The 288,358-nt window shown below is 44.5% G+C and overlaps 3 protein-coding genes across 10 annotated transcripts; 2 read left to right on the top strand and 1 right to left on the bottom strand.

Moving 5' to 3' along the window:
• Positions 1–1,161: 1,161 nt before the first annotated feature.
• On the top strand, positions 1,162–139,257 carry SPAG9 (sperm associated antigen 9). 7 transcript variants are annotated; one of them, XM_032615044.1, is made up of 30 exons: positions 1,162–1,678; positions 48,837–48,957; positions 64,903–64,973; positions 69,627–69,721; positions 75,504–75,654; positions 92,160–92,367; positions 92,912–93,011; positions 97,982–98,103; positions 104,475–104,532; positions 106,213–106,365; positions 106,870–106,921; positions 108,908–109,038; positions 111,462–111,518; positions 112,513–112,686; positions 113,213–113,342; positions 114,277–114,366; positions 114,617–114,784; positions 115,246–115,417; positions 117,445–117,663; positions 117,946–118,141; positions 119,776–119,901; positions 121,118–121,198; positions 121,904–121,971; positions 123,886–124,034; positions 125,030–125,201; positions 127,131–127,244; positions 128,607–128,645; positions 129,570–129,746; positions 133,164–133,313; positions 135,615–139,257. In XM_032615044.1, the coding sequence occupies exons 1-30, from the start codon at positions 1,376–1,378 to the stop codon at positions 135,728–135,730; spliced, it is 3,963 nt and encodes a 1,320-aa protein (XP_032470935.1). In that variant the 5' UTR covers positions 1,162–1,375; the 3' UTR covers positions 135,731–139,257. The 7 variants fall into 7 exon arrangements, with proteins under 7 accessions (XP_032470935.1, XP_032470937.1, XP_032470936.1 ...); XM_032615045.1 differs by lacking the exon at positions 128,607–128,645 and adding an exon at positions 107,979–108,017 and having other exon boundaries at positions 1,208–1,678; XM_032615049.1 differs by lacking the exon at positions 1,162–1,678 and adding an exon at positions 40,379–40,556 and having other exon boundaries at positions 135,615–136,380.
• Positions 139,258–220,665: 81,408 nt separating this feature from the next.
• Positions 220,666–224,771, top strand: TOB1 (transducer of ERBB2, 1). 2 transcript variants are annotated; one of them, XM_032617594.1, is made up of 2 exons: positions 220,666–220,978; positions 222,831–224,771. In XM_032617594.1, the coding sequence occupies exon 2, from the start codon at positions 222,974–222,976 to the stop codon at positions 224,009–224,011; it is 1,038 nt and encodes a 345-aa protein (XP_032473485.1). In that variant the 5' UTR covers positions 220,666–220,978; positions 222,831–222,973; the 3' UTR covers positions 224,012–224,771. The 2 variants fall into 2 exon arrangements, with proteins under 2 accessions (XP_032473485.1, XP_032473486.1); XM_032617595.1 differs by lacking the exon at positions 220,666–220,978 and adding an exon at positions 221,135–221,153.
• Positions 224,772–241,997: 17,226 nt separating this feature from the next.
• Positions 241,998–247,021, bottom strand: WFIKKN2 (WAP, follistatin/kazal, immunoglobulin, kunitz and netrin domain containing 2). The gene is made up of 2 exons (XM_032616877.1): positions 246,333–247,021; positions 241,998–243,753 (listed from the first exon to the last, which is right to left on the bottom strand). The coding sequence occupies exons 1-2, from the start codon at positions 246,534–246,536 to the stop codon at positions 242,233–242,235; spliced, it is 1,725 nt and encodes a 574-aa protein (XP_032472768.1). The 5' UTR covers positions 246,537–247,021; the 3' UTR covers positions 241,998–242,232.
• Positions 247,022–288,358: the final 41,337 nt, after the last annotated feature.

Raw genomic sequence — 288,358 nt, forward strand, 5'->3', positions numbered from 1 at the left:
TATCCCTTGATGGGTAACCAGGACCTTGCCCCAAGGCTCCACTACTGTTTCTCTTGACTGTTTCTCCCTTGTATTGATGAATCCCCTTCCTTTCCCTAACTAACAGCTGCTTGAAACTACCCATTGGAACTCAGGGAAGATCTTGGAGGCTAAATGAAGCCTGTTTCCTGTAATCAAAGAAATGGGGGACACAGAAAGGCTTTTGTGCCCAGGAGCCCCAGAGGGCCCCCCTCGGTATCAGCTAGAAGAGAACACCAGGAAGTGATCCTTGACTCAGCCCGCCTGAGGTTTGGGTGTTGTCATTCCCCACACGTGATTCTCTCCCAGGCGGCTGAGACCTCACGTACTATCGGACTTACTCACCCCAGTGACTCCACCTCTTTCCTCCTCTGCTCCCCAACCCCCCATCAGCCTGCCCTGCTTCAAGATTAGAGGAAAGGAGGGTTGCTGGAGCCAGGAAATGCCACTCTCCCAAGTTGGCCAGAGGAAGCAGAAAAACCCGTGTTTGCCAAAGCACAAGGTGTGGCGTTCGTTTTACCCTTCTACGGAATGCTTTGCACGGCCTCTGTTTAAGGCTATCCATACTGTTTTTAACCCCAAAATAATTCTATCCTATTCAAGACCACCTTATCACTGAGGCAAACCTTGTCCCAGTTAAGGTTGCTTTCCCTTCCCATCTGTTTTCCGCTTCTCTGAGTACGGAATTCTCAATCAGAATTGGTTTGAGTCCCTGATCAGCCTCCTTCCCGCTCTCGCTGCATGACCTTGAGTGAACCATAACTTCTCCAGGCCTAGTTTCCTTGTCTGTGAAACGAAGGCCAAACGTCTACCGCACCAAACATCCTTGTCGTGAGGAACAAATGTGAAAGCCCTTTGTGAGCTGTAAAAAGTAATAAAATTTTGGCTATTCTGGGATGCTAGTCACTCTTCCAGAACCCCTCCCTTTCCACTGGGATTCGCCCTACAAATCGCGCCCTGGGCGGGCACTTCTCACCACCCTCCTCTCGCAGTCTTTCCTATTGGCTTACGCAACGACCTCGCGGCGCCGAGTGTTGACGCCACGCCGCCTCCGCCGGCGAAGGGTGACGCATTGGTCCCGCCCCCGGCCGCGCCTGGCCTCCCGCGGGGCCCCGCCCTACGGGCCGACGCGGCTCGGATCCCGCCCCGCGGGTGACGTGTGGCGCGCGCGGCTTAGCCGTCCCGGCAGTTGGTGCAGCGGCGGTAGGGCTGAGTGCGCTCGCTTCACCCCTCCCCTCCTCCGTCCCGGGCCCCCACCCAGCAGGGCCCAGCCGCAGCCCTAGCCCCAGCGGCCCGTCCCGTGCGGGCCCTTGTCGTCCCCTCAGCCGGCGACGCCCCGGGCCGGCCGCCCGCCACCATGGAGCTGGAGGACGGTGTGGTGTACCAGGAGGAGCCCGGCGGCTCCGGGGCCGTGATGTCGGAGCGGGTGTCCGGCCTGGCCGGCTCCATCTACCGCGAGTTCGAGCGACTCATCGGGCGCTACGACGAGGAGGTGGTCAAGGAGCTGATGCCACTGGTGGTGGCCGTGCTGGAGAACCTGGACTCGGTGTTCGCGCAGGACCAGGAGCACCAGGTGGAGCTGGAGCTGCTGCGGGACGACAACGAGCAGCTCATCACCCAGTACGAGCGAGAGAAGGCGCTGCGCAAGCACGCCGAGGAGGTGAGGGCCGGCCGGCTGGGAGTGCGAGGGCCGGGCCCGAGGGCGGGCCGGGGGGCGGGGGTCGCGGTCCGTCTCAGGATGGGAGGCGCGCCGGCCTCCAGGAGGCAGGCCTGAGGCCGAGGCCAGCCGAACCGAGCCCGGCGGCCGCGAGGTCCCGGGACCCCCGGCCGGCGTTGGACGCCCAGGCAGGCTAGTGAGTGTCCAGGAGAAGAGAGTGTGATGGGGGAAGCAAGGCCCGGGGAGGAAGCCACAGCCTGGCCTGAGGGCACCTGGGATTGGCTGAGAGCGGAGATTTTAGGGTGTCTGCTTGCCTCTTGTAGTTTAGGGAAGTTTCCGACCACCGTGGGATAGTCAGATGGCGGTTCAAACTTTTACCACGGGCCGGGGGGGGCGGTGCGGGCGCATTTAAACACTACTGCCCTGGATATGTAACTTCCGCTGGTTCCAGCACCTTTCCTGGGGGTTGCTGATTTGGGAAGTTAGAGATCTCCCTCTTTCGGCCAGTTTCTTCTTGACGTTTTAACCCTATTGAGAAAGAGGTTTTATTTTATGTTTTAAGTCCCTTGGTTGACACTTTGTCAACAGTTAGGTGTTGTATAACAATACTCTGTAAATATGGAGAGTATGCAGTTTTATTTTATTGGTATCCCACATCAAAGCTTTCTTCCTTGTCAGGTGGTAACCTTGGACAGTTCCCTTTAAAAACCCTTTGTTTATTTATAAAGAGGACGGGAACGGGGTGAGGGGCAGGTTGAGGAGGTGTGGGTGACAGTTGGCAAGCCTTTTCAAAGACTACGGTTTACAGGTGCTCTTGGCCAGCTTTTAACTTTAGTGCCTCAGCAGTGTGACCTTGGTGCCCTAACCTTGAGTGAACCTTTTGCAGCTCTGGAGTGCAAGTGATAGGTCTTTGACTTCTTGAGACAGTAGAGGATTTTAGCTTTCAGGATGTGTAGGCATTATTTCTGTGGAACTTATCTAATACAGGTGAAGTGTCCTATTCATCTTTGTTTCTTGAGCATCTAGAAAACCTGGTTAAATATATGGTGATTGAAGGAAGCTAAATAACTAATTATTGAAGGAACGACATGTTGTATTTCAAAAATACTTGAAAAGTTTTTTCTTTTTAAAAATTAATAAATTTATTTATTTATTTTTGGCTGTGCTGGGTGTTCGTTGCTTCACAAGGGCTTTCCCTAGTTGTGGTGAGTGGGGGGTACTCTTTGTTGTGGTGCGCGGGGCTCTCATTGCGGTGGCTTCTTTTGTTGCGGGGCACCGGCTCTAGGTGCGCAGGCTTCAGTAGTTGTGGTACGCAGGCTCAGTAGTTGTGGCTCGCGGGTTCTAAAGTGCAGGCTCACTAGTTGTGGTGCGCAGGCTCACTAGTTGTGGCTCGCGGGTTCTAAAGTGCAGGCTCACTAGTTGTGGTGCGCAGGCTCACTAGTTGTGGCACACAGGCTTAGTTGCTCTGCGGCATGTGGGATCTTCCCCGACCAGGACTCGAACCCGTGTCCCCTGAATTGGCAGGCAGATTCTTAACCACCACGCCACCAGGGAAGCCCCAATACTTGAAAAGTTTTAAGGATGTGAAGCTCATTTCCTAAGACTAAGTAGTACCACCATTTAAACTTTTTGTCACTTATACCTTTGTACCAGGTCAAATAGTTCTTTTTTTTCTTTCTTTTTAAAAATAAATTTATTTATTTAGGGCTGCGTTTGGTCTTTGTTGCTGCGTGCGCGGCCTTTCTCTAGTTGCAGCAAGTGGGGGCTAGTCTTTGTTGCAGTGCGTGGGCTTATCATTGCGGTGGCTTCTCGCTGTAGAGCAGGGCCCTAGGTGTGCAGGCTTCAGTAGTTGTGGTGCACGGGCTCAGTAGTTGTGGCTTGCGGGCTCTAGAGCACAGGCTTAGTAGTTGTGGCACATGAGTTTATTTGTTCCATGGCATGTGGGATCTTCCTGGACCAGGGATCAGACCCGTGTCCCCTGCATTGGCAGGTGGATTCTTAACCACTGTGCCACCAGGGAAGTCCCTGGTTTTTTTTTTTTTTCTTAAGCTTGAGTGTATGATGATTTTTAGTTCTGATTTTGTGATCCATTTGTCTCAAAGGAATGCTATTGAATTTGCCAAACAAAACTGACTTTATTTCAAGAGTATTTCCAAGTATATAGGGAAGGAAGGGTTGAAAAAGAAAATCTAAGGATGGAATCAAAATTTCCACTGGTTTGTTAGCTGTTTACAGAACTGTTTATGGAACGGAGGTTATGTACTACTCCTGAGATGACTTGCCATATCTTCATGCTCAGACAGGTCCTTGCCATTGTGTGGATGTAAATGGAAAGACTGTGGAATTAACCGAATATACACACAGGTGAGGAACAGGCCCAGCATGACCTGTTACTGCAGATAAAAAAAACTACTCCTTTCAGCCTTAAACTCCTGTCAGTCCATGTAAACAGAGGCAAAATGCCAGGGTCGCACATGCCCAGAAAACCATCTGCCACAGGTTGCAGAATCAGAAAATAAAACTAAGCTGCTAGACTCTGGATTGTATATTAATTTCTTAAGTAAATGACTTTTAAGACATAGATTATCCAATGACTTTCTTTGTAATTTGTGCTTTTTCAAATATGTCTATAAATTTTCTATAATGAAACCTTTGGGCAAAGGGCCATGATCTGAGAATACAGAACATTGATGTAATGCTAAATGAGCCAACTTCCAGACCACAAATGTAAAACCATCTTGTTATCAGTTTTCATGTAAGATCATAAATCAGGTTTTTTTTTTTTTTTTTTTTTTTTTAAATTTATTTATTTATTTTATTTTTGGCTTTGTTGGGTCTTTGTTGCGCGCGGGCTCTTCTCTGGTTGTGGCGAGCAGGGGCTACTCTGTTGCGGTGCACGGGCTTCTCACTGCGGCGGCCTCTCCCGCTGTGGAGCACGGGCTCTAGGCACGCAGGCCTCAGCAGTCGCGGCACGCGGGCTCAGTAGATGTGGCTCGCGGGCTCCAGAGTGCAGGCTCAGTAGTCGTGGCGCACGGGCCCAGCTGCTCCGCAGCATGTGGGATCCTCCCGGACCAGGGCTCGAACCCGTGTCCCCCGCACCGGCAGGCAGACTTTCAACCACTGCGCCACCAGGGAAGCCCCCATAAATCAGGTTTTACCCAAGTACTCAGAAATTCAGTCTCTCTTAGGCCAATATGCAGAAATGATTCTTTGTTTAATTTTCTTTGAGTGTTTGTGGCCTTTAATACAAAGACTATTTCTATAAAGTCTGGTATTACAGCAAAAATGCCTCAGGGTATTTACAGCAAGAATATTTGAAAGTATGGAAATTGACCATCACCTGAGAGAGTTAAGTAAATTAAGTTAAGGAGGTGTGAAGTGCTTTAATCTCTTGCTTGCAGGAATTCTCAACAAGGAATCAGGAAGTTAATCTTTATTATAATGGTACTACTTAATTTGAATACCTTCTGTCTTTTTTTTCTCTTTTGGTCGTATGGGCCTCTCACTGTTGTGGCCTCTCCCATTGCAGAGCACAGGCTCCGGACGCCCAGGCCTCACGGGCCCAGCCGCTCCGCGGCATGTGGGATCTTCCCGGACCGGGGCACGAACCCATGTGTCCTGCATCGGCAGGCAGACTCTCAACCATTGCGCCACCAGGGAAGCACCCTTTTGTCTTTTTAATTGCTTATTTGAATTTGTTGTGTGGGGTTAGCCTGATGGTTTTGAGTCTATAAAAAACAATCTGAAGGAGGGCTGATTTTAGATAGATTTGTAACCAGCTTCAAATGCTAATCAAGAAATCTCTCATTTTATAGCTCTCACCATTCTCCCCTTTGGGCTCCCTGCTCCAGCCATGTATATTTTTTCCATTCTTTAACCAAGTCCTGTCTGATGCCTTTGCCCATGCTGTTTCCTTGGCCTAGAGTGCTTTTCCCTCAGAGCTTCACCCTGGCTAGCTCCTCACTTTTGGCTCAGCTTAAATTTCACTTCTTCTGCTAGACTTTTCCTGTCTACTCTAGCCAGAGTAAGCCTTGTGAATCTATGAACAATTTACCTGTAAATCAGTAATTTAAAAAAAATCTGGAGAAGGAATTCCTTGGCAGTCCAGTGGTTAGGACTCAGTGCTTTCACTGCTGGAGCCCGGATTCAACACCTGGTTGGGGAACTAATCCCACAAGCTGAGTGGTGCAGACAAAAAAAAAAATCTGGAGAAAGATGTTATTCTTGGGGAAGAATATATTAGTGTTTTTTATGTTCTTTATTTTTGTTTGTTTGTTTTTTGTGGTACGCGGGCCTCTCACTGTTGTGGCCTCTCCCGTCGTGGAGCACAGGCTCCGGACGCACAGGCTCAGCGGCCATGGCTCACGGGCCCAGCCACTCCGCGGCATGTGGGATCTTCCCGGACCCGGGCACGAGCCCATGTCCCCTGCATCGGCAGGCGGACTCCCAACCACTGCACCACCAGGGAAGCCCCTTTATGTTTTTGTTTGTGTAAGTTCTGATTCTTTTAAAATAGACATGATTTATTTTGAGTAATTAAAAAAAAAGAATTTACAAGGTCGTGTTAGTTTCAGATGTACAGCAAAGTGATTCAGTTATACATAGGGAATTTAGTTTCAAAGTGAGAGTTTATTTAGCATGATTGGGTAGAGGGAGATTGCACATAAAAATGAAGATGTACCCTCTTCATCTTCCGTGAGTGGTAGAAGCATATATGAAGAGAGAATATCTTTGCTGGGAAGAAGATATTGTGATTATGTGATTTTATGACTGCTTTTCTCTGGCTTTTTGTCTGAAAAAGACTGGGGTGATTAAGTGCAGAGATGAGAGATATTACTGAGAATATTCTAATTAACTTTTCCCCAATGAATCACCACTTAAAGATGTAACAAAATGGATGTTTTATATTAAGACTTTAATCAGGTTGTTTTCTTTGGAAGTCTATGAACATGGGAGTGAGTGATAAGATTTGTGGGCAGGAAAGCAGGCATTGGTATTGATTTCTTAAAATTGATGTTATAGTTCTCACTGATTCATAAAAATATTTTAATCAAAAGTTAAGGAAATTGATTTGTTTGCAAAATAATTTACAGTGAAAGTTCACTTCTTTAATAAACACTTAAAAAGGAATATTTGAAGTCTTCTCAATTTAGTTTTATGATTTATTTTTATCAAGACAGGAGTGAAGAGTACTTTTGAATACTTTAGCTTATATTTGTTGATGGTGGCTATTGAGGACTTAGGATGCTAAAAGTGGAAATTCCCTATTTGCTTCAACGTTAAGTTTATTTTGTGTCTTTAGCACAGTTATTTAAATTGGTAATTATGATGTTTATTCAGATTTGTAGCCTTAATTCTATTACTCTAGTGTCAAAAGAAATTTAATTCGCTATTAAGTAGATTATGGGGATTCCCTGGTGGTCCAGTGGTTACAAGTCTGAGCTTCCACTGCAGGGGTCATGGGTTCCATCCCTGTTCAGGAAACTAAGTGGAGCAGTAGGGGAAAAGTAGTTTGTTTATATGCACAGATGATCTGTTAGTAGGTCCATTAGTTGTTAACATTAGACATAAAGTTTTCAAACATTTTTAAAAAGTGAAGTCTCTCTGTGGCACCTGTTCAGTGTTTTTTTTTTTAAACATTTATTTAGGCCGTGCCAGGTCTTTGTTGCGGCACATGGATATTCATTGCGGCCTGTGGGATCTTTAGTTGCAGCATGCAGGATCTTTTTTAGTTGCGGCATGCAGGCTCATAGTTGCAGCATGCATGTGGGGTCTAGTTTCCTGACCAGGAATCGAACCGTGACCCCTTTCATTGGGAGCGTGGAGTCTTACCCACTGGACCCCAGGGAAGTCCCTGCATTTGTTTTAAATAGGCTAACTTGATTTTTTCTTCTGTGAAAATTTCACTTTATATATTTGCCACCATATTATTTTGCTTGAAACCAGTATCTTGTGGTATCTTCAGGGAATTAAAGATTTTTGGTCCAAAGGTTGACTGAGGTACTGACTTCATTTCTCTCTTGGTTCAGTTAGAGCAAGGGTCAGCAGCTTTTCAGAATGTTATGTTACCTCTTAATTTCTAAGTTGTAGAATGCTCAAAATACACCTTAGTGCTTCATTGATCGCTGTATGCCCAAATTATTTTGTATATAAAATGAGTACATTTTAAAACACACTTACAATACATATTTTCATATTTTAAAAAATACCATTGTTTTTTCTTGCAGAACTATTTGAAATAAGCTTGACACTGCCCCTAGTCAGAGTAGATATGTCCTTGTGTCTAGTCAATCCCTACTTCCAGGCACTTTCTGAAATGAAGAGTGTATTTGTTCTCTAGGGGAATGTGTGTACATTGGTGGGAGGCGGTGTGTGTTACCTTGTGAAATGGTAATCAGTTAACCATTGTTTAGCTATTAAGACAGATCTTACCCTTTACCTTTAGAGATTTCTGAATTTAAGTATCTAACTGAGATACATTATGTGTCCTTGGGATGGTGACATTCATATTTTACTTATTTAAAATCACAAAAGAGACTATCAAAATGGGTAAGGTACCAAGATGGATTAGTAGAGTAAGAACTACTCACTAGATTACTGTGGTATAAGACATAGGTCACTGATCCAATTCGGTGCCTATGTTTGGTGCGTAAGTTTCTTGGACTCCTTAGCTTACCTTTAACTACGCACTGCATACTTAAATCACTTGGAACCTTTTGGTTCCCAGGAGAGCTAGTATTAGACTGTAGCCAAATACCTGTTCTTTTGTTCCCTTGACCAATGGTTGAGTTATTTTAAAAACACCTTTTTTTTTTTTTTTTTTTTTTTGCCCTGCTCAGCACTCATAATGAATATAGATGTTACCTAAGTAAATTACTAGGTTGAGGTAAGAAATATCAGCATAGACCCAGTTTAAAAATGTATGCAATGTGTTTATTCAAAAAGCTGACATTTAGGGCTTCCCTGGTGGGGCAGTGGTTGAGAGTCTGCCTGCCGATGCAGGGGACACAGGTTTGTGCCCTGGTCCGGGAAGATACCACATGCTGCAGAGCGGCTGGGCCGATGAGCCATGGCCGCTGAGCCTGCGTGTCCGGAGCCTGTGCTCCGCAATGGCAGAGGCCACAACAGTGAGAGGCCTGCGTACTGCAAAAAAAAAAAAAAAAAAAAAGCTGACATTTAGAAATATATTTGTGTAGGGCTTCCCTGGTGGCGCAGTGGTTAAGAATCCGCCTGTCAGTGCAGGGGACACGGGTTCGATCTTTGGTCCGGGGAGATCTCACATGCCGTGGAACAACTAAGCCTGTGTACCACAACTGCTGAGCATGTGCTTTAGAGCCCACGAGCCACAACTACTGAAGCCTGCACGCCTAGAGCCGGCACTCTGCAACGAGAGAAGCCACCACAATGAGAAGCCCGTGCACTGCAACGAAGAATAGCCCCTGCTCGCTGCAACTAGAGAAAGCCTGCACACGGCAACGAAGACCCAATGCAGTAAAAAATAAATAAATAAATAAATAAATATATATATATAAAAGAAATATATGTGTGTAAATTCTATACACTTTGAAGTTTTGGCCAGTGATATTTTGTTATTAGCTTCAATACAAGTCTGTGGAATTCACTTAAGAATTCTGGTGTCTACATACAGACTGAAAGTGAGGAATGGAAAAAGATATTCCATGCAAATGGAAATCAAAAGAAAGCTGGAGTAGCAGTACTCATATGAGACAAAATAGACTTCAAAATAAAGAATGTTACAAGAGACATAGAAGGACACTTCATAATAATCAAAGGATCAATCCAAGAAGAAGATATAACAATTGTAAATATATATGCACCCAACATAGGAGCACCTCAGTACATAAGTCAAATGCTAACAGCAATAAAAGGAGAAATCGACAGAAACACAATAATAGGGGGGGGACTTTAATACCTCAGTCTCATCAATGGACAGATCATCCAGACAGAAAATCAATAAGGAAACACAGACCTTAAATGACACATTAGACCAGATGCACTTAGCAGCCGAATACACTTTCTCCTCAAGTGCATACAGAATGTTCTCCAGGATAGATCACATTTTGGGCCACAAATCAAGCCTCGGTAAATTTAAGAAAATTGCAATTATATCAAGCATCTTTTCTGACCACATGCTATGAGATTAGAAATCAGTTACAGGAGAGACTTCCCTGGTGGTCCAGTGGTTAAGAGTCTGCATTTCCAATGCAGGAGGGTGCGGGTTCCATCCCTGGTTGGGGAAACTACGATCCCACATGCCGCACGACATGGCCAAGAGAAAAGAAGAAAGAAAATCAATTACAGGAAAAAAACTGTTAAAAACACATAACACATGGAGGCTAAGCAATGTTACTAAGCAACCAGTGGATCACTGAAGAAATCAAAGAGGAAATAAGAAAAAAATACCTACAGACAAATGATAATGAAAACAGGATGGTCCAAAACCTCTGGGATGCAGCAAAAGCTGTTCTAAGAGGGAAGTTTATAGCAGTACAATCTTATCTGAGGAAACAAGAAAAATCTCAAATAAACAACCTAACCTTACACCTAAAGCAACTAGAGAAATAGGAACAAACAGAACCCAAAGTTAGTAGAAGGAAATAAATCATAAAGATTAGAACAGAAATAAATGAAACAGAGACAAAGAAAACGATAGCAAAGGTCAGTGAAACTAAAAGCTGGTTCTTTGAGAAGATAAACAAAATTGGTAAACCTTTAGCCAGACTCATCAAGAAAAAAAGGGGGCAGGGCTCAAATCAATAAAATTAGAAATGAAAAAGGAGCAGTTAAAACTGACACAAAGGAAATACAAGGCATCATAAGAGACTACAAAAAGCAACTACCATGCCAATAAAATGGACAACCTAGAAGAAATGGACAAATTCTTAGAAAAGCACAACCTTCCAAGACTGAACTTGGAAGAAATAGAAAATGTCAACAGACCATGCATAAGTACTGAAATTGAAAACAGTGGTTAAAAGACTTCCAACAAACAAAAGTCCAGGACCAGATGGCTTCACAGGGGAATTCCAGCAATCATTTAGGGAAGAGTTAACACCTACCCTTCTGAAACTCTTCCAGAAAATTGCAGAGGAAGTAATACTCCCAAGCTCATTCTATGAGGCCACCATCAGCCTGATACCAAAACCATAGAAGATATCACACACACACAAAAATTACAGGCCAATGTCACTGATGAACATAGATGCAGAAATCCTCAACAAAATACTAGCAAACCGAATTCAACAGTACATTAAAAGGATCATCCACCATGATCAAGTGAGATTGATGCCAGGGATGCAAGGATTGTTCAATATCCACAAATCAATCAGTGTGATATACCAGATTAACAAAGTGAAGAATAAAAAGCATATGATCATCTTAATTGATGCAGAAAAAGCTTTTGATAAAACCCAACAACCATGATAAAAGCTCTCCAGAAAGTGGAAATAGAGGGAACTTACTTCAACATAATAAAGGCTGTGTATGACAAACCCACAGCTAACATCATTCTGCACTGTGAAAAGCTGAAATCATTCCCTCTAAGATTGGGAAACAATCCTATTTACCATCACATCAAAAAGAATGACAGGTTTTGGTAACTACAGATGTGATGGGAATAGGGAAAAATAAAGTATGGATAAAAATGGGTCCAGGCATCGGGAAGCTATGGTTTCTCAAGTAGCTGCTTTAGTCATTAAAGCCTAAATGCTTAATCACATGTCTGAATTTCTAAAGTAGCAGTATTTTGATTCATCCCTCTTGTTAAGTGTGCTGATAGGATCATCCCTTCAAAACCACAGACCCAAGGACCAGGTTTTGGGCAGGGAGACTCTTGCCTACCAGACCTGTGGAGACATCCCACCGCCCCCTCCACTGCCTTGCAGGGTAGGGTGTAGTAACATCAGACTAGACATCAGGACAGTAAATCCCAGGGTTTCCTTAAGGAGTAGTATGGTGATAACTCAGTTGGTTTACACTTCTAATAGAAGCCCATGTAATCTAAAATAAAACTGCCTATATCAAGTAAAAAAAAAAAAGAATATAATACCTAGGAATAACCCTACCTAAGGAGACAAAAGACCTCTACTCTGAAAACTATAAGGCACTGATGAAAGAAATCAGAGATGACACAAACAGATAGAAGGATATACCGTGTTCTTGGGTTGGAAGAATCAGTATTGTCAAAAGGACTGTATTTCCCAAGGTAATCTGCAGATTCAGTGCAATCCCTATCAAATTACCAATGGCATTTTTCACAGAACTAGAACAAAAAATTCTAAAATTTATATGGAAACAAAAAAGACCCAGAATAGCCAAAGCAATTCTGAGAAAGAAAAGTGGAGCTGGAGGAATCAGGGTCCCTGACTTCGGACTGTACTACAAAGCTACAGTAATCAAAACAGTATGGTACTGGCACAAAAATGAAAAATAAATCAATGGAACAGGATAGAAAGCCTAGAAATAAACGCCATGCACCTATGGTCAATTAATCTATGACAAAAGAGGCAAGAACATACAATGGAGAAAAGGCAGTCTCTTCAATAAATGGTGCTGGGAAAACTAGAAAGCTACACGTAAAAATATGAAATTAGAACACTCTAACACCATACACAAAAATAAACTTGAAATGGATCAAAGACCTAAATGTAAGGCTGGACAGTATAAAACTCTTAGAAGAAAACATAGGCAGAACACTCTTGATCATAAATCACAGCAATATCTTTTTTGATCCACCTCCTTGAGTAATGAAAATAAAAACAAAAACAACTGGGACCTAATTAAACTTAAAAGCTTCTGCGCAGCAAAAGAAACCATAAACAAAACGAAAAGGCAACCCACAGAATGTGAGAAAATACTTGAAAACAAAGTGACCAACAAGGGTTGCTATGACACAGTTAAAAAATGCAGATCTAAATAGACAGTTCTCCAAAAAATACGTACAGATGGCCAAAAAACACGTGAAAAGATAGTCAACATCACTAATTATCAGAGAAGTGCAAATCAAAACTACAGTGAGGTAACACCTCACAGCAGTCAGAATGGCCTTCATCAAAAATCTACAAACAGTAAATGCTGGAGAGGGTGTGGAGAAAAGGGTACCTTCCTACACTGTTGGTGGGAATATAAATTGGTACAACCACAATGGAGAACAGTGTGGAGGTTCCTTAAAAAACTAAAAATAAAACTACCATATGATCTAGCAATCCCACTCCTGGGCATATATCTGGATAAAACCATAATCTGAAAGGATACATGCACCCCCACATTCATTGCAGCACTGTTTACCATAGCCAAGACAGGGAAGCAACCTAAATGTACATCAACAAAGGGATGGGCAGAGAATATATGGTACATATATTTAGTGGAATATTAGCCTAGAAAAAGAATGAAATAATGCCATTTGCAGCAACATGGATGGATCTAGAGATTATCATACTAAGTGAAGTAAGTCAGACAGAGAAAGACAAATATATGATATTGCTTAAATATGGAATCTAAAAAATGGTATAAATGAACTTATGTACAAAACAGAAATAGAGTCACAGATGTAGAAAACAAACTTATGGTTACCGGGGGGGAAATGGGGGGAGTGATAAATTGGGAGATTGGGATTGGCATATACACACTACTATATATAAAACAGATAACTAATAAGGACTTACTGTATAGCACAGGAAATACTCTCTAATGACCTATATGAGAAAAGAATCTAAAAAAGTGGATATATGTATATGTACAACTGATTCACTTTGCTGTACAGCAGAAACTAACACATTTTCAATCAACTGTACTCCAATAAAAAATAAAAGAAAAAATAATAAACAGTACATTTTAAGGGGAAAAAAAAGAATTTTCATGTCTAGTAGTTTGGCATAGTTCTGCTGAATACGTTTGAACTGAGCCATGGGAATTTACGTGCTTATATAGTAGAGAAGTTTCTAAGTTGAGGATTTAGAATTATTATTGGGAACTTTAAAAATACCATTTTTATTTTTTAAGAGGAAGGTGGTGAATTAACATTTTTGAGTACCTGCTCTGTATCATGTACTCTGCTACATACTTTATTTTATTATTATTATTTATTTTGTGGCTGCGTTGGTTCTTTGTTGCTGCATGCAGGCTTTCTCTAGTTGTGGCGAGCAGGGGCTACTCTTCGTTGCGGTGCATGGGCTTCTCATTGTGGTGGCTTCTCTTGTTGTGGAGCACGGGCTCTAAGCACGTGGGCTCAGTAGTTGTCGCTCACGGGCTCAGTAGTTGCGGCACACCGGCCCTAGAGTGGGCAGGCCTCAGTAGTTGCAGCGTGTGGGCTCAGTAGTTGTGGTGCATGTGCTACACTAGTTGTGGTGCATGGGCTCAGTAGTTGTGGCTCGTGGGCTCTAGAGCACAGGCTCAGTAGTTGTGGCGTACGGGCTTAGTTGCTCCGTGGCATGTGGGATCTTCCTGGATGGGGGATCAAACCCATGTCCCGGGGCTTCCCTGGTGGCGCAGTGGTTGGGAGTCCGCCTGCCGATGCAGGGGACACAGGTTCGTGCCCCAGTCCGGGAAGATCCCACATGCTGCAGAGTGGCTGCGCCCGTGAGCCATGGCCGCTGAGCCTGCACGTCCGGAGCCTGTGCTCCGCAACGGGAGAGACCACAACAGTGAGAGGCCCGCGTACCGCAAAAAAAAACAACAACAAAACAAACAAACCCATGTCCCTTGCATTGGCAGGTGGATTCTTAACCACTGCGCCACCAGGGAATTCCCCCCCTTTTATTTTTGAGGTCAGTAAACTTTTTCAGTAAACCACCCCCAGCTTTTTATTAGGAAAATTTTCAAAAATACAAAAAAATGAAAAGTTTGTTTATTATCTATATATTTGTTACCTGGGTTCAGTAGTTCTTTTATTTATCTACCTACACACCAGATACATACAACAAAATATATATATACATATGCATATTTTAAAATTGTTGAACCATTTCAAAGTAAATTGCAGATGTTATGACACATCACCCTTCAGTACTTAAAGTAATTATCCTAAAAATGAAAGCATTGTACCATATAACCACAATTTTATTTACATAGGAGAACATTTTTTAATATCTAATATTCCATTTGAATTAATGTTTAGGAACAGAGTACATGTCAGTTATAGAGGTAAGTTAATATTTTTATAGTGAACTAATGTCACTCATCTGGAAGGAAGAAACGATTGCGGTTTAGCTACTTTTCTGTAAGAAATTTAAATCTGAGATTTATAAAACAAAATTGGTTAAAAATTTTTATTTAAGATTATAGTATAAAAATACCATGGATTATTTTTCCCCTTTGAAATTTAGAGATGCAGAAATTGAGAAACTACCCTACATTTAATGTTTTCTCTAGTAACTTTTTTTACCTTGTTTCTGACTGCTTACCTGCTCCACTAGGATTTATAGAGCCTGAGAAGAAGTTTTTCCTTGTAATTTGAGGTCCTGTTGATTGGATTCTCCACAGGGGATGGGTCTGGGTCTAGGATTTTTGTGATTCTGAATTCTGTTATTGTCCTTTAAAATGTATTTTCACTTGCTTTTCCTGCAGGTATTTTTTTAATGGCTGGGCAGAAACTCCATGATCTTCTAGCTCTTTCCTATCCCGTTCCCATAGGTAGATAAACAGGAGACATGAATAATCAGAAAGAACAAATATATATTGAGCCAGGCACTGTTCTAGACTCTGAGAATGTGGCCACAAACAGATGAGACAAGTAAGGTAGCCCTTGCTTTCTTGGAGTTTATATTGTAATAAAGAATAAACAAACCAGTTAATTACAGATTGTAATAGGTGTTACACGGGAAATAAAAAAGGTGAGGTGATACAGAGTAAAGAGGCAGGCACTTTATTTATTTATTTTTTTGCAGTACGCGGGCCTCTCACTGTTGTGGCCTCTCCCGTTGTGGAGCACAGGCTCCAGACGCGCAGGCTCAGCGGCCATGGCTCATGGGCCCAGCCGCTCCGCGGCATGTGGGATCTTCCCGGACCGGGGCATGAACCCACGTCCCCTGCATCGGCAGGCGGACTCTCAACCACTGCGCCACCAGGGAAGCCCTAGGCAGGCACTTTAGTTGGAACAAGCAAGTTTATAAAAGGGAAGCTGTCCATGCAGGAAATAATTCATCTCATTATTTAGATATGAAGAGTAATTATTTAGATATGAAACTTTAGGTATAATAGAATTTCTCCTACTCATGTTCTTTTTTGTTCATTTTTATTTTTATTTTATTAGTTATTTATTTACTTTTGGCTGCATTGGGTCTTCGTTGCTGCATGCAGGCTTTCTCTAGTTGCGGCGAGCAGGAACTACTCTTTGTTGTGGTGCATGGGCTTCTCATTGCGGTGGCTTCTCTTGCTGCAGAGCACAGGCTCTAGGCACGCAGGCTTCAGTAGTTGTGGCTTGCAGGCTCTAGAGCGCAAGCTCAGTAGTTATGGCATGTGGGCTTAGTTGCTCTGCGGCGTGTGGGATCTTCCCAGACCAGGGATTGAACCTGTGCCTCCTGCATTGGTGGGCAGATTCTTTTTTTTTTAATCTCATTTTTTGTGGGTAATTCTTTTTTTAATTATTTTTGACTGCGTTGGGTCTTTGTTGCTGCATGTGGGCTTTCTCTAGTTGCGGCGAACGGGGGCTACTCTTCGTAGCAGTGCGTGGGCTTCTCATTGTGGTGGCTTCTCTTGTTGTGGAGCACAGGCTCTAGGCACACGGGCTTTAGTAGCTGCAGCATGCAGGCTTGGTAGTTGCAGTACACAGGCCATAGAGCATGCGGGCTTCAGTAGTTGCAGTGCGTGGGCTCAGTAGTTTCGGTGCGTGGGCTCAGTAGTTGTGGCTCGCGGGCTCTAGAGCGCAGGCTCAGTAGTTGTGGTGCACAGGGTTAGTTGCTCTGCGGCATGTGGGATCTTCCTGGACGAGGGATCAAACTGGTGTCCCCTGCATTGGCAGGCAGATTCTTAACCACTGTGCCACCAGGGAAGTCCCAGCCTACTCATATTCTTAAAAATTCACAAAAGTGATGGGAATTCCAAGGTGATCCAGTAGTTAGAACTATGTGCTTTCACTGCTGAGGCACAGTTTCAATACATGGTCGGGGAACTAAAATCCTGCAAGCCGCATGGCGCAGCCAAAAAATAAAAAAATAAAAACAAAACCAAGTAAGAAAATTCACAAAAGTGAATAACTCTTATAAATGCATTTCTTCTATTTTCTGTCTTACACGTTCTCATACTTGACTTCTCAGCAACATTTGACTCTCTGGCTCACTCTTTCTTTAAGAAACATTATATTTTGGTTCTCTGACTTTGAAATCTCTTGATTTTCCTCTTACTTATCTGACCACTCTGTGGATTCTTCTTAGTCACATTAGCTTTGGTGTTCCTTGGTGCTCTTTCTAAGATCCCCGTAAATTCCCACTCTGCACGCTGCGTAGCTCATGTTATCCATTCTGATCAGTTCAATTTACCATTTGTTGAGTATTTCAAAATGTGTATCTCATTCATTCATTTAACAGATATTTATTGAGTGCCATCTGTATGTCTGGTACTGTATCTGTTGGGGATACAGTGGTGAGTAAAACAGACAAGATTCTTCCTTCACGGAGCTGACAGGCTATTGAGAACAGCCTGTTAAGGCTAGATCTCTCCCTGGGGTTTCAGATCCATATTACTGTTGTTTATTGGACATGAATGTCTCCCGACATGTCCAAAACTGAATTTAACTTCCAGGCTTTCTCATCCGCTGTTCCCAGTCTTCGTGAGGGATACCACTATATACCTAGCCAGATACCAGGTCACCATTCTTAACTGTTCTCTCTCCTTCATCCCCGTTGCTGCCTTCTTTTGTTTTCAACTTTTAAATGTATCTGGAATCTCTTTACTTTTTTTCAAATCTATTTTTACTACTCTGAAGAGCTGGAACTTCTTTCATTTACACTGAATACCAGGTCTGGCACATAAGAAGTAACCATTGAAAATTTCTTTCTTTCTTTTTTTTAAAAAATTAATTTATTTATTTTTGGCTGCATTGGGTCTTCGTTCCTATGCGCAAGCTTCCTCTAGTTGCGGCGAGCAGGGGCTAGTCTTCATTGTGATGCGTGGGCTTCTCATTGCGCTGGCTTCTCGTTGCGGAGCATGGGCTCTAGGCACTCGGGCTTCAGTAGTTGTGGCACTCGGGCTCAGTAGTTGTGGCTTGCAGGCTCTAGTGTGCAGGCTCAGTAGTTGTGGCCCATGGGCTTAGTTGCTCCACGGCATGTGGGATCCTCCCAGACCAGGGCTTGGACCTGTGTCCCCTGCACTGGCAGGTGGATTCCTAACTACTGTGCCACCAGCGAAGTCCCATTGAAAATTTCTGAATAAATGATCGTACAACTGAAACTGTCCTATAACTGATCTGTCTGCTTCCCGTATTGCCAACCTATAAACTGTCCACCACACTGTACCTGGATCTCTCCAAAATGGCAGATCATTTCCACACTTAAAAGCCTTTAGTGGCTATGTCTAAAGTTCTTGAAATGACTAAAGTTTTTAATGTACAGGGCCTTGTAATCTGGCCGCTCCTTATTTTACCAGTCTAATCTTTTCCTTTTAGAGCCATACTGAATACCTTGAGTTGGTTATGCAAAAGGCATTCTCTCCAGGCGTTCTTAAAAGCTGCCTCTTTGCTTGGTACTCTCTTTCTCTTCTATTACCTGGCTACCGTTATTCATCTTTCAAGTTTCAATTCAGGAATGCCTTTTATGACACCCAAGTTTGGATTGTACCCATTTTATGTCTTCCCACAGCATACTGTCCTTCTCCTCTCATAGTACTTTCAGTGTTTTACCTAACTAACCTATTGCTTTAATTCCCCCACTAAACTACTGGGATGCAGTAGGTATTAGATATTTGTTGGTTGGTTGGATGGTGGATAGATTAGTATGCTAAAGGTCGAATTGCAAAGCCTAGCTGTTTAAAATTCTCTTTTGCGCATTCAAGTTATTGTCCTTACTGTTGGAGCCAAGTTATGCTAAATAAAACTTCCAAAAAGTTCCAGGAAGTTCTTCAATAAGTCCTTTGACTTAGGCGTATACAGAAAAAGTGACTTCTCCTGAGTATAGTTATTACAGACACTTTACCTACATTGTCCTACATAGTAGATAGTCTAGAAATATTTAGGCATTTTAAAAATTGAAATATTAAGATCATTGGAACTATTGTCAGAGTATTGTAGAGATTACTTCTGCATTAGCAAAGGTTGGCCTAGGTGATCTTAAAAGTCGTGTTAGCACCATGATTCTCTGGTTGTCTTTTTTTCCTTTTGGCTGTGCTGTGTGGCTTGTAGGATCTTACTTCCCCAACCAGGGATCGAACCCATGCCCCCTGCAGTAGAAGCACAGAGTCCTAACCACTGGACTGCCAGGAAATTCCCTCTCTGATTTTTTTTTTTTCCCTCACAGCAAGAAATGTGGAGATAGGGAGTGCTGGCATCAAAGTCCAGGCCAAGACTCTGAGACCTCTTGTAATATACTTCATGGTTAAAAAGTAGTTTTCAGAACTCTGGACATCAAGTCTGCTTTCAAGAGAAAAAGAGGGGAGAACAAGTGGTGTCAACCACATCTGTTTTCTCTTTGTCTGCTCAGGCTGCTATCACAAAAATACCATAGTTTAAGTGGCTTTAACAACAAATATTTATTTCCAACTGTTCTGGAAGCTGGGAAGTCCAAGGTCATTGTGCTGGCAGATTTGGTATCTGATGAGGACCCACTTCCTGGTGGTATTCTCACTGTGTCCTCACATGATAGAAGGCTCTGATTGTTTTTTAATTTATTTTAGCCACAAATATTTATTTCTAAGTTACTGGTTGAGAAATAATTTCTTCTATCTGAATAAACTTGCCACAGAAATGGCAGTTAAGTGCCAAAACTTAATTTTTACTTAGAACTTTTGATAGACATTTCTAATTAGGATACAGCAATAGTACCCTATAGTAACAAATAAAATGGTTAGTAAAACAACATTGATATTTTTCAAGACAAGTTTATTCTGAAGAATAGTAAACATTTATTTCTTAGGCATTGAGATCTATATTGATTAAAAGCATCTTCTAGGCTAATATGGTATAAATAAACTTTCTAATTTTTTTTTTTTTTTTTTTTTGCGGTTTGCGGGCCTCTTACTGTTGTGGCCTCTCCCGTTGTGGAGCACAGGCTCCGGATGCGCAGGCTCAGCGGCCATGGCTCACGGGCCCAGCCACTCCGCGGCATGTGGGATCTTCCCGGACCGGGGCACGAACCCGCGTCCCCTGCATCGGCAGGCGGACTCTCAACCACTGCGCCACCAGGGAGGCCCAAACTTTCTAATTTTAATTATCAGATACTCAATTTAAATTTTCTTTCAGTTACTTTGTTGCCCTTGCCTCATTTTTTGGTAACTGCTGCCTATTCAAAAACAAATAACTTTAAAAAAGTTAAACAGGTTGCACAGAATTGTGGAATCAAATAAATAGGCTTTTGTAAAACCAGAAAAGTAACTTTAAAAAGACTAGTGTTTGTCTTTGGTTCTACTGTGAAAATAGTCTACTTGTACTTGTTTGCTGTGATTTGATTTGGGAAACATTTGACAGAAATTACTCACTCATCTGTTGCTCTGCTTAGCAAGTACTGTATGTACAAGATGCTAAAAGCCTAAGTCAACTTGCGGGACACTTCACAGAGACAGGGTGGCATTTAACTGCGTTATGTGTCACTGAGTCAAAGTATGGGAGGTTTGAAAGTGTGTGATGTATTCAGAGAACTACAAAACATAATTTTTTTTGATATATTTAAGTAGTAAATACTAGTTATCCATATGTTCTTTAAAAAATACACACATTCTTCTGTGTATTTACATAGATGAGTGACAAGAACTGAGGTTGAATAGCTAATCAGGAATCAGAAAGTAAAGGACTGTGCTGTCAAGTTTGGCTTTTTTTTTTCCGGCCGTGCCGTACGGCCCATGGGATCTTAGTTCCCCGACCAGAGATCGAACCTGCGCCCCCTGCATTGGAAGCTCAGAGTCTTAACTACTGGACCGCCAGGGAAGTCCCTGCATTTGTTTTAAATAGGCTAACTTGATTTTTTCTTCTGTGAAAATTTCACTTTATATAGTTGCCACCAAGTTTTTTCTCCTTAAATTTTTTTTTATTGTGGTAAAATATATGTAAAAAATTTTGCCGTTTTAACAGTTTTTTTTTAAAGATTTTTAATGTGAACCATTTTTAAAGTCTTTATTGAGTTTGTTACGATATTGCTTCTGTTTTATGTTTTGCTTTTTGGCCCTGAGGCATGTGGGATCTTAGGTCACCAGCCAGGGATTGAACCCGCACCCCCTGCATTGGAAGGTGAAGTCTTAACCACTGGACTGCCAGGGAAATCCCCTGTATTAACAATTTTTAAGTGTACAATTAAGTGGTATTAAGTACATTCACATTGTTATGCAACCTCACCACCCTCCATCTCCAGAACTTTTTCATCATCCCAAATTGAAGCTCCATAGCCATGAAACAATAACTCGTTTCCTCCTTCTCCTACCCCCTGGAAACTACCATTCTATTTCTGTCTGAATGAATTTGACTATCCTAGGAACCTCATATAAATGGAATCATATAATATTTGCCCTTTTATGTTTGACCTGTTTCACCTAGCATGTTTTTAGAGTGCATCCATTTTGTAGCATGTATCATAATTTCATTCCTTCTTAAGGCTGAATAATTTTCCATTATGTGTATATAGAAGTCTCTTATTAGATATACGATTTACAAATATCTTCCCCCATTCTGTGGGTTGTCTTTTTACTTTCTTTTTGTTTGTTTGTTTGTTTAAATTTATTAATTTATTTATGTAGCTGTGCCAGGTCTTAGTTGTGGCATGTGGGATCTTCGTTGCGGCATGCAGGATCTTTAGTTGTGGCACAGGGGATCTTTAGTTGTGGCACGTGGGATCTTTAGTTGTGGCATGCGGTCTCTTAGTTGCAGCATGCGGGAACTAGTTCCCTGACCAGGGGTCAAACCCAGGCCCCCTGCATTGGGAGCAGGAGAAATTCTTGGAAAGGTACAACTCTCCAAGACTGAACCAGGAAAAATTAGAAAATATAAAAAGAGCAGTCACAGGTAATGAATTTGAAACTGTAATTAAAAATCTTCCAACAAGGGCTTCCCTGGTGGCGCAGTGGTTGAGAATCTGCCTGCCAATGCAGGGAACATGGGTTCGAGCCCTGGTCTGGGAAGATCCCACATGCCACAGAGCAACAAGGCCCGTGAGCCACAACTGCTGAGCCTGCGCGTCTGGAGCTTGTGCTCCGCAACAAGAGAAGGCCGCGACAGTGAGAGGCCCGCGCACCGCGATGAAGAGTGGCTCCTGCTCGCCGCAACTAGAGAAGGCCCTCGCACAGAAACGAAGATCCAACACAGCCAAAATTAATAAATAAATTTATTAAAAAAAAAAATCTTCCAACAAGAAAAAAAAATGTCATGAAGAACCTAGGGGTAAGACGGGAATAAAGACACAGACCTACTAGAGAATGGACTTGAGGATATGGGGAGGGGGAATGGTAAGCTGTGACAAAGTGAGAGAGTGGCATGGACATATATACACTACCAAACGTAAAACAGATAGCTAGTGGGAAGCAGCCGCATAGCACAGGGAGATCAGCTCGGTGCTTTGTGACCACCTAGAGGGGTGGGATAGGGAGGCGGGAGGGAGGGAGACGCAAGAGGGAAGAGATATGGGAATATATGTAGATGTATAACTGATTCACTGTTATAAAGCAGAAACTAACACACCATTGTAAAGCAATTATACTCCAATAAAGATGTTACAAAAAAAAATCTTCCAACAAACAAAAGCCCAGGACCAGATGGCTTCACAGGCGAATTTTATCAAATATTTAGAGAAGAGTTAACACCTATCCTTCTCAAACTCTTCCAAAAATTTGCAGAGTGAGGAACACTCCCAAACTCTTTCTATGAGGCCACCATCACCCTGATACCGAAACCAGACAAAGATATCACAAAAAAAGAAAATTACAGACCAATATCACTGATCAGCATAGATGTAAAAATCTTCAATAAAATACTAGCAAAAAGAATCCAAGAACACATTAAAAAGATCATATACCATGATCAAGTGGGATTTATCCCAGGGATGCAAGGATTCTTCAATATACACAAAACAATCAGTGTGATATGCCATATTAACAAATTAAAGAATAAAAACCACATGATCATTTCAATAGATGCAGAAAAAGCTTTTTACAAAATTCAACACCTGTTTATGATAAAAACTCTCCAGAAAGTGGGCATAGAGGGAACCTACCTCAACATAATAAAGGCCATATACGACAAACCCACAGCAAACATCATTCTCAATGGTGAAAAACTGAAAGCATTTCCTCTAAGATCAGGAACAAGACAAGGATGTCCACTCTTGCTACTATTATTCAACATAGTATTGGAAGTCCTATCCACGGCAATCAGAGAAGAAAAAGAAATAAAAGGAATACAAATTGGAAAAGAAGTAAAACTGTCACTGTTTGCAGATGACATGATACTATACACAGAAAATCCTAAAGATGCTACCAGAAAATTACTAGAACTAATCAATGAATTTGGTAAGGTTGCAGAATACAAAATTAATGCACAGAAATCTCTTGCATTCCTATGCACTAACAACAGAAGATTAGAAAGAGAAATTAAAGGAAGACTTCCATTTACCACTGCAACAAAAAGAATAAAATACCTAGGAATAAACCTACTTAAGGAGGTAAAAGACCTATACTCTGAAAACTGTAACACATGAATGAAAGAAATCAAAGATGACAGAAACAGATGGCGAGATATCGCATGCTCCTGGATTAGAAGAATCAATATTGTGAAAATGACTATACTACCGAAAGCAATCTACAGGTTCAGTGCAATCCCTATCAAATTACCAGTGGCATTTTTCACAGAATTAGAACAAAAACTTATATTTGTATGTATGTAAACACAAAAGACAGAGCTGGAGAAAGAAAAACAGAGCTGGAGGAATCAGGCTTCTTGACTTCAGACTATACTGCAAAGCTACAGTAATCACGACAGTATGGTACTGGCACAAAAACAGAAATATAGATCAATGGTACAGGATAGAAAGCCCAGAGATAAACCCACACACCTATGGTCACTTAATCTATGACAAAGGAGGCAAGAATATACAATGGAGACAAGACAGCCACTTCAATAAATGATGCTGGGAAAACTGGACAACTTCATGTAAAGGAATGAAATTAGAACATTACCTAACACCATGCACAAAAATAAACTCAAAATGGATTAAAGACTTAAATGTAAGACCGGACACTATAAAACTCTTACAGGAAAACATAGGAAAAACACTCTTTGACATAAATCACAGCAAGATCTTTTCTGACCCATCTCCTAGAGTAATGAAAATAAAAACAGAAATAAGTGAATGGGACCTAATTAAACTTAAAAGCTTTCGTACAGCAAAGGAAGCCATAAACAAGACAAAAAGACAACCCACAGAATGGGAGAAAATATTTGCAAATGAAGCAACAGACAAAGGATTAATCTCCAAAATATACAAACAGCTCATGCAGCTCAATATCAGAAAAACAAACAACCCAGTCAAAAAATGGGTGGAAGACCTGAATAGACATTTCAGCAAAGAAGACATACAGATGGCCAAGAGGCACATGAAAAGATGCTAAACAGCACTAACTATTAGAGAAATGGAAATCAAAACTACAATGAGGTATCACCTCACACCAGTTAGAATGGGCATCATCAGAAAATCTACAAACAACAAATGCTGGAGAGGGTGTGGAGAAAAGGGAAACCTCTTGCCCTGTTGGTGGGAATGTAAATTGGTACAGCCACTATGGAGAACAGTATGGAGGTTCCTTAAAAAACTAAAAACAGAACTACCATATGACCCAGCAATCCCACTACTGGGCATATACCCAGAGAAAACCATAATTCAAAAAGACACATGTACCCCAGTGTTCACTGCAGCGCTATTTACAATAGCCAGGAAATGGAAACAACCTAAATATCCATCGATAGATGAATGGTTTAAGAATATGTGGTATATATAATGGAATATTACTCAGCCATAAAAAGAAATGAAATTGGGTCGTTTGTAGAGATGTGGATGGACCTAGAGACTGTCATACAGAGTGAAGTAAGTCAGAAAGAGACAAACAAATATTGTATATTAACGCATAGATGTGGAACCTAGAAGAATGGTACAGATGCAACTATTTGCAGGGCAGGAATAGAAAGGTAGACGTAGAGAACGGACGTGTGGACACGGGGGAAGGGGGATGTGGGATGAATTGGGAGATTAGGTTTGACATAAATACACTACCATGTGTAAAATAGATAGCTAGTGAGAACCTGCTGCATAGCACAGGGAGCTCAGCTCAGTGCTCTGTGATGGCCTGGTTGGTTGGGATGAGGGGGGAGGGAGGTCCAAGAGTTAGGGGATGTGTGTATGCATATGCATGATTCACTTCGCTGTGTGGCAGAAACTAACACAACATTGTAAAGCAATTATACTCCAATAAAAAAAATAAAGTGTATCTTTAATACTGTACGTACTAATGTATTTATAGTGAAACCGTATGATGTTGTGGTTTGTTGGGGGAAAAGAAGATGAATACAGATACAACAAGATTTGCTGTGTGCTGATAATTGTTGAAACTCGGTGGTGGTATGAAGGGGTTTATACCATTTTTCTCTCCATTTTAATGCACTTTTGAAAATTCACATTAAACATTTAAGAAAATAGAAAAACAGCTGTCAAGAAATGATTATTCACTATTTTTTTCTTTGTAGACGTTTTCTAAATGTTCTTCAATAATACTAGTTTTTTTCAGGATGACATTTTCTGATTATTTTTAGTAATGGAAGAATATTTTCATAACAGAGTCAGGTTTGAAATAAACCACATTGTCAAGCTTTAAGATCTGCAAATTAGGGCTTCCCTGGTGGCGCAGTGGTTGAGAGTCCGCCTGCCGATGCAGGGAACGCGGGTTCGTGCCCCGGTCCGGGAAGATCCCACATGCCGCGGAGTGGCTGGGCCTGTGAGCCATGGCCGCTGAGCCTGCGCGTCCAGAGCCTGTGCTCCACAACGGGAGAGGGCACAGCAGTGAGAGGCCCGCGTACCGCAAAAAAAAAAAAAAAAAAAAAAAAAAAAAAAGATCTGCAAATTAATGTCAGAAATGTAAACTATTGATCACATGCCTATAGAAGCACAAAACTGTAAAACAAAGTCAGTAAAGAATTACTTGGCTAATGTAGCTGACTTCATTGTTCTGCAGTTTTTCAAGCTTTATCAGTGTGGTAATCAATTCCTGCTTGATAGCCTCTGTCTTAGGCCAGTGAGTTTCTCTTCTTGTGTTTTTGGGTAAGACAGTAGAAAATGAATTGTTCTCTGTTTGCTGTGGTGATTGGTCACAAGGACTATAAGGAATATAAAATACACAGATGAAAGAATAGTGAACTCATGTTGAATAAATGGTTGCGTTCTACTACATTTATACAATTATGCATGATATTTTGGACAGTGAGTAAAATTCCTTCACATGGGATACTTGTTTGGCTATTATTTCATCTAATGGTTTATTTGTTTTAATTTACTTATTTTTCTTGTTTACAGACAAAATATTACATGCTCTTATAGAAAAAAGAAACAAAACAGAAAAATTACTGAAATACTTCTAGAATCCTGCCTGTTAGAGAGCTTACTACTAATGGCCTGATACACAGTCTTTCAGATACTTTTTCATATATGAGTATATTTTAAATTAATGAAATCATTATGTAGTATGTTGTAACATGACTTTATTTTATTATTTTTTTAAAAAATATTCGCTTATTTATTTGCCTGCACTGGGTCTTAATTGCAGCATGTGGGATCTTTGTTGCCGCGTGCAGGATCTTCAGTTGCGGCATGCGGGATCTTTTAGTTGCGGCATGTGAACTCTTAGTCTTAGTTGCGGCATGTGGGATCTAGTTCCCTGACCAGCGATCGAACCCGGGTCCCCTGCTTTGGGAGCACGGAGTCTTAGCCATTGGACCACCAGGGAAGTCCCTACATGACTTTATTTTTAACTGGTAAGACATCTGGGACATCTTTCCTTGTCCACACTGAGCAGTTGGATCATAGCCACCTGTAGGCAAAAGGTAGTTAGGAATTGGTTTGAGGCCTCAAGGGGAGTTTGAAAGTCAAGGCCCATCCTGGGTTCAGCCACCCTTCCTGACTTCTCATTACAATAGGAAGTACCCCCAACCACCTGGGGGAAGGTTTCCAAATAATCAGTTCTTTAAACCTTCCCACCCCCACCCCCACAGGTGTATCAGACTGGTTGTAAGAAGTGCTGCTGTGCTGGCCTGTAATATTTGGAAAAAATCTCTCAGGGTATTTGTGATTATAACTGCCTCAATCCTAAGATGGAGAACGATTGCTTAAGAGAAGCTCAAACATATGCTTACTAGAAACGTAAGACCTTCTTCATTCTTTTTATTTATTTTTTTCCCTGCTGCCACCATGGACCTTTCTTCATTCTTTAAAAAAAAAGCAAACAATAGAAGACTAAATACATTAATGTAAAAAATAACCTTCTATATACTATGAAGGGTAAAATATTAGCTGTTTATTTCTACTTAAAATATTTATCTTAAGTAAAAGATACAGCACATTAAAGATAAAGGGAAAGTCACCTTCTGGGAGAGAAGTGGTACTGGAAGGAGAACAAAGGTGACAGCATGAATTTGGTTTATGTCCTTCTATTTCTTATTTTTAGACATTCACTACATATATGTATATCTATAAACTGTGTAGAGTATTGCTTTGGGATTATTTTGGGGATAAATATTTTTTCTAAATCCTGTTACATTTTCATATAATTTTGCAGTTTGCTTTTTTTTTTTTTTTTTTGTGGTACGCAGGCCTCTCACTGTTGTGGCCTCTCCCGTTGTGGAGCACAGGCTCTGGACGCGCAGGCTCAGTGGCCATGGCTCATGGGCCCAGCCGCTCCGTGGCATGTGGGATCTTCCCGGACTGGGGCACGAACTCGTGTCCCCTGCATCGGCAGGCAGACTCTCAACCACTGCGCCACCAGGAAAGCCCTGCAGTTTGCTTTTTTTATTCAGTGTTTCTTAGATCCATCCATGATGATACATACATATGTATCTAGTTGTTTTAACTGCTATATATTCCATCATGTGAATATCACTGTTCATTCTTCAGCTGATGAAAGTTTTGAGTTATTTCCTATATTTTACTACATAATGTACTACAGACATTGAATGTGGTAACATTCAGTGCATACCTAAGAGCTTCTCAAATATATATACTTTATTAATCTATTTATTTTTAATGTTTCAGATATATAGCATTAATAGTTCAACATCTGTATATATTACAGAGTGGTCACCACAGAGTGGCCACCACAAGTATAACCATCCATCACCATACAATTGACCTGCTTCACCCATTGCACCCACCCACAATCCCCTTGCCTTGTGGTAACCACTAATCTGTTCTCTGTATCTATGAGTTTGTTTTTATTTTATTTTGCTTGTTCATTTGTTTTGTTTTATTTTTTAGATTCTACACGAGTGAAATATGGTGTCTTTCTCCATCCAACCTATTTCGCTTCGCATAATACCCTCAAGATCCATCCATGTTGTTGCAAATGGCAGGATTTCATTCTTTTTGTGGCTGAGTAGTATTCCACTGTATGTATGTATATGTATGTATGTATGTGTGTGTATGTGTGTGTGTGTGTGTGTGTGTATATATATATATATATATATATATATACACCACATCTTTTTATCAATTCATCCATTGATGGATACTTAGGTTATTTCCATATCTTGGCTATTGCAAATAATGCCGTAATGAACACAGTGGTGCATTTATCCTTTTGAAATAATGTTTTCATGTTCTTCAGGTAAATACCCAGAAGTGGACTAGCTAGGTCATATGGTAGTTCTATTTTTTTTTTTTTTTTGAGGAATCTCCATACTGTTTTCTTTAGTGGCTGCATTGAAGATGTGTACTTCGATGAAGAAATAAAGATGCCAGTTTTTAAGATATGTATTTGTAAACTTAAAAAGATATGGCCACATTTCTTGTCAAAAGGAGTGTATATATTCCCACCAGTAGTGTATAAGAGTTATTTTCCTGTATTTTTGCCAACACTCAATACCGTCTGACTTTCTGGGTTTTGCTGCCACTCTGATGTGTGTGAAATAACCTCTTGTTTTAATTTGCTTTTCTCAGATCACTAATGTGATCCTTTTCTATGAATTGCCTGTTCAGTTTCATTTACTCATAACTGGCAACAACCTGTGTCTGGATAGATCTAAATTATACTTTACAATAGTTTTATAGTATTCCCTCTAAGATCATCAGTGGTTACTAAGACCATTGGGTGAAAAGGACTGGGGACTCTGTCGTTTAAGAGAGTCCTAAGAGATATATCATCCAAATGCAACTTAAGGACTTTGGATCCTGACTATGAACGTATTTGTGAGGCAACCAGGTGAATCTGCACAGTGACTGGATATTCCCTGTTATTTCATTAAGGATTGGGAAATGGTTCTATTCTAACTCAATTATTCATTCAGCATTTTTTAGCTTTATTTTATTTTCTTTTTTGTTTTAATATTTATTTATTTGTTTTGGCTGCGCCTGGTCTTAGTTGCAGCACGTGGGATCTTTGTTGCGGCACGCGGTATCTTTTTTTTCAGATGCAGCATGCAGACTTCTTAGTTGCAGCATGCGAACTCTTAGTTGAGGCCTGCATGCAGGATCTAGTTCCCCGACCAGGGAGAGAACCCGGGCCCCTGCTTTGGGAGCACAGAGTCTTACCCACTGGACGACCAGGGAGTCCCTAGCTGAATTTTCTTATAAAAGAAAACTTCCTCCTCATCAACGGTTTGGTTACCCTAAGGTATAGTGTGTACAGGAAAGATAGGATAAGTGCTAGGTCCTTCCTTCCTTCCTCCCTCCCTTCCTCCCTCCCTTCCTTCCTTCCTTCCTTCCTCCCTCCCTCCCTGCTGTGTGCGGGCTTTCTCTAGTTGCAGCGAGCGGGGGCTACTCTTCGTTGCAGTGCACGGGCTTCTCCTTGTGGAACATGGGCTCCAGGCACACGGACTTCAGTAGTTGCGGCACGTGGGCTCAGTAGTTGTGGCTCACAAGCTCTAGAGCACAGGCTCAGTAGTTGTGGCGCACGGGATTAGTTGCTCTGCGGCATGTGGGATCTTCCCGGACCAGGGATCAAACCCGTGTCCCCTGCATTGGCAGGCAGATTCTCAACCACTGCGCCACCAGGGAAGCCCCCAAGTGCTAGATTCTTTGATTCATGCTTTTGTAGTTTCTAAGAGCTCTCCCTTGTTTTTGTTTTCCCCTCTTCGCCAATTCTTTTGAAAATAGTATACTGTTCTGGTTTCATGGATGCAATGACTTTTCTTTGGTCTCTGAGGATATTAATTATAGCTTTTATTTGTTCCCTGCTTTGTCTGTTTCCTCAGCGTACCTCCACCCCCCCCCCCCCCCCCGCACTCTTTTTTCCTGATATTAGGTCTCTCTTTTTCAGGTTGGAGCTTCAAATGCCTGATAACCCTTAATTATCCCTTCACGTTTTAAGAGTAAGACACTAAAGAAGGATGGCCAGAAGTTTTGTGTGCCTAGGCACAATTTATTGTGTCTTGTGAACTCAGATTTCGGTATTATCCCATGGTCTTTTCTCAGAGACATTTGAGTTTTTCCAAGGAAAGATTAATCTCTCTGGGGGTGGGGAGTGGAGTGGTAGATAAACCTAGTTATTACGAGAACCTGAGTGAGAGCAGGAACTGAAAGGGGACTGTCAGTATTACTGTTTGGTATATAGATTTTCATTTAATTTCTCTCTTTTCATTTGGCACCTGGCTGTGCCTGGTATCTCTCCCCTAGTCTAGAATCTCTCTTACTGAGTTTATTAAGAAAACAAACTTCTTATTTTCTGTGTGGGTGGGCAAAGAGGACCACCTGGCTGCTCTGGGATGATGCTAGGGACCTGCTAGGGACATTACTTACTAGTGCTTTTATTCTCCCAGTCATTCCCCCTGTTTTCAGCCTTACTCTCACTCTGATTCTCTAATTACATGGTTTCCATAACATGGATCTATCATAATTTACTTGTTCACTATCTATTGATGGACATTTAAGTTGTCTTCTAGTTTTGAACTGTTACAAATAGCACTTCAGCAAATGTCCTTGTACATGCCTCTTTGTGCATATTTATTTGATTTTTAATGACAGGAAGCTCTTACTACAAAATTTCATCATTAACTTAAATGCTACAAGTAATTCTGTTCCAAGTTATTTCTTTAAACTTTTTATTATGGAAATATCCAAGTGTTAAAGTAGAAGGGAATAGTATAGTGAGCTCCCACATATCCATCACTCGACTTTAACAGTTATCAGTATCAAGCCAGTATTGTTCCATCTGTCCCTCCCCACTTCCCTTCAGCATCTCCACCATAATTTAAAATTTTTAAATGTATTTATTTATTATTTGCTTTTGGCTGCGTTGGGTCCTCATTGCTGCGTGCGGGTTTTCTCTAGTTGTGGCGAGCTGGGGCTACTCTTCGTTGCAGTGCAGGGCTTCTCATTGTGGTGGCTTCTCTTGCTGCGGAGCACGGTCTCTAGGCGTGCGGGCTTCAGTAGTTGTGGCTCGCGGGCTCTAGAGCACAGGCTCAGTAGTGTGGCGCACGGTCTCAGTTGTTCCGTGGCATGTGAGATCTCCCTGGACCAGGGCTCGAACCCATGTCCCCTGCATTGGCAGGCAGATTCTTTTTTTTTTTTTTTGGCAGGCAGATTCTTAACCACTGCACCACCAGGGAAGTTCCTCCACCATAATTTTAAAGCAGATCAAAGACTATACAGCAGCGATCTCTAAAAGTTTTAAAATAAAGCAAACATTATCATACTTAAGTTATAAATGATTCTTTTTTTTGATTAGTCTTAATAATAGCTAATATTTAATGAGTGTTCACATTTCCCCAATTGTCTTATAAATGTAATTTTATAGTTGATTGTTTCAATTAGGGTTGAAAGAAGATGGTCCACATATTTATACTTGGTTTAAGATGCCTCTTAGGCATCTCTTAATCTGTAACTGTTCTCCTTTTCTACCCCCTTGTTATTTAGTTTTGAAGAAATGGAGTCATTTGTATTACAAATTTTTTTCTAAAAATTTCTAGAATTTTTTCTAGGGATGGGGAGAGGGGAATCACATCCCTCAGGCATTGTTTAATAATATGGTTTATCCTCTTATTTCTTAAAAGATACTATATTGAAAAACAATTTCATTTAACTGAACTTAACTGATAGCAATGATTATTTAAAATAATGGAAATATTTTCCTTCCTCCACTCTGCAGAGTAAATGGGGGGTGGATAATATCTGAGTGGATTCTGAGCAGTAAGTCAGCCTTTTATTTAGCGGTATTTTTAGAGAACTACTGTATTCAAAGTTGCTATTTTAAAGGTTATGGGGTTTTGTTTGTTTTTGTTTTTTGTCTCTTGACATCTTTCTCCAATAAACAACAGTTTCTAGGGATTTTTTTTTCTTTGCCTTTTCAAAGTATTTGTTTTTCTCCAGAACAGTAGGGCAAAACAGCCCCTATAAGCCATCTGGACTTGAAACCATTTTGCTTGTTCTTTTTAGATCCTGACATGAGTGTGTATTGTCTACTGCCTTTTTTTGTTTTCTTTTCTTTTAAACAGTATCTAGTTGCTCCCAGGAGAGTTCTGTCTGGAGTTACATTTGTTTCTGGCTAATTAGTTATTGAGAGGAGAAAGGGTATCCAGTGAAGATGTATTTATAACACATGCTAAAAAAGCCCGTTCACAGGCTCTTATCCCATTCCCAACACTTTTTTTAAAAAGCGTGAGAGAGAAACTGAGAGAGGGAGAGAGACAGACAGACAGAGGGGTTGGGGGTGATGTGTACTCTACACCAGCATATCTGAGGGATCTAACAAACTCTCCTATGCTTGGAGGGAGTAACCAGAATTCTCCAGGGGTAGGACGGTTTTATAATTTGAAAAACTGCCCCTCACTTGCCTTGATTTTGATATTGCCCTGCCTCCACCATTTGCCAAATGTAGTGGAGGGTGACGATCTTTATAAAGTTATGCCTCTGGCAGAAGTTGTGACATTAAATCAATATGAATGTTTATAGGCTTCTTATGAGCATTCATTTACTTTTTCTTTTTCTTCTTTAAAATGTCTCTGGCTAGGGTAGAGCCTCCAAAATCCTAATTACTTTGCCTAAAAATACTGGGGGTTTTTTTGTTTTCTTTTTTGGCTGCGATGCGTGGCATGCAGGACCATAGCTCCCTGCCCAGGGGTTGAACCCGCACCCTCTGCAGTGAAAGCATAGAGTCTTAACCACTGGGCTGCCAGGGAAGACCCTACATTACTTAAGAATAAGGCTGTTAAAGAAAGATAAAGTCATCCTAAATCCCACCACTGCTAAACAGCCATTTTAATACATGCCTCCAAAGCTTTTATTTTGCCTGTCTACTCTTCCTCCAGTTTGTAAATGTGGGATCACACTATATATAACGTTATATATCAAAGCTCTTAAAGTATGATAAAAGTAACATTCTTTTCATACATTCTTTAAGGACTTTGATCCACGTTGCTAACTTCCACGTGGGTTGTACCAGTTACACTCCTAATAATGAGATACCTTTACAAATAAATATTCCATATGGTGCGCTTGAATACCTCACAGGTAGCTCACCTTGATATTAAAAATCAGTTCTATTATATTACCCATACCTCTCCCGCATCTGTTTATCCTAGATAAGCGATACCACCATCCTCACCATTGGCCAAATCAGAAAGCTAGACTTTTTCTTGAGCTTTCCTTCTCTCTTCTCCTTTACATTCATTCAGTCACCAATCCTGTTTATTTACCTCCAGAATGTCTTGAATTCTTCCTCATCTCTCCATTCTCACTGCTACTGCACGTAATCATCTCTCATTACTGTGGTAACCTTTGGTCTCCCTGCAGATACTCTTGTTCCCTTCTCAGCACAGCCCCTTCTCCGTATCCTCACAGACTGAGCTTTCCAAGGTATGAGTGGATTTAAACATCCTTAATGTGATCCAGTATCCCGTAAGGCCCTATATGATTTGTTCTTTATCTACGTTCCATCCTCATCTCAGGCCATTCTTTCTCCCAGATGTCTAAGCTTGGCCATTCTGGACTTCCTTGGTTTCTTTCAGCTTGATGAACTTTTTGCTCTTTACTTTATAAACTTTTTCTTTTAGGCTTCAGGTCTCAGTTTCAATGTCTCAGGAATATCTTCCTTGAGTCATATCAAGTTAGTTTCCCATTATATGTATAACTTTTCTGATATCTTGTACTATTTCTTGTGTCATGTGATTACAGTGTGGTTGCATTGTGTATGAACTTGAACTATGATTTTTTAAAGTCTCATTTTGTATTCAGAGTTTGAAATGTTAACTCCTCATTTCAGAAAGTCTTGGCAAGTATCACATCATGTATAAGCCTGAGCCTGAGACTGACTTGTAAACCAAGGTTGTGTTGTTATCCCATGTTGATGTCATTTAGAAAGTAACAGACTCTACTCAATACTCTGTAATGGCCTATATGGAAAAAGAATCTAAAAAAAGAGTGGAATATATGTATATGTATTACTGATTCACTTTGCTGTACACCTGAAACTAACACGACATTGTAAATCAACATACTCCAAAAAAAAAAAAATTGTCTCTCTGAAAATAAAAACAAACGGTTAAAAAAGTGTTTTGGGCTTCCCTGGTGGCGCAGTGGTTGGGAGTCCGCCTGCCGATGCAGGGGACACGGGTTTGTGCCCCGGTCCGGGAAGATCCCACATGCCGCGGAGCGGCTGGGCCCGTGAGCCATGGCCGCTGAGCCTGCGCGTCCAGAGCCTGTGCTCCGCAACGGGAGAGGCCGCAACAGTGAGAGGCCCACGTACCATAAAAAAAAAAAAATGTTTTGCAGTTTTCAGCTTTTAACTCTATGAAAAAGACACAATTCTCTGTATTGTGAAGCATGTAATATAGTATAGTGTACTAATTTGATTTATTTACCAAATAAACTATGACTGCTGCTGCTGCAGCAAAAAAAAAAAGTAACAGAAATACCAGCCATCCCTCATCAGCATTAACCTCAGTGGCAACTTTTGTGTTAACTTATCTTCACAAATCAGTCTTTTGTCAGTTACTTTTCTTTGGCTGTATCATACAGCTTGAGGGATCTTAGTTCCCTAACCAGGGATGGAGCCCGGGCCCCCTGCAGTGAAAGTGCTGAGTCCTAACTAAGGCCACCAGGGAATTCCCATCAGTTACACACACTTAATGTCTGTTTTCTTCTGCCAAATTTCAAGCAATGGAGCATAGGGAGCAGATCTGTTTAGCAATCTACTACATTCTCAGCACCTTAGAATACTCAAGTTGTGTGTTGAAAGGGTGGATGGATAAATGGAACCTTATTTGCCCACTTATTCCCTTTGTGAATCAGAGGAGAGATTCCCCAACATATTCTTTGGCTAATGGTTTACCCATTACATCATTTACTGAAATTCCAATCCCAAATTTTATCTCCCTGGACATGCCGGACATGCCAATCTTTATGCCTCTATGCCTTTGCATGTGCTGTTACCTCTGCCTGGAGTGTCTTTACCCCACTTTGTTAGATAAACTGTTTCTTTTAAAGTCAGCTGAAAGGGCTTCTCTTTTTTTAAAACAGATTCAGTTGCTTATTCCTCTATGTTTCTATTGCTCCTTGTACTTGCTTCCATTGTAGTACTTAGCATGTTATGTTGATAACTGTTTACTGTGTTTCTTTGGTGGCTGTCATGAAGTAAATGCTTGGACTGGTTGGGTGGATAAAGAATTTTTAGTTAATATGTTATTTAAGTTAAGAGTAAATCTTATGAATGTCATTACCGAGTAGTTTGTAATAAATATCTTTGTACTACCTCACTGCCTATTCTGTATTTCTGCCGGCATCTGGAGAACAGTCATTGTAAATAAGTGTGTGGTTTTATCTAATTGTGACAACAATTTTTCTTTGACTAGAAAGTGACAGAATGGGCTATGTTCCTATTTTTATATTATCTCAGTTTGTGTGTTAAGTTGAAAATACAGGAGTAGAAAGCAGACATGTCTTTTGAAGTAAGTTAAGACTTTAAAACAAGAGTCAGACGTGTTTGTAGTCTACAAAGTTACAAAGAGGTTCAGCAGTACTCAACATATGCTAACTAGCCCGCCTAGGATCTCTGAATGTAGAAGAGAAGTAGAAAGGCTTGTTGGAGAACTTTCTACTTAGTGTAATCCATGCCAGCTACTGCCTGATTATTTTCACTATAGTATGAGAAGGTTAGGAATAGAAAAAAGGAACAGTTCTCATTACCACCCTTATGCTCTACCTCTAACCCACACCCAGGAAAAAGGACTCCTATTAGGACCAGGAATCTAAACCTTTTTCTGCTAACAGTCTTATTTTAGCAGCTGATTGAATTTCATGGCACCTTCTCTATTTCTATTCCAATTTTCTTTTTCTTAAATTTTTATGTTTCTCACTTTCACATTATTGCGAAGTGCCATATAGAACCAGGTCATCTTCTGAAGTTTTTTGTACTTATTATCAGTATTGTGTTTTTGAGTTACCCTACCCTATAGCAATGTCTCTTCCCAAGGTTATCTGTGTTATCAGGGATATTTCACAAAACAGTTGCTAAAAACTAGCCTGTTTGACAGATATGTTTCTTGGATGACAGTTTAGATAATTTCAATCATTTGTTACTTTTTCTTGATTACTCTTTGAAGGCTGTTAAGAAGTGTTTATCAGGACTTCCCTGGTGGTCCAGTGGTGAAGAATCTGCCTTCTGGTGCAGGGGACGCGGGTTCGATCCCTGGTCGGGGAACTAAGATCCCACATGCCGCGGGGCAACTGGGCCTGCGCGCCACAACTACTGAGCCCGAGTGCCACAAACTATAGAGCCCACGTGCCACAACTAGAGAAGAAAACCTGTGCGCCACAACTAGAGAGAAGCCCTCGTGCTGCAATGAAGAGCCTGTGCGCTGCACCTAAAACATCCTGCCCTGCATGCTGCAATGAAGACCCGACGCAGACAAAAATAAAAATAAATAAAATAAATAAATATTTTTAAAAAAAGTGTTTATCCTGCCAGGCTTTCAGTGCCCTGCGTGATTTATTAACATACCTTATCAGAACTGAGGCATATTTATTTTTGTTGTGCAATAGTGATTAGCATTTTAATTGAAGGTGGCAGCTGTACATTTCCAAACAAGATTTAATACACATTTAAAATTGGGATTTTCTGGAGTTCCCTGGTGGTCTAGTGGTTAGGATTCGGCACTTCCACTGCTGTGGCCCAGGTTCAGTCCCTGGTGGGGGAACTGAGATCCTGAAAGCTGCGTGGTGCAGCCCACCTCCTCCAAATAAACAAACAAAATGGGATTTTTCAAGAGAGAAATTTAAAAACATTTTTAAAAAGCAACAATCAACATTTATAATTTTTATAAATGGGGAAAATCATTCTTGATTTCTTATAGAGCTTGAAGATGCACTGAAATTGAATGACTAGTTTGCTTCATATATATTTTTTAATACTTTGTAATTCTTCACATTTATTTATTTATTTTTGGCTGTGAGGATCTTCGTTGCAGCGCGCGGGCTTAGTTGCCCCGAGGCATGTGGGATCTTAGTTCCCTGACCAGGGATCGAACCCGCGTTCCTTGCATTGGAAGGCGGATTCTTAACCACTGGACCACCAGGGAATTCCCTGCTTCATATATTTATTTTCTTGGGGAAAGGTCTATATTCATAAGATTCTCAAAGCAGTTCATGATTCCAAAAAGCTTAAGATCCACTGTTTAGAATAAGAAAGGAAAAAACATATATACCCTTGAGAGAAACAGTTCATTTTGAAGTCTCTAAGTTTATCTGTTTTAATTTGCTTGAAGGAGAGGCCTGGGATTATGTATTTGCTTTGGAATATTTTCATTATTTCCAGTCATTTCCTGTGAAGGGAAACTGCAGAAACAAGAGATTTCCATTTGAAGTTAAATAACCCTGCCAGTCCAAAAAATCGTCACATCATTTTGGGGAAAAAAAGAAAAATCTCTCTTCTTTTTGCTCTGTTTACTTAAGGTGATATTTACTTTAAGTAATGTGAAGAAAGCGGAAGCTTGAACCATCTAGGTGTAGGTCGGCTTGAAGAGTAAGCATATAATGTGACTGCTAAATAGTTTTGGATTATTCATGCCCTTGTGCAGCCAAACTGGGTCGCTAAGAAATGAAGCTGTGTGTCTGTGACGATATTTCTTCTGTCATTCAGAAAGGAGTTCTGAAAAGGCGGGATAGTGGTAAAGTTGGATTTTTTACTAGCTTTATGGAGAAATAATTGACATGTGGTGTAAGTTTAAAGTGTACAACGTAATGATTTGGAAAAGGTATATGTTGCAAAATGATTACCACAAAAAGTTAGTTAACACATTGCCATCACTTCACATACTTTTTGTGTGTGTGGTGAGAACTTAAAAAAAAATCGACTCTTAGCAACCTTCAAATATACAATACAGTAGTATTTTTAACTATAGTAACCATGCTGTGCATTATATCACCAGGACTTGTAAGTGGAAGTTTGTACCCTTTGATCACCTTCATCCATATCCTCTACCTCCACTCCCTGCCCCTGGCAACCACCAATCTGTTAGGGGTAAAAGTTTTGTTAGGAGTTTAATAGCACAGCATTTTAGGTGTTACTTGGTAAACATCTGCTGTATGTTCTTTTTTTTTTTTTTTACATTTTTATTGGAGTATAATTGCTTTACAGTGGTGTGTTAGCTTTTGCTTTATAACAAAGTGAATCAGTTATACATATGTTCCCATATCTCTTCCCTCTTGCGTCTCCCTCCCTCCTGCCCTCCCTATCCCACCCCTCTAGGTGGTCACAAAGCACCGAGCTGATCTCCCTGTGCTATGCGGCTGCTTCCCACTAGCTATCTATTTTACGTTTGGTAGTGTATATACGTCCATGCCACTCTCTCACTTTGTCACAGCTTACCCTTCCCCCTCCCCATATCCTCAAGTCCATTCTCTAGTAGATCTGTGTTTTTATTCCTGTCTTACCCCTAGGTTCTTCATGACATTTTTTCCCCTTAAATTCCATATATATGTGTTAGCATATGGTATTTGTCTTTCTCTTTCTGACTTACTTCACCCTGTATGACAGACTCTAGGTCCATCCACCTTGTTACAAATAGCTCAATTTCGTTTCTTTTTATGGTGCTGTATGTTCTTTAAAACAACATTTTATCTATAGCACACAACGCTGAAATAAGACTTTCTGGTTATTTGCCCAGATATGGCAGTTCCGTTAGCCAAGGGAGCATCATTTTCAAAGCAGGCAAAAAGATAATTACATTTTCTTATTAATTCTTAGTCTTTGCTTCTGTCCCCAGGTAAAATGTTGAAATAACTTACTCAGACTTCATCAGCAACATCCTGTTACATAATGCTGCTTTTCTGTTCAATGTAACCTTTGTATCATCTGCCTGCCTTCAATTTGTAGCCAGTGAGCACTCTTGGAAGGCAGGGATAGTATGATACTCACAGTCATATTCCATGTGCCTGGCACATAGTAAGTAGTTTAAGTAAGTAGTCGTTTCTTTCTTTTTTTCTTTTCCCGCTGCGCCACGTGGCATACAAGATCTTAGTTCTCCGACCAGGGATCGAACCCGCGCCCCCTACAGTGGTAGCGTGGAGTCTTAACCACTGGGCCACCAGGGAATCCCACCCCTCCCCTTTTTAACGTAGTCATTTCTTGAGTGAATGAATGATTTGTCAAGTTTACCTCTTTTCTTACATTTACTGTAACCTTTACTCCTTCTTTATGTAATCATTTTTAGATTAATATTCTACAAAAAATAAACAATGACAAATATGGAATATTTTCACAGAAAAGGGCAGGAGTGCTAAATGTGGGATTTGTGGAAGGGCTTAAACGGTCTCTGAGCCTCTGAGAAAAATAGGTAGAATTTGGGTTAGGTGAGGGCATTTCTTCTGGGGAAACATGGTTCATGGATATATCAAATTCCCAAATCAGTCTGTGGAACTCCAAATGATTAAGAACCAGTGTTACAGATGTTGGAGGTTTCAGGCTTCAAAGATAAGGAAAATATTGGCTAATAAAATGAGAAAATAAAATGGTTCTTGAGGGAAAGTAGCTGAATATATTAGGATGCTTTTAGTTTCTTGTGATAGAAACCAACTCAAGCTTATATAAAACAGAATTTATTGGTTTATGTCACTGAAAAAATAAAACAATTGGGAAATGCCAGCCTCAGGAAATATTGAATCTAGGAACTCATATGGTATCTTTAATTAGGGTTTTCCCCCCCTTGTTGTTTTCCTTTAACATTGGCTTTGTTTTCAGGCATGCTCCTTCCACCTGTTGAAAAGGATGTCCCTCTGCAGCTTAAGCCTGCTAGATTCTTAAGAGTTTGGGATTCCAGAGGAAGAGAGGTTGTATTCTTCCTAAAAACTGGCAAATGTCCCAGAGAGGACTCTGATCAGTCTGGTTCAGGTCATATGCCCACCCGTAGGGAGATGGAGTCCTCACGAATCGAAAGGCATGGACTGAATAGATTTCGCATGAAACTGGGGAGAAGTTCCTCAAAGGAAGACAGTGTGTACAAGACAAAAAGCAATGTCCACTACAGTGACTGAAAAGTTTCAGGACAGATAAAGTAGGTAATAGCAAATTTCATATTAAAACTAGAATGTATTTAGTGATATCTAAGTTTATTTGTGAATTATACAGTTTTCTCTATGGATTTTAGTTTTTTTACTGTGAAAGTCTTTTCATTTATGTATTCATTTGTTTAACAAATATTTGAGCACCTGCTATGTGCCATCATCATTCTTTGCACTGGGAATAACAACAGCAAGCAAAACAAATCCCTGCCCTCATGGAACCTACGTTCTAGTGAGGCAAGGCAGATAATAAATAAGATAAATTACTAAAGCATATAGTATGTTAGATGAAGATAAGTGCAATAGAGAAAAAAAGCAGGAAGGGAAGTAGGGAGTACATATTGCAGTTTTAAATATGATGGGCAAAAAAAGTCTTAGTAAAAAGCTGACATTTGAACAAAGATGTTAAGGAGGTGAGGATGAGCAAGCCGTTTGGATATCTGGGGGAAGAGTAGTAGAAGATGATGTCAAAGAAGTAAGAAGATGATAGCTTGTATTCATCCTGGGAGTCTCTGGTAAGGACTTTGGGAGAATGCAAGCAATCAGAGGATTTCAAGCAGAAGAGTACACTGATCTGATTTTTAAAAAGGGTCACCCTAACTACTGTATGGAAAATGCGTTGTAGAGGTACAAGGGTGGAAGTAAGGAGGCCAGTTAGGAGGCTACTGCTACTGCACTAATCCCCGCAATAGATAACGGTGGCACAGACCAGGATGGTGATGGAGATGATGAAAAGGGGTCAGATCTGAAGGTAGATTTGCTGTTGAATTGGATATCACGTATTAGAGAATGAGTAGAATTTTGGGCCTGAGCAACTGACCACAGTAACTTAATGAGCTAGGTAAGACCAGGAGGAGCAGGCTTTGACATTAAGTTTAAGGTTCTTATTAGACATTCAGATGGAGTTGTCCAGAAGGCAACTGGACATTACAAATCTGGAATTCAGGTCTGGGCTAGAGGCTGGGGTAGAAATTTGGAGGTTGTCAGCATTCATTTAGTATTTAAAGTTTTGAAACTGGATGAGATCACAGGGAATAAGAAAAAACAATGAAGAGAAAGAGTTGTCCAGGGACTGAGCTTGCCAGTGTTAAGAAGGTGGGGACAAGAGGAAGAACAAACAAAGACCAAGAAGGAGCAGCCAGCAAACTGAAAGGAAAACAAGGAAAAAACCCAACTGGGAGAAAAAAAAGTTTTAAGGAGGAGCGAGTGATCAGTTGTCAAGTGATGCAGATAAAACAATTTAAAAAACAAGGTGAAGACTGAGATTTATTGATAATCTCTCCATCATGAGAATGATTTTAATAAATTAAATTTGACTGGTGGAGATATTTCTAGCACATGGTTCAGGTAATTTAGAAGACTGTTCACTAATCAAATAATCGTTTAAATATATTTATTGATATTCCATCCTTTAGTTTTTTCTTTTACATATTATATACAAAATTATGTAAAAAATTATGTATTGAACTCAGATGAATATGTAAGTATGCTAGTTAAGTTAAAGGATTTATATATTTGGAGTAGGTATATGTATTTTTTTAACACAGTAATTCCGCTTTTTTAAAAATTTATTTTTTTATAGAGCAGGTTCTTATTAGTCATCCATTTTATACACCTCAGTGTATACATGTCAATCCCAGTCTCCCAATTCATCACACTACTCCCCCACCCCTCTGCTGCTTTCCCTGCTTGGTGTCCATACTTTTGTTCTCTATATCTGTGTCTCTATTTCTGCCCTGCAAACCGGTTCATCTGTACCATTTTTCTAGGTTCCACATATATGTGTTAATATACGATATTTGTTTTTCTCTTTCTGACTTACTTCACTCTGTATGACAGTCTCTAGATCCATCCACGTCTCAACAAATGACCCAATTTCGTTCCTTTTTATGGCTGAGTAATATTCCATTGCATATATGTACCACATCGTCTTTATCCATTCGTCTGTCGATGGCATTTAGGTTGCTTCCATGACCTGGCAATTGTAAATAGTGCTGCAATGAACATTGGGGTGCATGTGTCTTTTTGAATTATGGTTTTCTCTGGGTATATGCCCAGTAGTGGGATTGCTGGGTCATATGGTAATTCTGTTTTTAGTTTTTTAAGGAACCTCCATACTGTTCTCCATAGTGGCTGTACCAATTTACATTCCCACCAACAGTGCAGCAGGTTTCCCTTTTCTCCACATCCTCTCCAGCATTTGTTGTTTGTGGATTTTCTGATGATGCCCATTCTAACTGGTGTGTGGTGGTACCTCATTGTAGTTTTGATTTGCATTTCTCTAATAATTAGTAATGTTGAGCAGCTTTTCATGTGCTTCTTGGCCATCTGTATGTCCTCTTTGGAAAAATGTCTCTTTAGGTCTTCTGCCCATTTTTTGATTGGGCTGTTTGTTTTTTTAATATTGAGCTGCATGAGCTCTTTGTATATTTTGGAGATTAGTCCTTTGTCAGTTGCTTCGTTTGCAAATATTTTCTCCCATTCTGAGGGTTGTCTTTTCATCTTGTTTGTAGTTTCCTTTGCTTTGCAAAAGCTTTTAAGTTTCATTAGGTCCCATTTGTTTATTTTTGTTTTTATTTCCATTACTCTAGGAGGTGGGTCAAAAAGGATCTTGCTGTGATTTATGTCAAACAGTGTTCTTCCTTTGTTTTCCTCTAAGAGTTTTATAGTGTCCGGTCTTACATTTAGGTCTCTAATCCATTTTGAGTTTATTTTTGTGTATGGTGTTAGGGAGTGTTCTAATTTCATTCTTTTACATGTAGCTGTCCAGTTTTCCCAGCACCACTTATTGAAGAAACTGTCTTTTCTCCATTGTATATGCTTGCCTCCTTGTCATAGATGACCATAGGTGCATGGGTTTATCTCTGGGCTTTCTATCCTGTTCCATTGATATATATTTCTGTTTTTGTGCCAGTACGATATTGTCTTGATTACTGTAGCTTTGTAGTATAGTCTGAAGTCAGGGAGTCTGATTCCTCCAGCTCCGTTTTTCTCCCTCAAGACTGCTTTGGCTATTCGGGGTCTTTTGTGTCTCCATACAAACTTTAAGATTTTTTGTTCTAGTTCTGTGAAAAATGCCATTGGTAATTTGATAGGGATTGCAGTGAATCTGTAGATTGCTTTGGGTAGTATAGTCATTTACACAATATTGATTCTTCCAATCCGAGAACATGGTATATCTCTCCATCTGTTGGTATCCTCTTTAATTTCTTTTATCAGTGTTTTATAGTTTTCTGCATACAGGTCTTTTGTCTCCCTAGGTAGGTTTATTCCTAGGTATTTTATTCTTTTGTTGCAATGGTAAATGGGAGTGTTTCCTTAATTTCTCTTTCAGATTTTTCATCATTAGTGTATAGGAACGCAAAAGATTTCTGTGCATTAATTTTTTTTTTTATGGTACGTGGGCCTCTCACTGTTGTGGCCTCTCCCGTTGTGGAGCACAGGCTCCGGACGCGCAGGCTCAGCGGCCTTGGCTCACGGGCCCAGCTGCTCCGCGGCATGTGGGATCCTCCTGGACCAGGGCATGAACCCGTGTCCCCTGCATCGGCAGGCGGACTCTCAACCACTGCGCCACCAGGGAAGCCCTGTGCATTAATTTTGTATCCTGCAACTTTACCAAATTCATTGATTAGCTCTAGTAGTTTTCTGGTGGCATCTTTAGGATTCTCTATGTATAGTATCATGTCATCTGCAAACAGTGACAGTTTTACTTCAAGTTTTCCAACTTGTATTTCTTTTATTCCTTTTTCTTCTCTGAGTGCCATGGCTAGGACTTCCAAAACTATGTTAAATAATAGTGGTGAGAGTGGACATCCTTCTCTTTTTCCTGATTTTAGAGGAAATGCTTTCAGTTTTTCACCATTGAGAATGATGTTTGCTGTGGATTTGTCATATATGGCCTGTATTATGTTGAGGTAGGTTCCCTCTATGCCCACTTTCTGGAGAGTTTTTATCATAAACAGGTGTTGAATTTTGTCGAAAGCTTTTTCTGCATCTATTGAGATGATCATATGGTTTTTATTCTTCAATTTGTTAATTTGGTATATCACATTGATTTGCATATATTGAAGAATCCTTGCATCCCTGGGATAAATCCCACTTGATCATGGTGTATGATCCTTTTAATGTGTTGTTGGATTCTGTTTGCTAGTATTTTGTTGAGAATTTTTGCATCTATATTCATCAGTGATATTGGTCTGTAATTTTCTTTTTTTGTAGTATCTTTGTCTGGTTTTGGTATCAGGGTGATGGTGGCCTCATAGAATGAGTTTGCAAGTTTTCCTTCCTCTGCAATTTTTTGGAAGAGTTTGAGAAGGATGGGTGTTAGCTCTTCTCTAAATGTTTGATTGAATTCACCTGTGAAGCCATCTCGTCCTGGGCTTTTGTTTGTTGGAAGATTTTTTTTTTTTTTCTGTATGCGGGCCTCTCACTGTTGTGGCCTCTCCCGTTGTGGAGCACAGGCTCCGGTCGCGCAGGCTCAGCGGCCATGGCTCACGGGCTCAGCCGCTCCGTGGCATGTGGGATCTTCCCGGACCGGGGCACGAACCCGTGTCCCCTGCATTGGCAGGCGGACTCTCAACCACTGCGCCACCAGGGAAGCCCTGTTGGAAAATTTTTAATCACAGTTTCAATTTCATTACTTGTGATTGGTCTGTTCATATTTTCTGTTCTTGGTTCAGTCTTGGAAGGTTATACCTTTCTAAAAATTTGTCCATTTCTTCTATGTTGTCTATTTTATTGGCATAGAGTTGCTTGTAGTAGTCTCTTAGGATGCTTGTATTTCTGCGGTGTCCATTGTAACTTCTCCGTTTTCATTTCTAATTTTATTGATTTGAGTCCACTCCCTCTTTTTCTTGTTGAGTCTGGCTAATGGTTTATCAAGTTTATCTTCTCAAAGAACCAGCTTTTAGTTTTATTGATCTTTGCTGTTCTTTTCTTTGTTTCTATTTCATTTATATCTGCTCTGATCTTTATGATTTCTTTCCTTCTAACTTTGGGTTTTGTTTGTTCTTCTTTCTCTAGTTCCTTTAGATATAACGTTAGATTGTTTATTTGAGATGTTTCTTGTTTCATGAGGTAGGCTTGTATAGCTATAAACTTCCCTCTTAGAACTGCTTTTGCCACATCCCATAGGTTTTGGATCATCATGTTTTCATTGTCATTTGTCTCTAGGTATTTTTCGATTTCGTCTTTGATTTCTTCAGTGACCTCTTGGTTATTTAGTAACGTATTGTTTAGCCTCCATGTGTTTGTGTTTTTTACCCTGTAATTCATTTCTAATCTCGTAGTGTTGTGGTCAGAAAAGATGCTTGATATGCTTTCAATTTTTTAAAATTTACTGAGGCTTGATTTGTGACCCAAGATATGATCTATCCTGGAGAATGTCCCATGCACACTTGAGAAGAAAGTGTAATCTGCTCTTTTTGGATGGAATGTCCTATAAATATCAATTAAATGTATCTGGTCTATTGTGTCATTTAAAGCTTGTGTTTCCTTATTAATTTTCTGTTTGGGTGATCTGTCCAATGGTGTTAGTGAGGTGTTAAAAGTCCCCCACTATTATTGTGTTACTGTCCATTTCCTCTTTTAGAGTCGTTAGCAGTTGCCTTATATATTGAGGTGCTCCTGTATTGGGTGTATATATATTTATAATTGTTATATCTTCTTCCTGGATTGATCCCTTGATCATTATGTAGTGTCCTTCCCTGTCTCTTGTAACATTCTTTATTTTAAAGTCTATTTTATCTGATATGAGTATTGCTACTCCAGCTTTCTTTTTATTTCCATTTGCATGGAATATCTTTTTCCATCCCCTCAGTTTCAGTCTGAATGTGTCCCTAGGTCTGAAATGGGTCTCTTGTAGACAGCATATATATGGGTCTTATTTTTGTATCCATTCAGCTAGCCTGTGTCTTTTGGTTGGAGCATTTAATCCATTCACATTTAAGGTAATTATCGATATGTATGTTCTTATTACCATCTTCTTAATTGTTTTGGATTTGTTTTTATAGGTCCTTTTCTTCTCCTGTGTTTCCCACTTAGAGAAGTTCCTTTAGCATTTGTTGTAGAGCTGGTTTGGTGGTGCTGAATTCTCTTAGCTTTTGCTTGTCTGTAAAGCTTTTGATTTCTCCATCAAATCTGAATGAGATCCTTGCCTGGTACAGTAATCTTGGTTGTAGTTTCTTCCCTTTCATCACCTTAAGTATACCATGCCACTCCCTTCTGGCTTGTAGAGTTTCTGCTGAGAAATCAGCTGTTAACCTTATGGGAGTTCCCTTTATGTTATTTGTCGTTTTTTCCTTGCTGGTTTCAGTAATTTTTCTTTGCCTTTAATTTTTGCCAATTTGATTACTATGTGTCTCGACGTGTTTCTCCTTGGGTTTGTCCTGTATGGGTCTCTCTGCACTTCCTGGACTATTTCCTGGGTGGCTATTTCCTTTCCCATGTTAGGGAAGTTTTTGACTATAATCTCTTCAAATATTTTCTTGGGTCCTTTCTCTCTCTCTTCTCCTTCTGAGACCCCTATAATGCGAATGTTGTTGCGCTTAATGTTGTCCCAGAGGTCTCTTAGGCTGTCTTCATTTCTTTTCCTTCTTTTTTCTTTATTCTGTTCAGCAGCAGTGAACTCCACCATTCTGTCTTCCAGGTCACTTATCCGTTCTTCTGCCTCAGTTATTCTGCTGTTGATTCCTTCTAGTGTATTTTTCATTTCAGTTATTGTATTGTTCATCTCTGTTTGTTTGTTCTTTAATTTTTCTAGGTCTTTGTTAAACATTTCTTGCATCTTCTCGACCTTTGCCTCCATTCTTTTTCGAGGTCCTGGATCATCTTCACTATCATTATTCTGAATTCTTTTTCTGGAAGGTTGCCTATCTCCACTTCATTTAGTTGTTTTTCTGGGGTTTTATCTTGTTCTTTCATCTGGTTCATAGCCCTCTGCCTTTTCATCTTGTCTGTCTTTCTGTGAATGTGGTGTTTGTTCCACAGGCTGCAGGATTGTAGTTCTTCTTGCTTCTGCTGTCTGCCCTCTAGTGGATGAGGCTATCTAAGAGGCTTGTGCAAGTTTCCTGATGGGAGGGAGTGGTGGTGGGTAGAGCTGGCTGTTGCTTTGCTGGGCCGAGCTCAGTAAAACTTTAATCCACTTGTTTGCTGATGGGTGGGGCTGGGTTCCCTCCCTGTTGGTTGTTTGGCCTGAGGCGACCCAACACTGGAGCATACCTGGGCTCTTTGGTGGGGCTAAGGGCAGACTCTGGGAGGGCTCACCGCAAGAAGTACTTCCCAGAACTTCTGCTGCCAGTGTCCTTGTCCTCACGGTGACACACAGCCACCCCCTGCCTCTGCAGGAGACCCTCCAACACTAGCAGGTAGGCCTGGTTCAGTCTCCCCTGGGGTCACTGCTCCTTCCCCTGGGTCTCGATGCACACACTACTTTGTGTGTGCTCTCCAGAGTGGAGTCTCTGTTTCCCCCAGTCCTGTCGAAGTCCTGCAATCAGTTCCCACTAGGCTTCAAAGTTTGTTGCTCTAGGAATTCCTCCTCCCGTTGCCGGACCCCCAGGTTGGGAAGCCTGACGTGGGGCTCAGAACCTTCACTCCAGTGGGTGGACTTGTGTGGTCTAAGTGTTCTCCAGTCTGTGCGTCACCCACCCAGCACTTATGGGATTTGATTTTACTACGATTGCGCCCCTCCTACCGTCTCACTGTGGCTTCTCCTTTGTCTTTGGATGTGGGTATCTGTTTTGGTGAGTTCCAGTGTCTTCCTGTCGATGATTGTCCAGCAGTTAGTAGTGGTTGTGGTGTTCTTGTGAGAGGGAGTGAGAGCATGTCCTTCTACTCCACCATCTTGAACCAATCTATGTATTTTCTTTGGAATGCCTGTTATAATGAAGTGGAAACACGTTCATAAATATTATTTTGTCATCTTTTCCCTTCTATATTTGGAGATTTTAAACCTTAATTATTACTTTTTTTTTTTTTTTTTTTTAATTTTTTGGCTGTGCTGTGCGGCATTTGGGATCTTAGTTCTCTTGACCAGGAATCGAACTCGTGTCCCCTGCAATGGAAGCACGGAGTCTTAACCACTGGACCCCCAGAGAAGTCCTGTAAACCTTAATTTTTATAGAGAAACTAAAAATCAACCTAAGTTCATGATTCTGAGATCTTCTTGAGTAGTTAATGCCAAGTTGTGATTCTTGATACCAAGAAACACAGGGGTTTATAATGTTAAAAATTTTTCATTTATCTAATGAAAATAATGTATTTTTCTTCTTTATTAGAAATTCATTGAATTTGAAGACTCTCAAGAACAGGAAAAAAAGGATTTACAGACCAGAGTGGAATCTTTAGAATCTCAAACAAGACAACTTGAACTCAAGGCCAAAAACTATGCTGACCAGAGTAAGTAAAATATGTTAAAGAGTGGAATGACTCATCCTGACATTTGACTACAGTTCCAGATATCTGCTTGGAATTGTCACCCCACCCTCAAGAGTGAGACCTGGGAGCTTGGTTTATTCTTTTTTGTTCACATTTTCATGTGGTTCCCATGTCTGCAGAAATGACTAAGTCAGACACTTATAGGACTCTCTTCTTCAATTTAGCCCTCAGCTTTTGTTTGTAGCTTACATTGTATAGTAGTTAACATTATGCTGTATCCATCGTGCAGGATTCTGGGATGTGTACATGTGAATCATTTCTTCAAATTTTGATCAGTTACACTAAGTTCCATTGGTTTCTGTGTTGCTTTGAAATTTAAAAATGTAAGAGAAAAAAAAATGTATATGTATAAAAAAATTACTGAATTCTTTTTCATTCCTTTCTATGGAAAACCGAGGACATTGAGGGGACTAGAATGACATTTTTCAGAACCATTTCATTTTTAATATAATTTCATATATTCTTGATTCAAATATAGTTATTGTTTCAAATTCCAAGGACTTCTTCCCCTTTTTGTCTAATGAAAGTGGACCTAATTAAGTCAAAATTCAAAAAAGAAACTTTATGGCATATTTTCATGTTTGATTCAGGCAGGTCACTCTCCAGTTTTCCCTCCCAGGATTGTAAACTTCTAGATGGCCCGCAGTTACTCTTCCCACACCACCCATGAAGGTTACATAGTGACACCTGCTGTAAAAGGACTGGCATTCATGAAGGATAATCTTCACTACCAGGCTTAGAGTGTGTATGATAACTGGCTGCTCCCTTTAGGACTCTGGAAGAGTCCAATAGAGCTAAAACCTAGAATCACTGGGAATCTGGAGTTTAGGCATTCTAGAATTCAAGGAGAACTCAAATGGCTATTAAGCAGATGTCATGGAAGGGAGCCAATGGATATTTGGTAATGGAAGGCCACCAGAGTGAGACAAAATGAGCCATGTGTCATGTCTTTGTTCTTTTAGGCGTGTAGATACCTAGAGTGCTGTACCCTGCCTTTGTTAACAGTGAATCCTAACTTGATTGCGTTTTCATATCAGGGACTATAGTATTTTAGAACAAAACACTAAAGGTGCAGTTTTGACAGAACCAACCTCATTCTTGTACCAAGTACGTTTACCTCTTCACTTCTGAGGAGTATCAAGTTTTGGATAAGGAAATTTTCTTTTGACTTAGAAAGGAACTCCTTTTCTAGAATCTTTTGATGCACTAAATAATCTGCTTCTATGATAGGAAATATTAAAGGAAGAATTACCTTGTACTTGATACAGTAGCTTTTTTTTTTTTTTTTTTTGTGGTACGCGAGCCTCTCACTGTTGTGGCCTCTCCCGTTGCGGAGCACAGGCTCCAGACGCGCAGGCTCAGCGGCCATGGCTCATGGGCCCAGCTGCTCTGCGGCATGTGGGATCTTCCCAGACCGGGGCACGAACCCGTGTCCCCTACATTGGCAGGCGGACTCTCAACCACTGCACCACCAGGGAAGCCCGATATAGTAGCTTTTTAAATTAAGATTGTTTTCCAGTCCAGTGAGTCATACCTACCGTTTTTGGAATTGTCATGTTCTTTGGTGTTCATTCTCTCATTTCTCTTTCAGAAGTATTGATTACCATGTATCCTATTTTTAATTCAAGATAATTTTTTAAAAATAAGGTGTCATTTAAAAATAATTGATAATTCTCTATGGAAGGGATGAGTAAATTAATCACCAAGTATTGGATATGGTCTTGAGCTATATTTGATCTGAGAACTTAATTTTTGTTATTAATATAATATTCTCTCAAGAATTTCTCCCCCTGGATGTCTGCTATCCCCGTTTTTCCCCCTGCTATTCCATTTTGAAATAAATCTTGTTGTCTAAGTAACAGTTAAAGAACTTAAAACTGTGATTAATCAGAATTGACCGTTGAGATGCACAAAGCTGATAGTCTCTTGGTCCATGAGCTAAGGCTATAATGAGTCTCCTTTCATTTATGCTTTGGAACTTACTCCCTTCTTCTTTGATACCTTGGAATCTTTCTCTTTTCCATCTAATTGTTTTCCTCGCTCTTCTATTTTTTTCTAAATGAATATAATATGAAATCTAAATATATCTAAAATTTTTCTTCTGAGTCTTTATTTTACCACATTTTAAACATCTGAAAAAAATTGGGGTGGTGGTGAAAATAGTTTGACTTTTTTCATTTTACCACCTTAGTTTTACCTTCCCCAGATCTCCAATATGAATCAAAGCCCCTTTATTTTTTAAAATGGTGGTGGTAGGAGGTAATCTTTAAGTATCATCAGTGCCCTATCCTATTGGAAAAACGGGACTGGGAATATATTTTTTTAAAAGATGAAAACATATTTAAATGGATGTATGTCAGAGTATATTAATTCTTTTTTTGTATAATAGGATACAGAATATCTGGACTTTAATATTGTAATTTTGGTTTTTTAAGACTGTGTAGTGGTTTTTATTAGATTTATTGTAACCCAACATTTTTTTTAACTTTTTAAATGTTTTAAATGTGTTTTTTAGTGTTCTGAACATCTGTATTTAAATAAGCATTTAAGGCCAAAGAAATTACTGATGATGATACCTATAGAGAGGAAGGATGCGTGCAGTTTTTTGTGTTTAGTACTATTTTTTGAGTGCCGTATGATAACAATATCGTCCAATTTCCATGTTTGTTTTTATAAATATGTTAGAGTCTTTAACTTTAAAAGACTGTCAGTTCTGATTGATGTGTTTTAGGGCACATATCCCTTTTAAAAAGTAGCCACAATGAAAGTCCAAGTTCTGCTTTGGGACTACTTCTTATGTCAAAAGGGGAAACTTTGGTTGTAGTTACTTGCTATTTGAGAAGCAAGAGAAGTCAAAAAATGGAACTGAATTAAAGAACATACTTGACAGCTTTTAATGGTATGGAATCTATCAGGTTGTTGTGGTACGATTTTTAAATTTTTGATGATATAAAAAATTTATTATAATTTTATGGTCATGTTTGATTTTGGAGATATCTGGTTGCTCTCTTTTCAAAATTTGAACTACATAAGAATTATTTTGGCTTTTCCAACATAAATAAAGCAATTTTTAAAAGGCCACATATTGTTCCTTATCTGGGTATAATAGTAATACTTCTTGGTAGTTAACATCTTGTACGCCTTAAGGAAGAATCTGAAATATATGTGGAGTGGAATAAGGAAGCTGTGGATTGAGGCCCTTAGTGCTTTTCAGCTATGTAAGGTGTAAGCAATCAACCTGGCCATTCACAGTGTGGCAGCAATGAGTTCTTCATCAGAAAGTACTTTTTATATTCATTATTTCTGTTATATACTGATTATTTCTATTCTTGTAAGCCAAATACTATCTTAAGTAAATACAGACATTTTAATATGTTAAAAATAAAAAACAACTACTATCTGCTTAGCATTCAGCCTCTAGGCATGGTTTTGGCACAGAAGAATATGATGTGGTCATTACAGTCAAAGAAATCATAGTTTTGTGGGGAAAAAGGTTATGTGTATGACCGTCTCGTCTTTTCCATATGTACCATGCTTTTATATCATTGCAGAGTGTATATATAATTTTGCATCTTTCCTTTAACATTATCATAAGTATTTTCCTTATTGTATAATCTTTATTTTTTAAATGTGTCAACACCCATCATCCAGAAGCTATGCCGTCTATTAACAATTCTTGTTTTCCCTGAGGAACTGTGTGTGCTTTCTCCTTTTCTCTAATGAGAATTATTTAATGGCTACTTTGTTTTTTTAACTTGGCTACTCAGAAACTCAGAACAAATTTTGAAGTACAACCATAACAACTGGTTTGGGCCTTACTTGGGTGGCATATTTAAATTGTTTTTTTCCTGTTCCACATTTTATACATATATAGTGAATTGTTAAGATATGTTCTTGTAAACTATCTCAAATCCTTTGTGGAATTAAGGAATGAATGAATTGATAAAAATAAATATAGGTGAAGTTTTTTAAAAACTCAAAAAATTTCTGTTGATTGGTTGGACATTTTTTGCAGTGTAGTGAATCATATTACAGTGAATATTTTTTCACACCTGTAGATTGCCCTCTTTTGGTAATTTTCTTAGGATATAGTTACAGAACTAGGGCAAGGAATATGAACATTGTAGTGGTTCTTGGTATTTAGTAGTGTTTGGTCATTTTTTATATGAACAGAATTGGAGAAGGAAGAATTAGTAGCAAATTCCACATTATTTATCATAACTTATGAATTTGAATCATTATTTACACCCAGAGCTGATGTAGAAAACCATTTATTATCTATTTGATTTTCTCTTGGGAAAATTCTGTTGCTCTCAAGCTACTTGAGTTTATAAGAGATGACCTTTTCCTTGAATTGTGGAGAAGATGGCAAGGTTTAGATGGCAGTGATTTTAAGCTACTTAAATAATCTCTGAATCTGCCCTTTCTTCCTTTGAATGAAAATCCATTTTTAAAAATTAAATGGGGACTTCCCTAGTGGCTCAGTGGTTAAGAATCCTCCTGCCAATGCAGGGGACACGGGTTCGAGCCCTGGTCCGGGAAGATGCCACATGCCACGGAGCAACTAAGCCTGTGTGTCACAAATACTGAGCCTGTGCTCTGGAGCCCACGAGCCACAACTACTGAAGCCCGTGTGCCTAGAGCCCGTGCTCTGCAGCAAGAGAAGCCACCACAGTGAGAAGCCTGAGCACCGCAACGAAGAGTAGCCCCCGCTCGCTGCAACTAGAGAAAGCCTGCAAGCAGCAATGAAGGCCCAACGCAGCCAAATAAATAAGTTAAATGGAAAAATATTTTTGACACCTGAAGACATTTGTGCTAGAGTTTTATACTCTGACCTTTCTACACTTCCCATCTCCCATATAACATTCATTTGCTTTTTAAACTTAGTATAGATTTTAGTCTAATAAAATACCTTCAAGCCTTTACCTTGAAACACATTATTGGAAGGAAAACTCTCCTTTTTGGTCATAAGAATTAGCACACCATTAGAAAATAATGGAAAATAATGGGAAGGTAGTATAATCATAAACATGTTTTTAATTTTAAAGGAATAAATGGCTTAAAACATACTTCAGATTTGGGAGTTATTTATAAGCAAGGGCTGTGTTAGTGATGTTATTGATAAATTGAAAATTTTCACAACACAGAAGAAAAATAATCTTTTTCAGTTAACAGGTGTAGCTTCACACCAAAGTTAATAGTTGAGAGGGCCTAAATATTTTCTGTCACTATCTTTTAAGTTATTTAAAAAAATACCTTCAGGCAAATAAAAAGCTTTATTAACTCCTTTACTTTGCAATTGGCAAAGAATGTTAATACTCTCAGAATTTCCATAATACTGTAATAGGTTACTTCTTTCATTTTAATTTTATCTTGTCAAGAGGCAGTCCCTTTCTACAGTATTTTTAGAATGATGAAAGTAGAAAACTGATGATTTATATTTTTGTTGAAAGCATACTTCTTATTAAGGCAGCTTGAGGAGATTCAGATTTATATCTCCTTATTTTAAAAAGTTACAAAAATAAAACTTGTTATATAGAAAGTTAGTTTTTTAGTTCATTTAACTTGAATCTAATATCTTTGTGATATTAAGAATATCTGTATATTTAATAAACTTATGTAAGGTTTTTTTTTTTCTTTTGGCTGCGTTGCGTCTTTGTTGCTGCGCGTGGGCTTTCTTTAGTTGCTGTGAGCGGGGGCTACTCTTCCTTGCAGTGCGCGGGCTTCTCATTGCAGTGGCTTCTTTTGTTGCGGAGCATGGGCTCTAGGCACGTGAGCTTCAGTAGTTGTGGCACGTGGGCTCAGTAGTTGTGGCTTATGGGCTGTAGAATGCAGGCTCAGTAGTTGTGGGGCAGAGCTTTGTTGCTCCACACCATGTGGGATCTTTCCGGACCAGGGCTCGAACCCGTGTCCCCTGCATTGGCAGGCAGATTCTTAACCACTGTGCCACCGGGGAAGCCCAAGGATTTTTTTTAAAGAGCTTGTGTATGAGAGGGAAAGCAGATAATTGGGCACAAGATAATTTATGCAAACACTAACATTTTATTACTTCTGCTTCATTAGGTAATATCTATGTGGTCTTCAGACCTGTTTTATGTTTTATTATCTGTATTTGGACTGTTCATTTCTGAAGTCTACTGTTGTTTACTGAGAAACTTAAGGTTGTAGTTCATAATTAATATCTAGAACTAAAGGTTTCATGGAAAATTAATTTTATGAGTAAGAGTTAAAGGATTGATGGTGATTTAGCTTAGAGAACAGAATAAACATGAGTGATTTGGTTATTCTTCAAACAAAGGAATGAGTAAGGAAGATACCAAGTTGTTTTTTTGTAAATTTGGAAGATTAAATCAGAGAAAATGAATTTGTTGTTTTTGGTTGATCATGAGGAAGTATTTCTTGACCTTGAAGGTGATACATAGGAATATGTGCTGAGGGAAAGCATGGACTCTCCCTACATAGACTTTAGGTGGCATATAATGTCTGTCTGAAAAATCTTTTTAAGTTTAGGGACATGGTGAAGGACTTAGTAGGCAGAGCAGAGGTTTTTATTGCTGTTTTGATGTGGTTGTGTCTGTGATTTATTTGCTCTTAAGTGAGCACTTGATTCTTGCTTACCTGTTGAGACGTTTGATGCTAACTTGTGTAAGGAAAGCTTCTGAAAGACCAATGTCAATCTTCTGAGGCCAAGTAACAGTTGGATTATCTGCCTTCCTCGATTAGTAAGAACTGATGACTCCTTTTGAGAAGGCAAATAACGAGTTGGATATGGCATTCTAGAAGGTCTGTTTCTCTTTCTTCCCCCCATAGGCCTATCAGCAGTCTGATGGGGCAGAAGACAACAGAGATGGAAGGTGTTCCAAACTTGGCAAAGGCCATCAATCTAAGGAGGTAAGCTCTGATTTTGAGCAGGTAGAGCAGGTGGCTCTTCCTGCCTTAATCATATCCTCTTGCTCTTTGGAAAGATGAATGGAAAGAAAGAGCATTTAAAATGAGGCCGAAGTATCTTCATTAGCTATTATAAGGGGAACATTTTGAATTAGTCTTTTGATTCTTCTTTTATCTTTCCCCCACCCCCTTATTGTTTTCAATGCCTTGATTTGTTTGATTTTTTTTTCTCCCTAGAATATTAGCAGCTTTAAAAAATTGGCAGATTATCTGTTGTTTGGGGATAGGAAGGGTGAGCAGAATCTTGTTTACTTCAAGTTAATCTCAGGTTGTAGCTAGTTTGAGTAAAATCATATGATTTGAGGATTTTTCCTGAGATCATTTTGAGGTTTGGGTTCACATGGGAACTATTAAACAAGAAACAATCTTTTCTTGTTTAAACATTTCAGATATAATACAACAGTATAGGTATAGGTTAACTCTATGATACTTGAGGTTTGGGGGGATCTCTACCATCTTTGCCCTGGTGGGCCTTTTTTTCCCAACTTTTCCTTCCCTTCTACTTCTCTTTCTTTTCCCCTTACTGATTACTGGGTGGCATACAGGACTTTGAAGATAAGGCTCTTCCCAGCATTTAAAGGTACTTTTCAGTTAAACACTATACCATCTCATGTGACTTAGGCCTTGAGAAAACTTGAGTCCATTGACTGTGTTGTTGTACTGATGTAAGTATTTTAAGAAAAGAGTGAGAGGTTCTGAATTTGTTTTATATGATCTTGGTGGTTAACTCATACACTTAAAAATATAATACTAATATTCAGAATCACAGTACAGATAAAGAAAACATGAAATGTGGGAAGACATAGATAATTTCTGTCAAGATACTTGCTGGAGATGTTAGGTTGGAGAAAATAATGGCCAAAACAACATTCAGAAAGTCATCCAGAATAACAAAGATATAAACTATTCTTAAGCACCATGAAGTGACACGCCTTTGATCATTTAGAATGCCTTTTAGAAGGTTTTTAATGTGTGTTTACAAGCTAATGTATAAGTTAAGGTAACTCTAGTTGCTGTAGCAAACAAGCTGCAAAAGACATATATAATGATTCAGATGTTATGTTATTTCTTGTTCATGTGAAACTTCTTACTTTCTTTATATTGATTGATTGGCTGCACTGCGCGGCTTGTAGGATCTTACTTCCCAAACCAGGGATTGAAGCCAGGCCACAACACTGAAAATGCTGAGTCTTAACCACTGGACCGCCAGGGAATTTCCTCCCTATGTGAAATTTAAATTGGATGTTTCTGATACATGGGTGGCTCCTTTGGAGACACAGGCCCTTTCCAGCTTTGCTCTGAGTTTGTCATACCTACATTGAGTTGGAGGAAGGGGAAAGAGAATGGAGGATTGTGTGTGGAAGGTTTTTATTGGGCCAGGCCTAGGAGTAGCACACAATAGCTTTCGCTTCTACTTCATTGGCTATATAACTCAGTTAGAAGCTCACTTACAGAGGCTGGGATGTATAGTCTAGCTATGTGTCCCAAGAGAAAGAGAAACTGCTCTGGTTAGTATCGGCTAGTCTTTGCCTTAGCCTAACAGCCTTAGTAGGTGGTACATGATTTTGCTCAAGTGTTGAGGCAAGGGAGGGAATGTAACTAAAGCTTAGCAATCTTGTGCCTATTCTTTCTGCTGTGAATAACCTGAGGAAGAGAAGGTGAGGAAACTTTAATGAAAATATAGCATTTATGATTTGTACTCTCATCTGATTTTTTAATAACTTCAAGGTTACTCTGGTTTAATTTTTGTTATTGCTTTAAAACTCTTCACTGAATATTCATTCATTTATTCAACAAACATTTACTAAGTGTTGAGATTTTCTTTTTTGTTCCCTTAACTTCCTGACTTTTACTTAAAAAAATAGGTTACTGTTAAATTGAGATGCAATTTTCCGATGCTTATGTTAAGGAATAGACTTTGAATGACACTTCCTGCGCCTTTAAAAAAATGTAATTTCCATACCATAAAATCCACCATTTTAGAGTATACAATTCAGTGGTTTTTAGTATATTCATAAAGTTGTACGACCATCATCACTATCAAATTCCAGAACACCATCATTCCAAAAAGAAACACCATTAGAGTGCTAATGTTAGCACTCATGGTTCCTGGCTTTCGCTCAGCCCTTAGTACCCATTAATCTGCTTTCTGTCTCTATGGATTTACCTATTCTGGAATTTCATATAAATGAAATCATATAATATATGGTCTTTTGTGACTGGCTTCTTTCGCTTAGCATAAGGTTCATCTACATTGTAGCGTGTATCGTTACTTAATTCCTTTTTAAGACTGAATAATATTCCATTATATGGTTATATACTACATTTTATGGCCACCCCCGACCCCTTTAATTGCCTGTTTATCCTGCTGGTCTCAGAACTAGAATCAACCAAAACTCTTCCTTGGCTGTCTGAAAGCCTACCTAGTTTTGTAGAGTTGAATACAATGAACATCCACTTTGGGAAGATATCCCTTGGGTTTCTCATTGGCATCCTGATGTGTCTAGTTACTAGTTCATAAGTGGAGAAGTAGATAACTTAATATTTGAACTATCTTTGAATCATATTCTTTTGAATATGGTTGTCTACTAGTTAACTGGTAATATATTAGTGGTCTTGTTTTGATTTGTATAATACATCTGGATGTAACTATACAAAAGAAAAAAACCTACTTTGTGTGTGTGTGTGTGTGTGTGTGTGTGTGTGTGTGTGTGTGTTGGGTCTTTGTTGCTGCACACAGGCTTTCTCTAGTTGCAGTGAGTGGGGGCTACTCTTTGTTGCGGTGCGTGGGCTTCTCATTGTGGTGGTTTCTCTTGTTGCAGAGCATGGGCTGTAGGCACACGGGCTTCAGTAGTTGCAGCATATGGGCTCTAGGGTGTGCGGGCTTCAGTATTTGTGGTGTGTAGGCTCAGTAGTTGTGGCTCGTGGGCTCTAGAGTGCAGGCTTAGTAGTTGTCGTGCACTGGCTTCGTTGCTCCGTGGCATGTGAGATCTTCCCAGACCAGGGATTGAACCCATGTCCCCTGCATTGGCAGGTAGATTCTTAGCTCCTCTGCCACCAGGGAAGTCCCAAAACCTATTTAATTTTAATGGGATAGAGAAATAAATTATTTTAGGACCTCAAGTAAGTAGACTAAGTAGTTGTACTGGAGTGAAGAGGAAGATGGAAGTATATAATACTTATGCTAGAGAAGCTTATTACCATTTCATTAATTTTGAAGTATAATTGACTTAAAATATATTAGTTTCAGGTGTGCAGCATAATGATTTGATATTTTTATGTATCACAAAATGATCACCACTATAAGTCGTTACTGGCTGTCACTGTACAAACTTATTAAAATATTATTGACTATATTCTCTTTGTTATAATTACATCCCCATGACTTATTTATTTTATAACTGGAAGTTTGTACCTCTTAATCCCCTTCACTTATTTCACTCCTCCGCTACTACCCTTCCCTCTGGCAAGCAGTAGTTTATTCTCTGTATCTAAGAGTCTATTTCTGTTTTGTTATATTTCTTTTGTTTTTTAGATCCTACATATAAGTGAGATCATACGGTACTTGTCTTTCTCTGTCTATTTCACTTAGGGTAATATCCTCTTAGGTTCATTCATGTTGTCATAAATGGCAAGATTTCATTCTTTCTATGGCTGAGCAATATTCCACTTCATATATATATATATATGTATATATATATGCCACATCTTCTTTATCCATTCATCTGTTAATGGGCACTTAGGTTGCTTCCATATCTTAGCTACTGTAAATAATGCTGCCATGAACATGAGGGTGCATATACCTTTTGGAATTAGTGTTTTCATTATCTTGAGATAAGTATTCATAAGTGAATTACTGGATTGTATGGTAGTTCTGTTTTTTATTTTTTGGGGAACCTCCATACTGTTTTCCATAGTGGCTATACCAATTTACATTCCCACCAGCAGTATACAAGGGTTCTCTTTTCTCCACATCCTTTCCAACACTTATTTCTTTTGTTTTTGATAATAGTCAATTCTCACAGGTATGAAATGATGTCTCCTTGTGTTTTTTTTTTTTTTGTGGTACACGGGCCTCTCACTGTTGTGGCCTCTCCTGTTGCAGAGCACAGGCTCCGGACGCGCAGGCTCAGCGGCCATGGCTCACGGGCCTAGCTGCTCCGCGGCATGTGGGATCTTCCCGGACCAGGGCATGAACCCATGTCCCCTGCATCGGCAGGTGGACTCTGAACCACTGTGCCACCAAGGAAGCCCCTCTCCTTGTGGTTTTGATATGCATTTCCCTGATGATTAGTGATGTTGAGCATCTTTTCATGTGCTTACTGGCCATCAGTATGTATTCTTTGGAAAAATGTCTGTTCAGGTCTTCTGTTTATTTTTTAATCAGATTGTTTGGTTTTTTGATATTGAGTTTTATGTGTTCTTTATATATTTTGGATATTAACCCCTTATCCAGCATATCATTTGCAAATATCTTCTCCCATTCAGTAGCTTACCTTTTTGTTTTGTTGATGGTTTCCTCTGCTGTGCAAAAACTTTTTAGTTTGATATATCCCCACTGTCTATCCATGCTTTTGTTGCCATTGCCTGAGGAGATACATCAAGAAAAAATTGCTAAGACCAGTGTCAAAGAGCATACTGCCTGTGTTTTCTTTTAGGAATTTTATGGTTTCAGGTCTTATATTTAAGTCTTTAATCCATTTTGAATTCATTTTTGTATATAATGTAAGAAAATGGTCCAGTTTCATTCTTTTACATGTAGCTGTCCAGTTTTCTCAGCATCATTTATTGAAGAGACTATCTTTCCCCCATTGTATATTCTTGCCTCCTTTGTCATAGTTTAATTGACCATATAAGTGTTGGTTCATTTCTGGGTTCTCTATTCTGTTCCATTGATAATATGTGTTCGTTTTTGTGCCAGTACCATACTGTTTTGATTATTATAGCTTTGTTGTATGGTTTGAAATCAGGGAACATGATACCTTAGCTTTGTTCTTCTTTCTCAAGATTGCTTTGGCTCTTTGGGATTTTCTTTGGTTCCATACACATTTTAGGATTATTTGTTCTAGTCTGTGAAGAACACTATGGGTATTTTGATAGGGATTGAATTGAATCTGTAGATTGCTTTGGGTAGTAAGGACATTTTAACAATATTAATTCTTTCAACCCATGAGCACAGTATATATTTCCATTTATTTGTATTGTCTTCACTTTCTTTCTTTTTTTTTTTTTTTTTTGTGGTACGTGGGCCTCTCTCACTGTTGTGGCCTCTCCTGTTGCGGAGCACAGGCTCCGGGCACACAGGCTCAGCGGCCATGGCTCATGGGCCAGCCGCTCTGCGGCATGTGGGATCTTCCCAGACCGGGGCTTGAACCAGTGTCCCCTGCATTGGCAGGCGGATTCTTAACCACTGTGCCACCAGGGAAGCCCTATTTCTTTTTATAATTCTCCAATCTGGTAACATTTTTTCCTCATCTCCCTGTACATTTTAATGATGAATCAATACAGCTTATTTGTTATGGTTCTGAATAGTCTGTTTAAATCCTGCGCTATATGTTGAATTTATAGGAGTTCTCAGAGAACATAAAGAATGATGAGTATTCAAGCCAAGGAAAGTGCTTGTGTGAATGGGTACACATTATGTTTGGACTGGGGTGGGGTTGGGCTGTATACACAGTAAATTCATCAGGTCATAACTCCTCCCCAAAGGTAACCACTATCCTGACTTCTAACACATTAGATTACTTTTAGATTAGTTATGTATGTATATGAACTTTGTATTCTTTTGCTTCTGCTGCTTTTCCTCAATATCCTGTTTGTGAGATTTGTCCATGATGTTGTGTACAGCAATAATTTCCTCATTCTCATTATTATATAGTATTCCAGTGCATGAATATTTATCCATTTTGCTGTTGGTGGATATTTGGGTTGATTCCAGGTTGGGGCACAAATAGTGCTGCTTTGAGTATTGTCTTAAATGCCTTTTGGTGGACACGTAGGCATATTTCATAGTAATGAACTTGTTTGGTCATAGGGTTGGCAAATATTAACTTTATTAAATCTTGCCAGTTTTCAAATTGGGTGTACCAATTTATACTCCCACCAGCAGTGTATAAAAGTTCCTTACCAGAACTTGTTCCTTACCAACACTGTTTTTCATTTTAGCTATTCTGACAGGTATGTAGTAGTGTTGCATTTTGTTTTTTTACTTTTTTGTTTGTTTGTTTGTTTGCCACGCCACCTGGCTTATGGGATCTTAGTTCCCCGACCAGGGATCAAACCCGGGCCCTCGGCAGTGAGAGCACAGAGTTCTAACCATTAGACCACCTGGGAATTCCCACATTTGGGTTTTAATATGCATTTCATCATGATTAATAAAGTTGGGTACATATTTTACTTGGCAGTTTGATACCTTTGAGTTTTGTAGTATCTGTGATTAGGTTCTTTCCAGACAGAGGGGTTTTTTTTTTTTTTTTTTTTTTTTTGCGGTACGCGGGCCTCTCACTGCCGTGGCCTCTCCCGCTGCGGGGCACAGGCTCCGGATGCGCAGGCTCAGCGGCCATGGCTCACGGGCCCAGCCGCTCCGCGGCATGTGGGATCCTCCCGGACCGGGGCACGAACCCGTGTCCCCTGCATCGGCAGGCGGACCAGACAGAGGGGTTTTTATTTCAAGTAATAAAGGAGTACTCTCTATACTTTTTTTTCCCCAAAGTGAAATTTTAAAGTTGACTCCAATATATAAAACAGATTAAAAGAGTATCTCTTGGGCTTCCCTGGTGGCGCAGTGGTTGAGAGTCCGCCTGCCGACGCAGGGGACGAGGGTTCGTGCCACGGCCCGGGGAAGTTCCCACATGCCGTGGAGCGGCTGGGCCCGTGAGCCATGGCCGCCAGGCTTGCGCGTCCGGAGCCTGTGCTCTGCGGCGGGAGGGGCTACAGCGATGAGAGGCCCGCGTACCGCAAATAAATAAATAAAAAGTAAAAAAAAAAAGAGTATCTCTTGAGAGGCAGAATACCATGGTAATTAAAAGCTGATTCTGGATCTAGTCTCTTCCATTAGGAATTGTAGTTTTGCCATTTACTAGCTTTGTGAATTTGGGCAAGATACTTAACCCCTATTTACTTCAGTTTCGTTATCTCTAAAATGAAATGTATTAAACTTTCGTCATAAGGTTAATGTCAGGCTCAAGTTAGTTAATATAAAGTACGTAGGACAGTGCATGTTACATAACAAGTACTATATAATGTTAGCTGTTAGTGGTAGTGGTAGTGATGGTGATATAAATTTATCTTATGAATTTATACCAAGTTAGTTGACAAGAGTAATGGGGCTCTACTGTTGAGCACAAATTTGAAATTGAGGGTTATGGATGATAGTTGGAATTTTATTTTAGTCTCAGCCTCCAATTTTTTGTTTTGGTTGCACAATACCAGGAAAATTTTGATTCACACAGATGAGCAATTAAAGATACTTATGGTTCACTCAGTAGCTTTAGGATTATGCTTTTAGATTAATTTAATTGGTAAGTTGCTTGGATTTCCTGTTTTTAAATAAAAATCACAGAAGCTACACTAAAATTTATTATGGTTTCAGTATCTGTTGTGTTATCACAAGACAGCTGCCTTATAGGTTTGCTTTTTATTGCTTTCAGCCACAAGATAAGATGAGCAGCCCATGTCCTCAAACCTTGCCTGGCACGATAAAGTGTGACTCTATGGATCCTGTAGTGTGTTTACTGACTGTTGCAAATTTAATGAGCCAACACATAGGCTTGATTAGAAACAAATCAAAAGTCAAAGCTACAGGTTTCCTAATTAATGGTATATTTTCAATATATTCAAACAAAGCTACACAAACCAAAAATGAGTTTACCAGGCAGCACAAGTTATGTGATGTATGGTGTCTGGTGTGTTAATATTAGGCATATGAAAACATTCATGCATGTGCTGTTATAGTTCATAGTAGTTACTTCTACAGCCAACTGACACAGTCACTGGCTGTCACTTACAAACAACCTTGCATGTTTATAGCTAGCTGACCCTTATACCAAGAGATCATTTACAACTGCTCTCATGCTTTCAGACAGACTTAAATGAGTATCTTGACAAGCTCCTTTAGCACCAGCTTTACTTCTCCCCAGCAGACTGTCTCCCACTGCTCCTTATCCAGTATGGGCTCCTCCAGGCTGGCTGGTCTCCCCTCTTCCTTGCCACCTCCACGGTTTTGTGTTCCGTTCTCTGTGATAACAGTGCCTGCCTGCTCTACTGTCATCACTATCTGTCTTGGGTACTGTAATTTCTTCGTGGTCCTGCTTGGATTCCATCTTCTCTCAGAATCACTCCTCTCTGATACCATTCTTTCCTGTGAAATCCTGTTCTGACATTCTATATCTTGGGATCTTAAAACTTTTTTTTAAAGTATCAAAGTTGTGCTGCATGAGCCACGTAGTGGCTCACACAAACTCCATCAGCAGAGGGAGCTAAATAAAAGAAGATGAGTCCCTGAAATTAAGACCTGAAGTAGAGAAAGTACTTATAAACAGTGACATGTTCACATACTGCTCAGTAGTGAAAAAGAGCTGGAATAATATTAGAAATCAATGATTTGGACCCTAGTCCCAGGTTAAAACTTCTATGAGGAGATTTGTAAAGTGTTTTTCCAAGAGGTAATTCTATATCATGTTAAAAACCTACTTATATGGGGATGACCTGATAAACATATACATATTAGGAGAAGCAATCGGCTGTTTAGTTTTTTAAAAAATTATGTTTATTCCTTCTCCAAAAGTTTTATTAAGGATAATGAAACGAGGTCACTAGCTTTGTGAAGAATTTCACATGGAGCAATGAGTCCTGAAGTTATCAAGGATTATGGATAACCCATTCCAAGTTTTAAAGATAGAATTTTCAAGTAAATTTCTTATATTTTGTTTTGATTAAGTGTATGTATCTTAATTTCAGTTAGCAGACTTGAAGAAAGAGAAGCAGAACTGAAGAAGGAATATAATGCATTACATCAAAGACACACAGAGGTGGGTTTCTAGGTTGTTCTTACCATGCTAATATTGAGATACAGAAATTAACCTTAGAAATTGTGTCTTAATTTCTCTTTGAAAATCAGCTAGTAGTATAATCCTTGGGGATTATTTTGAGAAGACTTTAAATTTCATGTAGCATGTACTTAGTTACCAAATGTTGACTTTTAATGTCTTTTATCTGGCATTAAGTTTTCATGTGGTGAATTAGTGTGCCACAGAATAATGTAATTATTAAGGCAGTTCCAATACTTGTGTCTTTGGCTGGTTAAGTAAAAACTTAATGTGTGCATAATAAAAAATATACGTGATACTAATATGAGAGAATAGATATAATTTGTTTTGTTACCTGTTGGGAAATGATGGATTGGTAAATTGTTGGTCAGAGTCTCTACATTTATAATACAGTATAAAGGACTTATTTGCATCAAGCTCATAACAAATAAATTATAATGTCTTAAAATGACTCTAAAAGAGGTTTTCTGCATGAAATTTCAGTATTTTAGATGAACAACTCTAGCACATAATCTCTTCAAAGCAATTTAGAAAATGTACCTGAGGGTTTTTTAACCTTCTTTTTATGATTTTCTGTCAGCCTTTTTATATGTTTCCTTTGTTTCTTTCTATCTCCTTAATGTGAAAATTGTTTCTGTGTATCATGGTCATTCTGGGGTTCACATACCTAAATAAATAGAATTTTCATAGATGCATGCACTGTTACCTGAAAAAAATAATTGTTCTCTTTCCCTTTCTAGTCCAGTCTTTCCCATGATACAGATGGTTCCAGTCTTCAGCTTCCATTTTCCTTTCACTAGTTTGGGTGATCTCTTATCCTGCCTCTGGTAGGGACCTATATTGTTGCTTTTAAGGAATGTAAAACCCCACCACACTCAGTTTCATTTGCTTTGGAGACTAGTGTGCTTAACACTTTCTTGGGGAGGTGTTGGAATTTCTTCCTGACATGTGAGGTTTGATTATTACTGTTTTAACTTACATAACCACACACTAAGCATGAAGTGTCACAGAATTGATATTTAGTGGTGGAGGAAAAAGATTGGCCACAGAGGGCTGGAACCATAGAGCTCTTGAAAAACAGGAACAGCTTACACAGCAGCCTTTTCAGTATGTAAAAAATAATCACATTTTAATAAGACAGATACTTGGTAGATATTAAGACTTTTAAAGAACAATTGATTGTTAAAGGTCTATTGTTGGTTCTTTTCACACCATTCAATTCAGTGCCTGAACAATGCCCTGTACTGGTAGTGCTTATCAATGCTGATAATTATAAGCATGTTTGGGGGCATAGGTTTATGTGCCATAAATAGTTGATAGTGATGAATAATGAATAGTCATTTTGTTTTTTCACTGAAGTTTTAACCTTTGTAATAGTTGAGGATTGTTAAATTGAAATATGTATAAAATATGCAGTCTAGAAAAAAAATCATTGTAAAGTGAAATTTCATATTTTCTCTCATATACGTATTTAGCAAAAGTGAAGATGTGTTCCAGCAGAAAAAGCAACCTGACATCTTAATTTCAAATGAAAAGATATAATAATTTTTCTATTTCTGATCCTTCAGAGAAGGACAGCCCAGGAAGAAGAAAAGATCTCAGGAAAATCCTAAATACCAAGGCAGAGATTTGGGTCTCTCTAGTAACCAAGGCAGATCTTACATGTAGCGTTTTCATAGGGTCCCCACCCTTAGTCCTAAGCAGCTTCTATCCTCTGCCCTGATAGGCTCTCTGTATTTTCGTTCTGCCTCAAGGAAGGTTTATATAACACAGATATGGCTGCTTTAAAATGTGGGTCTTTTCTATTCTAGCCCACATTTTTCTGTGTTTATACAGCTGTACTAGAAATACAATTCAATTAGCAATTATAAATAGCTATCCAATGCTAAAGAACTAGGTGTCCTTTAAAGGTAAATTCTGAAAACCTTCAGGGAAAGGAAGTCTGAAGGATTTAACCTTAATCTTTCCACTGTTACTTCTAACTAAGGTAACCTTTGTTATAGGCTACAAAAAAGTTGTTTAAAAGCACTTTTATCAAAAGCATTGTTTGCTGCTTAAGAGAAGTCTCTGGCTCTTTCTGTAATGTGAATAACTGTTCTCTAATTAACTTCAAAATTTTATACACATTACTGAATTTGCTTGAAAGAAGACATATCTTGAAGAGGGCATTGGAGGAAATATATATACTGTTATATTAATCACTAAAAACTTGAACCCCGGTCTTACATCAGGAACTGTTTAAATGCATTTTCATCTCATCCTCTGAGTAAATTCTTATAATCCACCCTCATTTTACAGATTGAAGCTTAGAAAGAGAAGATGGAGTGATTTGTCCCAAATTCCATGCTAGTATGTGACTGGATTTGAACCTGGGTCTGTCTGATTCCCTTGCCTGAATTTTCAATAATGCTTTTAGGTTATGAAACACATGGACGTTAAATGCACTAGAAAATTTTCTTTGCCTCTTTGTTTTATGCCATCTCAACCACTTTAAGAATAGTGGCTTTGTGGATATACTTATAGGATTTTGAGCTGCATATGGATGGATTCAAGGCAAACAGAATTAAAAGGATTCATGCCACTTGTCTTCAAAGCCTCTATTTTTGCCTTGCTTTTCTAATAACTATTGCCTTGCATTTCAGTTTTAGCCAAAGTTGACAGTCAACCTCTGCTGTGAAGATTTCTCTAAGTGGGAGGGGAGTTGGGATGTTCTAAACAGTGTGCTTGGGACCCTTCTTCATGACTCCAGCTACTTGTTGCTGAATTGACTCCTGGATATGTGTGAATTAATGTTAATTAATTTTCCGGAGAAAATTGAGAGTTGCCATTCTGAGATAAGGAGGGATGGGGCTGGTGGACCCAATAGTAGGTTATCTAAAGCATATCCTATTTTACTCTACCTCTCTTTTCTACCTGGCAGCATTGCCCCCTACTCAGTTTTTTATTAAAAAAAACCCAGAGCTACTCTGTGAAGCCCTGTAATTAAAACTTAAATTTTTATGTACAATTTTTTATTTCTACTTTTTTGTGCATATTTTATTTCAGACATCAGGAAATGCTTTAGGATGTGGGGTTTTCTTGTGGGAGTGAGGAAGAAAGGACAATGAACTTATTGCCTGCCTCCAGAATTGACTGAAAGGGCAGATACACCATGAGTCCTGTAATGCTTAACTACTCTGATGACTGAGTCAGATGGACCTGAGTTCTGGCCACAAAGCCAACTGACAGTTAGAGCACAGTTAATCATTAACTAGCTGGTCAAGTTGGGCAAGTTATTTTAACCTCCTTAAACTGGAGTTTATCTAGAAAATCATATTGTTGTTGTGAGGATTAATTGAAACAATGTACATGCACTGGCTGATTTGTAGTTGGTGCTCAATAAATATTAGCTGCCATTTTGTTGTTGTTGTTCTGTCCTATTAAGTGTTAGTTTAATTGGGTTGAAACCAATTTCATTATGTAGACCATTTTGGTATGTCAGAAATAGTTACTTGGGTCAGTCATTTGAAGAAGGTTTGGAATTCAACATCTTCTAAATTAAAACATTTTTAACGTATTCATTTAAGACAAGAATCAATCTATAGAATGCATTATTTGGGGTAGAACTGATTCTGTATCTTTGCATTTCATTTAATCTTTTTATTTGTCTATATTGAATAAATATCAATAGATTATTATAAAAGCAGTCTAGGGGAGATTTCTATTCATTTGAATGCTTAAAGAAACTTAGATTCTTCCATTTGAATGAATCAAATTCATATAATCACTCTCCATTATAAAAGAATTTGACTTAGATTTTCTAAAATCTTTTGAAAATTTAAATTGGTATCTATTTGGCCCAACCATCACTTTGTTATACTAGTCTCATTTAAATTTTTTCCCTTAAAGTTTTCCCTGATACAAGAAGGAAACAGCTCATTATTTCTGACTCACGGACACAAAGACGAAAACTGTATTTCTGCAAAACTGTTCTTTAAATGGTGGTAAAGAGAAAATCTTTAAATTTAAAAGTTTTAAAAATACTTTCATATACCATATCCATGTGATTCTGTATTAATTTTTCCTTGTCTGATACATTTCTTATTTGGGCTAGTTTAATTGGGGAACAGCCTGATTGATTCTTTTATATTTGATTTGATAGAATTACCCATCTTAATCCATGCATCAGAGTTCATCTTTTTGTTTATCTGAAGTAAACAACAGTTTCAAATTGATTTACATACTTCTTAATTTTTGTATATGCATGCATGCCAAGTAAAATTTTCACAACAAAAGCATACTTAAAAAAAAAATTTATTTATCTGGCCACACCGGGCCACTGCGGGATCTCAGTTCGCCGACCAGGGATCGAACCCTGGCCACAGCAGTGAAAGCGTGGCCAGGGTTCGAAAAAATTTTTTTGCTATGCTAAGCAAGATGTTGGCTACTTTTGCGGGCACTAGCATCCTTAAATGTAAGCATTTGCATATTCCTTTGCTGTTAAAAGAAAATTTCATCCTTAATATTCTTTTACATGGAACTGTAGTCTGATAAATAAGAAATTTATATTAAAAGGTTTCCCTTGCTAAAACAGTATGTTTTTATTCCAGGTATTAGTCTTAAAATTTTGTGTATTCTTTTCTTTCTTCAAAATAGATGATCCATAATTATATGGAACACTTAGAAAGAACAAAACTTCATCAGCTCTCAGGGGGTGATCAACTAGAGTCCACAGCTCATAGTAGAATTAGGTAAGCTTTTTAATACATTTTTGCCTTGGGAAAAAGGGTAGTAAAATAATCTGTTTGTTTCTGTTTCTCTCTGTTCTTTAATCCTGGAACAATAGTTAAGCTGATTCAAAAAGCTCTCTACTGTAGTTGGAATGCTACCGGAGAGAGTAGCATGGAAAAACAGAACAGCTTTCACTAATGAAGAGGTAAATTGTGAGCCATGCTATATGGCAACATATCGAGGTATTTTGATTGATTTCTGATATTTAATGAAGATTACAGTAGGTTTAAAATTGTCTGATTTGTGAGAATGCTGAAAAATTTTCATTTCTCCTGTATAATTGGTTTAAAAGTCCTTTTTGTTACAGAGAGGCATGTTTGAAAGGGTTAGTAGCTAAGACTTCTGTTTGATGTGGGAGTGTGAATAAATTATGTAGATCTCCAAGCACTGTAGCCAATGAGCTAAGCCAGGACTCTTAGTGGAGAGGAAAACAGTTAATAGGCTTGCCGTTGCTCTGGATTGCTGCATAAATGCTAGGAGCAGCAGCTCTATGGTTATGAGGTGGGGAGAGCGGGATGACGTCATCGCTTCGGAGCTGCTGCAGGATGGAGTGGAAAGCTGCTGCTGATGGCATTGTTTTTGTGGCAGCAGCTGAATGACAGATCCTCACTACAAAGATACCCCTTTGGCCCCCGTGTAGGCCTCCTGGTTCCGGTGTTTCACCATGCCAGCACAGCGCCATGAGTCCTGGATGCATGCTGCTGTTTGTGTTTGGCTTTGTTGGCGGGGCGGTGGTCATTAATTCTGCTATCTTAGTGTCTCTCTCTGTTTTGCTGCTTGTGCACTTTTCTATTTCTACCGGAGTGCCAGCTCTGACGCAGAACCTACCAAGGATACTCAGGTACTTTAGTCTCTCTTAGAAGTCCCTGTTTAGTTGGTTTTTCTTGAATTTTTAGCTTCACGGGTCTTCTTTGTAACCATTTCTGTTGCAGATTGAAACAATGGAAAATGGATTGAAGCTGAGATTTCATTTCTTATTTATAGTAATTTATGGGCTATCACTTAGGGATACGGCTTGGCGTTTGGAAAGCACCGACTTAAGAAAAAGATTTTCAGATTGTACTTATACACAAGTACAAGATCAGTGTGGTCTTGTTTTAAGCAGTGTTCAAAGAGTAAAGGGAGAGCAGGAGTCGAGCATTGGGTCTAAATTTGCACAGTCTCTTCGTTTAGTATCTGAATATTTAGGAGCAAATAATCTTTTATGGTGGGACTTGTAGTTGATTAGGCACAGGCCATAGGTGTTTATTTTGTTCCAACTATCCTTTGACTGATGGAGGTTCAGGCATCCTTTTTGCAGTTTTTGCAGTTTTTGATAGCAGCTCATGGGAACTGACAACTTAAATATTTTCTTTCTAAAACAAAATATATTTTAAAGCAAAAGGATTTAAACCTTTTAGGGCAAGGAATTCATTTTTTCCCCCAATTATTTACACATCAAAGTTATGAAAGCTTTACAGAGCCTATTCACTATTGTTTTGTCAGATGTTGCCTTTTCTTTGTAGACTTGGGTGACAAATATCCATGCCCGCTTGTGGGGGGTAGTCATTAATCTCTGAAGCTTTTCTGCTCTTCACTCTACTTGCACGCTCTAAGAACCATCTTCTGTATTTTAGAGATTTAATGTTTTGGTTTCTTTTGTTTTCTAACTCATCAAACTAAAATTGATTTGTTGAGATTTTTGATTTGTGCGTTTTAAATGAGGGTTCATAGTGTATAGCTTTTTATAAGTGTTTACTTAAAACTCAACTCCTAATTGTGGACTTAAAGTAGTAAATTCCCTCAATGTGTTCTTTTTTTATTCATAGGTCCATTCATGTTCAACATTAGTTTAAGGTCCAAAAACTAAATTTCAACTATGGTCTTAAAACTAGGTACTTGGTCATTTTTATTTCCTGATTTTATAAAAATCAGGAGCAAATCTTATTACTTGTGTATATTTTAATACATAAAGTATTTGTATGTATGTAGGCTTTTAGGAAATTGAAAAATACCTTGACTCAAGAATATTTAGACTATTAAAATAAGATTAGTCTTAAAGGGCTGGCTTAGGTTTCTGTCCCATTTAAGATGCCAGTGCTGTGCTGTGCCATGCAGTGCAGTGCTGTGCCATGCAGTGCTGTGCAGTGGGTGAGAGGTTTGGAGTCAGACTGCCTGGCTACAAACGCTCTGCCACAATGCGAGCTGTGGGGCCTTTGGCAAGGTGCTTACTCTCTGTGCCAGAGTTTCCTCCTCTGAGGTTCTTACCCCATTGGGTCGTTTTAAATAACACGTGAGATGATTATTTTGTTTTCAATCAGTCACAAGATATATTGTAAATTAAACAAGTAAATAATTTTCATAGTCACTTATATCTACTACATTTTTAGCAAAGCTATTTTAGCTCTGTTTTATTCATAAAATAACTTATGATTAAATTCAAAAAGTTCCTTGACATAAAAGTTGCTGTTGATCTGATTGAAGAAAGTCTTCCATATTCAGTCTTTAATATTAAGATTAAATTGTCAAGAAATAGGTAGTTCCAAGGAAAGTACATGGGTCTTGAAGTCAAAACAGGCCTGACTTTGAATCCCATTTCTGCTGATTACTAGTGCCTAAAGTCTCTGAGTATCACTTTTCCTAATCTGAAACCAGGGAAAATAATTCCTATTTCCTTATGAGGATTAAATGAGATAATGTAAATAAATCATCCATCTGAGCGCTTGCCACATGGTGGGTGTTGAACAAATGTAACCTTTTTACTGCTCTTTATAATATGTACAGTAGATTTTATTAATTATTATTTGTTTTAAATGGGAATAATAAAGCTGTTTCAAAACATATTTGCAAAGTTATTTATGCACATAAGATAACATTTAAATAACCAATTTAAAAATGGATATATGGCAGTTTTAAAAAATATGTAACAAGGATTCTGATAGCTGATGATAGCTTTGTTTCTAGATAGTAATGCATTATTGAAACACCTGGGGTTTAAATCTGCCACTTGATATTTTCCCACATGTATTTCATTCTTTGGTTTCTTTTGTGAGTTTTACCGAAGCGTTTAATATATAGAGTATCAAACATGCATACCAATATAGTACAGGACTAATGTTCACTTTTCGGAGTTTCCTTTTGAAAATAGGACTCTACTTAACGTGCACAATTACATGTCCTTCTCCCTCCCCGCCAAGTCTTAGGTAGTTTGTCAGTAAAAAAAGGAGAGAAAAGATGTGTGTAGTAATACAATTTTTCCAGAGTTGGAACAGTGTAACCTAGAGCATCATTGACCCTCTTGACAGCTATCAGTCTCTGAAGAAAAATTCCCTCCCTGTCAAGCAGGTTCTGAAGGATAAATATAAGCAGTACAAAGGTTTGAATTCTACTTATATTTTGGATTGTAGATTTAGTATTTAACAGGAGTAGGAAAGTAAAACTTGGACCCACAGCCGACTCCTTCCCCCAACTTTTCCAGTATTTAACATGTGTGAAAATGATTGTGTTGTCATTCATAAAGGAAGATAATTCTCATGACTGGCCTGTATTTTGTTTATCATTGGCAGTGTGATGAATTCGAATGAAGTTTGTATTGTCTTTCTTTGCACTTGGGGTTAGAGAGCCTTCCATTAACTTCCATCTGATTAAATTCCTGGTCACTTTTTGCTAAAGTCATTAAGATATGTTAAAAAACAATAAATAATCTAGTAGCTCTTAGACCCTTAGATTTTCAGTTCCCAAAGTACGTTCCCCACCCAAAATTTCCAATCGTTGTCACCATCATTTGGTGAAATAAAGGGCATTTTAAAATCAAGCAGAAAAGATGTGGCAAAGGGGTGAATCATTCTCAAGAAAGAACAGGTTCTATGATATGTGGAAGCATGTATGTGTATAACGTGTTCTGTGTTATCCAGTAAGGATATAATAAATAATGCCTCTTCGCTGTGGACTTATGACAACTTTCTTGCTGAACCAGCATTTGGGAGTAACTGGTAGAAAGAATAGCCGACTACTTTGTTATTTGGTTGTTCTGGCAGGTCGTGGAGACAAACTTAGATTTGGTTTTAAAATCTAGCCTTTTATTATGCTGCCTACATGCGTTTGAATTTTCCCCCTAAACCAAATAGGAAAAGTACCCCAAGTGTGAAGAAGTTATAAATAATTAACTCTTGATAGAGAAAAGTCCTGTTCTATTTCCTTGTGCCTACAACTTTAATAAAATGCAGTCTCTCAACCCTTTTGCTTCACCTAATCTTTAAGGAGGTGTTTGACAGTTGTACTGATCCTTTCTGATTGTCATTAGGAATGAAAGCAGTGTACCCTTTGTGTTCAGTGAGGGCACATTTCAAAAGTGGCTTAAGTTTCTTGGTATGAAAATAAGCTTACAGAATAAAGACTTATTTAGAAAAACTGAATATTTTCCAATTTATTATTTATTTATATTACTTATTTATAACCTCAGTGTTTCTGTTCTAACTTACATTTTTTACCGGCAGCACTATGGTTCCTAGAAGCTCCAAACCTTTGGTGTCTCATTTCTTGCTAATTTCCATTTGAGTTAATGACCCAGGATGACCCAGGCTTATTTCTACCCTCTAAAAGTCCTTTGCATTAAAAAAGGATGTGTTTCTTGTTAAAATTCTATTATTAAAATCGAAACTCTTGTTCACTGGAATTTCCCACAAAGCACTGGAAACTCTACAGTCTTTCATAGAATTTTTTGGCCTCCTTGTTTGGAGAAACTGACAATTGTTTTCTCATACATAATGTGGTGGAAAGGGTCTCAGATATTGGTTCTGTAGAACAGTACAGCTTTCCTACTTTAGGGGATAAAACTCTGAAAGCGCGCACGCACACACACGCACACACACACGCACGCACGCACGCACACACACGCACACACACACACACAACCTAAAAGTTGAGAATTAATGTTTTATTCAGAGACATTACTAAGGACTATAGCCCAGCAGGGCAGCCTCTCAGATAGCTCTGAGGAACCGTCCCAAACCGGCAAAGGGAGGAACCAGGATATATAGGAGTTTTTGCTGAGAAAAATAAATAAATAGATAAAAAACAACATATAGTGGAACATCAAAAGATTTCTGCTAATCTCAAAAGACAGACATCTCAAGTTAATGATTTTAATGCTTTTCTATGTATGGGAACATGCAGGAGTCTGGGCTCATTGAAATTATTCCTTTGATATGCGTCTTAACTATCTAGGGTCAGTATACTGTTTTTCTCCATCCTGAATTCCCTTCAGGGCCCTCCGTCAGGGCTGGCTGCCGTGGCTGATGACTGAATGGCAGGCAACGTTGTTTGTTTACTGAAATGGCAGGCAACATTTTTTTGGTCCACATGTTCTTTTTACCGTTTAATCAGTAGCCCTGATTTAGACCATATATTGATTTTCCTCTAGGCAGAAAAGAAATACCCTGAAGAGGCATGGTAAATATCTAGGGATTAACATGAGGAATTGGGAAGTCTAAAAACAGGAGTTGGGGTAAGGGACTCATCAGTAACTTAATAAGATTTCCTAAACTATATTTTACTGCCTTTCTTAGTTGATTCCCTGGGGCTAATTTAGCTTCTGAGACTCTGTCCTTTCTCTTTGGTAAGTCTGCTTGTTCAGATAGGCAGACAGAATTATTTAAGAGTGATAATTCTGGAGCAGTGACAGCCCAGCCTTATTACTTACAGTCATGATGAATAACAGTTAAAAACGAATTAATGCTTAATTCTTCTCCCCTCTCCAAATAGAAAAGAACGCCCTATATCATTAGGGATTTTCCCGTTACCTGCTGGAGATGGATTGCTTACACCTGACACTCAGAAAGGTGGCGAGACCCCTGGATCAGAGCAATGGAAATTTCAGGAGTTAAGTCAACCACGTTCTCATACCAGCCTGAAGGTAAGCTTTATTCTGTGAAAACCTTCAATTTATGTTTTATAAGCTTTCTTATCCAAATTGAAGTGCTAGGCAACCAGAACATAATAAAATGAAATAGTATGTACACATTTTTAGTTCGTAAAACAGATGCCTTTTTTAAATTGGAAATGAGCTCTTCCCAAGAGTTTTAGTTTTCTATTATACTTTTTCAAGTTATATAGGAAAACAGAATCAAGCTTTGTTACATCTTGGCTGTCACACTAATGACCAACATTTCTATTTGATTTAGGTTATTTCTATTTGATTTACGCTATTTCTATTTGATTTACATTATATGAATTTAGGATGGGCTGACCAGTGAACCGAAAATTATTGCCACCTGAAATCCTTGGTTCACTGTTAGGAAGCTTCACAATTTAGTAGGGCTTCACTTAAAAAAAAAAACAAAAAAACCCCCCATGATACGTTCCTCAAAACCTTCATAAAGCAATATCCCAAAGTTCATTGTGTTTAGCTAAAAAGGCCTGGTGTTAGTTCATTATAGATTATGTTCTTGACCAAGATCTTGTCACCAAATAAGTTATAAATATAAATAATAATATATTCTAAGAGTGGAGATATACTAATAATTGAGAATAATTGAAGTTATAGTATATATCTTATAAAGTGCAATATTTATAAAGGGAACACTGATTATAAAGGAACCTTGTTACATTAGAAAATCTACTCTGTCATAAAACAAACAGGCCACCTACAGTGAATACAGGTGAGTTACTTACGTCTTTATCTCCTTTTTCTGGTCTCTTTTTCTCCAAATTACTTATCATGGTTTAAGTACTTATATAGATAGCTCTTATGATACTTCTAAATTATGAAGTCATTTACTTATTTACTTTGTTTCTCTCCAAAGCCATGCGGTTTGTTTAGTGCTGTATCCCTAGCACTTAGAAAAGGTGTCTAGCACATAATCGTCACTCAGAAGATGTCTGTCAAATGAATTATTTGTTTTAGGTGTTAGAAAGACTCTTTTGAAGATAATGTAAATGGTCTGTTTTTCAGCTCTGGTAGGTAGAGGCATTTAGAATCATTCCATTGACCTCTGAAATGTGCTCAAAACAGTAAACAGTCAATAAATATTTCATAGCTTTGCTCTCACTGAAAAGTATTTTTAACAGTAGGCCTAACCTCACCTTTTTTTCATTCTCCTTTCTTTTTTGCTCACTTTATTAGAAGGTAATTATGCAGCTGCTCAGTGTCCACAGTGATGCCACTAGGAGGTTTTCTCATTCTTAGCCCTATGGCCACACTGACTTTTTTAGCCTGCCTGTTGGTTTAATAGATCTTCCAAAACACCCAGCTCTCAATCGCCTACTTGCCATGTCCCTTTCCCAGAACAAAATTAAGTAGCAGGGATACTTCTAGGACATCAAAAATGTATACCATATGGTAACTGTATTTTCACTACTATACAAAAAGATACTTTAAAGAGAAGATTGTTATTTAATCCAGTCCTATATAGTATACCTGAAATCTTCAGGTATACTTATACCATTTTATATAAGGGACTTGAGCATCTAGATTTCGGTATGCACAGGGAGTCCTGGAACAATCCCCTGTAGATACCAAGGGACAGCTGTACTGGAAAATCTGCCAGGACTCATGCACCTAGAAAAATATACAAGTTGTTCTTAAAAAGAAGTATTTGTACATATTATTCCTTTACTTATTGTATTTTTGTGGGGGAAATCAGCAAACAAACAAATAAATGAAATCGTGGAATTTCAAGTAGTGTTATGTACTCTTTTTAAAAAGCTAAGTAAGGGGCTAGAGAGTAATTAGTAAGCAGGAGTGCTTATTTTAGAGTGATGAAGGAAGGCCTCTTGGAGGTGGTGACTTGTGCCCTGAAATGAAGAAGGTACAGGTGCATGGAAAGGTCCAGCGGACTGTGTGTTTCAGGACGATCAACTAGCATCTGTAAAGACCCCGAGGTGGGGACAGACTTTGGTGTGTTTGAAGAATGTTTTTTTTTCTCTTCATCCCATTCCTCTGAGACTTCAGTGCTACCTACTGCACCAATGTGCCTTTTTTCACGGTTACCCAAAATATCCATCTCTCTAAATAGTATGATGGGGACTTCCCTGGTGGCACAGTGGTTAAGAATCTCCCTGCCAATGCAGGGGACTTGGGTTCGATCCCTGGTCCAGGAAGATCCCACATGCTGCAGAGCAACTAAGCCTATGAGCCACAACTACTGAGACCTCGTGCCACAACTACTGAAGCCCGCATGCCTAGAGGCCGTGATCCACAACAAGAGAAGCCACCACAATGAGAAGCCTGCATACCACACGAAGAGTAGCCCCTGCTCGCCGCAACTAGAGAAAGCCTGCACACAGCAACGAAGACCGGACACAGCCATAAATAATAAATAGTGTGATGGAAAATTCTCATTCCCATCTTGCCTTGTGGCAGCATTTGACACATTTGAATGCTTTCTGCTTTTTTTTTAAATAAAATTTGTCCTTCCAACTTAGCTTTCTTCTAATTTTATTTTTTAATTGTTTTTTATCATTCTTTTGTAAAAAAATTTATTTATTTTATTTTTGGCTGCGTTGGGTCTTTGTTGGTGCGCGCAGGCCTTCTCTAGTTGTGGTGAGCAGGGACTACTCTTCGTTGCGGTGCACAGGCTTCTCATTGCGGTGGCTTCTCTTGTTGTGGAGCACGGGCTCTAGGCACATGGGCTTCAGTAGTTGTGACACACAGGCTTAGTTGCTCCGTGGCATGTGGGATCCTCCTGGACCAGGGCTCGAACCTGTGACCCTGCGTTGGCAGGTGGATTCTTAACCACTGCTCCACCAGGGAAGCCCACTTTCTGCTTCTTGAAATGTTTTCTTCACTTTGCTCCCAGGATACTTCTCTTTCTCTTTCTCTTTCTCTCTCTTTCTCTTTCTCTTTCTCTTCTCTCCCCTCCCCCTCCCCCTCCCCCTCCCCCTCCCCCTCCCCCTCCCCCTCTCCCTCTGTCTCCCATCTCCCCCTCTCCCTCTCTCTCTGGTTTTCTTCACAGGTCCTTTTCCATTGCTGCTTTTGCACCTCTAAATGTAGTTCTCTAGGGCTTAAATTTTAGCCCCCTCCTCTACTTAATGTGGGTAGCTCAAGTTTCATGTCTGTAAATACCATTCACCCATCAGTGTTCACAAGTTTGAATTTCTGACCTTGACCCCTTTCCTGAACTCCACACCTGTGCATCCTTTTCTATATAGTTTTCCCACATACATATTTGTATCCTGCTTAGGTTACCACCAGTAGAAGTATTCTTTCAAGGCCAATCTAAATGCCACAGCTTACATGAAGCTTCACCTGACACCTTTTGATGGTCCTCAAATCGAGTTTAGAGATCAGTTTAAGGCAGAAAGCAGAGGAATTTTATATTGTATCATTAACAGAAATTTCTTAATGGGGGGCCACTAGCAAAATTGGTAAAAAGGAACTTCTTATGTTAAATGACATTTTCTGTTGAAAATGTATTATAAAAATGCTATGGTGGAAATGGGCAAAAATGTTAAGGTAAGGTTGTTCATCCAACTGAATTATATTCACGAAGGAGGAAATCGAGAGTGTATATTACTCAAGAAAGGTGGTTGTGGTGGGAGGACAGTGAAAAGATGTTTTCAGTTGGCAGGGTGAAGGGAAAAATACTCTTAGAAGGCGCGAGACTGGGTTGTTTGTGTGCTTAGAAGAGGAGTCCGAGAGAAAAAAATTGAAAACAACGGAGTGAAGGGCGATGAATGATACATCAGAATTATTGAGGAAGGGCCAGGGGAAAGGGATCACATATCCCATCTGCCATTAAAATCTACTTTATTGACAGGACATCTCAGTTTTTCCTCATCTTTTGCCATTACAAGCAATGCTGCATTGAATAACCTTGTACATAATTTAGTACTTGTATTTATAATTCCCATAAGTGGGATTGCTGGATTAAAGCATGTATTTAAGATTTTCTAGGTATCACCAAATTGCCTGCCAAAGGGATGGTAGCTGTTTGTATTCTCACCAGCTATGTTGTATAAGTTCTTCATTGCTTTACAAGTTTAGAGTTCAGATATCTCTCCCTTGTGCCCAAGTATAGAAAGAGAACAAAGTGTTTTAAATATCATTTAAAATATCCTACACATAAAATTTTCATGCTGTTTTCTAGACCTTGGTTAGTATCACTTTGGCAATGATTTCATAGATTCCATCTAGTTTCACATGTACACACATATATGTATATATACACCTATGCATGTATATGCACCTGCGCATGCCTAAAGACGTGTGTGAGTATACACATATGTATATATACTCTGAAAAAGTATTATTTTTTCCTTTAGAGTCTCCTGGGTTGTTGGTTATTAGTAGAATGTGACTTTTAGAACTGAGAAAAACAATTTGAGCTAAAAAGCAATTGGATTGATACCTACTTGTGAAAGTTTTAAAGAGTACTTTTGAAACCACATGACTTGAAATACTTCAGTGGAACTGCTGTGAGAAGGTCTTGTTAGCAGGGTTTGGTATATAAAGCCAGTGGTCAATGTGTGCTGCATTCGTCAGGGGACGTGCTTAGCATGCAGAATGGAAAATTTCTGAACAGAGCCAGCATTATTGTTTAGAAGAATTTTCCATCCTCCTCCATTTGTGTTAAATTGTTCCTATTTCTTTAGTTTTCCCAAGCTTGAAACTCTATAGTAGTTAAACCTTATTCCTGTGTCTTTTGTGATTAAAGATCCTGTTGTAAAACGCATGTGTGATTTTAAATTTCCAAACAGTTAAAGCTCTTGGTTTGTTTTGTTTTTAACTTTTCATTTTGAAACATTTTAGACTTATAGAAAAGTTGCAAAAATAGTACAGAAGGAACGATACCCATCACCTACCCAACATTGGTATGTTAACTAACCATGGTAAGATTATCAAAACTAAGAAATTAACATTGGTACAATACTATTAGCTGAACTACAGACTTGTATTCAGATTTTGCCAATGTTCCCACTACTGTTCTTTTTCAGTTCCAGGATGCAATCCAGGATCCCACATTGCACTAAGTTATGTTTCCTCAGTCTCTTCTAACATTTGACGGTTTCTCAGCCTTTCCTTGTCTTCATGACCTTCAGGCTTAAAGAGTACTGGTTAGTTATTGTGTAAAATAGCTCTCAATTTGGGCTTCTCTGATGGTTTCTTTTTTTTTTTTTTTTTTTTTTTTTTTTGCGGTACACGGGCCTCTCACTGTTGTGGCCTCTCCCGTTGTGGAGCACAGGCTCCAGACGCTCAGGCTCAGTGGCCACGGCTCGCGGGCCTAGCCACTCTGCAGCATGTGGGATCTTCCCGGACCGGGGCACGAACCCGTGACCCCTGCATCGGCAGGCAGACTCTCAACCACTGCGCCACCAGGGAAGCCCTCTGATGGTTTCTTATGATTAGATTGAGGCTATATATTTTTGGCAAGAATACTGTAGAATGCCGTAGTGGTGATGTTAACCTTGATTGCTTGGTTCAGCTTGTGTGTGTTGGATTTCTTCACTGTAAAGTTACTGTTTTTCTGTTTATAATTTAATTAATATCTTGGTGGATATATTTTGAGACTGAGCCAATATCCTGCTTCTCCTCAAACTTTCATTTACTGATTTTAATGTGCATCAGTGAACCTTACCTACAATAATTATTACTGTGGTGTTGTAATGCTTATTTTCTATTTTCTTCATCCTACATTCATTAACTGTAATTCTTTGGGGAGGGAGAGCTGCTCACTCCCTCCCTTCTTTCCTTCATATTTGAACTCAAAGGTATTATTTTGTTCTGTAGGTTATCCAATGCTATTACTATTTATTTATTAATTAACTTATTTATTTAGGCTGCTTTGGGTCCTCATTGCTGCACGTGGGCTTTCTCTAGTTGTGGCGAGCGGGGCCTACTCGTCCTTGCGGTGTGCAGGCTTCGCATTGCGGTGGCTTCTCTTGTTGTGGTGCACTGGCTCTAGGTGCGCAAGCTTCAGTAGTTGTGGTGCACGGGCTCAGTATTTGTGGCTCATGGGCTCTAGAGTGCAGGCTCAGTAGTTGTGGCGCGCAGGCTTAGTATCTCCCTGGCATGTGGGATCTTCCCAGACCAGGGATCGAACCTGTGTCCCCTGCATTGACAGGCGGATTCTTAACCACTGCACCACCAGGGAAGTCCCATTACTATTTATTTTGTTGCTCAGAGTGTTTCAGCCTTGGACATCAGGAGCTCTTTCAGGAGACATCCTATACCCTTTCGACATGCCCATACTCTTTGGAGTCCTTCCTTCCTGACACCATCAGATGCTCCAGGCTCTTGCATTTTCCCTGCCCCTGCTGTGCAGTCAAGTGCTTCTCCAAGAAGCCTTGGTTCTGTTTATTGTAGAATGGTATTTAGGAACCAAGATCTAGGCACTAAATGTGCTTACCGGTTGGAATGTGATTGCTTCTAGGCCCTTTCTTCCGTTGATGCTTATGTTGGGTTTTTCCGTTAGTTTATAGTATACATTATCTCCTTTTGGATTTTTACATTAGTGTTTACAGTAGGGTAAAATAAAAATAGAATTTTAAGAAAAATGGATTATATGTTGTAATATTTCAGGTTGGTTTTGCTTGGGACAGAGGGCAAGGAATTTCTTCTATAACTTCAGTTTTTATTTACAAACTTTCCCACTCCCATATATCCTCATTAGATAACTTCAGGAATCATCCACAGCTGACAGTTGCAGTTTGAAGGGAAAAGGGAGTTAAGATTTACTCTTCTTAATATTTTGGTACTTGCCCATTCATTTTTATTGAGATATAACTGACAAAATTATAGGATACATACTTTCTCCCCTTTTAAACTCTTGCTTAGAGAAGAGGCAGTGGAATTAGTTCTTTCTTAGTGGGTGTTAATCAATGAGATTTTTTTTCCTCTTTTTGGCATATTTATTGTGTTGTTTATTGACCAAGATGCTAGTGTATGTTGAGAATGAAAAATGGTAAAACTCCAAATAAACAACACTGTCTAAAAACGATGGTATTTAAAGCTTATGTTTCTAATGTGACTTTTTTTGAAGTAATTGGCACATGAGTATTTATTACTATTGATATTTAATGTTTAAACAAACTCTTAGAATAAGAAAAATAGCTCTAAGTATTTCCTGTTGAAGAAAAATTACCTTGCTTTTTGCATTAAAAAATTTTGATGCCTACCAGGTCACACACAATGCCAGATGCTAGAAATGTTGTAAAGTTGCTCAGAGTCCAAATATTTTAGGAAGTAGGCTTAATAATTTTTTTAAAAGTCATATTAATAATGTTTCACAATCAAATAATATCGAAAATCTAGAGTAAAAATGTATAGTTGTCCAACTCTAAATTCCATTCCTTTGCCTCAGTCATTGTGAATAGTTGGTATAGCATTCATACCCTTTTCTTTATACATGTACATAGATAATACATACTCATGATATGTCTTTGTAAGATAAATGGTTTTAGGGACTTAGTCTAGGTGGTTAAGACTTAGCCTTCTAATGCAGCGGGTGCCAGTTTGATCCTTGTTCGGAGAGCTAAGGTCCTACATGCCTTGTGGCCAAAAAAACCAAACCAAAAAAACCCAGAAGCAATATTGTAACAAATTCAATAAAGACTTTAAAAATGGTCCATATCAAAAAAAAAAAATCTTAAAAAAAAAAAACCAAAACAACAAATGGGTTTATGCTCTAAGTATTTCCTGCAGCTTGCTTTTTGTTTTTCATTTTAAAATGTTATGTTCACAGTCTTTTCATTTTTATTTAGAGAGTTATTTACCTAGCTTTTGATGAAATGATTGTTGAGAAGAGTTGAAGATGAGAATCCAGAATCAAAGATCATGTAAACAGATATTAAGGGAGAGGCAGTCTGGTTTGTATAAAGTGAATCATGCTATAGATCAAATGGAATATCATCCAACTATATAACAGAATGAAATCTTGCCATTTGTGACAACATGGATGGACCTAGAGGGTATTATGCTAAGTGAGAAAAGTCAGACAGAGAAAGACAAATACCATGTGATTTCACTTATATGTGGAACCTCAAAGAACAAAACGAACAGGCATAACAAAATGAACAGACATAACAAAACAGAAACAGACTCATAGGTACAGAGAACAAATTGGTAGTTGCCAGAGGGGAGGGGGCATGAGGTGATGAGTGAAATAGGTGAGGGAGATTAAGAGGTACAAACTTACATTCATGAAATAAAGAAGTCAAAGGAATGTAATGTACAGCATAGGGAATATAGTCAATAATATTGAATTAACTGTGTATGATGACAGATGGTACTTAGACTTATCGTGGTGATCATTTTGTAATGTCTAAAAACATCAAACCACTATGTAGTACACCTGAAACTAGTATAGTATTGTAAGTCAATTATATTTCAATTTAAAAAAAAAAAAGAAAAAAAGTGAATCATGCCTTGCTCATCTGTGGGTTTTTTTGTGGGAATTAACAGAGAGCTAGGAGAGCTGTATTTTAGACTTTTCAAAAGACTTTGATGGATTTCCAGACTAAGAATATTTAAAACTTGAAGTTGCTTTGTGTTTAAGAAAAACACTTTTGTCTCAAAGAGGGCAAATGTACAGATAGAAATGAAGAATATGAGTAAATAGATGTTTTTGTGAAAAAGGACTTGAATCTTGGTGACCCTTCGATTGTTAGTGTTCTCTTAACAGTTTCAGAAGTGAGGGGCGGGAGGGAAGAAGAGTGTGGTTAATGTTTCCAAGTATGCTAAACTGGAATGTTTATTATGTTAATTACTCAAGATGATTAGGATAAATTTCAGGAAGATTTCACACAGCTGTGTGAATAGAAAAAAGGGTTAAGTGATAAACTGCTTATTGACAAAGTATAAGGTAAGACAAGACCCAAGAGGTGGTTTTTGAGTCGTGAGATGGCTTAAAAAAGAGGCTTAAAGGAGGTGATTTTAAGTCAAAACAAAACAAAACCCCCAAACCCTCATTTTAACAAAGTAGATAAAAGAGATGGATCTTGTTATTCTGAGAGGTAGCACAAGCCAAAGATACTTAGAAATATGCTAACACCTAGTAAATACATGATTTTTTTTTTTCTCTTTTATAATCTTTCCCTCTTCTCAGGTCAGCAGTAGTCCTGAACCTCTGAAGGCTATAGTACAGGAGGTGAGAATGGGGTTCCAAAAAGCTTTGTAAAAAGTAAATGAAAGTGATTAACTTTTGGGTACTTTCTCAGCTGCTATTTTCAAGACATCAAGTGCTCAGTTTGGAAGACTGCTGATGTTATTCCCTGAAATAAAAAAGAAAATTGTTTCTTCTACAGTGGTTGCTAGGGCTTTACTGTAATCTGTAATTTACTCCTCTCTAAAGTCAGCATTTTGAAATAAAGGAGAAAATAATAAGTAAATCCTGTGGAAATTCAGCCTATTTCTATTTTTCCAGCTCTAGGTAAGAAAACGTGTATGCTTTGCACAAATACCTTCCTCAGGGCAGAATGTACATAACTTGTATGTATCCTGGAGACAGCCTAGTATGTCATTTTACCATGGGCTGCCTCCCTATTTAAACAGATTTGTTCAGCCCCAGTCAGGGCACCATTCAGCTTCATTCAGCAAACATCTTTTGAGAGCCTACTTCATGTCAGGCTTGATATGCTAGACCCTGGGGATATAAAGACAAAATAAGACTTTCTCCTACCTACTAGGTCAGGGTTAACCAGGGTAAGGTCTTCAGCAGGTCCATGACAGTGGAACAGTGTCTTTTTCAGAAATACCTTCAGAGGTAGGTCATCCGTGCCTCTCTAAATTTTTTTGAACCTACAGACTTATTTCGCCTAAATGTGTCTAGAATTATGCTTCTCAGTGTTTCCTCTAGGAATCAAATTAAAGATACGAAGCTCTCCATAAAATACTTGTATACACAGAATTTTGTGATTCTCTTATGGTGTAGAGTTGTAAATCAAAAGAGTGTTAAAACTACTGCTTTGGGCACAACCTTAACTTGGGGAGAAAGAAATGTAAACATAGAAATTAAATATAAGGTGATAAGTGTTATAGTGGGTATCCATTGGGCTAGTTACTCTATAATTTTGTCTTTTACTTACATTAGGCTTAAAATCTTTGAAGCTAAAGACAAACTTACGTAGCAGAGTTGCTTGCCCCCTTTTTAAAGCTTATTTCAGATGAAATCAGGCGGCTACTTAGGAAAACACTGTATTGGAACATTTCTAAGTTGTCCTTGGTGGGATAATTTATTTTTATACTTGCTAACTTACTTTATAGTCTTTCTGAACATAAATTGTAATGGGGCAATGCCAGATAACACATGACATATGTATTCTGTACAGCACTGGGTACGGGAGGCATTTGATAAATGGAACATCTGAAAGTATCTTGTAAAGGCCTATATAGACTTTCAGCCTGATAATCTAAAACCAGTAGGAAAATAGCACAAAGACCAGATTGTTTTCACTATGGTATCTCAAGTGAAGCTAAAAGTAATGACACCTGTTCTGTTTTTTTGTGTGTTAAAAAAACGTATAACATAAAATTTACTATCTTAACCATTTTTAAGTATACAGTCCAGTAGTGTTAACAGTATTCACATTGTTGTGAAACAGATCTCTAGAACTTTTTTGTCTCGCACGTCTGAAGCTCTATACCCATTAAACAACAACTCCCCTTTCCCTCTGCCCTCAGCCCTGGCAACTACCACTCTACTTAGTGTTTCTATGAATTTGACCACTTTAGATACCTCATATAAGTGGAATCATGTAGTAGTTGTCCTTTTGTGACTGGCTTATTTGACTTAGCATAATGTCCTCAAGGTTCATCCATGTTGTAGCATGTGACAGGATTTCCTTCCTTTTTAAGGCTGAATAATATTCCATTGTATACATATACCACGTTTTGTTTATCCATTTCATCCCCCAATGGACATTTGGGTCGCTTCTACCTCTTGGCTACTATGAATAGTGCTGCTGTGAACATGGGTATACAGATATCTCTTTGAATCCCTATTTTCAAATCTTTTGGTTTTATACCCAGAGGGGGTAGTGCTGGGTCATGTGGTAGTTCTATTTTTAATTTTATGAGGAAACTCCATACTGTTTTCAGAGCAGTTGCAGCATTTTACAACCCCACCAACAGTACACAAGTGTCCTAATTTCTTCACATCTCACCAGCACTTGTTATTTTGTTTTGTTGCACAAGAGTGCCATTCCTTTATAGTTATAACACTGGAACCCCAAGTCAGGTTGCTCGTTTTTGTGGGCATTTTCCGGTGACATGACAGCCTGCAATGTAAGAGTTTCTTAAAGACTGAAGGAATGGGAATGGGGTTACAAAACAAGTAACGTTTATCAGAAAGAGACTTGACCACCTGGTGAGTCTCCATTTTTGGCACCCACCTGTGTCATTGGAGAGGATATCTTAATGGCATCAGGCAGTTGAAATTGATAGGCCAGTGGTCTTCAGATAAATAAAGCAGCATTTGTAGTCAAAACTATTAGCCAAAACAGTACACCTGGCGTATGACCAGCATATGGGAATTAGAAGTCTCCAGAAGTCACAGAGTGAATGCAAAACTACAGCATGCAGCTCCCCTATAACTTTATGTTGAATAATTTATGTAAATGCTTCCAGTTTCCATTTAGGTCCTAGTAAAACATTTTCCCTCATTTTGTACCTGGTATCATATGAACTCATTATTGACCAAAAGTGGTACATTTTATCTTTTAGCCGGCTAATATTTAGGTTTGTCTTTTTTCCTTCTATCTTTAGTTGGAGGCATAGTTAGTGACAGAATTTCATAATTTCTTCCATAGGAGATACAATATAAGAATATTGTGCCCTTGGCCAAACACATGACAGAGACTTCCCACCTCATTGCTTTCCTGCTAATCTTGGGAGCTTTATGTCTCCACTATCTGGGAGACCAAGGAGAAATACGTCTTTTGAAAACTATTCCCTAAAATTCAGAGCTTTTCCCTCTTCAGCTCTCATGGTCTGTCCCTGGGATCCAGCTGTCAGAAGTACAGCCCACACTGTGAGCTATTTTAATGTGTGTAAAATATTTTTATGTGGTAAAAGTATAAAAGGGAAGTGAGTTACAGATCAATAATCTCATGTTATTTGGATAGCATTTTAAAATACCATCTTCTAAGCAGATCCTAACTTACCACTTCCTTGTAGCCCTAAATCTTGAGATCCCCTGAAGTGTCAGAGTCCTTTTCCTGTTTTAGGTTCAGCTCTCTCCTGGTTACTTTATTTCATACTCCCAGATCCACAAATGATTTTGGGGAAGAGGGCTTTTGCCAAGCTGTTTATATTGTGAACTTTTAAATTACTACATAATTTTTTTTAAGGTAAAAATAGCTAGACTTTGTGGGGTAGGGTGATATGAAGGAAGAGGAAATAATTTCTCTACTTGACTTTTATTTGAGAGATAAATGGAAACAACAAGGTCAAGATCGACCTCCAGTTATTTTTCAAATAACTTCAAAGGCATATACTTTTCTCATTGTAGATGAACTTGATATTCTCTAGGGCTTTCTGAATCCATAGTTTTGATGGGTTTAAGCGCTGTCCATCAGAACTTCATCAGAACCTGGACTCTTTATATTAATTTTTAAATGTACTTTATATTTTAAACTTTTAAAGCTTGGGAATTCATGTATATGATAACATAAATGTGAATTAGCCAGGCTGTTAGATTAACCAAAATAATGCCACTTCTATTTTTTCTGTTAAATAGAGTACACATCAAAACAAAGGCCAAGAGAGTGGTACTCAGGGTGACTTCTAGTTGTTTTCACTATAGTCCTCTTTGGCTCCAGAAATATTATTGTCAGTTTTCCAGACTCAACTTCTAACAAGCTAATTTACTTGATGAATTTTTTTTTTTTTTTCGGTACGCGGGCCTCTCACTGTTGTGGCCTCTCCCATTGCAGAGCACAGGCTCCGGACGCGCAGGCTCAGCGGCCATGGCTCACGGGCCCAGCCGCTCTGCGGTATGTGGGATCTTCCCGGACCGGGGCATGAACCCGTGTCCCCTGTATCAGCAGGCGGACTCTCAACCACTGCGCCACCAGGGAAGCCCAGCTTTATGAAATTTTTATCAGATACTTTTGTATTAGGTGCCAGTCTCCAGCTCCAGGAAATAGTCAAATAATATTGTCTTTTAATTTTTACAGGGGAGGAGGTGATAGAGGATTGAACTATTAATGTATTTGATTTGCCTTTCTTCCCATTGGATATCAGCCCTGTATTTGAGATGCACAAAAGAAAATAGTTGGCTGTGTAATTAAGCTGATTTTATTAGCATATGGTTAATATTGCAATATTTGTAATCAAAGTTATTTTAAACACAAGGCAATAATGAATGGATAGTCCCAACTCATAAATCGTATAAATCATTTTCTTTTCTCAAAACTTTCAAATTGAAAAGAGAATTTCATCTAGTTATAGTAAAACTTACTATCTCTAGTCTCTTTATATACCTAAAGAGATTGTTTTTGAGGGACTACCCTGGTGGCACGGTGGTTAAGAATCCACCTGCCAACGCAGGGGACACGGGTTCGAGCCCTGGTCTGGGAAGATCCCACATGCTGTGGAGTAACTAAGCCTGTGCGCCACAACTGCTGAGCCCGAGTGCTGCAACTACTGAAGCCCACGTGCCTAGAACCCGTGCTCCACAACAAGAGAAACCATAAATAAAATAAATAAAGTGATGAAGACCCAACGCAGCCATACAAACAAATAAGTAGAAATTGTTTTTGAGACCGTACTTCATATATAGATTTATATTCTGACTTTTATAATTTTCTTTTACTTAAAAATATATATATTTAGAAGTGCTAACAAGAGCATAGTAAAAGCAAAAGTCACTCATTATCAAACTACCCAGTGGCAGCCACTTTTAGAATTGTCATGAGTGTCCTGACATAGCTCTTTCTAGCCATTCTTAGTTGATTATACTATACAGAACTGTTTTAGTCCCCAGTCTCTTCACAGAATATTGTGAATATTTTCCATCTCAGTAGGTATTCTTCTACAACACAGTTTTTCAAATTGCTGCGTAGTATTCTGTTGTATGGATGTTCTATAATTTTCTTAATTTCCTATTTTGGAGCATTTAAGTTGTTTTCAGTTCTCTGCTGTTATAAATAACATCCTCTGTCCATCTCTGATTATTTCCTTAAAAGTATATATATTTTCCAATTTAACATAATATTTTCCTATGTCATTGAAAATTCACTTCAAGTAAGTATTGTATGCTAATATGGATATGCCACTTTATTTTTCTTTTGATAGATTCTGAATCTCAGATGAGATTTGTTTTTGCTAAATGGATCATCTGTCATGGATATATATGTTTCTTAAAATGTTGATGAGCAATAAGTAATCAGTAGCTGACCAACTATTATAAAAGTCCAAGTACAATATAAACTGTCAGAAAATGAGACTAGCAAAAATGTACTAGCATGACGGTCTTCAGCAAATATTTGGGTTTTATCCACGTGTTAGAGCTTAAACCCACCAGAAGAGCTAAGATACTCAAAACGCTTAGTGAGTACAACATGCTAGGTCACAGTCTGACTTCATAGATTTCTCATTATTAAAAACAAAAATAAGGGGGGAATAACCTCCAAAAGCCTGGGATAGGGATGAAGAGTGTGGGTGGGAGGAGTATTGAAGGGATAAAGAGCTCTCGGTTTGCCATAGAGAATATATTTTCTTTTGCGTGCCCTTTGTTCTCATCTGGTAATTGATTTATATTAGTTCAGCCATACATCAAAATGCATTATAGTAAATTAAAATATTAAGAGAAGAAAATGGAGATGAAACATTTTAATGTTGTAAAGCTAAGAGGTTTGGTGATGGTTAAGTTCTCCGAGTGTGATTACTTTCATTGTAGTTGCTGTCCATCATAGCATGTGTAAGTTGACTATATGTCAAAAAATGTTTTCTTATACTTGAAGAGAGTCTTAACCTTGAACACCCTCTTACTTTTCAGCACTTAAAATAACCTAAATCTCTCAGACAGTGGAAGATTGGTATAGTGTTAGTTATTTTTAATTGCTTGGATTCTATTCCATTATTTTTATAGCTATAATTTATTTTATTTTTATTGAACCATAGTTGATTTAGCTATAATGTATTTTAAACCATGTTCTTTAAAAGTTAAGAAAGAGGGAAATAAAAATCACTAATAATCATCCCCCACCATAGCACAATTTAATATATTCTTTTTTTCTCCTTAGGCCAAAAGCATGTATTGCCAAATTTTCAAAGTTGTGCATAATGTATTGTTATAAATTGTAATAAATAGCCAACATTTTAAACACTTGGTATGTGTGAATACACCGCTAAGTCTTTATACAGAAAAATTTAGAATAATCCAATGAATTAGGTACCATTATCTCTATTTTACAGATGAGAAAACATAGCTATAGGAAGAATACATAACTTATCCAAAATTATACATTTGGTAAATTCACTAAATTCACCCTAATCATCATCATCATCATTACTAGTACTAAACATTTTGTCCCATTCTCTCTAAGACTGGGTACTTTGCTGTAAAGAACTGCCTCGTTATTGGTAGCTAGTGGACAGCCGTTTTTGATTATTTTGGAGTCACAAACCCCATTGAAAATCTGATAAAAGTTGTAGATTCTTTTCCTAGAAAAATTCATTGTACATAAATGTTTGCATAAATTTTCAGTCTGGGCATGTACTTCTTGAAGCCTATCTGTGGATCTTAGAAGTAGTTGTGAAATTTTAATGATAATATATAAATGACCTGGATTGCTTGTTAAACATGCAGATTACCTGATCCCACTGCCTAAAGTCTGGGCTTGGACTTGGGATCTGTCCCTTTTTTACAAACACTTCAAGTGATCTGGATGCAGGATTTGTTTTCTCTTTTTGGTGACGCCTTGCAGCTTGCAGGATCTTAGTTCCCCAACCAGGGATTGAACCCGGGCCACTGGCAGTAAAAGCACGGAGACCTAACCACTAGACCACCAGGGAATTCCCTGGATACAGGATGTTTTAAGAACACCGTTTACAAAACTGTATCCTGAGATTAAGAATCTTGTTATTCCATTGCTGTTTTAGAGTAGCTACCACACAGTACATGCTCTAAGTGTTTGGAAACAAGTCTTTATTATCAAATGATTTTACAAATTAGGACTGCCATTACAGACTCTGATGATGACAGTAACGTATGATTTTATTGCTAATACTGCCACTCTACTTTTATCTTCAGGTCTTCTATTTAGAAGAATCTCATGTATGTCTGGAAAAACATGATTGCTTAAATATTTCCTAATTACTTGAAAATAATCTGCAGAGATTATTTATTGATTTCCTTTGGTAATCAGTGACTTACTGTTTTTTAATAGAATTTTCTTTCAAGTTTCTTAACCCATTTAAAAGATAGTTTTAAATAAATTACTTGTCAGAATGTTTTCCCTAATTATATTTATTCGTAGGATGAACTTTCTGATGTCAGCCAGGGAGGATCTAAAGCTACCACTCCAGCATCAACAACTGCTTCAGATGTGGCAGCAATTCCTAGTGATACTCCCTTACATGAAGAGAATGAAGGATTTGGGAAGGTTGCAGATACACCAGATAAGTCAGAGAGAAGCAAGCATATTGAAGTACAGGTAGTCCAAGAAACTAGAAATGTATCAACAGGTAAGTGACCCTACTTATTTACATACTGACAAAGTATTCAATAAATCCAGATGTGGATATGACATCTTTGGGGTGTTACTGCCATAGATTTATAAAACTGTATTCAATTGTAAATAAGCTTTAAGATGTGATGATTACATAAAGTTTTAGAGAGAAAATTGGTGGGGCAGTGGCTGAGGGGTTGAGAGCCTGAAAGGCAGGAGGACATTCTTTTTCTGTTCCCTACCTTAGGTCATTAGTCTTTGTCTTTAATTTCTCTGTATTTCACCCCTTAAATACAAGGAAAACAGTGAGTTCTGGCCTGGTGTACACTGCACTGTGTCCAGAGAAACACAAATGAAAACTTCCTTTGGTTATTTTTTAGTTGCTCATATTTACTGTTAATTGAATATATGACATATTGTCTGTCTAACCTTGTGTTTCCTAGAATCAACTCTTTAAAATTTTTTATGATCAAATGATGTATATACAACCATAGAAGCAATTTTCGTAACGGGCAGTATGTGTTATATGCATTGTTTTTGTTATCTTGTTCTTTCCTAAGACTCTGCTGAAAATGAAGAGAAGTCAGAAGTTCAGGCAATCATTGAATCCACTCCTGAGTTGGATATGGACAAAGATCTCAGTGGATATAAAGGCTCAAGGTACTGTAAAAGCCCGATTAGGACATCTTATCCTTCCCTTTCTCCTCTCCCAAAGCACACTGTTGTCCCCTGGTCTCTGACCAGATAAAATGCATTCAAATGTTTTGCTGAAGAAATGTTGATGTTATATTTCAGTTTTCTCTTTTTTGAAGCTGGATATTGTACATAGTTTAAATCTTCTGTGAAGTGTTACCTTTGCAGCATCAGGGACTAGGAGCATGTGGACAGATGGGGAAAAAAGACAGCCAAGGAGTATTCCCTACTTTGTGGAACTGGGAAAAACATAACAGCAAAAGTGGGGAGAATATAATTTGAAGAAACTTTATTCCTTCCCCCAATCAGGAAGAAGACAATGTATTCCCTTCAAAACTGTAATGATCTCATTACTAGAAGAAATTAGTCTCATTTTAGTATCATTTTACATGGGGAGGCTATTTAGAGGTTAGAAGAGAATGGTATGTATCATCTTAATGAAGATCATCTGAAATATACTGATGTTCAAGAATGTCACACAGGAGCTGCTGCCTTTTAATTTCTTCCATAAATTTTATTTTTTAATTAATTAACAATGACCATAAAAATATGTGCCATTTTTTTGATCACTGCTAGACATTATATGCAGTAGCAGTTAAAAAGCATGAGCCTAGAATAAGACTACATGCATTCAAATCCTGACTTGGATTTGAATCTGAGGTAAGTTTCCTCATCCATAAAAGGGAATTATGATAATACTTCAGATGGCTGTAAGGAGTAAATGAATCGATATATGTTAAATCATTGGCAAAGTGTCCAGTTCAATAAATGTTAGCTAACATTATTGTTACCTTCATTATTGTTTTATATCATTTAATCTTAATTATAACCTTATGAGGTTGATGTCTTCACCCCCATTTTACAGATAAGGAAGCTCAGAGTTGTACAGTAACTTGTCCAAGGTTACCAAGCTGGCAAGAGGTGGAGCTGGGATTCAATCTAGGACTCTGATTTCAAAGGCTGTGCTCTATTGAAAGATTTTTTTCTTTATTGTTTATTTAAGAAATTAAACAATGCAGAGTGTAAAAAGTGAAATTTGCTTCTTATTCATCCTCTCCTAAACCTAAGAGATGCAGCTACTTACTAACAGTTGTGCGCTCTTGTCATTCTGAACCTGTTTTTGAAAATCAAAAACATTTTTATTAGACGAAAGCATGTATGGCAGTATTAAGGTCAAATCATAATACAAAATATGAAGGGCAGTAGTAGGCCCTTACCCCTACCGACCCCTCATTCCCACTACCAAGAGGAAGTCTCTATCACTTCTCAGGTCTCTTTGGGTATTTATCTTCAGGTATCTAAATCACATCCTATGCTGTTCTTCCTTGGTCTCTCTCTTTCTCAGTTGGGGTTCAGTGAGAAAATCAAGTCCTAATGCCCTAAGGCACCCCTTGTATATATGAATTAGCTATACTCCTGTGCAGGGACTTCCCCGGTGGTCCAGTGATTGAGAATCTGCCTTGCAATGCAGGGCATGCCGGTTCAATCCCTGGTCAGGGAACTAGGATCCCACAAGCTGCGGGGCGGCTGGGCCCATGTGCCACAACTAGAGAGCTTGTGTGCTGCAACTACAGAGCCCACACGCTCTGGAGCCTGTGCACACTGCAACTACTGAGCCTGCACACCGCAGCTAGAGAGAAGCCCATGTACCGCAACGAAAGATCCCGTGCGCCGTAACTAAGAACCGCTGCAGCCAAAAAATAAATAAATATTTATACTCCTGTGCATCTAGAACAGTACTAGCTATATACTTTCTTTGGGAGAATTGAGCAAATAGTCACTCAAATCATTTTCTGTATTCTGTGGATCAAATGAGGAGTCTTGGTTTAAAAAAGGCTGCAATATTAGCTATTGACTTTATAGGGCATAGCTCTTTAAACCATCATCTTTCCTTTCATCCTCCCAATATAATTATATCTCAGTTTCTGTTAAATTAACGTTCATTGTTTATATCATTACGATTATATAAATACTAATAACAGCCTAGCCACAGAATATACTATGATTACATTTCCTTTCTTTTACAACTTCGTTTTTCTTTAATTTAGTAAAGCCTCGGGGTTTTTTTGGTTTTGTTCTGTTTGTTTCTTTTGCTTAGGTTTCTACATGCCTATCACTAATTCACTAACAGATACCCTGCAGAATCATAAATGTAAACATTCTCAAAATGGCCAAATATAAATAAAACCAGTTTCCTGGAACCTTCTGTTACCGTTCTCCAATGTAGACATTTTTGTGTTTGCTCTGGTCCTGGAATTTGCCCTCATTTTCATGCTGGGGATTCTTTTCACTTCTCTCCTTTGTTCCATCTTCTATTTCCTGGATACCATGACATCTAGCTTCTTGATATGCCTTTGTTTTGACAGAAATATTCTTACTAGCTTTCCTGGCAAAGGCTGTTTTGGAAGTAAGTTTTTTGAGAACTTGAATGTGATAAACGTCATTTAAAGGAATGATAGTTTGGCTGGATATAGAATTCCAGGTTGGGAAATCTTCAGAAGTTTTTATTCAGAATTGTGAGGACATTAATTCATTGTCATGTTTAGTGGAGTGTTGCCATTTGGATTCTTGCTTTTTTAATATATTCTCTGTAAGCTTTTAGGATCTTTATCCCTGTTTGTTGTCGTTTTGTTTGTTTTTTCCTTTTTAAAAATTCATGATGATGTGTTCAATGTAGGCATCTTCTTTTGTATCTGCAGTAGTCCTTTCATCTGGAAGTTCATATTTCCCCGTTGAGAAATTTTCTCATATTTCTCCTTTTTGTTGTCTTTTCTTCTCTTTTTCTGGAACACTTAATAGGTAGATATTGAACATTCTGGACTGACCCTCACAATTCCCTTTTTCCCCTCTTTTCTGTCTCTTCTATTTTTGTTATAATTTCTGGATGATTTCTTCAACTTTCTCTTTCAACCCTCGTCAATTTTTTTTCTAAAAGTTTTTTTGTTTTTCATGGATAGTTACTTTTTATAACACCCTACAGTTCTCTTACAGATGTAACTTTATTATGAAAATAAAATAAATTTTTTTTTTTTTAAGTTTTTGCTGTTGTCTGCATTCACTGTCTCCTTTTACTCTGAGTGTTTTGGACTCAATTTTATGATAGAGGCTTTCTTTGATCGTCTGGTTCTCTGTGGCTGTTTTGCTCATACTTAAGTAAATGACATGGATTCTCCAGTTTTCTGCCTATAACATTTAACCTTGGCTTCCATTGTTCAGGGAGCAATGCCAGGAGAAGGGAGGTCTCACTGTCCTGGAGGGTTGGATTTAGGTCTCATATAGCTTCTTGTGCTGTCTTTCATCACATCCCTCTCTCTTATGTTCCCTCTTGCATGCTTCTCTCTGCAGATTGCTGGTTCCTTCAATTCCTGAGCCTTTCAGGGGTTCTGGCAGCATGCTGACTTCCTTCCTAAACACTAATGGCTTAAGTTGAAGCTTTGTCTGGTCTGTTAAATCAGTTTCTACTGTGTGCCCATCTGTTTTCTATCTTATATAATTTTGTTCACATTTCATCTGCTGTAGTTTCTTTTTCTGTTCCCTATGTCCTTGTGGGTGTATACTTTTTAAATTCCTTTACTGTCATTTCAGTTGAGTTTCTGAATTATTGGGTAATAAATGACTGTGTCCATCGTATTTAACTGGAAATCCTGTGCAGACTTTTTTCTATTAATGTAACACTAATGCACAAACACGTACATTTCCCCATTCTCCTCCATACCCCTGCAAAAAGGGCTTATATTATACATACTGTATTGCAACTTGCTTTATAAAAAGCACCTTTATATAATGGGTTTCTTTCATTTCTAAAGCTGTATTTTTTTTTTTTTTTTTTTTTGCGGTACGCGGGCCTCTCATCGTTGTGGCCTCTCCTGTTGCGGAGCACAGGCTCCGGACGCACAGGCTCAGCGGCCATGGCTCACGGGCCCAGCCGCTCCGCGGCACGTGGGATCCTCCCGGACCGGAGCACGAACCCGCGTCCCCTGCATCGGCAGGCGGACTCTCAACCCCTGCGCCACCAGGGAAGCTCTAAAGCTGTATTTTAAATGTTTTTAAAGTTAAAAGTTGAAACTTTTAGGTATGTCCATAACTTATTTCATCTGTGCCCTGTTAATGATCACTTGGGTTGTTTCAACTTTTTGCTGCTCTGACCATCCTTTTACGTACATAATTGCCTTCTTGTGACAGGGGCTTTGTAGGATTTTTTTTTTTTATTTGTGGCCACGCTGCACAGCTTGTGGGATCTTAGTTCCCCAACCAGGGACTGAACCCCAGCCACTGCAGTGAAAGCACCAAGTCCTAACCACTGGACTACCAGGGAATTCCCTGTAGGAATTTTTTTAACATCAAGTTCTTGGGTCAGTGGGTATTTACATTTTAAATTTTGATATTGCCAAGTTGCTCTTAAAAGAAAAATAAAATGGCCATGCTAATTTATACCCAGACAACGTGGACCATGGTAGTTAAGATCATGGATTCTGAAGCCTGGCTGCCTGGGTTTGAGTTCTGCCTCTTTGACTCATTTGCTGGACGATCTTGGCAAATTCCATAACCTCTTTAGTTTCCTCTTCTGTAAAGTTGGGATACTAGCAGCAGATCTTTTGTAGAGTAGGTGTGAAGGTTTTAATAAGGTAGTCCGTGAAAGGACTTAGACCAGTGCCTGAACAAGGCAGAGTAGTGCTCTCTTTCAGCTGCCATTTACTGTTTGTGTTTGCTAGGATCTCCCTGCAAAAACATTCTATATATTCATCAACAGTTCTCGCTGTGGAGTTTAATGGGAATCTCTTATGACACCCTTGAGAAATCCTTTTAAGTTATATTTTATATTAAATGTAAATTACAGGTTAAAAATTCCTATGTAACTTAGCCTTTTGTATTCATTTTGCACTGTTGAAAACATCTTTGGCATATTTGTTGATTCGGTTTTGTTTTTTTCTGCCTAGCACTCCCACCAAAGGCATAGAGAACAAAGCTTTTGATCGCAATACAGAGTCTCTCTTTGAAGAACTGTCGTCAGCTGGTTCAGGTCTAATTGGAGATGTGGATGAAGGAGCAGATTTACTAGGTATGATAGTTTATCTGAAGTAGTATCATACTGTTTTAAAAGTAGATTTTTAAAATGACTTAATTGAAAATTTCTTTAAAATGTCTCTAACTGTCCAGTGGGGCAGAGTTATTGCACTTTTACATAATTAATAAGAATGTATTCTTTGAGATAATGGAAGTTTTAAATGAGAATATCTTCACTTATGGATGTGCCTAGAATTGAATTACATTTTAGTTTGTATTTTGAATTCACGTCACACAATTTATTGAACTCCTGCTATATTCTGAGAACAGTATTACATAGAAGAAGCACAGTGATACATGTATATATGGGGTATATGTATAGATGTGTAGATTTATGGATTGATGGATAGTTAATTCCTGTCTTAAATAGCGTTCATTAAATCCTGTTGACCTTAATTAAATAAGAAATTATAACACTTGATTTTTCTGAGATTTCACAGAGTATTCTGTTTTAGCTCTTTGGGAAATGTAATCATTTTAGAGTTTGTATTGTTGAAGAATATCTGGTTTGAAAAGGATAATGCATTTGGCTCTTCTACTATTTATCTGGTGACCTTTGCCAAATAGCTTAACCTCTCTGGGCATTAGTTTCTTTGTGCATAAAAAGAAAGAGTTCAAGGGTTGGACAGGCTGCGGCTCATGGACCAAATCCAGCTCACCTCCGATGTGTACGAGTAGAGTTCACACAGCCACACTCATTTTTCACGGATTGTTTATAGTTTCTTTTACCCCACAACAGCAGAGTTAAGTTGTCTGTAACAGATTATGTGGTTTACAAAGCCTAAAATATTTACCATCTGGCCCTCTACAGAAAAAGTTTGCTCTGCTCTAGGTGATCTCTAAAGTTCCTTTCAACAATAATTACATGAATGGGACTTCCCTGGATGTCCAGCGATTAAGACTCTGTGCTTCCACTGCAGGGGCACAGGTTCAATCCCTAGTCGGGGAACTAAGATCCCTCAAGCCATGAGGCGCGGCCAAAAGAAAACCTTACATGACATGTCAGTTAGCTTTGGTGTGCCTTTCTTATAACTTAAGACCTTACAGAAATGGAAAATGTTATAGTATTAAAAAAAAATCTATGCCTTTGGGATGGATTCTGGTCTCCAAACATTTTTTGTATCCCTTAGTGTAAATTCAGTACAGATTACACTGTTCTCACAAGGTGCTGTTTGTCAGTTCTTGTGAACCTAGAGAGGTGTTACTTGCATTCATTTATGTTAAATTTATTGGTTACTAGTTATGTCCTCGACAAGTATTTTTTGAAGGAAATACAAGTTCTGTCTAAACAGAGCTCACAGTCTTATGTAAAGTAAGAGAGATTGAAAGTACGTAAATAAAACTGAGTTAGACATAGACTCCCACCATTTAAAGTCTTAGTAAAACGTTGGATGCAATTGAATGAGCTTGTATTTCTCAAGAAAGGCTAAAAGATTAATTCTTAAGGAGCACTCCATTTTTACATTTAAATTTATACTCTTTGTTAAGATTAAATTATGCATGAAAAGTTCCTTTTAAGATTTGATTGGTTTAAGAAACTGATTCCCTGGCAAAAATTGAGGGGCAGATGCAAAAAAATGTTAGAAAGAAGAATTTTTTAATGTTTAAACTTATATTCAGATTTATATGCAGTGAGGTTCAATTTTTTGTTTTAACAAATGCATAGAGTTGTATAACCACCACCAGAATCAATATACATCATCTAAAAAAAAAATTCCTTCTTGCTTCCCCTTTGTATTTAACCAGAATGAAGTACTTTTTTTTTTTTTTTGCGGTACGCGGGCCTCTCACTGTTGTGGCCTCTCCCGTTGCGGAGCAACAGGCTCCGGACGCGCAGGCTCAGCGGCCATGGCTCACGGGCCCAGCCGCTCCGCGGCATGTGGGATCATCCCACACCGGGGCACGAACCCGTGTCCCCTGCATCGGCAGGCGGACTCTCAACCACTGCGCCACCAGGGAAGCCCTGAAGTACTTTTTAAATGTTCTTTGTACACTCTCTGATTCCTCATAATCCAGTATTGAGTAATATCATTATTGAGGTTATTGGCCCCAAACTTTCTTCCCTGTAGACTTAAGAAGCCACTTAGTACTTAGAAATAATTGTGGTCTTCTAAATCAAGTGTTTTCCGAAAGCTTCCATTCTTTAAGTCAGAAAATGAAGCATAATAAATAGGTTAAAAGCAAAATTCTGATTTCCTTTCCACTTTGAAAAAAAGAAATAGACTGTAAACTACTGTCTTTTCCCTTTCGCAGATATTGATATATTTATCTTTAGAATGTTCCAGATTAGAAGTTTTAATATATCACCTTAAGTGTAGTGACTTAAGCCTACATGAATACTTTTGGTCAGAGATGTTAAATGACATCTCCAAGGCACATAGTTTTTCCTTGGCTTCTCTTCTGGTCAGTTCAGTGATAGTAATTGCAGTGTAATACTCACTAAATGGAACATAGTTAAACTAGTAAAATCGTTTCTCACAAAGTTCCTTAAATGAACGTTGGTTGATAAATAAGTACATAGTCCATTTCTGTAACTCATTATTCATTTTTCTAATTGTGTTGTAAAACTCTTCCCTTGTTTTTGAAATCATTATTCATGTAGTCAGTATTTAGATTACTTTTTTCAGATTTTAGTAATTTAAAAGAGATAATCCCCCACAGTTTGTCCTTTATCTTGATTGATGTCTCATCCCTTGACTTTATTTCCAATGATCCTTTTCTCTATTCACTTTAGTCACTTACCCTCCATGGCCACATTCTAGAACTTGGAAATCATACATTCATACATCCTACTCTTGAGATTTTCATTCTCTTGATTAAATTCTATTTTTTCAACTTCACTATTTTTACTAACTTCTTCCTGTTATCATTTAAACATGTTCAGGTCTTCTCCATTTTAAAATAAAACTACTGCCCTCCTCTGACTCCCTATCTTTAGTACCTTTCCACCCTATCACTTACTCTTCTCCCATTTCCAGGCGTGCTTTTTTGCAGAAATATCGGTGAGGTAGGCGTCTGTTATGAGCCTGGCACTATTCTAGATGCTTGTGATACACCAGTGGACAAAACAGACTTCTTGAAAGCGTGGCTACTTTTAACTGGGAGGATTTCCCCAGTCCCACTTGCACCTCATCTGACTACAATCTGGCATTCTGCCCCACACTAACCTTCCCTGAAACAACTTCTTGTTTGCTATATCCAGCTGTTCCTTCTAAGTTATTTCACATGACTTCTCAAATAGCATTTGTCTTTAAAACGGTCTTTGCTGGGTTTCTGTGGTATCAGACTTCCCTGCATTCGTTCCTGCCTCTGACTATTTCTTTTCAGTCTTCTTTGCAGGACCCTCTTTCTCTGCCCATTCTTCAGATGTTCCTGGCCCAGTCTTGCTTCCATGTTTGGGAGGTCTGATTTGCTCTTGTTTCTTGGCTTTCATGGCTAATTGCTCCCAAGTCTTTCTCTCCGTCCAAGATTCTTTTCTACAGCCCCAGACTATTACTTCCAAACAGCCCATTAGACATCTTTAAGATGATTTGTAGAACTTTATAGTTGATATGCCTAAAGCTCAGCTCATCAACATCTTTCTTTATTGTCCTGTCCCCAAAGGCTGTTCTTATACCAGCATATACTAACTCAGTGAATAACCTCACCATCAACTCAGTTCTCCATCCTAAATCTCTCACACTTCCCTCAAAACCAGTCATGAAGGATTGTTTGCGTCCTTTCTTAAAAAAGAAAATCTATGTATCTGTCTCTGTATCTCCTTCTTGCCTCTGATAAAATGGAATATCCTCCTCCAGGAGTTCTGCCTTGATCCCCTAGTTAAAGCTCAGTTGTCTGGAAACATATTCCCATAGGACTGCAGTTTATTATGCAACTCTTCATAATACTTTATTGTGGTTTTTTAGTGTGCCTGTCTCCCTGGCTAGACGATAAGCTCAATGTGGCAAAGACAACTATATCTTTTGCTCACTGTTGAGTCTTTGGGACATAGCACAGCAGCTAAGTGAATGGATTGTTAAATAGTTTTAACAGTTTTGTTTCACCTCTAAACCTATGCTTCTTTACCTGTTGGAATTAAAACTCTTTTACAGGAGAATTTGTAAGAGAGTAGTGTACTTTTGGAAAAATGCACATACAGAAATAGATAAAATTGTGCATACTTTCTCAAGGAAATGACATAATCCAGAGCCCATCTATGGACTGAGCTTGAGAATCAGTGCTAAAATCCAAATGAGATGTCTATTTTTAAAACCGTCAGGCAGTTTTTTTGCCTGTTTTAATAGGTAAGGTTTCCAAATACGTCAGACCTAAGTTTATGCTTAGTTGAAGTCATGAATAGAAATGGGGCCACTTCAAGTTACGTTTTTCTTATAGCTATTAGTTTTTATTGATACATTTCAAAGTGAAAATTTTGGATGATCCTATTGGTTATATATTAAATTTATACACTAGATTTTAGGAGAACTCTTCATTGGGAAGGTGTAAACTCTAGAAACTACATTATAGGATATGATTTCCATAGAGTACATATTTCAAAAATTTTTCCTATTTATAATATTTATACTTTATTGTGTGTGGTTTCTCTACATCTTTTCAATTTTATTGGCTCCTCTCTCTCATTTTGAAATAAGTGAGTGTAGATCTTGCTTTCTGAAGACAATCTAATTGAGATTCTCATTCGTTTTTTCTCTTGGGCTGCTTACCCAGGGGAATATTCTGGTGTGTATGCTTTTAAATTCTTTAATATTACTGCTTTTTAAGCTAGGTGGTCTTGGCTGCTGTTCTCATTTAATGCTTTCTCTTTTTTTTTTTCTGCTCAACTATTTTTCCCCCTGCATATATTTTCAGCTTTTATGCTTATCTCCCTATGTGCTTGAGAGTTTAGCAAACATAGTCATTATATAAACTTTTTTCACCCAACCTTAACCATATTTCTTTTGACTCTATAGCTTTATTGAAAAGTTAACATTAGTGTTTAAAGCAAATATTTCAACATATCTTGTCAAAATTCATTTTTAAATTGGAATTTGGAAACTTTTAGTTTGTCTTTATTTTCAGCTTTTGGAAATATGTAGATGATTAAATAAGCTACTGTTTCTGATATTTATTCTTCATGGCAGAAGTACCGTCTTCTTTAAGAATATTTGAGGTAATTATAATACAGACAAAATATGAGTCCATATGTGAGCATTGAACTTTTAGCATTCCTAGATTAGTTGCGTTTTAAATTATCTTCAAGTTATTTGAAATATTACCTCTTTTTTTAAAATAAAGAGACATGTTAACTCCTTTAACTTACATTGTTTTCATTAGAGATATTTACTTCCTTTTTTAGGTGGGTTATGAATATTACTTCCATTGTATGTGATTTACCAATATTAGTGGAGTGATGGGTTTTTTGTTGTGCTTGCTTTGCGCTGTTGTAACTTTCTGAGGTATATTCCCTAATGTGTTGTTCGATTTCTTCAGTTTCTTGTGAGTAGCAAACTAAATAGCTTTCTTCTCCCTAAAGATCACTACATTGGATCTTGCATTGAATGCTCTACCGCCTACCTTACAGTACTCATTAAATTATTAAGCATGATTGTATAAATTGACCACTAAGCATTATCATTTCAGAGGTGGCACTTTGAAGAAATCTTTATATTATTGATCTGGGATTTTCATTCTAATTATATTCAATTTTATTTTGCAAAAGAATTGGTAACATATCAGAACATCCTTATGAATGGAGGAAATCACCTTGATTTCTGTCTTTTGCACATCATTATGCATTAAATCATGACATTGTGATTTCAGATGTTTTTCATATCATGCCTAAAACTACAGATTAATGATCTTTTTTCATTCTGTTTCTTACATAAAACATTTCTTGTTCTTTGTTTTTGCTTTACATGGAATGCATGGGCTTTAAGACCATAATTTCTTTGGTAAGGTTTCATCTGCATTGGGGTCTTTCTTGTTTCTTCCTGTTCTCTATTAATAAGACCTAATTTTTAGGCAAAAGCCTGCAATAACAGGTGTGATTTAGAAATGATTTCTGATCCATATTAATGCTACTCTCTTTTCCCCCTAAATACTGCTACTTTTTAGAATATTTGGCAGAAAAGTCTTCATTCTTTTGAAATATTATCTATGAGAAGCAAAATACAGACTAAGAAAACCTTTAGCTTTGTTTTGTGGGAGATAATTATTTATAATTTTATAATCCATACAAGTAGATACATAAAATGAAATTATAGACAAAATGAGATTACTAAAGGACAGATAAAATTTATAAAATAAAATTTGAGACTATAGCTTATTATAAGTTTATATAATTTTAATAAATTTATTTTCAAAGTTTTTATCTTTTTTCTTTGATAGGAATGGGTCGTGAAGTTGAGAATCTTATACTGGAAAATACACAACTGTTGGAAACCAAGTAAGTATATGCAAAATTTTAACAGGGAACAAAAGATACTGAATTTTCTTCTCATCCGATTCAATGGCACATCTTTAATTTAACATAGCACGAATGCAGTCTCACTACCCCACGTCCTTCCCCTTCTCTGTGTGTGGGCTTGTGCATACACACGTACACAAGCAAATAGTTAATGGGACCTAATTTCACTGATGGTATGTTTCATTACTCTGTTCTTTTCAGAAACAGATTTTGATCTCCTTTCTACCCTGCAAGTATCCACGCCTTTCTCTTAATCTTCTGGATGTGTCCTATGTGGTTTTTGCTCCCTCCCCTGGGATATCTATTTTCTTCTCTCTCCTCTTGGGGCTTCTTTTATTTCTGCATATGTGTTTTTATCTATATGCGGCCCACCTCTTCAGAACTCTCCTCCATAGTAGCAATTTGTGGAGTCTTACTTAGGCCCTCAAACACATTGGAGTTTTGTTTAGTGCAGTGGGTCCTGAGTTACGTGGAAAAGCAGATCAGGCCCCTTTGTAAATTTGCTGTGTCAGAGCAACTTTGGAACATCTGTGTATATCCAAAACAGAACGTAGCTCTAATGACGTCCTATGTCCACGATACACAAAAGGAGCTAGATCTTAGATTTTTTTTTTTTTCATTTTTTTCAAGTTAGACTTTCTTATTAATTATTAAAGGTAAATTCAAGGATTAATTTTACTTTGTTGATTAGATAATATCTTTTCAGAACTTACTAAGGATGGTACCCTTATGGATGCTATTTGCTTTTTTGTTTGTTTAATTAACCACTTTATTTTATTTATTTTCGGCTGCGTTGGGTCTTTGTTGCTGTGTGCGGGTTTTCTCTAGTTGCAGCGAGCGGGGGCTGCTCTTCGTTGCGGTGTGCAGGCTTCTCATTGGGGTGGCTTCTCTTGTTGCGGAGCATGGGCTCTAGGCGCACAGGCTTCAGTAGTTGCAGCACACGGGCCCTAGAGCATTTCGGCTTCAGTAGTTGAGGCGCGTGGGCTCAGAAGTTGCGGCATGCAGGCTCTGGGGCACACAGACTTCAGTAGTTGTGGCGCACGGGCTTAGTTGCTCCACAGCGTGTGGGATCTTCCCGGACCAGGGATCAAACCCATGTCCCCTGCATTGGTAGGTGGATTCGTAACCACTGCACCACCAGGGAAGTCCTGGATGCTATTTGTTAAAAGTTTAATTTTATTTAATTCTGACTTTTTAATAATTTAGTGGTCTGCCTTGCCTTATCCATTTATTCTTCTTTTTAAAAAAATATTTATTTATTTGTCTGCGCTGGGTCTTAGTTGCGGCACGCATGACCTTCATTGCAGCATGCGGGATCTTTAGTTGCAGCATGTGAACTCTTAGCTGCAGCATGTGGGATCTACTTCTCTGACCAGGGACCTAATCCGGGCCCCCTGCGTTGGGAGCATGGAGTCTTAGGCACTGGACCACCAGGGAAGTTCCTCCGTTTATTCTTTGTCTGATAAGAAAACAGACCATTGCTTTGTGGGTTTTTTTTTTAAACCTTTATCTACAGACAACATCAGGTAGAATACCTTTGAAGGTTTCAATCATTATTTAGCTTTATGATTGTAGTTACTTTAGTCTACAAGAGAAATAAGCTGTGAGATAGAAAGAATATTTACTTGTAATGGTGCTCTTGAAATATGTGTTTCTTAGAAATGCGTTGAATGTAGTGAAGAATGATTTGATAGCAAAAGTGGATGAACTTACCTGTGAGAAAGACGTGCTGCAAGGGGAGTTGGAGGCTGTGAAACAAGCCAAGCTGAAGCTAGAGGAGAAGAACAGAGAATTGGAGGAAGAGCTTAGGAAGTAAGTTTTCACTATATTGTTCTAAACCAAACAAGCTTTGCCAGTGTGCCACCAAGGTTATAGGTGTAACCCCGAGACTGCTACCTTTAGCGCTCTCATCACGAAGGCCCCAGAGCTGCCTGGGATAGGGGTAACTGCTTGGCTGATTGCCTCTGCTCTGAACAGACCCTTCCATTTATTGAATATTATAATTTTTTGTGAATATATATATATTCATATATATATAATATAATTATAATTTCATGATGTGAAAGAAGTTAGAAGGGCTGTTCAAATATTGCTAATCAGGAAACTGTAAACATTCATTATTTTCCTTTTCTTTAATGCCTGGTTTTCTGAGAACAGTGCTATGATAATGTTCCCCTAAATGAAAGCAGCTAAATGCCCTGTTTGGAAAAAGAAAAATAATCATTTAGTGGTAGTTAAAATTTTTGACCTGTTCTTTATTCTTTACAAAGGTGAGGTCAACTCAAATAACATGTTTTGTTTTTTACCCCCCACTAGAGCTCGTGCAGAGGCTGAAGATGCAAGGCAAAAAGCAAAAGATGATGATGATGTAGGTTTACAGTTTTGGACTTGTTTTCTTAACTTACCATATTTTGGTATTTTGGGGAAATCTTGTTAATTAAGCTTTGGGTATAGCATTATAAAGATGAAAAGAAAAAGTTAAAATCGTGTTTATGATCATGAATAGGATAGATCGTGCTCCCACATAGTATCCAGATGCTAGGCTTTCTAGCTACACGCACTGTGCTCATTTTTCCTCCATGGCTTTGTGCTCTGACTTGTGTTTGCCTATTCAAGCTCAAGGACCAGGTGGGATATTTTGGAGTTTTTTGTTTTTGTTTTGTTTCAAATTTTAACTTAGAAATATATGAAAGCCTTAAGAATAAAAATAGTTTAAAGGTATTAAACATAAAAAGATAAAGTCTAGAAACTCTAATACTAGGCAATTAGCCCATATTGTTGTCAACATATAAATACAAAAGAATAAATATGAACTTCTTGCCAATGTTATTAGCATGCCAGTTATTCTGTCAGTAGCTAGGTTATCATTCCTGTCACAGGTGTTTGCCGGTCAAGTATCAAACTTGAGATATATGGATGTCCTGATCAGAATGATTATTTTGTGCCCCTTCAATCTCTTATTTGTGTCTTTATGTAATATTTGATACATTTAAAAATATATGTAACATGTAAGTTATGAATAATAACTTATAATTAACATTATAATAAATTAACATTATGAACCTACCATTTAACCTAAGAACTAGAACATTATCAGACATTGAAGATACCCTATGCTCTTCCCTCTAGAGGAAACTACTATGCTGTATTTATCATTTTCTTAACTTGAAAAAAAAATAATTTTATCATACCACACATGTATGTATCCTTACAAGGTATGGTTAATTTTCACTGTTTTTGTGTTTTATATGTATTTAGCCTTGGAGACTTGCTTCTTTTTCTCAGTATTATGTTTTTTATATTTACCCTAGTTGTAGTATAGTGGTATAGTTCATTCATGTTCACTGCTTTATAATATCCCATTATGAATATACTACAATTTCTGTATCTGTTTTCCTGTAAATGAATATTTAGGTTATTTTCAGCTTTTTACTACCACCAACAATGCTGTTATGAACATTACAGTAAGTAGTGGGATGGCTGCGTTGCAAACTCAAAATCCTTTGATCATTTGTTGTTTGACTTTTTTTTAAAGGAGAGGTTAAGTTCTGTAGCAGGAGGACAAAGGAGACTGCTGAGGGATAAGCTAAGCTCAGCCTCTTGCTTACTGTCCCATGCCTTTCAGCTTTGATTCAAAATGTGCATACTGCACTCAGCAAAACAAAAGCCCTACAGCTAACACAACCTTCCTCTCCAGAAGGGCCTTTAGAAATCAGCAGTAGAAGGAAGTTGACTTGAGCATGCCCCTTTGGGGTCTTACCATGCTCACATTCCTTATTCTCCCTAATAATAATTCTGGTTAATACAGTTGTCTCCATCTTGTTATATTTCTTTTGGTGCTTTAGTGACTCCTAGCATTGGGTACCTTGGTAGCTAGCCAACAAGTTTTTATGCTTTTCGCTGGCTTTGAGTGTGTATGTAGATTGGTAGTTTGAGATAAATGAACCCCTTTAGGAACTTAACTTGTAACTATTTTCTGAATAACTAGCATTTGTTATAGAACATGAGTTTAAAATACTGTTGTGAGAACAACATTTCCAGGTGAGTGTATTAAATCTATAGAGATAACAGCTTTTTTGTTTTTCTTCAAAATCTGCACTATTCTTTGTATTTCCTTTGTAATATATTCAAATATTTGTATTTATATTGAGGAATTAAATTGTCTACTTTTTTCAGTCATAAATAATTAAGTATATCTCTTTATTGATTTTATTTTTATTAGGTCTTTTTTGTTGTTATCCATTAGATTAGAAATTAAGGAATGTTAAAAGCTTATAATTTTTACTTAAGTCTGCGATAACACTAAAACAGATACAGGCTCCCAGAGTGATCTGTAGTCTTCTTTTCGTTATAGAGTGATATTCCCACAGCCCAAAGGAAGCGGTTTACTCGAGTAGAAATGGCCCGAGTTCTAATGGAGAGAAACCAATATAAAGAGAGATTGATGGAGCTTCAGGAAGCTGTTCGATGGACAGAGATGATTCGGTTTGTATGAGAAGTACCTCTGGTGTTTTTCTCCTCATTGTTTACTAGGTTACTGATTCTTTACTGATATTCGTGTCTTTATTCAGAACTAGAGTCCTGCCTTGGGGATCCAAGCCCATTGCTCTGTTTACTAAGAGAGGTCTAAAGAAACACTAGCATTTAGTAACAGAATGTGATCAAAGTGGGTCCCTTTTGGGCCAGTGAGGCCTCTTGGAGAATATCCCCACAACCTCTAAAGGGCAATTAAATGATGGTCTGTCGATGAAAATAATCAGTAAACAATCTATAATTGGAATAGAAAAGAATTTTATTTGAGCCAAGTGGAGGACTGTAGCCTGGGAGACAGCTGTTGGATATCTCTGAGGAGCTGCTCTGGAGAGGCATGGTTTTCAGCACAGTTTTGTATCTTGTCAGAACAAATAACGTCAAACAAGTCACAGATACATTCCTTCAAGGTTTCAAAAAAACCAGATAAGCATGTACACAGTGGGTCAGTATGACCTTGACACCTGGGAAGGGAGTCTTAGCGTCAAAAGAGTGAGTACCAGCATTGGTGTCCCAGGAAGGGAGGCATTTCATCTTTATCTTTAACATGGACATTCTTTACTTCTGGTCAGTGCACACCCTTTTCTTTAACAATGAAAGCATATGTACAGTATATGTTTGATAGGCCACAAATAGGCTGTTTTAGTTCACATAACATTTGAGTTAAATCATGTATAAGCCAGAATACTTCCCCACACCTCAATATGTGAAAATTTCTTTAGTCATCTTTTGAAAGAATGTAGAAATTGACACTACTTTTGCAGTGATGTCAGGAAGAGGTAAAGTTTTCATTTGCCACATAGGGAACGTAATCAGTCTTACTCAGTGACTTCCTGTAAAATATTCCTGATTTCCACCACCACCCCCTTTCTGAGTAGTCATGCAAAAAGCAACCTTCAGTTGACATCTTTGTCAGTTGGATCTTAAATCTCACCTAATGCTGCCATCTAATGGTCATATTTTCAGTAGCAGCATTCCTTATTTTAATTTTAGAAAGAGCTCACGAAAAGTTTGTAAACTAGTTGCCCCCTAATTTGCCCATATTTCTCAGTTTGGATTGTCACATCAGATTTACCAATAATAGTACACACTGACACCTTGTTTTAAAGTTTATGAAAATATTTTCTAACCACCAACTTTTACTTCCTTATGATTATGTCCTTTACTTAATAGTAATAAAAACATTTTGTATAGCACATTTACAATTTGCAAAAGTTGTAATTCCTTGTAGCTGCTAAGAAGGAAGAAGATTACTATCTTAATCTTTATTTATTGGACAGAGAAACTAATATACTAACAAATATGTTCTTAACTCCAGCTTTTAAGGGCTATGGAATAAATAATGAGTGAATAGTTAAAAAACTGAGGCATATAGTCAGGTTCCACTTTTCATTCCTATTTTTAATTCTAGCAGTGAAATGGTAGTCAACAAGTGAATAAAAATGGTCGCTTAACTTTCTTCATTGAATTAAAATGTTTTAAATTCAGTCCTTAAAAAAAGAAATGAAAAGGGGACTCTGACAGTCATAGCAGAATCCTTACAACCTTACTAAATCAATTTGCAGTGCCTTTTTTTTTTCTTTTTGAAATTTTGTCGAATTATCGAATCAATGCAGTTTCTTTTCTTTTCTTTCTTTCTTTTTTAATATTAATTTATTTATTTGGCTGTGTCAGGATCTTTAGTTGCGGTGCCCGGGCTTCTCTCTAGTTGTGGCGTGTGGGCTCCAGAGCGCACGGGCTCAGTAGCTGTGGTGTGTGGGTTTAGTTGCCCCATGGCATGTGAGATCTTAGTTCTCTGACCAGCGATTGAACCCTCGTCCCTTGCATTGGAAGGCGGATTCTTAACCACTGGACCACCAGGGAAGTCCCAATGCAGTTTATTTTCTTCCCTGGTCAGCTTTTCAGTAATGGAAAAGTTTTAGTCCTGTGAAAAATGACCCATCAGAACACTAAAGTTACAAGCTAATTTTTGAGAGCTGGAAGTATAAAACAAATGGTACCTTTATGTAGAGACAGGGAATTACAATGCAATATTTTAATAAAAAGGGAAGTTGGAGGATATCTCTTCAATAAAAAGTTGAAATATTAACATTCAGGCTTGTTGGCTATCTGTCCAGCCCAGATAATAATTTTGTCTCTTATCAGTAGTCTGAGCTCTTTGAGGGAGGGATGGAATTTTATTTATATTTAGTTGTATTGGCCTTAACAGACTGACTGACACAATAGGTCGAAGTAACTATTTGCTGAAATTGTTGACTCTCCTCCATGTATTTCATGAACTTCTTGGGTCCCTTGTTCTTCAGATAGAAAGCTAGACTACCTCACTAATCATCTCTCTCTCTCTCTCTCCCACCCCTTCTCTTTCCCTTTCCCTGTAGTGCATCAAGAGAAAATCCAGCCATGCAGGAAAAAAAAAGGTCAAGCATTTGGCAGTTGTAAGTATCTAAAAACACACAAAGACTTTGAGACGAGATTAGAATCAAAATTTATTTTCACAAATGATTTCTTTCTTTTTGCTTTCTTTCTTCAATTTAGGGTATATAGCTAAACTGAACTTTTTCTTTTTGGTATGTAGTATGCCGGCTCGGTAAGGCTGTTCTTGAGGACTATCGTAAGATGCATCATGTTGGTTATGCATTTAGTGGAATCCTCTACTAAATTAAATACAATAATGGGGAATTATTTTTAGAGTTGATAGTTTTCTGGATCCCCATTAAAGTTACTGATTCACTGGTGTGTGATTGTAAGGAACTTTACAAAGTGAAGATTAGAGATTTAGTGTTTGTGGGGTTTGAGTTGTGTGTGTATGTGTGCGTTTTGGACTTGAACTGTGTTTGTGCTGGAAGTACTGTGCATTTACTGTGCTTAAAACTTGCCCTTTTTTGGTGCATTTTTTCTGGTATTTAATAGAAATAGGTTTTTTCCTCTTTTTTGAGTGGATGTGAAAATAGTTATTTAAATTGAGGTTACTAAAAAAATGTATAAGGTACATGTTAAAATGGTAGTATGTGTTCTAGTACTTTATTATGACTATTTTTAGAAGTGGCTTACTAAGCTTCTGTTCAAACCGTGCAGCCATAACCTTGCTGTTTAACAACCACTGGCTGGCTAAAGGAACTGTCTTATTTTATTTCTTCATTATGAGAAGTTCCCTGTACTCAAGAGCCCCTTCCTTTCATTATGAGGGTTGCTGATTAAAGAACATGGATCTGCCATTCTAGGCAATAATTTCTCTTTCCTGAATGTCTGAGTTTGGCTGTGAGTTATTGCTGAGGTTGCAGTGTGTAACTACAAGAAATCTTTTTGCTGGTTCTAACTCATTTCCTTGTAAAAGCTCTCTGGAATTTGTGGAAAATTATGGATTGTTCTTAAACACGCATGCAATACATACACACACTGCACACACACATCCTCTCATTTTCCTTTTAGTTTCAGCAGACTTTTCAGCTCCTCAAGTAACACTACTAAGAAGCCTGAGCCACCGGTTAATCTGAAGTACAATGCACCCACCTCCCACGTTACTCCTTCCGTCAAGAAAAGGAGCAGCACCTTATCTCAACTCCCTGGGGATAAGTCCAAAGCCTTTGATTTCCTTAGCGAAGAGTAAGTATTTTTCAGACTAGCTGTTACACCCTAAATAACTTAACAGTTCAGAATATTCTTGCCCCTTATCAGATCAGCTATAAAGAAACTATTCCTATAACTTGACTGCCTTTAAGTACATTGCTCCTAGTTTTCATAAAGAGGAGAAATGTTTTAAAATCTCCTTTTTGCTAGTTTGACAACATTGATAAATATTAATAGAAATGTTGAAGACCTATATAAGCCCTTGTCCTAGTTGTTTGATCATTTCCTCTGTTGTCAGAAGGAACTGGCTTTCCATCCTGACCCTGCTCCTCACTAGGTAGATAAACTTGGGAAAGTTAATCTCTCGGAGCCCCAGTGTCTCTACCTAGAAAATGAGTATGATAACCTACCTTAGAGGTGTTAGGATTAAATTATATAGTGTCTGTAAACTGCCCGACACAAGGTAATTTTTTCTTGTTATTTATGCTATTTTAGCAGGGGAGGGGAGATAAGCTGTTGTTATATTCACTTAATTTAAAAAGGAAATTTCTTTTCCTTTTAGAACTGAAGCTAGTTTAGCCTCACGCAGAGAACAGAAGAGAGAACAGTATCGTCAGGTAAAGGCACATGTTCAGAAGGAAGATGGTAGAGTGCAGGCTTTTGGCTGGAGTCTGCCTCAAAAGTACAAACAGGTAACGTTTGAACATGGTAAGAGCATCTAATGGGAAATGCAGGGGGGAGGAGTAAGCCTGGGCATGAAAGACTCGAACTACACGTCCCAGGTCTGCTCAGTTTCAAGTGGCATGGATTTGGCACACGTTTAGAGAAGTATTGAGGGTAGTGGTTTTTAGGTGGTTTTCTAGAGCCCTTCAACTCAGGAGAAATGCCTCTGAGTTCTGTGAGGAAGGAGAGGGGTCAATAGGAGGTGGCTGAGTACATGTGACTTGGGGTATCCTATTCTATTTTAATATTTGAAGATTTTGTTAAAAAAAAAAAACAGTATCTGTTGTTTAAAAGTTTTAAGAAACCTTTGTCATGGAGCTTTCAAACTGTTAACTTAAAACTCAATTCAGGTCTTCAGGAACTTTACCACATTCCCTACCCCTAAAACACACACACACACACACACACACACACACACACACACAGTCACAGTCACACCACATGTGTGCAGTAACAGGTCTGTGAATTAGTGTATCTTTTCTGAGCTCCCAAAGCAGCATCTTATTTTCTCTAATTGCCACTTGATTTTCTGCTTATTTTTCAAATAAGAATGACAAAGTTAACTTGAACTTGACTTCATAGAGTAAATATGTTACAGCAGTGCTTGTCCATGTCTCAGTGTTCTGTAAGTTCACTTTTTTTTTTTTTTGCGGTACGTGGGCCTCTTACTGCTGCGGCCCTTCCCGTTGCAGAGCACAGGCTCCGGACGCACAGGCCCAGCGGCCACCGCTCACGGGCCCAGCCGCTCCGCGGCATGTGGGATCCTCCCGGACCGGGGCACGAACCCGTGTCCCCTGCATCGGCAGGCGGACTCTCAACCACTGCGCCACCTGGGAAGCGCTGTAAGTTCACTTTTGATGAGGCTTACCCAGTGTGTCTTTTTCTCCCTTCCCCAATTATTAGGTAACCAATGGACAAGGGGAAAATAAGATGAAAAATTTACCTGTACCTGTCTATCTCAGACCTCTAGATGAAAAAGATACATCAATGAAGGTAAATTAATTTTGAAGTTAATGGTAATATTGCTTAAAATCTTGGTGGAGTTTTTCCTAAAACCAAAAAAGTTTAAATTCTACTTTCGTGGGCAAGGTTATTGTTCATTTTGTAGTTTTAGACTGGAATACTTTGAATATTTTTAGAGCCCTCTGTTTGTAATCATTAGATCTTTTAAAGAAATGTGATAAGTTGTAAACATTTTTAGAGAGAAAGTGACTTAATGCCATCTTTTTTTAACCCAAAAAAGCTGTGGTGTGCTGTTGGAGTCAGTTTGTCAGGTGGGAAGACCAGAGACGGTGGCTCTGTGGTTGGAGCGAGTGTCTTTTACAAGGATGTTGCTGGTTTGGATGCAGAAGGCAGTGAACAGCGAAGTGCGTCTCAGAGCAGTTTAGACAAGTTAGATCAGGAACTTAAGGTAAGTGCTTGCACTAACGATTGACCCAGTTTCTGAGACTAATTGCTTAGCTCTTTGGTCTCAAACTTACTTCTGGGTCCAACTTCTAATTGGGGTTACTATGCCCTTGCTTACTCCTCATCCCCCGTCTCTCTCTTTTAAATCAGTTTTACTGGAGTATATTTTACATACAATAAAATGTACGCTCTAAATGGATACAGTTCAAAGAGTTTTGACAAAGGTATGCACCTATGTAGCAATCATCACAGTCAAGATATAGAACAGCTTTAACACTGATCTGCTTTAACTGCTAGTTCTTAGTCTACTAATTATTGTCGATAGGTGGTTATACTTTCAGCCTTCCAAATAATCTGGAAGTAAACTTGAAATAGTATTGTCCTTTAGTGTAGAGGCACAGCCGTATGGATATTTACACATACTTCTCATTTTAAACATTCATTTTCCTTACTTTGCCTATGCAGGAGCAGCAGAAGGAGTTAAAAAATCAAGAAGAATTATCCAGTCTAGTCTGGATCTGTACCAGCACTCATTCAGCTACAAAAGTTATCATTATTGATGCTGTCCAACCAGGCAACATCCTAGATAGTTTCACTGTTTGCAACTCTCATGTTCTGTGTATAGCAAGTGTACCAGGTAAGAGTACCATGCTCCTCTCTTCCCACCGTCCACAGCTCCTTACTGGCAAGAACCAACTGGTTACTGGAGATAGTTATGTACCACTCTCTCACGGAGTTTATTTTCTAGTTGGTGAAGACCAAAAATAAACTGGAAACAAATGACTAACAAAGATATTTTCAGTTACTGTGAAGAAAATAAAACAATGGAAATTTGAGAAGATAAGTGGGTGGCAGAGGGCAAGGGGCTATTTAGATTGAATAGTAAGGGAAGGCCTTCTAAAGTTGTATATTAATATGTGATGTTAAAACATTGGTTTAAAAATTAAAGGGAATTCCCTGGTGATCCAGTGGTTAGGACTACGTGCTTCCACTGCAGAGGGCATGGGTTCCATCGCTGGTCGGGGAACTAAGATCCCGCATGCCACGCGGTGCAGTCCCCCGTAGAAAAAAATTAAAGAGGTTGATGTTATATCTACACAGTGGAATATTATTCAGCCATATAAAGGAATGAGATATTGATACATGCCATAACATGGATTAACCTTGGAAACAACTCAGACACAAATATTGTATGATTCCACTTACATGAGCTATCTAGACTAGGCAAATTCATAAAGACAGAATTAAATTAAAGATTACCAGTGGTAGGGGCTCAGGGAGCAGAGAGTTATTGTTTAATTGGTACAGATTTTCTGTGTGGGGTGACAGAAAAGTTTTGGACATAGCTGTGATGGCTGTACAACATTGTGAATGTAATTAATGCCACTGAATTGTACACTTAAAATGGTTAAAATGGCAAATTTTGTGTAGTATATATGTATATTTTACTACAAAAAATTTTTTGTAATGTGATAGGAATAAAAACAGCTTTCTAAATAAAGAGAACTGAAGAGGTTTATTTTTTTATGGTAAATGCTTAGTTTTTAAATGTGTTACTAATATCTTAAGGCACTGTATACACCTAGACTGTATTAATTTTATTTATTTGTTTGTTTATTTATGGCTGCGTTGGGCCTTCGTTGCTGCACGTGGGCTTTCTCTAGTTGGCGGCGAGCGGGGGCTACTCTTCGTTGTGGTGTGCGGGCTTCTCATTGCGGCGGCTTCTCTTGTTGCGGAGCACAGACTCTAGGCACCCGGGCTTCAGTAGTTGTGGCACTCGGGCTCAGTAGTTGTGGCTCGCAGGCTCTAGAGCACAGGCTCAGTAGTTGTGGCTCACGGACTTAGCTGCTCCATGGCATGTGGGATCTTCCCGGACCAGGGATCGAACCCATGTCCCCTGCATTGGCAGGTGGATTCTTAGCCACTGCCACCAGGGAAGTCCTGTATTAATTTTTAATAGTGGTGGAAGTTCATATTTCAAATAGTAATAGAGATAATTAAAAAAATTTTTTTCTACCTTGTCAGATATAATTAGATTTCATTGTTTTTGTTTTTTTATTTATTTTATTTATTTATTTATTTGGCTGCGTTGGGTCTTCGTTTCTGCGTGAGGGCTTTCTCTAGTTGTGGCAAGCGGGGGCCACTTTTCATCGCGGTGCGCGGGCCTCTCACTGTCGCGGCCTCTCCTGTTGTGGAGCACAGGCTCCAGATGCGCAGGCTCAGTAGTTGTGGCTCATGGGCCCAGTTGCTCCACGGTACGTGGGATCCTCCCAGACCAGGGCTCAAACCTGTGTCCCCCGCATTGGCAGGCAGATTCTCAACCACTGCGCCACCAGGGAAGCCCTAGATTTCATTGTTTTTAATTTCATTAGGTGGCTGCTAAGGAGCTCATATTAAGAACAGAAATGTCATTTCTGACATTTTCAGGTTTACTTGTGCTTGCGTTAATAGAAGTATTATCTTAATTTTTTAAGCTACTTTCTCAAATTGTGAATTGAGTTTAAATTAGTTTAAATAAAATTTAGTTACCATCTTGGCAGTGTATTTGAATAGCTCTTTGTCTCACCTGCACTCTTATTTCAAACCTATTGTTGCCTTAATGGAGAAAATGCTATTTATAGGAGTTTACTGAGCTATTAAACGAAGGTTTATCTTGTTTTTCAGGAGCACGAGAAACAGACTACCCCGCAGGAGAAGAGCTTTCAGAATCCGGACAAGTAGACAAAGCATCTTTATGTGGAAGCATGACAAGCAATAGCTCAGCAGAGACAGACAGCCTGTTGGGAGGCATCACGGTGGTTGGTTGTTCTACAGAAGGTGTGACAGCAGCTGCCACTTCCCCTAGTACCAACGGAACATCTCCAGTGATAGAAAAACCACCAGGTATGTCTCTCCTCCTTAGATACCATCTGTATAGAGTCTGAGCCTGTCCCAGATGCCTCATTATGGACTAAACTTAGACCTTAAAGTAACAAGGATGAAAGAGCTTGAAAGAAGATCCAGTGATGAATGTTAAATGAAATCAAGAATCCTCAGTCTTATTATATAGTGTGGAGGGAAAGGGAGTAGCGGGGTGGAATTCTATAGAGGGGGTTTGTGTGTGTGGAAATTATTGGAAGAAAAGCTCAAACTTAGGATCGTTAGCATGTTTTATTTATTTTGTAGAAAAGGAAACAGAAAATAGTGAGGTTGATGAAAATGTTCCAACAGCAGAAGAAGCAACTGAAGCTACAGAAGGCAATGCAGGGTCAGCCGAAGATACCGTGGATATCTCCCAAACTGGCGTGTACACAGAGCATGTTTTTACAGATCCTTTGGGAGTTCAAATCCCAGAAGACCTCTCACCAGTATATCAGTCAAGGTATACAAACGGGTTAACAATTTAGGGAACCAGATAAGTGCACACATAAAAGGAACCAAAATGATCTCAAGCAGTCAAAATATTCCTACTATTTGACGTTGTTGTGGTAGATTTAGATGTTATTACTTATTCCAAGTATGTCTTCATCTTTTCCTTCCATTGCATTCTCTCTAGACATATTTTTTCCCCCATTTGTTCTCTGTTCCTTCCAACTTAAAAAAATCTTGCTTATAAGGTATATTAGTCAAAATCTTCCCAGTCGTTTTTCTCTTTTGGTATGATTTTTTGTTAATTGTTGTACTCACTGTCTTCTATTCTGTTAATAACTTTCTGCCATTTTAATCCCTTCTCCTACTCTCACACCCACTTTGTCAGTGAAATTGGCCATTTAAATTTAAATTTCCCATGTGGGTTTCAATGACCCTTTTTTTTTTTTTTTTTTTTTTTTTTTTTGTGGTCCACGGGCCTCTCACTGCTGTGGCCTCTCCCGTTGCGGAGCACAGGCTCCGGACACGCAGGCTCAGTGGCCGTGGCTCATGGGCCCAGCCGCTCCACGACACACGGGATCCTCCCGGACCGGGGCACGAACCTGTGTCCCCTGCATCGGCAGGCGGACTCTCAACCACTGTGCCACCAGGGAAGCCCAGAAAACAATTTGTTTTAGACTCTTCCTTTGAAAATAAGGCCCATTTAGCAAATTCTTTAATTTTCTTTCTTGCCTTCTCTAGGCCTTATAGAAAGCTGATGGGAGGGAGTCTATCAAAACTGGAGTCTTTTTACAATTTAATATTCTTCCTCTTAGTGAATAGAGCAACCAGGTGTCTCTTAACATTTAATTGTTAATTTAAGAATAAAGTTATCTTTTTGGACTTACTGATTTGTCTGTTTTGAATTTGATATCCCAGTTATGCTTTTGGTTTTTTTTTACTAAATGTCCTCTGACAGTCCAAAGAATGAAGGTTTTGGGGAAGAATACAAGCATGTTTCAGCTTATTAATTTATTTTAGCAAATTCTTTATAATTCACCCTCGTGTGTGTGTGTATGTGTGTGGTTTTTTTTTTTTTTTTTTTTTTTTTTTTATGTGTGTGGTTTTTAAACAAACTATCTCTCCTCTTTCTCTCCCCACAGAAGAAACTCATAAAATTCAAAATAACTGTAAGGGAGAACCTTAACTATAGTCTGGATATTCACTGTTATATTTCATCACCGTGTCTTAACTCAGTTCTCTGTACCTTCAGCTTCCTAGTATCTTAATGTTACTTCTGGAACAGTTGCTGAAATATATGTATTTATATTTCTTTCATTTCTTTCTTATCTCTCCCTCCCCCCTGCACCTCATTGCCTTGCCTCTCTTCCTTCCTTCCTTCTCCACTTTCTCCCTCCCTCCCTCCCTCCCTCCTTCCCTCCCTCTCTCTCTCTTCTTCTCTTTCTTTTCTTTCTTTCTTTCTCTCTCTCTCTCTCTCTCTCTTTTTGAAATGTTTAATATAAGCATTTAACTTTGGCTTTACTGGAATTTAGTGTTCGATTATTTGATTTTTTTTTTAAACTGTAAACTAAAATATAGAAATGATCAATCCCTGAAAACTGTAGCTAAACATATTCAAATTTTTTTCCTTTGTCTCACCTTTTCCAGTAATGACTCAGATGCATATAAAGATCAAATATCAGTATTACAAAATGAACAAGACCTGATGAGAGAGGAAGCCCAGAAAATGAGTAGCCTTTTACCAACTATGTGGCTTGGAGCTCAGAATGGCTGGTAGGTACCAACTCTTTTAATATTAGAAATCTTTAGTCTTTCATTTTTGCTTTTGAAATCAGAAGATAACTAAAATGTGGTGCATACAAATACAAACACAAAGTGCTTATTAAAGCAAAGAATTTTATATACGCACAATTTTGAGGTTATGTTGCAACTACCTCATAAACTGGACTTTGACTTGCATTGATTCTGAATGGTAAACCATATGTTTGTCACAGGATGTTCCTTTTATATAACATTCTTGGAAAAAGAGGTAAATAAAACTTTAAAATCTGGGTGATCTAGAAATGGGAGATCCTGAACAACAAAAGGTTTATATAAGCTAGAGTGTGTTCGGGGAATATCAAGGATTAAACAATCTCTTTGGCTTCAGGAGGGCCCAGTTGTAAACATAACTTCTAGGAAAACCAGGACAAATCAGAGTCTGAAAGCTTAGGAGATGATAACAAACATTATAGGACTTTGTAGTAGTGTGGGGAGTCTTACAAACTTGTGCTTTTCCTAAGGTTAAACAGGATCACTAGTACATCTTTTCCATAAAGGTCTCATACTACAAAATGAAGGTTTGGCACACTTTTTCTTTGAAGGGTCACATGAGAAATATGTTAGGTTTCGTGGCCATATGATCTTTGTAGCAACTTCTCAACTATGCTATTGTGGTGCAAAAGCAGCTGCTGCATTGAGGTGAACCGGTGTGGCTGTGTTCCAATAACAATAAAACTTACGAACACTGAATTTCATATGTCTCGTATGTCATGAAATACTCTCCTTTTGATTTTTTCCCAACCATTTGAAAATGTAAAGACCATTTTTAGTTTGCATAGTGTGCTAAGACAGGTAGATGGCTAGATTTGGCCTATGGGCCTTAGTTTGCCACTCCCTGATGTAAACCACTCTGTCATCAGAAAGCTCAGTGTAGTGGAAAAGTAAGATTATTGTTTTTAAAAGGTTTCTAGCCAAGGATTCTGAAGTATGGGGTAACCTGAGACTAACTAACCAGGCGTCAGTTCTGGCTTTTCATTCTTTGTATGTTTCTGTTTGCTTAAGCAGCTTATTTCTCTGCTTTAGGCCTACGCTTACTCTCATTATTGTTTTTTCCTAAAATTTTTATGTTACTCTTCTTTCCTTCTGAAAGAACTTTGTGTTCATTATTAGATATAAACAACTACTTGATGTTCCCTATGCCTTACCAGTCTTGATTTTGTTCTTGCAGTTTGTATGTCCATTCATCTGTAGCCCAGTGGAGGAAATGTCTCCATTCTATTAAACTTAAAGATTCGATTCTCAGTATTGTGTAAGTTTTATTTTAGAAATTCTTCCATTCAAAAATATGTATTTTGGTATAAACTAGATTCTAAGACTATTAAAGGTAACATGTGCTTCATGACTAAATCAGTATCCATATTTTTTTGTAACCCTCTTTATGAGTGAGATTGAAACTCTTAGCTAGGAAGTAAACCGGAGAACTTTAAGTATAAGAGAAAACTTGCCAGGTTGATTCCTCACCATACTGAGAGTTCTTTAGTACTTTGGGGGAGAAAACCAATTAAACCCCATTAATTTATATTTGTTTTAGAGTATTCTTTATCCTTTGTGAATATGTTGATTGGGGCATTGATTTACTAGTCCTTTTCTGTATGTTGACTACTATCAAAAGTCAGTTTGTCTGTTAGGTCCACAGAGCTGACTCTGTTAGTTCTACTTGGGGTGTGTGTCTCTGGTCTGTGGACCTTTTGTTGGTAGTCTGTGATGGGAGGAGGAACTTGGGCTAGAAAGTGAAACAACTGAGTCACCACACATGCTTTTTATTTAGTTGAGCTGACACTTTCATAGCAAGACTTTCTCAGTGAAGGAAAGAATGATGTTCATTTAGGTTCTCGTGTAAGCTCCTAATACATCACAGACTGGTCTTCTGAGAAACTCTGAAGTAGCTTGGTAGCATGCAGTGTCTTCCATATTCCCAGATGGAGAGTTCTAAAATCCCCATTCCTGTTTGCAGACATGTGAAAGGAATTGTGTTAGTGGCCCTGGCTGATGGTACCCTTGCAATCTTTCACAGAGGAGTTGGTGAGTTGTTAAGAATATATAACATGTGTGCTAATTTGTTGCTTTGCAAGAGCATTTTCAAGCAGATTGGCTTCTTATGTTTTAAAGAAATCATACTTAATAGGAGAAAGAATAAAGGTTTAAACTGAATACTAACCGTGTATGACATCAGTGAGTATGTGGGTTCTTGCCTGCAGATATACGTTAATAGTATACCTCGGTGAAAACCTGTTTACCGTAATGAGAACATAGTCCTCGTGGTCCTCTTATATAACGTGCAATGGAGGTATTTGTTTTTCACTCATATAGGAGAAATTTAGTGAGAGGATATGTTTTCTTTTGCCCAGTATTTTAAAAATAATTTGCAACCACTTACATTTGGAATGTTTTTAAAAAGAATTTCTAATTGGGTAAGGTTTAATCATTTTCATGTTACGTTCTTTATATTCTTCCCCTTTAAACCGGTGTTTCTACCATCTGCACACAGAAGGGTGGTGGTGTCAGAAAACTGCCTTGAGTGAATTAAATTAAGGGAATTGAGCATGTAACTCCTCGGTACATGTATCAAACAAAAGTGATATTTCATTTCCTACCTACTAGAATGGTAGATCAGGGAAATATTATGAAAACGTAGATCCACTAAATTCAGATTTTCACAAGCCTTTTCCCAAAGTCTCGTGTCCTTTGGGGCCTCAAGAAATGTGAGGTAGATGATACGCAGGTGCTAGAGGTTGCTGGTTAATGACTCCATAACAAAAAGAGAGGCCTCCGTTTTACCTTGTTCAGGCCCTTTTATAGACTATCTGAGTTTAATCCTCACAGCAACTTAAGAAGAAAATTCTATTGTCATCCTCACTTTATAGATGAGGAAACTGAGGCACAGAGTATTTTAGTCACTTGTTCATGGTCACTCAACTAGTGAGTAGAAGAACCTAGAAAAAATGGAATAATAAATATTTTGGTAACTGAATCCAAAATTATATTGAACAAGATAAACAAAATACATTTACTAAGGATACATGTAAAGTCCTACATTTGGGGTCAGACGAGTAGATGGAGGAGATATGTCTGAAGAGTGATGTCAAACTCAATACGAGTTAACGTCCTAAGCCTCATAGAAATTAGAGTCCAGAGCAGGGCCGGTGATAATCCTTCTCCACTCTAGCAGATCAACATTAAACGGATCTGGACAAAGCGGAGTTAGGATGAAGGTTCTGTGAACTGTGGTGTGCTTGGTCGTGAAAGGAGAAGACAGGGCAGTAGCAATGAAGTGGGACTGGATTTATTCTGTGTTTCCATGAGGCAAAGCTATAGATTAATGAGTGGTTACATACAAGAAGGCAGGCAGACTTTAGCTAGGTATGGGGAATATTTTTAAGACAATTATAGCTTTCTTACAATGGAACAGCTGCTTTGTGAGGTAGTATGTTTTCTTTCACTGAAATTGTTCAAGCAAAGCAAGCTTACAGCGGTTGGTTCTCATTTGTATGTATTTCTGTCATCACTAAAACTATAGTGTGCATAATTCCTAAAGTGTTAGCAGTGCATTGCCCTTGACTTCTACCCAAGAAGATATATCAAAATGCAAGTGAGGGAGAGCAGTATCATCCCCAAAATAACCTTAAATCCATTCTAATTCTTAAAGTATTATTATAAACAGGTAACTTACAACTGATTTATCACATCACTGCTGTTGAGAGCATGGGGGTCCAGGTACTGGGTGACAGGTTGAACCATATGACCTTTGAGGTCTCTTCCAACTTTGCAGTTTGTAGAACAAAAGAACTCAATCTCTGTAAATATACACTGAATACATGGTATCCGGGGGATGCTTCATCAATAAATTTAATTACACACCCAAATAGAATGTTTCTTGAATTAAAATTGAGTAAAAGGTAGTGTGCATAAACTAATCATCTGTTTCTTATTTTAAAGACGGGCAGTGGGATTTGTCAAACTATCACTTGTTAGATCTTGGACGACCTCACCATTCCATCCGATGCATGACTGTGGTACATGACAAAGTTTGGTGTGGCTATAGGAACAAAATTTATGTGGTTCAGCCAAAGGCCATGAAAATAGAGGCAAGTTAACCCATGTTTTCTGTACTTAACTGAATTTGTATTACCTGAAGACCCTAAGGCTTAATTATTTTCTTCTTTAGAAATTGTTATCTGAATCTGCGTGTTTTGGGGTACTCCGGTGATAGTTTGGATGAATTCTCAGCTTTCTGTGTTACTTTACTTCTCCTTCTGCTTTTGACTATGAGTAGGGGAAGTGGTTTTTTAAAAAGGAAGGAAGATTCACACGTGAATGACTAAATGTGTGTCTGAGTATCCGTAGATGCATACATGTATTATTTGAATACATGGTTCTTGAAATGTTTAGTTATGTAGAGGTGGTCTGAGAGCAGGACCCTCAAGTCTCCCCCACTACTCAGTGTGTATCCAGGCAAATCCGTATATGTGTCACAGACTGAGGAATAATATTGCAGTGGGAATTTGTTGTAAAAACAAAAACCTCTTAGCATTAGCATTGTTTTCTTAAAGTTTTGCCACAATACATAAATGTATTCTAATTGTTTAAGAAAAGAAAAACAGTAGGAAATTTTTAAGATGAAAGTTCTGTCCCAAATCCTGTTCCCAACCCTAGAAGTTCCATTTGGCATTTATGTTTTAGATGTATTCCTTACATGCGGATATCTATACACACACATACAGCATTGTAAGTTCCTTTTTGTTTAATTATAAACAGGATCTTATTTTGTGTATTGCTCTGTAACGATACAAAATCCTGAGGTTAAATTCAATCTTTTTGTTGAATGCTGTTACATAGAATGGATGTGTCAGCATTGCTTTCATAAGTTGATATCCTACACAGTGCTGAAATCCAACATCCTTTAGTCCTTCTTCATTTTGTTTTGCAGTCTAGGATAATAGCAATTGTGTATATAAGAGTAACATATTTAGGCTCCTCTTTTAATACATAGTCTGCCAAATTATTGTGCAAATTTGCACAGTTTTTAAACACGAACTCCTACATAATAAAAGTAACATTGTGATTGAACAATCTTTTCTAGAAATCATTTGATGCACACCCCAGGAAGGAGAGCCAAGTGCGGCAGCTTGCCTGGGTGGGTGATGGCGTGTGGGTCTCCATTCGTTTGGATTCCACACTCCGTCTCTATCATGCACACACTTATCAACATCTGCAGGATGTGGACATTGAGCCTTATGTAAGCAAAATGCTAGGTAAGCTTCTAAAGCATTTTATCTTTGTCAGTCAAAGAAAATGGTTTATTTTTAAATGGTCTCAAATGCTGGCTTGAACCAATGAGTAAGTTGCCTCAGGAATAGTGAGCTCTTATCACTGAAAGTGTCAGGCAAATGCTCCATCTACCCTGTGGTTCTTGACAGAAACTTGGGATCATTTCTGACTCCTCTCTTGTTCCCCACATCTAACCCATCAGCAGGAACTGTCAAGTCTTCCCCCAGAATATCTTAAATCAGTTACGTCTCTTGTTTTGTTTTGACCACGCCATGCAGCTTTCGGGATCTTTGTTCCCCAACCAGATATTGAACCCAGGCCCTGGCAATGAAACTGCCGAGTCCTAACCACTGGACGACCAGGGAATTCCCTTCAATTAGTTACATCTTTATATCTACCACTATTCCCACAGGCCAGGTCACCATTCTTTCCTCCCCAGACGACTATGAGCCTCTTAACTGGTCTTCCTATCTCCACTCCAGTCAGCTTTCTGCATAGTAACCGGTGTGCAGATATCACTGAGACATACCTCCACTTATGTAATGCCAGCCACTTTCAGAATATTCTTGTCTTTAGGTGAGATGACATTTTGTGACATTATCAGAAGAACTTAAATGGTCTGGACCTCTCTCCTTGCTCACTCTGTTCTGCCCACACTGACCTAAACTCAACAAGTTCTTTCCCATTTCAAGGCCCTCACATGTGCTGTATCCTCTGTCTGAGAAGTTTTTCTTAGTCCCTTTTTACTTGGCTTTCAGGGCATATCTTATGTGTCACATCCAGAAGAGACCTGTCCTGATCTCCCAGTTTTATTTAGGACCTCTTATACTTTTTCTTCATGGGCTTATTTATCATTACTGTGGTTGTACCAGTATCATACATACTGTCTCCCTCCCCCACAGAACTTAATCTTCATGAAGGGCAGGGACTATCTTTGGTTTGTTCCTTGCAGTATCCTTAGCATCCCAGTCCAGTGCTGTATGACTATTGGGGTTGTCACAAATGATTTCTTTATGAAGAGAGGTTGAACTGCATCAGTGTTTTTTAACTTTTTTAGAGTCGTCGCCCTCAGGAAACCTGATGTGCCCTCTCCCTTGAATCAGCCATATATACTCATAGACATAAACTCATTTCAGGAATATACTTTGCCCATAAGTTAAAGATCTCTAGCTTAGACTATTTAAGGTTCCTTCTAACACTGTGATTCTATGATCATACTCTCATTTCTAGTAAGTAGAACTTAAGAGTAACTAGATGCTGTTTGTCTTAAATGTATTATCTGTTTAATAATTTTGCCTCTCAAATCCCTGAAAATAAGATCAGTTTAAAAATTCCCTTGAAATAAAAAAGTGCATTTATTCTTCTAAATTACATGCATATGGTATCCTAAAATTTCTAAACTGCTTTAGACTCAAATATATAAACAAGGAAAGAATATAGGTTTTGTTAGCAAAGATTGTTTCTTACCTGTGAAAAGAAAATTAAGGCAAGCAAGAACTCTCTCCGTTTATGAAATGGAAGGACATTTAACTTCCCCAATCTAGTAAACTGTTTTTTTGTTTTGAGGTTGAGGTTTTTTTGTTTTGTTTTGTGTTTTGGTTTGTTTGGTTTTGCAGCTCCTTAAGTAAATCCTGTATCATATTTCCTGATCCACAGCATCTTCCTTCTTAATGATAATGTAATGCCAGCCGCTTTTAGAGTTTTCTTTTTCCATTAACCGTGAATTGTCAGCTAGATGATAAAGCCAAATGAGCGTTTGCCTTGATTGATGTGCACCTTCTTCAGGAGACATCCAACTAGCTCTGGTCACATTTCCTCTCTGCTATATTAGTCCAGCTACTCTTAGGGACTTGGAACCTAAAACATCATCTGCTCTAGTTTTTCAATAAAATGTCTTCTCTCCCATCATACAGGTACTGGAAAACTGGGCTTCTCTTTTGTGAGGATCACAGCTCTTATGGTGTCTTGCAATCGTTTGTGGGTAGGGACAGGAAACGGTGTCATTATCTCCATCCCATTGACAGAAAGTAAGTACGTTTTTAGGTGACTGTCACAGGAGAGTTGTGGGGAACAGCCTTGTCTGGAATTCAGGTAGAAGGAATTGTTTAGTTATTGGCAAATCTGTGGTAATTCAGAAAGTCAGACTGATGGCAGAGATCTAACTATTGTTCCTTCACTCTTTCTATGAAATTTATAGACTCTAGCAAGTATATCAGGACCAATATTTACAGTTAAAAGTTTTTCATTGTGAGAAACTCTTTCTCATTTCAGGAATCATGGTCCTGTTTCATCTCAAATAATGGTTGATGTCCATTTTTTCTTCCAGCTTTATTGTACTAGTATCCAGAAACACTACCTAACTATCTAATATCCTAGTTTTCCATATCTCTGTGGCAGTTAGTTTAGGATATTCCATTTGGCTTAAGAGTTGTGGGAAAAGTTTCTTAGGAGGTCAGCAAATCCTTCCTGACATTGGAGACAAGACATTTACCTCTGTTTGAAAAGAATGTGAACAATATGTACACTGTTTGTTTTTTATATTTGCTTCATTATTATTATTTTTGTGAACAAAATGTGCGTTGTATGTTTTTCATATTATGTTCCATTACATTGATCATTCATTAAATAAGTGTTTTTGTGTTGCAAAATTCATGGGCAGGGAATGATTTGGGAAAAAAAAGTGCCATAAGTCCATAAAATAAGTCAATAAATAAACACCTCAGAATTTTCAGGGGAAAGGAGGAGGACTGGATGGTGGTATATCTGAAGCCTTTAAAGAACCTAAATTCTTTTTTTTTTTTTTGGCCACACCGCGAGGCTTGTGGGATTTTAGTTCCCCAGCCAGGCAGAGAACCCGTGCCCCTGGCAGTGGAAGCAAGGAGCCCTAACCACTGGACCACCAATTTAAAGAACCTAAATTCTTAATCCCAGCTGTATTTTCTACAACTACTTATAAATCTACATGTTTAGATCACTTCTTATATCTTAAGAGATTCCAGGATCCCCAGAGTTCATTTCAGTTCTTTACAGACCAGAGTTCCATTTTAGCATAGTTACTTGCACGGGATTTCTTAAAGAAAAGGGGGAAATATTAGCGTTTAGAAAATGTTCCCCAGTAAGTTCTCATTCACTTAAATTGCTTTATAATTAAGAAAAGCAAAATCACAGTAAATAAATTGTCCTTTTTGAGCAGAGATATTCTTTAGAGGCTTTGCTAAGAACTTTGTGTGTTTCTTGGTATTATACCAAGTTGGATTTTGTTAATTTAGTTAGGAGTTTTGAGCTCCTGAGTTGCCAGATAGAAGACGCTGAGAGTGGCATCTCATAGTAATCCTTCTCCTCCCTGTCATGCACCTCTCCATGTCCCCTTTCCTCCTTTCTCACTTTAGCCGTAATCCTCCACCAGGGACGTTTACTGGGGCTGAGGGGTAAGTGCAGATCCTGAACCACACTCTTCTTTCTGGCTTCTCATGGCCACCGTGAGGCCGTTCTCACGTCTCTTGATACCCTCTTGAATGTTCCTAAATGTCATCCACTTGCAGTCACTGCATTGCAGCAGGTGTTTTTTTGTTTTTTTTTTTTTTAATGTCTGTTACGTGGCCACCAAGCTACTGCTCAGCAGCTTAGTCTGTTTATCATCTTTTGTTGCAGCTGACCTTTCTTTCAGACTTTGTTTTCCCTCCAATAAAAACACGAAACATCTCTGAACACTGTCATTAATCTACATTGTTTACTCCTGTTACCAATCATGTTTCTTTCATTTACTTACTGGTCCATGGAATGGGGATGTTTTGTGAGTCTGGTCATTCTAAAATAATTCAGCAAACCATCAGTCTGGTGTAAATAAAAGCTACTCTATTGTACTGGATGGATCCTTTTAAACACAACTTTTTACTACCCCTCAAGGGAGATATTCTTACCACAAGGGAGAAAAAAATCAAAAGATAAACTATAAAAATTCTGCTAAAAAATATACCTATTTACTTTAAGCTATATAACCAGTTAGTTTTCTAAAATGAGGATTAAAAAACAAAACAGACATACCTAAGAAATCTTTTCTTTTATTAACTAAAATGATTTTTTTTAATTAATAGATGTGTTTAAAAAGTAAACTTAGCCATTGCCAGACTGGCAAAATCCCCTACTCCATTTACTGAGAAACTTAAAAATAACTAGCATGCTGTATATCTTTTTTTTTTTTTTCCCAGCTTTGTCTTGAGTTGGCATTGCTGCCCTTGTTTTATCTCAACTGGCTGTAGCTTTTAGATAATATCATAAGGATTAACCAGTAATCTCTTGCATCATGACTGTTTTCTAGAGGAAAATATTTGGTGTTTGGTTTTCTGTTGCAGCAAATAAAACCTCAGGAGCATCAGGAAATCGTCCTGGAAGTGTCATCCGTGTATATGGTGATGAAAACAGTGATAAAGTGACACCAGGGACGTTTATACCCTATTGTTCAATGGCACATGCACAGCTTTGCTTCCACGGGCACAGGGATGCTGTGAAATTCTTTGTGGCAGTCCCAGGTGAGTTAGATTGTTCTATTGAGAAGTTGTATGTCCAATTGACTGTTGAGCAATGTGCATTTGAACTGTACTGATCCACTTATACACAGATTTTTTTCAGTAGTGAACACTACACTACTACATGATCCATGGTCGGTTGAGTCTTTGGATGCAGACTGTGGACACAGAGGAACCATGAATATGGAGGGCTGACTATTAATTTCACTCAGATTTTTGACTGCGCAGAGGGTCAGTGCCCCAACCCCTGCATTATTCAAAGGCCAACTGTAATTGTCTGTCCCTTGGTTCCTCTACCTAGTCTAATACTAAGTACTGAAATGAGGGATAACTCCAGTATAACGCATGAAATGTTCTATAACGGAGGTACGAATAAAGTGCTATAGAGATACTTGATAGAAGCTGTTTTGGAATCTCTCCTCTACCCCAAAAGCAAACTTGATTTTAGACTTCTTTACTTTTGAAGAGCAATGGTATTATTTTGTCACTGCAGAATGCCGAAAATGGTTTTGGCCTCATAAAGGAGATTTCTAGAAAGAAGTCCCCATCATCAAGGCTATATTCAGGAAGAGATGGAAAATGTGCTCCGATACCTTTAGCGCTATGCCAAGAAGCAGCAGGAGTCGGGGGTTCTGGGCCTTTCCCACTTGCCCTGTTGTCTTGAGCAAATTGCTTAACCTCTGATACTCATTTCTTTATTTCCTAAGTGGATGTGATTAATATCTGCTCTGCCAACCTCATTTGTTGTAAAGATTAATGAAAGGGCTTTGGGAACTATAAAGCACCATCCAGATGAAAGGTGGCAGTGATGACGTCCAGTGAAAAATGTTCTGTCCCTTGAGAATACTAAAGTGATGTTATTGATCATCTGTAAGCAGGACCTATGGTTTGGATTTTTTTTCCCTGTAAGAGGCAAGTTTAGGAGTTAGACAAAGTTCAAATCTGGCTTTGCCACACCAACTGTGTGATGTTGGACATGGTGGTATCTCAGTGTATTAGTCAGGGTTCTGCCGAGGAACAGAACTAATAGGGTGTGCGTTCGTGTGTGTGTGTGTGTGTGTGTGTGTGTGTATGAGAGCGAGCGAGCAAGTGCAAAGAGGGGGAGGGAGGGAGAGAGAGATTGATTTAATTTAAGGAATTGGTTCATGTGATTATGGGGGCTGGCAATTCTGAAATCTGCAGAGAAGGCTGGCAGGCTGGAGGCCTAGGAAAGAGCTGATGTTTGCAGCTCAAGTGTAAAGGCAGCCCGGAGGCAGAATTCCCTTTTCCTTGAGGGACCTCTCTTTTTCTCTTAAGGCCTTCAGCTGATTGGCCCACCCACATTATGGAGAGCAATCTGCTTTATTCAAAGTCCACTGATTTAAATGTTCATTATTTCTAAAAAATACCTTCACAGCAGTATCTAGACTAGAGTTTGAGCAAATGTCTCGGCACCAGAGCCAAGACATTTGACACATAAAATTAGCCACTATAATTTTTCCCAAGGATGTTCCAAAGATTAAATGATTAAATGTATGTAGTATAGGGTTGGCACATGGTACCCTAACCAATTATTCAGTATTCTTAACAACATGGTAATGAACTTCTTGAAATGTACATGTATATTTTTGTATAGTTATTTCCTCAGAATAAACTTATAGAAAATGGAATTTTTTTTTAATTTATTTTTTGGCTGCGTTGGGTCTTAGTTGTGGCACGTGGGATCTTTCGTTGTGGCTCATGGGCTCTTGTTGCAATGCACAGGCTTCTCTGTAGTTGTGGCATGTGGGCTCTCTGGTTGTGGCATGCAGGCTGCAGGTTGTGTGGGCTCTGTATTTGTGGCACAGGGGCTTCAGAGCATGTAGGCTCTGTAGTTGTGGCGTGCGGGCTCAGTAGTTGTGGCACATGGGCACATGCCCTGCGGCATGTGGGATCTTAGTTCCCCGACCAGGGATCGAACCAGCGTCCCCTGCATTGCAAGATGGATTCTTAACCACTGGACCACCAGGGAAGTTCCTTTTCTTGCTTTTTTAAAAAAAAAAAATAATAATAATGCCATAGAGTCCCCTTTGAGTCTCCTTTATATTTCTCTAATCCCCTTCTCTTCCTTCTTTCCTGTCCATCTATAACCACTATCCTGAAGTTGAAATTTATCCTTCTGCCCATGTTTTTGTATTTTTACTACATTGGAACATATCTATAAACAATATATAGTATTTTTTGTATTTTTAAGTCTTATGTTACATATATATTATTCTGCAAATTATTTCTCATTTTTGAGATTTGTTAATATTTATGCATAAAAATCTAGTTCGTTCATTTAACTGTGGTATTCTAATATCTGAATAAATATGCTACCTTTTATCCATTCTCCTATAGATCAACTTCTAGGCTTTTTCTCTGTTTTCCCTCCACTATTAAAAAACAGTACTGCAGTAGACCTTCTTGTGCATATGGGAGAGACTTTTCTGTTGGGTATAAATCTGGAAGTGGAATTGGCAACATTGTTGTTTGTTGGCCAGTTGGCCCTAAGGATTAAACCATTCAGGATGGCCTTAATATCATACCACTGTGCTCTTGCTTCTGTGGCAAAACTAACTAGTCTGCTAACAGAAGTTATCTCTAGCAGGCTGGATTTCTTCTTGAGTATAATTGAATAACGCATGAATGCGGCACTGTGAAAATAAATCAAACTGTCCTATTCATGTCCAACATAAATTGTTTATAAAGTGTTTCACATCATGGGACTCTGTCCTGTTATCACCTAAAGGCGTGGTCTGTGTAGTTCGACCAAAGGACAGCAGACCTGGCAAGAAAAAATACCCCACACTCATAGAGGTTATAGTGTCAATGATATTTCAAGGTTTCTCTCTATCATTTCATGCTTAAAGATTCTACATTAGAACTTAAATGTTAGAACAAATTACACATTACCCAGTAATTTTATTTGCATAATCTAAATTAAAAATAAGATGTACTTTTCTTAAACATGAGGAGACCATGGATTTGAAATCAATTCAAATATTAATTATGAATATCCAAATTCATAAGGCTTAAGTTGAAGACTTTTCTGTCTCTTACGTAAACACACATGTACCCTTCCAGGGGAGAGATCTTTCCACTACCCCTCAGATAAAACAATGTATATTATAATAGTCTGAAGCCGGCAGCTAAGACCAGCCGAGCCACATACAGATTTCATGCTGGATTCTGGACCTACTTCTGTTTTAGTACAAAATAGCTTTACTTGGATTTCAAGCTGGGCTTCCATGACCTTTATAGATGTTTTCTGATCGTTCAGAGGCTTCTAACATCCCTAGTACTTTGGCTGTATTAGAATGTACTTACCTTGTTCAGCTTTCTGAAAATATTCAGAAAAAATGAGTCTCTCCCACCCCAATCCTTGACAGGTAATATTCACTTCTGTTCCTGTATAAATAGGTCAAGTCATCAGCCCACAAAGTGGCAGCAGTGGCACAGATCTAACGGTTGACAGAGCAGGGCCATCTGCGCAGGAGCCTGGCAGCCAGACACCCTTGAAGTCTATGCTTGTCATCAGTGGAGGAGAGGGCTACATTGACTTCCGAATGGGTAGGTCATTGCTTCTGGGGCTTTGTTTCCACTGTTCTGTGATGTGGATTTTCACCCACAGTAAGCAAGAAACTCAGATATGTGATTTCTAAGAGGTTTTCTTTGAACTCTTTACTTGGAAAATGATTTTATATTTCTTTTTTTCCTACTTTCATGATTTTTTTTTCCTTTTTATACCAAGGTGTGTTTATTTGAAGGAGCATTAGAAAACAGCAGGGTTTGGTCGTATGTTGAGGTATATGTGAAGAGCATATGGAGTCAGAAGGCCTTGGGGAAATCATTCAACCTCCCAGGACCTCAGTTTCCTCACCTGCAAAGTGGAGAAATAAAAATACTTCATAAAGTGTTGTTTGTAACCAAATTCATTTCATTTGTTCATTTTCTCACCTTGTAAACAATAATTAGCTACTGTGTACCTGTTAGCCTTGAGCATGAGATACAAAAACAAATCAGACAAAGTCTCCCTGCAGTAAGTTACAGAACAATACAGCGATAGAAACATGTTAATAAATTACAGTGTTACAGATGCTCTGATGGGGAGTAGTCAGTTTTTCCTAGGGGTAGGGGAAGAAGGAAGTCAAGAAATGATGCTTGAGATGACTCAGTACTGAAGAGCATGAGTCTGAAGAATTGGGGTGGGGATGGTATGGGGAAGGCTGGGGAGACTGGCATTCCAAGGTAAGAGATAGCTTGACCAAGGCTTAGAAATGTGAAACCACCTTAGTTGAAGAAAAACTACTTAAAAATGACTGGAACATGGAGTAGAAGCAAATATAAATTTGACCAGAGATAAATCTAGAAATGGAGGGAGGGGCTGGATTATGGAAGGCCTTTATATACCTAATTAAGGAGTTTGCACTTTAAAGCAAAGGAAAATTATTGGAGGGCTTTAAATAGAAGAGCAATATGATTATATGTGTGTGTAAATGGATTGGAGGTGTAAGACTAGAGGTAGGGAATGGGTTAGGAAAAAATAAATGAGTAAGGTAGAAATGGTAGGAGTAGACTAGCACTGTGATGGGGAATTGGTAACTGACAGAACGTGAAGGAAGAGGTAGTGATCCATTTACTTAGAGTTAATGACTATCAGAACAGAAGCAGCAGATCTGGAGGGAGTGGAATGAGGAGTTCTGTGTTGGACATGTTGACCTTGGAGTGCATGGAAGTTGGGAGTTATCTAGGTGGAAGATGTCCACCGGGCTTTTGGGTATAAGGGTTTCATATCTCAGGAGGGAGGAATATGAGGACTACTGACACGCAGTGGTACTAAAAGTCACTCACAAGGGTTGATGAGTTCACCCAAGGAGAGTATGTAGGGGCCAGAAGACAAGGTTCTAGGATAGAGCCCTGCTTTAATACTGCGCTTAAAGAATCATGAGAGCTTATGAAGGGATCTCAGAAGGAATGGCCAGAGAGGTTTCAAAGAAAACACTTGTGGAAGTGTAGTGCTTTGTAATCTGTAAAGCACTGTGATGTAAATTTATTTATTTGCTATAAATAAAAGAAACTTTTGGACTGGCCTAAAATCACAATGATTGAAAAAGTTTCTAAATGTAAGGCCTTAGAAAATATAATGTTGTAGACTGGTGACTAATACTTCAGTTTTAATTCTGTTAATAAAAAAGAATATAAAATTTAGGGTCATATAAATGACAGTGTGCCACATGTAATTAGTATAAACTAAAATTTCTGATGCAGAAGGCTTGTTGACACATTTTTGAGGCAGGGCTTTTAATGTTAAGGTTAGGAATGGTGATGTCAGTAGGAATGGAGTCACTTCCAAGTGCACTGACTGTTGGCGCAGAATTCCTTTATAGAGAGAGATGGCCTTCACTGGGCTGGGTGATTTGGAACTTTTTCTTCGATTGCAGCATGGTAGCCTGAGCCATACTAAAGAGTATGTCCGTAAAATCTTTATGTGGTCTTTTCGTTTCCACTAAAAATTGCTTAACCAGGTTTGTCAGTATCTCTAGGTAATCCAGCCTGAAAAGCAGAATTTGTCTTAAAGCATAGGTTGATTTTAATAGTAAGTATACTTTTTTAAAATTGAATTTGATCTTTTTTTTGTTCCATTTCCTTTTTCGTATCCTGTAATATTTTAACTATGAGAAATTGATCTCAGTAGTCTTTTTCAGAAGTTAGGCAGCGAAGGTTGTGACGCATGGCATTTCTTTCACTGTATTCTCTGAAATGGGCGTCAGACGAGTTTTATGCATGCTGCTCATGGACTAACCATGAGTCTGATGTGCATCAGCCTGTATCTTCAAAATGCGTAACCGGAGTCTCCGTTTCATCCACCAGGTGATGAAGGTGGAGAATCAGAGCTTCTTGGAGAGGATCTTCCACTCGAACCTTCTGTCGCCAAAGCGGAAAGGAGTCACTTGATAGTGTGGCAAGTGATGTATGGTAGTGAGTGAACCCATAGGAAACAGGTGGCGACGGGGAAGCCATCTCTTCTGCATGGTTTATTTTCCCTTTTTCCCTTTATTTAATGCTCTCTTTGTGAAATAAGTTTCACCACATAATGTATGAGCATTTTTTTTCTGTTAACTATGCTATAAAATCTGTCCTACTGTAACAATACAGGAACTAGCTGTTTTACTGCACCAGTGTTATAGGCAATTTCAGTATATTATGAACAAATCAAAGAATGTTTACTTTCTGCAAACTGGTGAATTTTAGAAAGCAATCCAGCTGTGGTTTACTCTGCCACAGCTAATGTCACTTACTTCATTTGATGGGGTCACTTTTTAGCTATCACTCATAATGAAATTAATGGAAACACTTGATAACTGAAACTGTACCATTAAGTACAATAGTAAGGTTTTCCCCAATGTATTATAAAATTGACACAAACTAATATCAGGTAGATTATCAGGATTTATCTAAATGTCCCGAGAGGGCTAAAAGCTAACTGTAAATTACTTTAACTTTCACTTTCAAATCTGACAAATCTTGTTTATATGGTATATAAAACTTTGTTTTCATCAGATTTTGCGGGGGGGGATTTTATATTAAAGAAATTAAGACTACACTATTTAAATAAAAGTTTCTTGTTTCTGACTTATTAGAGCTCTAAAGTTTATGAGGCCTGCTTCTCTGAATAGTCTGGGTGTTTTTGTTTGCTTGTTTGTTTGTTTTTGAGACTAGTCTCACTCATTTTCATACTGACATGTTTGAAAGGTTTATTATTTCTAAGGCTTAGAAGATACACTTCAGCAATGGGAGGATTTTTTTTTAAGGAAATTGTGTTTTGGATTTCTTGTATCAATGGATGATGGTGGTTGGATGAGTTTTTTTCCGTGTAAAAAATTCACTTGTTTACCAGTTGTTCTTGGACTACTCTTATCAGTTAGTAAGAGTAAAGCTGTAGTGGTGATGGAGTATGGCCTAATGAACTGAACGAGAGATTTAATTAGAAACGGTATTTTCCCTTGTTCTGTATAAAACTACACAACTGCCAGTACTTGATATTCTGTATGTAAATGGTATTTAAGCTTTTGTGCCCTTTTGAGATTAAAATGCCATCCTCAATGAAGAAGACTTTGAAGGAGAAGAAGACAAAATAGCATAAAGTAAAAGTTGACATTACAACCTTTTCACTCCAATGCCCATTTAAAAAATACAGTCCGGGTATAATTGATTTTCTTGTTTAATAAGTTTTTAAAAACCATTATGCTGCAGTTTTTTTCCCTCTCAGACTTCTTGAAAATTTATGATTTATCATTCTTAATCCATTACTTTAAGCAAAACTAAATATAAGTTTAAGCACTGTCTTAAAATATGAGGTTATTGGACAAAGGCCCCCCAGTCATCGGAAGGACTGCTTCAGGAAAAGGAAACAACAGAAGTCTCAGATTGTCTAAGCATCCTTAAGGACCAATGACTTTTTTTCTGAACTGTAATGGAAAGATATTTGTAAAAAGTACTACCAGTGTCTTTTAAGCATATAGATGATTAGGCTAGATTATAAAGTACACAGGATTTAATGCGTCAGAGGAGGCCTTTGGATCCATTTGGCCACAGGTGTCTATAAGCACATTATGTACACAGTACAATTGTGGCCACTTTAGATGGCTAGGAGAAAAAAAACTTTTGGTAAAAGCTGTATTAAAAGGATAATTTTTTTACTTGAGCTACTTAGTCACTTTTTTCAGGGCACCAAAACTTAGGTCACTTTTCTATAGCTTATAAGCTATGTTTTTATTTTATTTTATTTTATTTTATAAATCTGAGCCACTGTTGGCAATACCTTAAAAAAAAAACCCCACATTATTAAATATTTTGGAGGAATGTTGTATAAATTCACAAAAAAGAGACACCAAAGTGTTTGGGAGTGTTAATCCCAAGAAGTAAACATCCCAGAATCAGACCCCAGGTACTGTTTGATCTTTTACATGTTTCTATGACTGACTGTAATTTAGGAAATCAGGAGTTAAAGATGAAAAATGCAAACATGTTACAATGGTTGTTTATTGCTCTTTCTAAGCTTACCGGCTTTAACTTAAGGAATATAGGTGTGTGTAGTTAATTTTATCTAAAATTGTCAGATATCTGTGGCCCTGTTTAACTTCAGGGACTAGAGAGTACAAAAATGTCTGTAAAATTTGTTTTAAGAGCTTGTCTTTATGTTTGTAATTTCAGTTAAATATTTTTTGCAGATTGCTTTACTTGCACCTTTTCCCCCAACAATAGGCTTATTATATTCTTGTAGCGTTCACTTTGGTCAAGGTGGTAGCCTTAGGAAGAAAATGCCAAAATGTAAGCTTCTTGTAAGCAGCGAGTGGTTGGTGTAATTGCCTGTAGCTACCACATCAGTGGTAAAGAAGAGGCTTGAGTACCTCAGGTTGGTCTCTCCATGTAAAAAAAAAATTACCCCTGTTGGAAGAAATAAGGAATACCTGAGAATTTTCTCATTCTGTTATGTTTGGGTTATGTGTGATGTTGAACCATGTGAAATTTCCGATGTTCAAACATGGCTGATTTACAAAAATGACAGTATCATATACATCAACGTAGTACCCACTGCTCAATGCAGGTTCAAATCCCTATAAGGCAAAGGGATAATATTCTTTAGGAACTCAGTTTTGAGTGTTTTTTTCTAACTTGTGTGGATCTAAATTTTAAAAATAGGAATGAATATCTTAATAGCTGCAGCTTGTTGAGACTGTAAAACATTTTGAGTACAAAATATGCAGCACATAACTTTTCACATGAAGCGTGTTTGCATAGAAAAGGTTAAGATATATTCTCTCAGTTTCTGTGTTGTTCATTTCTTGTAAAGGTCTTCCCGCGTGTGAGAATGGACTCTTTAACATAGGTTGCCTTAGTGACAAAACAAAGCAAAACAATTGTCTCATAATACTAACTGTCCTAAAGAACGTGTGTCTTGCCAATGCTGTGGAACTGAATATTTATTTCCTTGTGAGTATTATGACCATTACCAAAGGATTCAACCAGATTTAGGGCTCTTCTTAATTGATCACGTTGAGAAAGGGACTCGTTTTGGTCCCAGTTTGTACTAAGGGAAGAGAAGAGAAGAGAAGAGAGAATTAAATGTGGAAATCATAAATGCTTTTCTAACAGGGTTATGCTATTTTGTAACACTAAATGTCTTTTCTTTTCTTTTAAAAAAATTAAGTTTTTATTATTAATTTTGTCATACACTTCTCAACACTTGAATATATTTTAGCCATTTTATGGTCTGAATTTGTTTTTTGTCCAGGACATTTTATTCAGAATTTTACTTGCCTCTATAATCTTAAAAATGGGTTCTAGAGGGTCCCACTTGCTGTTTCTTTAGAGGCTGATGCTTCATTTCTGTGAGCAAAAAGCTCATTTAGCAATGTAGTTATTTCAGTATTTATTTCTATTATGGAATCCCTGGGGTTCAGAATGTAACTTTGTACATGAAATATATATAAATATGTATATGAAACACGTATGAGGAGTGTGTTTTGTTTTGTTTTTGCCTTTCCTAGGGGTCTGACCTTGATTTACATTTGAAAGTCCAATAATCATCTCCCATCAAACATGTCATTTCCAAGGGTCAGGACTGTCGCCATTTGGCACGGGCTGAGGGTGAGCAGTGAGCAGTACATGAAGAACATGTTTGCTTGGCTCACGTGTTTAGGTGACATATGAATAATAGACAATAGGGCTTTCTGGAAACGTGGGCGAGCTGAGTAACAAGCCACACATGATACCAAGGCATACCATTTGCCCGACTACTCAGTAATAAGAGGCAGGCTGGGGCTTCCCTGGTGGCGCAGTGGTTGAGAGTCTGCCTGCCGATGCAGGGGACACGGGTTCGTGCCCCGGTCGGCGAAGATCCCACATGCCGCGGAGCGGCTGCACCCGTGAGCTATGGCCGCTGAGCCTGCGCGTCCGGAGCCTGTTGCCCCGCAACGGGAGAGGCCACAACAGTGAGAGGCCCGAGTACCGCAAAAAAAAAAAAAGAGGCTGTAATGTAGATGTTAATAATATGGTGTGCTTATTGTGACCCATTTGCTTGGGAGAGACTCTGGAAGGAAGGATGATTATAAAACTAATCATGTGGTAGCCCAGTGTGAATCCGTATTCAGTACAGTGGTATTTAGTCTAATGTCATGCGCTTTGCTTACAAGATTGTGGGGTTCTGACATGACAGTAGAAGTAGTCCTGATTGGCACGTGATAGGACAGTTCACTAGATGAAGGCACAGCCATCTCTCCAGTGAGGTTGGATGCTCTAGAATATAATGAATAGCCTGTCTCATTCCTACTTTACAGGACCTAACCTAACTGCCCCTTAGTCCTTTGGGGCCTGCCAAGTCACTGTTTTGGAAGTTTGTTTTTTTGTTTTGCGGTACGCGGGCCTCTCACTGTTGTGGCCTCTCCCGTTGCGGAGCACAGGCTCCGGACGCGCAGGCCCAGCGGCCACAGCTCACGGGCCCAGCCGCTCTGCAGCATGTGGGATCCTCCTAGACGGGGGCACGAACCCGCGTCCCCTGCATCCCCCTGCATCAGCAGGTGGACTCCCAACCACTGCGCCACCAGGGAAGCCCTGGAAGCTTTTTTTGAGCCTCATTTAATCATGTTCCTGATTCAGCCAGTCGCTAGTGAGAGACTACAGTAGCAGCGCAGGACAGCAAACTTTCATATTAATTTTATTGAGGGAACAGGACAGGAGCCCTGTAGTCTTACCTGGAACTGTAGCCCTCAGTCCCACCCAGTGGTGAGACTCTCTTTCAAAACTTAGTGGAGGGCTTCCCACCCACAGCTCCGGGTGGGCAGCAACTTCACAGAAAAGCTGCAGTTCTCAACCAGGCCAGGAGAGGGAGGTGTGGCCAAAATCACCCAGGAGCTAGTTCCAGAATGAAATTATTTCCTTCTTCCTCTCACCTCAGGAGTATCAGGTTCTACAAGTGTGTTTGGTAAAACAGTTACCCTGGTGATTCTGATCCTTCTGTTGGGAATAGCTGCTTAAGAGGAACTCAAGCAGCCCAGCTGGATTCACAAACATCTGTTTTCCAGGAGCACAAAGCTTCTTCATTCTTAGCCATTTATTACCAGCACATGGTGACCTGCTAGCAGGTTCACCCCAGACTCAACCCAGTGCTGTTTCCTTTTTGATTTATGGATAATTGAAGTTTAGGGTACTTTGAACTTAACTGCTCCATTAAAAGCTTAAAGGGAATAGTTCATCTCCATTCATTTGGTAAGGCTATTTTTTTTTTTTTTTGGTAAGGCTATTTTTTTCATAGAAAAAACTATAACCTTTTAGTTCTTATGACTAGCTTGCATATACATAACATCTAATAATTTTCTCAAGGTGTTTACTCCATAAATTCACAGGTGATCCACAGAGCCACCCTTTGGAGTATATTATTGTCCTCAGGTGAACCAGAGGCCTAGCCACAGGAGGGGCCTTGCCCATCGGTAAACAGGTCTAGCTGAGATAAGTGAAGTCCCAGGGTCCTCACACAATCAGAGGTATAACCAGACTAACTCCACACTAGAGGCTACTGCAAGTGTGTTGGGAAAAGTATTAGATCTCAGATCAGGAGACTTGGGGTTAAGTCCTGGGTCTGCTGTTCCCTAATTTTGCGACCCTTCACTAGTCACTTAACTATTCCGTTTCCTTACTGTAAAAGGAGAGTAACATCCCAAAGGGTTCTCGTGATGGCTTAATGAAGCAATGGTGTTATGGCAGTCGGCACATCACCTACCCCCACTAGGCACTCAACACCTGGCTTTGGCAGGTGGTCACTACGTATCAGGTGTGTGAAGATGAGTAAGACACCTTCAAGGAGATTAGGGTAAGAGGAAAGTAGGCACGAAAATGGTAAAGTGGAGTCAAGTATTAGGGCCATTCGTTGAGGCATTAGCTGAAAAATGATACTGGTATGGTGTCTGCTTGGCTATTTTGTAATGTGGTAAAAACAAGGGGAAAACTGTCTTCAGTCCTTATGTAGTACAGAATATTCTTATTTCCAGTCTTTTTGTCAGTGTTCTAGACCTTGGCTGTCCTAAAGGGACTGTGTTAGGAAACAGTTACCTCAGGTCTATTGGACCTTTCAGGGAACGCCTTTCTCTCTTGCCCCGACACTCCCCAATTGAAGGGAAAGAAGTGTTCCATGAAAATTAAACACAGGAGGAGATCCATATTCTCTTTTTCATCTAAGAGTGCATCTCATTCCTGTGCAGGCACACCGAGGGACATGTTGAAACGTGAAAACAGTGGTGAGCTTGACATTTTTAGATGCCATCAGAACGTGTTTTTTCAATATCTGTTTTTCATAATGCTTTATGACAAGAATTAAACTCCTAGTCACTGCATATAAACAGGTAGAAAGAAGACACACAGGACTAAATAAAATATGAACATCTGATGCACAACAGGGTGTGGTATGGTGGCAAGGAGGATTATATGCTTTCTACATGATTAAGAAGCTTATGGGACTTCCCTGGTGGTCCAGCGGTGAAAGACTTCACGGTCCCAATGCAGGGGGCCCGGGTTTGATCCCTGGTCGGGGAACTAGATCCGCGTGCCACAACTAAGAGCCCACGTGCCGAAACTAAGAGCCTGCATGCCGCAACTAAAAGGTCCCGAGTGCTGCAACTAAGACTTGGTGCAGCCAAATAAATAAACAAATAAATATTTTTTTAAAAACTAAGAGGCTTAGCATTACTCCGCCCAAGGAAGATCACAAACCCTCATCTGTTAAGATTTTTGCAGGCCATCTCAGGTACAGAAATCCCCAAAGAGAGTGGAGCAGCCTTTCAAAAACTTGAATTTTGTTTCCTCAGGAGTATTGTAGTAATGATCTATCATTCAAAGGACTGTTGGAAAGATTAAATGAGTTAATGTACTACTCAACAGTAAACAAACACTGTGTCCTTTCCCCACTGAGGCCTCAATTTCTTTTCCTATTGTCCTTTCTCATTAAACTTACTTTTCTTTACCTTTGGCTAGCCCAAAGTGACAAATCCTGGAGTGAATTTTCAGCTGCTGGCCTTTTGCTGTATTTTGGCCCATTGTGCTTCTGTGGAAACAGGCGTTCATTCTGTAGGAAATCTACATTTCTATCTTGGAGAGTTTGCCTGGGGCTGTAAATAAGGAACTGGGAGCAAAAGTTTGGCATGTTCTTCACCAGAAAAGACTCCGATATTGATTCTAAGAGGCATCTCAAACATCCTCCCTGGAGGAGCCTGGCTGGAGATAAGTGGAAACTGGGCAGATGCCTCAAGGCAGACCTTGGCTGATTTAGAGACCCAGTCCTGGGCTTTTACCCAATCGAGGGTTTATCAGACTGTTCTGCCTCGTATTATGTCCATATTTCTGGGGCGCCAAGGTGACAGCCCTTTCTTTGAAAGACCACTATGGTGTGGTATGATGGGAGCCAGAAAACATCTCAAAAGCCGAACCTTCATAAAGAACCAAAGGTTCTAGCCTTTCCCTGCTACTGATCCATCAAAAGTCATCGCTCTCTCTTGGACCCTCAGCTTTCCTTATCTGTAAAAGTTGGGACTTGGCTCAGATGAGCTCTAAGGCTTCTTCTAGGGTGATATTCTTTGAGGCTGGGTCATCTGTGCCATGTGCAGTTTGAGTTGTGTGGACTAACAGCCTTCATGCCCAGCCAGACCCTTAATGGAATTCGCGTAGCCTACACCACTCAGTAAAACCAACTGCTTTGATGCACCAGTTTGTCTCTGTGCACCGGTGTGTCCCTGAGGCATCAAAGTATCACTCCCATGAATGGAAGGAATATGTCTTATTAAGAAGAGAGACACTTGAGTTCTATGGGTCCTGAGCTTCCCTTGGGCGTCCATCTTTCCCTTCCTGAACCTGGGAACAGGTCTCCAAAAGTCTACTTTAGAATGTCAGCTGAGCCTTCAGAGAGCTTCTCCCTAGGGCCCTTTTGTGGCATCACTTGGGGAAAAAAGAGAAAGCCTGAGAAGTGATGCTTAATTAGGGAGGATCCTTGGCTTCCCAGTATGCCCCTCCCCATCCCCTGCCAGAGCAGAAAAGGGGTGGGGTAACAGGAAATGAACTTGTTTGGGAAAGTGGCCTTGCTATGGAGAGGCTGGGCTCTGCTGCCCTTTGAACACAAGGTGGCGCTGTGGTGGGCTTAGCCTTCCAAAGACTGCTGGCCCCTCATCCCTCCCCTTCATCCTCACCAGGCTGTCCATCCCAGTAAGGCAGGCCGGACCAGATCAAGAAGGGTGCCTACTGGGGGTCAAAGTGTACAGATAAGGTAAACTGGTTCCCTTTACTAACAAGCAAGCAGAGGCCCAGAGTGGCTGTTATCCAACAGCAGAGATTGAAGTGCTCCTTCTACTAGACTGTCTCTAGATTCTCATAGCCCTGAGTTCTCACTCCTTTCATTCACCAGGGGTAGGGAAAACACCATTTCTGAGCCTCCCCAGCCAAGGCAACCTATAGCCCAGGAACCCAAAGGGAAGGCAGGTGGTCTAGGGCCTGGGACGCTGCTGAGGTGAGCAGGGGTTTTTATGGATAAGAGAGAAACATTGGCCCAAAGGATTAAAGGAGGGAATTTTTGAAAGTATCCATACCGCCAATTTCTGGTTTTTGAAGTTGCAAAGGAATTTCTGCTACTGCCACCTCTGAACAAGACAAAAGGAAATGGCATGGAATCAGCTTAGTGAGTTGCTTCAATGAGAAACTTCATCCAAGGCTGATAATAAACAGGAGTTACATAACTCAGTAGGTCACAGCACCAACTAAGCCCTTTATAGGCCATCAATCCACATTTATTTCCTGGATTTTATAACCACTGCCGAAAAGGAAACGAGGAGGGCGTGAGGATTAGAGGGAGAGAATCTGTGTGACTGGAATAAATCTCCAATTGCCTCTCCTGCACACCACCACTCAGTTAACTCTTGCAGGGGCTTGCCGAGTTACACTGCATCCAGACACTCTGGGCCTCGTGCCAGGAAACTCAGACCCCTGTCCCAAGCTGCTGTGAGTAGCCACGAGCTTTAGGCTGTCATTTTCTCTCGGGCCCTCATTTTTCTTGTCTTCTTTTTTTGTGGTATGCGGGCCTCTCACTGCCGTGGCCTCTCCCGCTGTGGAGCGCAGGCTCCGGACGCACAGGCTCAGCGGCCATGGCTCACGGGCCCAGGCGCTCCGCGGCATGTGGGATCTTCCCGGACCGGGGCACGAACCCGTGTCCCCTGCGTCGGCAGGGGGACTCTCAACCACTGCGCCACCGGGGAAGCCGAGCCCTCATTTTTCTATTCTGTAAAATGTCAGGGGGTTGGGTGAGTTCAAGGTCCCTCTCTGCCCCTACGATTCTAAACATTAGGAACAAAAGAGCGGAAATTAGGGCTTATTACCCCAACACCACCACCAAAGTTGCAAGAAGCTGTCGGATCCTCTTGATGGGAAAGGGGTATTGTGAAATATTACTGTACTAATGGAGGCAGGTGAGGGCCCCAAGGAGGGAGATAAGGCCGGCCAACACTGGTGGGGGTTGGGGGTGGTCACAGCTGCCTTGGATGGGGCAGGGAGTGCACAGGGTAGAGGACCCGTGCCACCTCCCCCTTGGCCTTCAAGTGCTATAGACCAGTCAGTGTGTGCACACACACAGGTGAAATGGGAACGGGAGTAGCCACACACCTGGAGAAGAGGGATATTTGCCATCCTCAAGCCTGGGGAGTGCAGTGCCTGAGGGCTCAGGGATGCTCCAGGGCCTTTGGGTGGGTATGAGGGGCCGACAGGCCTCATACACAGTTTCTGTCGCTCACTCCCCCTCTTCCTGCCTGGGGTCAGAGAGACAGACAGCTCCTACCATCCACATACCACCCGGAGCTTGTCCATCTTTGTCCAGCCACCCGTGCCAAGTTACAGGCCAGATCCCGCCATCTGGGAGCACCCAGTGTAAAGCCAGTTGAGGAAGGGAAAAGCTTGGGAGAAAAGCTTGGGCTGGGAGGGGAGGATGTCAGAAAGTTTGTGGCATTAGAAAGTGACGGGAAAGGGACTTCCCTGGTGGCTCAGTGGTTAAGAATCCACCTGCCAATGCAGGGGACACGGGTTCAAGCCTGGCCCGGGAAGATCCCACATGCCGCAGAGCAACTAAGCCCGTGCGCCACAACTACTGAGCCTGTGCTCTGGAGCCCACGAGCCACAACTACTGAGCCCACGCGCCTAGAGCCCGTGCTCCACGACAAGAGAAGCCACCACGATGAGAAGCTCACGCACCTCAACGCAGAGTAGTCCCCGCTCGCCGCAACTACAGAAAGCCTGCGGGCAGCAACAGAGACCCAACGCAGCCAAAAATAAATAAATTTATTTATTTATTTATTTATTAAAAAAAAAAAAAAAAGTGACAGGAAAGCTGGAAGCTGGAACAGCCAGAGGGATGAGGGTCCTTGGAAGGAACTTTTGGTGAGCCGTTTGAGCCTAGAACTTTCATGATGGGATCACCCCTTGAGCAGGAAGCCCATAAATGTTTCCCCAGAGGGAATTCCCTGGGGGTCCAGTGGTTAGGACTCTGCACTTTCACTGATGAGGGCCCAGGTTCGATCGATCCCTGGTTGAGGAAGTAAGACCCCACAAGCCTAGCAGTGCAGCGAAAAGAAAAGGAAAAAACAGTGTTTCCCCAGGAAGGAGATTCCTGTGACAGGAGGCAGCTTGGACCTGGAGACTCAGAACAGATCCTTCGTTAGGCCCTTTTAACTGTGCTCAGTCAGTCGGAAGTTCTTGGGTCTCCCCTTTCCCCTCTTCTCGGTGTGTTGCCCTTCCCCCACTGCTGCTGCTTCTTTTTTTTTTTTTAAACATCTTTATTGGGGTATAATTGCTTTACAATGGTGTGTTAGTTTCTGCTTTATAACAAAGTGAATCAGCTATACATATATGCTTCCTTTTTGAGAACAGCTGTGTGTCTGGGCTTGTCCTGGAGTCTGGATTTCCAGACTCAGAAACCCCACCCCCAGCTTGGCCTACTGCCATCAGTGAGGTTTGGAAGGTGGTGGTGTCCCCCATTGAACAGGTGCCTTAAACTGAGACCCAGAGAAGGAGGGTGTGATTTTAATCCCCCAGGTCCCCCAGACCCCACAAATGAGCAGTGCCAGAAGGGGTCTCAGGGTCCCATCTTTATCAACTGGCCTGACCTTTCCACCCCCATCGGGGCTATAATCCGATAATCTATTATGCTTGAGCTGGTAGACCAGCAAAGCAGAGCTCAGGGGCCAGGGTGTGGGGATTCTGATCTGGGTTCACCAGTCCCATCCCAGAGGAGAAGGTGATGATTTATTTGGGACCGATTTTTGTAGAGAAGACACTTGACCTCTCGGCTGTTAAGGCTGAAGGAGAGGCAGATGCCATCTGAGGTGAGTGGCAGGGGGGCTGGCCGGATCCTTGCAGACTCTGCTTCACAGCAGCCTCTGCGCGGGGCTGCTTCTAAACAAATCTTCCTCCCTGCTGGGCATCTGCTAGGTCTGAGGACAGCTTGGAGGAGGTGTTTTTCGCCTCCTGTCCTCTCCCCTCTCTCTGCCTCACAGGCTCAAGTGAAAGGGGCAGGTGGGTGGGTCACAGGGAGACTTGATGAGCCCAAGCACTGAGAGGCACGGGTGGGATGGCAAGTGCCCCGTTTTCCCTACGGAACTCACTTGCCGAAACAGTGGGCTTCCCCTCCAGAGCCTGCGTTCTGTTTGTTGAAAGGGTTTGCAAGTGAGCACCAGACTGTTCTAGAAACTCTGCCTCAGGCCGTGTGGGGCAGAAACACTAATATCAATTCGGAAAGATCAATTCTCATGTGAGGGGGTGTGTCCACTCCACCTCCGCCCACCAGCAAGGGTATCCCAGGCCAAGAAAAGGCCTCAACAAACAAAGGTCCTTTGCAGACATGGAGCGTGAGCTAGGTCCAGTCGTGGTTCTTCACAGGCATTGTTTCCCTCAATCTTCAAGGCAGCTCTGAGGCAAGGGTTTCCCCTGCTGGACAGATGGCTCTTAGACCAGGGTTTCTCAACCTGGGCACTGTTGACATGGGGCTGGATAATCCTCTGTCGTGTGGTCTGTGCTGTGCATTATGGGATATTTAGCAGCATCTTTGGCTGCTAAATATCTACCCACTAAATGCCAGGAGGACATGCACACCACCCCTCCCCAGTTATAACAACCAAAACTGTCTCCAGGCATTGCCAGATGTCCTCGGTAACAAAACTATCCCTCTTCCAGAGCCACTGTCTTAGACAGTAGGTGTCCAAGGGCCCTAGGATAGGCCCACGTTTGAACCTGGGTCATCTGCTTTTCTTGCTGCTGCTTCTTTGCGGGGAAAAGTCCCCCTTTGAGGGACTTCCCTGGTGGTGCAGTGGTTAAGAATCTGCCTGCCAATGCAGGGGCCACGGGTTCGAGCCCTGGTCCGGGAAGATCCCACAGGCCGCGGACTAAGCCCATGCACCACAACTACTGAGCCCATGAGCCACAACTACTGAGCCCGAGTGCTGCAACTACTAAAGCCCGCGCACCTAGAGCCCGTGCTCCACAACAAGAGACGCCACTGCAGTGAGAAGCCCGCGCACCACAACCAAGAGTAGCCCCCACTCGCAGCAACTAGAGAAAGCCTGCACGCAGCAACAAAGACCCAACACAGCCAAAATAAATTTATAAAAAAATTTAAAAGTTCCTTTGAAAATCTCTTCCCAGAACAAGGCTCCCACTTTCAATTTTAATGAGGCTGTGGATGCCGGGTGCCCATTTGTGCCTAGATGGGAAGCTGGCTGAATCAGCCTGCCCTCCCTCTGACCCCCAAGTGAAGTCCCGAGGCCTGGAGGTGGGGTGGGTGTGAGTCGGCAGAGGGACGTGAGGGCGGGGTTGCAAGAGTAGAAGCCTGCCCTCCTCTGACCTCTGCTGTATGGCCACAGCCCTGCATGTCCAGCAGCCCCAAGGAGGCCAGGTCAACGTGCCGGACCTCACTCAGCACCTTGTAGATGGGTCGCCCTGACTCACAGCCACTGGACGTGATCTGTAGTTGTCTCATCCCAGAAAATATTTGCTATGGCTGAGTGACCTCAACTCTTACCAGGCATACCTGCCCCTGAAGGAGGCAGGTGGGTCCAGTGAACTCAGCAGGTGGCCTTTGGTTGTGGGTTTAGAACATGATGATGGTGGTGGTGGTGGAGGAGCTTCAAGACTCCAGGAACTTCTACTCGCCCTGCACTGGAGCGTGCTGTAAAGGCACTTGGAACTCAGTGCCAGACATTAGCTCTCATTCCAGCCTCTGACCTCAGTTTACTTGTTTAAACTGGAGAAGTTGGACTGGATGGATGATCTCTAATAATTCACATGCATTGAGCATTTCCTATGTGATAGGCTCTTTATGTACATTCTGTCATCTAATTTCTGCAGTGCTCTGTGAGGTGGGGACTGTAAGTATTATCCTCATTTTACAACTGAGGAAGCTGAGCTCAGAGAAGGTAAGTAACTTGCCCAAGGTCACACAGCAGGTAAGTGGAGGACCAGTCACATACCCAGGTCTGACCCAGAGGCGTTGTTGAGGATGGCAACAGCTCGGGCGATAGGCTGACTAACTGGGGCAGCGGCCATGAGTACCGGGGAAAAGGGTGTTAAGGGTGACCTGCAGAGTGAGGAGGGGCAGGACCAGGCACCCAGCCCTGTGCAGGGAGGAGTGGAAGATGACTCGGAGGCTCGAGGTTCAGCGCCTGAGGGACTGGGAGGGTGGTGATGCTATTAATAGAAACGGGGAAGTGAGGGGGAGCAGTTTCAGGGCTAGCAGATGAGTGCATTCTTAGACACGTTGAAGCTGATTCGCCAACAGTGGGACCTGCAGGCCTAGATCCAGCCACAGTTCAATTAAGAAAAATCAGCACATCCAAAAATACTTCCAAATGCCAACAGCCCTCTTACCAAAATCAAATCCCTAAACCTTGCACACCCCGGAGTTCCCCAGCCACTGCTCTGGGCTGAGGCTCAGGCTTGGGTCTGCAGTAGCCCAAGTTTAAGTCCCACACTAACCACTGGGGGTCACCACTGGTGCACAGACCACGGTGCAGCTGCCCAGGGCTTGCCCGCTGCAGGGTGGACCTGGTGGGACACACATCGGGTTTCAGGCAGCCGCCCCCCCCACCCCCGGTAGAGAGGGCGGAGTTCTCGTCCTCTCTTTTAGGCGTGGGAGGGAGAGGGTCTCACAAGATGCTGAGCCGCTGCTTCTCCCCAGGCCCCCAGGCATCGGCAATGCCATGTCATGGGAATTTCTTTTCTTTCTTTCTTTCTTTCTTTCTTTCTTTCTTTTTGGCTGCGTTGGGTCTTCGTTTCTGTGCGAGGGCTTTCTCCAGTTGCGGCGAGCGGGGGCCACTCTTCATCGTGGTGCGTGGGCCTTTCCCTGTCGCGGCCTCTCTTGTTGCAGAGCACAGGCTCCAGACGTGCAGGCTCAGTAGTTGTGGCTCACGGGCCCATTTGCTCCGCGGCATGTGGGATCTTCCCAGACCAGGGCTCGAACCCGTGTCCCCTGCATTGGCAGATAGATTCTCAACCACTGCACCACCAGGGAAGCCCTCGTGGGAATTTCTGATTGACCTCCAGTCAAATATGGTTCACCTTAGAACCGGTAAGAGGGAGAGGCAGTGGACCCCCTTCCCTGCGTGGACACTGGGCTCTCGGTCCCTGGCCTGGAGGACGCCGTGCCCAGGGCACTGGGGTGGCAGAGCCCGGGAAGCAGGATCCCAGCTGTTCCAAAGCACCCGTCTCCCCTGACATCTGCGTCAGCAGCTCTGCCCTTTGACTTTTAATTCCCGAGAGTGGAGGGTGGAGGCAACCTTGGCGATCAGGACTAATTATTTGCAGTTCGACTGAGCCGAGCAGTTTATTGGGGTTTGGCCTGGCTGCCCGCCCTCTTCTCTGCCTCCCACCCCCGGGTTTATGGCCTTGGTCTCCTTAGGAAGCTGGGAAGAAAGGAGGGCAGGAGCGCTGCCACCTGGGAGGCACCCACTTCCTCTGTCCCCTGAGTCTCCTGACCTCAGGCACAGCCTGTGGGAAATGATGCCTATAAAAGCACTGAGAGACCCCAGACGGAGGCCGTGCCCCCGCACTCACACCCAGCCCAGGCCGGCGCCCTTCCAGCTCCAGTCAGGACTTGTTAGGACATGTCCCTGGGCCTCGGCCAGGCCAGGAGGCACTGCCTCCCAGCTGCCCGGGTTTAGCGGGTACAGGGCTCGGCGCGGGTGGGGTAGGGTAGGCATCTCGAAGCTGGTGCAGCTCCCCAGGCCCGGAGTCCCCCATCGGTGTCCTGGGTCCCTCTATATTTGGCCTTGACATTACCAATGTGCCCTCTCTGAGGGGCAGGCAGCCAGCCTGACCCATGACGTCTCCTCCAGGGCTTGTGCTATTTCGGAACCTGCCTTGAGACGGCTGGGGTGAGGTTTAGGGGAGCATCTGTGCCTGCCTCTGGACCACAGAAGAAGCTGAGGGCGTGTGGCATGGAGAATTAGCCCTGAGGCCTTTCTCAGAATTCCCTGTGCGTCACTCAAATGTTCCTTCCGCTCAGGCTTCCTGGGGATACCTGGGCTCGGGGGCTGTGGGGCTGAGTCTGGGCAGGAACCCCGCCGAGCCCCTTCTGCCCCTTGGGCTTTTCCAGCTGTTCAGATATCATCCCTCAATTAAAAAACAGCTTCTATGCCAGGTCCCACCAAGAACTAGGAGTTGGCTCAGTGGCTCCCAGTCTTAGGATTTCTCAGGTCACTAATATTTCCAAAACAACAATTTAGATTCTGACATGGTCACCAGTTTTTCATTTTGCTGAGTTAAGGACATTAAAAGGAAATGTCAAAGGAAAAGTCCTTTTAAACACACAGACAAACACACACACACACGAAAATACACAACTCAGGTAAGTCCTTCAGATTGAGTAGGTTGACCTGTATGAAAACCCCACTGTATTGTCCTTATTTTTCTCATTTTGCCACAAGCAGATGGGAACATGGCAACAGCTGGTACAGGGCTCATGTTCCAGGAGCCGCTGGTCCTTGCCACCCCTCTGCTGGGCCCAATGCCAAGGGCAGTGGGGACCCCTCCCCAGCACCTATTTCCAGCTCTCTTCTGCAGCAGTCACTTTTGCTTCTCTACATCTTCCCCACCATCCCAGCCCCCAGTATTTGCAGGAGGGGAGGGTGGGGACCAGTCTTCACACAGCCCCAGATGAAAAGAGCACATTGTCTGGTCTCAGTGCGGGGAGTGGGGCAGGCTTGCCTCTGGAGAAGTCGGATGATCGCCACGCTTCTCTGGGAAGGGCTGCTGTGGAAGGAGCGGGTCTGGGCAGGGGTCAGGAAGGCTGGGTGGCTGCTGCGTCCTGGCCATGAGAGCTGAGACGAGTCCCAGAACCTCCTGTGCTTCAGTTTCTGGTTCCAAAAAAAATGGGTATATTAACTCCTCATCACAGGGCAGGTGTGAGGATTAAATGAGAGAATGCTTGTGGAAGTACTTTATGATCTAGAAGGCATAGGCAGGGGTAGTTATTGTTATTATTATTATGAGAAACTAGTAAATGGCTGAGGAAACAGCACCCCAAAGGTGATCTCAGCTTCCGGGCGCAAAGATGCTACTCACACCCACCCCTGGGTCTGTGATCTTGGGGCCCCTCTAACCCCACAAAGGAGCAGCGCAAGCCTGATCCCTGTGAGTCAAGGCAGCCTGGACCAAGGCCCTGTGCTCAAAATAGGGCCCAGCCTCTCACCTGTGCTTAGAGAAAGGCTTCTGATTACTTGTGGTGGCCCCACTGCATGGTGAGTGATGTCTACTGACTCCCAAATTGTAGAGAAGTATGTGGAGGGTCTGAGGATTCAGAGAAGGTCCAATGCCTAAACTTCAAGGCCTTCACAGAGGAGCAGTTTGAAGGGCTACCCCTGCCGCCGTCCCGTGTCACGGTGGGGTGGAGTGGGAGACACACCGACCCACATTTCTAGGCCACTTCCACCACTTCCTCTAGCTGCATGGCTTCAGATACTTCCATCCCTCTGCCTCTCTGAGCCTCAGTTTCCTCATCTGCAAAAGAGGAATAAGGGCCCTTACCTCATGGGGTTGCTGTAAGCTTATGGGATGGCTTGTGAAAGCCCCTGGAAGGTGCTCGGTGCTCCAGGGTGCCCTTCCCCGCCTTCCTGGGAGACCCTGGCATAACCACGCCCCCCACAAAGGGAACCAAGGGGTCCCCAAGAAGTGTGAGCCTGGGGCTGGGCCGCTGCTCCCACCCAGAGTGGGTCCCCAGGCCTTGCTCCAAACAGGGGCCAGTGGGGCAGGCTTCCTCACTCCAGCCAGGCCCAGCTCCCCACCCCCTCCCCAGCAGCCAGTTGTCACGAAGTCATTGCCACCTTCCCCAGCCTGTACCCCTACCCCTGCCTCTGTGCTGACATCTCATTTGGCAAAGAGGTTGGAAAAGCTGCTGACTCTTCCAGACCCTGAGTTCATTGACTGGTCAGGGCCCATCGGCCACAGGCTGACCATGTGGGCAGAGGGAGTTTGCGGAGTGAGGGAGCGCCCGCCAGGCTTTCATCCCGCGCCTCAAGCTAAGCCCGGCCAAGACACACGCTGCCCTCCGTGCGCACACCTGGACCGACACGAGGGACCCCACACACTCCACACTCGCACACACGCTATCCCATCTCCTCCCCCATGCAAACAGTGATATCCACACACGAGGACATCCACACCCTTCTGCGCACGTGCTTCGTACAGCCACCGGCCCACCAGGCACACTCCCGCACACTCACACAGGCAACGTGTGCACGGTACTTCTGCACACATGGTGTGGGGGGCTGGCCAGCACTGGCTACCCATGGCCACTCGGCCACACCCGACGCCTCCGCTGGCCTCTGCCCTGCGCTTCATCGGGCAAGGGGGACACTCGCAGGCTGAGCCTGACTCGGAGTGGAGGATCTCTGAGTCCCTAGAACAGGACCCCAGGCAGCCAGACCCTTTCAGTCCTACCTGTGGAAATTGTGGCCCAGAGAGGGCAAGGAGATGGTGAAGTCACACAGCCCAAGTTCTTGCAAGTGCTTCCAAGTGTCTGCGAGCATGGCAGAAAAGGAAGGAAGCATCCAGAACCACCCCCTCCCTCACTGCTGGCCTCTTCAGACCTCCTGACTCAGTTCCTCTCTGCACTGGGCAGAGCCAGCTCCTCGGCTAGCCCCAGTCCTGTGGCTTCCCCCAGGACGACCACCGCGACTGGGCGCTGTGTGAGACCTCACCCTCTGCCCTGGGTGCAAGGTCATTTGAAGCGGTGTGGGGGAGGGTGCCCACTAATGAGACAAATCCTTCCTGGCTTGGGATGTTACACTCACCTGGCCTTGGCCACCTGCAGTCCCACAGCGCCCTCAGCCTGGCCCTCTCACGCCCTGACCCAGTCTCCCTCCCTGGGCCTCAAGACCCCCAGCAGCTGCCTGGACTACGGCTCCATCAAGAGACCCCAGGCTCCAGGGAGTCAGTGAGCCCGTCCCCTAGACTACCGCTCCACAAGGGTAAGGGTTTCTGCCTGGAACGGTACCTGGCACCTAATAAATGCTCAGCAAAAATGTGTTGAATGAATAGGCCAATCTCCCCATCCCCGACCTCCTTTTACAACGGCTACTCAGGGTCAAAATTAGGACGTCTGACATCTGGGTGCTTCCCTGTCAGCCATGTATGGCTGTGTGACCCTGGACCAGTCACATCCCCCTCTGAGATGCGGCTGCCATCTAGGAAGGTGGGCCCCTGCTGGGGAGAATGCCGTTTGTCTTGTGTGACTCCAGAAACGTTTGGGAGGAGGGGGTCCAGTCACCAGTGCTGCCTCCTTCCCACTGGCTTTGAAGGGGGCACCCCTGTGGGCAGACCCAGGCCGGGGAGGCGGGCGGGGGTGGGAGGGGGTGGGGGGAGCCTGGGGTGCCTGACTCCGGGCCAACATCCTGCTTCCTGCGGCCCCCGCGGTGAGGCCCGGCGCCCGGGAGGCACACAGAGGGGTATTTGTTCGCAGTGGGCCGCGAGCGAGGAGATGCTAATCACTGCGGATCGCTGGGCTCCAGCTGGAGGTCAGGAGGTAACGCGACCCGCGGTGGTTATTTATAACCTCACTGGCGGCCATGGCGGAGGGCAGCGCTGGATCCCCGCCCCTCCCCGGACTGCAGCTCGGCTAGGACTGATTACTGCCCTCCCCCGTCCTGACTGTGGCGACCTGAGACCCTAGAGCCCCGATGTGGTGACCTCTGGGGGCTAAGTACAAGGTCAGATGAGATCCCTGGGCTTCCCTTTTCCTTGGGTGCAGGGAAGCAGGTGCCCTGCTCCCTGTCCTCTGCTGGAGATGGGGGTTGCGATGGAGGCACTGAAGTGTGACAGCCGCTCCTGCCAGGCTGCCCTACCGGGATGGGAGGGTGCCACGAAGCTGCCAGACAGGACTCAAGGACCCAGGCGGCCTGTGCTGTGTTCTGCCCTCCCACACAAAGCATGCCCCCTGCCCCCAGCCCCCAGCCCCCAGTCCCCGCCCTGCTTCACAGCTGGTGGCTGGTGGCAGGGAGGCCCAGAATAACCCAGCAAGGGAGGGACAGCCTGTAGCCCCCCAGAGCCCTGCTTCTAGGTCCTAAATTGTGATGGTGGGAATTGACCCCAGAGCTCTGGAGAGCATCCTCTAGGCTTGATGGAAACAGAATCTCTGAGTCTCGGGGTTGGGTGTCTCAGAGACTGGAGGGGAACTCTGGAGGCACCGGTGAGAGGCCAGTACACCAGGGACCCTGGACACCTGCACTTTACCCCGCTTTGGACAGAAAAGAGAGGCGGATTCAACTCATTCCAGGATGCATGCCGTTTTCTTTCCTTAACATTTTTTCTGGAGTTAAACATACATACAGAAAATTGTAAAGCTCAAAAGTGTACAACTGGATGAATTTGCGCAAGCTGAACAGGCCTACGGAGCCAGCGCTCAGATCAAACAACGGTACCTCACCGGCACCCAGAAGCCCCCTCAGGACACCTTCACTCACTGGCCCCAGAGTTAAACTAACCCCCTAGGCCTGCTTCTAAACTAACTGTACACACTAACTGTCCAGAAACGGAGCCATACGGCATGTGCTCTTTTGTGTCTAGTTTCTTTTGCCCAATATTATGTTTTATTTAAGTCTCGTTAAGTCCTCATGGCTGGTAGCTCGGCACCAAGTGACCCCATCATAACGTTTTCACCCATGCTACGGTTGGTGGACGTTTGGGTAGGTTCCAGTCCCCGGCTGTCATGAACGCTCTAGTCTTGATCTATCGTGACTCCAGGACCGCACCTCCGTTGGGCATATGCCCACAGGAGGGATTGCAGGGCAAGGGGTGTGCGTCTCTTCAGCTTTGGAAGATACAGGAAGTGTTACTTTTTAATCAACATTTTAATAAGAATGATTTTTCAAGGTTAGTTTTTGTTTTTCATTCTAAACATTGAGGGATGTACCTTATTTACAAAAACTGGAAAATACAGAAACATAGAAAAGAAGAAATCACTCCAAGCCACTACTTGGAGTCAACCATTCAGCCAAACAGTTAATGGATGTTTCCTAAGAGCCTCTTCTGTGTCAGGCCCTGGAGCGGAGAGACCCAGTCCTACCCACGGAGCCTAGGGTCTGACGCCGGGTCAGCAGTGGTGACGCCAAGGGATAGACCAGGGGCCTCGGCACCCGTCCTGGTCTCCTCCTTCCGTGGTCTCCCCTCCACCGCCCCCCTCACCCATCACAGCCGCTCTTGGCAAACATCCAAACAGGTCAGCCAGCTTGCCGTGCAAACAGGACTCAAGACAGAGCCCTGAGAACTCGAAGTGGGAAGGCAGGATGACAGTTACACCACTACCTGCCGTCACTGAAGAGGGTTGTGGAGAGGAGGGGGGCTGGGAGGGCACCATGGGGCCGATCCCCCACAGGAGCTCAAAGGAAGGAGAGCCCGGGTTGGGGGGGCGGCGGCTGGAGAGGAGGTGGGGCTAGAGGCAGAGGCATCCGGACTTCGGACTTTATCCTGAGGACCACAGGAGTTTAAGCAGGGGCAGGGAACAGGCCTGATGCACTTGTTAGCAAGATCACTCTGGGTTCCTGTGCAAGCTTTGAGGCTTTGAGCTGATGAGCAAGGGGGCAATGGGGCCGGACAAGAGCGGGACTGACGAGGTGCTCTGGAGGTGACCTGTAGGCTCTGGGGCCTGACTGGCTGGAAGGCTTAGGGGAGGAGGAGGCTCTGGGAAGGTGTGAGGTTTCAGCCTCACTGAGGAGATGTTTTGGAGGTGACCTGTAGGCTCTGGGGCCTGGCTGGCTGGAAGGCTTAGGGGAGGAGGAGGCTCTGGGAAGGTGTGAGGTTTCAGCCTCACGTGGAATTGCAGATTTGCAGGAGGGTGCGATTGGCTCTGTTGCGGTTCTGGTGCATTCCCTTCCCATCTTTAGGGTCTAAGAACTTCTGAGAGCCAAGTGGTCAGACCTGATGAGGACGGCCTGCACCAGCCCTGGGGGACTCTTGAGGTGAGAGGTGGCCATTAGTTTATTTGACAAATATTATGACGTGCCTACCTGTCTGGGAGTTGTTCCAGGTGCTGGGGATACACTGGCGGCAAAACAATTCTCACGGGGGAAATCTTAAATGTAAATATATATATGAACCGGTGATACGTATTAAGAAAAACTAAGCTGGGTAAGGGGGTAGTGAGAAGCAGTGGTAGAGGGTGCCCAGGGAAGGCCTGAGGTGACATCTGAACTGAGACCTGAAGAGAATGAGGGGATAAGGCACGTGGGAAAGTGGAGGAAAGTGGTCGGGTGGGCAGAGGCCACCACAAGTACAGATGGCCCAAGGCAGGCACGGCCTGGGGTGTCAGGGGCACTGGGGAGGCCAGTGTGAGAGGCCTGGAGGGAGGCCGGGAGGGTGGAGGCAGGTGGAGCAGGGCCAGGGGGAGGCCTCTCCGTTCCAGCGTTTTTGAAGGGATGGCCTGACCTTGTTTTTGTTTTAGAAGCAGAGTTCTGGCTGCTCTGAGGAGAACAGACTGTAGAAGCAAAAGCAGGAGGAAGCTCTTATAGAGGCGCAAATAGGAGAAAGAGGTGGCCTGGACAGGGTGGAGACAGTCAGTCGGGAGAGGGGTGGTCTGACTGTGTGTCCAGCCGTGGGTGAAGCCCACAGCATCTGCTGACGGGTAGGAGGGTGGGTGAGAGGAAGGGAGAAGGCAAGAAGGGCTCCTGGCCGTTGCCCACTCCCCAGCCTTCGGAGTCCTGAGGCCCAGGGCTGCTGGCCTCCCCTGTGTCCCCTCTCTTCTCCTTCTCCCACCACCCCCGCCCCGTGTCTAGGACCCTCCCCGCCCCCTCCCTCCCCCTGTCTCCTATCCCCTCACCTCACCCCTCTTCTACTGCTTTCTCTCCCTTCCTCCATCCCTCCTGTTTCAGGGCTCCAGTGACCTCTGGCCCACAGACCAGAGATGCTGCCCACCAGAGTATGTCCTTCATTCACTTGGCAGACCTGATGACTGGCTTGGGGCCCAGAGGCTGGGTGCTGAGGAAAAAGTAAATATGGTTCCCAACTCCCACCCTGGGGAGCACCCAGCTGGAGAGAAAGCCCACCCCCACTTTGAGCATTTCCATGCCCTGAGCCCCAGCTATGCGTGGTAAATCCTGGTCTAAAGCAAAGCCAAGGGTTCTTTGGGAACTGACCAAGCCCTCACCCAGATCTGGGGCCACTTCCCTCAGGGACTCCTCCGCCCCTGCATGGTTGAGGGCTGGCTCCTGGTCCTTTGTTCAGCTTGGGCTGAATGGCATCGGCCCCAAACAGGCCTAAGCCCATGGCCTTGCGGCTCCGACTGGCTAAAATCAATGAGCATCTCAGTGCTGGGCTGGGAGGCTGGAGACCTGGCTCTCGCCTGGGCCTTGTCCTCATCTCATATCTCCAGCCCACCCTTCCCCCGAGCTCCAGACTGGATGAACAGTGGGCGTCTTAAACTAATGTGTCCAAAAGGTGAGCTCCTGAAACCCTGCCAAAACTGTGGCTCCTCCAGTCTTCCCGAAATGGGACAAGTCACAACGGCCTCCTTCCAGACGATCAGGCTCCCAGCTCTCACCCAACATCCAATCTGTCGGAAAACGCTGTCAGCTCTGCCTCGGAATTTCAGCCCCTTACCCCACCTCCATTGCTTCAACCTGATCTAAGCCAACATCATTGCTCGTTGGATTCCTACGGTGATATCTGCTCATCCCCTTCATTCTATTCCTGACATAATAGCCAGAGTGATTTTATTAAGAAGTAACTTAGGGGAACTCCCTGGCGGTCCAGGGGTTAGGACTCTGCACTTCCACTGCAGGTGGCACAGGTACAATCCCTGGTCGGGAACTGAGATCCCTCATGCCGCGTGGTGTGTCAAAAATAAAACCAACACACAATCAAAGTAGATCATTTTGTCCGTCTGCTCCCCTGTCAATCTGAGGAAAGCCACAGCCCTTCGTGATAGCTCTAGTCTATCTACACCTCCCCCACCTCTCCCACATCTGGCTGCAGCCACACTAGCCTCCTTGTTCCTTGCATATACTATGCACATGCCTGCCTCAGGGCCTTTGCACTTGCAGTCTTCCTCTTCCTGGAGCGATCCTCCCCCAATATTTCTATGGTTTGTTCTCACCTTCTTCAGGCCTTCACTCACATATTACCTTCTCTGAGAAGCTTTCATTAACCATCATATTAAAAATTACAGAGCACACCTAGTACCCAGATCTTGGTTTCTAGTACCATTCTACAATAAAAGGATCCAGGGTTTCTTGGAGAGATGGCTGATTCTAGGACTGGGGCAGGAAGTACATAAGATAAGCCTGGAGCATCTTCTTGTGCCAGATAGTAAGGAAGTGCTAAAAAAAAAAAACAAAAAAAACTGATGGGGGCATGTCAATGGGCCACAGGAGCTAGTGAAAGAGCTGGAACAATTTGAGCAACAAAATAAAGTATTATTGGATTATAACCCAAATGTAGAATAAATATCTGTGAGTCCATTATAAATGTGCTGAGTAAATTAATAAATGGGTGAGAAGAGGCCAATCGCTCATGCGGAAAATTCCAAATAATTTATGTTGATACTTCACCCTAAATGGAAGCAGCGGAGCATAACTTTCCCTCCAGTGTGGGCTGCACGCACTTCCTTCCCAAGCGACTTCTTTCCCAAGATGTCAGTATGGAGAGAGGGGAGGGGAGAGTAGAGAAACCTGCCAAATACTGCTTCAGCCGGGTGAACAGGGTCAACATCAAGAGCCGTAAATCACGTTGATAATATGTGCCCTTGATATGACATGTGATGAAAATGGCACTTTACCCCTGTGATCTTGTTCCTGGAAACCCACAGCCCCAGTCTGATCACGAGAAAATATTAGGCAAATTCCCACACAATATACCTGACCGGGACTTCCTAGTTTTGTTGAGGTCATCAAAAACAAAGAAAATCTGGGCTTCCCTGGTGGCGCAGTGGTTGAGAGTCCGCCTGCCGATGCAGGGATCATGGGTTCGTGTCCCGGTCCGGGAGGATCCCACATGCCGCAGAGCAGCTGGGCCCGTGAGCCATGGCCGCTGAGCCTGCGCGTCCGGAGCCTGTGCTCCGCAACGGGAGAGGCCACGACAGTGAGAGGCCCGCGTACCGCAAAAAAAAAAAAACAAAAACAAACAAAGAAAATCTAAGAAACTGTTGTAGCCAAGAGGAGCCTAAGGAGACAAAACAACTAAGTATAATGTGGTGTCCTGGATGGGATCTTGGAACAGAAAATGAAAATTAGGTAGACTAAGGAAATCTGAATAAACAATAGACTTAAGTTAATAATAATATTGGTTCATTTAATCAAGCGTTACAAATGCACCATTCTAAGATGTCGATAACAGGAGAAACTGTGTACAGGGGGAGGGATTTGGGGGAACTCTCTGTACTATTTTAATTTTTCTATAAATCTAAAACTGCTCTAAAAAATAAAATCTATTAAAAATTACAGCTCCCCAGTGACCCATATCTCTTCTCCTTTGCCCTCTTCCCATGGCGCTTATCACGGTTTAACATGCTATATACTGAGCTTAGGTGTTTGCTGTTGTCTGTTAACGCCCAGGAATCTAAGATCCCTAAGGGTTTTGTCTCTTCACTCTTATAACCCCAGCACCTAAAACAATCTGACAAATACTAGGTGCTCAACAAATATTTGTTGAATGATAAATTTCTAGAAATAATTACTGTTAGTTTTTCCAGTTTTTTCTCTGCCTAAGTACGTTTAGTACTGTTTTGAAATAAACACAAGGTCGTAATGCTTTGCTTATCTGCTGTCCTCACCTGATAGCCCCTGATTCTTTTTCCAGCATCAGTTTTTAGAAGGTGCTGATGTTCGCAGGCCTGGCGTGAAGCAAATGGTTGTGATTCACAAGGTGAGGCTTTGGGGCTCTTCTTTCTCTCTGTTGGCTCCGCCACGCTCATGTGGGCGGGAAGGATGGAGCTGTGCCAGGGCCGCCCTCTGACATCAGATCCGTAGGCACTAGATCCTGCTTGGTGGTGAACTGGGTGTGTCAGAACCCAGGGATTAAATAGCTTTCGAAATCCACTGGCTTGTCTGCAACCAGCCAGAGGGTTGGGGCATATGCCCAGACCTTCTACCAGCTCAGGAGCAGTGGAAAACACCATCCATGCGTACATTTGGGGGAACTGGGGAGAGGCCTCTCACAGTCAGCCACAGCCCAGGCCCAAGGCTGATGGTTATGGCCCCAAGTGCTCTGGGGACCTGAGCTCCTGAGGTGGGGGGCATGGGGCTGGCTGACCCTCTCTCCAGGCATCTGGGTGGGGGCTGGAGAATCTGCCCTGCTGGCTGTTTTCCTGGTGGGAAGGGGGCAGCCTGGGCAGGCTTCTGGGGAACCCAGTCGGTTGGGGGAGGGAACACTATGGTGTGTGTGCGGGGGGAGGGTGACGAGGAGCAAGGGGTATCCTTCCTCTGCACCCAGAGGCCATCTGCCACTTGTCCTCCTTCTGGTAGCAATACTGAGCCACCCAGACTCTGCTAGACATATGAGTGCTAAAGATAAAGATACTCGAAGGACATATGCCTCTGTGAACTGCTTTGCTAAATGTACTTTAGGAGTCCTTCAGCTTCCCTCTAAACCACAATTTCACTCCACACCCGCTGGCCCCACTTGCAAGAAGAAGCAGGGAACCTGCTATGGCCTTAAAAGCCACCATGTGGGGCTTCCCTGGTGGCGCAGTGGTTGAGAGTCCACCTGCCGATGCAGGCCACGCGGGTTCGTGCCCCGGTCTGGGAGGATCCCACGTGCCGCGGAGCGGCTGGGCCCGTGAGCCATGGCCGCTGAGCCTGCGCGTCCGGAGCCTGTGCTCCGCAACGGGAGAGGCCACAACAGTGAGAGGCCCGCGTACCACACACACACAAAAAAAGCCACCATGTGTATGAGGGCATGAGTGGCAGATGCAGCTGTGTCCTCTGTGTGCGCCCGCCTGAGCAGCTCCAGAGGGCTGGCATCCGTGTTCACCTGCACGTGTGTGTACGTGGGTGGGTGCTGGCGTGCGTGTGGACGTGTGTGCCCCTATTTGTGCTTTGGTGTCTTTTGTGTGCTTGTCTTCTTGTGTGTGAGCACCCATGGGTTTGCCTGGGCACCAGGGTTTGTGTGGGTGTGTACTGGGAGTGTGCATGGACGTGTGCTCTTCTTCTCATGTGTGGTGAGCCTGCTTGTATGTGAGGGGGTGTGTGGGAGTGTGCACGAGTGGGTGTGCTCGTGTGAGGAGCTGTGCTGCCTGCACGCCTGCTGTGTGAGTACAGGCTTGTACGTGAGCCTGTGATGTGCGTTTGCAGGGGGTCAAGCTCTGAGGAAAGAGATTAATGTGGCTGGCAGGCGTGCCCCCCGTTGGCAGGACCGTTAGTTTTCATCTCTCCCAGATGAGGTGGCCCCCATGTCCTCCACACATCCCTGTACCTCACCGCGCTCATCTGAAGTTTCCCCAACTGTGCCAGTACCGTCCTTCACCTCCCATCCATCTCCCGCCTTCACTAGCTCATTGGTTTGTAGTGCTCTGAGCCCCTGGGAGGCTCTGGAAGGAAAGGGCTCCCGAGTCACCTATTTTTGGTAAAAGCTGCATTCAGTACACCTCGTGAAGGGTCTCCATGTGCTTGAGCAGACTGAAGGCCTCAAGAAGTAATGAGGTAAAGACACTTCATCAAGCTAGTCCCACACAGGGTTTCCTGGTTTGGAATGACAACACCTTACTGGAGGAGTCAGTGCCCACCTGGGGACGTCTGCAGCACGCTGTAGAGACGCCCCGTTGTGTACAGGCAGCCTCCTTGCTCCTCTGGTGACGGTGTGGATGCCTCCACTGTCTGGCTGACTAGTGCTGTGCAGACACAGACTGGGCCTGTCTTAGGCCTGGGAAACACGTCCTGCCCTCTGCGTCTGGGGCCTCAGGGAGCCCTGGCCTTGCCCAGAGAAGTCAAGTCAGGGGACACTTCTCCAGAAGTGGCCGAGGTCTCACATTCGGCCCCAGGCCTCAGAGCTGGTGACCAGGTCGCCACACCTTCGCACCCAGCCCCGGCCTGGCCATCAGGGCAGCGGATGCCGGAGTGGCGGGCAGAAGGGAGACTGGGCCATCCAGCCAGACCTTCAGGACTAGAAGCTGAGTTTCTGATTCCCAGTCCAGTGCTCTGCCCCTCAGCATTTGCCCTGCCAGGCCAGGCGCCCATCCGGCCCTCGACCCCAAGACTTCCAGCAGCAAGAGCTCAAAGCACAGTAGTCCTGCATCTTGAAGCCCCAACCAGGGGCAGGTAGAGAGCAGATGCCTTCCTGCCAGTCCCACTCCTGATCTGACCACTGCTTCCAGAGACTAAGATGAGTCAGGGAAGCTCCCTGCTCTTCTCTCCCACTCCCCTGTAACATTGAAAGCAAATTAAAACTATGGGAGTAATACATGAATATAGTCTCTTTGTATGATTCAAAAAATGCAGAAGTAGGGCTTCCCTGGTGGCGCAGCGGTTGAGAGTCTGCCTGCCGATGCAGGGGACACAGGTTCGTGCCCCGGTCCGGGAAGATCCCACATGCCGCGGAGCGGCTGGGCCCGTGAGCCATGGCCGCTGAGCCTGCGCGTCCGGAGCCTGTGCTCCGCAACGGGAAAGGCCACAGCAGTGAGAGGCCCGCATACCGCAAAAAATAGATTAAAAAAAAGAAATGCAGAAGTAGGATGAAACCCAAAAATCTCTTCCACCCTCCCCATCCCCAATCTCAGTCCACTCGCCAGAGGTGACCACCTTACAGTCCATTGTAGCCTTCCATTTTCACATTGATGATTTTTTAAAAACACAATTAAAACCATACTCTTTTTCTGTGACTTGCCTTTTTTTAAATTTAATTTTAAGTTAATTGAATCCACGTCAAGCCATCTTGATCAACCCATTATTTTTTATCAGCTACACAGTACCCCAGAGTGTCGAAGTTCCCCTCATTTACTAGATGGATCCCCATTGATAGAAGGGCTGTTTCCAATTTTTCGCTATTCCAGAATAAACAATGGTGCAGCAAACATATTTCAACAGATCTCTGGGTAAGGGCACAGGCGGGAAAGACGGATTCCTGCTCCTGGCACAAAGGAATGAGAGCCGGAGAATAAAAGAAATGGGAGGAGGCTGAGGTTCCGAGAGGAACCCAGGCGCCGGCGACCAGAGCGTCCCCCGGCGTGTGCGGGCGCCCCAGGCCGGCCCTCGCGGCGCTACCCTCCTTCCTCCCGGGCGTCCCCGGCCCTCCCCGCTCCGGGCGGCCCGGCGGCCTCTCCCTCCTGCGGCTCCCACCGCTGCAGAGCTGCCGGCGCCTCGGAGGAACCAAAAAAAAAGCCGGCGTGTGGTGCGCGCGCGAGCGGCGCGGGGCCCTGGCGCTGCCGTTTTTAGTGTGCCTGGAGCCCAGAATACAGACTTAGTCACCCCCAGGAGCCGCGGCCATAATATTTTTGGTTGCATAAGCAAACTAAATTAGAAATCTGGAGCGTGTTCAAGGCTCTTAGATGCTAGCGCTCGGCGAGCGCGGGGCGGGGGAGGGGGACCAGGGGAGAGACAGATGGGGATTAGGCGAATTGAGCATCAGGAGAATAATTTCCCTTTTAAATTTGGGTTCCACCGACAATGAAAGCAGTATTAGCGGCCCACTTACATAACCGCACCAGAGCCGGACCGGGGAGCGCAGCAGCCAGCAGCCGGGCCCTCCTGCCTCTGCGGCCGCCTGCCTGGAGGAGGCAGTCGCCGTGTTCATCGGCTCCTCTGCGAGTTCTCAGTGAGCCTAAGTGAGGCGTCCCAGGCCACACAGCTCCGGACTTGCCCTCAGGATTTGAACTGGATTTGCCCGGAAAGAGCCTCTCGGCATCACTGGGCAGAGATGCAGTGTTGCGCAGCCCTGCAAGCCCCGGGGGTGCTGAACACAGCCTGAGGATGTCCACTGCAAGACTGCATGGAATGATGGAAAACTAGAAACTACCAACGTGTCTGACAATGAGCAGAATGGGCAAATGGACTATGGAGCGTTCTTGCTGTGGTATATTCTAGAGGCGTACAAAAGACTTGGGGGTGATCTCTATTCAGAGATGCCAGAGAGGCAGAATTAAGTGAAAAAGAGCAAGTTGCGGAACAACATGAACAGTATGGTCTCATTTATGTTAAAGAAAAAGCAAACCACATATCCCCAGCAAAGCCATCTCTGCATCTGCGAGGTACAGGAAACTAGATGCTTTTAAAGGGGCCACGAGGGTGGTCACTGCACTCATGGGGCTGATCCCCTTTGAAGGGAGGCAGGGCCTAAAGGAAAGTCGGAGGGAAGTTCACACTTTACTCTGCCTACTTCTGCACTATTTGAATTTCTCACACCAGAATGTATTGTGCACGCTTATGTCATTTAGAAACAAACCTCCTTGCAGAGGGAGACTGGACTCCATCTCCAGCCACCTTCTCAGAAAGCAAGAAGGAAGGTCTGGATGTTCTTAAAGTTAGAGCAGAGAGGGCCTTGGAGAGATGTGGCCCAGCGCCTTGTTATCTGAGCAGGGAAACTGAAGCCCAGGACTAGCTAGGGACTGGCCCCACCATTTCCCAGCAGCTGACAGCAGGCCATGGGTTGTTAGCCAGTTGGCTCTTCCACCACCAGGCCGCTCTGCCCTGCCAATTCTCAGATAGCTGGTGTCATGGTGGGGCAGGAGAAGGAGGTAGGAGAGAAAGAACTAAGTACCCATAGGACAGAATAGGTGGGGAGCAATTTGGCATCCATCCACCCAACCATCCGTCCAACAAATGTGTTGAGGGTTATGGAGGATTGAAAGCATGTCTTCAAATTCTTCAACACTCTTCCCTTTAGAAAGTGGGGTCCCTGTCTCTTCCCCTTGAATCTAGGCTGACCTTAGTGACTCACTTATGACCCATAGAATGCAGTAGAAGTAACACTGCCTGACCTCCAAGGCTGGATCAGAAAAGGCCGGGCAGCTTTCTTCTGGCTCTCTTGGGATGCTCACTCTAGGGGAAATTAAGCTATGTAAGATGTCTGACTACCCAGAGACTGCCATGCTGCAGAGGCCACATGTAGCACTTTCGTCGAAAGACCAGCCGAGCCTCCAGCCAACAGCCAGCATCAGCTGCAGCCGTGAGCGTACACCATCCTGTGCGTCCATCCCAGGGGAACCTTCACATGGTCGCAGCCCATGGCAGTCCCCAAGTGAGAACTGCCCAGCTGAGACCACCCCAGATTCCAGATCCACAAAACCATGAGCAAAACAAAATGGCAATCTGAAGCCACTAAACTGTGGGGTGATTTGTTATGAAGCAGTAGTATGTGAAAAGGGGGGCACAGAGGAGTAGACTGATGAATAAGGAGCTAAGATCAATGGGTGTCTCAGGCCCAGGGCAGCTAATTCACAGGAAGTGGTGGGAACTGTGGCGAGCTGTTAAGTGCGTGCCTATCTGAAAGGGTGGCCATTCTCAGCTCCAGCCAGACACTGCCACATGCCCAGATGCTTGCCCAGAGGGACCAGAAGGTTTTATGACATCTCCTGATTTATACGTGGGTAATAGGCTTACACATTTCTTCCAGCATTGGCAAACAGTTTATTTGGTTTCAAAGAAACAGGTATGGAAGTGTGGCTTGCATGAGACAGCTTCCCTTTGACACTCAGAGACCCACTACCTGGCAGGCCCTGATCTAGGAAGACTGAGCAGGTTGTCCCTGAAATCCAAGGAACCCTCCAGACCTGAGGAACCTGAATCAGGTCTGGTGGCTTTTGCCATAAACCCCGGTGGCTCTCCATCATGTCGGTATATTAGAATCACAGGCGAGCTTTGCTAATCCTGCTGCCCAGGCTGTACCCAGAGTCCTCGGGGAGGGCCCAGGCACCAGCATTTTTATTTATTTATTATTATTATTTTTTTTTTTGCGATACGCAGGCCCCTCACCGCACTGCTGTGGCCTCTCCCGTTGCGGAGCACAGGCTCCGGACGCGCAGGCTCAGCGGCCATGGCTCACGGGCCCAGCCGCTCCGCGGCATGTGGGATCTTCCCGGACCGGGGCACGAACCCGTGTCCCCTGCATCGGCAGGCGGACTCTCAACCACTGCGCCACCAGGGAAGCCCGCACCAGCATTTTTAAAATCTCCTCGGGCACACACCAGCAGCACCAGCATCCCGGGTAACTTGTTAGAGATGCAAATTCTGGAACCCCACCCTAGGCCAAGTGACTCAGCACCTCTGGGCTGGGGCCCAGCAATCTGTGATTTAACCTACCCTCCAGCTGACTCTGATTCTCAATAACCTTTGAGGCTCATCATTTCAGACTGCGGTGGGAGGCACAGGTGGTGGCTGCCCATAAATTGGCATCTGCAGACAAGCAGCTTAACAAGACACCTTCAGTTTAAAGATGCTTTAAAAAAAACAAAACACCTTACTCTGGTTTATTGATTCCTGAGGGTCAGGGAACACTACGGGTTGGGTTACTCTCCCTTGGAAACCTTCCCCACTCTGACCTCAGAATTGTTAAACCTCCCTCCTTTATAATCTGGGGCCAGAGCCCTCCTCATTCCTCAAGTTCCCCAACACAAGGCTGGCACAGAGTAGGTGCTCACTTAAATGTCAGTGTCTTTCCTTTCTGTTTCCCCTTGGAATTTATAAGTTGTGGCTTACATACGTCCTACTGCTGTTTTCATTCGTGTTGAAGTTAGTCACATCACCCGAGTGCTCCGTGTGAGGGTAGCCAACCAGGGATTGTGATATACTGGGTCTCATCCAGTAGGGGCTGGCCGTCTTTAAAACTTTTGCTGATGTGGAGAGATCTACAGAGAAATGAATGGAGTGGGAGGCAAATCACATTGACGGTTTTATTATATCTCCACAAAATGACCTACCCTATTTCTTTGATTCTATGACACAAGAGATTTACCAAGAGCTTTTATGGGCAGAAAAGAAAAATACAGGCACATTGTGTGTATACGTCCATTATAAATGCATTTATATTTTAGAAAAGTGAAAAATGCATATCTCAGAGGCATTGAAATAGGAATTTCCTATGACTAATGGTTGGAAGGAAACATGTGGAAATACAACTGACTTTGTTTGGTTACAGATTATCTTTTGGTTTTTTGGGGTTCTTGTCATGGGTATTAACATGGGGTTTGTGTAATGATTACAAGATAAAATTTACAAAGGGAAAGAAATCCCACTAGCCACAAAAGACGCAGTCTCCTGGGGGAGATATGACAGGACAGGGCCTTTGGGAAATCTGCTATAACGTGGTCCTAGTTCTTTGGGCTTGAATTTCTTCCCTGTGCAACCTCTGGTAATTTATCCTTCGAGCCTCAATTTCTTCACTTGCAATGGGAATCATGGTCTCATTCATGGTTGGTTAGAAAATCAAATGCAGGGATTATTGAAGGCAGGAGCAGGTGCAAACCCTAATCTACTCAGTGTGGGAAGGGGGTGTTTCTGGGACCTCCCAAGAGTCCCAAGCCCAGCCGTGCAGTGGACCCCCTCTCTGCAAATGCAGGATACGGCTCATGTTCTCTCCTTCCACAGAGGCCCCCACCTTATGTGCTGGCAAAACTCAATGCCTCAGGGCTTCCCTGGTGGCGCAGTGGTTGAGAGTCCGCCTGCCGATGCAGGGGACACGGGTTCGTGCCCCGGTCTGGGAGGATCCCGCGTGCCGCGGAGTGGCTGGGCCCGTGAGCCGTGGCCGCTGGGCCTGCGCGTCCGGAGCCTGTCCTTCGCAACGGGAGAGGCCACAGCAGTGAGAGGCCCGCGTAACGCATAAAAAAAAAAAAAAAAAAAAAAAACTCAATGCCTCAGACTGTTGACAAAATCTCTAATCCACTGGTGCCTAAAAATGCGTTGTGGGGAGACGGGGTCAGTCAGCACAGGACACACGGATGCCTGGTGTGACCCAGGGGCAGCCAAATGGCCTGCGATTCCCTCACAAATGGTCTCTTTTTTTGGAGGAAAGGCCCTGATAAAATGCAAAGGTGTTATTTTAGCAAGATTAACGCTGAGATTTAGAACATGGATTGTAGCCTACAGATGGACTTTTGGCCTTCACAGGGTTTTTAAATGTTTGAATTTCCCACAAGACAGACATAATCCCTTTCATTCCTGTGGTTGCTGCTTGGGGTGTGGTGGGACTGGACGTGGCAGTCCCAGTGGGGCTGCCTGGGCCCCAGGGCACTGGGAAAACTTCCAGAGAGCTGGACACCAGGGCGTCTTCAGCCTTGGGCTTTCTGCTGCAGCCTGCGCTCCAGAATGTGAGGAGTAGGGAGGGCTTCTCACCCAGATTATAAAAGTTCTACAGCTTCACGGTAATAATGGGGACGTCCAACCCAATAAGGGAGAACAGCCAGGCTGTGCATTCATCCACTGAGCAGCGGTACCTACCGTGTGCCAGGTGCCCTCTCAGTGCCCAGGGGCCAGTTATCTCATTGAATCTCCCCTATCAGTGCAAGAGGTATTATTGTCATTTACAGATGACTAAAGTGAGACTGGGAGAGGCCTGGTCTCATCAGTGCCTCTCCCCTTCAGGAAATCTCTACCGGCCAGCTCTCCCCTCTGCTCCCTGAGGCTGGCGGGCCCAGGGAGGAGGTTAAGAGGCCTGTGGTAGGAGTTGCCCTCTGTGCCTTGGTTTTTCTGCATTCTCTGGCTGGGGTCAGAATCTCCAGGGCCCCGTGGCCAGGTCTCTCGGCCCAGGCAGCCTCACCCTCTCTGCAGAGGCGTGGCTGGGGAACTTATCACCTGTCTGGGCGTGCCCCTGTGGGAGAGGGAATGGCCCACCTGACCTCGGACCTGTCCTCCAGACCCAGAGGCTGTAAATGATACGTTTCTTAATAGGATCCCAAGGAACACTTGTGTTTACTGGGGCAGCTCTGCTTATGTAACATCTTACAGAGTTTGGAAAACACGACAAAGGTACTAAACGTCCCCCACGAAGCCACCAGCTAAAGGTGACCATTCTGAGTAATTTGGAGGTAGCTTTCCTTTCTTCCAAAGTGATATTAAACATGAGTTACAACTAGACTCTATTCTTCTATGGGGGCAGGGATCACAGGTATTTAGTTGTTTGGGTTTTTTTATCCTCGTCAATCTTTTTTGGCTTGTTTGGAAACTTTCTTTTTTTTTTAATCCTTCCTAGTATGTAGCACAGGCTTCAGGAAATACTTGTTCAATGAAAGAATGACAAGCAGAGCCGGGTAATGGTTGGGACTGGAATGCTGGCTGGCTTTAGGTACACCCAGCACAGGGCTGAGAGTCCCGTCACCATTCACCATCCAACAATTTCTGGCATCCCTGGTGTGTGTTCAGCCCTCATCCAACATCACTGGTGTTTGTTGATCTTTAATGCAGGAGATGCAGGTGGGGAGGAGGGGCCCCAACCCGGTGGCCGTGGCATCAGTCAGGGTCTCAGCCTCCTCCCAGAGTTACCAGCAGAATACAACCCCAGGACTAAAGTCCCTCTGAGCACCCTGAGAGGTTAAGAGAGAGGGAGACAGCGCTGGAGGAGCCAATATTCAGAGAAAGCAGGAGGGGTGAAGCTGGACAAAGGAAGGCTGTCGGCTGTCAGCCCAGAGGCAAAGGTCATGGAGTTTCTCTTCCTGGAGACTTTCAAGAAGGGGGCATCTCTGTGGACTGGGTCAGCGGCCACCTACCCCAAGGCAGGGGGAGAGACCAGGGACTGGAGGATTCCTTCAAGAGAGCAAGGATGTCGGGGCAGACAGTCGGGCAGAAGAGGGTGTAGCAGGGCTGAGAGGGGGCACAGCATGGGTTTCCTCATCGGGCAGGGCGGGCCGCAGACGCAGGCGGGGAGGCACCGGCTTTGTGGTTCTCTGTTGGCTCAAGGCCCTCTTAGATCCGGGAGCATGTGGGAGGCTCAGGACAGAGCTGGCTCACTCTACAAAGGTACTTTAGGATTCTTCTTGGAAAACCAGCAGGAGGAGGAAGCTACCGATGCCAGGCTGCTGGCCCATGCCATTGGCCCCGGCCAGTGGGGAGGCCACAGGGTAGGGCCTCGGACCCCTGAGTTTGAATCCAGACTCGGCCACATTCAGGTTGGGTGATGGTAGGCAGCCAAGAGATTTAAGCTCTCTGAGTTTCAGTGACTTCCACTGTGAAATGGGGATTTAGAAAGACCACCAAAAACCCATTTCCTCTGTTCACCTCCCCGTCTCAGCGTCGGCCAGAGGATTACGCAAGATAAATTAGGCCAAAGGGCCTAACACAACTAGGTGCTCAGTAAACCGCACCTTCCCTAAAGGGCGGTTCTCAGAATTGACTGTACACCCGAATTGCCTTGGGACAAGGTCAGACTGGGGCTCTTTCCCACCCGCTGCCGAGTAGGTCTGCAGTGACCCTGGGGTTTACCTTTTTCACAAGACCCTGGCCCAGGTGATTCTGAAGTGGCAGGACCCCAAGACAGCACTAAATATGCTGAAACCTATTACCAGGCTGGGGCCATAAGCGGGGGTGCAGGGTCTCCCCCCACACCTTCATGGCCTTGGCCGCCAGCCCAAGACCCTAGACCGCAGCCCCTCCCTCGTGAGGGCACCATGGGCTGTGTTGCTGGGATGCAGCGTGGGTTTGTCTGCCTTCTCCACCCCATGCCAACCCTCCGGCGGGCCCCACTGCCCTGGCAACGCATTGCAAAGTCCACACAAAGGGAAACTGCGCTGGGGAAGCTGGTCCTGCCCCAGCCTCCCCGACACCAGGGGAAGGGTTTCCATGGCGATGCTGACATCACTAGGCTCAGCCGGCTGCGGAGACAAGCCCTGAATGGAGGCGCCTGGGTGTTCCCGCTGCAACCCCTTAGAGGGCGGCGACCCAGGGGCCCTGCTGGGACCCTGTTCCGGGCTGCATGCAGATCTGGGTTCAAAACCCAGCCCTGCCCCTGACTTGCTTGGTGGCTTTAAGCGAAGTCACAGGGCCTGAGACAGTCTTCTCACCTGTAAAATAGAACTAACAATATTTACCTCGCAACGAAGGTGAAAGGAAATCATGGGTAACGGACAGGTGCGTGGTAAACTGTAAAAACCTAGTCCAATGGTGAGTGGCAACTTCAGGTGTTTCCAAGGGAGTCCCCCCCGACCGCTGGGCCCCTTGACGTGGGATCTGGGAGAGACGCCTCGAAATTGGGGAGGAGAAGGCCCAGCTATCCATCCACTCCCCTTGGAGGAGGGGCAGGTAAAGGATGGTATTGGTGAGGAAGGTCACGGGATGGGAGACTGTAGGGTCTGGATGGCTGCTCGGGGGTGTTCCGGTCTCACGCCGTCAGGCAGCAGATGAGGACTTCGAGGTCAGGGTAGCGGCTGTGACTGTCCCAGTCATACCCTGCATTATAATGGAGTCAGGTTGTCAACAAGGGTCCCCTGTGCCCAGAGGGTGGGCCCTGGGGGCGGAGCCACCGCTGTGTTCCACACAGTGGGAATAACAGACTGCTCTGCAGGAAGTCCACAACAGAAAGTCAGGAGCACAAAGCACTTGCGAGGTGGGAGGAGCTTTGGGGTGGACTCCACCCCCCGCGGTGCCCGGCAGCAGGGAAGCCAGGGAGCAAGGGGCTGAGAAAGGGCCCTCGGGTTTTCTCCTTGCTGCCTCCCTCTTCAGAGGCTCTGGGCAGGGGCCAGGCAGCAAGCTCAGAGGGGGCCCTAGGCCAGTTTTGTTCCTAAGCGCCGGCCAAGGGACCCCGTGTGTTCTCCAGCAGCGCGCCCCAGCGTACCTCCACACCCACCCTAGCCTGCCCCCGCACACAGGGTGAGTGCCTCCCCAGGCCTCAGACACATGGCTGAGGGCAGTTCTAGGAAGAGGCCTTGGGCCCCACAGAGCTCGCTGCCTGTCCAGCAGCCCCCTACCAGCTTTTCCCCTCCCAGCCTGTGCCCTGTCAGTCTCTCCATTTCCAAGGGAATTGCTAGGGCCCGTCCCCCCACAATGGCTCAGCCGGTGCTCTGGCCCCCGTCCTGCCAGACTCTGTCCAACATCCATCCGGGCTGCCCTCTAATCCAGGAGACCTCTCAGGGCTCTCGGCTCCCTTGCGGGGAGGACAGACTTCCCACGGAGCCAGGGGTCACTGGTCAACCTCTCAGGGTGCTTCTATAAGTTCTAGACAGCCAATTGGACCTAAATGCTCCTCTCTCATGTTAGGGATGCCACAGCCCCTCATTCTGTTCCCCCTCCTTCACCCCCCAGGGCGAGGGGTAGGCCTGCTGCAGAGAGGAAGGCCTGGGCTGCTCCGCAGCTCTGAGAAGGCCACAAGGAAGAGAAGGGACCCTCGGGTTACTTTGTAAGACCGCGTAGTCCCTGCAGACCAGGGGAGGACACATACTGCACATGTGCCATGGTCTACCCTTGGGTCTCTATGGATCTTTTGCCTCTCTTAGCCTTGAACTGGCTTGTGCGGACCCCACTGTAGCCTCCTGCTCAGGTGGACTGGGACATGTCACTGTTTGGCTTCAAACTGGTTCTGAAAGGGCAGCCCTAGTCCAGTGTCCCAGGAGTGGGAGAGTTACCCACTGGGGTGCCCTGGGAGAGGCAAGTGTCTGGAAGCAGAAGGACCAGAAGGTGCAGAGAAAAGGGACGCCCCTTCCTCTATGCTGAGATAGAGGTCCCAGCACCCCTGGAAATGGAACTTGGTGCCCACTTGAGACACACTCTCTCAGCAGATGGGAGCTGCCTGACCCTGTTAAGGGCAGTGGCCAGACATGGGCCCCTGGAAAACCAGCCGCCCCCTTTCCCATCTGGGTCTCCTGAGGGAGGGAGAAATTGGATCAAGGGTTGGAAGTACCTGGCAAGAGGGTCTGTCCTCCCAAGCCAGGTGATGGGCTTTCCAAGGCTACATCCTTCAGCCTCCTCCCTGCAGGAGGACGGGCCCATCATTGGGAGACCAGAGGCCTAGTGTCCCCTCCCCTCCCAGAACACATTGGGAAGGAGCCCAGCTCCTTGGGCCACCTGCTCTGGCCTTAGAGAGGTTTCCAGAGCGGGCTAAACAATGATCCGCACTGGGACAGGCCTTTGGACGTCCTGGGCGCTCGACCCTCCACGCTCACTTGTGTGTGCTCAACCCAGCACCTATTTACATAACACGGCTCAGGAGGAAACAAACCAGCCTTCAGTGTGGGGAGAGCCCCAGCCGTGGCCTGCCATGGGCGGCTGACCTTAGCCTACCTGCCCTGTGACCCTGGCTCCTGCCTCCCTCTGACCTCTGCAGATTCCTCAGCGAAATCCTCTGGCCCCAGCATGGCCGCAAGTGGCCTCGACGCAACAGGAGCCAGCGGCTGAGGGTGAGGACACCATGTTCCCTCCTGGAGCCTCCCGTTCCTCTGAGGCCGTAACCACAGCAGAGATGCCCAGGGAGCCATGGGGGAGGGGGCTGCTGGGCCCACGCTGTGAGCTAGGCCCTCCCTGAGGCTCTCGCACACACGTTACGTCACTGCACCTTCACAAGACTTGCTGAGGAAGGTAGTGTCTTTTCCAGGGAACCGAGGAGGAAATTCAGGAGTCACCGCTCGTGCTCCACGGAGCCAGGATGACCCAGGCCTGTCCTGTGCTGCACACAGCCTCTGACTGGGGAGTGGCGCCCACCCTGGGAGCGGGTGCATGGGCGCCTGTCTCCCCAAGGTCTCCAGAAGCTGGAGAGAACTCCCTCTGCCCACCTGGGATTCTGGGCTGGGCGTGGGGATCCTCCTTCTTCCTTCTTCTCACTAGAATGTTGACACCAGGTGAGCACACAGTGACAGGTGGGACCCTACTTGAGAAATGGCCAAACTAATGCCAGTAAGCATGGCAGCACCGACGCCCTGGGAGTAAGCAGACAGACTGTCTCAGGGCTGAGACAGGCCAACCCAGCAGAGAGGGGAAAATGGAGGGCTGGTCCGAAGCCTCGCTCTCAAATTGACTGTCCACTCCAAAATGGACCCCTGCGGGTTCCCAGCCCTCATCCTTCCCACGCTCAGACCAGAAACGCTGCGTTCCGGGGTCCTTCCTCTAGAAGCAGAGGCAGGCCTGGCACAAGCCTGGGAGCCTCAGACAAGCTTGAGTCCTGAGCTGGCGCCTGGAGGCCTGGTCTCCTTCAGGCTGACAGCTGCAACACTCCGAAGAGGGCCCTAATCTCTCTGACTCTGGGTTCCCTCAGCTGCAAAACCAGCCCTGCCTGCAACTGCTGTTGTGGGAGCAGATGAGATCTGTGTGCCCAGCTCTGTAATCAGGCAAATGCTGAACAAAGGGAGGATGGTGGCCCCACCCCCGACCACACAATGCAGGGGTTGAAGGCCAGTAGGGACAGTTGGCTCTGCTGGAAAAAGGGGAGGCTGTAAGGTGAAAGCCCCACCCCCACCTGGCCTGCTCGGCCTCTTGGCCCAGCCTTGTTGAGCCAGGAAGGCCAGTGACTCATAGTGACCTCACTCCACTTGGCCTTTTTTGCTCTTTCTGTAAAATGGGCACAGTGGCTATTGGTTAAGCAGTCTCCCCACGAAAGGCCTGGGTGGCTGTGGAACTCTGTTATTATCATCACCACTCCTCCTTGCTCTTACTCATCTGGGAAGTTGTGTGGAAGGGGGAAATCCCAGAAAAGAGTAAAAAAGAAAGAAAATAAGTTTCCCTTGCAGTCCAGCACCCAGAGCTAGCTGGGTCTCACTCACACTGCTCGTCATTAGAGCTGGTGGCTCCTTCTCTGTCACTTTTCCACAAACAACCAAAGACAAGTTACCATTTAACCAGCCCATGGGAATTGGGGCCAAACTCTCCAAATGGCAAACCAGCAGGACCTGTTTGCTGGAATGAAATAACCCCACTGGACCTAGTACATGGCTGCCCTCACACGGCCCTCCACCTCCCGCTTGCCCAGCCCAGCAAGGTGACCTTCCTAAGCTTCCGGGACTTCAAGGGCCAAGGTGGGAGGAGGGGCTACTGGGAGGAACCAGAGCCGGGGCTCAGGGAAGAAGACACAGACGATCAAATGAGTGAGCAAGCAGTGTCCCCCGGAGTTGGCTAGAGGAGTCCAGAGCAACCCACAGTGGAATGGAGAGGCAGGCTGAGATTGGAGGGGGAACTTCGTGAGAACTGGAGAAGAGGGGGCTCCCTAAAGTCTACAGACTGGGAGCCCCGGGAGCCAGGGAGGGAGAAGACCCCAGCCTCCTCCCTCAGCCCTCCCACATCCAGCACCGAGGCCAGGGGCCATGGGAGGTCTCCTTTCTTAGGCTTCTTTTGAACCAGGTTGCGTCTTAATCACCCCAGGGGCCGCACGTGTCTGATAGCCATAGGTACAGTCAATGCTTATCGCATAATTGCTTGGCTCTAGTCCTTCTCCCCAGGACCCCAGCCCTTGGTCAGTTCAGCTCCTGGATCCCTGGGCTATCAGAGCAGGAAGGGTGGAAGGGGTTGCTGGGATAAGCAGGGGTGGGGGTGGGGGATTGTGGCTGGGGAGGGACTTATATCTTACTATTAAAGCAAATTTTTTTTGCTTTAAGTGACATCAAATTATAGATTGTTACCCTTCTTAAAATTTTAAATAAATTTAAATTATAAAATATTTCAAACATACAGAGAAGTACGGAGTAATATTTTAGATAGCCACACACCCACCACTAAGCTTGAACAAATGTTAACATTCTGTTGTATTTTCTTTAGGTCTCCTTTGGTCAAAAAATTATACGTTGACAATAGAACCGAAGTGCCATCCCTAGCCCATCTCCTTCCTCCCTCCCTCTTCAGAGCCCACTAACTTGAGAATGATACATTTTCCCATGTGTTTTCATATTTTTACTACATATATATGGGTCTATAAGCAACCTACAGTGTAGTTTTGCAAGTTTATAAAATGATGTGTGAAATGTGAGTTGCAGAATGATGCATTGTTCTCCTCCTTGGTACCCTGGGGCCTGGCCAATCATTTACCGATCCAGGCCCCACCCTGGAGGAAGCAGGGCCCAAGCCCCTCATCACCTTGAAACAGATAGAACAGCAACTCTTTCTTCTGAGGTATACTTTGGGCTTCTGCATAAGGTCTCCTTTGAAAAACAGGTTCCATTGCTTGAAAGTCACAAGTCTAATGAAAACCCCTCACCTGACAGAGGATTAAACCAGGGCCCGGAGAGGGGACGTGACAGCTTCCCCACGGGCCTCCCTTGTTCAACAAAAGAAAAATAGATGGGCACCCAGACCCAAAGGCTGATTTGCTCCCGGGTCACGGAAAGGCAAAAGGATCTGGACCTGGGGCCTCTGAGGAGGCCAAACGACGGACCCTTTGGGGAGTGGCAGGGCATAAGGAAAGCCCTAGACCTGGGCCGCCCAGTGTGGCAGCCACGAGCACCTTGTTGAGCCCTGGAATGGAGCTAGTCCAAGCTGAGAGGTGCTGCAAGGGTGAACTACACACCTGATTTTGCTTTTTTTTTGGTTTTTTTGGAGGGGCTGCATTGGGTCTTCATTGCTGCGCGCAGGCTTTCTCTAGTTGCAGCGAGCGGTGGTTTCTCTCGTTGTGGAGCATGGGCTCTAGGCGCGCGGGCTTCAGTAGTTGTGGCACATGGGCTTCAGTAGTTGTGGCACACAGGTTTAATTGCTCCGCAGCATGTGGGATCTTCCTGGACCAGGGCTCGAACCCATGTCCCCTGCATTGGCAGGCGGATTCTTAACCATTGCACCACCAGGGAAGTCCCTACGCACCTGATTTTGAAGACTTAGTACAAAAAACGAATATATAAGATCTCACTAATTTTTATATTGATTACGTAGTAGAAGGATAATATTTTGGATATGTGGGGTTAAGCAAAATATATTCCTAAAATTAATTGTACTTGTTTCTTTCACACTTTAAAAAATGTGGCTATAGGGCTTCCCTGGCGGCGCAGTGGTTGAGAGTCCACCTGCCAATGCAGGGGACACGGGTCCGTGCCCCGGTCCGGGAAGATCCCACATGCCGCGGAGCAGCTGGGCCCGTGAGCCATGGCCGCTGAGCCTGCGCGTCCGGAGCCTGTGCTCCGCAGTGGGGGAGGCCACAGCAGTGAGAGGCTCGCGCACCGCAAAAAAAAAAAAGTGGATATGGAGAAATTTTAACTTGTATATGTGCTGAGTGAGGTCAGGGCTGGGGGAGGTTGGTCTCCAGGGGCCCTGAGCTGAGGGCTCTTTTTACAAACCACATCTGGGCACTGGGTTCTGATCAGGGTGGGGTGAAACCAGTAAGTGCCTCCCCAACCTCACTGTCAGGGGCCCCCTCTCTCTGAGGCCCTCCTACCCTGGTCCTCCAGGATCCAAGTTTGCCCTTGTCTCTGGCCTTGAGAGCCGAGTCTGAATCAGAGTAAGCCATCTCCACCTGGCATTCCATCCTCCACCTGCAGGCCCCCAGTGTGCACAGACCCCCCCGAGGAATCAGGACAGCAGGATGGCACCCTCTCCTGGATCTCTGGCCTCCCTCTTCTGTCATGATGTCAGGGACCTTTGCTGCTCCCGTCCCATCTTCCCCTCTGCATTGGGCTCTTCTTTCTGAATTCCTCCCACCACAAACATACAACTTGAGCTCGGGAAGAGGGTCCTCGGGGTCCGGTGTGGGCTGCAGAGACTCTCCCACATGTCAGCGGCACACACTAGGGCCCCTGGAGGTGAGAGGGGCCACTGAACAGCTTGGGCCTCTGGACACAATGCCTCTAGTCTGGCATCGTGGAAGATGACCAGCCCACCTCTGGGGGACCCTTCCCCGAGCAGCTGTGTCTTCTCTTGCACCGTCGCCCAGGTCTGTGATTCCAGCCAGTTATGCCGTCTTCCCCAGAGTTGGCAAAGCATAACACTTCCCTATTGGAAATTCTTAGCGATCACCCTGTGTAGATGGGAGCTGTCAGCCAGCAGTTTTTCTCTGTTAAGGTAGGGTGAAAAGTAGGGGTGAGGGGGTTGCACTGCCTATCAGAACATGAGAAGAATGTCAGACGCTTAAGTGCATATGACAGAGAGCAACGTTTTCTCCCCATGGGGGAAATAGAATCCAGGATGTAACAACTTTAGAGTTTTCAATGTATTGGGGGAAAACATAGCATCCTCCACTACCACAAAATAATACAAATGCACATAGTAAAATATTCGAACAATACAAAAGCCCCCAGAGTTTTTAAAACATTGACACATAATTCACCTTTCATCACTGGCCTTTGCAAATTCCAGGGTGGGTGCTGGTGGAAGCTCTGAGACTCTCTCTCCACCTTTGCTTCAGCTCGCTTTGGGAAATCAAAATAACTGAATTTTACAAGCCACTTCCCTGGAAATACGGCTTCTAATTTAGAAAAAGTTGTCAGCAGAGGACTGTGCTCCAGACACTAACAGACTGTGAAGAGAGAGCATACACATTGAGAGTCCACTGTTTTAATCAAATAAAACCTACAACAAAGTTAATCTGACACATAGTTAATGAGATAATCATTGTTGCACTTCATGGGAATTAGGCATTAATGGGAAGTCGTTTTTATAAATGATGGTAATTATACTGTTGCCTTTACTCAGCCAAAATTTTAAAGTTTTTTTCTTCTTGTTTTGATACTTCCCTTGCATAGGCTGTCAGTCTCTGTGATGAAGTTTCCTGTGGTTTCTGTGCCATTTCATCACCGTCCCCTCCTCACCTTGCCCCCATCCAGGTCACAGGCAGCCGGCAAGGTTTTCTTGAGCACCTGCCATGGGCCACTCTTCAAGGCACTCAGTTCAAACTACCTCGTTTAATCCTCAGAAGAATCCCTAGAAATAGGTTCACAAAAGGGAAAACTGAGGTTCGGGTTGGTCATAGAAGCAGGAATGAGCCGGCACAGGCAGCCTGACCCTGTCCCCAGAGCGAAGTCACAGTGCTGGGCAGCCCCTCTCCTTCGTCCCTGGCTGGCCTCTGCTCTCCGGGGACATCAGTGCTGGGCAGTTGAGGGCAGCAGAAGCGTCAGGCTCTGTCCCTGCCCAGGGGCACAGTGCATGGAAAGGGAGTCAAGGCTGCATGGGCTTTGTAGCCACACGGGCCAAAGTTCAAATCCCAGCAGCTCACCGAACCTCTCTGAGCCTCGGCATCTTCATCCGTCAAGTGGGGTGGAGAGTTCAGGGCTCCAGTGATGATCAAGTGAGCTGATGTCTGAAGGCTGAGTGCGGGCCTGGCACACAAGATGGGGTGAATGTGAGCAGGCCCTGCGTGGGGAGGGGGACAGGAGTAGCAGCAGGTAGAGGAGGCTGTGCAGGCCCCATATCTGGGGTCCTCCACACAGGGACTTGGATCCAGTGAGGGAAACAACAGAGAGAGCACACTTTCCCACTGAGCTTTGTGACTGGGGGTCACTCAAGGGGCAAAACAATCACAGGCTCTCTTTGGGACCAGCTCTTGGTTGGTCCAGATTCCATGACCAAGGAGAAAGCCCCGCTTCATCACAAATCTCCCCCAAAGCCTCAGGTTCCCTCAGCAGTCCTTTCACACCACTCTGAGTTATAAACGGGTGAAACTGCAGCAGGGGGAGGGGGCAGCCAGCAGGAAACCCCAAGTGGGAAGAGAACAGAACAGAGAGCCTGCAAACGCCGTCCAAGACAAATTCTGCCACCTTACCATTTTGCCCTGGGCCTTCCCTATTTGCCATCACCAGCAAAGAGAGGCTGTGTGCAAAGGTACTTTGTGTTCCCGTGGCAGGGGGCCAGTTAAGGACTCTTGTCACCTGGCTGGACACAGGACTCCAGGGCAGGATCTAAACTACCAGGGTCATCCGCAGAGCAGGTCTGAGTGGAGCCTGTGTCATGAAGCTAGAAAGGCCACCTGGGGCCGGCAGAATCCTGGGGCCCTCACCAACTGCTCACCTGGCCCGCCTGCACTGTCTTCTGGGCTGCAGACGGAGCACAGACACCCTGAGTCACAGGGCCGCATCAGGCTTTAGAATCAGCCACACTGGGGTCGAGTACCGGTTCTGCCACCTTCTAACAGCGAGACCCAGACAAGTTACTTATTTCCTCTGAGTCTTAGTCCTCCCACCTGTGAAATGGGGCTAATCACCAGGGTTAATCACTGTGAAGACACATGCGCTCTGACTTGCATACCGAGTCCAGTGGCTTATTCAAATGAGGGCTCTGTCCATGCCAGACATTTATAATGACAGTATAAATATAATGATAATTCATTCCAGAAATACCTGTTGAGCACCTGTGACAGGCCAGGCACTGTGCAGGGTGCTCTTGGAGATACGAAGGTGAGTAAGATGAGTCCCACCCCTCCTAGCGGACGTGCACAGGAATAACTCTAACCTAAGTCTGAGAGTGCTGAGTGACGTGGAGAGAGGTGTGCCAGGACGGGCATTCAGGGAAGGCTTCCTGGAGGAGGAAGAATTTCAGCTAGGCTTAGGCAGCTGGCTAACTGGAGGTGAGGGAAGAGAGGAAGGGCACTGACGCATGAATAAGGAAGCAGAGGTGTGAAAGAGTGCGCAAGATTAGGGCACATGGAAGCTCCAGTATCCAGTGGGGGCGACAGGGGGGGAGGGGTGGTCAGCTGCCCTGGTGAAAAGAGAGCACTACTGTCCCCCAAACATGCCACTCTGCCTCTGCCTTGCTGGGTGACCTTGAGCCAGGCACTCCATGTTTCTGAGTCTAATGAATGGCTCCCCATCTTTTCCTCCAAGAACTTCCATCATTCCTTCATTTCTCCTCTTTCTGCCTTCTGCACATATGCAGAATCTTTGTACGGTGAAGTCACTCAAGGTTTTGACGAAGGTTGTGAGTGATCGGTCATAAGTGAAGGGAATGAGTCCCCCCTGACTCTAGTGTGGGGGTGGGTGGGAGGCTGGGAGACCACCACCGTGTTCTAGGAGGGCTAGGATGAGGCCTGGGCTGAGAGGGGTGAAGAGTAGCTGGTGGTGGGTTCCCTGGGTCCGAAGGCAGAGCCTGGGTGATCGGTGGCCAGGTGCAAAGCTGTGGAACCCTGCCAGAGGGGCAGCTCCCCCACCAAAGGGGGAAAGTGGGTTGGTGTGAGCCCGTTGAATTGGAGGCACTTCTAAGATATCATGTGGAGTGTCCAGTAGGGAACAAAGTTAGGAGCAGGGGCTACTGATGTGGAATTCACTTTGGGTCCCAGATTAGAAACCCAGGTTATCCCATCCAGCTCAGTGCCTTTGACCTATTCCATGGGAACCTGGAATGCCGGGTGGGCAGCCGTGGGGGGGGGGGGGGGGGGGGGGGAGGGGACAGAGAAAAAAAGAGAATGGCAAGGAAGTGACACTCCTGGGCCTCAGTCCCCCTCCTGTGGAATGAGGGGAGGTGTTTACAGCAAGGGTACAGAGTGGGCGGCTGTGCCAAGGGGACCAGCTCTCGTTGCACATTCGCTTTAAGCCCCTCGAGATGGTCTGGTATACAGCCTCTCCTCCCAAATGCTGTCTCCTTGCCAAGGCAACTGGCTTCTTTCCCTTGGGAAAATCCTGAGGCGTTCCTGACGACCATGGCTTCTTCCTGCTTCCACGATCACTAGCTCTGAATTCTGGGGTTACTTGTGGGCTGGGCTGGCAGGTGAGGAGCAGAAGGGTTCATGCTGTGGGCAGGTCTTGGGACAAGGGCGGGGCCCTGTCCTGCTGGCGATTTTCTTTGTTACCTGATGGGAGGCTAGCCATTGGTAGGCGGGACCAATGATGTTGGTGCCTAATGAGTGACTGATACGATAGCCAGTGAGACACACTCGGACCTACTACTCCAGCAATACAAGGGGTCTTAAAGATCACCTATCCTTGGCTGCCCACTTCGCAACTGAGATCAGAAAATAGCGGGGAGGAAGCGACCTGGAGCTGATTTTTATCTTTCCAAAAGCCTAGCAGAAATAGAACATTTATCTGTGTGAAGGCTACACAGGCTTAACTAAAATGTCAAGTTTCTTTGCTGGAATTATAATGGAAAATACGATAAACGTACCTTTATTCAGTGATTATTAATTCCGGATCCTGTTTTATGTGAAACAAAACCATGGCATGCTGCTCAGAAGCTTTGGTTGGTTTTATTTCATACAAAATTGGCTCCTGAATTAATAATTACTGAAAAATGTAGTGTGATAGCTCTAAACTTTTAAAACATGGGACGTGTGTGTATGCTGGGGGGTGGTGCAGAGCTGGGATAGTAAAAAGGTAAGATGCTCTCATTTTACAGATGATAAAACTGAGATGCAGGGGGCAAGGGCCCAGCTCATGGCACACGATGAGGCAGGTAGGGCCAGACCCTAAACTTCCTGAACTCTAACCCTAGGCTGCTCTTTCTCTGGAAATGCAGTGGGTGGGAGGAGAGGAAGAGTCAACTAATCCTGTACCTGCAGGCCAAGGCCAACAGCTGCCAGGAAGATAAGGGGAGGGGACCCCTGGGAATGAACAGCCTGTGGATTGGCGAGATTGAGCAGGGCAGGAGAAACAGGGGATGGGGGAGGGGAGGCAAAGACAGAGAGAGGCGGAGAGACAGAGACAAGGAGAGATAGGTGGATCCAGACAGAGCAGAGGAGGTGGGGCTCCTGGGACCCTTGAGGACCCCGGGCAGTCTGGAAGGCCAGATCCTATGGTGAGCAGAATCTGGTCCCAGGCCCCACTCCCCAGGGGCCGCCAGCCACTGCGGGAGACAGTCCCTTTGTTTCACAGACCTTGCCCTGGAGAACTCTTGTTCAGAACCAGCCCCATTAAAAACCCTGCCCCCAGAAAGTAACTGGGAGCCCAGTCTGAAGTGGGGGAAAGGGCACCGGGCTAAGAGTTCAAAGTCCATGCCTCCAGGCCCTGTCCTGTCACCGACTCCCTGCCTCTCTGGGGGCTGTTAAACCATCCCCACTCAGAGTCAAGGTCTGGGTGACTCTCTCAGCCCCCTGGCCCAGAGTTTGGTTGGGGGAACAGGTTGAGTGCTGGGGCCTTGCTTCCTTCCCCTGCGAGCCTGCTCTCTAGGCAGAGGCCCTGCCACCGTGGTGCGGTGTAGGGGCAGAGGGCGGGCTGGGCATTGGGCGGTCTCCCACCTCTGCCCCTAGGGGGACCTGCCAGGGCCCTCCGGCTCCGTGCTTGGGCAGCAGGCCGGCACCTGCGTGAGGAGTGGCTAGGCGTCCTGCCCCGAGCTGAGGAGAAGTTGCCCAGGGACTGGGCCCAGGCCTTCTTGTTCAGCCAGAAATTCTAGACTTTTAAGGATCAAGGGCCAGAGAGGAGCCTTTTACAGGGCACCAGGGAGCTGCTATCCTGCTTGGCGGTATTACCAGGCCTTGAGGGAGACTGCCCTGATCTTTGCTTAGGCTTTCTGGGAAGACATTTGCCTGCTCATGGTAAGATTATTGTAGGACAAGCTTCAGGCTTGTGGTCACTCTGACAAGATGGAGGCTTTGGCCCCTCATCCAGGCTCTTGGGAAGGAATTATTTTTCTAATCAACTTTGTTGAGGTCAATTTACATACAATAAAGTATACCTATTTTATACACAATAAAATGTACTCATTTTAGATGTACCGTTCAATGAGTTGATAAGTGCATATACTTGTGTAGCTACCACAATCATCAAGGTGTAGAACATCTCCATCACCGTAAAAGATTCCCTCCAGACCCCTTCCCAGTCAATCACCACCCCCTACACTGGCCCCAGGCACTGGCCCCAGGCACCCACTGATCCACTTTCTGTTCCTATAGATTAGATTTGATACATATTACCATGCTGCTTGTCCTCGTGTGTCTGACTTTTTTCGCTCTGCATAATAATTTTGAGATTCATCCATGTCATCGTGTCTCTTGGTAGTTCTTTCCTTTATACTGCTGACTAATATTCCACCATACGGATATCTCATAATTTGTTTATTCATTCCCTGTTGTTTGGACATTCGGGTTATTTCTGGGTTGCAGCTATTATGAATAAAGTGGCTACAAACATGTACGTATAATTCTTTACGTGGATGTATGTTTTCATCTCTCTTGCATTAGTACCCGGAATTGGGATCACTGGGCTGTATGATAAGCACACGTTTAACTCTTTAAGAAACCACCAAACTGTTTCCCAAAATGGTTGTACCATTTTACAGTGTATGAGTGGGAGGGATTTTGAATGCAGCCCTTCCCTGTTCTGCATCTTGACCTTTTCTTCTCCTCAGGGACTGAGCTGGTTTTGTAGGTGGTTTGGTGCTTCAGGGAGCGGGAGGGAGCCCCCTTGCCTCTCCAGGAAACATTCCCTGGGCCTCCCTCCCCGCAGAGCGGCTGCTCAAGGTTGAGATTAATGGACTGTGCTGCGTAGAGAGGGGCCTAAGGATCTATTTATACCTGAGTTTAAGCAGATGCATTGTTAGCTGAAATGCCATAATTATTTTCCTTTTGCTAGTTCTTACCATCCCGTGAGAGTGTTTTTTTGTTTTTGTTTTTTTTAATTTTTTTTTCCGTGAGAGTGTTTTTAAACAGAGCTGCTGCCGCACTGGCAGCTTCACCCTGACTTCTCTGCCTGCCACCCCCAAGGTAAAACCATTTCTTCCCCAGGCCGGGGGCGGTGGGTACTTCTGTTCCTGAGCCCTCCCTCTTCACCAGCGTGGGCTGATAGCTGGAGCAGGCAGCCTGTAGCTGGAGAACTTCACTTTTTTGCTGTCAGTCCCACCCCAGCTCTCACCTCCTTGTCACATTGTTCCACCTTGCCATCAGTCACCAGAGAGCTCTGGACACCCCTAACTCCAAATGATGCAGCTGTCCAAAGAGAAAGGATGAACCTTCCTTTTTCTTTCTTCCTTTCTTTCTCTTTTTCTTTCTTCCTTTCTTTCTTTCTTTCTTCTTTCTTTTTTCTTTCTTTCTTTCTTTTGTTCTTTCTTTCTTTCTTTCTCTTTTTTTTTTTTTTTTTAACATTTTTTGATATGGACCTTTTTTAAAGTCTTTATTGAGTTTGTTACAATATCACTTTTGGTTTTTTGGCCCCAAGGCATGTGAGATCTTAGCTCCCGGACCAGGGATCGAACTAGCACCCTCTGCGAAGTCTTAACCACTGGACAGCCAGGGAAGCCCTTAATCTTTCTTTTTGTGTTCATATGCTTTGCTAATTGCCAAGAGGTAGGAAAGTACAGGCAGCATAAAGATCTTCCACTGGAGCAGGAGTTTAAGGAAACCTATGAGCCTGGCACTGCACATTTGCTGGGCTGGCCCTAGTCTCCCCCTGTTCTGAAGTTTTTAGGCGCAGGCCAATAAATGGCTCCTTAGGGGTAAATTAAGATCTTCTTCATAAGAATCTCGGGCTGTAATGTCTCTCAGACCTCAGGATACCTTAGAAACCTTTCTCCCTGCTTGAGAAAATATCACTACCCATTTAGGAGTCACTCACTTAGTTGTTTTCAAGCTCTGACTCCTTAGAAAGCACTTACTGGCAGGATCCTGCCAGTCTGCACATGTTTTAATCAAGGCCACGGGTGACGTGGCCCCAGACCCTCAAAAGTTTGACTGGGTTGATGACCCTGTGATAGAGCCCCAGTTTGAGCCATGAAAATATCATTCAGCTCCTTATTATCACTGTTAGCGTTTATTTTATTCAAAGATTGTAATATAGGGCTTCCCTGGTGGCGCAGTGGTTGAGAGTCCGCCTGCCAATGTGGGGACACGGGTTCGTGCCCCGGTCCGGGAGGATCCCACGTGCTGCGGAGCGGCTGGGCCCGTGAGCCATGCCGCTGAGCCTGCGCGTCCGGAGCCTGTGCTCCACAATGGGAGAGGCCACAACAATGAGAGGCCTGGGTACTGCAAAAAAAAAAAAAAAAAAAAAAAAAAGATTGTAATATAGCTGTGAGGTGCTAAATCTGATACAGGTAGGCTGCCTCTTTAGGCTAACTTTTATTCTAAATTGGCTTGATCCAAACCTGTGCTATCTACTATGGTAGCCACTAGCCACGTGTGGCTGTTTAAATTTAAATTAGGGCTTCCCTGGTGGCGCAGTGGTTAAGAATCCACCTGCCATGCAGGGGACACAGGTTAGAGCCCTGGTCCAGGAAGATCCCACATGCCGTAGAGCAACGAAGCCCGTGCACCACAACTACTGAGCCTGCGCTCTAGAGCCCGCGAACCACAACTACTGAGCCTGTGGGCCACAACTACTGAAGCCCGCGCGCCTAGAGCCGGTGCCCTGCAACAAGAGAAGCCACCGCATTAAGAAGCCCGTGCACCACAACGAAGAGTCGCCCCCATTCACCACAACTAGAGAGAGCCCGTGTGCAGCAACGAAGACCCAATGAAGCCAAAAATAAATAAATAAATAAATTTATTAAATAAATAATTTAAATTAGTTAAATTAAATAAAATTAAGCTTTTACTTCCTCAACTGTACCAGTCACATTTCAAGTGCTCAATAAACACAAGGGGTTTAGTGGCTACCATGTTGGACAATGTATATATAGGACATTTCCAATATCACAGAAAATTCTAGTGGACAGCAGTGGTTTAAACACTTAGTCATGTATGCAGCAGCAGCTTTATAACGTAGAACATTCCTGCACCATCTACATAGGGCCCTTATCTGGGCTGGGCCTTAAAGAAAAGAAAACATATCAGAGGTAGAATCCCTGCCCAAAATGCATCTACATTTCCAGAATGACACAATGACACACAGGATTTAAGACAGTAGAGGACAAATATTAGACCAAGCAATGATGGACATATAAGGGCAAGAGAGTAAACAATTAGAGAAGTGAATGTAAAGTCCAGTGGGAGCTCCAAGGAACGGTGCCTTTTGGAAGGAGTTCAGCAAGACTCATTTGAGAAGGTATTTGGACTGGGCCTTGAAGGGTGGATAGAAGTTTTCCATGTGAAGGAGGCAGAAGGATATTCAAAGAAAAGGGATTACATGTGCAAAGGCCCAAGGGTATGAGGGGCTGGCCGTGTTTGGGATGGTCTTGGAGTGGTACAGCAGGAGTGTGGGGGTCAGATGGGCCAGATTATGAAAGGCTCTGTGCTCTGCTAAGGGGAATCTAGTTTATCCTGGAAGGCAGGGGCAAGACATGGAGAGATTTGCGTTTTAGGAAGATCATGTTAGAGAAAGTGAGATGCACAACATGGAGAGACCAACCAGGAGGACTATGGAATAATCTAGGTGCAAACTGAGTTGTCCTGAACGGAAGCCTGGACAATGGGCATGGAGAGAAGGCGCTAGATCTGTGGGACAGCTGGTCCAGCCTGGACGAGGCAGGTGGGAAGGAATGTGTACCATACCCAGGGAGGTTTCATGTAGGAGAGGTGATTTCTGGAATTGCTTTACTGCTATGGGCTGTAAATTCAAAAGCCTGCTACAATAAATACCCAAGCTAATGAGCCCCTAGAACATCAGTCTTGATTCCTTCTAAACAATGAAGTGTGAGGCTTCTCTGAGACCTCAGCTTTCCATCTGAGCCAATGAAGCAACAAATCTATTGTTGGAAAATGGGTTCTCCAGGGAGGGGGTGGGGGATGGGGAGGCAGGCTCATTACAGCGCAGAACGGCACAGCTGTTGGTTGTCCAAACTCTCCACTTGGCTTTATTTATAATCATAATGACACCCTCCGGGAAGAACAATTGCTGATCGACCCAGTTAGGAATTAAAGTTAATAAAACGAAGAGACTGCAAAATAATCAATGCAAATGTGGCCGAAAGCCCTGATCAATGGCAGAGGGGCCGGCAGGGATCAGTGACCGTGGCCCGCACCTGCCTGGTCTCCTCCTCCTCACGCCTCTCCCCTCCCCTGTTTCCTGCCTTCTCGGGACTCAGTCGACCTGCTGTCATCTCCCATCAGGGGCTGTCAGGCTTCAAGTGCTCAAGGGTGCCCCGCTCACTGCTGGCTGTCCCGCCACCACTCCCCTCCAGCCCCCTTGCCAACGGGCCACGTGGAATGAGGCCGCTGTAAGCAGAGGAAGAAGCAGAGACAGGGAACAGGGCCTTGGCTTCTATTCTCCTTCCCAGATCTCCTTTGCTGCTCCCTTTCCTGTCCAAGGTGTCTCTCATTTCCCATTATCTTCTTCTCTACTGGCCTCCATACGCCCTGAATGTTCTGAGCAGGGCCTGGATTCTGGGGACATCCCAAAGAGGCCAGCAGGCACGGTCGGCTTTTGCTCAGCTTAAACACAGCTTCCAGCTCTTGCTGACCCTGTTCATTTCTTTTTCTTTGTGAAGAGGGAATTGGAGGAGGGGGTGGGGAACGAGCCTCCTCGCAGGCCCCGTTGCCTGCGCAGTGGCTCCCGTCTCTGCTTCCCTTGGTCTCCGGCAGCGTACCCCTGCTCTGTGGTCCACGGCAGGCCCAGATGAATCGGCATGGCTTACCTGGGAGGCAGGCAGCATGTGGGGACTGGGCCACTCCTCTGCCTTTCTCTGTAGGAAAGGCACACTGGTTGGTGTCCTACCTCTGATCCTTTTGCCAGCCCCCAGAACCGGTGCACCATGTGCTTACCAGGCAGCTGCAGGCCACGGTCACTGACCACTGCAGGCCCCTCTGCCATTGATCATGGCTCTTGGCCGCATTTGCACTGATTATTTGTTGCAGTCTCTTCGTGCACTAGGGAAAACCACAAATCTCCCCAGGGTTTGTGACAATCATCCTGGGAGTTCCGGCTTCTTTGGGCCTCATGTTTGCCCAACTCCAAACTTTCAGTTCTGCCTCCCCATTCCTGGCCCTTTGGACTAGGGGTTTCTATCTAGTCCTCCTGGCATTTGGCTCTTGTATTTCCTAGATGGGCATTGGCACGGCTCACAGGCTGGGATGCCCAGTTTCTACGCCAGACTCTTGGTCTTTGCCCTGAGGAAACCAGGCTGGACAACCCGAGTGACAGGGAGGTAGAGTGACCAGCGAAGGAGCAGAGGAGAAACTAGTGCTGCCTCCAGGGTGGGTCATGCCGGTCAGGACTGATGGAAAGACTTCATCAGCAGACGCCAAGGACTCCACTCTGTGAGTGGCCCACTCACCCCGCTGTATTGTAATCAGTCTGTTTACCGGCCTGCCTCACCCACTAGACTGTGGGCTCTGCGAGGGCGGGTTTGTGTCTGACTGGCTGCTGGATCTCCACTACCTGGTGTAGGTCTTGGCTCTCTGACCAAGTGTTTATTGAACAAAAAGGCAGATGAACAAGTGAGCTCTTCTCCTTTATTCCTGCCATGGTTAATGTCAGCCTATCCACATAAGGCCCAAGTGAGAAGCATAAAGTCATTAAGTCCTGTTGATTCCACTTAAAATACTTCTCCAACCAATGCCTCCTTTGGGGGACCGTGTGTTTCTTGCCTGGGTAATTCCAGCCAGGAGTTGGTGGACTGATTTTCCTGGCTTCCTTCTCTTGACTCTTCCACTTGTCTACCTTCCCTATCGCTTACACGTATAACACAAATCTAATCAAGCCATTCCTCTGCTAAAACGCCTTGCAGAACTCTCCATTTCTCACAAAATAAAGTCCAGTTCCTCTAGACCCTCCATGATCCGGCTCAACCTACTATTCTAGGCCATTTCTTGCCATGTTTCCCTGGGGATCCTGTAAGCCAACCCCATGGAACTGTCTTCAAGCAAGTTATTCTTCCATCTCCACACTCTGCTGTTTCTATCCCCACCGCAAAGGTTGCTCTCTGCAACAAACCCCAGCCTTTCTGGTCTCCTTAGCTCAGACTAGTCCTTTAAGACTCAGCTGAAACGTCACCTCCTCTCTGGTTCCTCTGATGTCATCAGCTAGCCACCAAACATCCTTTCTTATGCGTCTTTTCATCTTGCACATGGAAGGTCACAGAGTATCACAGTTCTAGGCGCCATATCTTTTTTGCATGAGCACATAAATTCCTTGGGGGCGGGGCCTCACACTCACCTCCAGGTACCCAAAGATGGCAGATAATGTTGGGTGTGGTGGGAGAGGCATATACCATAGGCTGTGTGGCCTTGGGCAAGTTACATTGCCTCTCTGTCTCTCATTTTGCTCATTTATAAAACTGTCAAAATAATAGTTCCTGCCTGAGGGAATCTTCCACCAATGAGGATTCAATGAGTTACTACATGTGAAGGGCATAGAGCAGCGCCTTTCACATATTAAGCCCTCAATAAATGTTAGCTACTGTTATTAACTGTGATTATTAGGCACTCTGTAAATGTTTTTTCAAATGAATGAGTGAATGAGAGTCTACAGAGTCTAACACGGCACTTTTCCACCCATAAAGAACATTCAGTATCAGAGTCCTTCTGTTCAGATCTTAAAGGCTGGTCAAAGTTCTAGCTATGTCACTTGAGTCGGTGGTAATTCACTGGTGAGTAACGATTCCCCACCTCTTCAAGTGGAGCTGGAAACGTTTGGTTAAGGGAAGATGACTGGAGAAAGTTTTATCATACTTGTGAGAAGGACAGAGAAGGGCAGGGTTTGAGCAACTTGATGACAGTGGTGATACTGAAAGTCAGTGCCAGAGTCACCCACCGTGTGACTCTGTGAGTTAGCCACAAATTCCCTCATTTCCTTTGAGTAGGACGCAAACCCATGATTATCTGTCTGCTAAATTACAAGGAACCAGATGGGGAAACAAATCTCTACATTCAAAAAACCTTAAAGAGAATCGAATCTCAATCATTTCTTCAGAGAATGGTGATTATTTTGACCTTGGTTCAAATTCTGTTCCTGTTATTTACTATTTGTAAGATACTGATATATCCCTGAATCTTGCTGATCTATAACATGGAAATAATTCTTATCTCATGTGGTTATTGTGAGGTTGAAATGATATTAAATGGGATAATTTACATATAATGTAAAGCTTTGTGATCATAAGTGTGTACAAACAGTGTCAGGATCAATTTTGAAGTGTAAGCTGTACCTGGATCTAATAAAAATGCTTACTTCCTATGCAGGAATAACATTGGACAGCTACAGGTATGTTTCTCTTTCTCACATTCTAGTAAGAAAAAAAAATTTTTAACCGTGGGCCAGACATTTTGTTAGTGGCTAGAAAAACACAGTTGAAAAACACAATGCTCGCCCCCATGTAAGTCATGATCTAGTGAGGGACATAGACAAAGCAGCAGTTTGTCAGTCATGAGTCAAGTTCTACAGGTAACACAGTATGTCCTCACAGAGAGGAAGCACTGAACTGAGATGGGACAAGATTGGAGGGGAGGGGGTTAAAGAAGTCTTCTGGAGGAGGCGATGCTTGAACTAGGTCTTGAAGGAAAAGTAGAAATCATCCAGACAGACGAGGGGGAAGGGAAGCTCATTCCAGGCAGAGAGAGCGGTGGATACAAAGATCCTGGGGCACAAAAAGCCGTCCCACTCTAGGAAGAGCAAACTGCCTGACGAGGGTAGAGAGCCGATACCTTAATGGGGAGGCAAGTGAAGAGACCAGAAAAGCAAGCCATGTTATGAGAAGCCACTGGATCCAGGCTAAGGAGTCCTGATTCCATCCTGAAGGAGATGGAAAGCCACTGAAGGCCGCAAGCAGAAGAAGTACGTGGTGGTATTAGTGTCTTGGTCTGCTCACTCTGGAGGCCCTGTGGAGGACAAGGCAAAGGACAGGAGACCAGGAGGGGGCTATTGGAGAAATGTAGGCAAGATAGTCCCACCTGGAGCTGTGCCCAGGCCATGAGGAAGGTGACTCCACAATCTCAATCCGTGTATAAGCTGACAAATGTATCCTGTCCTATAGTAGATGCTCATTAAGAAATGGCATCTGGGCTTCCCTGGTGGCGCAGTGGTTGAGAATCTACCTGCCAATGCAGGGGACACAGGTTCGAGCCCCGGTCTGGGAAGATCCCACATGCCGCGGAGCAACTGGGCCCGTGAGCCACAACTACTGAGCCTGCGCGTCTGGAGCCTGTGCTCCGCAACAAGAGAGGCCGCGATAGTGAGAGGCCCGCGCACTGCGATGAAGAGTGGCCCCCGCTTGCCACAACTGGAGAAAGCCCTCGCACAGAAACGAAGACCCAACACAGCCATAAATAAATAAATAATTTTAAAAAAGAAAAAAGAAATGACATCTGCATACTTTCAGTTCACCAGGCTGCGGGGGACAAATCAGAGGCACCCCAGCAAGGAAGGGCACAGAGGTAAACTTTGGAATGTGGGGAGGTAGGTCTAAGAAGATGTATCCCCCAAAATATTTATAGAGATTATTTCTGGGTGGCAGAATTATGGGAGATTTGTATTCTTTTTTCTACAATAAACATGAGTTATTTATATATTTTTTTAAAAGAATTAATTTAAATACATCCGCCCAAAAACCTTGGATCAAAGGGGAATTGGAAGACCCAGGACATTCATTGGACACTAGAAGGTGGATACTTCAGAGGTCTACACGCAGTTTGGAGTCAGTGAGGGAGAGAAGATTTAGGAGGGAAAGAACAAAATCTGCCCAGGCAGGCGAGTAAGCGCCTCCATTGTAGGGGGTCCTGGTGAGCAGAGTCAAACTCAGCAAGAAGGCAGTGAGCTCCCCATCAAAGATGGGATGACATGCCAGTCAGGCGTCTGGTAGAGGGCTGGGGAGCACACACTCCGTGCAGGCAGATTTTCAGTAGGAGGCTGAAAGACACGAGGGGAAAGATTGTGTAACCAAATTATGGGGAAGAATAGTGGCTTATTGTTGGAGACCCAATAAACAAATTGAGAGCGTTCATCCTGGGGGTGTGGGCCTGAAATAAGTTCTAAGACAGCTTAATGATCCATCACAGGTCCTCTTCTGGGATGAGTCACTGGAGAATTATATTAACCCAGTTCAGCCTTCATTGCCCCATCACCTGCAACAAAGTCACTGAGATGCCGTAGCTGAGCTGCTCTCAAGATAGAGCCTCCTTTCTGTGAAACAGAGAAGATGACACCAGCCAGCTCACCCATCAGCCCTGGGCAGGCCACAATCTCCCCTTCATCTCGAATGTTCAGCATTTACATAATTAGGCCCCTGATGGAGGTAAATGCCCTCCCCACTGACACCCAGCACTCTGGGGACGACGTGTAGGTGGACAGCTGCTGAATGGGCCCAGGTCTGCTCCAAGCAGCAGCAATGTCCTTTTGTAGAAGCTGATTAATGAGATTGGAAACTGGTGGCTTGGGAATCAGGGCCAACTGAAGCCATATCAGAAATGGAAATAAGAAACTACTGGAAGAAATGAAGGCGCTCACAAGTCTTCCGCCAGAGGCTCCGAACTTCAATTCTGGGTCCACCCCACAAAAGCCACGTGATACTGAGCATTTCACTCAACTCTTTGGAGTCGCAGTTTCCTTGACTGTGACGTGGTGGTAAAGTCCCAGTTCTCTTAGCCCAGAGGCTAATAGCAGTGCACCCTCATGTCGAGCTTGTTGTGTGTGTCTGGCACTGTTCTAAGGGCTTTACACATAGATAGATAGATAGATAAATAGGTAGATAGATAGATGATAGATAGATAGATAGATAGATGATAGATAGATAGATAGATAGATGATAGATAGATAGATGATAGATAGATAGATAGATAGATGATAGATAGATAGATGATAGATAGATAGATGATAGATAGATAGATAGATAAATAGGTAGAGAGATAGATGATAGATAGATAGATGATAGATAGATAGATAGATAAATAGGTAGAGAGATAGATGATAGATAGATAGATGATAGATAGATAGATAAATAGGTAGAGAGATAGATGATAGATCGATAGATAGATGATAGATAGATGATAGATAGATAAATAGGTAGAGAGATAGATGATAGATAGATAATAGATAGATGATAGATAGATAAATAGGTAGAGAGATAGACGATAGATAGATAATAGATAGATGATAGATAGATAGATAGATGATAGATAGATGATAGATAGATAGATGATAGACAGATGATAGATAGATAGATAATAGATAGATAGATAGATGATAGATAGATAGATGATAGATAGATAGATAGATGATAGATAGATAGATGATAGATAGATAGATGATAGATAGATAGATAGATGATAGATAGATAGATAGATAGATGATAGATAGATAGATAGCAACAACGTACATGAGGTAGGTATTATTATGATTGTCATCCCCCTTAAAGATGAAATAACTAAGGCTTGGGGAAGTTAAGAAAAGTGCCCAAAGTCAGACACTATTGTGGAATCCGGACTTAAACCTGGGCAGCCAGACTTGGTAGTCCATGCTCCAAAACACTGCATTCACCTCCTCCATCAGACTCAAACTGCTTTACAAATAGATGCAGGTTTGTTTTTTTTTTAATTTTTATTTATTCATTTATTTTTGGTTGTGTTGGGTCTTTGTTGCTGCGCACGGGCTTTCTCTAGCTGGGTCGAGCGGGGGCTACTCTTCATTACGGTGCGTGAGCTTCTCATTGCGGTGGCTTCTCTTGTTGCAGAGCATGGGCTTTAGACACGTGGGCTTCAGTAGTTGTGGCACGCGGGCTCGGTAGTTGTGGTGCACAGGCTTAGCTGCTCCGCAGCATGTGGAATCTTCCCGGACCAGGGATCGAACCTGTGTCCCCTGCATTAGCAGGTGGATTCTTAACCACTGCACCAGCAGGGAAGTCCCTAGATGCAGGTTTATTCTTCTTAGTTGTGACTGATATTTCCAGAATGCTGAATTAAATGCCTTGGCCCCGTTTGTGACAGCTTTATGGTTGCCAGGGTTTTAATGCAGGAAAGAATGGGGCTGATGGTTGTGACCACCAGATGTTACAATAAGTGCTTAGTGTCTATTCTCATACAACCATGGAAGATGCAGGAGTGGAGACTAGGAGGACTAGTGACTTCCCACAGTCTTGGAGCTCATAAGCCAAAGAGTCTTGTTTGATTCCAAACTTTCCAGCACAGGGCTTCTTAGGCTTTAAATGAAGACAGGCAATGTGGTAGTTAAAGCCTGGGTCTCTAGAACCTGAATTCAGCCCATTCCTGCCACTTCCTAGCTGTGTGACCTTGGGCAAGTTTACCTCTCTGGGCTTTGGTTTGCTCATTTGTAAAATGGAGATGACAATAGTATCTACCTCATAAGCTTATGGTGAGGTGCACATGGGTTAATACAAGTAAAGCGTAGAACGGTGGCACGTAGTATGCTCTCAATGGTTATTAAAACAACAACTCCAGGCCTGGGACAAAAGTATAGTACTTGACTCAAGATTTGCTTTTCCATGAGAAGGGCTATACCCAGAAACCAGAAGATTCACACAGTGGTGGGACATTTGTTCAGGGAAGATTCTAGAAGGACACAGGCAGTAAAGTCAGACTTCTAGGAGGGTGGAATGAGGACCCACGAGGGTCGGACACAGGTAAGTGGGGAAGGTCCAGTTGGACAGGGGGTTAGTTTGGGGGGTTCAACGTTGGGCAGCACATGGCTCTCCTTCCAGGGTTGGTGCTCAGTATACAGAGGGTCTGATGGTGTCTGGTAAGAGCCCAACCACATAGTCAGTATAAAGGGTCTGGCGTGGATTTGGCAGCAGGGAGTGGAGACACAGCCACTGGCTAGGAATTTCGAGGCCGGAGTTTACTTACTAGGTGGCCAGGAGTCAGGGAAAAGACTGTGAAACTTGTAGTAGGGGAGCCAACAGAACTGGAGTTCAGTTGACAGTGGGTTAGGTCAGACTAGGGAAGGCCAAAGCCAGATATTAGGCAGATATAGGTGAGCAAGATGTCAAAACAAGAGAAGGAGTTAATTAACATATGCAAAGGCTTAGGACAGTGCTCTACACAAGTGTTTTTGCTGTTGTCGGTGGTGGTGGTGGTGGTGGTGGTGGTGATGATGATGATGGTGATGGTATTTTGTTGGCCAGGATCTGGGGTTCAGGGTCAGGATTTCAGTTCCTTAGAGCAGAAGTAACCAGACTGGGCTTCAATGCTTTATGATTTTCCCCCGTATGTCTAGGACCAATATTGCCAACTTTTTAATTTGGCCAAGTGAGGCCATTTAAACAACCAAAAACTTATTACTCACCATCACCATGATTTCATAAAAAAAAAAAGCCATCTTATCACCAAAAGTAAGACAGACACAATTTCAAAATAGACAGTCATTTAAATTGGAAATGAAAATTAACTTGACAAAATACCAACTTACACTGTCTTTTTCTCAGTGCGCAGCTGATGGAGCACAGAGCAGGACTGGTGGGTAAAGCAGAGTTTAGAATGCATTCATTTCCAGGGCTCCCCTACCTGGGCTGGACTACCTTGGGGGCTTGTTTGCAAGGAACGTGACAAAGGCTCTGCGGCTACGTGCAAGGTGTCTGCCCTGGCCCTGAGCCTTCATGCTGACCTAAGCCATCCACATCTTCGCAGCTGGCGCCTCTGAAGTCCTGTGCGGACACTGCAGGACACTTACTTCCTGCCCAGCCTGCTCCCACTCCATTCCAGGGCCACCTGGGTCCTCTCCAACGTACAGCCCTCCTCCTGCCCTTTGGACCTGACACCTGAACTGACTTTCTCCAGTTTAACCCTTGGCACTCTCTAAGGGTCTTGGCTGGAACATACCTTCTGGATCCTCCTTCTCCTACCCACCTCTGAGTAGATACCCTGCGCCATCCTTGCCCCTGGACTTCAGCCTTGGCCCTTGGCCTCATTTGCTGGGGACCTGCGTGGAATGCTGGCGCTTAGATCAGCCCTCGCAGCCACTGCAACGTGGATCCAGCACTTCCTCCACCCACATTCTCCTGTTCCCCTATGTTTGGTCTAGAGAGGCCCCATGGGGGTGAGGGACAGAAGGAGATGACTGTGTCTCAAGTTTGGTCACAGTCTGTGGAAATGAATAGGCCCCAGGGCAAGGAGCTAAATGGGTAATTAACCCACATCCATGTGAAAGTCTGTCTCTTCGATTTATCTGGAAGCTCTTTGAGGCAGGGACATATCCTGATCATCTTATTTAATCTTTTATTTTCTACCCACTCCCAGCTCCCCATGCCCAGTACTCCCCGCAAAACCAACTAGCCAAGTCCATCTGCAATATATTTGTTGCCTTGAATTTGATTCCTTCATTGGACATATGTTTACTGATCACTTGCTAAGAAGGAGCCACTGCGAAAGGCACTTAGAGAGATACAAAGACAGACAAGATGTGGACACCACCCTCAAGGAGCCTTCCGCCCAACAAGGAAGAGGCTGCACACCCAAAGAACTAAAAATGAAGTAGGAAATACAGAATGTTTCCAGAAAAGTATGAAGGCCGAGCTGAACTTGTTTCACTCCAAGTGCTTGGGTGGTTTGGCCTCTCTGCGTCAGCCCAACCTGGTAAAGGAAATCTCCCTACAGGGGCTCCAACCACCTCCCAGTGGGCCCTGAATGCAGCTCTGAGCTGAGAGCCTGCATTGCAGTGATTTGTTTTGTTTCCAGATAGGTTTTTCCCTTCAGTTCCCCATTTGCCTTGGTCGGCTAACACTCCTCCCTGACCTTCCTCCCATGCTCATCCTAAACAAGACAAGGCCTTTTCCTAAAAGCAGTGTCTCCCTCTTCCCATTGCAAGATAAGGCTGCCCTTTGTGTGTTATTTTCATTAATTTATTAATGCTTGTTTTCATACTGCATTTGATTGCCCTTGTACTTTGTTGAAGCCCGAAGGTTGTTTAGGCAAATGGGCACAAGAAAGGGGAAAACAAATCAAAGAAACCTAAACTCTCCGAAAAAACACAAAAAAACAAAACAATCAGCTGATTTAGTACCAGTGATGAAGTTTCCCAAGGAAAGAGTCCAGAACAGGTTGGGTAGGAGTATCTTTTAGGCCAATGATACAGATCAGGGATTTCCATAACTTGCTTTACTTCACTGTTAAATGACACTAGAAGTGACTCGGACTTCCTCTGGGGCCACAGGGTACGTCTGTCCCCAAGGGGGTCTGTGCTGTTACCCTTTGATGGCCTGACAAGTCTGGAAGCTACTCCCAGTGGGTTGCCTTCTGATCTGTGCACAGTCCTTCAGGGTAAGGCTCTCCAAATTTCCACATGCTTTTGGTTGTGCAATTATCACCTCTTCCTCATTTGTAACTGTATGGAGTGGGGCAGCCCAAAGGTTGTGAGAAAGAATTTTGAATTCCCAGATGGGGAGACCTGGGTCCTAGTCTTGAGCATGGCAAATTCCCTAACTTATCTGGAATTAAGTTTCCCTGAATCAAATAGTCAGTAAAGTTCAATGAGTCTATGTATGCTTATTTAATTTTAATTATTTAATTATAAATTGAATGCAATTCACTGTAAAAAAGTGAAGATGGGTCCCTCACCTCCACCCACCATCACCTCCAGAAATAACCACTCTAGTTTCATGAGTACCCTTCCAGAAATTGTCTATGCCCACACAAAGGTATCACTAGGTTTGTTTAGATCCCATCTAGTTTCCAATGTTGCCACAGACTGCCTAATACTGGTGGAATTCTTCACTTTCCAAGACAAGACTCTGTCTTCTTAACACATTTTATTATTGTGGCACCAAGAAAGGTTTATGCTTTTTGCTTTCCGTGGTTTGAAAAAATATGTATTCAGTTTTTCTAGAAAATTCCAGAGATAAGGAACAGGTGTGGAGCTGGCTTGTACGGGGTTGAGAATCAATTATATTTATCTATTCCAAACTCCTCATTTAGTGATGTCACATTAGTAGCTTGAAATCAGCCATGGTAGGAGTTTTTTGTTTTTTTGGGTTTTTTTGGTACGCGGGCCTCTCACTGTTGTGGCCTCTCCCGTTGCGGAGCACAGGCTCTGGATGCGCAGGCTCAGCGGCCATGGCTCGCGGGCCCAGCTGCTCCACGGCATGTGGGATCTTCCCGGACCGGGGCATGAAACCGTGTCCCCTGCATCGGCAGGCGGACTCTCAACCACTGCGCCACCAGGGAAGCCCAGCCATGGTAGGAGTATTTATACCACAGAAACTGACACATGCTACAAATCAGGGTTCCCTCATCCCATCCAGTTTACCAGCATATCGCTGGGCATGAAAAACATGCTTTAGCAACTGAAGAGGGTCAAAGAGCACTATGTAGCAGTTGGACAGCCTTTGTAGAGTCAAGCGAACTAGATTTGTATGCTGTTCTTGCTGACAAAAGATAACAGAACCCTAGTTAAGATCATGGAAATCCCTTGTGGTGCAGTGGTTAAGAATCAGCCTGCCAATGCAGGTGACATGGGTTCGATCCCTGGTCCGGGAAGATCCCACGTGCCGCAGAGCAACTAAGCCCGTGCACCACAACTACTGAGCCCATGAGCCACAACTACCGAGCCCACGTGCCACAACTACTGAAGCCTGCGCACCTAGAGCCCATGCTCCACAGCAAGAGAAGACACCGCAGTGAGAAGCCCATGCACTGCAATGAACAGTAGCCCCCGCTTGCCCACAACTAGAGAAAGCCTGTGCGCAGCAATGAAGACCAATGCAGCCAAAAGTAAATAAAAAATAAAAATAAAAAAAATTTTTAAAAAGGTCATGGAAATAGAAGAATAGGAAACTCACAACTCCTCTACCCTGCTGTCCTGAAGCAAACACTTCAACTTTACACCTTTTAGGTCTCTGTGGTAGAGTTTAGAATATTGGTCTCCGTGAATCCCACCCCGTGTGCAGTGTGACATTGCTACTTCCCCACCAAAAGGTCAAGGCTATTTTTTTTAATTTATTTTTTACTGAAGTATAGTTGAATTACAATGTTGTGTTCATTTCTGCTATGCAGCAAAATGATTCAGTTAGACATATATATTCTTTTTCATATTCTTTTCCATTGTGGTTTATCACAGGATATTGAATATAGTTCCCTGTGCTAAACAGCAGGACCTTGTTGTTTATCGAGGTCAACTCTGTATTGACATCCCCTTGAATATGGACTGGCCTTGTGACCTTTTTCTTTTTTTTTTTTCTCAGCGGCCATGGCTCACGGGCCCAGCCGCTCCATGGCATGTGGGATCTTCCCGTACCAGGGCGTGAACCCGTGTCCCCTGCATCGGCAGGCAGACTCTCAACCACTGCGCCACCAGGGAAGCCCAATCGTGACCTTTTTTGACCAGTAGAATATGGCAGAAATAATGTTGTGCAAATTCTGGAGCTTAGGCCTAAAGGGGTCTTCCAGTTTCTACTATTGCCTTCTCATACCCTTGGGACCACCATAACTTGATGAATTTCAGTCAGTCTAATGGCGGATGAGAGGCCACTTGGAGGACTGACAACCAGAGTCAGTTGCCAGGCAGGTGAATAAGGCCATGTTGAACCCTCCAGCCCAAATCAGATGACTGAGGCCACGTGAATGATCACAGATGAGACTAACAGAACCGCCCAAGGAGACAACCCACAGCATGTGAGATACAATAAACCATTGTTTTGAGCCAGCAAGTTTTGCTGTGGTTTGTTACAGAGTAATGAGCAATAGCTAAGTGAAACAACCTCAACATCTAGAGAATGAGGAGGGCCTAGAAAGCTGGCTGCCTCTCCCTGTTGTAGACACATCCCCACTAGAGTTGATAAGTGGTCAGGATTTATTGAAGGCATCATTCCTCTCAGGGCTCATCCATCTTCAAAGGAATAAAGTTCTAACTGAAATTGTAGGACCTTATCAAGGACATATTTATGGCCAGGGACCCTCCTGCCTGCTCTTCTTTTTTTTTTTTAATTGAAGTATAGTTGATTTACAATGTTGTGTTAATTTCTGCTGTACAGCAAAGTGATTCAGCTATACATAAATATATTCTTTTTCATATTCTTTTCCATTATGGTTTATCACAGGATATTGAATATGGTTACCTGGACTATACAGTAGGACCTTGTTGTTTATCCATTCTATATATAATAGTCTGCACCTGCTAATCCCAAACTCCCAATCCATCCCTCCCCCACCCCCACTCCCCATGTTCTTTCTCCTCTTCAGAAGCCACATCTTGGCTGCTTCCTTCAGCAGCTTTCAGCTCACCTGTTAAAGGCCTGCCTTTCCCAGGTGAGGAGGGGATGGGGCACACCTAACTCAGAGGAGACAGAGCTGGTCAATGATGCAGAGGAAATTTTGAGGAGACACTACAGAACATCTAACCTTCTTTGTAGCCAAACAATGCAAAATGATCCCAAACCCCAAAAGAGTCCTGGAGGGAAAAAGAAACCAAGGATTGCAAAGATGATAAAATGTTGGGTCATGCCTCTAGGTCATGAATTATATATGGCAGTTACATAAAGAAAGTAAAAAGTCAGGTGGAGTCCATAGAGTTTGACCTCTTCTGAGGTCTTTACATTGTTCTGAAAGTTTCTGTTTGTATCCGTTCCCCTCACTAGACTGGAAGCCTCCTGAGAGCAAGGATCATGAATTATTCACCCTCATGACTGAGAGCCTAGCACAGGGCATTGCACAGAGCAGGCATTCAATGAATGCTGTCGAACTGAAGTACAAATTCAAGGCCAAAGAGCAGGGTGGGGAACGTTGAAGCCAATAGGTCCCATGGTTTTAACATTTTGAAGGGTTTGAAATGTCTGCAGAAGTACCAGGAGAGCAGGGGTCTGAACCCTTGGAAATGGCTGCAGGCCTGGCCCTCTGAGCACTTGTCTCCCCAAACCCACTTCAGGCTCGTGCCCTCACCTGGGACACTGGTAATTTCAAGGTGAGGCTGCAAATCCTCAGACCGTGGTAGCACCTTGAGCTCCCTTATTCACCAACCTTATTCAGAGAGGCACACAGTGGAAATTGTTTGTGCCCCATAGCCAGAGCCCTGGAGTTGTGGCCTTCAACCCCTCAATTGCCTTGTGGCAAAGACTACAATGCAGAAGAAACACTGGAAGATGGCACACCCTCAGGGACCCTCCCCAGACACTTGTCAGCGGCCTCATCAATTGGTCATTCTCACTGATGGACACCTGCCCTCTCAACTCCTCCCTCTAGCCTCCACTCTTGGGGCTCAGCATCCTGGGTGCTTCAGAGGCTCCCAAGGCACCTCTCTGCGAGAATGCGTTTGCCCTGGGGAGTGACTTTCCCTCTTTCTACTACGCTAGCTCTGCTTTATACATCTGGGGACAGGGCCAAGAAAAGGGGTCCCTTGAGCCAAATTGCCTGACAGCACCTTGTCACTTTATTTCCATCCAAAGACTTACTGTCTGGGACTTGGAGGTTCCCTGTTTCCAGAAAGAAGAAGAGCAGGGAAGGGGAGATGGAAGGTAGAAGGGAGTAGGGGAGACATTCCCTAACAACCTTCCCAGTCTCCCCCATTACCTGCAGAATAAAGGTCAAGTCCTTTGTTGGTACGCAGAGCCTTTCCCAGGCTGAGCTCACCCACAATTGCAGCCTTATCTCTGCCTCTCCCCTCTCTGACTTGACAACCACAGTGGAGTCTACATCAGGCTTCTGCAGCTTCTAAGTCTGGAATGTCCTTTTCCCTTCCCTGTCCGTGAAGTGATACCCACGCTTCAAGGCCTCCTTCTTCTCTGTGATGCCTTCCCCACCTCCCAGGCAAAGACAGTCTCACCATGCCCCAACAGCCCCACAATCTGTCTGGTAAGGCAGCAGGATCACTCATTCATTTACTCATTGACTCATTCATTCATTCACTCAAGTGCTCACTGAGCACCTGGATGAGTCAGGCTTTGTGTTTGTTTCCAGGGATACCACAGGGAACAAAATAGACATGACTCCTACCCTTATGGACCTTAGAGACAGTTGAGTAAATAACTACACGGGAGTTATGGAGGTAAAGAGGAGGACTTTGCTCTAATAGTGAGGGTTGGGACAGCTTCTCCTGAAGAAGAGAAATACCAGCTGGAAGCTAAGTAGAGGTTAATGAGGTCTGGGGGAGAGGTGGGGAAGGGGGTTGGTGAGAGGCTCCAGGCAGAATGAGTAGTACTGAGCAAAGTGAAAGGGAACCTGGCATATATGAGGAAGTAAAAGAGGGTGGAGGAAGGTCGTGCAAGCTCTGGGCTGTGGCTGGACAGACAGGCCAGGTCCTCCAAGGGTCTTGTAGACCTCAGTGAGAGTTTTGGTCTCACTGAAGAGAAATGGGAAACACTGCTGGGTTTACCCTGCTGCGGGTAAGAGGTAGGAGCATGTCCTCTTGGCTTTTTATAAAGATCTCTCACCTGCGCAGTGGAGAATGGGTTAACAATGGGGACAGGAGTGAAGACAGGAGGGCCAGCAGGAAACTGGTGAAGTGGTTCAGTGAAGGGTTGCTCAGTGGCCTGGAGAGTGGTAGATGGGCTAGACTGGCTCAGTGGCAGGTTGGAAATAGGAACGAGGTGAGCAAAAGGGGTGGCCAAGATGGCGCCCCAGTTTCTGGCTTGGGAAGTATCTGTAGCTCCCACGAGCCTGGGGCTTGCTCAGTCTTATGGCCCCTGCACCCAGCATGGCATCGTACAAAAAACTTGTGGGGAGCTTCCCTGGTGGTGGTTGAGAATCCGCCTGCTAATGCAGGGGGACACGGGTTCGAGCCCTGGTCTGGGAGGATCCCACATGCCGCGGAGCAGCTAGGCCCGTGAGCCACAACTACTGAGCCTGCGCGTCTGGAGCCTGTGCTCCGCAACAAGAGAGGCCGCGATAGTGAGAGGCCCGCGCACCGCGATGAAGAGTGGCTCCCACTTGCCTCAACTAGAGAAAGCCCTCGCACAGAAATGAAGACCCAACACAGCAAAAATAATAAATAAGTTAATTAATAAACTCCTACCCTCAACGTTAAAAAAAAAAACCAACTTGTGGAAGGGAAATCTAGACGCTGGGAACAAAAAGGCAAACTCTCTTTTAGGGAGTATGTTAAATTTTAGCCAGACCATTTACGAAATTCTTGTAACAAATAGATATTTAAAAATGCACAAAATCAGATCTCTTCCAAAGTGATAAATTAATGCTTTTGCAGTGTAGGCAGATAAATGAGGCATGAACATTCTGTTCTCCTTTTTACTAGCTAAGAGTTTGAACTGAAGGAAGCTTCTAGAAACAAACACTATATAAACAAAGAAGTAAACCCCAAATGTAAAGATAATTTAAGACTATAAATCATATATAATATATAATAAATATTAAAATATATTTAATATTTGAATTGCAAAAGTAACGGCTCACTGTGAAAAATTCAAGCAATATACGAAGAATGGAATCAAAGTGATGTAAGTGCCCCTTCACCCAACTCCAAAACCACCACTCACCAAATGTAACCACTTGTTCCTCTGAACCAAAACATGTTTTCCACTTTTAATAAGGATGAGATTATTCAGTATTTTTCTGATGCTTGCTTATATTCCCAGTCATAGTCATATGGAAGCATGATTTAGGGTCATGGTCAAGCCACAGGCTCTGGAGCCAGACCACGAGGGTTCAAATCCCAGCTCTGCCACTTACCAGCTGTTTGATCTTAGATGGATGACTTATCCCACTGCACCTCAGCTCCCTCATCTGTGAAATAGCACAAATTATGGTATCTTCCTCAGAGGAGCTCTGTGAGGATTAAATGGATGTAAAGCACAGAGAACAATACCTGGTACATGTTAACTTCTGCCATCCATATGGCTTCACCTCATCAACAACTTCAAAGTACAAGATTTATCAACATTATTCAACAATCCTTTATTGATGGACATTTAAGCTACTTCCATTTTCCTTACAATTCTAAACGGTAAGTGTCTTTACAAGTAAGTATCTTTAAAGATATATCTTTCCGTACACTTGTGGGCATTTTTGTTCTCATTACAAAATGACATCAATTTTCACCCTCACCCTCATACTTAACCAATTTGAATTCCTGTTAAGAATGCCCTTTCCCCCACTCGTTGGCCAACAATTAGCAATTTTTAGTAAGTTCTGTCAAACCAGTGGACAAGATAAAATATCTCATTATTTCATTTTTGTTTTCCATATTATTAGTGAGAGTGAATGTCATTTTATGTGTTTATTAATAAGCTCTATTTTTTTTCTTCAGTGAATGGTTCCATTTTACTATGGTCAATTTCCATTGGGTTTATATATCTTTCCGTTGCTGATTTGTAGAAGTTCTTTATATATTATGAATATTAATCTTCTGTTCTTTGCTTAAGGTGCAAATAATTTTTCTCAGCTGGTCATTTGTCTTTTGATATTGTTTATCAAAATTAGTTATTCCAGGGACTTCCCTGGTGGTCCAGTGGCTAAGACTCCATGCTCCCAATGCAGGCAGCCCAGGTTCAATCCCTGGTCAGGGAACTAGATCCCACATGCTGCAACTAAGAATTAGCATGCCATAACTAACGATCCCGCATGCCTCAACTAAGACCCAATGCAGCCAAATAAATTAATTAATTAAAAAAAATTATTTTAAAAAATTATCTTAAAAAAAAATTAGTTACACCAAAGATTTAAATGCTTATCTGTTAATCTTTTTGTTAAGAGATAAATCTGTTTATCTGTAGTCTATCTGTTAATCTTTCCTTTATGGCTTTAGGATTTGTGCCTTCCTTAGAAAGGAAGATTTTTTTAAAGTTTGTATATTTATTTCTTATTGACTTTTAAGCTTTAAAAATGTTTTAGTCTTTAAACTACCTGGTATTTTTGTGTATGATGTGTTATAACTTCTTCCCCCTAAAATTGATAGCCAGTTGTCCCAACACCATTTTTCCCCACAAATTATAATTGCCATCATTGTTATAAACTAAGCTCCTATTTAGATAGGGTATATTTCAGGACTCTGTTTTGTTTCCTCATCCATTTGGTTATTCCTACGTCAATACCACAGTTTTTATTATTAGATCTTTGATATCTTTGTTGTATGTCTTGATATATAACAGGAGGTGCTCCTCTCATTTCAAACACTTCTATTTCAAAGTGTTCTTGGCGATTCTTATATATTTCTTTTCCAGATGAATGTTGGAACCAGTATATCCATAAAATAAAAAGTCCTGCTGGAATGTCAATAGGGATTAATTTGAAGAAGAATTAATATCTTTTAAATACTGAATCTTTTCATTCAGGAATATAAACTCTTTCTCCATACTCAATATTTGTATGTCCTTCAATAAAGTTTCATAGTTTTATTCAGTATAGGTATATTATTTGTTTATTTGTTCCTAAGTGCCTTATAGTTCTTTTATTAATGTAAATGATATCCTTTTTCTATTATATTTCCTAATTTATTATTGCTGTTGTATAGGAAAGCTATTGATTTTTTTCATATGTTTATTTTCTAATTTACCACATTGTTAAACTCTTTCATAAGCCACAATCATTTTTTAAGGTGGTGGCCTTAGAAGTTCTGGATAAATAATCATATCACTGGTAAATAATGCCATTTTATCCCTTCACATGTTGATGTATACCTCTTATTTCCTTTTCTTTCTTATTACAACGACTAGGTACTCCAAGCTTGTTTAATAATAATGATGGTATCAACTAGGTTTATCTCAATCCTGACTTTAAAGAAAATGCTTTTAATACTTCACCATTAAGTAATACTACTGTAGGTTTCTGATGAAGACTTTATCAAGTTAAGGATGTTTCCTTCTCTCTTTTTTTTAAAATAATTTTTTGGCCATGCTGAGCAGCATGTGGGCTCTTAGTTCCCCGACCAGGTGTCTAACCTGTGTCCCCTGCTTTGGGAGTGCAGAGTCTTAACCACTGGACCACCAGGGAAATCCAGGATGTTTCCTTCTCTACTTCACTTAAAAGAAGTTGTCGTCGTTTCTTCCAATCATAAAAAGGTATTGGATTTTATCAAAGGCTTTTAAATTTTTTTGGTATCCACTGAAAGGATCATTTTCCCCCCTCTTTGGTGTATCAATGTAGTGAATTGCATTAACAAATATCCTAATGTTGAATCATCCTTGCATTACTTTTAATACGCTGATTCAATTTGCTAATATTTAATTTAGGATTTAAAAAATTTAGCCTTTGGTTTTCTTTTTTTCTTTTTTTTTTTTTTTTGTGGTATGTGGGCCTCTCACTGTTGCGGCCTCTCCCGTTGCAGAGCACAGGCTCCGGACGCGCAGGCTCAGCAGCCATGGCTCACGGGCCCAGCTGCTCCGCGGCATGTGGGATCTTCCCGGACCGGGGCACGAACCCGTGTCCCCTGCATCGGCAGGCGGACTCTCAACCACTGCGCCACCAGGGAAGCCCTGGTTTTCTTTTTTTTTTTGTTATTGTCCTATGCTTGCTTACTATAGTATCAGCATTATGCCAGCTTCTTGGAATGAGTTTGTTCGATCTTACCATAAGACCACCCTGGCCTCTTTTTTGTGGGTAGATCTTAAACTATTTTTTTTTTCCAACTTTTTTCCATGGTTGGTGGTCTATTTAGGTTTGATACTATCTTTAAGTCAATTGAGATAATTTATATTTTCCCTGAGAAATCTAAATTTAATACAGATTTAATCCAGTTGTACATAATATTCTCTTAATTCTTTAATAACCTCTGTTTCTGTAATCATGTTTTCTTCTGATTTCTAATATTGTCAGTTTGAGTCCTTTTCCCTTGAACAGACTTGTAAAAGTTTAATCTATCTTATTGGTCAATCATCAGCTTTTGATTTTGGACATCTTGATGTTTGTTTTTTATTTTATCAATTTCTGTTGTATCTATAAAGAATGAATAACAGTTCTTACATTTTACTTAGGTTTATTTTGCTTCTCTTTTTCTAGCATCCTGAGTTGAATGCTCTAATAACTTCATTTCAGTTTTTCTTATTTTCTAATAAATGTGTTTAGGTTAATAAATTTCCCTCCAGTTATCACTTTTTCTGCATCTATCATTTTTTATAGCACCCACATTGTCATTACTCTAAAATAATCTGGGACTTTCCTGGTGGTGCTGTGGTTAAGAATCCGCCTGACAGTGCAGGGGATACGGGTTCAAGCCCTGGTCCCGGAAGATCCCACATGCTGCGGAGCAACTAAGCCCATGCGCCACAACTACTGAGCCTGCACTCTAGAGCCCGAAAGTCACAACTACTGAGCCCACGAGCCACAACTACTGAAGCCCGCGCACTGCAACTATTGAAGCCCACGAGCTCTAGGGTCTGCATGCCGCAACTACTGAGCCCACGTGCTGCAACTACTGAAGCCCACGTGGCTAGAGCCCGTGCTCTGCAACAAGAGAAGCCACCACAATGAGAAGCCTGCGCAGCACCACAAAGAGTAGCCCCCCCGGGCCGCAACTAGAGAAAGTCCGTCCACAGCAATGAAGACCCAGTGCAGCCAAAAAATAAATAAAATTTTTTAAAATAAATAAAAGATAAAATAAAATAATCTGTTGTTTCAGTTTTACTTTCCTATTTAACTACAAATTACATGAAATTTCAGTTTTTATTTCCTCTTTAACTTAAAAGCTATTTCAAAAAGTGTTTTTAAATTGCTTTTAAAGTGAATAGATTTTTTTTTTTGCTATATTTGTTGTTAATTTCTAGTATTAATGTTCTGCAGACAGTTTAGGTCATAAGATTTCTAGTCTGGGGAGTTTATGGAAATTTCCTTTGCGATATATTACACAGGCAATTTTAAATTATTTCATGGACATTTGAAAATAATGTCTATCCTTGGAAAGTCCTACAAGAACACAGATATCTATTAAATCAAGCTTATTATCCAAATCTTTATTTTTCATCTAATTAATATATCAATTTTTCTATAATTTAATTATTCCCTTCTGGTTGTTCTCTCCATTTGCAACTTCTGGAATTCCTGCTTGGGTCAGTATCAAAACTCCTAGAGCTATTCTACATGTCATTTAATATTTTTTCGTGTTAACCATATTGAGAATAGAAGAACAATGATTTAACTTTAGAATCCACACGCCACTGAGCGTGTGAAATCATCTGGTGATTCATTGCGTAAGTACCGGCCAAATGATCAAATTTAATAGGTTAAAAGAACAGCATATATTGTGATGCAAATGACCAAATAGCAGAACACTGAATTTTATGACACTTGAAAAGTCAGCTCAGCCAAATATTTATAAAGCATCCCGTGAATGGCACAGGCCCAGGGTAGTAGAAGCTACTTCCCTGCACTCACACAGATCTCTTGTAGAGACAGGACACACACCAATGCAAGACAGTTAAGTAACAAAAAAGGCAGTACACGCTTCCACGCCAAAATGAATGGCCCAGACGGTGAGTGCTACTGCAGTTCAGTGAGTGGGGAGATGGGGGTTGTGGACACAAGATTGCTTATGTAGAAACCTAACCCCCTCTGTTTTTGGCCAAAAAGGAACTTATTATTAGTTCATGAGTATCTGATACCTCTTAGGCACAACCTCAGGTTCTCTTGGCCTCACCTTCTCTCCTTCCAGCTGTCACTGCTGTGACCAGATCTCCACAGGCTCTAACTAACATCACACAGGCACAGTCTGACAGCTCCTTACCTCACACTGTGCCTCTTGCCTCCTGCCTAGGGACCTCCCAGTTGACACCAAAGTGCAAGACCCTCAGTTGGCTTCCAATGTCCAAGACCCAGAAATATGGGAGAGTTAACGTGCCATGATATGAATCTTGATCAGTGGGAAACAGCAACCAGTGTATAAATTCTTCACCCTTCCTTTCCTCAAATGGACTTTCCTCGGATGCAATTTATGTGACTTCTTGGAGGACTGGCCCTTGTGATCAAACAATTGTTCTTCACAGCAGCTGGCTCAGGAATGCAAAATTTGATTGGTTCTCCCCCCTCCCCTGTCTTAGTCCCCTCGTCCCTCACTCCCACTCCCTGGTCTTTCACTCTCAATTAAAGTGGTAGCACAGGGCTTCCCTGGTGGCGCAGTGGTTGAGAATCTGCCTGCCAGTGCGGGGGACTCTGGGAAGATCCCACATGCCGCGGAGCAACTGGGTCCATGACCCACAACTACTGAGCCTGCGCGTCTGGAGCCTGTGCTCCGCAACAAGAGAGGCTGCGATAGTGAGAGGCCTGCGCACCGCGATGAAGGGTGGCCCCTGCTTGCCGTAACTGGAGAAAGCCCTCGCACAGAAATGCAGACCCAACACAGCCAAAAATAAATAAATAAATAAATTTTAATAAATAAATAAAGTGGTGACACAAAGCTTTTTGGCTCTGCTCTTTGGGGGATCCATGCTTGGACATCCTGAAGCCAAAAGTCCAAGTAGAGGTGATACAGGGTCTCAAAGTCTGTTCCCAGGATTTGGCTTTTCTCCATGTTTTGCCTATGTTAGTTGCATTCTCTGACAGCTCTCTACTGATGGCACTGAGATGGCCCCAGGAGCCTCAGATGTGAGCCTTCTCGGATCCTATTTCATGGGAAAGAGTCCTTATCCCTGATACCTCAGATAGAAGTCCCAGAACTGAGAGTTATTGGCTTCAATTGGCCTAATAGGTCAGTGGCCATCCCTGAACCCATCACAGCGGCCAGGAGAATGTCATGTTCTACTTGTCTTCAGACTAGATGGTGGGTCCCAAAGGAAGTACATGGATAGAGAGTGGGAGAGGGATGGATGCTCAAACAAAAATCAGGACTGTTGCTGGAGGAACGGGAGTGGATGCTGTTCAAAGTAACAACAAATATCCCGCACAGACAGGAAAGGTAGAGGCAGAAGAGACCACACTTTCTGGAGCCCCAGTAGAATTCTCCTCAGAGAATTTTTAGGATTTTCAGAAACCAAAAGACTTTGGCTTATACTGTGCCAAAGAATTCTTTTGTTCCAAGGTGGATAGAAATACTGGTCTATAGGCAGGGTCTATTTCCTTCCTAAAAGACAAAGTATTTCATCTTCAGAATACCAAACAATTGAAGAACACTCCCTTGAGTGATAAAAGCAATTGCACACACACTGACAGGCCAATTCCTGTGTGCAAAGCACTATACTAGGCTCTGGGGTTCAGCGCTAAATAAGATAGGTTCCAAACAGAATTCCAATAATGTCATTTTCTAACTGAAAAAGCACTCAATATCTTCCCATCCATTAAAGACAAAAATCTCAATTTCCTAACCGAAGGCCCTTGGTAATCTGTCTTCTGCCTACCCAGCCTCCTCTCTAGAATCTCACCTTCTGAACCTAAACACTAGCCACTCTGATCCACTTACCCTTTCTCAAATATTCTGTGTTCTTTCTTTGGATTAGGCAACCGCAGAGCAAAGCCATCAATCGGTCTATGTTGATTGACTATAAGGCACTATAGAGCTTATGTGCAAAGGTACAAAAAAGTGTAAGGCATGGTACCTGCCCTAAAAAAGCTTGGAATCAATCCAACATAGGAGACAGGACATAAACCATGGGAAGTTAGATAACCGAAGAATTAAATAACACCAAGGCATGAGATTCTGAGAGACATTTTGAAGGAGGGAATGACAAGTTGGGGAGACTGCATCTGAGAGAAGAGTGTGTTAATAATATTTGTTTATAGTTTACTCAGCCATAAAAAGAAACAAAATTGAGTTATTTGTAGTGAGATGGATGGACCTAGAGACTGTCATACAGAGTGAAAGTCTGAAAGAGAAAAACAAATACCATATGCTGACACATATATATGGAATCTAAAAAAAATAAATAATTTAAAAATGGTTCTGAAGAACCTAGGGGCAGGACAGGAATAAAGACGCAGACATAGAGAATAGACTTGAGGACATGGGGAGGGGGAAGGGGGACGAAGTGAGAGAGTGGCATGGACATATATACACTACCAAATGTCAAATAGATAGCTAGTGGGAAGCAGCCACACAGCACAGGGAGATCAGCTCGGTGCTTTGTGTCCACCTAGAGGGGTGGGATAGGGAGGGTGGGAGGGAGATGCAAGAGGGAAGAGATATGGAGATATATGTATATGTATAGCTGATTCACTTTGTTATACAGCAGAAACTAACACAACATTGTAAAGCAATTATACTCCAATAAAGATGTTAAAGAAATAATAATAATATTTGTTTATAGTTTAAAAGTAATTTCACATATTTCTTACTTGAGCTGAATCAAATTTTCATCAGCTATAAGAAGCAAAGGAAGAGGAGGAGGAAGGGAAGTGAGAGGTGAGGAGAGGAAGGGAAAGGAGAGAGGAAGGGGGGAAGGAAGCGAGACAATGTGAACATCTATGTAGGGTTTTACCTGGCACAAAGAGTTTTCACCACCATGATGAGGCATTATCTCATTTGATTCTCACACAGATCAGAGGGTAATTATTGCATCTATTTTTTTTTTTTTTTTTTTTTTTTTTTTTGCGGTACGTGGACCTCTCACTGTTGCGGCCTCTCCCGTTGCGGAGCACAGGCTCCGGACGCGCAGGCTCAGCGGCCGTGACTCACGGGCCCAGCCGCTCCGCGGCATGTGGGATCTTCCCGGACCGGGGCACGAACCCGTGTCCCTTGCATCGGCAGGTGGACTCCCAATCACTGCGCCACCAGGGAAGCCCGCATCTATTTATTATATGAAGGCTATAAGACCCAGCACAGCCATACTCAACTAATATCTGGCAGAGCAGGACTCAAATACAAATCCTCTGGTTTCAAGGTCCTAATTTTTCTACTACACTCAACTACAGCTGAGATAGGAAATGGGAGCCACGTTGAGTACATTCTGTGTCAATGCAAGAACGTGCAAAGTCAAAAGGGAATATTTCAAGTAGTTACCAGTAAACAGTGTGAAAAGTGGCAAAAAGATCAAGGAGAAAGAGCACTGAAGAAAGATGATTAGAACTGTTTTGTTTTGCCTTTTTTTTTTTTTTAAGCATTCATTGGTAACCTTTGAGTCAGACCAAATGTTAAAAAATGAAGCAATAGATTGGAAATCAAGGTTGTAGGCATCAATATAAATCACATGTTTAAAACATCTGGGCAAATTCTAGAGTGAAATTTAAGATCAGAGTCATGATCAGTGACGTATTTGGCATACAATATGCAGGATGCTCACTCAAATTGAAGAGGAAAACACAAAGACCTCTAATGGAAACACAGAGAAAAGGCGTGGATAGAAAATCCACTGAAAGAGTAATACAGGCGCTGATAAACATGTGAAAATATGTTCATCCTACATCTATTCGAAGAAATCTAAATTAAAACAACGAAGAGATGCCATTTTACTTATCAAATTATCCAAGAATAGAAAAATGTAATGAAACAGACATGATGATACACTGGGAGTATTAAGTAATACAATCTTTCGGGAAAGTGGAGCATTATGTATTAGGAGCCTTAAAAAAATTATCTCTTCTCTCTGACCCAGTAAATTCACATGTAGAACTATCCCAAGGATGTAGTTAAAGACCTATATTAAAATGTTTGATTAAATATGATTGTTTTTAATACAGAAAAATTCTCAACAACCTACATGCTGAGCAATGATTAAATAAATGATTCTAAATCATAGAACGTAGTCATTAACGATGACGATTATGACAATACTTAGTGTATTGGAAAATAGAAACAATGTAATGCTAAATGAACTGCAGATACAAAACTGCATATGCAGTAGAAACTCATTCAGAAAGAAATGGAGCAGAATACTTACAATGGTTGTCACTGTGTGGTGAGATTAAAGATGATCACTATTTTCTTCTTTATTTCTATTTTCCAAATGTTCTACAATGAGCATATCCAGGTTTTATAATGAGAGAGAAGTCCTGATATTTTAGACTCGAAAACATTTGTTTTTTAAGAATCAAGTTCAGGTTTCCTTAAAAGATGTTAAGTTGGTATTGTTGTTGAGAATATGCTCAGCTGTAAGTCATGAATCATTTAACGTGGATTAAAAAGTAGACCTAACCCAGGCAGTTACTAGGTTTGGTCAGAGCCCTTATCTCTATGACTATCTTGCATTCTCTTCATGCTTATAAGAAGGCTGCTGCAACTCCTGCCATTAGACACATGTTAAGGCAGGGAAGAGGTGAAAGTGTCCCAGTGATGATTTTAAAAAAGATCCCAAATTATTTGACATTCCTCCCTTGAGACATAAGGATCTATGTGCTTTCTTCTTGAATCTAGGCAGGCTTATGATTACCTCAACCAATAGACTATAGCAATAGTGGTGCTTTATAACTTCTGAGGCTGGTTCATAAAAGGTCATGCAGCTTCCATGTGGCTCTCTTGGAATGTTCGCTCTCCAGAAACTCCCTCTTGGGATGCTTCCTCTCAGAACCAGCTGCCGGGCTATGAGAAGCCCAAGCCACAGAGAGAGTTCAGAGGCCATGTGTAGATGCTCCAATCAACAGTGCCAACTGAGCCTAGCCTTTGGGTCATCCCAGCCCAAATGCTACTTATGTAAGTAAAGAGGCCTCCAGGACTTCCCTGGTAGCATGGTGGTTAAGAATCGCCTTCCAATGCAGGGGACACGGGTTCGAGCCCTACTCTGGGAAGATCCCACATGCCGCGGAGCAACTAAGCCCGTGCGTCACAACTACTGAGCTGGCGCTCTAGAGCCCGCTAGCCACAACTACTGAGCCCATGTGCTACAACTACTGAAGCCCATGTGCCACAACTACTGAAGCCCATGCACCTAGAGCCCACGCTCCACAACAAGAGAAGCCACCGCACAGAGAAGCCCGCACACCGCAACAAGGAGTAGCCCCCGGTCGCCACAACTAGAGACAGCCCACGCGCAGCAACAAAGACCCAATGGAGCCAAAAATACGTAAATAAATAAATAAATAAATAAATAAGGCCTCCAGATCCCTGCTGTCCAATTCAGGAGCCACTGGCCACATGTGGTTATTTAAATTTGCATTTAATTTAAACTCAATAAAATAAAAGCTTCAGTTCCTCAGTCACACTGGCCACTTTTCAAGGGCTCAGTAGCTACATGGGAATTGTGGCTACCATACTGCACAGCACAGATATAGCATCTTTCCATCACTGGAGAAATTTCTATTAGATGAATCTGCTCCCGGTGATTCCTGATTGTTTTCCCAGCTGATGCCTGTTTATGTCTCATTGGCAGAACAGTGTCACGATGCCACCCCTACTGCAATGAAGGCTGGGACGTTACGTATTTAGCTCTTATAGCCTCTTTAGTCAGGCAGACAAGAGGAAGGGGAGAGGGCATGGGAAATGGGTGAGCTAGCAACAGTGTCTGCTACAGTTGTGTGTGTGTGTGTGTATTTCTCTCTCTCTCTCTCTCTCTCTCTCTCTATATATATATATATATACAGAATTGCAGGACCCTAATATCTATTTTATAAAATAGAATTATGTATATATTTCTATTTTAAGCAGAGCTGCATAATAACAGATGAATCTATGCTTTAATTTATGTATCATTACAATAGAGCATTTTCAATTTTCCTTAACATAGTGTGCAATGGAAGAAATCCAGAATTCATATATTTAAAGTGATAACATTGGCTCGCAGAGACTTTAAATAAATGTTCTTTGTACTTAAAATGTTGTGAACACTGGATCACTCCTAGGATTTGCAACTGTAATCTCTGGGTGAGATCAAAATCCTCATTCTTGGCTAATGGAAAGAAATTTCAAAATTTTGTTTGCGTTTTTGTTCATCAAGATAATAGGGAGAGAGCAAGTTATAAGAAGACATTCTCATATCAGACCAAGTTGCTTCAGTGAAATTGCCTGTTCCAAAGATAAATGGGTTTGTTCAATGTTATCTAGTTATCTTGTAATTACAAATGTGTGTGTTCCCATCTCTCAGAGGATGTATGGCCTTCCTCTACTAATCTATATGAGAAACCACACTGAGGTTCCCTAAGTCATAGTGCGTGACTTCCTTGGAGAAATGTTTCAGAAAGAATTGGTATACTTGGCTTTTAATAACTAATGATTAGTTTTTAATTGTTCCTTATTCATAATTTTTTAAAGGTGCATGCTATGGTTTTCTTTAAATAAATTTATTTATTCATTTAATTTAATTTTTTTTTTTTTGGCTGCATTTTGTCTTTGCTTGCACCCAGGTTTTCTCTAGCTGCTGAGAGCAAGGGCTACTCTTTGTTGCAGTGCGCAAGCTTCTCATTGCCGTGGCTTCCCTTGTTGCAGAGCACAGGCTCCAGGAGCACGGACTTCAACAGTTGTGGCACAGGCTCCAGTAGTTGGGGCTTGCAGGGTCTAGAGCTCAGGCTCAGTAGTTGTGGCGCACGGGCCCAGCTGCTCCACGGCATATGGGGTCTTCCCAGACCAGGGCTCGAACCTGTGTCCCCTGCATTGGCAGGTGGACTCCCAACCACTGCGCCACCAGGGAAGCCCCATGCTATGGTTTATGTTGCATGACTATCTAAAAGAAATGAATAACCATAATGATAAGAACATTACATTTGTATGTTGCCTAATTTTCAAAAAAGGTAAGAGGTTGATTCCCTAGAAGTGAAATGAGCCTTAGTAAATACAGATCATGTGATAGTGATTCTTCCATAATCTTGTCTCAGTTTACAAGGAAACAGAATGAGAATTAGAAAGTTTAGGACATCTCTCTCAGAAATCAAGGTGAGCTGTGTGTGTGTGTTTATATGTGTGAATGAGGTAATAATTCAGGACACTTTCAAGAACTGTTGGGACTTATTCTCTCTCTCTCTCTCTTTTTTTCTTTTTCCTGCGCCACATGCTGCGGGATCTTAGTTCCCCCACCAGGGACTGAACCCTGGGCCCCAGCAGTGAAAGCACCGAGTCCTAACCACTGGACCACCAGGGAATTCCCTGGAATCTATTCATTTACCAAACAACCATTACCTTTATTGTAAAGTACCACTCCAGAAATTGTGTGGAATGCAATGATGTGAAAGGGAAGGGCTGTGATTTTCAGTGACTATCACTTGGCCAGCGAGAGGAATACCTGTTGGTTGTGATACCACCTGGAGCTTAATATCAAATTCTTTTTTTCTTTCATAAATTAAAATATCCATTTAGCAGTCTACTCCCCTGCACAATTCTAAAGTAAATGTTAAATAGCAATAAGTCATATAAAGGGTCCTTTAAAGGGCAAAACTTGAATAAAGGGAATTTTATACCTTGTGACTAGCAAGGTTGGAAGGATATGAATCTGGTTTTCTTTTTATTTGCAATCTATATTTGAAAAAGAACTACACCATTTACTTTAGGGGCATTGAGTTTTAAATATGAAATTTTTTAATTGAAAGAGTTAAGAGATTAATCCAATAAATATTTATAGATGAGAGAACTAAAAGTTGAGAAATGGGTGAAATTCAGATTTCCCAATATCTGCTCTTCAGTACTTTTTCCTGTGTGCCACGGGGCCTCACTGTGTGTGTGTTTGTATTTATATTTGGTTTGAAACCCTCTCATACCCTTGAGCTGAGCGGCAATAACCCATAAATGTTTTATATCTAAATTTCTGATTTAAAAATTCTATTTACCACTACTAATATTTAATCAATACCTATTTAATCAATATTTGACTGCTCTCAAATTTTAAACCTGGGATTATAGATTCAGAAAAGTGAATCTCTGTCTTCCCTTTAGAGAATTCTTGAAAAGTATAGATAAACTTTACAAAATTACAATTCATCTATCTTTAGTTAGACATATTAATCTCAGACAAGCATATGCTCCTCTAATATGCTCCTCTAATTATAGTGATATATTTTCCAAATTACAAATCAAGACACATGGCCGATTCTTGGTCCTGCAATTCTGGATGTTTGGTACAGTAATATTACTTGCCTAATGGAAAGGGAAATTATGCTCTGGAGCACACGAAAAATCAAGTGTTCTTCTGAGTAAACCATTCCCAAATATCGTATATTCTTGTAATTTCTGTGCTCAACTAAATATAAAAATTTTTAAATAACTCATTTATTAAAAACAAATGGAATTAATATTCGTTATAGAAGAAAATACAAATGAGCAAAAAGAAGACAATACTGAACGAGTAATATAAATTTTTTTGATGCAGAGGAAGGCGCGTTTTAATTTAAAATGCATCCGTACTTTCACAACCAAAATCTCACTCTTCCTCGTTTACAACTGAAAAACCCAAACACTAGGAAAGCAGAACTTGAGTAAAACGTCTACGCTCTTTAAAAACCCTACCTTCGTTTTAGGAATCTAAACTAGTACAATAAACAAGAAATCAGTCACCTGACCACTCCCACCCTCAGCCTGTTTCCCAGACCCATCTTCCCTCCTCCTCTCACACACTTTGGGACTTTAGAAATAAATATCCTTTTTTCAGTTCGGTTTCTTCTAAAAGGGGAGGAGAGGGGGACAAGAGAGTCAGTTTGGGGGAAAAAAGCTACGACGAGATTTCGTGTCCATAAAACGAGTTTGTGCCCGAGGAGCCCAACTGGTCTACACAGCTGGCTTCGCGAACACCCCACTCCTTGGTGAATTGCGGTTTAACTTCCTTATAGCAGCTTGAGAGTGCCGGCCCCTCCGTTTTGAGGGGAAGGCAGCGCCCCAACTGGTGTTTTTTCCAGGAAGCACTCCTTGAGCGCAGAGGAAAGGGGAGAGGGGAAGGCCAGGCGACGGGCGTTTCATTCATTGCTCCTCTTTTTCCTCCTCCTACCCTTCCCTCCCCCTAGACTTTCTCTCCCTTTTCCCCGAGAGAGTTTGACGTCGGTCTCCTGGATACCAGACAGCCAATCGCCTGGTTGCTAAGGGAGAAGCGTGGCCAATCAGGCGTCGTTGCTACCTGTGAGTAATATTTTTAGCCGCGAGGGAAGCTTGGTTCCGCTGCCAGTGTAACTTCGTGTATTTCTGTGCTGCAGGTTGTGGAAAAGAGCGCTTGCCCGCCCCCTTTGAGTCCCTCTCTTTCCCCGCGCCCATATTTCAACTGAAAATTATCTTAAATGTACAATACAGGAAGGCACCGTGTTTATTATGTGTGTTTATGTTAAAGTAGGCTCTTGAAATACACGCATGCTTACATATATATACTTAGATACGTACGCAATTTGGCATGGAGGCCTGGATTGGGACATTCGGAATAAAATGTGATTTTTCTTAGTCTCAAGCCACCCCCACGTCCGAGTTGCTGCCGGGTCGCACGGGGAGGTCTGATGTGGGAAGCGGAGGCAGTTCACCTGGGCGGGAGGTGTGGCCAGGTGGTCTCTTCCCCACCCCCAGCCTGGCACGGCAGCTCTGGGTTCTGCGGTTGCCCCCCCCGCCCCCGCCGCTCTGGATGGCAGTTGGCCTAGGCCCTTGAGGTGATTAATATTCAATTAATCGGGTACACGAGTCCCCGTCACAGTTCGCCCTTTTTCTAGGCTCTCCTGGGTGCACTGGAGGCCGATTTGGTAACTCGTCCACGAGTGGGATTTTCCCCAGCCACAGTCCCACTCGGGTGAGACATTCTTTGTAAATTCCCCCCTCCCTCTCGGGGTCTTGCGCTCTCCTCCCCTTTTTCCCCAGCCGCTTCGCCCCCAGCTTCACTCCCCTCCCCCCTTCTCCCCGGCGCTCTCTGCCTAGACTGAGTCAGCCGTCCCAACCCACTCTGTAGCCCTCACTGGCAAGTCTCTCCCCCAATCCCTTTCCAAACCTTCTCTTGATCCCGCCCACAGTGACTCCAGGTCATCGGCTCATTGGCCACCCTGCAGCCCGAGAGGTGTGGCCTTGTCCACCCGGCCCTCCGCCGCCCGTCAGGACATGGGCCGGCGGGACCTGGCCAATGGCGTCCGGGGGCAGGGCAGGGGCGGAGCCAGCCGGCCAGGGTCTCCGTTGCAGGGTGTGAGGGCGGGGAATGGTGACACCGCCCGGAGCTGTGGGACGCGGGGCGGGCGCGCGCATCCCTACGGGAGGGGATGGGGGCGGGGAGGAGACTATAAAATGAGAGGCGGGGCGCGCGCCGCAGCAGAAGGAGCGAAGCTCTGGCCCGGCGCGGACTACGCGCTCTACGGGGACGCTGGGCCGGGCACCGGGCTGTGTGGAGAAGTGAGCGCGCTTGCCTGATCCCGTCCTCGCCACTCCGAGCCAGAAGGGGCGAGCTCCTGAGGCCCTCGTCCTCCGCAACCTCCGCCCGGCGGCGTCGGCGTGCCCTCGGCCCGGCCAGCTTGCAGCCGCCTACCCTCCCGTGCCCCCGCCCTGCCGCCCCTTGTCCGCCCAGCGGCCGGGTCTGTGGTGTTAGCAACCCGTAAGTATCGATGGGCGGCAGGCGGGGTCAGGAGGAGGAGGGGCTGCAGCGGCGTAGAGCCCCGGGCCTTCTGGGCTCGGGACGGAGGCGTCAAGGCCCGGGCGCGGAGGGGAGCCGCTCCCGACACCCGGCCTGAGGCGGCTCCGAGGGGCCCCGGCGCGCCCGGGGGCCGCAGGTGGGGTCGGCCGGCGCGTCGGGCTCAGCTGGGCCGGGTGACCGGGGAAGGGCGGTCGGGGTCGAGTTGACGGGAATCGGGGATTGGGGCGCCCGGGAGCAGCGGCTAGCTCGAGGGGAACGCTGGGGTCCTCGGGGCCGGTGGCCGCCGGGCCCGAAAATGGTGCCGGGGATCCGGTGCTCCCCGGGCTCTGGCTGGGTCCCAGGAGCCTCGGGGCGCGGGGGGTGCAGGGAGCGGCAGGTCGGGTTACGGCGGGGGGAGGGGAGCGGCTGACCCGGTGCGGCCGGCGGCGCGACCCGCCCGGTGTCCGGCCCCCGGGCCCCGAGTGGTTGCTTTTCCATTTCTCGTGGCCTTCCTCCACCTCCTCCTTGGGGGAGGAGACTTGCTTAGGCTCCGAGGGCTGTGAGCAGAAATCTAATGAGACCCAACTGGCTGTTTATGTAATTCTTCACGCTCCTGTCTTTAAGGCGTTGCTTTGAAACTACCTTACGCCGAATCTGAATTTCGCTCGACTGCACCTTCAAGCATTTTGGCTTAATCAGCTGCCTTTGCCAGCACTCGGGCTTTCGGCTTGGAAAGTGTAGTTTGAGGGAAGCCGGGGATTCTTTTCCCTTTGTCACCACGAATATGGAAAATGAGACAGATGGATTAATACCAACTTGATTTTTTTTAATGTCCTTTTAAGTCAACCTCAGTGTACAAATAGATCTGCAAATATCTTGTTTGCCCTTGGTCTTTTCTTATCCCCACCCAGTGCTGATCCAGCAAACGTTTAAAGGTCGACCTTATCGTACATGCCTCTCCGGCTGTTCTCTTACCATGAGGGAGGGAGGTGGCTTTGAAAATCAGAATAAAACTCAGAAACCCTGCCCTTTAAACAGAATAATCAATAAGGTTTGAAATTAATTGTTTCTTATGTTATACTTGATACCCAAGAGGTATTTTCAGATTTAGAAAAATACACATTGAAAAGAAAAGCATAGAGAAGCTCGAGTATTACATTATGTGCCCTTAGTATATTTAAAACAGCAACTGTGTAGGATAATTTGGTTCATAATTGTTGTTCACTAGGATGGCAATTCATTTTGTATTTAATTCCTTTAACTTTACTATCGTGCTTTGGAAATTAAAATAATTTTCCTAACTTCTCAAATTTTGAGATGTTTAATGATGAAGAAGATTTAAGCAGTATATATCCAAAATGAACTGAAATACAGAATTCACTTCTAAGTTGATGAATAGGAGTATGACCAACTTCTAAAACTAGCATATATATATATGTATATATTATATGTGTGTATGTATATAGATAGGTATGCTGAGTTTAGTTTCCAATAAATATTCTTTTGCGAACTGCAGGAAGAAAAAGAAGAAATATGCTGTATATTCTGGGAATATTTTTCCTCTTAGAACTCTATTCAGAAACAGAAAGTAAATAATAGGGTTTTTTTTTTTAATGGTGTTTTAACTGAAAATCCTGTTTTCCCTTGAGATTTGGATCTTCAGTAAATAATTTTCGATCGTAATTTCCTATATTTTGTGCTGATTATATTTTTCAGACTTTCTAGCCTATTAGACTTTTTCAAAAGTGAAATTACTCTGGGGGTAAAAAAAAGGGTGTGAGACTTAACATTTATCTTATGTGGACATGTCTCCTTTTGTTTTGTTTGTTTTAAGGAACAAGACCACTCAAGGTGAAGGATATCTACCAATACCAGCACTTTGAATGAAAATTCGTTTCTCTGCCACAAACTGAACACTTTTGTGTGTGTCTTGGGGGGGGAGTTGAAACACAAACCTAATTTTGTGGCATAGCAGCTATGCAGCTTGAAATCCAAGTAGCACTAAATTTTATTATTTCATATCTGTACAATAAGCTTCCCAGGAGACGTGTCAACATTTTTGGTGAAGAGCTCGAAAGACTTCTTAAGAAGAAATATGAAGGGCACTGGTATCCTGAAAAGCCATACAAAGGATCAGGGTTTAGATGTATACACGTAGGGGAGAAGGTGGACCCAGTGATTGAACAAGCCTCCAAAGAGAGTGGTTTGGACATTGATGATGTTCGCGGCAATCTGCCGCAGGACCTTAGTGTTTGGATCGACCCATTTGAGGTTTCCTACCAAATTGGTGAAAAGGGACCAGTGAAGGTGCTTTATGTGGATGATAATAATGAGAATGGATGTGAGTTGGATAAGGAGATCAAAAACAGCTTTAACCCAGAGGCCCAGGTTTTTATGCCCATAAGTGACCCAGCCTCATCGGTGTCCAGCTCTCCATCTCCTCCCTTTGGTCACTCTGCTGCTGTAAGCCCTACCTTCATGCCCCGGTCCACTCAGCCTTTAACCTTTACCACTGCCACTTTTGCTGCCACCAAGTTCGGCTCTACCAAAATGAAGAATAGTGGCCGAAGCAACAAGGTTGCACGTACTTCTCCTATCAACCTCGGCTTGAATGTGAATGACCTCTTGAAGCAGAAAGCCATCTCCTCCTCAGTGCACTCTCTGTATGGGCTTGGCCTGGGTAGCCAGCAGAAGCCACGGCCACAGCAGCAGCCACCCCAGCCACCGCCGTCACCACCACCGCAGCAGCAGCAGCAACAGCAGAAAACCTCCGCTCTTTCTCCTAACGCCAAGGAATTTATTTTTCCTAATATGCAGGGTCAAGGTAGTAGTACCAGTGGAATGTTCCCAGGTGACAGCCCCCTTAACCTCAGTCCTCTCCAGTACAGTAATGCCTTTGATGTGTTTGCGGCCTGCGGAGGCCTCAACGAGAAGTCTTTTGTAGATGGCTTGAATTTTAGCTTGAATAACATGCAGTATTCTAACCAGCAATTCCAGCCTGTTATGGCTAACTAAAAAAAGAAAAGATGTATTGTACAAGTTAAAATGCTCGGACCCAAGGGGGATGTTTTTTTTTTTTTATAACCTCCTTGAGATTTTTTTTTTTTTAAGCTTATAGTAAGGATACATTCAAGCTTGGTTACAAAAATAAAACATGCATCATTTTTCATTGCCAACCAAGCACAAAGTTATTTTATACTGACTGTATATTTTAAAGTATACTCTCAGATATGGCCTCTTACAGTATTTAAGATATAGCAAGGACATGGCTGATTTTTTTTTTATATATAAAAAATTGGCACTAATAAGTGGGTTTATTGGTCTTTTCTAATTGTATAATTTAATTTAGTACAAAGTTTGTAAAATACCAGAGGATATATATATTGTTTCTACGACATGGTATTGCATTTATATCTTTTTACTACAGTGACCTGTGACAGCAGCAGCTTCATGTGGTATTTTTTTTACTGAAATTGTAAATTATCCATCTCAAAGACATCACCTCTTCTAAATTGTGTACAGGATATTCCTTTAGTGGTGGAATGAAAATGTACGAATATTTGCTTTTTCAAAAAAATGTATTTTCTGTTAAAGGTTTAAAGATTTTTGCTATATATTATGGAAGAAAATGTAATCGTAAATATTAATTTTGTACCTATATTGTGCAATACTTGAAAAAAACGGTATAAAAGTATTTTGAGTCAGTGTCTTACATGTTAAGAGGGACTGAAATAGTTTATATTAAGTTTGTATTAAAATTCTTTAAAATTAAAAATGTTCATCGTGGTCTTTGTTTTTAAGCCTTTGCCAAAGATCTAATTCTGGAATTATGATGTTGTAAATGCCGATAAGGCAGAAGGACCTGACTCGTTGAATCACAAGGGAATAATGGAAAGCTGTTGCTCCCCCAGTGCACAGATAGTAGTTTGCCACGTAAAAAGTTGTCCTAAAGCCTGCTTGGGACGGCTTTATTGTGTTTAGCAGCTAACTGTTCATCCACATCTTGTCTCCCCACTATAGGGGTGGTATGCTAAGGCGAGTCAACCCTATTAAAATGTGTCATGCTGACATCTAAGACAGAGTCAGGTGATAAAATGAAATTCACTCATGTAAACTGAGAGGATTTATTTGAAATGTATATGGAGAAAGAAACCATTGGATCAGTTTTCTATTTCTGCATGGGAGATGAATAGCTCAGAAAACTTGCTTGACGAAGCAGCTGACCTAACTATTTAAAAAGAAGATTTAGGTCTGTTTTTACTAATCCTTAACACTGAGTTTAGTCATCGTAGTTAGCTGGAGAATTGATGATTAAAATCTATTCAAGATTGGACAGGTATTTATATTAGTATTTGTGTGCATTTTCCTAGCAAAAAAGTTGACGCACAGTTTTTGGGTTGGTTTTGTTTTTGCAAGCACATAGCCAACCTGCTGGCTTGGGACATCAAAGATTAGTCATAATCTGTCAAATTGTGGTGGCTCGTTAAGGATGGAGTTTTTTTTTTTTGTAAGTGATGAGGTGGAAGGGTGAGACTATCTTTAAGCTAAAATAATGAGTCATTTCACTGTTTAGATGTCCATTGATACAGCGTTGACATCGTATTGGGGGGAAAATCGTCTTGAATTGGAAGAATAACTTTCTCTGCTTTTTTAGTAAGAAACCAGCACTGTCTGGGTTACTTGTGAAATAAATCTGGTCTCAAATGAATTTTTTGGACACCAGTCTACAAAAGCCTTTTGTCTGTTACCCTCTCGGTTTAGAACAATAAAAAGTTTTAAGGAAACAAGCACTGGAAATAACAGAGCTAAGCTGTTCTGTCAGCTCCATGGTGAGGCCTTTGTCCTTTAGTGGACAGAATGAGGTTATGAAGAAGCATTGGGGTAGTGACTGGAACTAGCAGAGACTGGTCTGCCTATGCTATCAATTATGTGCTTTTGTGATCACAAAGTTTGAATAGATCTAAGAACAGAGTAATGGTTTTAAGCACTAGTTTCTACTAGAAACTTTTGGGTGAAGTTATCATAGACTTAACTGGAAGAAAACTGCCTTTTTATAAATGAAGAAAGGCTCAAGTTAACTTTTTCTAAAAATCAAAAGGCAACTGGCCAATAGATACACAATAGAATTTGTAACTATCTGGAACACTAATACATATATTCAGATTTTAAATAATTGAGCTTAATGTAAGTGTGAATATCAGATCTTGGGGATGTGTGTACTGGCAAAAAAAATCTTAGGGAAGTTAAATATTGGTACATATGTTGGTTTGGTGCTGAAAAAGTTAACTCAATTTTATCTTGATTGGTTTCCTGGCACCCCTTAGAAAACCTTAGAAAAGTTTACACCTTAGTCCCTAGTCTTTTTTCCCCCACTGCCGTCACACTTTTGACCCTCTTGTGTGGAGACTTTTAGTTTACAATTTTGATAAGTTAGTTATCTTAAAGGTGTTTTTCCATTTTTTTGTCTTCTATACCTATAGGTACTGTGGCAGCCTCTGAATGGCCCTATCCTGGTGTCCCTTCGTTTCCCATCTTCTAACATCAGGTGTATTGTTAAACCTCCTTTTAATAACTTTAACCTGTATTAGATGGCAAATGTAGACCTTGAGTCAAAATGCCTCCTTAAAGATAACACTGTTTACTGTGATTAACTTCTTAGTTTTTGAAGGTGAAACTAAAGTTGCCCTGAATTTAAAGTGTTTTTCTAACGTGTATTGGTGTTAATATCATTCTCGTATGTACCCACATTTTAACTGAGAGATTTAATCTAACAAATCTTCAAGACTTAAGTTATTTTAAAATAAGTCAGTGTAACATACAGAGAAAATAAAGTACAGTTGAGCCTTGAACAGCACGGGGGTTAGGAGGGGCACCCACCCTCCACTCAGCCGAAAATCCATGTGTAACTTATAGTCAGCCCTCCATACCTGCGGTTGTGCATTGAGGATTCCACCAACCGCAGATCATGTAGTATTATAGTACGTGCTACTGAAAAAACTCCACATACAAGTGGACCCACACAGTTCAAGGGTCAACTGTACCTCTTTTTGCACATAACTTAAACTAATGAAGTAAAATGCTGGTTGGAGACCTTCCTACACAAACAGAAAATAGCATAGGTATGGCACATCCAATATATTTCCTTGCCTAGAATACATGCATGTGTCAGAAGCAGGATAACAGTACTCTAGTACAAGATCAGAGGGGAAAAACCTTATTAGAAGACAAGGTTGTAAAATTGCCGTTGCTTAATAAAACCCATTATAGCGTGTCAGTCAGCTGATGCTTTAATCCATTTGGCCCAGGGGGTCACTTTAGATCAGAGTTTTTCCGTTTTTTTGTTATATGAGGAAGATATCGTTGGGTTTTTTTCTTAATTATGTTTTATTGTTTTATTTTTTTAATTATATATTTTTTTGACTGTGCCACACGGCTTGTGGGATCTCAGTTCCCCGACCAGGGACTGAACCTGGGCCACGGCTTCCAAATCCTAACCACTAGACCACCAGGGAACTCCCACAGGAATGTATCTTCATGTTTAAAGGACCTAGGACCGGGAATTCCCTGGCGGACCTAGGGAATAAAGGACCTAGGACCAATATCTGTGTGCATACAGTTGGAAAATGAGTACAACCCTTGTACTTTTTTAATGTTTTAAATCATTCAGTTAAATACTTATATATCATTTACTATCTGCCATGCACAGTTCTAACCCAGTTTACAGAAGAAGGGCCGAGACACAGCTTGATATTTCATGGCCAGTAAGTGATAGAGTTGGGAACTCTGGTTCCAGAGTTCTTGGTCTTAAGTTCTATGCTTTGTTCCCTCCAACTGGTCGCTCCTCTAATTTGAAGTCAGGGGAATAAGACCATTTTTGATGTATTAGCCACATGACTTGTAGAATCTCTCTACAAGAGTGTTAACGAGAAGGGTCTAGTGGGAGGCTCTTAGCCATTCTCCAGTCATGATGTTTTGAGAGAGATGCTTTGTATTTCCAGTGGCCACAAACTATAGTTACAGGCTATCTGGAAATGTTTTTAGAAATCATTAAGTCATACGAATGCTCTAATTGTTGTTGATTTCCTTAATTCAGCTGTGCTGATTACTTCTCTTATATTGGAACCACTGGATGGTTCCTTCAGATTGAGTAAGAGCTGTAGATTCAGTGGCCCTATTACTTCTAAGTAAAATTGTAAACATTGACCTCCTGGAGCTATTTTCACACACATTCCTTTCCTGTGCTGTTGATAAACGATGTAAGGAAAGGCCAAGTAAACTATCAAAACAGTCTTCAACAATGTGTTTCCAGTTCGTATGATTTAAGTTACGATCTTTGAAAAACGATCTTAAGGCACACCTTTGTAATTCACGATTTCTATATGTATAGATGTTGTGATAACTAGTCTTTTTGCTTTTATTTTTAAACCATAAGGAAACCAAATGACCTCTTATTTCAAACTGATTCTGAAAGACTTTCTTAAAAAAGATCAATATATTTTGGTTTAAAATAAGAAGTGGTCACATTTTAGAAGCATGTGCTATTATGAATGAACTTATATTCCCTTTATTGTTGCTATTAGTTTTGAACATGTTTAAACTGCACAATAAACAAAACTCAGTTTAAAAATAGCTCAGAAGGGACTTCCCTGGTGGAGCAGTGGTTAAGGATCCGCCTGCCAACGCCAGGGGACATGGGTTCGATCCCCGGTCCGGAAAGATCCCACATGCCGCGGAGCAACTAAGCCCGTGCGCCACAACTACTGAGCCTGCGCTCTAGAGCCCACAAGCCACAACTACTGAAGCCCGCGCGCCTAGAGCCCGTGCTCTGCAACAAGAGAAGCCACCGCAATGAGAAGCCCGTGCGCCTCACCGAAGAGTAGCCCCCGCTCACCACAACTAGAGAAAGCCCGCACAGCAACGAAGACCCAACACAGCCAAAAATAAAATAAATTTAAAAATAATCAATTAATTAAAAAAAAAAAGCTCAGAAGAATTTCTGTAGTTTCTATATGGATTAAATCTTGTTATACTAAGTGCCTACTATTTTGATTTGGGGTTAGTTAGAATTTGATTGGACCAAATATTGCTGAACCACTAGATGGGCTTTTGGAGGTTTAGATTAGGCTAAAAGTCTTGTCAGTAATGGTATTTGACTTGTGAATAGTAAACCTCTACTAACCATTTCTCAATATTTGAGTTTTAAGATTTCTATTTTCGAACATGTGCTTCATACATATAGTCTGTAAGTGGAGCTTTGAGATCATCTTACAATTAGGCAAAACCTTGGGAAAAGAACATTGGGAAGCAGCTCGTGTCTGGAGGCTACTGGAAATTATGGGTCTAATTCCTTCCTTAAGTGTATTATGTAATTTGACTCAGATGGCTCCGTTTCTTCATCTGCAAAGTAAGTACAGTGATATCAGTACACTTCCTGACAGAGTTTTGAGGAAGCCGTCACCTTGCTACGAAGAATTGTAATGTGTTCTTAGGGGCTTACAGTATCTAGAAGCCACGAGGTCCATATTTGTTGTGTCGCCCTTTGAAATCAAAAAAGTAAATGAAGACCATAACTGTCTTTATTATAGTCAACATTTTGTTGTCCAGTCTATTATTTGCATCAACAGAGAATTAAATAAAAATTTTACAGTAATATCGTAAAAGCTATTCTATTCATGTTTCAGTAATCAATACCACTGAGTTTGTTTTCTAGTTCTAAGTCGCTGATAGGGAAACCAGTGTTTCAGCATTCTTTTTTATACAATCAGCAAGTTGATTTAAACCCAGTATACAAGTTGGCGTTCCTTTTGGGGGCAGCCAAAAATGTTTGCTAAAGTGTCCACGCTGCTGTGAAAAGTATTGAAATGGTTGTTCCTAAACAGTACTGCTCAGGAATAGGAGTTGAAATGTAGCTCTGGTGGTAGATGTGTCATGTGGGTAATGGTTCTAGCTTTATTTTAGTGCAGGTAGAAAAGGAGGTTTGCTTTACAGGAGGGAAAAACATTGAGGACTTGGAAGGAAAAACACATTCCTCGTCTGGCATTATGAGCACTTTACTTCACTGATAAAATATGACCAGCGTGCAGAACAGAGAACAGGTGTAAAATATTTTTAGACAAACCTTGGCATATACTGTGGGTCGCATCCCTTCTGTCTATACACTCAAGTGTTTCAAAAATAATTGTGGAAAAGCCACATTTACAAAATAAGCTAGACATTGCTTTTATGGGGGTTTTTTTGTACTAAATGTGAAAGTCAAACATAAACTTCTTTCCCAACCACCAGGTTGCAGCTATTTTTAAAAACTGGCTCTCCACATGCCCTTTGACAGCTCCTGAGTCTCCTTTTCTCTTCCTTCCTTAGTGCTGTTGAGAGAGCTGGGAGAATATGGCACCATAGCCTCCTTTGGAGCGTGAAAGCTAGGTTGTGATATTTCCCCAAACTACATTCTAATTCAAAACAATTTTGTACTTCCTTTAGGCTAGAAAGAAATAGGACAAGCGTAGACACGGTATCCACCTAGCTTGGTTTCAAGCAGATGGGTATAAACTGATGACTACTGGGTGCTGATAGACATGAACACTGGATACTCCTTCTATGAGTGTGGTTTAAGAAGTGGAATCATAGGACCCTAAAATTGTCTCTTTTAATTCAGAGCCCAGATGCCCTGTGACACGGGTTCAGTAGTTCTAGGCACAGTTCCTTTTTCTGTTTTGAACTAAATGCAGGTACTCCTTTCAGATGGCTTTTCCTGGCCGCCCTTCCACCATCCATGGATTCATTTCTAGTAAGGATGAAGGTTGGGTTTTGATTTGTTTTGTAATGATCATATCTGTTCACTGAGAATCCAGCTCTGCCTACTGACCTCAGAACTCTTTTCTTAAAAAAGAACACTCCTTGTTTTGTAAACTACCTGTCATTCTTTTTTTTTTTTTTTTTTGGCCACACCGCTGAATCAGGGATCGATCCCGCACCCCCTGCAGTGGAAGCGTGGAGTCTTAACCACAGGACTGCCAGGGAAGTCCCAATTCGTTTTAAAGCTCTAGACTTCTTTCTGCTAACTCCTTTCTATTTTCAGGAAACATGATGGGGATCCCTAAACCATTTCAATCCAATACTTAAGATAGTTGCAATCCCTGGGCAGCCTTTCTAGAAACTAAGATGTCACCAGAGGCCCTTTAACTAAAGACTTCGAGAACAACCCGGTTTTCACAAGGCTATAAAGGGTTTTGCCTGGAGAAATTTCATCTTTTTGAATCTTACAATAGGTTGGAAAATAGATTGGAAGAAAGGCAGGAAACTTTTTTTTTTTTTTTTTGTAATTTAGGAAGAAATGTTTTTTGGAAGGAGACTCTTGTTTATTATCCGAGCCACAAAAGTTCAAAGAACTTTTCGGGTTCTGTATAAAAGGAACAGAGAGACAAAGGTAAGATCTTATCTCCCCAAGAGCCTCTACCAGAGGAGAAGAGTCTGGTAGCAGGTAGAAAGGAGATTAGGGTATGTCTCCTCTATCTGCCCTTCCTTCACGTGTGGGAAAGGTGAAAGAAGGGTAGAGGAGGGAGCCTGTGTGTGTGAGCCGTGGAACTCATCCTGGAGATCGTTTCCCCGATGGATGCCTTGCAGAAGTTTGGACTTCATAAGAAGCCTCGGAAGCTTATGCTATTTCCCTCATTTACAGAGGGAAGCAGAGTTTGTGACATAGTTACCCCCAGTAGAGTCAGGATTTGAATTGTGGGATTCTGTTTCCAAAGTCCACGATCCTTAACCATTACACTGCTCCTTTGACCTCCGTAGGAAGGCTTTATGAAAGAGCCACACCTGAGACAGTACATAGGAGACAGTATCTATAAACGGCACTTTGTGTCATTTCCCTCCCCACACACCTAGTCTGGCCCTGTAAGTGATCGTTTGCTCAGCAACTCCAAAATGATGTTAATATCAGCCTTTGCCCGGCACAGTTAGGAAAGGGAAATATGCTGCAGAAACACAATGGGGAGTGGGTTATAAGAGTTTGCAGTTCATGGGCTAGTTTTATGTACCCACTTCCTACTGCTGTCTGGGTGCTCAGATTCTCTGAGAAGTAACTCGAGACATTTCACGCACCTGAAGTCTTTGGTCCTGAGCTTTACTAGTCCTTATGATAGATAGCAAAATGGTCAGGTTGACTCGAGGGTCAGATTCCATTCAAGTCCCTAAATTGTATCAAACAAAGTGAGGTAGCATTTACAACAGCCCCTGTGTTCACCCCCTTAACACATTTATTGACCATCTACTAGGTTAGGAGCTGATGATGACGTATATAAACCTTTAGGACCTTTCCAATGGCTTACACTCTAGCAAACGATAACACACACCGAAATAATCATACACAGGAGAATATGGAGGTATGAACAAAGAAAGGGAGAGATCATGTCCACATGAGGGGTTCTAGACTGGGGAGGAGTAATCAAGTTATGAAGAATGGGTCACCTGGGGAAGCATGGGCTCTCTCAAATTCCCAGCTGCCATGGAGGAAAAACTTGGTCCTGGTTCTTTTTCTTCGTCTGACGTGTCCACAGCGGGAGACTTAGTGCTATAACTCTTAGGAAAAAAAAAAAAAGCAGAGGAAATCTGTCCCTGCTTCCAGTCCATCACTCCGAGGAAAAGCTGCCTTTGACTTTGGACATTGTAATTTTTTTTTCATTGCTCCAAGCTCTGAACAGAAATATTGTGAAAGAGAGGTGGTTTAGAATTTCTTTATTCATGAGACCCAGGGGTGGGATGAGGAGGTCAGGGAAGAATTCCAAGGAAGAAGTAGTGGTAGTGAGGGAGGGGAAGTACAGGAGGGGCAGCTCCAGTTCCTATCCCAGTTTCAGTTTAAATGCTTATCTTAAAGACCTCCTCAGGCTAGAAGCTCCCTCTAGGGGTCATCTCATTTGTTTTCCTACCTTTAGAGACAAAACCTCTTTCTGTTTTTGTAATTATCAGGGTTCACAGCAGATGGTACCCTTCCAGAAGTTGGTGTCGGTGGAATCTGTGTGTGTGTGTTCACTGCAGAAATTCAGACACCCACAGCTCACTCCCACTTGCGGTACCCATCACCACATTCTACTTCTGGCCAAGGTTACTATCTTTTCAGAGCTCAGCTGTTCAGCTTTCCAGTTTGGCTTTTTCGATGCTTATAATATCTTCCAGTTTGAGCATAAATCAAAAAAAGGACTTTGGCAGGGAAGCTTTGTAACGTCTAAGCAAGAAATTGACAGCCACAAATACCTTTTCCCCTGGGTCACTTTCCCTGAGCAATGCTTTTCTAGAGTCTCCTCTAAGTTTCCCTTGCGGCTGAGCACTCTGTCATCTACTGAAAATACTGCCACACGCTGGCCAAGCCCCTTCTCGTGACCTGGGACTGTTCAGAGAGCATCACTGTTCTTTATGAGACGTGGATCTTGCATTGGAACAGAAAACATCAGTGTCTGATCCCTGTCTCACCCCAACTTCACCAGTAGGGATAGAGGTCTAGGCACCACAGATTTGTCTCCAGACTCCTTGCTATAGAAGCAAGAATGTTCTATAGCAGTGTAGGGGTTTCATTAAGCCTCCAAGTAAAATTACTCCTGGTAACGCTGTACAGGAAAAGAGTATGGGCCTTGGGGTCAGACTTCGAATTGAATCCCAAACTCACCCTCGTGTAGCTGTGCCCCGTTGAACTTATTCAGCCTCAGATTTCTTATCTGAGAAAGCCCGCTTGTTACATTTAGTGTGAGGACCGTGTAAGGGACATGAAGCACTGAGCGTAATCCTCTTCCCCACAGGGGATAACCTGACCTCTCTCGACTCTTCTGTGAGAGGGGCTTGCATCCCCATCTCGTTCTGTCTCTCGGCCTGTGGCTTAGCCTTAAGGGCATGTGACCAGCATATTTAGGGGAGGTCAGCTGGCCTTAAACATGCCTTTTCATGAGAATTCTACGCAGTGAAACTTCCTGGTGGATTAGCAGGGAGAAAGGAGGAAGCAGAAGAGAAAACTGTACTTCACTGTTCTTGAATCTGTGGTGGAATATCTTATACATGTGGTTAAATACATGGGATTTGGAGTCACATAGACCAACCTAAGCTTGGATTCCTGCTTGGCCAGGGGCCTTCGGCAGATTATTCAATCTCTCTGAGCCTCAGTTTCATCATCTCTGAAATGGAGAGAATATTAAATGGAGGTCAATGACATACACACCACAGGTGTGTAAATATTCAATGAGATAGTGTACGTCGAGCGCATATTAGGTGCTGCCGGCTATTAGTAATGAAAATTATTAGCCCTGCCATCAGGGCGTCTAGGTGGTAAAGAACGGGTATCTTCCATGAGGCTGGAGATGGGGATGGGTTGCCATCTGTGTAAGTCTCACTGAAGCTGCATCCCGCTCATCCATGAACACCAGCTTTTCCTCTTATTAGGGTCACAGGGTGAAATTGTTGGTTGTGATGACTGAGAGGATTACTTTGAGTCTGAGTTACTGGTCACACCAAAACTCTGAGGCTGTTTCCCCTTTTATTCTGTTGGCCTTTTTGGTGCATTGAGATGGGGAGTGGTGCTTGAAATAAAGGGTAAGAACTCAGCTCCAGGGACTTCCCTGGTGGCGCAGTTGCCAACGCAGGGGACATGGGTTTGAGCCCTTGTCTAGGAAGATCCCACATGCCGCGGAGCAACTAAGCCTGTGCGCCACAACTACTGAGCCTGCGCTCTAGAGCCCACGAGCCACAACTACTGAAGCCTGCGCACCTAGAGCCCATGCTCCACAACAAGAGAAGCCACCGCAATAAGCCCACGCACGGCAATGAAGAGCAGTGCCCGCTCGCCGCGACTAGAGAAAGCCTGCATGCAGCAACGAAGACCCAACACAGCCAAAAATAAAAATATAATAAAATAAAATTTTAAAGAAAGAACTCAGCTCTACACGTGGAGGTATGAACCATCTCTACCTCATTACTACACTTGTCTCCGCTTGCGTCCAACCACCCAACCCAGAGTGTGTGCCTCTCTTTCCCTTCCTCTCGCTTCTCTCCTTTCTGGCTACCCTTATCCTGGACTCTTCCTTTGTCAGCAAAGGAGACTGCATCTGTTCTTACTTTGCTGTCCAAGAGCAGCTTTGGGGAGAGGAACCTGTTCTCATCTGGTTCTTTCCAGCTACAGGTGGGAATATGCAACAGCAATTATTTCCAACCAGCTGGAGCAATCAGGCCCAGGGCCGACTACTACTGGAGAGGCACTATGAAAACCATTATTATTCCGTTTTATAGATGAAGATGCTGAGGCACGAGAGGTTAACTTACCCAAAGTCACAGAGCCAGTATTTGAGCCCAGGTAGTTTGACTCAAGAGCCCATGCTCTGCCATGACTCTGGCCTTTCCTCACGGCCACTCACCCTGTATACCAGGGAAATTTGGGGGCCTTAAGGCCTAAAACATCTGGTGCCTCTCTGTAAAGTCTTCGGCAATGACCATAACAAACAAATTAATTCTTAGCCCTTTATTCAGCACTTCCACAGACGTCTCTGAAGAGCTGTGGATCACCTGGCCCACTAGTGACAGCACTTTCACAATTGTTGTGGGCGCTGTGCCATGCCATGAGAGGATTTGACCTGTAGCCCCTACTGTCTCCCTCCCATCAGCAGCCTGTCTGTCATACTTAGCTAAAAGTTTGGTAAACTCATCTTCCCCTGAGTGCCACAACTGTTGGGTCTTGGTGTGTGTGTACTCATTTGTGTACCTCTTTAGGAAATCTGGGCTATTGAGAAAGGCCATCAAGAACTTTATCTGCAAGAAGGCTTAACAGAAGCCTTCTGGGAGAAAAGATGAGGGGATTTTTCTGAGGCTGAGATTAGAGTCTAGAGACAGTAGGGCAATTCCAAAAGCCCTTGTGGCAGTAGGATCCATGAGACCAAAACCAGGAACAGGAATTCCTGGAGTCCTTGGCAGGGCAGGAGCGTAGAGTCAGGGCCCGCACCCTTACACGAGATCTCTACCGGAGAAAACAAGAATTAACGGTTTAATCCTTTGTGACAGGGCTATCCAACAGAATTTTCTGTGATGATGGAAATATTCTGTGTCTGTGTTGTTCAATATGGCAGCCACTAAGTTACATGAAATGTGACACTTGGACTACAGCTAGGGGGGCTGAGGAACTGAATTTAAACACTTGATTTCCTATGAATTTACTTACGTGAATTCAATACTAACTATTGGAGGGTGCAGCTTTGTGACTTTCTGTACAGCCTTGGCACTCCTGGAGGTCAGGGACCAGTTAGAAAGGGTGCTTGTGGATGTTCAGGCGGGGAACGGCCATTTGGGGCCCTCAGGCTTTAGCTGAAATGGTTAAAATACATATGTTACCCTGGAAAGAATATGGCCACTATAGTCAGTCCTAGGTTTGAATCCTGGCTCTTCCATCTATTAGCCTCATGACCTTGGGCAAGTTTCCTGTAAACATTTAGATTCAGATTGAGCATCTGTAAAACAGGGACAACAATACCTCTGAGGTCATCTCTTCCTCCCTAAGGCCTGTAGGGCTTGCTTCATTCAGTCATTCGTTCATTCCACAAACATCCGTTGAAACCCTCTATGGTCATGTCTTGTGCTGTGAACAAGGCCCTCTTGAACATTGCTGCCTGGGGTGGGGTCTATCACACGGTGAAATGGTAAAAGATGTAGCTGAGAGAAGGTTGTGAGGATTAAACTGGACAACATTCTGTAAAGTGCCTGATCAGAGTTGTTCACACTCGGGAATTCCCTGGCAGTCCAGTGGTTAGGACTCAGCGCTTTCACTGCCAGGAGCCTGGCTTTTGATCCCTGGTCAGGGAACTGAGATCCCACAAGCCCCACGGTGCGGCCAAAACAAATGTGGTCCCAGGAGAGCAGCATTAGCAGAACCTGGAAACTTAAAAAAAAGAGTTGTTCACCCTGAAATGCCCATCCGCTCTCTTCTGGCACTGGGCTCCTCCCCTGCTGGGGTTCCTCACCACTTCCCCAGGCCCTGTCTCTACTTCCTGGCTGCTCACACAGGAAGGAGACAAAACTGTCACCATCCTCTGCTAGAACTGGGTGTGTCCCTCACACCAAGACAGAAAACAAATGATCAGGGTGGGTATATCTTCATCCTGCCAGGTCTCTAGCCGTATCCCAAAGACTTGAAAAGGACAAGAGACACACCCAAGTACCTCACCTCACCCCAACAGACGTGCTGGAAAGAGGCCCTACCTCTGGGAGGGTCCAGTCCAGGAAGCATTGGAGATGCAGCCTATTCTCTCTCCCCTTGTCTGGGTGTCCAGGGTGTTGCTGGAGACCTGGATGTCAGAGTTTCACGTCCTGGGGTAAGCTGGGGTGGGACACAGAGACTCCAGCCCAACCCCGAAATAGGAGCCAGAGAGGCGGGAAGGAGAGGGTGGTGGACTGCCCACCTGCCTGCCCTACCCGCTCCCTCAGGGCAGTGCTAGCTAGGGGGTTAGGCTTCCTTCCTCCTGACAGCTTGAGTGTCACTTGACCTCAGGGCACATTCCAGAATGAGGCCACAGCCAAGAATAGGACCCAGGAACCCTATCCTCCATCCTGCCTATATTAATCACACACTCCCAGAGCAGGAGGGAGACTTCAGACTCCTTGGGGAGGTGGAAGGAGAAGGAGAGAGTATCAGGAAGTGGAGCTGGGCAAAAGGAAGGAAGACCCCAAAGGAGCCCTTCACAGCCCTGTGGTCTCCAGTGCAACGCGCGACCCTTGGTCCCGGGACCATTTGTTCATCCAGCGAATCCCCCTGGATCTCTGCAAGCTGGGCCCACAGGCCTCCCAGAGCCCTAAGCAGTGGCTCTGGCCGGGTATCAGTGCAAGTGCAGAGGGAGATGGAGACTTGGAGAAGAGTGTGTGGCCTGGGCACAGCGGAGGCTCCCCAAGGAGCTGAGTCTTGACGGATGAGCAGGCTCAGGCGTCTAGGCCATGACGGCTCACGTGTGTGCTAGAAATACCGTGTGACACGTCACCTCATAGGCATGGGGCGGCGTGCGTGTGGCTGACGGGAGACAGGCTCTTTGGAGACATTTGGGGTCCTGATGGGATTCCACACTGCCCAGCCCAGAGCCGCGCGCGCGCGCGTGTGTGTGCGTGTGTGTGTGTGTGTGTGTGTGTGTGTGTGTGTGTGTGTGTGTGGCATGCTGGGAGAAATAGCATAGCGTGAGCATTAAGACCCTAGAAGTCAGACTGCTTAGGTTCAAATCTCGGCTCTGCCACTTAGCGGCTGGGTGATCTTGGACAAGCTTCTCATCTCCTCTAGCCTCAGTTTTCCCACCTACACAAGAGCATTCTGTCTCCCACAGGCGTGACGGAGATGACAAGAGCTGACATCTGCCCTGCAGTAGGCGCCCACTCAACGTTGATGCTATAGCAGGATGGTGGGACACAGGGCGGAGTCCTCAGGAAATCGCCATGTAGCTGTATTTATTCGCCCCCTTCACTCATGAGGTTCCGCCCCCGGTCCCCGCTCTCTGGCCGCACTGTCCAGGGGTGACATCAGAGTATGGGGCAGTGTGTCGTTGGAGGCTGGAGGGGCTGGGGGACTCAGAGGGTGGAAAAAGCCAAGCCGTCCTGCCCCTGTCTTGTCCTCCTCCAAGCGGAGGCCTCAGAGCTGGTCTGGAGACAGTCGGTGCCAGAACGAGCCTATGAAGGCAGACAGAGAGCTGGGGTAGAGGTGGAGAGAGGGAGACAACAGACACGAGCAGGGGAGGAGCGAGCCAGGAAAGCAGGTGAGTCTGACCTCGACCGGAAGGAGGGCTCAATCCCCCTGTATCCTGGGGCCAAATCTCCCAGACTGGGTAGGCTGGGCCTCCCTAGGTCACCTGGCAACCAGGCCCTGGGAATTCAGTTCAGCCTGCACTCAGCACCTCCCAGAAGCCAGTTACTACGTAAGGCCTGGGTGACAGAGAGAGCCACAGACTTGGTTTCAAGGACAGAAAATAAACGCCATGGGGCAGGCCCACAACAATCATTGATACTATATCACCCTTTCCCCAAGTACCCATATTTTCCAAATCCCAAATCAACCTATGCGGGGTGGTCAGTTTGGGATGTATTCCGAGCAGCAGAATACAACATTTGAAGCTGCGTGGTCACTGAGCCTATGAAACCTGAGGTCTGGACGGAAGGGCGAGGGGAGGAGAGCAGTCCTGGGGGACTGCTCTCAGCCAGGGAGCTGCTGAGGGCGCAGAGGGGGCCCGGGGGCAGCCATCTGTGCCAGGTTCTGTTTCCTAGGCTTTTCAGTTTGACACAGTTAATAGGGTCGAGCACCCCAAGTCTCCATGAAGTGCTCTGTCTTACAGATGAGGAAACTGAGGCTCAGAGAGATGGCAGATATGTGTCAGAGCCCAAATCCAGCCCTAGGTGTGTCTGACTCCACAGGCTGGGCCTTCCCACCCTGCCGAGCTGGGGATGGAGTGTGACAGGGACCCCAAGTCTGCAGCTGTGTGTGGCCAGGGCCTGAGATCAGATCCCCTGAGCCTCACACCTCCGCCGAGTAGCCACAGGGCTCAGCCTCGCATCTATGCAAGTGGAGGGAAGAGGGGAGGTGACAGGTGCTGGCATGTGGGCTCTCAGGTGATGTGCTACTTACTGGGCACCTCAGCCTAGAAGCAGTGCAACAGTGTGTCCCCACTCTGAGGAAAGGTAAGGAATCACTCCCTGGTTCCTGGACCTGGGAGGGGCAGGGCCTGTGGCTGGTTGCTCACACCTTCTTGTTTAAGTTCTGTGTTCAGCATTTTCCCGGTGGTGACTCGAGAAGCTCCCACTCCTCTGGCCTCTCTTCTCTCTCAGGGAGGAGCTTGTCTTCTCCAACCTGGCCCCTCCTTATTGCAGGGAATTATCTCTAAGGAGGGAGCTGGGCCTGGATTCCTCCTTGGGGCTATGGCCCGGGAAGACCAGGGAAGTGGACAGGGGTCAGGTGTCCCTCGTGCTTAGCTGGCTCCCAGCCTAAGGAACAGACAAGCTGGGAGCATGCCCTGGCTGAACACAGCTCCGGGGAGGGGAGCGGCCAGGAGCCCCTGGCACCAAAGGTGCTGCTGCCTCAGCCTGGGAACCCAGCCACGCGCTCTGAGCACCCAGGGCTTTGGGACCAAGCCTCACCCAGAGGCCCCCTAGGGAGTAACAGCAGGACAGCAGCATGGCCCCCTGCCCACTCCTGTCTCTTCCACCTTCATGCCCCTGAACTGACCATCAGTGCTGGGGTCTGGAGTCTGCCCTGGCCCACCGTGCTGTTGTGATGGGGCAGGGGACCGAGATACGAGGCAGAACACCTGGGCCTACACCCTGTGCCTTCCTGCCCGTGTTCCTGGGTGAGTTACCTGGCCTCTCTGGCCTCGGCTCTCCTGCGTCTAATGTACAGAGCTGGGGTTGGCGCCACAGTAAGAAGTCCCTTTATCACCTAAACAGGATCCAGGTGGACAGACTAACCCCCCCACCCCCCAGCTCCCCCCTCAACCCGCCAACCACCAGGTCACCAAAGAAACAACACTACCCACCCCCCCGTCCCGCCCACATTAGCCCAAACGAACCACACAAGAAGGGCTGTTGATACTCGGAGCTTTTAATTGGTTTCTTTCCCCCTACCTTTGAGGAAGAAACAAAAATGCCCCACAAAGACCTTCTTCAGCTATGGAAGGGCATGGGCAGAATGAAGGGCTGAGGAGGGAATGGGGGTAGAGGAAGAGCTGACGGTGGGTTTCCCCAAAACTTCCTAGTGGTGTGGTGGCAGACCTGCACAGGAAGTCCAGAAACAGAAGTCACCGACAAGCTGCCGCACACCCAACCAGCCCTCCCAGGCCACACCTAGAGCCTCTCTCCGGGTCCCTGCGGCTCCCAAGGCCACCACCAGATGGGAGTATCGAGCAACATTCCTTTTCCTTCCCAGGCCTGCCTCCTCTTTTCCCTCCTCTCTTATTCCTTCACCAACCCCCTCCCCTGCCTGCTTTTCCTCTTCCTTTATTTCTCTTCCCACCAAAACAGATCCTGGGGCTTCTATCTGCTTTATTTCCAAGGAAGCCAGAGGCAGCTGAAAGCACGCTGTCTGTTAAAAATGGGATTTTTGACAGCGGGGAGAGCCATCCATTGGTCTGCTTCTGGGGGAGCCCTGGGGTCTGGACATTTGTGTTCATTTGCTATGAGCTGGGCAGTGACTAACATCTCTCTGCGGTCCTAGCACCTGGCACCCAGTAAGTATCCGGAAAATGTCCACTGAGTTGGATTGAACAGAACTGAATCAATAAATCAACAATCAATAAACCAATCAATAAAGCCAAGGGAGAAGAAACATGAGAAACATGTGTTCTTCACCACATGTGCTGTGGTGGCCTCAGAGACTGCCAGGCCAACTTCACCGAAGCACAGGCTGACCACCACCCAAAGGCACCCGCCCGGCAGCCTCCACTCAGGGCAAGCCTCCCGATTCTCACTTCCCACAATCCCCCCATGAAGTGGTTTCTGCTCATAGCGCTCTGGGGGGCTGTGGGAAATTTGTCCCATCAGTTCCCGGGCCCTCCTTTCCATCCCCACCTACTTCTTTTGCAAACCAATTCATTCTACTATTCCTGTGACCATCGTGCAGCCTCCATCTCTAGAATCCTGGCTGGGAGGTTGGCTAGGGGCAGGGAGGCTGGGAGAGCCAGGGGAGGGAGTGGCCAGCCAAGAGAAGCTAAGAAGGCCAGAGCAGACTGGTCGTTAGGAATAACATGCAGGTGTCTGTTGACTTCTCCTTTTGTCCCCCACAGCTAAAAAGACACCCCCTCTTTATTGAATTCAAAGAATAGAAGTTGGTCTAAGACCCTCGGGTGGCTTTTTTCTTTTCTTTTCTTTTTTTTAACATCTTTATTGGAGTATAATTGCTTTACAATGGTGTGTTAGTTTCTGCTGTGTAACAAAGTGAGTCAGCTATACATATATCCCGGTATCTCCTCCCTCTTGCGTGTCCCTCCCACCCTCCCTATCCCACCCCTCTAAGGTGGACACAAAGCACAGAGCTGATCTCTCTGTGCTATGCGGCTGCTTCCCACTAGCTGTCTGTTTGACACTTGGTAGTGTGTATACGTCCATGCGGTGGCTTTTTTCGGATGCGTTGATTGATATTCCCCTGCTGGCCTAAGACCATCTAATCTGACCTTGCCCAGTTTGCTGACTGAGGGGTGCTGGGGATGGGTCAATGGAGGAAGGTCAGGGACAGGGCTGGGGAGGGGCGGAGGGCCTCACTGCAAGCCTGGGAACTCCTTGAGGACGTCACAAGTTTTCTTGTGTGTGACCTCGCGCAGCTTCCGAACCCGCCGGGTGCTCGAGGCCCCCACGAAGCTGTCGGGCCGCAGCATGGCCATGCCGCCGTCCACCTCACCCATGATGATGAGCGGCGTCTCGCCCACCGTCACGTTGGGGCAGGGGCAGGTCCAGTCCACATGGAGCAGAGTGACCTCCAGCGGCTCCCGGCCCAGGAACTTGAGGCCCATCTTCTCATCCTTTAGGACCTCGTCCACAGTCACCAGGGCGCGACCTGAGTCGGGCTCCTCTGTCAGCTCAGAGATTCGGCCCAAGATGACAAAGTCGCTCCGACAGAAGCTGGTGACAAGCTTCTGCCTTGGCTTGCAGGCCCGGCAGCGCTGGTTCCCCCGAGGGAAGGGGCAGGACTCCTCGCAGGCCTCGCGGCTCTCAAAGTTGTTGCCGTTGCCCTCGCAGCCGCCATAGACAAAGGACTGGCACTGGCCCGTCTGGCTGTTGTAGGCCCAGCGGGGCTCGTAGGCCTTGCAGGGCCCCTGCAGCGGGGGGAGGCTGCACACGGCCAGCGGCCCGCTCACGCAGGCCAGCACGCAGGCCTCGTAGGTCTCAAAGTGGTTGCGGTTGCGGTGGCAGTGGCCGAAGGTGAAGGTCAGGCAGCTGTTGGCCTGGGCGTCGAAGTACCAGCGGGTCTGCTCCTCGCCGCAGTCCTCACTGTCAGGGGGCTTCAGGCACTCGGCTGCGGGGAAGGCTGTGCCGTTCGGGCTGCTCTCCTCGGTGGCCGAAGGCCGACCCCCCCGGACCACCGACAGCGGGAAGTCAGCACGCAGGACGCCGGCGGCGTTGCGGGCCGTGCAGGTGTAGATGCCAGCGTCCTGGGGCTGGGCGCTGTAGATGACCAGCTGGGCGATGTTGGTGACCGCCACGTTGCCGCGCACGTGGTTGGGCCTCATGACCACGTTCTCCCGATCCTCCAGCTGCTTCTCCCAGGTGATCTCGGGCCGGGGCCGGCCCACCACATCACAAAGGAAGCTCACTGTCTCACCCACAGTGACCGACTGGTGCGCGGGGTAGTTGAGCAGAGCTGGGGCCGCTGTGTCCAGCCCAGGGGTCTCTGGGGGGGCCGTGGTGGGGTGCACGGTGGTTTCGGGTGGTGGGGGGCTGGTGTTGGGCCAGGTGAAGTGATAGCGGCAGGTGACGACAGCCAGTGTGATGCCCTTGGAGCAGGCCTCGGCGTCCATGTAGCAGCGGTTATAGTAGGTGAGGCCGTCGGAGGCACAGGTGAAACTGGGCTCCTTCTCACAGCGGTCTCTGCACTTGCACACGGGCTGGCCGTCCCAGATGTCACATTCGGAGCCCTGCTGCAGACACATGAAATGGTCGCACGTGGCCTCCTTGGGCATGCCCACGGGGCCCTTCTTCCCCTTCACGTCCATGTAGCGGGCCGCCACACAGCTCTTGGTCCCACACACGTTGGGGCAGCACTTCTCATAGGTCTCACACTCCTGGGGAGAGCCAGATGGAGAGGTCTGAGCAAGGAGGAGAAGGAAGAGAACACAGGCTTCCCCCCACCCTCCCCCATGGTCTCCAGGGAAGGGAACTAATAGGTGCTCACCTACCATGAGAAAACCATTTCGATAATACTAATAGCTAATGTATTCACCCACTATTTGCCCAGCCTTCTTCTAAGAACATTTATATCTGTCAGCTTATCTAATGCTCATCACAATGGGTACAGCCATCATTCTCACTTCACAGGTAATGATCACTGAGGCACAGAGAGACTAGGTAACTTGCCCAAGGTCACACAGCTAGCAGTGTGGGAAGAGGAAGGTCACATACTGTAAGAGGGAAAGTCTTCCTACTACCATGAGATGAGATGAGGATGCAGAAACTAAGGGAGGAGCCGCTCAAGTCCACAGAGCTGGGAAGTGGTGGGAAAGGGCTTCAAGCTCCAGGTGGATGGGACTCTGATGAGGTATTTTTCTTCTACATCATATCGTTACCGCCACGAGGTGTCGACTGGAACAAATGAGCCTGCCTTTTTTTGTCTCTTCCAATGGGGATGCCCTGGCCAAATGCTAAGAAGGAAAAGTCGGACACCACTGGGACAGCTATTCAAGGCTGTCCACATACAGATTAGGAACGGCAGCTCTGATGCTGGCTCATGTTCATCCAAAGCCTAGAGGAAGGGCAGGCAGGACAGCCCCAGGACACCAGGTCTGGCCACTGTGGGCTGTGCCAGTTCCAACCTGTGGGACATCGCACAGGGAAATCCACGGGGAAAAAAAGTCCCTTTGTGTGGCAAAGGTCAGCAAGGCCATCAGCGAGGACTTGCCAGGCTGTGTAATTCCCTCTGATTCTCTGTGGATCCACATACGGCATTAGTTTAATTCCTCAAAATTAGCAACACGCTCTGGGGCCGACACAAACAAGGATTTCACGTGGTGTTTTCGCTGGGATGTGGGCAATGCCCCTAATCCTGAGCCCTGCTCGTGGCTCTGGGAGCTGCTCACCACCGGGGCTGGCCTCGTGCGGCTCCAACTTTCCCTTCAGCCCCTGCGACATTCCACATCAACTAAGGGCTACGTGGAGCCTGCCTGCCCGACTTGTTTACTGTTTTCCCCTCTCGGCTCAGAATGGGGACTTTGTTTTGCAGCCCTTGCTTGGCATAGGCTTCTAGGCCACACCAGGGAGGCTCTGGGACAGGGATGGACAGATCTCAGAGCTGGGGTCTGCAGGAGAGGGACCCAGTGAGAGGGTGAGAGGAAGAGGGGGCTGAGTAGCAGAGAACCTGCTCCTTGCCGGAGGGCCCTTCAATTCCTTAAAGGCTCTGGCCCCGGAAGCTCCTTCAGGACTCAGAGGTCCAGGAAAGCCTGGGTCCCTGGGGACCAGGGGAAGGTATTTCTGGGCACAGAAAACCTGGAGGGAATTTTTAGAACAGTTTTTGCTTAAGGGCTCAGAACATACCCATAGGCTGTCCATATCCCCAGCCCCATGGAGGTGCCTTCTCCCCAAGACACACAGAATCAGCCAGAGTCTCACCGTCTCCGAGCCACACCTGATTTATCAGGCCAGCCTGTGCCAGTGAAACAGCCTTGCCCGCAAATGTGGCCAACAAACAGCACGACCTCAGCCGGATGGGGACGCTCTGCCACCCCTCCCTAGTCCTTACCTTCCTCTCCCTCGGCTCCGCCACTGCTCCTGCCAGTGAGAGGCCTGGATTGTCCCGTGGGCACTGTGAGGGACAGGCCGCTCTCCCCAGGGCCAGCCTATGCTCTCGTAGGTTACATGCATTCGGCAGAGGGAGCCTCATGGTCTCCCATGGTCCCTGGTGATGACCAACCCAGCCCGAGCCCCAGGAGCTGCCAGACTGGCAGGACGTACCTCTGCCCAGGCAGGTGTCAGGTACCAACAGGCGCTTCACCCCATGGGGAAGTGACAGGAACAGCCCTTGGGCTCAGGAGCTGGGGGGGAATTGCCCTAGAACCAGGCCTGCCCTGAGTGCTGGGAGGCGCGAGGGATTTGGCAAGTTGAAACCTAGTCTACGTGCCCCCCTACGGACACCCAGAGAGTCTGTTCAGATCCACTCCTGCCCACCCTCCCCATCAGCCTGCTCTGATCTCAGGGTCAGGGTCCAAACCCCCGGGGACGTGGCCCAGAGGCCGGATGAAGCCTCAGCTCTGTGGTCAGATGGCTGCGGGGTGCAGGCCCACCCTCCCCTCCCTGGCCATGGAGTCTTGCTCTGCCTATTGCAGGATCCTGAGTTCCACTCTCACCTGTCGACAGGCCGCGGGTGGGTCACGCCAGTCTCTCTGATGTGCCTGGCATAGTGCTGGCTCAGAGCAGCCCTCAGCAGACATGAGACCAGGAATCCGAAGATTCCCAGCCCCTGAGAAACTCTGACATCACGCCCACCTCTTCTTCCAGGCCTCGAAGTTAGACAGACATCACACCCTGTTTATCTCCATGTGGCCCGGGACTGGGCTCCTTCACGTTCCAAGTCGTTCCCACCACCCAGCTCCCACTCTCCCTCACTAACAAGACCACGTGGCCTGTCTCAGGCTTCCGGATTCACACTCACCTGGTCCGTCTCACACTCCCGCTTGCAGGTGCTCTGGGCATCCACCCAGAGGTTGGGGTTCATGTCGTTGGGGCAGATGCCAGCATGAGAGTATCGGATGGGCGGCAGTGCCAGGCCTCGCGGGGGCGCCCCCAGCAGCAGCAGCAGCAGCGCTGCCATCTGTCCCCAGCAGGACCGGGAACAGCAGCACCCCGGGGCCCGCATGGTGGGGTCTGCGGCGCCCAGAGACCTCCCCTGAGACGGCGCCAGGGCTGGGGCCCCCAGGGCCTTGTGCTCTTCGGGGGGCTGCAGACACCTGCCCTGCCCACCCCAGCGGGCCTCCTCGCCGCTGCTAGGGCTGCAGCTGCCGAGGCTGCCTCCACCAGGTCCGTGGAGCCCGCCGGGCTGTGCAGCCTCAGATGAAGGGGGCTCCCTCTCCAGAGTGTGGAGGGAGAGGAGCTGCACAGGGGCCAGAGCCTGGATTTATGTCCTGGGCGCGCCACCCGACTGGGAGCAAGCTAACCTGACGCCTGTCACAGGCAGGCTGCCGGCTCCTCTGTCCTGGGGCTGATCACAGACTTGTTGCCGAAGAGGAAAAAAAAGCTGGAAGCAGTTTAGGCGGCGTATCTGGCACGGTGGGACACCTGCTTGTTTTTGACTCCAGGAGGCCTTTAACCCCTTCAGGGGCCAGAAATGGCATGTGCTTTGGGGGAGCTGGCTCCGGGACACGCAAGCTCACTGTACTGCACGAAGAGGCTTGCTTCCCTTCCCCCCACCTCTCGGCCGGGCCCCCTCCTCCCCTTGGCCACCTCCGAAGAACACACACTCGCTTGTTACAAGGAGGGACCTGCAGCCGCAGGGTTAGCATCGCCGGCCCGATAGTGCATCTGAGAGCAAATGACGTGGAAAAACAACAAGTTCACGGCCATTCCAGGGCGGGCCTGAGCAGCCTGTGTGCTGTGTAAGCTGACTCCCACCCCAGCACCAGGTCCCAGGGTGGGGGGCGCGCGGACAGCTCCCTATCTCTCTGTCCTGGCAGTTTGCATCTCAAGTTCCAACTTCGGGGAATTTTCCCCAAATCATTCCAGAGACACATACCAGATATGCTCCGGCTCCCCCGGCTCGGGGACGAATCACATTCCTACTGCTCGACGACACACTCGCGGCTCCAAGAGAACCTATGTGGTCACAGTGTCTTGGGACAGCGCTGGGCAGCCCAGCCGCCTCGCCAACGACCATGAAGTCTGCACTCAGGGAGTGCCAGTCAGCTCTCGTCCCCCTGATTTACTTTACGAAGGAGAAGGTCACCCCCGGTGAGCAGCGGTAGGACCACTAATTGTTGATATTTACTGGGGCCTTAATGTGTGCCAGGCTGTGTGTATTGTCTCATTTAATCCTCACAACAAACTGTACCTCCATTTTAGATTTGAGGAAAAGACACACAGAGAGGGTAAGCCACTTGCCCCATGTCACACAGCTACGTGACCCCACCATTAATGCAGGGACACCAGCTTGCGGGGCCTTTGGAGAGCACCCCTCCCCACCCAGCTGGCAAAACTGCTGTCAATGTGCGGCCCCAACTCTGGTCTTTACAGGCTGGACAAGAAGTTTGTGAAACATCAAGGGCTATATCTGTGGAGGGGACAGGAAAAGAGCCAGAGCCTGCCATGGAATGGGGAAGAGAGAGATACCTTTTCAAGACCAACTGCAAAGGATGTGGGGAGCAGGAACCGAGCTGCTATGTCCCAGGGGCAGTCGATGGGGTGGGGCCCCAGTTATTTCACAGATGGGGAAACTGAGTGCCGAGCCCTGACCTACTCTCCCCCTCCGGCTAGACCTCACCCTCCAGTTGGCCTGTGAAAGGGCAGCGACCCTCTTGCCACCCTGCAGACTTTGCTTCTTCCTCGTGGGCGGCGTGTTGCCTCCTCCCTGCCTGAGCCAATTCCTTCCCGTCGTGTGGGTCATTCTGCAAGATCTGTCTTTTCTGCTTATGTCAAAGAGTTAATGAAGGGTGTCAGATCCTAATCCCCTAAATTATTGGAATAAACTTCCCTCCGAGGCCGGTCCCAGTAATGAAGCCAGACAGCGGGCGGCGCCGGCTGCTTTGAATTCCCTGTAATTTCATAAACCCGTGTTCCAGCTGCCCAAAGTCGGGCCTCTGCACAGCACTTGATGAACGTGGTTTGTGCAGCCTCCTTGGATATCACAAAGGGAAATGGACAGTGACACATTTCTGAGCAGGACTTAGAAAAATTGTCATAGCACCATTACATGAGACAGATATCCGGGGAGAGGAGGCTGATTTCTGGGGAGTCACTTGAGACCATTAGGAAGCGGGGGAGCAGGGAGGGGTAGAGACCAGAGGTGGTGGTGTGGGGGGGGGGTCGGAAAAGCAGGGAACCTTGTCCATCCTACCCGATCCTCCGCCCAGTTTGATCCTGTCGAGAGCCATGGGCCTCTCCCTGCCCGGGCCCCACTCCTGGCCATTCTGCTCTGAGAACTCTCAAAACAGCACTGGGGAAGAAGGGGCCCTAGAACACTCAGCTCTCCCTCTCAGCCCTTCCAAGTCTCCCACCAAAACACAGCTCAGAATAATAAATAACATCTGATCAGGGCTTGGCGCCTACACAGCGCTTTCACCTACATCGTCGCACTGACCCTCACGCCAGCTCCGGAGGGAGAGAGAGGAAACCGAGTCACAGAGAGGTTAGGTGGGGCTGCCTGGGGCCCCCGAGGCTCACGCCTCCCCTCTCTGACCCCTGTCCTGTGCTCTTCACACAACCCCATGCAAGCTTCCGGCCCCTCCAGAAAGGCCCCCGCTGGCTGCCCCACCAGCCCAGCTTGTTTATAAGCTGTTCTGGGAGTGCTTTGAAGTCTTCTCCTCCTGGGCCCTCCCTCCCACGGTCCCTGGATCTGGCTCCCTCTGACTCTGTCTCCCTCACTCTCTTCTCTGGAGGGTGGCATGGAACCCACGCTCACCAACTCCCCGGGACCAAAGGAGGGGTCAGCTGTCCGTTCCCACCTACGCAGGCCTCTGGGGAATGGTGATGGGCTGGGTCAGCCTGAGCAGGGGCCTGAACTTGGGGGTTTCCCTTGCTTTTCACCCTCCCCAAGGACATCAGGCACAGCTCCGTCAGGAAGAGGGCTGGGTCCTGACCTCGTCTCAGAAGAGCCCCACCACTGTGGGAGGGCAGAGGGCCCATGGACCCTTCACACCCTCCAGGATGGGTTCAAGGCCTACTCTAGGTGCAGCCAGTAGGAAGTCACCCAGGACAGTGAACTCCAGGTGACCCTTGACCTCAGGTTCACCATTAGCCGAACAATTCGCGGACCGCTAGAGTATTGGCAACACACTGACACTGCTTCCTAAATGGGCCAGGTCTCTCCCCTCCAGACACTTCAGCCATAAATGTGGTGGAGACACCTGGAGTTCCACAGGGACAGCATCTCAGATGCCATGTCCCTCATGCACAGACAAAACCTCTTACCTCTTGAAGCGTCTCCTCCCTCTCCCTTCTTGATGTTTTTTAAAGCACCTACTATGTGCTAAGTTGTGGGTACATAGGGATAGATGGCAGTCCTCATCCACAGAGAGGACACAGTCTTGGCCAGAAAACCAACACACAAAAGCGTAAGAGTAGTATTCGCTGTCTTAGGGGTCCTTATAAGTGCTGGGGAGCAGAGAGGAGGGAGAGGCCTGGGGTGGCTACTGTGCACATGGGACGTGGGCTGGGTCTTGAGGCCTGAGCAGGACCCTGTTTCCTACACTTCTCCGGGGACAGGCCTGGCCCAGAGCACGCCACCTCAGCCAAGGCCCTCCCTCCTGGAGTGCAGGCCTCCAGAAACAGAGGTGAGAGGGAAGTACATGGGTTTAGGAGACAGGGTGGGGGTGGGAGCTGCAGGTCTGGCTTCCGCTTGGAGTGGCCCTAGCGTAGTCAAAGAGCAGCCCATTCTGGTCCATCCTGCTTGGGCCCCCAGACCTGAGGCAGCCACACTTTCACCCAGATGGATGGGGGAGGCCAACCCCCTGGGAACCTCCCTGCCCTGATCCTGGTTATCTAAACATAACTGGGGAGGAGGAAAGATTTGAGGAGCAGGAATTGGGGTGTTGGGGAGAAGGAAGTCCTTGGCGACGGTGCTTAGATGGGTTCTCAGAAGGCCGGGCAGCCTTGGCTAGGCGGTGATTAGTCAGTCAAGCCGGGGAGTTCAATAAAGCCGGCGGCTCATTACCCAGCTGGGGACCCCCTGCCCGAGCAGCCCAGGGCCTGGGTTACATTACAGGGCTGTGTGAACTCTCCCCTCGGAGTGAGACCGCACTGGCCTTGGAATAATTATGGGGCCTCAGCAGATGGTGGAGGCGGATGGGGGAGACCTTCAGCTGTGGGACACGTGACCTGTCAGCGTCTGTGCAGAGCAGGACATGGGAGGGTCCACGCTAGGCCTCGGGGGAGGCAGCACTGAATCAAGGTCTGAGAATGATGGAGTTGGCCGTGGCAGGGCCTAGCCAGTGCTCTGGGCCAGCCAGGCCTCCTTTACAGCCCTGCCCAGGCCAGGGGGCCTGCTGGTGGGACCAAGTCCCTGGAAGCTTGAGTGCCAGCGTCTAAACGGATCTGTGTGTCATGCTGCAAGTGCAGGAGACACATCTTCTGGCACCTGTGAGTCTTTGAGTGCCTTCCTGGAGCAGGTGGGCATCAAGGAACTCGGGGATTTCAGCCACCTCACCAGGAGGCTCCATGGTGCTGAGGCTGTGCAGCGCGCAAGGAGTCAGAGGACCCCCCTCATCACCCCACCTGAGACCCCCTCCCACTCCCTCCTCTGTGATCCCATGTGCCGAGACTCCTCCAGCTCTGCCTTGACAGAACTGGCTTCAAGGATCCTCCGGCAGCTCTCAGCCAAGACAAACACGGAGGGAAGAAGACGGAAGGCCGCGGGGCTCCACCTCTCCACTCTGCTGGGGAGAGCGAGGGCCTGGGGTTCCAGCAGGAAGACTAAAATGGGGCTTGTCCCCCCTCCCACTCAGGCCTCCTCTACCGTAGAAGCTTCCTCTGGTTACTCAGCTCTCCTCACTCCCAAGCTCTCTGCCTCACTGTTTCCTCCTTTTGGATGAGAGAGGAGTGAGGAGGTCCCAGACGTGGGTCTCCCTGCTCACCCACACGCTGCTGAGACAAGGGGGCGTGTTCTCCAGAGTCAAGTGCAGCCCTAGCACCCATTCCAACAGCACAAAATGTGCAGCGACCAAGAAACAGGCCTCTTCCTGACCGCTATTGCGAGACCTCTGGCTTAAAGATGGCTTCCCCACGTTCATGATGCAGGCCAAGCGTTTAGCCCGGACCACCACGAACTTCCACTTCAGTGTCTTCTCCAGTCTTATCGCTGCTCCCCTTTCTCTCAAATTCTGGAAGCTGTCACGTTGCTCTTTCCATCTTTAAAATCTTCACACAGGCTTTCCCTTTAGTCCTCGCCATGGACGCCTTCCCTTCCCCTGGCTGGTTCCGTCTTCCCCTGGTCAACTGCTTCCCAACCCGTCTTAGAAGCTGCACCTTCCAGCAGGCCTTCCTGACCTCAGAGGCTGAGGGAGGCCCGAGTCACCTTGGGGGTTCCTGGTATAGATTTTAAAATGAAAAAGTAAAACAAAAACTGGGATACAAAACCTGTGGCAATGTCTAAATACTCGACCTGGTCAGGACGTGTGTCTGTGCCTGTGTAAATGGTAAGCTGGTTTGGATGGTAATGTCAAAAATCCACATTTGATGGGGGGAGGGATAAATTAGGAGTATGGGATTAACAGATACACATTACCATATGGAAAATGGATAGACAACAAGGATTTACTGTAGAGCACAGGGAACTACATTCAATATCTTGTAATAACCTATAATGGAAAAGAGTCCAAAAAAAGAATATATATATGTATAATGAGTCACTTTGCTGTACCCCTGAAACTAACACAATGCTGTGAATCAACTATACTCCAATTTTTTAAAAAAAAAAAAAATCCATACAATGGAATATTACTCAGCCATAAAAAGGAACGAAATAGTGCCATTTGCAGAGATATGGGTGGACCTAGATATTGTCATACAGAGTGAAATAAGTCAGAAAGAGAAAAACAAATATCGTACAATATCGCTTACATGTGGAATCTAGAAAAATGGTACAGATGAACTTATTTGCAAAGCAGAAATACAGTCACAGATGTAGAGAACAAACTTACGGTTACCAAGGCGGGAAGCGGGTGGGTGGGATGAATTGGGAGATTAGGACTGACAGTATATACACTACTATGTATAAAACAGATAACTAATGAGAACCTACTGTAGAGCACATGGAACTCTACTCAGTGCTCTGTGGTGACCTAAATGGGAAGGAAATCTAAAAAAGAGGGGACATATGTATACGTATAGCTGATTCACTTTGCTGTACAGCAAGAAACTAACACAACATCGAACAGCAACTATACTCGAATAAAAATTAATGAAAAATATATCCACATTTGAGGCCCTTTGCGAGTACAGCCTGGCCCAATGGCTCTCCTGGGATTGCCTGTGATACACCCGGGCATAGCTTATGTGGTATTGAAATTACTTTCTCCTCATCTATTACCCAGACTGGCCTGTGAGCTCCTGGCAAGCAGGGGCTGTGTCTGGTCCATGGTTCCAGCAGAGAGCACACACTGAACCAATGTACATTGGAGGAATGAATGGATGGTCCCATCAAGCCGACAGTGTGCTTGCAGGGCAGGGATGAGCATTCCTGGTGTCTGTCACACCTGAGAGAGACTAGTTAGTCCTAGGACAGGAAACCAGGACTCCAGAGACCAGCTTTAGTCAGGCAAGGGAGGATACACCCATCCCTGGGCCCATCAGCCAACTCTGGGCAAAAACGAGCCTGAAGTCTGCGAGGGGCAGACCTGGACGGAGGGGTTGGAGAAAGCTTGGGCAACACGTGGACAGCCTTAGGGATAGAAGGAAGGTGCCCAGTGGGACCCACCACAGCTCTCACACTGCTCTTCACGTATGCACCCCTTGGCTTCTCCCCAGGCCTCCACGATGTTTATTTAACAGCTGAAGAGCCCCTATTCAACCATGTTTTCTCTGCTTCCAGAGTGATCTTTTCAAATTCCAAACTTGAAAATGTTGCTTCCCTGATGTAGTGGGTTCAATGGTGTGCCCCCCAAAAGATAGGTCCAAGTCCTAATGCCTGGAACCTATGAATGTGATCTTATTTAGGAAAAAGGTCTTTGCAAGTAGGATTAAGCTAAGGATCTTGAAATGAGACCATCCTGGATTATCCAAGAGGGTCCTGAATCCAGTGACAGGTGTTCTTAGAAAAGCAGAGGAAGGCTGAGACACAGAAGAGGGGAAGGCCATTAAAGACGGAAGCAGAGACTGGAGTGATGCAGCCATGAGCCCAGGGATGCCTGAGCCATCAGAAGCTAGAATAGACGCAAAAGGGATTCTCCCCTGGAGCCTTTGGAGGGAATGCAGCTCCACTGACACCTTGATTTAGGGCTTCTGGCCTCCAGAACTGAGAGAATAAATTTCTGTTGTTTTAAGCCACCAAGTTTGTGATAATTTGTTATGGCAGCCCTAGGAAACTTATACACCTGCCTCAAACTCTTCCACGGCCCCTCCTGGTCAGGATTCAATGGCTCGGGGAGCCCTCAGAGATCTGCCCCTGCCAGCTCTCCAGCCTCATTGCTCACCCTGCACGTTCCAGCTGTACAGAATTACTGATGGTCTCCAAGTATCCCACCAGGGTGACCAGCCCTCCTGGTTTGCCTGGGGCTGGCCTGGTTTTAGCACTGAAACTTCTGCATCCCAGGAAACTCCTTAGTCTTGGGCAAACTAGAAGGGTTGTTCCTGTTTTTTCCATGCTGTCTATATCTTAGTTGAGGCCGTTCCCTCTGCTTAAATTGTTCAAGAAACTCTACTTCAGGACAAGACCAAAACAACTGCCAACGGGGGCAGGCCAGAGGTGAGAGGTGGACCATCTATACCTTGGGGAGCCCAAACCTAGACCACACAGTGAACCGTGAAGACAACATTTACCTTGCCAGGGACCCAGAGTCAGCTGGCGACAGAGCCTCAGGCACCAGCAGCAGTGAGGGTGACAAAGGCCCAGGAGGGGTTGGCAGCCCTGGTGTGGCTCTAGCCGCATGGGAAACGTCACAGTTGGCATGGGTGCGGGTGAAATGAGGCAACGGTCCAGAGGAGATGGCTGTGGAAGGGAGTCACTGCATGGATGCTGGGTAAGGCGGGGCACAGGCAAGGCTTTTTGGCAGGAGGAGTCCAGTGGTCCTGAGGGTTACAGACACGCGGTCAAAGTAACTGTCAACTAGGACTGCTTTTGGCAGCATTTAACAAACCCTGAGCAGCTGTGGCTTAAATTATTAGGAGTTTAATTTTCTCACAGGACAAGAAGTTCCAGGCAGCTTGGCTGAGTCCTCAAGGTCCTGGTTCTTATCTTTTCTGTCACCCTCAGCACGTGACTTTTGGCCTTAATATCCGATGATGGCTGCTCCCCTAGATACTTCCTCATTCTGGACCCAGATTAGGGGGAAGGGCCAAAACCCTTGGAACTGTGTCTGTTTATGCAGGGAGGGAAGACTTCCTAGGAGCCTCAGGACACAGCACTTTGGCCAGGACCGTGTCACATGACTCTAGCTACAAGGGAGTCTGGAAAGGTGATGGTTCTAGCTTTGCAACAAGGGAGAAAGGAGTTGTGATTGGCTTCTGGGGGCGGCAATCCACAACATCTGCCACAGGGACCATTCCTAGGACCCAATGGCTGGTTAAATGTCTCATCTTTTCTTTTGGCTGCGTTGGGTCTTTGTTGTGGTGCACAGGCTTCTCATTGCAGTGGCTTCTCTTGTTGCAGAGCTCGGGCTCTAGGTGTGCAGGCTCCAATAGCTGTGTCTCGTGGGTTCAGTAGTTGTGGCTCGCGGGCTTAGCTGCTCTGCAGCATGTGGGATCTTCCTGGACCAGGGCTCGAACCCACGTCCCCTGCATTGGCAGGCGGATTCTCAACCACTGCGCCACCAGGGAAGTCCCGAGGTGTCTCATTTTTGCAGCTCTTGGTCTTGTCTGTACTGTAAACTAGTTCCTGCTTCTAGACTTGGAGTCAATTGACATGCGGGACAATGTGATGTTAGGTAAAGATGGGTGAGGATTCTGAGACTCCTGCAGTTCTGTGGGATATCAGTGAGCTATGATACAGCTGGACGGCCCCACAAGCCTCTAGAAGCTGGCAGGGTGCTCTGCACAGTGGTGAGTGTGATTAGTTTTGTCATGTAGGGCTTGCTGATGACTGCAATCCCCAGGGAGAAGCTGGGCAAAGGGGTGAGCTGGGGAAGGGATATTTAACTCACCTACCTTGACAGTGAACATCTCACAAACTGAGCCCTGTCCTAAGGAAGGAAGGGAGGCTGGTGTCAGGTGATGCCAGAACTTTGAAGATGAGTTCAAGTCGACTGCCCCAAGTCTGGACCAAGACTGAACCCAGACACTGATGCAAGTGGTGGGAAGGTGGTTTAGGTGGGAGGGTGAATTGTTGTACAATTCACAACATACCAAATATTGAGATGATGTTGGGGGGTGCTGGGCCAGTCCCAGGGAAAGGGAGTTGTCATTCAAAAATCATTCTTCAGTTCAAATTGATTTTATGCCTGCTGTGTACCAGGCATTGTATGAGGCAGTGGAGATACAAACCAGGAATCGTCTTTGACCTCAGGAGCCATAGTCTAGGGAGAGAGAAAGGTGTGGAACAGCTCACTATATAGTCAAGAATCCAATTACAGCTGATTCCTGCTAAGAAGGAGTCCAGGAGGCCGGGGAGCATCCAAGGAGGGGAGGAGTGGGTCAGTCAGAAGAAACAGGGTCTAACTGAAGTGAGGAGAGCCTTAGGCAGGTCAATGGCAATTCTGGTGTGGCTGGAGCCCAGAAAGAGAGAGAAGTAGCTGATGGCCCAGGCTGCAAAGGAAGGCAGGGGTTAGACCCTAACGGGCTTATAAACCGTGGTGAGGGGTTTGGACTTAATTTTAAGGCTGGACTATGCCACGGGGACTCTGAAAGGTGGCAAGTGTCAGATGTGGAAAAGAGGCGACGGGCAGGAGGGTGAGAAGCCCATACTTCCCATGTGGGCCCCGGGTGACTGTCACACAGGATGGAGGAAGGCAGACTCTGCTTGCGGGCCAAGGCTGGAGAGGGTAACGAAGAACTGAGGACACGCAGGCTGTGCCTGGCTCCTGGAAGTAACCGCTGGCTGGCAGAGAACCGGCTCCATGGAAGCTTTGACTGACAGGCCAGGGGCTGCCCTCTGCCTTCTTTCAGTTACTAAAAGTTATGTAGGAAGGAACAGAGGGGGAAGGGAGACGGGGAGGAGGAATAGGTGCTGGCCCAGAAAGTGAAGAAGAGAGATTTTCCACACAGGAAACTTGCCTGGGAGAATATAAACAACTGTTGAGCTTCATCACAGCTCTCTTCAGTCAGCTGAGGCTGGTAAAGGGCCACAGGTTTTGAGTGACTCAGATGCCAGACACCTACCGGACCTCACTGAAGACTTTCGTGCCCAGTGAACAGTGGGACTTGTTTTAGTCAACTCTGTACAAACCTGTGAACTCATTCTACCAGATCCAGAAGGCCAGAGGTCAATGCCTCATTAGCACGGCTGCCACGACCTGATCCTTTTAGTTCCTCCTAAACTACTCCGTTACTTGCTTCCCTGGAGTGTGTTCTCTTTGTTGTTTTACTCTTTTACAGAAACTGACGGTCAGGATGGTCTCAGAGTAAAGACACCCAACAGGCTTTGGGCCACTAGAGCAATTGAGAACTGAACCCAATAGCAGAAGCCTTGCTCTACTCCACAGGGCGAGAGGGCTGGTGGCATTGAACAACAGGAGGCAGGTGCTACAGAAGGGGCTGAGCTGAACCAAGCCCAATTTTATTTTATTTTTTTAAGTTTTATTTATTTATTTATGTATTTATTTTATTTGTTTATTATTTTTGGCCGTGTTGGGTCTTCGTTGCTGCGCGCGGGCTTTCTCTAGTTGCTTCGAGTGGGGGCTACTCTTCACCGCGGTGTGAGGGCTTCTCGTTGCGGTGGCTTCTCGTTGCAGAGCACGGGCTCCAGGCGCGCAGGCTTCGGTAGTTGCGGCGCGTGAGCTCAGTAGTTGTGGCTCACGGGCTCTAGAGAGCAGGCTCAGTCGTGGTGGTGCACGGGCTTAGTTGCTCCGTGGCATGTGGGATCTTCCCAGACCAGGGCTCGAACCCGTGTTCCCTGCACTGGTAGGCAGATTCCCAACCACTGCACCACCAGGGAAGCCCTCAGCAAACATTTTTAAGGAGTGTTGCGTGTCCTGTACTGTATTAAATTTTGGTGTAAGTTACAGAAACGAGATAACTACACAGATGAATATCAGTGACAGATGATGGAGGGCGCTTAAAGGAAATACGCAGGTGGCTGACAGTGGGTGACAGGGCCCGGCAGCTCTCCCTCACTGGTCCATGGACTCCACCTGTGAAGGGTGAGAAGTCAGCTGGAGGAGGCTCTGAACACCTGGCCTGGCAGATTCCAGGGGAGAAAAGTAGGGGCAGGAACCCTGTTTCCAATGTAGGCAGGGGTCGGGGAAGGACTTCCAGAGGAAGTGATGCTGAGGCTGAGCCCTGAAGGATGAATCTCACGTAGCCGGGCAAGGAGGGACCAGCACATGCAAAGGCTATGCAGAACATGTGAGGAGCTGGAAGACAGCCAGGGTGGCTGGAGAGGAGCGAGGCGACACAAGTCCGAGAGGGACTTGACTCAGAGGGGAGAATCTGTGGCCCATGCCAATACCACAACCAGGAAGGAGGCCCCGATTTTACCTTCCATTTAAAACATGTTTCCTTTGCACTTTGGATTCTGTTTGGGGCAGGTGTTGGGTGGGGAATTTGAGAAAACAAACATACGAAACAAATCCAGTCTGTGCTAAGTGAAGAGTAGACCGCAGGAGAGCCGTTGGCAAGGCACTGCTTGCAGCAGATGGAAAACATACTACATATTTGGAAATCTCCTAGGAGCATGAAAGAGGTAGGTGGGGGGAAGCTACTACCCACTTCATGGCAGAATGGTTGGGGACACAGCTGGACACAGAGCAGGGGCAGAAAATGGGCCAGGCCCACCCGTCAGGAACTGTGAGAAGGACTTCCTGCCAGCGAGGGGTCCAGGGGCGGGTGTCTCTCCAACGTTGAGCCCGGCCGGCAAGCATCATGGCTGAGGGCAGAAGGTGCTGTTTCCGACTCCAGGACAGCACAGGGAAGTGGGAGTGAGCAGGAAGATGGAGAGGGGGCAGGAGACACCTATTCAGGGGGGCCAGCCCTCCACACCTTCAGGTTTCAACCCACAGGCAGTGACCTTAAGCCTGCCTGCTGCCCAGTGTAGCCTCAGGTAGCAAGGATCAGGAGAGGCAAAGACCCTGCCACTGAGGGCAGAGAGCATTAGTGTGTTGGGATGAGGGCTCGATGCCTGAACCCTGTGACTAATCCACTCCCCTGAAGGTTTCCCAAAGAGGGAATGGGCACACACAAAAGACAAGTGCCAACGGGACCGGCACATTCAACAACCTCAGTCTTAAGCGCTTAGTGTCTGAGCTGCTGCAGAGACTCTCCAGTAAGACAGGCCCTGACTGAGAAGGGGGCTCGGGTCAAGGGCCTCGGGGCTTCACCTCCCAGCTTCCCTCCCCAGGGTTCAGGCTTTGGGGTCAAAGCTGGCTGACTGACCAAACACCCAGTCACACGTGGAGAAGGTGCACCAGGAAGAGAAGACAGCCGGGGCTCTACCAGCTCACCCATCACTGGGACAGTGGCTCCAGGTCTGGCTGCCATGAGGAGAAGAGAGAAGAAAGGGAAAGAAGCAGACGGCTTTCATGGGAGAGATGGCGTGGACAGAGGGTGCATGTCAAGGCTTTTGAAAGTAGCCCCATCCACGTGGTAAACTACTGGTGAATACATGTTCTTGGAAGCACCCAGTGAGATGAGCCCCCTCCTCTCACCCCCATCCTCTCTGTCTTCCATCCTATTACAACCACACCGGTGTGTCGGGTCGCCCCCTTCTCTCCCCTTCCACCTTCTCAGGAACTTCCTACCATCAATTATGTCTTCTCTCTTCCAAACATCCACCACCTCCTCTTAACTGGGTCATTTCTATTAGCATCTGGACACACTCAAGGCTCTCCCATCCTCAACAAATAACGAAATCATTCCCTCCACCCACACATGTTAGGGAACCATTGACCAAAACTGCCCGCCTGGGCCGGCACGATGGTAACCGCTTGCCCGAGTTGTTTTGCAACAGGAGGTTCCAATAAAGAATGTGGTGCTGCCCACCAGGAGAATGCGGGAGGGGCCAAAAGAGGAGGGAGGAGATGATATGTCCTGCCAACCTCCCAGAAATCCTCACGCCGGAATCCATCTTGGCTGAGAGATGCACGCGCCACCAGGGAGGACCCTGAATCAGACCAGGTATGGGCCAAGCAAGATGACTGGCCAGAGACAACCTGGAAACTAACCTCACCACCATAAAACCTGAGGCTGTGAGCCACGTGGCAGAGCCTCTCTTGGGTTCCCCTACCCTGCTGCTCTCCGCCCCAGCACCTCTTCCCAATAAAGTCTCTTGCTTTGTCAGCTCCTGTGTCTCCTCGGACAATTCACTTCTGAGTATTAGACAAGAGCCCACTCTCGGGCCCTGGAAGGGATTCCCCCTTCCTGCAACACACATACCCCCCTCCATAGACAACACTCATCTCCAAAGTCAGTCTACATTCTCTGTGTCCATTTTCTCACCTTCTGAGTCCTGACTCACCTCTCACTCTTCTGCACACTCTGATCCAGCTTCCCACTCATGACTCTGCCAACACACCTGCAGCTGAAGCCACCAGCGGCGGGCACAGCCCTACATGGCACACGCAGACCCGCTTCTTTCTGTCTCTGCAGCATGTGGCCTGTTGACCACTGCTCCTATGCTAGGACCCCTCCTGCTTTCCACCCACTTCCCTGGTAGCTCCTCCCCAGACTTTGTTCAGCGGGATGTGTCCAGGCTGCCTCCTTGGCCCCTCCCCCCATAGCCAGGGCTTTCCAGCACTGGCTGGACATTAGAGTCACCTGGGGAGCTTTTAAAAGCTACCAGCACCTGAGTGCCCCTAATTAAAGCAGAGTCACTGGAGTGGGGCCAGATGTGGTAGCTTTAAAAGCTCCCAAGTGATTCTGAAAGGGCAGCCAGGGTTTCAAGTCATTGCCCTGGGCGTGAAAGAGGTCGCTGTGTCCATCTGGGTACCAGTAGCCTTCAAAGCCCTATCTGCAGGCTCTGAGACATCCAGAAATACCTTTGCTTCCCCAAAAAAGGCGACTAGCCAGTCATCCTCGCATAGCGGAAATTGATTCCTCTCAGCTTTTGTAGAAGCCGTGCCGGAGTCTAACACGCTTATTGTCATGCTAAAGTCATACGGTTCTTCCTTTTGTCTATATATAATCTGCATTCACATTTCCATAATGAACTAACGAGGGAAGACATTTCCCTTCTGGCCTACGGAAGACCTTAGTAGCACATCCAGAAGCAGGTTTATTATTTTTATCTCTTGAATCACGAACGAAAAAATTCTAGAATGCTAAAGCGCCTGTGACTGAATCGTGATGCGTTGGTTCCATCCTCTGCTTCTCTGTCTCTCACAAGGAAAAAAAAGTCACTGCTTTCTGCTTCCTGATGCCCTGGGAAACAGTCCTGCCCCTCCTGCCAGTGTCACTCATCACACTGGAATGTGACTAGATGTCTCTCCAACCAGACTCCAAGGCCTTTGAGGGGAGGGACCATGCGTTAGTCACCACTGCATCATCCATGCCTACCATGGTGCCTAGCCTAGGGTAAACGTTTTACTGAATGAATGGATAAAATTTTACGGAATAAGCCGCCACTCTGGTTGGTTTTCCTGAATAGATTCACAAGGAGGAGACATGAGCTCTCAGCTTAGAAGCTATCACTGGAAGGCAGACTTGTACCACTCTGGTTGGTTTTCCTGAATAGATTCACAAGGAGGAGACATGAGCTCTCAGCTTAGAAGCTATCACTGGAAGGCAGACTTGTACCACTCTGGTTGGTTTTCCTGAATAGATTCACAAGGAGGAGACATGAGCTCTCAGCTTAGAAGCTATCACTGGAAGGCAGACTTGTACCACTCTGGTTGGTTTTCCTGAATAGATTCACAAGGAGGAGACATGAGCTCTCAGCTTAGAAGCTATCACTGGAAGGCAGACTTGTACTGGCTGCAGATACTATAGGCTCCTCCTCCGGGCATAAACTTGAAGGAGGGTCTTGGAGAGAATGCCAAGCCTGGCACACATGAGAGTCACTTGGAGGGCTGGTGAAACCTGTCCTGATCTCGCTGGGATAAGGAACCTGTCTTTTCACACACTACCACTGGCTGCAGACCAGAACTGGGGGACAGTCTGGCACTCCCCAAAGGCAAAGTTTCCGTCACTCAAATATCTGGAAAGAAAACTGAGGGAAAAAAACACTGAAGCAGGGCTTCCCTGGTGGCGCAGTGGTTGAGAGTCCGCCTGCCGATGCAGGGGACACGGGTTCGTGCCCCGGTCCGGGAAGATCCCATATGCCGCGGAGCGGCTGGGCCCGTGAGCCATGGCCGCCGAGCCTGTGCGTCCGGAGCCTGTGCTCCGCAACGGGAGAGGCCACGGCAGTGAGAGGCCCGCGTACCGCAAACAAAAACAAAAACAAAACACTGAAGCAAGGAGATTCACAAGTAACCCAGGTAGGAGACAACCTTCTGGGGCAAGACTTGTCCCAGCGCCCTTTGCTGGGGTGGGGAAGCCCCAAGTGGGCACAGAAGCGATGCTGCAGACGGCGCTTACCAATCTGGCAGCCCCCCTCGCAAGCCCCCTGGGGGAGAGTGAGTGATCTGGGTGATTTGAGTGATGGCATATGTGGGGCTCAAAGGCATGGGAGTTGAGCCCAGGGAGCAATCTGGTTCTCCCAACCAGACCAGCCGCCAGAGCCCTCAGAAGCAAGAAGCACCACTGTGCTTCCCGGTCACCCTTGACTATGATCTGTGTCTACCCACAGGACACTTCTGACTCAGAGGTGAGTCCCGCCCCACCCCACCCCAACGGATTTTCCAACACCAGCTGAGTGTCCTACAACTTAACTCAGTTCTGACGCTAAGTACCTGGGGTTAGCACCACACAGACAGGCTCAGTCCCACAAGATTGCCCCCACTTCAGACGCCAGTCACAGGTCTCGGACCACCAGGACTTTTGACCAACCAGCTACAAACTTAAGGGGTTCCCACAACCCCCTCCTCAGGTTCGATAATTTGCTAGAATAGCTCACAGAACACAGGGAAACAGTTTACTTACTATTGCCAGTTTATGGTAAAGGATGCAACTCAGGAACAAACAGAAAAGATGCATAGAGCAAGGTGTGAGGGGCTTGCATATCCCTCCCAGCGCTTTGATGAGCTGGAGGCTCTCAGACACACCACCCCCCTCCCCCGCCCCCCGCCATAGTTTTTATGGAGATTTCTTTATGCAGGCGTGATTGTTCAGATCACTCCCTCTCCCCTCCTAGGAGGTTGGGCTGGGGCTGAAAGCCCTACCTTCTAGTCATGCCTTGGACTTCCTGGCCCCCAGCCCCTATCCTGAAGCAAGCTGGAAGTCATCCCTCCCCTGATGCTATCCTAAAGCTATTCCCACTCCCCCAACCCCCCACCCCCACCCCGACCCCTCCATCCCATCATCTCCTTAGCCAACAGAAGACGCTCATCACTGGAGAGTCCAAGGAACTGGGGACTAGGACCAAATATTATAACAAAATCTGCTTCTATCAGTCAGGAAATTACAACGGTTTCAGGAGCTCTATGGCAAGAATGGGGGACAAAGTCCTAGAGAAAGAAAAGTGGTGGCTGCACCTTTGGAAGGAGTAGGGACACCCCCAAAGTGTCTCTACACCCCCAGTCTCCGCTTCCTCACCTCTCCCACTCAAGGCTCTTCACAGGCCACCAAGGGCCTCCCTGTCGCTTACACCACGGGTCTCATTTAACCATTCCACAGGTGTCTATGAAGCACCTGCTGGGGCCAGATGCTGTGCTAAGTGCCCTGTGGCACTTGCGGAGCAGTGAGGCTGGACCCAGCAGGGAGGAGAGAGCAGAGGAAACGCAGGGTGGAGAGGGAGCCAGAACTGGGCAGCCCACGGACCGCAGTGCGAGCAGGCCGAGAGGTGGGTCGACGGGTGAGGAAAGAGTGTTCCAGGCAGAGGGCCTGACAGGCTGAGGGTAGAGGGCAGAGGAGCCTCTGAGAAACCAGAAGATGAACACAACTGACTGGATTTTAGAGACCAAGGAGGTTGAAGGGGAAAGATGTTTCCAAGGAGATGGACCAGAGCCATGGCAGACAGAGCTGCGTGGTCCGTGGTGAGGAGGAAAACCCGAGTCCTCTCTTCTTCATCCTCTCTGTCCAAGTGACCGCCTAGTTACTCCTAAGATAGCTGTTGCCTATTCAGTCCTCTGTGTCCTCCTTGTTCCGAATCTGGCTTATGAGACCATCCACCTAATCCCTGGAACCTGCGAGTAGTACCTCATATGGCAAAAGTTATTAAGTTAAGGATCTTGAGAGGAGGAGCTTCTCTTGGATTTTCTGGGTGGGCCGTCATGCAGTCATGTGTATTCTTATAAGAGAGACGCAGATGAGAAGACGGAGAGAGTGGAGAAGGCAGACATTGGGATGATGCAGCCATAAGTCAGAGAAAGTCAACAGCCACCAGAAGCTGGAAACAGGAGGGAACAGATTCTCCCCTTGAGCCTCCAGAGAGGGGGCTTGAATTCAACACAACTTCTGGCCTCCAGAACTGTAAGAGAATAAATCTCTCTTGTTTAAGCTACCAGATTTGAGGTGATTTGTTCCAGCAGCCACAGGAAACTAATGCAGTGAGAACCTGCTCCTTTCCTTCCAGGGTCTAGAGGCCGCCTGCATTCCTTGGCTCACGTCCCCCTCCTCTATCCTCAAAGCCAGCAGCGCGACATGTTCTCTCCTGTCTCACCTCTGCCTCCCTCTAATAAGGATGCTTGTGGTTACGTGGGGCCCACCCGTTAATCCGGGACACTGTCCCCATCTGAAGATCCTTAACTTGAGCTCATCTGTAAAGTCCTCTTTTCCATATAAAGTTACAGGATCAGGAATCAGGACACGAACATCTCAGGGGGTGAGTGGGGAGGAGGGGTGTTATTCTGTGAACCACACTCAGGTACCCAGCTTCAGGGTGCTTTCTCCAGGGGTCTCTAGAACTGTGCTTAAGTTCTTCTCTTCTCACCGGGAGACTCGGCCCTCTCCCTCCACTCCTGCTCTGGAGGCACCTGGGGCTCCTTTGAGGTGGGTGGCAGAGATGCTCAAGGGTCTTCAAACTTTCCAGCTGCTCCTCCAATCCCTGGAACCCACAGCCCTGAGACGCACCCCTCCCTTGGCTGCCTCCCTTCCACCCTCCCTCAGCGTCCTCACTACCACACTCTAATTTACCACAAACTCCAGCCACCTCAGGGTCCACAACACACCTTGGCCTCCTGTCTTACAAAGGTCATGGCCGTGCTTCCACGAAGCTCACTCATAACCATGTCCAGAGGCAGCACTCAGCGAGGGCGTAAGTGGTCCACGGTCAGTAGAATCACCCAGGACAGGACTGGCAACATGGCCCTGTCGCATTAGCCCACAGTCAGCTGGTGTGTGGTCAAAGCAACGCTGAGTGAATGAGAGATTCTGCCTCAATTTCAAGTGCCACCCTTCTTTGGAGCTGCTATGCTGTTCCTAAAACCCGGGCCTCCTTTTTCTCTCCATGGTAGATGCCGTTGCCTGACCGACGCCTCCATCCCCCACGTCCTCCTGCTGGCTGAAGCCCAGTTTGGTTCACCCGCTGCTCTTCCAGGAAGCAGCCGTGATCTTCAGGAAGGCTGGGCCCGTCAAGCCCCGGGGGCATGAATTTTAATTGCTCCAAAACAATCCTGGCGGCTCGGGTCTCTTGCCAAGAGACTGGTTAGGCTCGCTGGACGGGCGAAGCAATTCCAGCCAGTGAAACATGGCAAGTTGGCTTGAGGGGGGGGTTTCATTTGTAAAAGGAAGCAGAGATAAAGAAGTTGCATCATTCTGCCTCTGAGTCTGATGGTCTGATGCCTGGACCTACAGAGTCTGTCTTGGGAGTCCAGGAGAGCCAGGCAAAGGGGTGGACAGAGGAGACAAGCCACCAACCTGTGTCCCTGGGGTGGGCGTCCAGCGAACTTACCAGTCCCGGACCCGCCCTCCCGCCAGGCTCCCCTCTCTGCATACCCTCCCGTGCAAGGCCTTCCCTGACCCAAGTGCCGTTGGTGGTTTCTGCTCCTTTTTGCTCGACGCCCCCACCCGTGGCCTCTTGGCATCCTTGCAGCAGCTACCGGTTTAAAGGAGCCCACTCCACACTGGTTTCTGGCGTCACAGTCGCCCCTCTGTCCTTTGACTCCAAGGTGGGGCGCAGGGGGTAGCCACAGTGACGCTCCGCACAAGAGTCACCAGGTGTATACACGGGCGTGAAACGGTTAAGCTCGGCTGCTGCTGTGGGGGTGGGAAGGGGATTAACTTGGAGTTGATGGCTACCAGCACACTGGGGAGGCCTTTTTAATCCTCACTCAACTGGAAAGTTGTTCTCCTCCTGCCCAAAGCCAGGGTGGTCCACACAGCCCTCCTGTGGCTGGAAGTGGTGCACAGAGACTCCCCGCCCCCAGGTCACTGGAAGCCACACACGACAGGGCCTGGAGGCTGAGCCCACCCTGATGCGTGAGGAGGGGCGACCCCGGAGCATCAGAAGTGCAGGGCTAGGGCTCCACAGACGTGGACTCGGGATTGTAAGAAAGGGATGCCGGGAGGCTGAGAGTCTGCTCTGCACCTAGTGTGACCAGCCGGGGATAGAGGGGAGGGTCTGTGAGTAACCCAGGACCACGACCGCCGAGGTCAAAGAGGGGCCCAAAGGCCAGGACTGGATGCGGCACTGCGCTCGCACTCCTTCGCTGGGCCGCCGCGGTCCCTTCTTTGGAAGAGTTTGGAGGCAAGCCCCAAACTGCCCTCCTGGTCACCTGGAGTTGTGTGACCACCTCAGTGTGCTCCTCTTAGCTGTGCAGCATCACGGGAGTGCGTGTCAGTCACTCTCCTAGAATTGCTGGCACTGAGTCCCCAGGAGAAAATCGTCAGCTATCCCTGACCACACTCTCCCTCCCTCCACCTTCCAGTCAGTCACCAGCTCCCTGCGAGTCCACCTAGGAAAACACACACACACACACACACACACACACACACACACACTTAAGCACAAACACATGTACATGTGTGTGCTTCAATACCCAATACCCATGTACATACACACATGCACGTATACAAAAATAGACACAGCTCATGTACACAAGAGCCACCTGGGGTGTTCCTCAGAAATGCAGCATCCTCCATCCCACCCACCACGCCTGGGGAACTGGGAAGCCTCACAGCAAACACGGCTTATAGACAGCGCTCTGGAGAGCCTGGCGTTGTCGTTTTCCATACCAACTACCAGCCTTGACTCACATTTCAGGTTTCTAAATTCCTACTAGAAACTGACCCTCGGCCGTGTTTCACTGGAACCTCTGATCCTCCCTCTTCCCTCACAATTCAGACTGTAGCTCTGGCTCCAGGTGCTTCTGGCTACTGCAGAGGCACGAGCCCAGGAGTGTGTCACTCCGGCCATGCTTACCTCACCCTCACATGCGGATTTTTGACCCCTCTTGGAAACTACCAAGGTCACTTGGCTGAGGAAAGGGGAGACAGCAGTGGGTGCCCCCAGCCAGGAATGACCCCTTCTGGCCGTTCCACAGGCTGTCGTGCCCCTGGACAGCCTCTCTGGGTGTGAGAATCCGCTGGAGGCCACAGAGTTTAGGCATCTCTAACACCCAAGGCAGAGGTTCTCACCCTTAGTGTGTAAGAGATTCCCCTGCACCTTTCTAGGCCCCCAGCCCCACCCGGGGGTCTGACAGAGCTGGAGCTGGACAGGCAGACGTGTGGTAGGTGAGGGTGTGTGGTGGGTGAGAGTGTATGGTAGGCAAGGGTATGTGGTGGGCCAGGGCAGCGAGACAGAGAGGACAAGAGGGTGGGTGACTTCTGTGGTTGGAAAGAGGCCGGGGATGGTACTCACTAGGCAGGTGCTGTAGACGTGACAGGAGGAGCCCGGCCAGGCCCTGTGGGGCACAGGACACCAGTGTCAAATGGATGGGAGAGGGGCCAAGACCATGTCCCTTCTCTGAGGCTCCCAGTATGGTTTTTGTTATTTTTTTTAACTTAAGAAATACCACAGTAATGTGTATAACTGAGTCACTTAACTGTACAGCAGAGATTGGCCCAACACTGTAAACCAGTTATACTTCAATTTTTTTAAAATTGAAACGAAAGAAATACCACAGTAGGGTTTCTAAGACTGTGACATATTTTAAATGTTGCATTCATTAAATCAGTGCTTTTGATGCACACACACAAGCAATGAAATATTTTATTTCTCTGCCCCCAAAAGTAAACAGACTGATGTAGTTTTGAGTGATATAAAATATCAGGACCTTTGCAGTAAAAAATTAATTTTGCATTTTGAGTAAGACAGAATGTTCTACTGATTACAGTTTAATGATAACCCTGTGTCACTGTGTGCTGGTTTCCTGCGGTTGCTGTAACAAATTACCACAAAACAACAGAGATTTATTCTCTCACACACTCTGGAGGCCAGAGGTGTGAAATCAGTTTTTACTGGGAGAATCCATCCCTCGCCTCTACCAGGTTCTCTTGGCTTCTAGCTCCCTGGCGGCATCGCTGTGATCTCTTTTCTTCTTCTGTGGGAACATCTCCTGAAGTTTCCCTCTTATAGAAATACCTGTGGTGGCATTTAGGGCCCACCCAGATAATCCAGGATAATCTCCTCACCTCCAAATCCTTAGCTTAATCACATCTTGTGCCATCTAAGGCGATATTTACAGATTCCAGGGATTAGGACCTGATTTCTTTGGGGACCGTTATTCAGCCCACCAAACACTGATAACATGTAGACTTAAATCTTTTAAAAATATCCTACACTAGGGCTTCCCTGGTGGCGCAGTGGTTGAGAGTCCGCCTGCCGATGCAGGGGACACGGGTTCGTGCCCCGGTCCGGGAAGATCCCACATGCCGTGGAGCGGCTGGGCCCGCGAGCCATGGCCACTGAGTCTGCGCGTCCGGAGTCTGTGCTCCACAACGGGAGAGGCCACAACTGTGAGAGGCCCGCATACCGCAAAAAAAAAAACAACAGCAAACAACAACAAAAAATATCCTACACTAGATGGATATTCACTCAACATTTCTGTATGTTTGAAAATTATTATAATAATATATTGAGGGGGAAAAAAGAAAAAAATATCCTACACTGAAAAGTGCTATGCACAGATAATTCTAGGACCTGTGAACACAGTTAACTCACACAAGTGCTGTGGTCCAGGGACATGGCATCAATTTAAGGCTGTGTGAGAACCTTCCAGTCCTGCACGTGCCTCTTTGCTTCTGCACAAACAACCTGGCCTAGAGGGAACGGCCAGGCTCTCCATGTGAGGTCTTCTGGAGATACAAGGGCCAAGCCAAATGGCACTCCAGCAACCCCACCCCATGCTCACCTGAGACAGGTCCCAGCGCTGGTGTATTGTGGGCCTCGACCTCCCCAGGCAGGGAATCGTTTTGGAGTCCTACTCACATCGTCACCTGAGGCTTGATGCTTCAGGGATTTGTCTGAAGGAGGCCTATCTATTCTTACTATTCTTACTGTACCGAATTACACATAACATAAAACTTAGCATTTTAGCCATTTAAAAACGTACAGGGCTTCCCTGGTGGCGCAGTGGTTAAGAATCCGCCTGTCAGTGCGGGGGAAACGGGTTTGAGCCCTGGTCCGGGAAGATCCCACATGCCGCGGAGCAACTAAGCCCGTGCGCCACAACTACTGAGCCCGTGTGCCACAACTACTGAAGCCCGCGCGCCTAGAGCCCGTGCTCCACAGCAAGAGAAGCCACCGCAATGAGAAGCCCGCGCACCGCAATGAAGAGTAGCCCCAGCTGGCCGCAACTAGAGAGGGTCCCGTGCAGCAACAAAGACCCAGTGCAGCCAAAACATAAATGAGAAATAAATAAATTTATAAAAAAAGAATAAAATAAAATAAAAAATTAAAATGTATAAATCAGAGGCATCGAGTACATTCACGATGTTGTACAACCATCATCATTACCTAGTTCCAGTCGCTCCCTGCTCCTCCCTCCCCCAGTGCCTGGCAACCACTGATCTGCTTTGTGTCTCAATGGATTTGTCTATTCTGGGTACTTTCTATAGAAGGAATCATACAATGTTGGCCTTTTGTGTCTGGTTTCATTCACTTACCATAATGTCTTCAAGATTCATCCATGTCGTAGCCCGTATTGGTACTCATCCCTTTTTATGGCTGGACAATATTCTATTGTTTGTGTGTACTACATTTTGTTTATCCATTCTTCAGCCGATGGACATCCGGGTTGTTTTCTACTTTGGGCTGTTCCTGGCTGGAGCCCCAGAGCCCCTCCAGACCCTGCATCCCTCAGCCCTGATTGGGGCAGTAGGGCTGCCTGTAGGTAGGTCCGTGAGCTTCGGTGCCAAAACAAGCAGGGCCTTAATCCAACAAGGGAGAGAGTGTGGCCCTGGCAAACCAGGGTCCTTAGTTGGTGCACGTCCACTGCCGGTTGCCTTCTCTCAGGACTGCGGCTCCCCTTCTTCCAGCCCAATGGCCCCAGTGCTGCTGCCACGCCATCTTAGCGTCCTACCTGATACAGGCTCCACAGCTCCTGGCATTTTCCACGAGCAGAGGAACCGGGTCTGCAGCGGGGAGAGAGGGGACAACGTGGGGAGAAAGCAGCAGAGCTGAGAAAGGGGAGGCCCGGCGTCGCTGTGCTGGACAGCAGGTCTTTCCTGCAGTTTGTGGGTTGATTCCCGTAAATTCCTCTTTCTGCCCAAGTTACTTCATATCGGATTTCTGTTGCTTTCAACGCAAAGAGTCCGACTGTGGCATCATCAGCCCTCTGCCACCACAAGGCCTAGTGCTCTCTGAAGTGGAGAAAACGAGGGGCTCCACTTTGCCCAGACTACCACCACCTCAGGGTAGTGACTCCGTGGGGTCCTAGGTGTGTCGGTGAACGTGGAACTTCTGGGATGAGCTGCGTGGACCTCAGATCTTCATAAAATGGGACATCAGGGGCATGCAGAGCCTTGTCAAGAATGCAAGGTTTTCCAGTTACTCCTTGGATGGCTTGGCACCTGGTAATTGACCCTTAGCTGTGAGATGCCCCTGCCACTCCCCGTGTCATTTAATGGGTAGCAAATGGGATCCAGCAAGGGACCTCCATCCACCTGGGGAACATCCCTGGGTGCTGCCCAATGGGGCCCAGGCAACATCACCTCTGAGCCAGCCCATCCTCAATCCCGTGTTTCCCCAATGCAGGCCTCCGGGGCTCTGCTGTGTTTGGCTGGGGTTTCTCCCGCGTTCAACTGGGTATTGAAACTCCCAAGCTGTATTCCCTGCCAGGTGCATTTGTCTTTGTCTGATCAGCAACCCTCTTCACCTCCTGCTCATAAGAAATTGTGAAATCAGGAAGTGTTAAGCCTGCCCTTTGGAGATGACGATTATAGAAATCTCTTTTGTTTGTTCTTCTTTAAAAGGGAACAACGGACCAAGCTATTTTCTTGCCCCAAAAGAAGTATTGTTTTTTTGTTTTTTGGTTTTTTTTGCGGTACGCGGACCTCTCCCTGTTGTGGCCTCTCCCGTTGCGGAGCACAGGCTCCGGACGCGCAGGCTCAGCGGCCATGGCTCGTGGGCCCAGCCGCTCCGCGGCATGTGGGATCCTCCCGGACCGGGGCACGAACCCGTGCCCCCTGCATCGGCAGGCGGACTCTCAACCGCTGCGCCACCAGGGAAGCCCGAGAAGTATTGTTGATTATTAGAATAGTGTGCTTACTTTGTGCTAATGGGAAAAGCTGAAGAATATTAATGAACTCATGCATTCCACAGAGCCCTGATTATCTGACTCATTAGGCAAAGGTCCCAAGTACAATTAAAGTAGACTCTTCTCTGGCCTCTGTCAGAAGAGATTTTCTCTGAGTATGGTCTGACCACTGCATATAAAAAGATGAGCAGTTCTCATCATTTCTTTTCTACACAGTCTGTCTTTTCCATATAAACTACAACCCTTAATATCTCTGTACCTCAGTTTCGTCATCTGTAAAATGGGATAATAATACTTTCTCCATAGGCATATTTCGAGGATTTAAAAACTACAAATCAGACTTCCCTGGTGGCGCAGTGGTTAAGAATCCCCCCACCAATGCAGGGGACACGGGTTTGAGCCCTGGTCTAGGAAGATCCCACATGCCGCGGAGCAACTAAGCCCGTGCGCCACAACTGCTGAGCCTGCGCTTCAGACCCTGCAAGCCACAACTACTGAGTCCACGTGCTCCAACTGCTGAAGCCCGTGTACCTAGAGCCTGAGCTCCTCAACAAAGAGAAGCCACTGCGAGGAAAACCTGTGCACCACAACAAAGAGTAGCCCCTGCTCGCCACAACTAGAGAAAGCCCGTGCACAGCAACGAAGACTCAACGCAGCTAAAAAGAAATAAATAAATTAGTTAATTAAAATAAAAAAAAAAACACTACAAATCACTTAAGAATTGTGCCTGGGGGACTTCCCTGGTGGCACAGTGGTTAAGAATCCGCCTGCCAATGCAGGAGACTTGGGTTCGATCCCTGGTCTGGGAAGATCCCACATGCCATGGAACAAATAAACTCATGTGCCACAACTACTGAGCCTGTGCTCTAGAGCCCACGAGCCACAGCTACTGAGCCTACGTGCCACAACTCCTGAAGTCGGTGCGCCTAGAGCCCATGCTCCGCAACAAAAGAAGCCACCACAATGAGAAGCCCGTGCACTGCAACGAAGAGTAGCCCCCTCTCGCCACAACTAGAGAAAGCCCGTGCACGGCAATGAAGACCCAACTCAGCCAAAAATAAATAAATAAATAAGAAATGGTAATTTAAAAAATAAAAATAAATTTAAAAAAATAAAAAGAATTGTGCCTGGAACTTAGCAGCAATAAAACACATTTGTCATTATCACATCACCATCATCATTATAAATATCAAAGTTGTAAAATCCATGTTAGATAATCGAGTGAAATCATAAAGCATAAATAGTACAGGATGCAATGACGGTTCATGAATTATGCCTATTGTTGATCACTTCAGACATAAACAGTGAACCCACTAGATTCTTTTCCTACTGTAGTTTTCTACTAGACTAGGTTCCTTTGTTTCACATACAGCTGACTCTTGAACCACACGGGTTTGAACTGTGCTGGTCCACTTACACCCTGATTTTTTAATAGTAAATGCTACAGTACTACATGATCTGCAGTTGGTTGGATCCACAGATGCGGAACCGTGGATGTGAAGGGCCGACTAAAAGAGTTTTAACTCCTCTGAGGTCTGGCGCCCCTACCCACCCCACCCCCCCGCCCCATTGTTCAAGGGTCAACTATACTAAGAAAGTTGAGCAGGAAAGTAATTGTCTGCTATTCTTCTCTGCACATGTTGGTTTCTGAATTTTAATGAAGCTAAGCTTTATTTCTTCCACCGAGATCCTGCCCCAAGCTGCCCATCCGTGACTCAGGCCAAACCCTATCCTCCTGGCTACATGCTTGCCAAGACAGACCCGTTAGAACACTTCCTGGGGCTTCTCTGCTGAGGCTTTCCCCTCTCATGTGATGGGGCTGGAAGACGTGGATGCAGCTGCTGGAGGGTGGACACCCTGACTCAGCTTCTGAGGTCTCAGAGACACCCCGGTTGATGCCACTCTCTAGGGCTTTCCTCAGTGCCCTTCCAACAGAGGCTCGTGGTTTCGTTTTAACTAGTTTGAGTAGACTTTCTGTCAAAGATACCCAACATTCCTAGTGTTCACCAGAGACCAGAGAAACTCCATCACTGTTTTCTCACCACTACAGCCAGCCCCTCAACAAGGAGAAATGTCCAGCCTCAAGGGGCAGAACCGGGCCTCCAGAAGCCGAGAAACCCCTTCAGCCTGTCTCCTCGGGCTTCTCTGAGCCAGCTTCACCTAGCGTGCTGCCTTCTTTGCACCGGTGGGGCCACAGGTTTACCATAGGATCCAAACACAGGTATACCGCCTCTTTGGTGAAATCTGGTCCTAGCTGAGGTCAACATCCCAGACAGAAGCAATTAAGACCACCTTCAAGGGTGGACAAACCACTTTCCAGGAGCCTGGCTCCCCAGGGTGGTACTTCAGACCACCAACAGCCCAATCATCCAAGGCAAGTGACTTGGCTTGTGACGAGTGAGATGGGCACTGTTCTCCAAGAAGTTCAAGTTCCACGTCTGATACAGGCTGGGAGCCCAGACTTCTGAACAGGTGTCAGAATAGCTGGAGATGGAAGCTAAGGGAGCCTGTGGCCTGAAAGTTTACGGTTATCTTATTATCAGGGTAAGTTAACGCTGCAGTAAACAAGCCCGGATGGTAATGGCATAAACACAGTTGAGTTTATTTCTCATTCAAATGAGGAGTCCCAGGCGGGTCCAGTTCTGGTGGCTGGGGATAGAGCTCTCCAGGGGAAAATTCTTCAAATCCCTGGGCTCTGTCAACTTCAACACCTGGCTTCCAAGGTCACCGTAACGGAAGGGGAGAGGTCATAAAGGACCATGCGATGAGAACGTTTTTTATAGTTATGGCAGGCCTAGAGAAGTGATCACATTTCATGGGCTAGAACTCAGTCACAGGGCCTCGTCTAACTGCAAGGGAAGCTGGGAATGTAGTCTGGCTCTGTGCCCGGACGAAGAGGACAGCCATTTAGAGAGCAGTTAGCATCCTCGTGGTGGTCGTGGACGTGAGGCCACCTGTGCGTGGCGTCTGTGCTCTGCAGTTCCAGAGCCACCTTGCAGCCTCCATGGGGGTGGCTCCCCAATTCCACCAGCTGGGGAAGGCTGCCTGCTCAGTGCTCACTCATCAGGGGTGAGCACAAAATTACCCTCCCAGATTCTGTTCCCCACCCTTCACGTAGGACCCGGTCTAGCACTTGGGACCCTTGATCCTGACCCAAGACTGAGAGCCCTCCGGCTACCATGGCAAAGATTTCCAGATGACCCCCCACCTGGACTCGCTGCCTCATGGCCCTACTGCCGCTCTGAGAGCAGTGGACCCCTCCTGGATGGCATCCTTCATTCTCTTCCTGGACCCTTGACCCTACCGACCCCAGCCACTGACACTCTCTCCACAAATGACCCAGCCACCCAAAGTCGCAGTTCCGATCCCAGGTTGAACAAGCACTGTTGCCCGTCAACCACTCACCACCCAACAACCAGTGACCAAAGAAAGCTTCTCACCCACGTCCTTCAGGAGCGCTGAAAATGTCCGATTCCCTACAGTGATCTTTGGAACTGTGTCACATTCCTTCCCGTCCCCAGTAGTTCTTCTTGTGAGGCCAGGAGAAGCAAAGGCTGAGTGATGGATTTGCTGGGCTGAAGAGAGGCCAGCAGAGCCCAGGCCCCCAACCCCTCCTCACTCAGGGAGAGGAGAGAGCTGGCAGTGGGCACACCAGGTGTAGCATCTTCTCGCACCTGGTCCTGCCACCCCCAGATGCCAGGGCTGGCTCCACTCCAGCCACCCACACCAGTGATCTGCTGTCTCCTTGGGGTCGCCCACCCCCCCTCCATGTGGGCTTTGGATGCAGCCGGGCCTGAGCTCCAGCGTCTGTGCCCCTCCTGAGCAAGGCCTGGTCCGTTTCCAGGCCTCAGGTTTCTCTCCTGGGGTCGCTCCAGGCATCTTCTGCTGTGGCAATGCCTCCGGACAGCTGAAGAGGCCCTGGGTGTCGTGCAAAGAGAACAGGAGGAGATCAGACCAGCCTGCCCTCAATTCAGCTGCCACCTCTTCCAGCTGTGTGACTCTGAGCCAGTTCCACCCAGCATCTCTGTTGCCTCCTTTCAAAGTACAGATCCCTGCAGGGCCATGGGAGGCAGTTAATCGAGGTTGGCAGGGGTTCTTCCCCCAGGCTCCTGGGCCACCTCTGGAGGTCTAAGGAAGTGCTGAGGCTGGGGCCACATGGTATATGCCTGCTGTCCGCATCGCTCTAGGAGAAGGGCCTTAGCTTTTGTCTGGTCCTCAGAGGGCCCCATGAACCCAAGAAGTCCCTCACCCAGAGCCCCCCATTCTCCCCACTTTGGGCTGAGCATCCTTCCTGGGCTCCCACTGCCTTGCATCTCGCTCTGAGCTGCATTTACCGTGTAGCATTGTGGTGACCCATCTCCCATACCAGGACTCACGCTGGGCCATGCTTGTACCCTGCGCCTGACCCTGGGGTTGTTTGCAAAACAGGGTCTTAACAGGTTCCTTCTCCACCTACCACAGTCTTTTTCATCCGGAAGCCCTACTACCCTCATCCTCCCCCTTCACCTGCCTTTCGAGCAGCAAGCAGCAGTGTCCCCCAAAATACGCCCTCCTGCCACCCCTCCCCTTGCACTGGCTCCTCTGACCCCACAGCTTCCACTCGGCGTTAGTGAAGGTGACACCAGCCACACTGACACGCATACCCAAGGTTTCGGTGGCTTAATGCAATAGAGAGGTGTTTCTGCATATAAGATCCAGCTGGCACTGGGTTCCACAAAGTCACCAAGGGATCAGCCCCCCCCCTTATTTACCACGTGGTTTCCATGGTGACCTTGGGCATCTACATCCAGCCAGGGGCCTAAGAGGACATGGAGAACAGTGTGGAAGGAAGGTTTCTTGGGTTTTTATTTTCTTGGGAAGTGACAGCTGCAGATGTCACTCCCACCCACCTTCCTTTGGCCAAAACACCATCTGTCTTAGTCTACTCGGGCTTCTCACAGGTCTGGAGGCTGGGAAGTCCGAGATCAAGTCTCCGGCAGATTGGGTGTCTGGTGAGAGCCCACTTCCTGGTTCACAGCCAGCTCGTCCTGCTGTGTCCTCACATGGGGGAAGGGGCAGGAGACCTCTGTGGCCTCTTTTATAAGGGTCCTAATTCTATCCATGAGGACTCTACTCTCATGACCCAATCACCTCCCAAAGACCCCACCTCCTGAAACCATCACACTGGGGGTAGGATCTCCACATATGAATTTGGGGGGGGGACCCAAACATCCAGTCCATAGCACCGCCCATGGCCACAGCTAACCACAAAGAAGGAGGGAGATGTGGTCTAGGGGTGCACCTGGAAGCAGGGGGGTTAGGAGGGGCGAGCCACAGACTAGTCCCTGCCCAGGCTGCCCCTCTGGTCACTGAAGCGCCATTTCTCTCTTTCTCTCCCACATAGAACACGCTCTCACTCCTGTGCCCTCACTTCTTCCTGGGACCTTGGCCACACCCTGGTACCGCCAGGAGATGCACAGTTCTCTCTCCAGGTCCAGTGTGGTTCCTTGTGATCTGGAAACCAACAAACTAGAAGAACAAGTTATCTGTGTCCTTCCCTCCCCCTGCCCCAACACACACACACACACACACACCATCCAGTGGCAGGATATCCACAACACACACCGCAGTCAGGAGAAGAATGGAAGGTGAAGAGCAGACCGTGATCACAGCAACTGTGAAATCCAGCCAGACAGGCGCTGGGAAAGCGGCTGCCAGGAGACTCTGCCCTGTCCAGTGTCCTCTGCAGTCCCTGTTCCCCCTCCAAGGCCTCTTCCTGCCACTCTGCTCCAGCAGCCTGTTTGGTGTGGGTTTTAAGGAAGTGCCTTCCTTGGTCACTGCTTCTCTCCTTCAGCCTGCAGCTCCCACTGGTAAAAGTTCTGAGGCCTGAAGGTGGTTTTAAGGTCCAAAGGATCAGAGATTTTTTTTTTTTTTAGTTCAGGCTTCTGGCTTATTTGACAGGACGGATCCCTCAAAATCTGAAAGTCGGGCTTCCCTGGTGGCGCAGTGGTTGAGAGTCCACCTGCCGATGCAGGGGACGCGGGTTCGTGCCCCGGTCCAGGAAGATCCCACATGCCACGGAGCGGCTGGGCCCGTGAGCCATGGCCGCTGAGCCTGTGCTCCGCAACGGGAGGGGCCACAACAGTGAGAGGCCCGCGTACCGCAAAAAAAAAAAAAAAAAACCTGCAAGTCTCCTCATCTCCCTGCTTCCAGTCAGTCTCAGGTGCCAGTGACCACATGCGAAACTCATTTTGAACATGGTTCTCCAGACTGGTTTTTGGCTTCCTGCCCTCAGGCCATCCCCCCGAATGTACTAAAGGACACCGGAGGCTCTCAGGCCGGGAGGAAGGACCCCCTCCTTACTCTGACCTGGCTCAGGGCTGAGGCTTAATGGGCCCTCGCTGCTCAAAGGGCTGTTGAATATGACTTCTTTCTGTCTGCGTCTAGAAGCAGTCAACTTTCCCAACCAAGGCCCCAGATTTCTGGAATCTTTCTGTTTCACTTTAGTCTTGCTTGCAAACCAGCCAGTTTTTGCCTGGGCTCATCTTATTCCTCTAATACCCTGCTAAATACTGTCTGTGACAACCAAGGCTCTCTGTGACAATCTGCTCTACAACCTGCCTGCTTCCCCGAGAATGAGGACAGGGGCTTGCTCATCTCTAGCAACCGTCCTACCAAAGGTTTTGCCGCCGCAAAGCACGGGTCTCCACCTTCCCGGACCCGCGGCGGTCTCCTCGCCACCTCCCCCACCGACACAAACCAGGGCCGTACATTTCAGATTTTCACTACGGTTTTTAACTACGGGTTTTAACCCCACTCCTGGGACCAATTTCTGTCCTAAAGTAACACTAATTCATACAAGAGATAACCGCCCCCACCAAGTTTCATTTGCTAAACACACTATAAATTTATTTTCCACTCGTGTTAAAAGGCAAGCTAGGGAGCAAATGACCAGGGACCTCTGTTCCTTGCAGTCATTCAGTGACGTAGACAGATTAAAGGTGTGCCATTCTCAATACACGGCTTCTGAGGGAGACCCAGACACCAGAACCCAGGCAGCAAATTAGAAGAGAGCAGAGCAGAGGTTGGCCTGTTTTTGTACACGCAGTTTTATTGGAACACAGTCAGACCATCATCTACATGTTGCCACAGCTGTTTTCATGCTACAAGGACAGAGGAGGCCCTTCTGGACCATCACAGAGGAGGCTGTGTGGCTCACAAGGCCTAAAATAGTTACTGTCTGGCCCTTTACAGGAAAAGGCTGCTGACCCCTATGGCAGGGGACTGGCGACCAGAATGGATGGGATGGGCCAGGTCTGCGAGTGGCGTCAGCCTTCACTCCACTGGCCAGAACCCAGCCACATGGACACGGCCACACAACTGTAAGGGAGGCTGAAAGTGTGTTCTCAGTGTGGCCCCAGAAAGCAAGGGAAAGAGGCAGAGTTATCATCCAGCCTTCCTCTGCCACAAACACCCTCCAGGCCCTGGTAACCTCAGACTCAGCATTTCTTCTTCTCCGTCCACCTTCTTTCCTAAACTTCAGATTCATATTTCTAGCAACGTGCCAGACTTCTCAAACAGAACTTGATCCTTTTTTCCCCCCCAAATCTGTTTCTCCTTCTGTGGTTCATAACTCAGTAAATAGTTCATCATTCACTCAAGTGCTTAAACTAGAAACCTCAGGATAGGCCATGACCTTCCCAGTCCCTCAGTCCCATACCCACACTCTCCACGTGCATTTGAACTTACGTCTCCCAAATCGTACCCCCCTCTTCTCTGCACCCTGCCACGGCTCTTGTATTCGCCTCCTAACTTGTTGCAAGGACCCCAACCACCCCTGAACCTTGCAGACAATTGTCTGAGTCCGCTTCTTCAAAATCTAATCGGCCTAAATTTCTCCCCTGTGTGAAATTCTTGCTGTCCCCAAAGGACACAGGCAGGTCCCCTGAGGTCCGCCTTCTCCGCAATGGCAGGGCTGAGAGGGGAACTGTGGCTTGTGAGGCTTCAGAGACTCCATCCTCCACTCCCCATACTTTGCAGGATAAAGCTCCAGGAAGCACAAAGAAAATTCTTTGCATAGCAGAAACTCTCAAACCAGTACAGAGGGTGCAGCCCCCTTTCCAAACTCTCAGAGAAGAATCTTGCTGTGGGCTGAGTAGTTTTGTTCTGTAGGGACACAATCATGCACCTCTCGCGGGTTCTCTGTCCCTGTGCCTCTCCATTTCTACCTGTCTGTCCGTCAGAGATTCCTAATACCCGGAGCTTGGGAATGAGGACATTTCCACAGGGCCTCCTCCTCCAGGACAAAGCCCCTCCCAAAGACCCCCGAAGATCACTCCTCTTCTCTCCCCTCTCCATGACACGGCAGCCTCTTTGGGGGACAAAGAGAAGCCAAGTGGGGCTGCGGTCCTACTCAGGAGTGTGAGTTTGGTGCTGGGTGGCTGCCTGGGTGACCACCCTGCCCAGGTGTGACTGCCCCAGCAGTCCCCCTCCACCACTGTGCTGTTTCCTCGTAACACGCATCCTTCTCTGAAACAATCTTACCTTTTACACGTGTTTGCTTATTCATGGCCTGTCTCCCCCACTAGAAAGCAAGGTACCAGATCAGAGTGGTGACATTGTCTCTCTTCTCTGCTGTTTCCCCAGCGTCCAGAAAAGTGTCTGGCTTATCCTTGGTGCTCAGTAAGTTTTTGCCGAATGAATGAAGTGGCTAGTGACCCTCTAAGGCCTCTTGCTTCCCCCACACAGTAGAAGGTGGGGGACCCCTAGACCCCACACCTTCCTCGGTCGCTCTGTCCAAGTTCCAAAGACCGTCTCCTCCCAGAGGACATTTGACGTCTAAAGCTGAGTTCCCACCTGGAACTTCCCATCTGAGCAAACAGCACCTCCATTTCCCACTTGTTCAGATCAAAGCATCAGCCTTCCTTGACTCCCACCTCCCTTTCCTCCAGTGCATCAGCAGATCCTGCTGGGACCACCTTCAAGGCGTATCTGACCCTGACCCCCTCCATGGCCCCATCGCTATCACCAGCTCTCTCCTTGATGACTGCTACAGCCCCCCCCCCACCCTCCCGGGGATCCCCACCTCCCTTGCAGGGCAGCCTTTTGGAAATATAATTCAGCCCTCTGCTCGCCACCCTCTTACAGCTCCCTTCACACCTGGAGCAGAATCCAGGTGCTCATTAGACCACACAGCCCCATGGCACCCCGGTCATCGCCACAGGCTCAGCGCCTTCCTCCCGGTTGCAGGGCCCGGGGCCCCTCGCTGTTCCACAGGCTTACCCGGCACCTCCTGCCCCAGAGCCTCTGTGCCTGCAGCTGCCCTGCCCCGAACCTGTTTCCCCACACACCCCGTGGCTCGCTCTCTCCCCCATTAGGGCTCTGCTCAAACATCTCATGGGCAAGGCCTCCCGTCGCTGCTCCACCTCCAGCAGGGCCCCTGCCTCTTGTTTCCTCACCTCCCAGGCCTCACTGTGCACTTCATAGCGCTTGTGTCTGTTGATGGTATGTCATCGCCCACACTGTAAGCTCCCAAAGGACAGGGACCTGTCACTTTACGTGCTGCTGTGCCCTCAGCGTCCAGAACAGGGCTTACCACACCTCAAACGCTCAAGAAATATTTGTTGAATGAGAACAGAATGGTGACTGAAGGAGGTGGGTCCCTGTGTGTGGGATGGGAGTGGGGATCCGGAGCTCAGGTCCCTGGTCTCAGTCAAGTGCACAAGGGCCCTAGTCCTCGGCCCTCCTGGCCTCCTCACGTGTCCCGTCTACGGTCCTAGTGCCCCTCCCTCCGACTGTGGACTCAGTCCTGTGACTGGTCAGTAGGCTGTGAGCAGAAGAGGCACAAGTGCAGAGCTGTGCATTTCTGCCTCTGCCCTCCAGTTCACCACGAGAACACGCCGGGGCAGGCCTGCGGCTGACGAGGGACCCACAGATATATGTGCGGAGAACATTCTGGGCTGGGCCGAAGGAACAGCCAGTGCAAAGGCCGGAAGGCAGGAGCTTGCCCGGTGTGCTCGAGAGAGACGGCAGGCTGGCGCTGCAGCCCAGGGAGGGAGGGACAGCCTCAGGGAGGCCACGGGGCCAGAGCACAGAGGACTTTGCAGACCCTTGTGAGACTCGGGCTTTTTCCTTTGTGAAAATGAGAAGCTGAGGCAGGTGTGACAGTTTTAGTGCTGGTGAGAATAGATACAGGAATGTGGCAGAAGCACGGAGACAGGGGGCCAGAGGATGTTGCAGTGATGAGCCCAGGCTGGCCACCGTGGAGGCGGGGAGAAGAGGTGGGATTCTGGCCACTGGGAGGTTAGAACGGGAGGATTTGCGCAAGGACTGCAGGTGGGGGTGAGCCCACGGGAGGAAGGGGGGAGTTCTGAGCTGAAGACAGCATGGAGACCTTGCCCGAACGCCTTGGCATCCCTCCCAGAGGCCCCCTCTCCCCCTTCCAGCTGTACCGGCCCTTTTTCCGTTCCTCAAACACGTTCAATTCTCTCCTGCCTCAGGCCTTCGTCACTTGCTCTTGCCACTTTCCCCTTGCTTTGCCTGGCTAATCCTTGTCATTGGGGCCACAGCTTCAAAGCACTTCACAGACACCTTCCCAGGACCCCCACCTATCCCTACAGATGATCAGTTCTGTTATTGTTTCTCCTCCCACCCTGCCCTTCCCCTTTCCAGTGCTCATTGTATCATGTACATAATCCTGTTTACTGGTTTAATGTCTGTCTCTGCTGGATTACAGAAAGTAGAGCCCCTTCCCAGCCAACCTCATAGACAGGCTGCCTGCATTCACGTTTTCTTTCCTCCCGTGTAAACCCATGTGAATGTGGGAAAGCCGCTAAACCATCCATCCTCAGTTTCCTCCTTGGAAGGATGGTGGTAACTAAGACCCAAGGAGATCGTCGATGTAAAGCACTTAGCTCAGTGCCTGGGACATATTTCAATAAATGTTAGCCACTACACTAGCCATGGTAAGGAGACCGGTTTAAGAACTAGCTAGAAGCACTTAGTCTGTTTACATGACTTAACCAGATTTGGCAAGCTCTCTGAGTGGTGTGAACAAGCAGCGCTCCAGGTATCAGACTGCCTAGATGAGGCAGGTTTGAAACTGCCCCTTGGCACACGCACAACTGGGGAAACAAAAGAGATGTATGGCGTTTGTTGTTTTCGGTTGCTTAGCATCCAAACCCGGGGTGGGTGGGCGGATCCCTAGACAGGCAGGAGGCAGGGTTCCCCTAAGGAAGCCCGGTGGAACCAAACTCCCTCTCCCAGATCCCCGCACAGAGAGCTTGGCCACTCAACCTGAGCACATCTTCCTGCCTAGGACCGGAACACCAATGGAGGGTCACAGAGAAGCTGGGACCATTGAGATGTTTCTCCTCTGATGTTGGGGGCCCAGCAGCCAGCAGCAAGGGGTGATCGTGACGTCAGCAGGCCCATCCTCACTAGTTCTGCCTGTGGCTCTACCTCCCAGCCTTCTGGGTTCCTGCCCAATTGATATGCTGGCTCTCCAGCCTATCTTGTGATGCTATGGGCCACCCATCATCCTTCCAGAAAATTCCTTTTAGGCTGTAGTTCACTAGACTTGTTTTCTGTTGTTTGCAACCAGGGATTCTGGCTTGTCTGCCCTCCAAACGGGCCGAGTACCAACCCTCAGAAAACCCCGGTCAGCCCTCACCCTGGCTCCACCCTACACATCACCAAGAGCACAAAACTTCCCTGGAGTGCTGCGGCCATGTGTCAGCCTGTACTCAGAGAACCCAGAAAAGAGGGTAAAGGTGTAGCTGGCTGCTATTTGGAAATATCAACCAGGCTTCTTTCCTAGTATGTCATACCACCTTGCCCCAGCGCAGACGGCAGTGAGGGTGTCCCCAGGGCAGGGCTGTTCCTGAAGAACCGGAGAGAAGCAAAAGGAGCTAAGCCTTGAATACTGAGGTCCTTGCCTCAGTAAAAACACTAACCATGAAGGAGCATTCTCTTCCCAACCAGAGAATGGGCTGGAATGGGGAAGCACAGAGCTCAGGGAGGAAGCAGCTTGCTTCCTGGGTGAGGGTGTGAGGACACCACCCTCTCAGAATACCCAACACATAGGTACATGTAAAGAGACCTGGAGGTGTGGCTTGTCTAGGCAGAGAGGGCCGGAGATAGCTCCTGCTCCAGAGTTTCCCACAGAAGTGTCTGAGAGAGGGTTCTGGGGCCAGAAGAGTGAGGGTCAGCATGATATGATGACAAAGGAGGCTGGATGAACCACGGGCCCGCTCAGTGGATGCTGGCAGTTGTGGGCAGCAGCAGGGATGGAGGCCAGCAAATGATGGTCAGTGGGGCCAGAGCCCATCTTCACCGATGCCAGCAGAGCAAATGAGAGTGACCAAGATCAGAAGCCCTCTCCCTACTGACAGCACTAGCTGGAACCCCAGGGAGAAAGGAAGGCAGAAACAAAACTGACCTGAGGGAATCCTGAATTCTTTCAGAAAATGCTTCCACACCATGCAACATGGAAAACTGAGATGGAAATTAAAGTCAGTTATGGAAAGTAAAAATGTTCACACATCTGACTTTGTGGCCTGCGAAGTTTGTACCTACTGCAAAGGCATCCCACCCCAAGGAACCCCACCACGGTCACTGTCCAAGAGAGCAAAGGATGGACAGACTGGAGAGCTTTCAGGAGATTTGTGGAGAGAGACACTAGTAGGATTTTGAAGCCTTGGTAAAGTGACTTGTTTTTATTAGCGCCTACTGTGTGTCAGGCTCCATGCTAAACACTACATGTATTACTTCTGAGAGAGGTGGGAAATTATTCCCAGGTGAGGAAAGTTCAGCACAGAGGTATTGAAATGCATTGGGCTGATTTCCCACAAGACAGCTTAAATCACGGTGGCTGCAAAGATGGGCTCTTTGGGTAACTGGGAATGCTGCTCTGGGGCTTTAAACCCGAAGGTGGTTTTGGGAGAGATGGAAGGACTGGGAGGGACGAGGTTAATTAAAACGCCGAGTTCTTGGAGGGAACTCAGGCAGGAGTGGGGCGGCCCCTGGTGGACATCAGGGGAATGGCAGCTCGGTGGCTCCGACCTGACCCGCCAACGGCCCTGGATGGGAGGAGGGGGAGGGGGAAAGGGAAAGGGCCCGCGAGGCTCCCAGGGGGTGCTGAGAGAGGACCACGTCTTCTGTGGGGTCTGGACTTAGGCCCTCAGCCTGGTGACTGCAGTGGCTACTCCAGAGAGGCGTGGTCTGGGGAGGGGCATTATATGAGGACAGAGAGGAGGAAGGAAGTAACTTTGGCTGAGCGCTGACCATATGTTCAGAAGAGACATGCTGACAACAGTGGTACACACTTTAGAAACAGGCAAAGATGCACAGGCACGTGCAAATCAAAAGAAAACCAAGGTCATGACCTGAAGATCAAAGCTGAATTCAACTCAGAAAGAAATCCATAGGACAAAGCAGATCTCTTTATAATGCTGAAGGGGGTAAGATGGGCACCAAATAACATAACATAAAAACAGAGGCACGTCAAGAAAATGAAAAGACAACCCACAGACTAGGAGAAAATATTTGCAAATCATATATCTGATAAGAGACTTGTGTCCAGAATATGTAAAAAAACAAAAACACCCTCTTACAACTCAACAATAAAAAGACCCAATTTTAAAATGTGCAAAGGATATGAATGTACATTTTTCCAAAGAAGATGTACAAATGGCCAATAAGCACATGAAAACATGCTCAACATGGTTAGTCATTAGAGAAATACAAAACCCCAGGCGGGAACTCAGACAAGAGTTCCTCACACCCACTAGGATGGCTAAAATTAAAAGACAGGTAATAATAAGTATGAACAAGAATATGGGTAAGTTGGAACACTTTTACATTGTTAAGGACTGTAAAATGGTACAGCCACTTTGGAGAACAGTTTGACAGATCCTCAAAATGTAAAACATATAGTTATCCTATGATCTGGCCATTCCACTCCTATATATGCTCAAGAGAAGTGAAAACATATGTCCACACAGACACTTGTACAAGAATGTTCATAGCAGCATAATTCATAACAGTTAGCCCCAAAGTGGAAACAACCCAAATGTCCCACTGATGAATGGATAAATACCCACTCAATGGACCGTTATTCAGCAACAAAAGGGAATGAAGTGTGATACGTGTTACCACATGGATGAACCTTGGAAACATGTCAAGTGAGAGAAGCCAGACACAAAAGGCCACATATTGCATGATTCCATTAAGCAACGTCCAGAACAGGCAAATCCATAGAGAAAATAGATTAGCGGTTCCCAGGAGTTAGGCAAGGGGAAATGAGGAATGACTGCTGGTGGGTACGAGATTTCTTTTCGTAGTGATGGAAGTGTTCTGAAAGAAGACACTGGTGACAGGTGCACAACCTGGTGAGTATACTAAAAACCACTAAATTGTACACTTTAAAATGAATACGTTTTATGGCATGTCAATTATATATATTTTAACATTTATTTATTTATCTATCTTTGGCTGCGTTGGGTCTTCGTTGTCGCGTGCAGGCTTTCTCTAGTTGCGGCGGGCAGGGGCTACTCTTCCTTGCAGTGCGCGGACTTCTCAATGCGGTGGCTTCTCTTGTTGCGGAGCATGGGTTCTAGGTAGGCGGGCTTCAGTAGTTGTGGCACACGGGCTTAGCTGCTCTGCAGCGTGTGGGATCTTCCTGCACCAGGGCTCAAACACACGTCCCCTACATTGGCAGGCGGATTCTTAACCACTGCACCACCAGGGAAGTCCCTGCATGACAATTATATTTTAATAAAGCTGTTATTTTTTTAAAAAAACATATGTAAGGCAAAAACTTTAGAAAATGCATGGAAAAGCAGACAAGTGGAAACACACCTCAGCCCTTAACAGATCAGATACTTGAAAAACAAAGAAAATAATCATGTTTCTCAGAAATTATATGTTGCAAGCAATAAGTACACCTTTCCAAGGGCCCCTCGTCCACTCCTTTACTTAACAGATTTACACTGAGCACTGACCATGCACCAGGTATTGTTCAAAGCTCTGAGGACACAGCTGGGGGAGTCTCTGCTCTGTTGTAGCTCTGGTGTAGTTCTAGTGGTAATGTAATGTTTATAAATGTATGTAAAAATTGACTTGAGCTGCAAAGGAAATCTCAATAAATTCCAAAAGAAATAGTACATACAAGCCCTATTTTTTGGCCACAAATGAAAAAATTATAAATAAATAATAAAAGTAGAAATGAAGTCTTCCAACCACTTAGAAACTTTAAATCTCTCTCATAAGCAACCTTATGATCAAAAAGAACATTAAAACCTCAGTGCAGAGTATTTGGAAAATGAATTTATAGCTACAAAATGTACACATACATGTCTAAGGGATAACAGTTTTTCCAAGCACACTGCTAAAGTCAGAGCCAGGAAGGAGTTCCTTGTGTTCACAACTGTTTTTAACATGTTCCTAGAAGAAATGTCCAATACAATTCCACAAGAGAACAAAATAAGAAGTGCCATTGCTTATAAACATCATCAGATTGGCAAAGATTGAAAATTTAATTCCCATTGCCATAAAGAATGGAGTGAAGTGGGACCCAGATTGGTACATGCATGCCCTTGCTTTGGTCTGGCAATCCCAATTCTAGGAAGTTTCCTGCAGAAGACGTTACACAAGTGCTCAGGTAGGCCCCTTACAAGGGTGTGGAAACGATACATTAATGAGGAATTAGCCAAAAAATTCCACAGTGACATTCTGGAATACTCTGAGGCACCCAAAAGAAGAGGTAGGTCTAGGGCTTCCCTGGTGGCGAAGTGGTTAAGAGTCCGCCTGCCGATGCAGGGGACACGGGTTCGTGCCCCGGTCCGGGAAGATCCCACATGCCGCAGAGCGGCTGGGCCTGTGAGCCATGGCCGCTGAGCCTGCGCGTCCGGAGCCTGTGCTCCACAGCGGGAGAGGCCACGGCAGTGAGAGGCCCGCGTACAACAAAAAAAAGAGGTAGGTCTATATAAATCTGCTGTTCTTCAGCGGGGGCAATTTTGAGAAACCTTGCTGTATAGTAACATGGAAAAATACCCACAATGAATTGTTCAATTAAGAAGGAAGTCCAGAACCACATTTATACCATGATCCCATTTTTTTTCCTAAATATATTTATGCTGGTGTACACATAGAAAAAATATTGGAAAATTTATACCGAACTGCTCATTCACTCATAATCCTTTTTTTTTTTTTTTTTTTTTTTTGCATTACGCGGGCCTCTCAGTTGTGGCCTCTCCCATTGCGGAGCACAGGCTCTGGACGTGCAGGCTCAGCGGCCATGGCCCACGGGCCCAGCCGCTCCGCGGCACGTGGGATCCTCCCAGACCGGGGCACGAACCCGCGTCCCCTGCATCGGCAGACGGACTCCCAACCACTGCGCCACCAGGGAAGCCCCATAATTCTTTTATTCATTCAACAAACATTGAGTACCTTGAGGTGCCAGGCACTGGTCTGTCCTATGTGCTGGGCCCCTGTCTTTGTGGGAACTCGGGGGATTCCTGGAAGGTGCCCAGGAAAACTGAATTTTCTACTTTCCAGGCTTTTGAGGTTTTGACTTTTTTTATTATTAACCAGAAGCATTATATTACTTTGTAAATAAAAAACAACAAATACCATAGAAACCAACCAGCACATAGAAACAGATTGGAAGAAACAAGTCAGGGCAGGGAGAGTCCCACAATTCTCAGCAGCACGTAGGCTGGGCAGGTGATGGGACTCTCAGCTGCCCTTCTGCCTGAATCTCCTGAAGTGAAGGAGACACCCACAACCCTAGAGAATGAAAAGCAGCAGCAACGCACTAGGGAGAAGCCCCACAGACGGCAGCGAGGATTCTCAGCCGCTTGAAATTTGTGGTGTAGGGGCACCAGAAGAGACAATCCACCACCCCAACAAGTTTTCATAAATTCAAATCTCCGGTCTTGTTCAGCCGCCCTGGAACTCTGCTTACCCACCCACCTTGCAGTTCCAGCACCATAAGGTGGTTAATAGCCAGCATGTC

Source organism: Phocoena sinus, chromosome 20 (assembly GCF_008692025.1).
Source record: "Phocoena sinus isolate mPhoSin1 chromosome 20, mPhoSin1.pri, whole genome shotgun sequence".
Classification (NCBI taxonomy): domain Eukaryota; kingdom Metazoa; phylum Chordata; class Mammalia; order Artiodactyla; family Phocoenidae; genus Phocoena; species Phocoena sinus.

Bases quoted from the DNA above. Each gene is read 5' to 3' on its own strand.
- TOB1 (XM_032617594.1), top strand. From the start codon at position 222,974: ATGCAGCTTGAAATCCAAGTAGCACTAAATTTTATTATTTCATATCTG.
- SPAG9 (XM_032615044.1), top strand. From the start codon at position 1,376: ATGGAGCTGGAGGACGGTGTGGTGTACCAGGAGGAGCCCGGCGGCTCC. The intron at 93,012-97,981 runs GTACTGTAAAAG...TTTTCTGCCTAG, and splicing joins AGTGGATATAAAGGCTCAAG to CACTCCCACCAAAGGCATAG. The intron at 112,687-113,212 runs GTAAGTATTTTT...TTTTCCTTTTAG, and splicing joins TTTGATTTCCTTAGCGAAGA to AACTGAAGCTAGTTTAGCCT.
- WFIKKN2 (XM_032616877.1), bottom strand. From the start codon at position 246,536: ATGCGGGCCCCGGGGTGCTGCTGTTCCCGGTCCTGCTGGGGACAGATG. The intron at 243,754-246,332 runs GTGAGTGTGAAT...GGCTCTCCCCAG, and splicing joins GGGAGTGTGAGACGGACCAG to GAGTGTGAGACCTATGAGAA.